Raw genomic sequence first — 288,358 nt, 5'->3', positions numbered from 1 at the left:
AAAAATGACCATATTCCTAAATGAATGTTTTATGTTCATTCCTCTATTTTAGTTAAATCTAATTTAACTAAATCACCTACATTCCTCTATTCAATGAAGTAAATTATTCAATTTATTTAGTTAAATTCACTTAAGCCCTTTATGTCATTTAATTGAATAAATCATTTTATTTAATTAAAACCCTTCTTACCTTTTAATTAAATTTACATCTAATTAATAGTTTACCCCAAATTGAATAAATCTAATTTATTCAATTTCCCAAATTGCAACCAAATTGAAATAAAGTAATGATGCCCTCCTAAATGACACAAAGTTAGTTCTTGATCAAACAACACAAAATCACACAAGATGTTAGAGTTAATCAATCAAAAACCAAAACATACGAAGGCATTCCAAAGGAGACACTAAAAACATGCTAAATATATCTAACTAAAGAAGTAAGACAATGAGATATCTCCAACTATCTCTTAACATGATATTAGTTTTTTCTCCCTTGTTCCTCTCCTCTCCAAGTTCCAAAATAGTGTAGCTCTCAGCAGCTTTTTGCACTATGGATGCTTATGGAGGATTGAGATTGTAGAATAGCTCTAAACATGAAATGAAAAGCTATTTTAATGCTAAAATGATGTGTTTTAACCAGAAGACAATATTTAGTTATGCTATGCTAAATGCTCTCTAAAATGGCTATAGTCTAAATGCTTACAAGTTTTCAGGATCTGGATTATGAAGGAATGGGCTCTATTTATAGGAAAAATGGAGCAATGGATGGCCAGGATTGAAAGGTTTAATCAAGGGTCAAGCTTGAAAGTTGGGGATCCATGTGCACAATTGGCACCAATAAAATAATGACAAGTGTCAACACAGGATTGGGTTGAAAGAAGAGGTTGGAGGCATTAAAGGCCTGAGAAGACCTCATGGTTATCTAAAGGCTAAGGGTCAAGCCTAAATTAGGATTACCCACTAGATTAGGAGTTAATCCAAGGATAAACCTTTGTGCAAATGATTAAGAGATAATCATGGTCAAAGTATTAAATATTTGATGAGACCTTTGTGGTTGGATAGAGGTTGAGTCAAACAAATGTTTTAACCATGTGGGAGGGTTGAATTAACCATTAATGGTTATTGGAGACTTTGGGGAATTAAGTGGTTGAAAGTTGGAAGCCTTTAATGGTTTTCAAAGACTTTGAGGAATTAAGTGGTTGAAAGTTGGAAGCCTTCAATGGTTATCAAAGACTTTGGGCCATTTGAGAAGTGACTCCATTTTGCTTAGGAATGTGACAATATTTAGGGGATGGATTAGGCTAATTAGGAAGGGGTTAGAAGAATCTAGAAGGTGATTAAATTTTGCAAGTGGATTTGGTGGGTGAGGGAAAATAGGATTTTATTAAAATAAAAATTCATTTATTCCAATAAATGTGTGCAAGTTGCATTTGTAGGAAAATGCAAGTGAGGGGGGTTTTAAAATGATTTAAATAAATGTTTTATTTAATTTATTTAAAAGAGAAATAGGGGGATTTAATTAAATAAAAAGATTTTATTTATTTAATTGATTTGAATTTGGTTTAATGAATTAATTAAAATAAATTGAATAATTTATTTAATTAATAGAAGAATGTTTGGAGATGAATTAATTAAATATTAATTTAATTAACTGGTGGCTAGTGGATTTTTAATCAAATAAATACGAAATATTCATTTAATTAAAATGGACAGATTTATGTGACTACATTTGCCCCTCTTTGAGACGGTGCGGTTTATCGCGTCGTTTCAAAGAAAGAAAAACTGGTGTGAAGAAATGCCCCATAAAATGTAAATTTAATGGGTGGTATGCCCCCTCGAGAGATGGGCCGAAAAATTTCGAAAAATCGGGCGATCTCTCGAAAAAGAATGAAAATTGGCAAGGTGATAGAAGGGAAGAAGTGAGGTATATTGGTGAAAAATAGAAGAAATCGGGGGAAACATGGAGAAATGGGGGGCTCGGGAAGTTCACGGGGACCACGGTGATGAGCGGGGCGAAGTTACGGTGACGGCGGGGGGTATAAATGGGGTGAAAGGGGGTAAAATAGGATCATTTGTGACCGCGACCAATTGAAAACTAGAGCTCTGACAGTGACATTTGGCGGAGCAAGGAGGAGCGAAGATGCCGTTTCCGATTACCGAGCACCGATTTGAGCGAGTGCGACGATTCCAGCGCCCAGCCGACTATGGACCAGCGGTACGCAAATTCGAAAACTTCCTTTTCAGGCATTTTTAATACGTTTTTAGCTGAGTCCAAGTCAAGTCGGAGCAAGAGCGCTGGAATTAGGTTTTTAGCGCTTTTGCTCCATGAATTAGCGCTATTGTGCCGCAATAGCGCTTTTGTAGGCTAGTTTTAGCGCTGTTGAATGTATTTAGCGCTTTTGTAGGCAAGTTTGAGCGCTTTTGATAAATTAGCGCTACGGTAGAGTCAATTGAGCGCTATTGATGTGTAATAGCGCTATTGTATAGCGGTTTTAGCGCTTTTGATTAATGAGCGCTATGGTGTAGTTAATTGAGCGCTATTGACCGGAATAGCGCTATTGTGTAGCTGTTTTAGCGCTTTTGTTTTGGTAGCGCTATTGTAAGGCTTTTTGAGCGCTATTGAGGTTGTTGTAGCGCTATTGTTCATAATGAGCGCTTTTGGAGTTTAAATAGCGCGTTTGCTTGAGGATACAAGATGCCCTAGTTTCGGACAAAATAAAATTCCGGATGCCTAACGATTGATGGATGGTGAGGTGAAGTGGGAGTTGTTTTGAACCATAGCAGCCCGATGAGACTTAGGTCATTTGTTAGGATAAATGTATGTTGAAGTCTAGGCGGCCATGATTGCTTACCTGTTGAGACCCGAAGATACTTGATCAAAGTATCTGATGATAGTCTAGGTTTAAACTTTAAGAAAGTTTGATAACAAAACAACTGATGGTGTTTGGATGAATGTTTATGTGCAGGAGGATCTACGCGTGTTGCAGTTACGCGAGCGCCACCCCGCGACACAGGGGTTGCGAGATCGTTTGACTCAGCTAGAGATAGATTGTATTGCGGCTACTGGGCTCTATGAGGTGATGCATATGCCCGTGATTCGGATGAATCACGGCCTGATTACAGCATTAGCAGAGCGATGGCACAGTGAGACTTGCACGTTCCATCTGGCTCAAGGAGAGATGACGGTGACTTTGGAGGACGTGTGGCGTATTCTTCGGATTCTGATTCGAGGGCAGCTGGTGACATATGATCGATCTTGGGGGACGGTGGCCTGTCAGAGGATATTTGATGAGGATGTATACATTGATGATGGGTCGATCGCATGGGAGGATATAGCGGCACTATATGAGCCCCTTCCAGCAGTATTGTCAGGGATCGTGGGAGGGCTTCTGTGTCCAGACAGGCGGTCACATGGATTGGCGATCGGATGGGGACAGGTGATTGAGATGATGGTGACAGAGGGGACTCGATATGCCTGGGGGCCGTGCGTGCTAGCGCACATGTACCAGGAGCTGCACGAGGTAGTGTACCGGGGGAGAGGTTCGCTTGCAGTAGGCATGACGCTGCTGCATGTGTGGGCATGGGAGCATCTACCAGTGACTCGACCAGTGAGTCTGAGATTCCGAGCCGTGGACCAGCCCTATATGTTTATGTATAGTGGTATGATGAGCCAGCCCCACTTGGGGAAGCTAGAGTGGTGGAGGCGAGCATTAGATGATTTAGATGCAGTGATATGGCGGCCATACTTGGAGTGTGAGCCATGGGAGGATGATGCAGAGGCACTGCCGTATTGCTTTATGACCCGATTCCTCATTGGGAGGACCTCTTATCACGTAGAGAGACAGGTGCCAGGACGGGTTATGAGGCAGTTTGGACGGCAGCAGGGTCTGCCGAGCGGATCAGGGGAGTATGCACGAGTGATCCGAGAGCGGTATGCATGGGGTCCAGTGCTACCGTATGATCAGGCACTAGCAGAGTTTCAGACACTACAGGTGAGGCCATGGGACTTACGACCGAGGGTCGTGGATGCAGGGGTGACAGCAGAGTATACACAGTATCAGTCGACGCACCCGATGCTACGGATATCAGACCCGGCAGAGTCGATCCCGGCGTTTGAGGATGAGAGGGGACGGGGACGAGGACGGAGAGCAGGAGGTCGAGGAGGAGGAGGAGGAGGAGGAGGTGGAGATGGAGGTGGCGGAGGAGATGGAGGTGGGGGAGGATTTGCAGGAGATGGAGGAGGAGGTGGAGGAGGTTTGGGGATGCCGAGGCAGCGGAGAGGGAGAGGTGGACTACCACTTCAGATATCACAGGGACCTTTGATGCAGGGAGGAGTGTAGCTGAGTGGGAGGGGGATGGAGAGAGAGATCCCGATGGCTACAGGTGCAAGGGAGGGTGGTGCAGGGGAGGGACCTAGTGGAGGGGGTGATACAGGTGCTGCAGCCATGGACATGGGGGAGGGAGCTACTGGGGATCTGCGGGAGTATATGATAGGTTATTTGCAGACCCGGGTGGAGAGATTAGAGGCGGAGGTAGCAGCTAGAGATGTGCAGCTATTTGCACGTGAGTCAGAGCTGACAGTGGTGCTGCGGGAGAGAGATACTACGGTGGAGAGATTGGCGGAGCTGCAGGAGAGAGTGCGGACTGGTGCACAGGGGCCTTCAGGGGAGATTATGAGGGAGATGTGGCGAGCACAGGCCGAGATAGAGTACTGGCGAGGTTTATATGAGCAGGTTGTGCCATTCAGTCAGCGAGCTCTCAGTTATACCCAGATGCGACAGACGAGATCCGAGCGATCACAGAGGATGCAGAGTAGTGGGGGAGTGATGGGTCCGTTGAGGCGGGATAGATCAGGAGATGCAGGAGGGAGTGGGGGTTCGATGAGGCCTCCACGAAGAGATGGATCAGGTGGTGCCGGTACCAGTGGTGGAGTAGGTAGGGGTGGTGGTGGTGGTACAACATCTGGCCAGAGCGGCATTTGAGAGAGCATTTTTGCATACATATATTGTATCATTGTCTATTTTTGGATTGTATCTTGGATGGCTCTTTGGTAGCCGATTTTGTAGACTTCATTGTACTCTGATATATGAGATGATATATATGAGGAGATCCCATATTTGTGATGATATGCATGTGATGATGTATGGATGTTTATGTATGTTTATGATTTATGGCGTAGATGTATATGTGGTCATGTATGCATTTGATGAGATGTTTCTTTTATGCATGTTTTTATGATGATTTATGATGTGAGATACTGACATATGAATGCAGGATGATATGTTTATTAATGTATTTGATTTGTGATGTAATGCTTTATGTATGGAATGCCATGATGAGGATATATGCTTATGCTTGATGCATGAACAGGATTTTTGATGTTTCCTATTGCAAGGTAATGATGAGATGATTTATGATGTGAGATGTTTGAATGAATGATGTTATGTATGGATATGCATCTAGATGTGTTTTAGATGAATGTAATATGGATAAACAAAATGTAAAGTACAAATGTTTATATGATGATGCCTAAATGAATGCAGATGGATAAACAAATGTAAAGTGCAAGTGTTTATATGATAATGTGTTTTAAATGCATACGTAAAATGGATATATGAAATGGTATGAACCAATGTTTTGTAAACAAATGGTCTGATGAATCTAAAATGCATTAAATATGAAAGTGGGATGATACTATAACTAATATTTGTAATAACTGTACCTTAATACAATTAAAAAGAGGATAATGAATGCGATGTGAAATGAATCCTAAAATGAACATAATAAGATGTTTATTAATGAATGAATGAATGCATTTTGTATCTAAATGGATAAATGGATGTGTGTAATAATAAGTTGATAAGATGATAATGGATAATTTACACTGGATGAAATGTTTAGTAAATGATTTAAAACAACCAAAGACAATTTGATCATGAATGAATCTAATTATTTATGATTGATGCAATGATGAAAATGATTTTTAATGAAAACTAATGTCAATAATGAACTAGATGCAATGTTTTAAGTTTAAAAATGACATGAATGGACATAATGCAAGATGTACCTAAATGCAATGATGATATTGTCATGAGGAATGCAAGGTTTTTTTTTGCATGATGCACTGATGATGTATCAGAGTACTCGGTCGTGATTGTATCCAAGACCAGCTTAATTTTCTCATTTTTGCATATAAAACCTCTATATGAATAAGTGAACGGATGGGTGATATGCAACGGAATGCAATATATAAACAGATGAGATGAAATGGCGATCCATAGTGCTCTATTTTCATCATTGAGCTTTAAAATGTTGGAAGAGAATACAAGCATCTTGACACAATAATTCAAGATGACCTGAGTATTTCTTTCATGGATTTTAATATAGCAAGTTAATACAAACGACTTGATATAAGGGTCAAGTCGACCAGAGTATTGCTTGCGGAACAGACAAGGATTATCTCCTTTCGTGCATGACGTGGATCGTCCTCCTTGATCTTAGGCTGATCAGATCCTGAGACAAGTTCATACCGTACTAAGAAAATAAAACCTTTATCCAATTTGGAGGAAGAGGAACCAAAGAATGAGCATTGTACCTGCAACCAAACAGTATATATACATAAGGAATAAAGAATAAGGATCCTTGGTAATGGTTCATGTCCATATGGTCGAGGTATACGCTGTAGTCAGCAAGCCGTAGTGATCTATGACTGCATTTTGCATAAGATCACGTAGCTTGGTGAACTTCCCACGTAGACACCATTAGTACATGCCCCAGAACTTCATCGGAAATAATGCGCAAACGATACAAAACAATGCTGAAAGATCCCGATACAGATAAACGATTGTACTCACGAATCAACCAAGCATTTGATAGCTTAACATAATTTTCTTGTCAAAGAAAACGTCATTTTGTCTTTGTTTTGGTAAGGAAGGATGCATCCTTGTTTTAAAGACAGTTTGGATTTGTTGATGTCGATTGTTTTGGTTTGATTGGTAAATGGTCATTTGTGTGAGTATTTTGTCAATGTTTGTTTTGTATCTGATCGGATAGATATGTACAAGGTGTTGTCATGTTTTTGGGTGATTTTCGATGGTTTTTCCGATGTTTTTGGATTTTGTGTAATAGTTTTTGAATGTTTGTGGATTTTGTGAGTCATTTTTGAATGTTTTTGGATTTTGTGAGTCATTTTTGAATGTTTTTGGATTTTGTATTGTTTTTGAATGTTTTTGATATTTTCTAGGACATTTTTGAATGTTTTTGATATTTTTGATGATTGCCTGAATGAAGAGCGTAATGACATATAAGACAATGTAGAATCCACTTCCATCATGAGGGTAAGGGTATTGCCCCCAGTTTGTAGACCTGACTATGAAAAGGTGGGATGCTAGACGCATGGAGTACTTTCTTAATTGCAAATCAAATAACGAGCCATGGTTGGGATGGATGGATGTATGTGTGCATGAATGTGATCGCAATGAGCCTGAAAGATACTGGAGCCATTGCCTTTACGAGTGGCGCCTGTTTGCCAGGTTTTCACCACCGCACTTACCCAAGGTGCCACCGGAGTGTTTGTTCACCGTTTGGATGCATGATTTTTCTTTACTTTTTTTGAATGTTTTTGTATTTTCTTCAGGACATTTTCTGAATGTTTTTGAGATTTTCTTGATATGTAGGGGAGCCTGATGCTCTGTATACCTTAGGTATAAAACCGTTTGAGGTGCATGCTGTTGATTGGATCTGCGAGTGGTTCTCCGTCTGATGTAGCCAACTGATATGCCCCGGACCCGAATACAGCAGTGACAACATATGGGCCCAACCAATTTGATTCAAAATTGCCTTGATGTTCTCTATTTGGTTGGTTGCGAGGATTTTCTCGAAGAACAAGATCACCTACCTCAAATGTATGAGATCTAACTCGGTGATTGTAACTTCTACTCATGCACTGCTGATAGGCTTTGAGGTGATTGTATGCAGCTTCTCATTTCTCATCAAGTAACTCTAAGTCCTGAAGGCGTGAGACTCTGTATGCTTCATCATCTATGAGATTGTGCAAGGAAACCCGTAGTGACGGTATCTCGACCTCAATAGGTAAGATAGCCTTTGCACCATAGACCAATGAATAAGGAGTTACACCTGTAGGGGTTCGAATGCTAGTTCGATATGCCCATAATGCTGGATTCAATTGAACATGCCAATCACGACCGGCATCATTGACTGTTTTCTTGAGGATCCTTAATATGTTCTTATTGGATGCTTCAGCCTGACCATTGCCTTGTGGGTAATAGGGGGTGGAAAAGCGGTGTTGGATATGAAATTTCTCACAAAGTTCACGGACATCCTGATTTTTGAAAGGAAGACCGTTATCTGTGATGATGGACATGGGCACACCATACCGGCAGATGATGTAGTTGAGGATGAATGAGGCGATCTGCTTGCCGGTGACTTGGGTAAGTGGAACAGCTTCGATCCACTTTGTGAAATATTCGGTGGCGGTAATAATGAATTTATGGCCGTTAGATGAAGATGGATGAATTTTACCCACAAGGTCAAGGCCCCATTGACAGAAAGGCCATGGTGTTGTGATTGGTTGTAGTTCCTGTGCTGGTGCATGTATCAGGTCGCCATGAACTTGACATTTCTTGCATTTCCTGACAAAATAGTAGGAATCCTTTTCCATAGAGGGCCAATAGTATCCAGCTCGCATGATCTTTTTGGCTAGTGATGGACCACTTGAGTGAGTCCCGCAAATTCCTTCATGTACCTCTTCCAAAGCCTTTGTTATCTCATCTTGTTCCAGACATCGAAGGAGAGTACCATCAAGACTACGTCGGTATAGGGTTTCGGCAATAATGGTATATCGAGCAGTTTGGCGAATGAAGGTTTTTCGTTGGTTATTCGATTGGTTGGGTGGAAGGGTGTGATCACGGAGATAGGTGTAGAACTCACCGTACCATGGGGATTCAGAACCAACAAGGCGACATATCATTTCAGATTCAGGGATATCATAAGCGGGGATCCAAAGCTGTTCTACCAAGAACTCGTAGCGTGTTGAATTTTGTGGAAGATCTAGGAGAGATGTGATAGTAGCCATAGCGTCAGCAGCTCGATTCTGATCTCTTGGTATCTGCTCAAAAGTGATAGTAGTAAATGATGTCTTTAGAGTGTCCACCATTTGCTTGTATGGCATGAGTTTATCATCCTTGGTCTGATACTCATCTGTTGCTTGTCGAATGACCAGTTGCGAGTCACCATATACTTGTAGTTCTTTTAATTTCCATTGTATGGCTAATCTGAGTCCTGTGATCAAGGCCTCATACTCTGCTATGTTGTTTGTGCATGGAAATGTGAGCCTGTAAGACTTCGGGATGCTATCACCTTGAGGTGTGATAAACAGAATGCCTGCCCCCGAGCCGTGCCTAGTGTATGAACCATCAAAATATAATTTCCATGACTGTGCTTCTGTAATCATGAATATCTCTTCATCTGGAAAATTGGAAATGAGAGGATGATCACCTATGAGAGGTGCATCGGCCAACTGATCTGCAATAACCTGACCTTTGATAGCTTTACGGTCCACATACTCGATGTCAAATTCACTTAGAATCATCACCCATTTGGCTAAGCGACCTGTCAATGCTGCTTTGCTAAGTAAATACTTGAGTGGATCAATCTTTGCAATGAGTTGCACCTTGTGTGTTAATAGATAGTGCCTCAGTTTAGTGGCTGCCAAGATTACTGCTAGGCAAGCTCGCTCAATAGGTGTGTAATTGAGTTCATAGCCCACCAGTGTGCGAGAGATGTAGTATACAGCACACTCTTTACCTTCTGCATTATGTTGTGCTAGTAGTACACCCAATGCTGTATTTGTTGCTGAAATATAGAGTAACAACGGTCTACTTGGATCTGGTGGCATCAACAATGGTGGATTCATGAGATAGTCTTTAAGTTCCTGAAATGCTTGCTGGCATTTGTCATCCCATTGAAAGCGGATGTTCTTGTGTAGTAGGTGTGTGAATGGGTGACATTTATCAGCCAATTGTGCAATGAATCTTTGGATGGATTGAAGCCGCCCTTGTAATGTCCTTAGCTGACTGATATTCTTTGGAGGTGGCATGTCCATGATTGCTTTTACTTTTGCTGGATCGACCTCAATGCCTTTGCTGGAGACAATGTATCCTAGAAGCTTCCCGGAGGTCACTCCGAAGACACATTTCTTTGGGTTGAGTCGAACATGATATTGTTCCAGTCTATCAAAGATTTGATCTAAGATATGGAGATGTCCTTCTCTTGTGAGTGATTTTGCTAGTAAGTCATCCACATAATCTTCCATCATAGTATGCATCATGTCATGGAAGATGGTGGTCATTGCTCTTTGATAGGTGGCTCCTGCATTCTTTAGACCGAAAGGCATTACATTCCAGCAATATGTGCCCCATGGACATGTGAAGGCTATCTTATGTTGATCCTCTGGTGCGATCTTTATTTGATTGTATCCTGAAAAGCCATCCATGAGTGAAAGCATGGCATGTCCTGCTGTCAGATCCACTATGATGTCGATATTTGGTAGAGGGAAGTCATCCTTAGGACATGCCTTATTCAGATCTCTGAAGTCTGTACAAATGCGGATGCCCCCTTTTGGTTTGCCAACTGGCACGATGTTGGAGATCCATTCTGCATAATCAATTGGCCTAATGAAACCAACATCTAGGAGTTTCTTGAGTTCTGTTTTGACTAGCACTGCAATCTGGGGATGCATCTTATGAAGCTTCTGCTTGATAGGTTTGGCTCCTTCTGCTACTGTGAGATGATGCATGACTAAATCAGGATCAAGCCCAGGCATGTCTGCATATGACCATGCAAAGTTGATCTGACGCTTCTGGAAGAACTCTATAAACTTAGGTTGTTCCTCTGGAGTGAGAAGAGATGCCAGATGTATGATATGAGGGTTTTCAGGAGTCCCTACATTGTATTCTTTAGTCTCCTCAATGAGAATCGTCGATCGTTCCTGTTGTGTACTAGCAGGGAGAATGTCAAACCCTTCATCCTCAGGCGCCTCAGAGAGGTTTTCACCATTGGATACGCTCTTTCTTTTTACTTTTGTCGGATCAAACAGTGCCACAGTGTGGTTTTCACTGGAAGATCCATGTTTTATGGTTATATTTTTGCAGCTGAAGGGTTTGGCATCCGCCCCGAAGTATGCTGCGCTATTAAGTTGAATGGCGAATCCAGCTTTGTGATCCCCACTTGGTAGATTATCCCTTAATTCCAAAAAGTCAATGATAGCCTCATCGTTCTGGAAGAGGTCAAGACATGGGGGATTTGGTTGGTTCCATTCAATGAGTTCAGGGTGGATAATGGGCATTACTTCATCGATTAGGTTAAGTGCAGGAGATGTATCCGTGAGGGTTAAGACAGTGTGGTGAAGGTCGTTGATGGTACTCTCCTTGTCAGAATCAGGCGTAGGATGAGACGTAGGGTCTGTGGAAGATGTTTCCAACTCAGGTACCCAAGTGGTCTTTATCTGTGCTTCTCCGTAAACAAGGATGTCTTTGTGGGGTGGAGGTGGTGATGTGTCTTCCTCATCTGAAGTGTTAAGTTGCACTGAATCGAACTCCCACTCATGTGAGTCGGTCTCTGAATCACTTTCCAGCATCTGATTGCTATACCATACTGGGATGTCTTTGGAGTTGAACACGGCAGGTGTGATTGGTTTATATATCTTTGTGGTGATCGGTGCTGCAGGAATTGTGATGGGGATTAAAGGATTTGTCACTGGAAGTATCGGCAGTGTTGATTTAGTGGTTTCTATTGGAATGGCTGGTGCCATAGATGCTGTTGCGGGTTTTGATACAGTTGTGGCTGCAAATGATTTTATTGATGTGATGGCTGCCGCGGATGGGATTACTGGTTCGATTGGTGGGATGTTTGGCATTGGTGATGGTTGCGGTGGAGTTGTGAGCCTTGATGGGGTAGTGGGGATATGGCTTGATGGTGCTTTGATTATGAAAGGTGTCCTCTTTGTCGTAGGTGGGCAAAATGGTTTGCTGGGTTTTCCTTTGAATCTGAGTTTAGGCAGGACTTCTTTTTCAAAGCCTAGGCCTGTATTACCTTTGGGCTTGAATTCTGGCAGCAGCAGTTCATGTCGTCCTTGTTTGCAGGATCCCAAAGCACTCTGACCATCATATCCCATTCTTTGCATAATGAGGAGGCCTTTGCCATATTGTTCTGTAGGAAGTGTAACTTGCGGTTTGTCAGTGGTGATGGGATCTTTGTAGATCCAGTCCGCTAGGTCCTCATCTTGTGTCTCTTCCTCTTGAATCTTTCCAAGGATGAAAGGCGTCAAGGTACATGCGGGTATGATTAGTGGTTGCTGGAGTAACTGTTGTGGTTTACCATGTGTTCGAGGAGAAGTGGGCATTTGTCCCACACAAAAGAGTTGACTCAAGTTGTATTCTCCAGGACCTTCCTCTGTGACTTTCATTTTAAGCTTTTCTTGCTTGGGTATAGGGGTGTTTGAATTGGCAAGAGAGGCGGGACTTACATATGATGTGGAGGAAATGGCTTCTCTATTATTAGGAACAGTAATTTCTGGTTGATGGCTGATATTATGACAAAATGCAAAGGGATTTGCATCGCCCAGGATGGTGATCTCTGTACCATTATGTGGGAACTTGATACATTGATGGTAGGTAGATGGAACGGCTTGCATGGCATGTATCCAAGGTCTCCCTAATAATAGATTATATGGCAGAGGAAGGTCCAGAACCTGACAGATGATGTGCTTTACCACAGGGCCCACTCGGATTGGTAGCACCACAGCTCCTTTGGATGAACGCTCTGCATCATCATAGGCCTTGATGGTGATCTTCTTGCGAGGATCCACTGATTCTATTGCATATCCCAATGTTGTGACCAACTGTAGTGTACAAATGTTTAGGCCTGCTCCATTATCGATCAAGACTCGCTTGATCCTGTGTTGGTTGACAAAGCCTTCAATGTGGAGTGAGGCGTTATGAGGTTGTTGGAAGGAAGAGTTGTCACTTTCGGAAAAAGTGAGACAAGGTGATGACTTTAGATTTCCAACCATGGCTTGAAATTGGTCCGTGTTCAGGTTTGCAGGGACTGACGCCTCTTGGAGTGCTTGATCCAAGATTGTTTTATGAGAGGGTGACAGACGCAAAAGCTCCAAGATGGATATAAGCGCAGGGGTTTTGTCTAATTGTTCCACAAGATTGTACTGCTTTGGGATGGAGGTGGTGCCTTGTGGAGCTGCCTTTATGGTGACCTTGCCACGACGTGTAACAACATTGCAATTTGAGGTGGGATTTTTGAAGGTGATAGTTGCAATTTGTTCACTGGCATCATACAGGTGATTGACAGTGTAATTATACGCAGCCTGCGTATAATCAGTGGTATCAGGACCTCGTCTAGAAGTGGAAGGACCCCTTTGATCTTGTGATGGAAGTGGATTCTTGAACATCTGATGATCATTATTGGTTGTTTTTGGGTCATGTCCTTCAATTTCAATTTCTCCTCGGTCAATAAGATCCTGAATGAGATCTTTCAATCGATGACAATTACTTGTCTTATGTCCTCTTCCTTGATGGAACTCACAATGTTCAGTATCTCTCCACCATGCCGGTTTGACTTGAGGCTCATAATTTGATAACTTAGGTAGAGTGATCAAATTCTGAGAAATGAGTTGTCGCATCACTGTTTCAATGGGTTCCCCTAGGGGAGTGTATGTGTGTTTTTGTTTTTGTGGACGAGGTCTTGGTTCATCATGAGATGTGATGCGACCTTGATTAAGAGGAACATTTGTGTTATTTTGAGGTGGACGATTTTGTCCTGCAAATCGAACCACAGGTTGTGCATTTTGGATAGTTCGAGCATCCACAACTCCATCGTTGACGACATTTTTATTCTTGTTCCAGAAGTTCGGTTTATCGCTATTGAAGCGCGGGCGAGGACCATCTTTGGTTTCATTAAAGATTTTGATGAGTCCTTTTTTGATGAGTGCCCTTTCACATTTTATACCCTTGGTGATCATATCGTTAAAAGAATCTGTATCTTTGACATCCAGGTGAAATTCCATTTCTTTGTTTAAGTTGGAAATGAAAATTTCCACTAGTTCTCGTTCAGGTAACTGAAGAGAACGTCTGCTAGACATTTGGCGCCATCGTTGCAGGAATACTGAGAATAATTCACCTGGTTTTTGTTTGGTGTTGCATAGATCAGCCATGGTGATGTCGCGTTCAATATTATAAGAGTAATGAGATAGGAACTTCTGGATGAGTTCCTCAAATGTTCTTATGCCACCTGGTAGTCGGGAAAACCATGATGTGGTTGTTCCTCCCAAGCTTTGGGGAAAAAGGTGCATTAAGTATGTGTCTTCATATGCAACTTCGAGACAAGCGGAATGAAATTCTCGGACATGATCGCGGGGATCTCCCTTTCCTCTATATTTTTTGAATTTTGGTGTTTCGAACCCGCGTGGAAAGGGTGGCATATAAAGATTCCTATCAAATGGATAGGGACAGATGTCGTTAAGTGAGAATTGACTGGTCTTAACACCACTATGAAGTTGTTGGGCGAGATTCTCGACTTGTTGCCGCAACATCTCCATTTCATTTGGAGGAGGAGGTGGTGGGTTACCTCGAGGGATGTTATATCTGATGTGATTTCTACCTCTTTCCTCCTCATGGCGACTTTGTCTTTCTGATGCTTGTCTTAATTGGGCAAGATCAAAGTCCGAGGGGAGTTTGGCTCCTTCTTGAGTGAGTCTTAAAAAGTGAGCATCCGCATTGCTCCTTAATATTTCATCAAATAATCTGTTAAAATGAGGGTTATGCTGAACCCTTTCGATTGTTGAAGGAGTGGGAGTACTTGGGTTTTCGTCATTCACATTTCCTCCAAGTGCTTCTTGAAATTCATTGAGGTTGTCCTCTTCTTCCTCAATTTCTATTTCTCGTTGCCTTGATCGTGATCGGGTTTGAGCCATTTTGTTTGCAAGTTTGTTTTTGAAGTTGATTGAAGATGATGATGAGTTGTTTGATGAAGGATGGATGTTTTAGTGGATTGGTGGTATGTAGGTCTCTAGCACTCTAAAGGTAAATGTAACCAGAATTCTTTCTTTGAATTGCTTGTTTGTTTTGATGATTTTTGGATGTGATAAGGTGTAGAGAAATCTGAGATGTGTTACAGATTTTGACTACCTAGCAATGAGAGGATTCACTCATGAACTAGTTTTAACCTGCGTAGATGTGTCTCTTAGGATGAGCTTATCCTAGATGTAGAAACAATCTAAAAGTGATGTGATGTGTTTTGATTTCAAGCAATATCTAAAAAGGGATCTTGGGACAAGAACCTCTGAATGTTTTGAGAGTTGGGATGGTTTGATGATGGAGTAATGATGTATGAATGAGATGATGGATGTTTTGTTTTCAACTTTAATAAAAACTTTGTGTCACAAATGGGACAAACTCTTCTTCTTCCCTTTCAGGGGTTGGTGGCACTTCTCGAGCTGTGTTGTAGGTGATACAGATGTTTGGGAAGAAATTGGGATTAATCTTTCCTCCTTGATTTTTGTGATAACTCAGAGCTCTATATTGCATAAAAGCTCTGTGGTTCAATGATTCTGAATCAAACTCGTTTGTTTTACCTTGAAGGTATAGACGCATGCGATGTAGAAAGACTCTATGTGAGACAAAGATTTGTCGATTGATATAGAAGAATTTCCTTCTTTTGATTAAAGCCTTTGAGCTCAATGGTCTTCTTTTCAAGGTAATATTCTGATGACACTTCTTCTTTCGCAAGATGTGAAGAATGGTCATAAAAGTTGTGACTCTATGTTGTTTGCACTTTTGTTTTTGATATTTTTGGTTGTGTTGACAGATGTTGGATGAATACTTTGTTTTTGGGATTGATTTTCTGATTTTTCTTTGACAAGAAAAACAAAGCAAGCACACAAACACAAGATTGTAGCCTCAAAGGCACAAATGAGTATGGGTCTAGATCAACCCAATCCTTGGACTTGTTTCTGACCCTTCCTTTAGATTCATTTTAAGGTGTAATTCCAAAGCCTGAAGTCGGCTCAATTTGCACTAGGTCTGTAAAACGAACACACTTCAAACACTCTTTATCCCTAAGGTCAAATGGCCAGTTGTGATAAATTTAGCCCACATCTTGATATTTCTTCGACTTTGGTACTACATACCTTATGAATCCTGCCATGGCAGGTAAGGATGTGATATAATAAGTCTTGCACGAGCATAACAAATAGATGATCCCTATGATGGGGGAGTCGCCACTTTTATCAAGCCACAAGTGACTTTTCAAAAAGCTCTGTTTCTACTCAAGGAAATATGTATGGTGAGTATCTTGGGAGCAAAACCATCTATGCTCTTGCACTAAATTATACCTCAAATATCCTCAATCAATAGAACAGGTGGGCTACTACTTAAAGGTGTTTAGTCATGTTCGATGGCTTTGGACATAAGTTCATTCTGCAGTGACTCACTTAAGAGCCTTGTAACTGGTGGTGGGGCCCATTTGTCCTTTCGGCCAGTTACACTATAGGAACAGCTATACCCAAGGCTACAGCTTTCGCTCTCACCTGATTTCTATAGTGGCTCGAAGGATTTACCGCTCGAGGTCGTTCCCAAGAGTATCGATCCCTTGGCAGGCCTCTCTTAAAAAAATAAAATTTTGAGTGTTACTAACACTTTTCTCTTGCACCTAGGACCACGAGAGCCAAGGGAGAGGATAGTGTGTGTTAGAAGTAGGTCCACTCGACTAACTGTTTTGCACAAGCGTGCCAAATACGGAAAACACTTGTTCTTTTTAGTCCAGCACTTGCAATGTGATTTAACTATTTGGAGATGTTGCTCCAACAACCATGGTGTTCATTTTTAGTTTCAAAGCAATATGTTTTGTAATCTAGAATTGAGAAATCCTGGTCAACTTAATGGAAAACACGTTTTTGCTTGAAGGAAAATTTGTTTTTGTCAAAAAATCAAGACAAGTGGATTGTTCTTTTTACTGCACCAAAAATTTGAAGTGTGGATTGTGATTTTTAAGTCTCAATTGATGCAAGAAATAAAGTTTGTTTGGTTGATTTTAAGCACCAAAACAAAAATGTATCCCTAACTAGAAAAACAATGAAACTATTTTTTTGTGTTTTTAAGTTCTTTTTAAGCACTAAATAAAAAATTTTGTGATTTTTGTTGTGTTGTTAACCTGCACAAAGAAAAGAAATAAGTTAAGAAAATTAATGCTCACAGGGGGGGGCTTCCACAAGCCTAATTTTTTATTTTTCGGTTACAAGTCCATTTGGGCGACACTTTGTCGCAATAGCGCTATTCTGTGTTTTTACAGAAGCGCTGATTAATACAAAAGCGCTAGTCTGCGTGAGCAGAAGCGCTAATTTAAATAGTAGCGCTTAAAGAAAAGAAAATCCCGAGAAGACAAAAGCGCTAGAATTGTGTCAATAGCGCTGAAACGGTGACAATAGCGCTGGAATGTTGTCAATAGTGCTGAAACATTTTCAATAGCGCTACTTTATAGTCAATAGCGCTAAAAGAAATTTTTCAATAGCGCTAAAACGCGTTCAATAGCGCCGAAGCGCGACCTGTGTGGCAATTTCAACAAGAAAAAAAAATGTTAATTTCAAAAATGAAGATCAGAAGGTTGCGTGTTCGATTCACGTCGGGTTCACCAAATGATGCCCTCCTAAATGACACAAAGTTAGTTCTTGATCAAACAACACAAAATCACACAAGATGTTAGAGTTAATCAATCAAAAACCAAAACATACGAAGGCATTCCAAAGGAGACACTAAAAACATGCTAAATATATCTAACTAAAGAAGTAAGACAATGAGATATCTCCAACTATCTCTTAACATGATATTAGTTCTTTCTCCCTTGTTCCTCTCCTCTCCAAGTTCCAAAATAGTGTAGCTCTCAGCAGCTTTTTGCACTATGGATGCTTATGGAGGATTGAGATTGTAGAATAGCTCTAAACATGAAATGAAAAGCTATTTTAATGCTAAAATGATGTGTTTTAACCAGAAGACAATATTTAGTTATGCTATGCTAAATGCTCTCTAAAATGGCTATAGTCTAAATGCTTACAAGTTTTCAGGATCTGGATTATGAAGGAATGGGCTCTATTTATAGGAAAAATGGAGCAATGGATGGCCAGGATTGAAAGGTTTAATCAAGGGTCAAGCTTGAAAGTTGGGGATCCATGTGCACAATTGGCACCAATAAAATAATGACAAGTGTCAACACAGGATTGGGTTGAAAGAAGAGGTTGGAGGCATTAAAGGCCTAAGAAGACCTCATGGTTATCTAAAGGCTAAGGGTCAAGCCTAAATTAGGATTACCCACTGGATTAGGAGTTAATCCAAGGATAAACCTTTGTGCAAATGATTAAGAGATAATCATGGTCAAAGTATTAAATGCTTGATGAGACCTTTGTGGTTGGATAGAGGTTGAGTCAAACAAATGTTTTAACCATGTGGGAGGGTTGAATTAACCATTAATGGTTATTGGAGACTTTGGGGAATTAAGTGGTTGAAAGTTGGAAGCCTTTAATGGTTTTCAAAGACTTTGAGGAATTAAGTGGTTGAAAGTTGGAAGCCTTCAATGGTTATCAAAGACTTTGGGCCATTTGAGAAGTGACTCCATTTTGCTTAGGAATGTGACAATATTTAGGGGATGGATTAGGCTAATTAGGAAGGGGTTAGAAGAATCTAGAAGGTGATTAGATTTTGCAAGTGGATTTGGTGGGTGAGGGAAAATAGGATTTTATTAAAATAAAAATTCATTTATTCCAATAAATGTGTGCAAGTTGCATTTGTAGGAAAATGCAAGTGGGGGGGGTTTTTAAATGATTTAAATAAACGTTTTATTTAATTTATTTAAAAGAGGAATAGGGGGATTTAATTAAATAAAAAGATTTTATTTATTTAATTGATTTGAATTTGGTTTAATGAATTAATTAAAATAAATTGAATAATTTATTTAATTAATAGAAGAATGTTTGGAGATGAATTAATTAAATATTAATTTAATTAACTGGTGGCTAGTGGATTTTTAATCAAATAAATACGAAATATTTATTTAATTAAAATGGACAGATTTATGTGACTACAAGTAATTTATTTTAATTAATTCTATTTTCCCTCACCCACTTGCATTTTCCTACATCTCCCACTTGCATCCTAAACCCTATTCCTAATTTCTTCTAGAATCCATCTAATCCTAATCAATTAACCCCAAACCCATCCATTATCCCTTTTCCCTAAATTTGAAAAGGTCACTTCTCAAATTTGGAGTAAAGTCTTCAAAAGGCATTAAAGCCTTTATCCATTCAACAAGCTAACTTGTTGAATACCCCCAAATTTGGAAGGACTCTTACAAATTTGTCCCAAAAGTCTTCAAACCATTGATGGTTAACTAACCCTTAGTGGCATGGTTAGAGACTTTTTGACTAACTTAACCTCCATCTAACCCAAGGGTCTCATCAAGCATTTATTGCTTTGACCATGGTTATTCCTTTAAGCTTTGCACAAGAGTTTACCCCTTGGCTAAAAGCTTTATCCAATGGATAACCCTAACCTAACCTAAACCTTTACCTCCTAGGGTAACCATGAGGTCTTCTCAAGCATTTAATGCTTCTTACCTCTCCTCTCAACCAACATTATGTTGACAATTGTCACCATTTCATTGGTGAAAATTGAAAACATGGATTGACAACTTTCAAACTTGACCCTTGATTAACTCTTTCAATCCTGATCATCCATTGCCCTATTTTCACTATAAATAGAGCTCTCATTCCTCCATTTTAAAGATCCATGGAAGATTTTAGTATCTTATTTATGCTCAATCTTATTAACACATCTAGCTTCTCTTTGTAATAGGAATTAATCTAATAAGCATTTTAGACTATTTCCTTTATCATTAGCTTAACTCATAAACTAGTATATCATGTTAGGATAGTATTGCTACTAATCTTGTCATCTTATAATCTAGTTTATTGCATTTGTAGAATCATGCATAGATAGGATGCATTTTCATAACGAAATCAATCATAAGCATCCCTCGTTCTTGCATTTGTCATTCCTAAGCCACTTTACTCAGTGATTTGAGAGCAAAGGCATTGGCTTGAGGGACCTTGTGAGATAGAGAACCATGGAACCAACCCTGGGAAGTTGAGTCATTCTTCATGACTATATAACTTGCACCAAGAAGTCTTGTGGGTGTGTGGACAAGCCTCTTTGAACTTCATTTTTTTTACATTTTAAGTTTCATCACCCCGCTTTTCCCACATACAACGTCAGTACATGCTATCCTCACAAAGAAGGTAAATATACACCCATAGTAGACATGCATGCTATCCTCACATAGAAGAGTAATCCATACTCCTGATATACATAGAAGCTACTCTCACACAAAAGGGTAAAATCAATCCTTGATAGACATGTGGAGCAATCTCAACCTATGTGAGAACAAGGGAGATTAGATTTCCTTCTCAATGGCCTCAATCCAATTATTATTATTATCTTATTAAGTTAATCCCAACCCAATCAATTTGATTAATAATGTTATCACTTGTTAAGATCAAGAAAACTTTCAATTTGCCTTGGCGGTCTAGGTGCTAAACAACCTATCTCACATGATCGCCGTCATCACATGAAAGCCCACTCCCTATAACATATGCCAAGACCTTAGGGTAGTGTTTCCCTCATATTTGGCATACCTATTATTTGAATTTCAAATTGTTCCTAAGGTCAGAAAGAGGACTAATGAGTGTTTATGTATAGGTAATGAGCACGTTGCCCAAGGTCATTACTAGTCAGAATCCGAAAAAATGGAAAAATCTTGAGAACTATCACAATTTGAGGGAAATCGCTTGACAGTCATGATCTAAACATCATTTTATGTCATGTGGCCAACTTTCACCTGAACCCAGTTCATACTTTGTCATATTTTAAACTTTCCATTTTTGGTGTCTGTTGCCCCCAAAATGATTAAATATCTCATCCTAGGATTCGTCATGAGGTGTAAATAATCATGTTGACCTTTTTCCCTTTCATTGATACGTGTTTCAAATTTCAGGACCTAACTCCCTACCATTTGAAAGTTATGCCATTTTTCATTGGCCAAAGTAATATATTTGAAATATTTAAATTATTTCTCAAATAATAATTTAATATTTTAAATTATTTTAATATGTCTGATCTTTTGTGCTTAAAAAGTTTTTCAAAAGCATCGGTTGCACTCTTCCTTGTTTCCTCGTGGTGATCAATGGTTTCTAAGGTCTAAAGGATAGTTCGTGAAGCTCAAGGTTAGAAATGCTCAGTTTTTTAGCATTCTTAACTTCTTTTTTTAACCTTTGCCAAAAAGGTTAGAAATGCTCACTTTTTGAGCATTTCTAACCCATATTTCTAACCTATCCCCAAAAGGCTAAGAATGCTCAAAATTTGAGCATTTCTAACCCCATTTCTTAACCTTTCGGGCCCCACTTTGTCAAGAAGGTTAGAAATGCTCAATTTTCGAGCATTCTTAACCTCTTATTGATTTTATCAAAGAAAGGAAAGATATTAAAGAAAATCAATAAGTAAAAGAAGGATTCAAATACCAGGTTATGAATGTTCATCAAATGTATTGAAGAGAGGAAATGGTTTCATCAAAGATTGAAGTTGCAGTTGCTAACGAAATACACATACCAACGTGGAGTCAAGATTTCATCACGCATTGCATTGGTAAAATCTCTAACTCAGTCTAGCGTCCTCCTTGCCTATGCTAAAATGGAAACTCTAAAGCAAGGTGTAGATCAAGCATAGATGAGCACATGAGAAGTTAGCAAAATATTTCAAATACATGTCATTTCATTGAGTGTAGCGGTTGCAAAGATGAGTAGAAAATATATTTTGATGAAAAAGCTCTATAGTTTGGCAGCTATTAATGATGGTGTTATTGCAAAATGTAGAAGTAAGGAAAAAGAAAACAGACTCTTTGATCAAGCAAGTGCATGTAAATTGTTTGACGAAATGCATTAAAGAGATGTCACCTCATCACGACAAGCAAGGATCGCAGAATGCACACAAAATGAATTTCCTGAAAAAGCTTTCAAATCTTTCAAGGTAATGTAATTAGCAGGTGTAAGGCCAAATTCCACAACCGTTGAAAGCATCCTTTCTGTCTGTAATGGTGATCGCTCGAATGGTGGTCAACCTATTTCCTCTCAGGCTAATAGGTCAACTCCAAATCTTGGTTTTTTTAACCTTCTTAGTTGCGAGAGTTACGATTATTAAGGGTAAAATCTAGTATTAGTTCATGATTGAAATTTGTTTGCACCTGCCACAATTTCATTGTGATATGGCTACTGGCCCCTCACCTCTCATCCTGAGCTGAACTGAGACCGATTGGTTCCATAGATGGTGCACCCTTCAATACGCATAAGTTGAAGAATCTCTGAGAGCAAGCTGATATGCATGTTGTGGATATGGGAGGTTCGATTTTAAAAAGGACTGATATTTGATACTTGTTGAATAGAAAGCACTGGCAAATCACAGAAAATGGAAGGAGCCAATTGCTAAAGAACAGACCACGCACGTGAATAGTTTGACAGAATTCCTCAAATAAATATGGTCTCATGAAATCCGATGATTGCTAGATATCCACAAAATGCAGACCGTGGGCATAAGGAGAGTGCAGACAACGCATGCGAACTGTGTTGGTAGGTTTGAAGGCAACATAACGTAACACACATGAATGGTTTGGCAAAATGTTTTCAAAGAATGCCATGTCCATGGTGATGGTACACAATGTTGGAAGCATAGATATAGTGCGTTAATTGTTTGACAAAATCCCTCACAGCCATGTGGTCTCAGGGCATGAAATGATTGATATAATTCCCCAAAGTAATGTGGTCTCTTGGCATAATGATAATACGTTTTATTTTCATGACTGTTTCTAGCATCCTCCTTGCCAACGATAAGAGGAAATCAATTACTCCACGACGTTATCTCAAATACGTTTTAAAAACAAATGATATGGATTTTCAATCAAGTTGCAAAGATAATTTCCATCAGATTTTGTTGATGCAACCACTCCAATAGCCAGATATCACAAATCAGGGTGAAAGTTGAGGCGAATAATCAAAACAAGATTTATGTTGCAATGGGAAATGTCTTGATATCAGAAGGCTTTCAACATATGGAGAAAACACATGAAATGTTTTGACAAAGTTATCAATCCTCTTTAAAATAGTGTTGTGTGGGTATTATTTTTGTTTTGGCATAATGAAATATAAATTCCATAGCCCCGATTATGCTCCCATTCTTAAATGTTCGCATTCAGATATTGGAGATACCAAGTTGGGAAATGTAAATCTTGCAGACTTTTGAAAAACAATGGAACAGGAAGATAAGACTTTGACAACCCAGAGATTATTAGATAGTGGACTAGCTCACGCAGCAGGATATCCCACATCGGTGCAATGTCCAAAGTTAGTTTTGGAATGCATGAAAGCATTTAATCCAGAGACAAAATAAATTAAGATGGCAGAAGGTAGCGTGGTCGCCAAACTTGATCCAGTTTCCATTGCTATAACTTTCAGGTTACCAGTTCACAGAGGTAAACAGGGAATATGCTGAAAGTTATTTTATTGACAATGAAACCCAGTACTTGAATAGCATAGCCAGAAAATGGTTAGCAAAGCCAAGGAAAGGAAAAACATAGCTTCCTAAAATAAGTCACAGGTCTCTGCTGATGGAAGATATCGCTAATATGGTGATTTTCTTGAATCGGGTCATGGGAAATGAAGACTCAAATGACTTGGAAGGATGGATGTTCTTATTCATTAATATCATATGTGAGGGCATACAGTTCATTAATTGGGTTGAGATTATCAGCGATAATCTTTGCGATCAGTTACTCAAACTAAAGGACAATCATAACTTCTACATGACATCGTACCTCTTCTATGCTATTGCTGGGATGAAGAAATGGCCAGGATTAAATGTTGAAGGCATTTATGATGATATGACCCAAATCTACAATTATCATCCACAATTGCAGCTGGAGGAAAGTTATCATCACTTCAAGAGGATTAATGATGCTTTCACTATGTTGACAGTAAGAGAACTGTAGGGTAATATTGAACTCAGAATATCCTCAGAAGCAGCAGCATTGATTCAGAAATTTCGTAGTTATTTTATATAGTTTCTGAGGTTCACATACATTCAGATAGGCGGTTATGATGGCTGCCCTCTCATGTTGCCAAGGTTTGTTGAAGATAAGTTGGTTCTCATCGAGGTTTGCCAACAAATTGCACAAGTCAACAAAATTTGCTGGAATAAAAGAAAGGGTATTATTTCTTTTCCCATTGGACTTGGTTATTATAGTTGTGAGAGCCATTTAGATGCACAAAGTATCGAGAGGTCTATAGCAAAGATTCACCCGTATCCTTATGAGATGAGATTTCCCTTTGATAGCAAAGGATATGCTACAGGAGAGTTAGAGCTTGGTGCTAGATTTGAACACTTTCCTGATATGGAGGATTTTTGGCAAGACTGTGAAGATGATTTTGAAGTGCGGAAAAGAGATTGGATGAGATTTTCTATCAGGCAAATAATTGATTATAGAATTGAAATAAATGTAAATGGAATTGAGGATGACGAATCTGATTTGATCGACGGTTTTTACTTTGAAAAGATTCAGCTTCTTCCACTTCCACCCATCAATTGGTCAATTTCAGAAATAAGGAGTATTCAAGAAAGATCAGCTTATGTGGTTCGAAGGACTCTCAAATGGGTTAAAGGCAAAAGGATTGAGTCTACGACAACTAGACCTTCAACTAATTCCTGAAAGGATAGTAATGGGGCACAAGGAAATTCTTCCATTCCAACTAATTTGCAAAGATCTAATCTAGAGATGGGTTCACACCAAAATGTTTCCAAAGGAGGTGACGATGGAGAAGATCCAAAAGAAGGAAAGGATATTGCCAAGGCATGTGAAGTGAGCTCTATCATGAAAAAGAAGAGATCAAAGACAAAGGGAAAAGCAATGAATCTTGTCCAAGAGATTGAAGATGAATTAGAAATCGCTTCACACCAACATCCTCCCAATATGGAGAGTCAGCAATTTCCTTCTGTCTCACCAACTATCATTATTTCTTCACCCCAATAGGATGATTTTGCTATTCATAAGGAAGTTGAAATAAATGATGCTCAAGCTAAAATTCAATCTCTGCCCTTCCCAAATAATTTAGCATCTTTAACCTCTGCATATGTGAACAATCAAGAATCATTGCCATCATCCTCATCATTCTGGTTACAGTAGAGTTTACAGAATAAAAAGAGAAATGTCTAGCTGGTAACCCCTAGTTTTGATGCAGTCGCGAATGTACTTCATAGGACAGCTAAATCCAAGAAAATGAAAGTTGCATCCAGATTGGGGATTAATCCATCCTCAGGAAACTTATGTGTTGAAATAGCTCAGCCAATTGTTGAAAAAGATATAAATGAAGCTAATGAGGCTGATTTTAGTATGACACAGCTGGATCTTGGTCCTACAACACATGAGGGAGTTGTTCATAATTTTCAGATTTCAGCAACTATCCTTATCGATAAAGCAAATAAAGATAAGGAAAAAAAGGATCAACTTAAGCAGCAAATTCAAGTTCTTTCATCTTACATCAAATCTATTGTGGATTCTTCAGATACACAATTGGAATCAGTTTCAACTTCTACGTTGACACACACTGGAGGAATTATTGAGAAAAAGGTAATGGAAGATATACACAAATGCAGGAAATAGAGTAGAATGCTAGAAGATTGGATTAATCAAATGAAATCCGAAGCACAAGGTTTTATTGAGAAGGCCAAAGATATTCACACTAAGTTGGATGCACATGAACAGGAAATTGCAGTAGAATTGAAGAATGCTAAAGAGCAAGAGATGTCTTGGCAGGATACTTTACAGGAATTCCAAAAGATGGCAAAAACAGACATGAATGTACTCATTGCTGAGAAGGTCTTCTCTCATAAAGAAGAAAATCAGTCACATACATGGTGAAGAAGTATAAGTTGGAAAATCAAGAATATCAAGCAATGCTTGGATGAATACCAAAAACTCTTGATAGCTTGTGAACAGATAAAGATGAAGATTAAAGAAGATACAATGAATATCATTGGTGATGTATCGATAAAAGAGCAATTTCAGCAAATGGACAAGCAACTGCTCTTAACCAAGTTTCATGACAAAATTAATTCTGAGTTAACAGATGTACAGGTATCAGATGCAAATAAGATGAAGAGACTCAGTGTTGTTTTAGTTGCCTTAGAAGCATGTGATATGTCTTCATATTTTTGGGATTTGGTCAATATTCAAGATAATCAAGCAATTGCCAAACTAAAAATGGATAATGTGATCATTCCCAGGTACAAGTTCATGGTGGACGCACTCAAAGCATACAAGTCATTCAAAGCCAAAGTACCAATTCAACAGAAGAAAATAATCAGTTAGCATACTTTTTGGAATGTCAAAAGTGACATCATGTTCACATCTTTGTATATTTTATTTTGTTATGTGATACATGATTAGTCTTCAGTTTATTGCTGATTTTCCATAGCATAGAGTCAAGGTTAATAGGTTGACTATTTCCGCGCATAAATGTGCTAGTTATTAACTTATTGTAATTTGCGCAGAAATGAGTTAGTTACTAACTTAGAATCAAGTTAGTTATGAAGTAGTTATTTGAAGAGACTATAAATGCTAGAAACGTAGATGAAAAAAGGACTTTTTTTTGGATTTTATGATTTTGGGATAGCTGAAAATTTTGGATTGTATTATTTCATCATTTTTTAATACAAGGCAAATTGGGAGTGCTCCTATGATTGTTAAGTGTTCATTTGCTTGATGTTATGTGATTGTCGTATGATATTGCTATAGCAAGCTTGCAAATTACTTTCCCAGTTTCATGAAGACAATGGTCATATAACGTTACTAGTTTCTTTGGTATCTCAGAAATATATAAACGTTATGCAAGTTAAATGTGTTGTATCACTCTCTCCTCATGTGTACTCTAGAGTTGATAGTGACAGGTTTAAAAGTCAATGGAATCCAAGTGACAATCGTATGTTTGTTGTGAGGATTCCTTCTAAATCCATTTGTAGTAATTTTATGTTTTCATTCGCAAGGTTAATTATCCTCAAAAATACAAATACACCTATCATATGAGGGAGCTGCCCCTCTCAAACGCAGAGGAAGATCGTGTCCCACAAAATGATCTCTCCAACTATTGGGAGCTTTTTGTCACTCCTCCATTGGGCACATAGTAAAAGATTTCAAAGTGACAAATTTGTTTACCAACAGGTAGAAAAACATCCAGTAACACCATAAACACATAATGAAGGCTCACAAGAGACATAAAAGTTCTCATAACAAATATGAGAACAAACTGAACATAATAAGATACATAAGGCCACATACAAGGCATTATAAGGCCACATACAAGGCAATAGCCTTTACCAACTCATAACAATAAAAGAGCCAAAGCATGATAATAATCGATAAGTAAATCCAAATAAATTTAAAATCCTCAAAAGTGAGGCAAAACACTTCCCACTAGAGCCATGATATCAATCCTCAACAGCAAGGAATTCTCCCTCTTGCTGGAGCAATACAACACATATGCAATCTCCTTAATGGTAGGGCTCAAACCCACTTACCAGAGCATAAAATATCATAAGAAAATATAAATTAAACCATCCACATCATTGATAACTCAAATAAATCATGCAAAGCCTTTGGAAGGACCCCAAAATCAAACCGACAAAATCTAGATCACAAAAGCCCTAAATTCTGTAAATTGCCACAGTCTAGCGCATTCAAAACACACTCTGGCGCATTTAACACACATAATGGTGCCTTTGATAAGTTATGTGGCACCTTTGATAAATTTTGTGGTGCATTTGATGAATTATGTGGCGCCTTTGAAACAAAGAGCAAAATTGGTATAAAATGAACCTAGAACTTGACGAAAATGCCCAATTTGGCTCTTGGGTTCGCAAATAGACTAATTTACCCACCCAAAAGGTACGGAAGGAGGAAAATAACAGTAAGAAAGAATTCTAAACAAATATCATAACCATATAAGAGAATTCAACAAGGTTACATGATCATATTCGCACTCAGAAGTGCACAGGAGAGTACCTAGCTCTCACAATGGCAAAAAGAGACACAACAAGGAAATAATGGAAGCAAAGAAGCAATAAAAGGTCTTTCCCAATCCGTTAACATGACTTAATATTCTCACAAGAGAGAATAAACAAATATTGCAATCACAAGTGATCAAAACCAAACACCCGATAACCACAAATTTCCCCAAAATGACAAATCGCAGTCACAAAGTTTGGGAGTTGCAGAATACAACTAGGAATTACAACACAAAATCCAAACATATGGAATATAATTTATAACACAAGGATCTAAGAATAAGAATTGAACAAAGTAAGACACAAGGAATGTACTCCCAACAATCACATCCAAATTTTCCAAACTATAAAATACATTAATAAATCCCTTTCTCCAAATATTCCCCCAGGTGTAAAATTGATTCTTAAAATCAAATCTAAACTCCCCAACAATATATAAACAAATTCCAGAAGACAATCTTTGAGCAAACACAAAGCAGACAATTTCTTTCCGGAAATCAAATTCGAAAGATGAAGAAGCCAATCCGGAAATCACCATCCAACACGCCGAGCAAATCCAATCTTCAACCAAGCTCCCAATCAAACTCAGAAAACCAAAATGTAACTTGAAAACTTTCAGATGGTAACTCGACAACATTCACATAATGCTCAATAAATAAAAATCAAAACTCCAAACTATAGAGAAATTTCAACCAATCATAAAATTCGAGGAAACAATATAATATACCTACCATACATAGTTTTGAGGAAAATATTATTTAATTATATTAATTGCTTACCCATTAAAAAATAACCAATCGAATACAAGGGTAGGTAAACTTACATTATATTTGTTTATATACAATATTAATGTAACAATATAGTTACAAATAGATCATTAACAATGGTAAATGATTAAATAGCCAAATTAAATAATAATTCTATAATAAAGCAATAAATCAATAATAAAACTATATTAAATCAAATAAATTAATCTTCAACAATAAATTAATAATTAAATAAATCAATAAAAATAAATCATAAACAAATAATAAATAAACCATTAAACAATAAATCAAAATAAATCAATTAAATTAAATTAAATTAATCTCAATTGATTAAATACAACTCTCAAAAATATTTTTTTTTTTTTTTATCGATAACAGGTTAAGATTTATATTGCTTGAAAGGAAAGTATACATGCCTTCAGCTGCTCAACAACATACCACAAAATGGGGTCTCGCCCCTACAATAACAAAAAGAACCCGAGACAGAAACCACACCAACAAAGCCTACCATACCAGATACATTCCTTACAACAAGGAATCTAGACCCAAAAAACCGACAACCTACAAGAGACCAACCTACCAGAACTAGCCAAGGGTTTCCTCCCTGGAGAAGTTGGGAATGGCCTGACTGGGTCCTGCCTTAGATAGCTCCATCCCGACCCCGACACCTATCGTGGTTCCTGGTCATCCGCCTCGTAGCTTACTGCGATCCACCGCCATCGCATTCTTCCACGGGATTTGGTGACACACCAACGGCCACCCATCTTCGCCAATCAGAACCTGTGACTTCACCAGGGTCTGCTTGTCACGCAATTTTGCTCACTCCATCGGTCCCAACTTCCGCACAAAGTCCACAATTTCCCGCCACCCATTCCTTGCATCCTCCATCTAGGATTCCACCGAGCGAGAAGTCGACCACACCACCAGAGGCTGCACTATTTCATTTCCCCCGCCTAAGCGCCTCCACGACCCTTGCTCCATTCTCAAACCCATTCCAATCTCCTCTCGTGCCACCACCTCTACTAGGCCACCCGACCATTTTGGTCTCAAAACTAGGGATGCCACCCGCAACACCTCCTCCTTTGAACCTCACACCATCAGAGCCAAAGCCATGAACAGGGACGAAACATCCAAATTTGTTCGTGGGCGATAGTGAGTGTCTAGGAATTCTTCCCCAAACATCAGGCAAACAACCCTCCAAAAATATTCCTCATCCACCCTAAAAACATTCATCAGGAAGTTGCTTGAGATTGTGCCTTGAAATGCAGGCATTTGGCCCTCTGTAAGCAGCGATAAATTGGCTTCCATCCTTTCCCTAACTCACAGCCAAAACACAGCACTCGCAAGAGCCAATACACTCCTCTGCACAATGCCAAAAAAGAAAACGAGGGCCTAAATTAACAATCCGCAACCACTCCAAACATTAATTTCATTGCACACACCACCTCATTCCATGCATCATTAGCAAACCAAAAATCCATACACTGACATCATTACACCTACGCTGCCATTACGTAACTTGTTGTCAGTGCGATGAACACAAACCATGTGAACCATCCCCACCCCTCCATCATGCGTATCTAAAATAGATCACGCAAATCTCAACACCACATCTCAGGTTCCCTTTACAAACACAAAGCACCTTCATCCAAAATCTAAGGGACCCAAATCCTAAGTTCAAAGAAATAAAAATGATCAACCAAGGAACCATTTGCACCTACATTCGAAAGCCTACCAGCCTCAGCATTCGCTTCCCTTAGAACATGCAATACCTTAAAATCCTTAAACCCATTCAGCGGGTTATTCATCCTTCTGATATGTTTATCCAGGTGCCAAGCCTCCATCCATCCCCTAGTAATACCATTCACCACTATCTAGGAATCCTCTTCAAGATGAAGTTTTTTCACCTCCAATTTTTTCGCCAAAAGAATTGCTTCAATTGCCGGCTGACACTCATCTTCGTTGTTAGTACCATCCACCAATCTCTTTTCTCCAAGAGCAAGAATACTACCATTCTCATCATGAGCTATGACCCTAGTCCCGGAGATCCCAAGATTCCCCCTAGATGCCCGTCAAAGTTATTCTTGGTCCATCCCCTGTCTGGCGGAATCCACACCTAACTTTTATCACCCATCCTAGGAGGATAAACCCTCAAAAGCCCATTAGCAGGCCTAAATTTGATCAAAGGCCAACCCACCAGGATACTAGCATCAAACTGAGTGAAAGGGGTCTTTTCCAAATTAACCTGGGAAGCAGCATTAGAGACTAATTCCAAAATTTCCTTCTCCAACCTTATTAGAAAATGCCCCATTGGTTCTGTTTTATCCTCAAAGAGTCTTCAATTCTGTTCTTTCCAAACTTCCCATATTTCTGTTGAAGGCATGACCTTCCAAATTGCAGCAAAAGTTGACGATTTGTACAAAGTTGGCCATGATTCTAGCCAATCACGCATATTCCCTGCCAATGGCCCCTTCCAACTCAGCCTGTGCAACCCAAAGTGCCATGCTTCCTGGGAAAATTCACATCTCACAAGGAGATGATCCACATCTACATCCTCCTTCTTGCAAAGCACACAACAAAACGGACCCACAAACCCCATTCTTTTAAGTCTATCCCGAGTCAGAATCCGATTGTTGCCCACCAGCCAAGAGAACGTGCCTGCTTTGGGCAGACAAGCATTGTTCCAACATACCTTTGCTTCCCAATCCACCTTCCTGACATTTGCCTCCAACAAGGCGTACCCTAGCTTGATAGAATAAATTCCACTCTTCGCACCACACCAAATGATTTCATCTTCCTCCCTAGAACTCATCACCTCTCTGCTTGCTAGGATATTCCTCAACGTCCTTCGATCAACCTCCTCCAAATCCAAATCACTAGGATCCTTCCAAGTCATTCGTTGTCCGATCGAATGAATCTTGGACCAGAAAATCGCTCACTTTGTCTCCCCAATGTTGGATGGTCTTTTGAACAATCCACTGAGGAGCCTTGACATCCAAGGATGGACATCCGTCCCAAGAATCTTGCCAAAAACTAGCCTTATGGCCATCTCCAATTCGCCAAGTCAGATGATTGGTAACTTCTACAATTCACAAGAAAGTTCCAAAGGGTAGATCCTCTCAGGGGATTTTCAACTGTTAGAATCCTCTCCCTATCTCCATTGTCCAAGTACTTAGCCTGAAGAATACGTACCCATCTCTGCTCCAGCTTACTATACATCTGCCAAACCAACTTCACCCCCATAGCTTCATTGATTAACTTTCAGTCATGGAGCCTCGCACCTCCACCCCCTTTTGGTTTACAAACTCTATCCCAAGCCATTAAAGGAATTTTGTCCTGATCCTGTTTACTGTTCCACAAAAATTTCCTCATTTTCTGTTGAATATTCTTAATGATCATGCCTGGAAGTTTAAACCAAGCCATGGAGAAAATTTGCATTGCCGAAATTACTAATTTCAATATTAAAATGCGGCTAGCCAACATGAGCCATTTACTTTTCCAGCCCTCCATTTTTTCTTTACAACCATCAAGTAGTCCTTTCCAAATCTCTGTCTTACTCGCTCCAGCAAAGAGCGGCATACCAAGAAACTTCCCAAGGAGCTATCCAATTCTCATACCAAAGAGTCTGGCAATGGCCCTCTGAGTACCAACTTAAGTGTGAAAAATGAATATCTCTGACTTTTGCCAATTTACCTCATGTCCAATGGCCCGACGATATCTATCAAGCACTTGTTTCATCACCGTTGCTTCTTGCATGGAAGCCACACCAAAAAGGAAAGAATCATCAGCAAACTAAGAATATGTAGTCATTTCCACCCCTCTAGCAATCTCAATACCTTTCCACATCCCCAGAGATCACTTTCATGCTATTGATCGACCTAAAACTTCTGCCAACAAGATGAAAAGAAAGGGGGAGATGGGATCCCCCTGGCAAATACCTCGCGAGGTAGGAAAAAAACCTTGGGGGCTGCCATTAACTAAAACCGAAACATTGAACTGTATAATCATACTAGAAATCCACTTAATCCAGCACTTACTAAAGCTGAACTTGGCTAGCACAGCCAAAAGAAAGGACCTGTCAACTTTGTCGTAGGCTTTTCAGATGTCAAGCTTCAACATCATTCTTCTCTGTCTGCTCTTCATGGCCATATGAATCACCTCATGAGCCACAATAATCCCATAAACAATGTTCCTCCCTAGGGTGAAACAGCTTTGTTCACAAGAAATAAGTTTTTCCAAGATCAATTTGAGTCTATTGGCAGCAATTTTTGAAATGATTTTGTAAATAGTATTACACAGCGAGATCGAGCGGAATTCCTCAAAGCCCACTGGTTTATCTTTCTTTGGGATAAGCACCACGAGAGTACAATTATGACATTAATAAATTAATAAAATAATTAATAAATAATCAAATAAATAACCAAAACTCATACTATAGGATAAATTAAATTAGACATTAATAAATTATATTATCCCATTAGTTAATTAAATAAATACTAATCATGCACTCACATCACCACAAGAATCCCAACAAAAGGGAAACATCGACACAAGACTCTAACCACTGACTTACGCCACAACACAACTGACAAGGTGAACGACTAAGCCTTGAGTGAGTGAGGGAAACTCATGCCATCTCCGACAACTTGCCATTAGGATAGGACACGCTTAGACCTGTGAGACCAAGTGGAGTCGATGTCTGGTACCTGCAATCCTACAACCACCACGAAGATCAATACAATACATATACAACATATATCATTATGATAAATAGGCAAGTGAAAAGAGAATCACAATGTCATATCATGCTCACAATGAGTGATATGACATCATCTCTAATCACAAAGACACTAGAAGACAATCACAACATCGTTGCATCAACTCAGCCATCATAATCATAGAGTAGGGTTAGCGTAATCATAACGTCATCAACATCCCATAAGAAATATGATCCATCTTGAATAATGAATACATATAAACCATCAAATATAGATCGATCATCATCCATTACAATCATGGAATATGGTTAGTACACAGAATGATACAATCAAATCACCATTAAGTAGACTAAGCTAGATCAATAAAATCCTTTGATGTACAAAAGATAAGATGAATCAAGGAGGGACACTACATGCTACAACTAAATTCAAAACTAGGTCAACATGAAAACATATCCACATACTGGAAACACACATTTATGAAGCAACACCCTTCTAGAAAATACATATGCAACAACTGCAACATATCTACATCAATTGTAACACATCTTCAACTTAACATATCAACAAGGTTCTTCATCTTCATACATACATACCTATCTTCCACTGTTTTGCAATACCTTCATACACAAATATCACTTCTCTGCAACACCTTTACACTATACACTAACTTACTATATCCAGACGAATCCGGATCACCGGTTTTGATATCAATGACAACCAAAAATATATTTCTAACAATCTCTCCCTTTATCATTGATGACAAAATACTTATAACCACTTTTCTCCCCCTTAGAAACATATTTCTATTCTTTGCATTATCTACACATGTGTTCAATATCTCTTCCCCTCAGAAAATGTCTATAAAACTTGAAAAGTATGGTGGTGGTTCTATTAGATTTGGAGATGATTAGACTATATGATGGTGGTTCTATTAGATTTGGAGATGATCATAATGCACACAATGTTGGAATATGTTCTATTACTTTTGATGGAAAACATAACTCTAACAAAGTTTACTATGAGAAAGGATTACATCATAATATCTTGAGTGTTGAGAGATTGGAGATGTTTGGGGAGAGATGAGTTATGAATCTGAATTTGTGTTTGTCATTGATGAATGTTGTCATCAATGAAAAAGGGGAGATTATTTCAAATGTGAAGTTGATAGTGTGTTAGTATGGTTGTCATTGATGTCAACATACTGATTCTACGTTTTAGTGATTGGTTTTTCCTTTGCATTTCTAATATGTTTTAGTTGTGGTCATGAGGTTTTGGTATGTTGTTGGAAGTTGCTTTGGGATGTCATGCTTAAGATTTAGTGCTTTGGAAGTGTTCTTGTTGATGTTCGACAATGTTTGTAGCTTTCTGCATTTCTCTGTATTTATGGTTCTGATAATAATATTTTGGATTTAAGCTACTCATGTCTTTATCTTTGTTATCCTGATTTGGGACATGATGATGTGCTCTAGAGTTGTGGTTCATTCTAGGTCCAGTTGACCTTGAATGTTTTCGGTTTTTCTCTAGTGATTGTGGCGTATGGATAATGTGTTGTTTTGATCGATGAAGTGTATTGTGGTGCGGTCCACTTCTCATTCCTTTCACCACAAGAATATTTAGTGTAGACCCATTTCAAATTGTGTTCTTGTGAATGGTCACTAGTACATTCGGGTCAAAATTTCGACGGCAAATCATCGGAAGTCTGACGCATTTTTGTCGCACTACCGACAAAAAAAGTCATCGAAAACTTTTTGTCGGAAGTTCCGACTATCCTTGTGGTCATCGCAATTCCGACATCAGCCCCATCCTTTCCGACGATTGCCATTGATACTCATACCCAGAAAGAATATCGTCTCAATCTCAGGCTACCATCGGAATTCCGACATCAAAGCATAAAAATACCGACAGAGGAGTGTCGTCAGATGCACAGAATCCTCGTCGGAACTCTCCTGGAGGCCGTTGTAATTTTAACCCTTTGGTGTCAGAATTACGACGGCCTCTAGGAGAGCTCCGACAAGGATGTTGTGCTTCCGACGGCACTCCTCTATCAGAATTTTTACGCTTTGATGTCAGAATTCTGACAGTAGGCCAATTTTTCAGAAAAAAAAAATTTATAGAAAAAGATTGGCATTGGTATCTCTATTCTATCTCTCTTCTCTATCCCTCTCTACTATCTCTCTTCTCTCTCCCCTCTCTAGGTCTCTTTCTCCATCCCTCTCTTCTTCTCTCCCTCTCTACTTCTCTTTCTCTACCCTCTCCAGGTCATTATCTCTTCCTCTCACCCTCTCTCTCTCTCTCACCTCTAGTCTGTGCATATGAGCCTTTCAAACCCACTCAGGGGTAAAATAGCCCTAAGTTGGCCTTATTTTGAGGAAAAATACAAATGTTTAAAGGATAAAATCAGTAATTTTCTATATTGCTGACCCCAATCTATGCAAACCTTCTTGTTATTTGTGCCTAAATTTGTGCATGACAGGAGTCCAAACCCACTCAGCAAGAGAAGAGCACCTTAAGTCAACTAGAAGGAAGGTAAATTCATGAATTTAATAAACAATTATTGGGTTGGCCGACCTATGGAGGTGAAATGAAGGCAAAGGTAAAAAGGAAGCATATAAAACAAAGATCAAATGCTCATCAAATTCAATTTGCAACCAATTAAGAGGAGAAGAATTAGGGAGCAGGTCTATGAATTAGGGTATAAAATCAAATTAAATTTATTTGTGATGCATTATTTGTTTTTCATTTCATTCACGATATGTTCTTTCTTGCTTTCAGGATGTCATGAGGACTTCATTACAAGGAAAAGAACACCTTACCCAGCACGTAGAGCATGCCAAAATCATGCTTCAATGCAAGGATGAAGACACTTGATGAAAGGAGGCTTCAAGGCATGAAAGAGGACATTGGCATCATGGAGGGTTTTCACATCAATATCAACACCAAGATTCATGAGTTTAGGATGGCAACATGAGGAGCTAAACCTATTCAAAGCTTTCAACAATGCAATACAAAGGAAGGAGCATCTCAAGGTGCAAGGACAATGTCAAATGATGATCAAGATATTATGAGGATTCAACAAGGAAGAAACAGAAGACTATCTTGCATTCCCTTCAAAAATCCAAGAATAGCAATCAGTAGAATAAGGAGAAATCAATAAGGATTTCTTTAAAATGAAGGGATCTACAACACGATAGGCCATATGTAAGACATCAATCACCAATGATCAAGGTATTCAAGTCAGAGTTACAAAGGTGATCAAGGTTGGATAGATCAAGAATAAGTGGGTTCTACATCAAGCCTAGGCATTACAAAGTCTATATCAAACATATTCACCAAGGTGAATTACCCCACAAAGAGGTAGATTTTTGAATCTCAAAGAGGATTTCATCAAAGCAAGCCATTAGTCAAGTATATGCACCATGAAGTTGAAGCAAGCATCATCGGTATGGAGATGCAACAAAAGGAGGACCAAGCATCATCAAACATATACTTCATTAAGCACATGGTCACATAAAAGGATCAAGAACTATCAGGAAGATGGAAGGACACAAACATGATCAAGTAGATAGTTTTAGAAGAATTAATCAAAAGCTAAGGACTTGATCATCTAGATGATACAATTTGGGAATATGTCCCACCACCTTCATCATGTTGAGAAAACTAGATAACATTGAGTATCAAGAGATATTGCTCAATCACATAAGCTTTGTGATGATCGACTTGGCAAGTTGAGTTGGCATCCAATCATCGTCAACCTAATCAAGTGAAGCCACATTGACATGTCCAAGTTCATCGTACTTGATTCATCTAATGAATGAGCTAGTGACACATTGCAATGCATCAAAGTTTGTTCAAGCATACCTAACCTATTTCCTCATTGGTTAGAATTCAAGGTGGACATGTGTCATATTCAATGTAATTATTTAATTGGCTAGAATGGAGTTTGTTATAACAAGCCCTAATTAGGGTTTCACTATATTATCTCGACTGTTGATTTGATAGTCAATCTGGGTCATTCATTATAATGGGGGTCTATAAAAGGCCTAGCCTTTTCATTTGTAAAGGTTAATAGTTGCTAGTCAACAATTAATAGTTCATAGATAGCAGTTAGATAGCAAGTATAGTAGAGTAGGAAGAAAGAAGGAATTGTTGCCAATACTTGTTGATTTTAATACATGATCTTCATTGAAGCATGGTGGATTTCTACGTGTAATTTCTACATGTTGCATGGCTTCTTGTTACTTCTTAAGTTTAGATAAATTTCATATATTGCAATGGAGAAATGTGATGATTTCTTGATGGAATTCCTGTTCATACTATTTGTAATTTGTTGGTTGTAAGTTGCAATGTACGGTTAGTCTGAACTTCATTAAGCATAAGTTGAATTGTGAATGTTCACTTAAATTGTGCTAGTTTTGGGTATTCGAATGAATGTTCATGATATGAAAACCCTTCGTTATTCCTTAGAAGATTGCATTAGTTTTGTGTACTTGTTTCTGCATGGCAAAGCAAAGCTTGATTATGGAATTCGTCTATCAAATCATCATCCTTTATTGTCACTATTCTTAGGATTAAATTAGATCTCTAAACCCTTTATCTCTTTTGTCTTTTATTTTCCAAGCAAGTTAGTGTAAAGTCCAAGTTTCGGTAGAGTTCAAGAAAAATGTAAGCCCCCTTGTAATTCCAGCAAAATCACACCATATTCACTAAGTCTATCCCATGCAATTAAGTTGCATAGTTCGTATTGTAAACCTTGGAGTTGCTTTGATTGATCACTTTGTTTAGCATTCAAAGTTTCTTTGTTCAAGAGATGATAGAATACCTTGGTATTTTAGTGTTCGCGGTGCATAAAAAAAAATCAATAGGTGGTTCTAGATGAAAGATAGTTGTGGGTTTGCATGCATGTTTAGTGCATGATTCAAGGAGGTTGTTTGCAACTTTCTCGTTGAGGAGATGTTGGTATGCAATCATTAGTCCCTCATCATCTCTACAATATTTTCTTGATGGATTCCTTGACTAGTGGAATTGTTTGGCAAATCGGATTTGGAGTTGATTTGGTGTCTTTGTCTTGAGATCCATATGGTATTTCTTTGTATCTCAATCTTCAAGTTATTGATGTGATGATGAGTTTTACATGTGTCATTGTTTTAGATCTACAAGTTATACAGTTGTATGGATTTAATCCACCCATTGGTGATGCAGAGCCCTTGTTGCTGAGACAGGATCCTTCACTCAAGAACCCCAAAAAAGGACCCTACAACTTCTACAAAGACATCAAGGGTTGGATTGGTTCAATTTGATTGTTTTCATACCTCTCCCCATACTAAGCCATCTAGACAATGCCAATCCCACAGTGTCTCGCAAAAGTCTCTTAGGACTCAAAGGCCACTACACCCAACCAAAGGTGGTCACACACTTCCTAAGGCAATGGGGACCTCCAATACCTTGATTTACTATCCTATAGGGTTAATAGACCTGTTCCAATCATCAAACATGATGTATTGAGAAAAATTAGTACTGCTGCTACAATTAGGCCTGTCACGCCTAGTAGCCCTGCCAATCTGAAAAACTTAAGGTTTCTTGTTAATTCCTCAAAATACCTCTAAAAATAAGAGTGGATTTTGTTTCATTCAAGTGAATTCCAAAGGATTCCAAAAGGGTTTGGTCAGATCCAATGTCTAAGGGTTATAAACCCAACTTCACTCCTAGGCCTAATAGCCCTAATTGGGCCACCTTAACAAAGGAAGTATACTCAAAACCTATTGCCTAGGCAAAGTAAGACCTGATAAATGTGGGAGACATGGATACAACATAAATTACCAAGTTATAGCCCTTGGTTCCACCGCTATCATCATTTGTGGGGTCGGATGCATACCCAGCCAAGGTGGTCACATAGAGATGCCCACCTCTAAAACTTCAAACCCTCGCCTTTATCTGTCACTTCCCTACAAAAGGTCTTGGAAATATTAAATTAAATTGTCACCACTTTCTTCACCCCAAAGGCCATACAAATCCCATGAGGTATCAGCAAGAAAAACTCATATTTGCTGTCAAACCCTAGGTAGACTGTCAAATCCGGGGTACCTTCACAAAAAACCACTTTTCTCATGGCTCCAGAAGAGTTAGAGGCTTAGAATTGTTGCATTGGAAAGGTAAGACATGTGACTTCATTTTAAAGAGGTTTTATGCCCTGGAGAAAGCTGTACTGTACGGGATATGGGAAATAACAGGAAAATGCAGGAAAAAGACAGATTTTTATTGGTTTCTTTGTTCACAAAACTTTCATTTTCCTTCAACAACCTTGCCAAAGGTTGGAATTTGACCTTTAATGACCCTTCCAATAGTTATCAACTGATTTTGGAAACCAACATGGCAATTTGGAGGAAGTTGCAATTTTGGGTTAAAAGTTGTCATAGTTGCTTGACAACTTTTGACAACTTTTGACATTTTGTCCTCCTAAACACACCTAGACACTAATTGACCCCTAAGACACTTAAAACTCTTCAAATGCACTAAAAATTCCTTCAAGCCATGAATAACCCCAATTTCCATATACCCAAGGGGGTTTATAACACACCTACCTAGGGCATAGGCTTACAAGGTGGGGTGACTTATTACATCAACATGAAAATAAACCAAAACTATCCTTAAGTGTTTCAAAACCTAAAAACCAATCAAGAGGAGTTTGATTCTTCAATAATCCCATGATTTTAATTTGAAGATGCCCCTGCATCAATTGGCTATAGTGAGATGACTTGAATGTGGACTGTCTATATCCACAAATCTATGGTCATTTGTGCATTAGTATGTTGAACTGGGATGGGAGGAAGGAATATTAGAGTACATAGATAGTTATATATTGCCACTCTTAGTGTGGGCCACTATTAAGGGATTCTTGAATGGTCATGGAAGGCATACAATTTAGTTTGCAGCAATGAAGTTCCCTCAGAGGGCATGATGCCAAGCTTTTTTGGGGGGAGTTACCTCCCCATTTGATGGGGAAGTTGCAACTTTTTGGACAAGACTTGGCTTTGATTGTGAAAGTTATGCTTGCATGATTATGAAAGGATATAAGTTTTACACATAGGATCTAGATGCTTTCTTTCCTTACCTATGCGGGGAGAGATTTTCCTTCAAATCATGCCCAGCCGAGGTAAACCTCTTTGGAATAATAATAACAAGCATTTCTTTAACAAAGTAAATTATATATAAGAGTAGTATATGCATGGATTTACAAAAGTGTCATGCAGAATGTAGATCTATACCTTGTTACTTAAAAACAGAAGTTCTTCTCCTTGTTCATTTTTCCATGATATAACTTGACCTCGAGCAACCTTTTGACTATCAAGAAGTGATTGCCTCAGATGAAAGTAGTGATAAATGTCACTATCAACAAAAGAACAACCAATAAATGATAAATTTGAAGTGAGATCATAGTGCCTAAATCAGTCTAAAAGCTTATAAGGATCAGAACCAAGCCATATAAGCTTCAAGAACAATTTGAGAGCATCAAAGTCATCTACGAGACATTAAAAATTGTCAAATCAATGACACATTCATATCAAGCATCTTTACTTTTTTGAAAAGTAGACCACATTTCAGATCTAGATGACACCATAATGACTTTGATTTCCTCTTGCAAGATATTCCTCCATCATGTATTGCTTCATCGAAGTTCAAATTTTCTTCTTCAAGGGCTCTCAATGATTCTCTATATAGGATTCTTCGTGTCTATGAGATCCACTTCATTGGGAGGCCTACTTAAACATTTCACATCTGTTTGTGGACTCTCACCTTTCAAACATTTCACATCTTATAATTGAGCTTTGCTTTGTTTCGAGAATAGTTTAATATTCTCTACTTAACAGGGCCAACCATGTGAAGGTGGAAGCTCATTTGGCCCCTCCCCCCCCCCCCTAACATCACTCTAAATTCCCCGTTAACATCTAAAATTCATTCATTCTTTCATCCATTATTAAAATATAACATTCATTCATTATCACATAACGTTCATTAACACATAAAATTCATTAACTTTCATTAAAACACAACATTCATCAATAATCATCAACACATATCATTCATGAACATTCATTAGCACATAATTACATTCATTACACATAAAAATCAGTCATTATCAAATAAGGTAGATTACAATCATTTCTTTCTTTGTTTGTTTTTTTGAAGCCATGAAAAGACTAAGTGGAACATCGGTTTCTTCATCATTTCCCCCATCTGCGGATGTTATGCCCTCTTCTCATGCTCTTGATGTATGCCTAGTCCTATACAAAGGATGAGGATGTTGAACCAAAGGGGGGTCCTCTGCAATAACAAAGAATTGGGTTAAATTCAAAACATTTTTTTACTATTGTTACAAGTATTTCATTAATTTAAAGAACACAACCGTTACACTCTTTACCTGATGGGGCCACATCATCTTCCACATCATTTTGTCTAGCCTCAACCTCGACATGTTGAGCACCCTCTAGATCCTCTGGAGTTGAAATACAAAACGTTACATTAATCAATACACCAATTGCAATTAAATTTGTTTAAAGGAATAACAGTGGTACTCTTTACCTGATTGGGGAACATCACGTTCCTGATGTTGTCTACCTGGATCATGCTCCACTTGGTCACCACAGACTACATGCTCTAAAATATTAACAATAAAGGTTATATTAATTACTACACTAATTTTCAATTTAAGATGTTTAATTGTATTAATAATTACATAAAAAAATTTGAATAGCAAATGAATACCTCCACTACTAGGATGCACATCCGGACCTTCATGTACAGGTTTTGTTCCACGATTATCATGCTACATTGCAATGTCATGCGCAGTGTTATCATTGCTTGCTTATTTAAAAAAAATATAGTCACTTTATGTTGAAACTTAACATCAAATAGATTATTGGTTAAGTATTCAATTTGAAATAATTTTCATTTAGCTTAATTACTGTTGCGACAGATGCATCAGAATCTCATGTTTGCCCACTCAATTCTCATAGTCGTTCAACCACGGCTATATAGCCTTTCTGGTAGCCAATTCTCTTGTCATCTTCCGTGGGCGCTCTATTGAATTCAGAGCCCTGCATTTTTGCTTAGTATTGTGAATTTTGCTTGTATTGTTCGATCAAAAAAAAATTGTTTACAATTTATAAATATTTTGATGTGATACTTAATTTACTGATTCTTACAATTTGTGCGGCAAGTTTCATATAACCACCAGAGCCGAGTTTGTGTTGCCCATGCTTTTCTTATCTTGCCTTGGTTGCCTTTGACGTGTCACTCAATCTATGAAAAGTTTGAAATATGTTAGATTATATAAATATAATGAATAATTAGTACATATTCACATTCTTAATAGTATCACATACCTTCTTCTGGCGTCTGGTGGTGTATTTCCTTTTTTTCTTTCAATTCTCTCCTTTGCATCCAAAATCAGGTCCTTCCACTCCCTCTCTGGAATCATGGGGGGACGCTCATACTTTACGTTCTTCTCTAAATGTGTCCTGTATTGGTCCCTCACATACTTCAAATATGTGCTAGCTTTTTCCAGGATCTTAGTCTTGTCAAATGTGTCATTTCCAAACAACCCTACCATACGATTTGTGAGTTCATCTTTTAACTTTTTTTCTTGGTCATTCCACCTTTAAAGCAAAAACAAACCTGTTAGATTTAGAAAGAAACTGAAGCTACCTTTGATATAGTTCAAGAAATGGATAAAAGGAAAACTATTCTAGCAATGATATGAAATCAAAATAGTGGATAAGGGTTAGTTCACGTATGATGTTCCACCTTTTACGTATGGTGGGCGCAAATATCTGCAATGAAATGTCATTAAGATTTTTATAAAAAATATCATTTCCTGCAAAAAAAACATGGGATCATTAGTCCAAAATGAGTGATCAGTAAGTAAATTACAATTAGACTATATATAATAATATTTTTAAAGTACCTGGAACCTTCTGTATCTTCAAGGGAATCAATTCTTCATTGCTCACCACCAATGTGGCCTGCAACATTCCCGTACTAGCAATACGAGAAGATCCAGGAAATGATGGTATGTTATCAGCAGTACTCACCTCTGGCGCATCCTCATGTGCATCTCCTGCCACAGTAAATGAATCCACTATGAAATGCCTCCAAGAAAGAACACTTCAAGGGTAATAAACACATAACGAAAGAGAGAGAAAAAGAGGGATCTACCACCAGTGGGCGGGTCAACACGAGCCGGTGCAACAGACGATGTCTGCATGCTATGTGTTGCTGACATTTCAGTCGGCAATACAGTTGGGCTCGACCTCGGACCCATGTCAACACCTAAAGAGTAATACATTAAATATGTAAAACATTAAAAAAGCAAGTTCACAAGTCCAAAGGAGTGGTTTTAATATATAGAACATGGTCATCACCTGAACTACTCGCAATACCCTGATCATTGCCACCAGGATGATGAGGCCCTATAAATTTCTGTAAAAACAACACATACATATTTTAGTTAATGACATAAAAGAGATAAAAATATAAACCATTATTGAACTTTTGTTATGATTAAAGCTTTCATTACTGCTTACTTGCAAATTTTCCATTGTCGTCAACAATAGTTACACCCTCTTTGTTATCTCATCAGTCTAAGGACTTATGGTTGCCAAATCAAGAATCTCTTGCCTAATTTTTCTAATATTCTTATGTACAAATTGCATAGGGTTTGCGGTAAGTGCAATGTCATTAGCTCATAACACTGTCAAGTGCCCCACATCCCTATGAAGGTGCTGAGGTACTGCAGGTTCCTTTCCTTATCCCGAACATCTGTCTGTGACAAGAATATAATTAACACCATCAAAATTACTTCAAAACACTCAAGAAAAGATCATAATGTAACAGTTTGATTCTATCTAATTTGTACAATTACAATGAGGTTTACCTGCTCCGTAGAAGTGTTGGGACCTACACCCCTATCTGTGCTATGTGGTGGATCCATGTGGCCCTGTGACAAAGAAAAAATATAAAAATGTTAGCAAAATGAAACCAATAGACTTAGCAAAAAAACTTAATAATACAATTGTTTATTGGATTAATTAATTGGAAGTTGGCTTAAATGGTATATATATAGTATGTACCACCCCCATGATAGTAACTTTGTTTGTATCTATACGATTCAAATTGTAATCGATTAGTAGCTCTTCCCCTACACTTATTGATTTTATCGCACATACAAACACAATTTTCATCACATGCCTCAAATATGCAATTGGGTTGCTTATTAGTTGACCCAGGTCATGTACTATTTATAAAACCTGCAATATTCCCTGTTGCTTTTGGCCTTCCATCAATGTATACAGCCACTCGTTTACTTTGATCATTATCTTTTTGTTGTATATAATTGGCTGACAGTGCATACCTACGCATACTTTTTTTATATCGAACAATCTGCATCCAATCATTATAATTGTAACAAGGTCCAACAAACTCCATCAATTCAACAACTTTGTTGTAACAGACCTTTATGTTGTCCATGGAAAATAGGCCCAAACCATGTAACGACGAAGGTGCTATGCGATGTATCCTCTCATTAACACAAAAATCAGTGTTTATTGGAGGAAGTTCCTTGGGTACACATTGTTTCAGTAGATGTTTGTACCTCAAGGGCACCTCAATGTCGCCTTTGGTCTCATCATCATAAGAACATGACCCCCCTTGAGCAAGAAAAAATTCCATGCGTTTATTGAATTTTCTTCTAATCTTTTGACCTCTAGTTGATCTCCCTATTTGAGATCTACTACATGTCTCACTTTCCTCTTCTATTCCTTCATTTCCCTCACTCGAGGAAGACACATTTGACAAATACCTATTTGGTGATACCTGTGCACCATCAAATGAGAGATTTAGTTGTTAATGAGAGAGATATTTTGCAAATGAGGGTAATATTGATGAAGAAGTCGGCCATAAAGTTGATGTTGAGATTAAAATTTGAGTAAGTCCAACTGGGGCCTCAAGTGTTGATAACTGTATTAGATTTGCTGCTAATGTTGATGTTTGAAAAACTGAGGAAGTTTGTTTTTCTTGTAATTTTTAAAAAATATATTATTTCTATAAGGTGTATTGAATTATACCTATCGATCCATGAGACTGTGCAGGATCCTCATCAAAGGGGTTTAGGTTCCTGCACCAACAATTAAGCATCATAAGCATTACATTTGTAATTTGATAAACAATAAATACTACAGTATCATAAGCATCATAAGCATCACATATGTATCATCATATATGTAATTGAGCATCATAAGAATCACATATGTATCATCATAAACATGTAATCCATCACATATGTATCATAAATCACCATCCATCACATAGCTAATAAGTAGTCCACATTCCATAAATAAACACAAAGTTCAAAAAATGTCACATGTATCATCATAAACATGTAATCCATCGCATATGTATTTTAAATCACCATCTATCACATAGCTAGAGGTGCATCATGAATTAATTAAGTAATGGCATTAGAATTCAAAACATATGAATTATTTATGTAACCATATAAGTCAAATCAATTTCTATCAAGATATCAATATTAAATAGATAATATAATAATCGCATCTCATACATTTCATTCATGTCATTGATCTTCTTCTTCATCCAACTCATCATCATGACCATCATCATCATCATCATCATCATCATCATCATCATCATCATCATCATCATCATCATCATCATCATCATCATCATCATCATCATCATCATCATCATCATCATCCTCGTCGTCGTCGTCGTCGTCGTCATCGTCGTCGTCATCATTGTGTTCGTCATCGTCATCGTCATCACCATCACCGACACCATCACCATCACCATCACCATCACCATCACCATCATCATCAACAGCAGCACCATCATCATCATCAACTTCTTCTTCGTGTACATTTCTGTCAGGAACATCATCGAGTAACTGTCGATCGTGATCATCTATATCATCTTCTACTTCTTCGGTATCTTCTTCTTCCATCACATTATACATTATTGGCCTTCCTCTTGGATCATGTCTAACAACAAATGACCAACCTAGTTTATGTGGAACCTCCGAGTAAAATACCTGCTCACATTGACTTGGAAGAACATAGGGCTCATCCCCAACTCGTTCAAACGACCTTGTATTAACCATTGTAAATCCATTATCATGTTCGATAACAGTTCTATCAGGATCATTTATATTCAGTCGTAGCCTATACCATTTGACGACGAACAGAACTAATTTGAAGGAATTAAAGTCACACTCAAGTATATCATCCAAAATGCCATAGTATCAATTTTGAGACACTTGAGGATGTATGTCGTTTCTAGATGAAATATTGGTCACCTCAAAGATTGCAGTTATCCTAGAATCACAAGTTTTCTTCGTGTCATCCAATTGTTTGATGCGAAATTTATGACCATTGCAGCACATAGCCTTGTGGTGTTTGACCTGCAATATGTCTAACATATTAAAATTATTGCATCATGAGTTGATAAACATATGGGTGATTAATAAAATTATACGTACTTGTTGATCTCTTAAACCATATGCTAAATCAATTTCCCTTTGTGTAACATTGGAATCTCCATTACGATGAGCTTCTTTAACCAATGAAGCAACACCATCCCATGTTAATGTGTGACCAGAATGTTGACATCGTTCAATCCACACCATCATCCAATCAAGATTGTCTGCAATATACAAATGTAGCGCATCCCACTCCCGACCAACTGTATAAATAATTAATAGACCACTTACAATTGATTTATTTAGAAGATGAAGAATTAATTTACTATAATAACATCTTATAATTACCTCTCACTTTCTTCAATCTACCTTTCCCCATCAAGTGCTCCCCTTCAAATTTATTAATGGGGTTGGGATCCCAAATGTGATCTACGTGGATTTTTCCTGCAAACTTAGGAAGATATTCAGTAATGTACACCATAGTTTGGTATACCATATATCCCTCCACCATAGAACCCTCAGGATGTGCTCTTTATCAAACCAAAGCCTTCAAAAATTTCAAGTGCCTCTCAACCATCCACATTGACCTAGTGTGTACAGGTCCACACAATTCGATCTCCTCAACTTGGTGTATGAGGTAGTGTTCTTGTGCATTGAAAAAAGTTGAAGGTAGACACTTTTGCATTTTACACATTAGATGAGGGATTTTTCTCTTCCAATATTTTATATCTTCCTTGTGGATTTCTTTAGATGACAACCACCTAATTAAAGAGATTGAAGACGGAAAAATATATAAACGAGACTTTACAAAATAATATAAAAATATATTGCATAACAAGTAAAACAAATGGCAAATATAATATCTATACAACAAATTGAACAAACATCACTACTTACCTCATGTATTTTCCAAGATCATATATGACCTGCTTGATATTATTGTCAAAGTGGTCTGGGAGAGATAGAGGTAGAACGTACTGCAACAATTATAAAATGATCTTTTCATTGTTTTTCTAACATAATACAATGAAAAGTACATGCGCAGTATACAAATATATAGTAAATACAAAAGAACGCAAATTACCTTAATGAAGGTATGTCAATCATGCGTTTTCATCCCTGGCCCAAATTCACTCTTCTTTGATATGAGATTGTTTATGTTCGCAGCAAATCTTGTGGGAAATCGAATTTTTCGTATGACTTCTTTTATAGAATTGCTTCGCTGCTCCATTAATAATCAAGGAAGGGCACTTATATTAATCTGATCTCCATTGCTATTTGATTGAATGACATTTTACATTGCATGATTGGATTCCACAATGTCACTACAAATTTTGACAATTTTTTCTTTGTCACGCCTTCCATCCAATATTTTCCATAATGTCTTTGTTATATTCTTTCCAATATGCATTGTATCAAACAAATGCACAATTTGTAGCTGCTCGTAGTAAGGCAACCTACTGAATTGTCTAGGATAACTTTTTAGTCCCTTTGGAAGGTGGCCATCCATGCCTTGACGACCTTCAGTATCATCAATTACATCATCAGTAAACAAAACACGATATAAAAATTCAAATTCCAAACATAAACCATTAGATGGAATGACATTACTTTGACGATTAATTCTATTATATTCCAACTTCCATAAATGAGGAGTCATTCTTCGTGGCTTTGATGTAGTCTCTTCTTTCCCATTGAAAAGATGTTTTTCAGTATTCCGGTACTTATGATTTTTGTGAAGGAAGTGCCTATACTCATCAAACACCTGCTCTCCTAAACTTTTTAAGTGACGGGATTTCATCTTTGGACCACAAACTGGACATGCGAATTTTCCCTTTGTTTGAAGACCTACAAGATAATGTATAATTCTATTAAATCTGTTAATTTTTATAATTATAATTATCATGCACAACTTGAACACTATAATGTACCACAAAAATGTGTTAGCCCAGGGGCATCATGTATTGTCCATACAAGCATTGCATCGAATTGAAATTGTCTTTGTCCTATTGGTCTAGAGATGTCATACATGGTCACACCATTCCATAACTCCAGCAACTCGTCGATAAGAGGCTCAATATATACATTCATATCTTTAACTTGGTACTTGCCTAGTGGAATGAACAAAAACATTACATAATTATTATGACCATTTTACTGCAATATTTATAATTAAATGTAGATGACTATTAAATGATAAAATACCTGGAACAATCATTGCCAACATTATGTGCTCCCTCTTTATTGACATCCATGGAGGAATATTATTGTTGATAACAAAAATAGGCCACACCAAGTAAATAGATCTCAACTCTCCAAATGGATTGACACCATCCGCTGCCAATGAAAGCCTGAGATTACGAGGTTCTTCTTTAAAGTGTGGCCACTTTTCCTCTATGTCCATAAATGCTGAACCATCCACAAGCATTCGAATAATGTCATCTCGACTTCTATTGCGTGCATGGTAATCCATAAATTGTGCCAAGCTAGTGCACTTGAATAATCGTTGCATACGTGGAATAATGGGAATATAATGAAGAACCTTGCGAGGCACCTTTTTTGTTATTTGATCTGTTTGATATCTATTGATATGACATTCAGGGCATTTTGTTCCAAATTCATGTTGTTTATGATATATAATATGATCATTGGGACAAGCATCTATTGTTTGATACTCCATTCCAATATCTTTCATAATGGCAAATAATTCTTGGTATGAGCGAGGTAGAATATTTGATGGTGGTAAGAAAAACTCACCTATCAATCTACAACAAAAAAAAAAGTTTGAGGTGTTAATATAAAGAATATTAATGGTACATGATTCACCATTTATTAACTGTAATGGCATATATGACACACCTTAACATATGAGAGATTTTTATGTTGGATAAACCATTCATAACCTTCAAGTTCACCAACAACAATACAACAAAGAGAAGAGTTGTTTGGGAGACTTTGTAAAGGGGCTCATATGCCTTCTCAAGAAGAGGTAAATCATGAACATCAAGGTCATCCTAATCATCATGATCAGCTATGCCAGTACTAAATTTGTCATGGATCAATGTATTTGTACCATCATCTTCAATTGTGTTTTCTGGTGCATGATCGTCATCTTCCATGGGATCATTATCTTCAGCTTCGATGTTCACACCTCCATGTTCCTCCACTTCCAAAACCATATTCTCAGGGTTTTGTTGATCCATACCATATGCTCTAGGGTGCTCCACCTATATAAAATTGATATACATAAATAAACTGTGATCATGATCTCATTATCAAGTGATTTCTAATGTATATAAATTGTTAAAATGATATAATGAACAACTTACCAGTGGATGATAATCATGTCCCCCTTCAATGTGACCATGCTGCCTACAATGTTTCTTAGTTGTTTTCATTAGAAGTCTTCTAGTCTTTAAGCCCTTACAAATTTTGCAGGGACAATAACATTTCCCATCACCTTTTCTTTTCAAGTTAGACCATAATCTAGCAATTGTCTCCTTATTTTGTTCTTCGCTGATATTATTTGACATGGTCTTTCTTCACAGGCAAAAAAATCAGGCTATGGAAACTTCAGTGCAAAAGCTTCACAAAAATTGCAAATCAAACCAAAACCATTGAACTTAATAGAGAACGTATTTAATGTAGCTGATTGTGTGAATTTCTGAGCATTGTGTCTGCAAATTCTTACTAAAAGTTTGCCTATTGCAGACTTTCTGAGAGACATTTTTGAGTATTCTAAGCAAAGCATTTATTTAAACATACACTTATTCATCCACATTGCAGGGATAACAATACAAGGCTCACATATTGGTCTAAGAGGATGCCATGGTCTCACAAAGTAACCAAGAACCATATGAAATGATGGTCATCTTGAATCCACACACAACTAGGGAGGATCCATACGATTATGTATGACTTCCCCCTTGTTTGTTTAATGGGATTAGCCAGCTCCAAGACATAGCCGTCAATAATCACTAAGAATGTACAAGTGGATCGTAGCTACCCATACAACAAACACTTACCCCTATCCTCAAATTTTCCCAATGTTTGATTCCTTATATACACTCATCCAAGGTTATCTATGTCGATCTTGGTGAAGAATCACATCACAACAAAGAAGGCAACATTTAAAAATAGCAAGAGTTTCACTAAACTACCAAAGATCATAAATATTGAAAGAAAGAAAAAATAGTAACAATAATAAGTCAAATAAATGTGTTCAATTCTAATCGCAAATCAAACATAGCCAGAATAACTACACAATAGAGAAAACTCACAATAGTGATTAAACTAATTCAAACAAGATAAAATAAAATTGTTGGCCAATGCAACAAAGATGAGAGATCATCAATAATTGAAGGAAACTTCACAATCCTTAAAAGTGCACAATACATAACTATACGACTAGAAATTGTGGCTAAATAGAGTGAAGATTCATCACGACTCCAATAATAGTCCCTCATGTGTGCATTTGTGGCATGAACACAAAAACTCCCACATAGCATGGCCATGTACCTAATGGAGAAGACATGCCTAGGCTACATGCCCAAAAAACATGACTATAATAATAGTCCCTCATGCATGCATTTGTGGCCTGCACACTACAAATCCTAACATATCATGGCAATACACCTCATATAGAAGACACACCTAGGGCTACATTGCACATAGCAACGTGCCTCACAAAGAAGACATGCATAGGGCACATGCCACATAGCCTCTTTGCTAATTGAGGATACTTGTTGGAGTCAAACTAGCTAGAAGAACCACTAGAAGGTCACCTAGGAGCTCCACATGGATGAAAAAGAGAGGTCATGTGCAACCAAATAGGTCACAATGCTCCAGTGACCACGATCCATTTGACCAACTGATGAAGATACCTACAACCAAGAAGATTGATTTCTATGAGTCGAGAGACTCCTACTTGTCTAGTGTTCTTAATGAGCAGCCCTAGGAGTAGGAAGAAGATGAAGGAACTCTATCCATGGTACATGAGGCATTACATTGATGGTTGACAAATATCTGATGGTGAGCCACTTCTAGGGCAACTTTGTTGGTGTGTAGCTAGATCTATAATAACATTAGAACAAATTATTAATTGAGAAAAAAGTGAAATATTTTATTAAAAAATGAAATGAAAAACTTATAGTTTTATTTATCTATCCATATGTTGCGTAGACTCCAACTACACATAGCATGTGCAACAAGGGTCTTGGATGCTCAGATGAATTAACGTGACCCCACAGGTAAGCCTTAGACAAGACTACACTGGGCAAAGTGGACCAATTTAGGCTCTAGAAAAGTAAAGTAGATGGTGAGAAATTTATATTTCCAAATCGAGATAAATGACTATAAATGCCATCTTTTAAAGAAAATGATATTCAAGATGTGGCTTATAGTTACATAAATTTGTGTTTGGACCCCAACTTCCAATCTTTCCACCAAGGTTTAGAAGATTGAATACTCGTTTTGTGAATCATATCAAGTAGAATATCCTCTATAACAATTTCAAAAGTCTCATGATCATAATTAGAAAGGAAAAACTTAGCCTTTGTCTCAATTGATGACATGAGACTCAAAATTTCTAGAGAATAAATCCTTTGGGCATTGGATATATTTTTTGTGAAATTACATGGCCCTCACCCATTGCAAGTGAGCCAAAGGATGACCTTGATATTGTAAAAGAGGAAACACCAAATGTTCTACTACCTAAAGGAAATGACATCTCAAAAATTGAAACCAGTCAAGACAAGTGAAGGTTTAACAACCTCCCAAGTTCTCCATATACTTTTAGCCACAAAACCTCCATTGATGTGAATAAAATCCTTCATGGTGAGAAATGTTTAAAAACTAATCCTTCTAATATTGAGACAAACAGATTTGGACATGAAGTGTTAGCTTTGTTTGCCAACTCATTGTTGTTGGCAATGTGGAAAAATATAGAAAATAATTTTTATTTGCAAGGTTCTACATTAATGTGGATGAGGAGAAGGTGCTTCCTTCTCCAATTACATTATCATGTAGGTTGGGAGTTTGGGTGTAACAGATCAAATATATTGTCTCTTTGGTTTTTGAAATTAATATTTCATGGTTGGCCATGCCTCTCATGGGTTTAGGGTTGGAAATCATCTTCATCCAAATAAGGAGGATGAGATTAGACACATTCTAAATATGTCATTCTTGGTTTCAATTTGTGAATGAGCTTAGTAAGTGGTTGTTTCCTAGAGGAGTATGCCTCAATAAGGCTAGTGAAACTCATTTGGGGAAATTATCTATGGACTCAAACAAGGAAAATACGTAACTAATGTAATGAGAAGAGCTTTAAGGGTCCCCCTCTCCCCTTGGATTCATATCTTAGAATTGAAGAAAATCACATTTTGATTGAAGCTAAGGATATGGACGCTTGCAAGGTATAGAGTTCCTTGGTGAAGTTCAAGTCACTTTAAGTTGTGAGTTTTGTAGATATTTTGGGAATTTTTCCTATATTTGTTTCTAGTGCCAGTAATAGAGTGATATTCAGTTTTTTTTGTTTTGTTTTGTTGGCTCTATGTGAGCACTTCTATTACCTTTTGGCTTTTTGCTTGTCTCTTTCTATGCTATATACAAGGGTGACAACACATACTTACATATACCATGCTCTTTTTCCACCCAAGTACTAGTGCTACACATTTTTAGTAGATTGATAAAAAGATATACAATCATTCAACAAAAAATGTTAAAATGTATCTTTCACAAGATATACCTACAACCTCTAAAGTATTTTTTTAGTGGAAATTAAAGACTTACAAAATTAAATAAAATATAAGACAAATGGAAAAAAGCATAATCATGCCAATCTATCTGAATTTAACACCTTCATTAATTGTCCTCTCGGTATATATTTCTGATATAGATACAAAGTACTTGTTCTTTGAATAATATTTCCAATATGAATATTTGTTTTCTTAACTCAAATGTTTTACTTTCTACTCCAAATTAATTAAAATGTCCTAGTCCTTATTGTAAGTCATATTTCCAAGAAAGGGACATAGGAGACAAATGTGTTGGATCTACACCCTTGTGGGATATGTGGACTATAAAATAATTAAAAAGGTATGTTGGTGGAAAGGCAAATCTAATGCAAATTATATCAAGCTAGATTATGGGTAGACTAATGGATCAAATTCGTCGAGGATACTAGATGTAGGTTCCAGACTTTGTACGGACATAAGTACACATGTGTTCAAGGGGATAGATAAAACCTTAATAGATAGGGAATTCTACCGCAAAGGGAGAACCAATAAGAAATCATTCCATAGTGAATGAAGTGTGGATCAATAAATTGATGAAATTGCAAGGTTTGTGTTTTTTCAGGAAGAAACAAACATCTAATGGATCGTTTAAGGAAAGTTTAAGTTAACATTTTTAAACATTTGTGTTAAGTTTGCAAAATGAATTTGTGCTAGATTCTTGAGGTTATTGCATGGAGGCAGTATCATAATGAATTTGCATCTTGAGGCAACTTACAGTGAGGACCTATATAGATCGTTGACCATTGAGGCAATGGAGTGAGCATGAGAACATTCCTTGAATTTGTTGAGCTTAATCTTAGTCTCAATGCAATGAGCATGTGAAAATCATTGAATTTGTACAATTGAATTTTCATCTTGAGGTAGCTTGCAGTGAGCTCTTGTGCAGATCATTGATCATTGAGATAGTGCAGTGAGCTATGACCAGATCAGTGAACTTGTGGAGTTGATGGTTAGGCAATTCATTAGTTAAAACTAAATGAACCTATAGAATTTGATGTAGGAGCATCAGGGAGAATTTGGAAGATTTGTAAATCCTTATTGTGTCATAAAGAGGGCTATTAGAGAGTACGACATTCTATCTCAGTTCATTATTTGGTCTTGTTGTTTGGATAGTAGGTAGTGGTGGTATTAGGGAGTGTTCTTTGAGTTTCTAGATATTTGAGCTACCACAAAGATGTTTGGTGATGATAGGGTGAAAATTGTGTTATTTTACTTGATTGGGGAGTCAATGGGGAGTGTCGCATTCTGCTGCACTTGAGAGTTATGATTTTTAGTTTGGATGGAGAGTATGTCTACACACATGTCATATTTCAGAGTTTTGGAGTTGAGCCTCATCGAGCCGAAAGTTTGATGTGATAGAGTTGTGCAAAATCGCCGACTATTTGTTCCACATTGATGTAGCCAGAGGTTTGTAACGTGTTCTCATCAAAGATAGTATGTGGGTGACCATTGGGACTAGATGTGTTTACATTGGGTAACACATATTGTGTTCTTTCCTTTGGAGTAACATGTGGGGTTTTGGGCTTGGAGTAACATGTGGGGTTTTGGGCTTGGCCTATTACATGTTTGGTGAAGGTTTATACTTTTAGTCGACTCAATTTTTTTTTGAAGAATTGTGGATGATATATATGTGTGACTTGTGATTTTTCCAAGTACAGAGAAAAGAGAGTGAGGAACTAGAAGTAAGAAAGAAGAATCAGAAGTCAGGAAAGAGCAATGATGTGTGGGAGATGAGAGAAGCAACTGAGTTAGCAAGTGAAGGATTGAGATATAGGCCTCCTTGTGGATATGCCATAGAGTTTACTTGATATTATTGTAACCTTGGGCTACAACCGAACTTGTATGAAGCTCTAGTGGAAAATATTATGAGTTTTTGTTATCTAATATAAGAAGGTGAATCTTGAGGATTTTTTTTTTTCCCTTTGAGGGTTTTCCCAAGATAATCCTTACGTCTTGAGGCTCCGTTGTGTGGATTATTTTTTTGCATATTTTTGTTGTTTTATGTTAGAATTATGTTCCCAATCATTGAGGTTGCAAGGTTGGACAATTTGTTCAAGTATCCAAAAATAAAGTATCCTCGATTAAAGATCAGAGCAAAACAAATGAGTGATCAAAATCTGATCAAGTTCATTTGTTTGTACAAGTGAAGACAAGTAAAACTTGATCATCCAAATCACCTTATGCAAATGGAACTTTAATCATCGATTTGGGAGTGAAGGTTTTGTTCACATAAGGATGAGGTAATACAAATGGAGAACCTAAGACCGACTTGATGCAATGCGAATGAATGATGAGGGGCAGATTTGTTTATACAAATGAATAAGAAAAAGCATCAAGACCTTGTGATACCAATGAAAGGGAAATGATCGATTGAATTGAGGAATACCACAAAGTCAAAATCTAGATGCAATTGAAATTGCAAACACCGAGGGAACAAACTCTGCTCTGCCTGTGGTTTGAAAGCCAACTATAAATCCGTGTATCTGACTGTGGTTTAGAAGCCGACTGTGAGTGTAGTTGTTCCTAGGTGCCCCTCGGTTAACTAGGAGTAAGAAGAAGCTGTCTGGTTATATCTAGATATATAGATATAGAAATAGATAAGTAGATGAGGGAGGCTACGCATTTGTCATCAATGCCAATATTAGTGAATGAAGAAAAAACAAGGAGGTCTGATTGTCTTAAACAAGTTCATAATAGTGAACTCATCAAACAAAGAAGATCAAAATACAGATTTGTTTACACAAAAGAACGAGGAAACACCGAATTGCTTGCACAAAAGAAACATTCAAAATCTGCCCAAGTGAAAAATTGCAAAGGAACCTAATATGGCCAATCATGTTAAGGATTGCAAAGCAAGTTTAAATGGCCGATCAAATCAAATCTTGAAAAGGTCCTTCTAAATGCCGCCAAAAACCTTACCTTGCTTGCAGTGCAGAGATCGCTCTAGCGGGGGGGACAACGGCTTCAGTTTGCTTTACACAATGAAAATGCGTTGTGTTTTTTTTTTTTTAATATAATGCTCGAGGTCATCGGAATTCCGACGAACACGGGCATTTTTTAAAAAAAAATCAAATTTTCACACAATGCTCCTTGTCCGTCGGAAACCTCCATCGGAATTTGACCCCAAATGTATTAGTGGGTTTTTGGCTGAATTGGGAGATTCTTATTTCAAAGATCAATATAAATAAAGGATAACTATAATAAGAAACATATAGAAGCAAGTGGATTGAAAAGAAGATCTTTTGGTGTGAATTTGTGTGAGGTTATGTGAAGTTGTGGTTGAGCAGTGTGATAGTGTGTTGTTGTCATTTGGTACCGAAGGTAGTTAGCCAAAGATTTCTTTTGGCATTGCAACGTTGTGGCAGTTGTGCTTCAATGGTGGATTATTTCTTTTTCCTTCTTCTTCTTCTAGTCAGTGAGCCCTTCTGTTTTTGGTGGTTCTAGTTGGAAAATGAGCCCACATGCAATGATCATTCTGGTAGTGAGCTGCCCTTTGTAAAAATCACCTTAACTAGTGTCACCCTAACATGTGTTTCATAATTGAAAATTAGCATTCTCTATGGTTTTTCCCTTCTTGGGGTTTCCACGTAAAATTTGGTGTTTCTTTTGGATGTTACATGTGTGTTCCTTTTCATGTTTATATCTATTTATGATTAAGTATTCAAAGTTTGTTTACCAAATCTGTTTCTATGGAATAATTAAAAGATTTTAATTGACAACTGATTCACCCCCCTCTTAGTTGTCTGGGATATTCAACAATATGTAGCCATTATTATAATCTTTCAAAAAAGTATAATTTTGAATATAATTAATTTTATTATTATATATTTTTATTTCAATGTTCTATTTTGACCAAAAAGTAGGACATGACTTATTATGGGCTGACTTGACCCTAGGCTTAATAATTTCATTTAAGTTCCTTGTAGAAAGATGGACCTAAAATAAGGCAATTGATTTTATAATTTTAGAGAAACTAGCTTTAGAGAACAATATGTCTAAACACTTTCATTTTCCTCTCCCATGGACTAGACAATCTAAAGAATGTCTCTCTTCAAATTCAAGGTTTTAATTTCATAAATTATCACCATCTAAGTACATATGCAAAAGAGAACTTGATGTCAACACAACATAATAAAACACTCTAGATAAATAAAATTTAATTACTTTAAATCATTCAACCTAATTTAATAGAGTCAATAGATCCAAGATATCATTTAAAAGAAAATTATTTTAAAATATATAGAATGTGAAAATACATAAACTAGTTTTAAAAGTTTAAGGAGTTTGAGTTACTTAAACTCAAATTTTTGGGAATAAAATTGATTTAAATGGGTTCAAAACATAAATATATTCCAATGAGACTCTGAAAGCGAAAATTTACATAAATATATTCCAATGAGACTCTGAAAGCGAAAATTTACACAACACCTTTTATGCACCAAATTCAAAGAAAATTTGAAAATAAATTTTAAACAACCTTTAGATACAAAGAAATTTAAGGATAATAAACTTAAAACAATGGAACTAAAACTTCCAAGTTATAAAAATCAATATAATAGGTGGTAAATTCCATAATAAAGTAGGGAATAAAGTAAAAAAAATAGCAAGACAAAAGCACACTTTAATGGATCTCCTAAAATCATTAAAAGAATAATTTAAACAATTTTGAGATCAAATTAACTTTGGAAGGTTAAATTTTAAAACTCCTTGCTTTAAAGTTCTAGTTGATTAAAATTAGCATAATTTTAGAATAAATTCAAACATGGATGAAGTCTAAGAAATATAACAAACCAAGAAACAAAAGGAAACCTAGAGTTAACAATTACATGAAAGAAAGAAATAATAAGATTTGAATTAAAAATTCAAAAGATTAAAAAAATATTCATCTTTTTCAAAGATACATAAAATAATATATGTAAAGATGCACTAACGTAAAATAGATAAAAACAAACAAAATTAAGATATTAATAATAATAAGATAGAGACTTAAGCATAATCCAATGTATCCATAGTTTGAAATAGATCAGGGTTTGTTGTGCACACAAAGAATATCAAGGTTGGACATTATATTAGAAATTATTATTTATATATTTTTAATAATCAACATTATGTGATCTATGTCCATCTTATATATTGCAAAAAATTGGCATAGAATGACCTATGTCTATGTCCAACTTATATAGTGTAATGCATTTTGATTAATTTTTCTTCATCACGTAGTGTGGAACTAGTAGCTATTATTGATAGTGTGTTAATAATGATTTCATTAATGAAATTAATAATAATGTCGACTTGAGTGGTTTTAAGTTTGGAGACTTTATCTTGAGCCAACTACATTTAACTTGTGAGCTAATAGATGACTTTGAGAGTATCTTAAAAAATATTTGACAATGGGTTCTCCTCCCGGGATGATGTGCCTCTTACTACTACTGATGTTGTGGCTTCTTCTGTCCTTGAGGATTCAACTCTTGTTGCCCCTGTTTTGCAACTTCGCTCTACTCCTACCGATTATGCTCCTGATGTTGTTCCTCTGTAGTAGCCTATTGTTGTTCTGCAACAACTATGAGTTCCTTCTTAATTGATCTCTCTCTTGATGGTCCTAATGATAGTATCGCTTGGACTGTGGTTTGTTGCTGGCAGAAGAGGAAGTCTTACCCCATCCCCCAAACCCCTCCTTGTCAAGGCTCAGGTGCCTATACCCCTCCTTGAGTTGCATTTGGTTTGTTGTTGGTTTGATCGATGTTTTCCTTTTCACTTGTCCGATCTTGTTTTTTCGGAGCTTGCTCCCATGGTTTGTTCTTCTCTTACTATCTGCAGACTGTTGTATTAAGGATCAACACCCTTGTTCTTGTTGCTTTCTTAATCAAAACCTAAGGTTTGAAGAATAATTTTAGTTAACACTTAATAGTAAACCCTATTTTAAAACAATTTAAAAAATTATTTCAACTCACATCATCTTATCTCTTCTTTCTTTTTTCAATGAATAAGAAATTTAGTTTTAATAATCTTTATATAAGATCAACAATTATGGTTGTATTTTTTTAATTTGTATTCTTCTTGGTTCAACAATGTTGAATTTTGATCTAAAATCTTATATATTGTGCATATAATTAATTAGTTAATAAATAAATAATAGAAAAAGACATGATTTTCTTAGGCAAATGAGTAGCATATTCATATTTTTTTATTTTTAAATTTTTGTAAACATATAATTGATAAATATTTCTCTATTTTGATTAGGTGAGCGCGGTAAGGGCTTGAACCCAAAATAGAGAAGCCATCAAGGTAAAAAGAACAAATCTCATGAGCAGTGAGATTGAAAAATAATATTTTTTTTATCGAAGCAAGGAATCGACTAGTTACAAGAACTCGACCCTAAACAACTGAATTCTCTTACACAACACTCAAAATATTAAGGGGAGAAGTCCAAAAGGACCCTTCCTTAGTCTATGAACTATATAGTCCAAGCAATACTATCATCTAAGGCCCTATTACAATGGGAAACGAGAGGTGACCCTCCATAGGGAGATCAACAACAACAAAAGGGGGAACAAAATTACATGGTGGAAGATAGGAGCAATGACCATAGGAGAAGACAAAAGTTGTGAGGAATCACTTGAAGCAAGATGAGCTAGACACGAAATAGGAGGAACCACATTAGGGGCCAAACACGCGAAGTAGGAGGAACCACATTAGCAGCTTCCAAGCATGACAAAGCCATGCGTGGAGTGAAACACTCATCATGAATAAATCTTTTCTTTGTTGAAATGGTAAATTTAAGATAAAAAAATATCATTCTTAAAACATACATCTTATTATGTAGATTTTTTAATATATATTTTGATAATAGAAATTATCATTATCATGCTAGTTATTATAATGATAAGAACGTTGAAGTCCACTACCATTAATCTGGTTATAGTGATGGTGATTCTAATTCGAGCATAAACATTTAAATGCACCATAACAAGAAAATAAACATTTACAATTTTGTACTGCTCAACTACATAATCCTACCAAAAAAATTGCCTTCACCTTTTCATTGAATATTTTGTTAGTCATAATTTATGTCTATAGCTATATAATTTGACACTATAAGATTAGTGATTAATATTTTTTTTAAATACAATTTTATTTATTTATATAATTAATATATCTCTCATTAAAGTGAGAAATTGTTGCCTTTAACCATTTTAATGTCAATTGTAAATTGTTTCCATTTATCAATATGAAAATATGTAATTTTGTTCTTAATCCAATCTATAAAAAAAAAGATATGGATTCTATTTCCTTTATTACTAGAATGAACTCTCACCTACTAGTCTTAGTAATTTATAAAATAGTGTGCCTAAAGATACAAGAATAAATAACAAATATTATTTGCATCCGGAAATAGATATTCTATTGTTTTACTCGGAAATCATGTTCCAACTCATTTTTTATGTTCACAGCTGAAGTTCGAGCAAAGAAATGGTGGTAAACTCAGTAGACAATTGGATGAGATCAAATACCAATTCTTACAGCTTAATGGTGGACACATTAAATGTTCCAAGCAGTTGCAAGGGCTCCTCGAGTTTCAAGTTTGATGATGGCTTTAGTTGTTTATGGTTGTTGGTTCTTGGTCAGGTGTCTTACTATGTTTTTAGTCAGCATATTTAGTGTTGTTTGGTTCAACAAGGCAGAATTATTAATGTTAATATGCCTTTTTTGTGTAGCCTCCTTGTATATTTGTGTCCATGTTCAAGTGTCTTAGATGTCATGTTTAGTGTGTTGTTTGGTTCAGTAGTATAGTTTATGTGCTTGAATGGTGAATTGTTGGACTTAGTCTTTGTAACTCTTTCTTTCTCTTTTTTGCAGTCTCTTCTTGGGCTGTTATTCCATTCTTTAGTGTATTATCTATTGCTTCGATCAATATATAAATATTATTTGCAGTCTTTATGATTGTTTTTTGTTTTATTGATGTAGTAAGTGGGGTTCAAAACTCAACAACATGAAAACTTATCCATACCAAGTAGGCTTCTTTCACAACAATGGGCTCAATGACCCAATCATGCAACCATGACAATGAGGGCTTTAATATTCAAATGACTCAATCTAATTTAGGGACACCATAAATCCTCCCAAAGACAACATTTCAACACCTTAGAAACTCCCATAAAAACATATTCCTCTAACTGTCACAATTTTCCACATAACTTGTCCTAATTTCTAGTAGCCCTCACAAATTACAAAACATGGCATAACTTTTGATGCCAATAAGATATTCAAAAATTGATTACATATTCAGATACCCTTTTTGGGATTACAAAACATATGTGAAACAAAGGTATGGTTGTTTTGGAACATGTGTCTCAAATAATGACTGTTAATCTACTCATGAAGACTAATTTATAACAGAAAATTGAGTTTTTTTGGTATATCTATCACTATAGAAATCATATCAGAAATATAAATCTATTTTTAGATACCACTTTAGAATTTATACAACATACATCAAAATTGGATAGGGTTTCTTTGGAACATAATCCTAAAAGACGGATTGTTACACTGGAAAAACTTAATTTCTGAACTAGGTAACTGGAAAGATTCGATCATTAAACAACTTAAACAACCTTTTATTTAGGATTGATAAGAATGAAAAAGTTTTATAATTCAATTATTTTTCCAACCATATAATATTCAAACCCTCATCATGTCTGTACAAGCCGTAATGAACAAAAGAGAAGCAATTTTATGAAAAAAACAGAGAAAAATGAGGTTTCTTATTCATTTCATCTTCCAACCATCCTCACACATTCCTCCACACTTAACCATGTAAAAATGATTCACAAGGGCCTATTTATGACTTCCTATACCCCTTCTAACTTCTCCAACTACCCCTTTACAACTTTGTCTCTTCAACTTCCCATTTTGTGCTTTTGGAACTTTACATTTTTTCCATGACAACATTTTTTTACGATATTACAAAATATGACAATATGAACTAAAATGACTCCTATTGCATTATAAATGGTCTATTATGACCTTATTACAATGTCACAATGGTTCAAAATATCAAAACTCATTAATTGACCATTTTTGACAAGCATGACTAGGTGCCCCTTCACCATTTATGTAATCTCCTCCTTTGTCAAGAAAAATCACATATTCATGGTAGTACATTTATAAACATTCCTACACACAATAACTTTAAGAGGTAGTGGCTTCTAATCAATAATATATACAAGAAAACAATAAAGACTATGTAGTTTTTTCATCTAAAAGCATTCTTCTTTTTGTGAGTATATGTTGACTATTTAATATGAAATTATATCTATGTAGAAAAATTTTAATAAATAAGTGTTTTTTATTAGTTGTTATGGTGTGAAACACTTGCGTTCTTCATTAAACATATTAAAATAATCAATAGTTGAAAAGTAATTTTGTAAAAAATTAATAAAGAATGAGTATGTGCAATTACCTTTTTCACAAGTCACACAAAATTGACAATCAATTTTATGGTGACACATCAGATGATAAACAAATATAATATAACTATTAATATTTTCTTCGATTTGCAATGTATGATGTAAATGTTTATAAGCCATTGCATTTTCCTAGAATTTCTTATAATTTTCCTATTGAAAACTAATTCCAAATTAATTATTTACTATATCTAATAATAAGCAACTTTATTAAAATATGTAAATCTTGGTTTTCCAACAAATATTTTAGTAAACATTTTTTGGGATATTTCGGACAGCTCCATGAACATTAATTGGACGTAACATATTAAAACACTTGAGGTAAAGAATTCAAAATGCATGACTACTAGATGGTCCTCTCCTCTAATACAGACTATTGGTGAAGAATAAAAAAGTTGAAGTGGGATAAATTAATATGCATATCAACTTTATTATTTCCATGTTTGCAATTTGAACTTAAATTTTAATAACTTTATTTTTTATATTTGGGGAAGGGGCCAATTACTGCCCATGTTCCAATTACTATTCATTAGATTTCGCTAATTAAAAGCCTACTAAAAAATCATTTAGTGGGCCAATAATCATCCATTGGTATACCGACTAGTTGGAAAAAAATAATTAATTATATCAATTGTGCAACTTTATTGGTACCTGTAGCACACAATTAGTGGGGCATTTGTGCATAAGCATTGGATCTATTGTGCAATTATTTTGGTTGTCAAAATGAATGGCTAACAGGGAATATGTATGGAACGACACTTTGAAACAACCACTGGTAATACCCATTAGCCGGAAAACAAGTGAGTAATTAGATCAATTGTGCAACTTTATTGGTACCAATACCACACGATTATTGGGGCAGTTGTACATAAGTATTGGATCAGTCATGCAAACATTTTGGTTGACAAAATGAATGGGTTAATGGGACAATGGGACAATGGCCAAAATGTATGCTACGACACTTTTGAAACAACCACTTTTCAATTCTTGTGTGCTTACGGAATCCCACAACATTTGTCTTTACTATCCAATAACTAAAATATACCCTTTACTTGAAGTTAACTATAAGAACTATTGATACTCTTCCTTTATAGATTAAATGACAATTTTTTTTAATAAAGAATATACTACAGAATTTTTTTTAAAAAAAATCAGCAACCGCAACTCTTTACCATACACACCTACCCACTGTTTTAATAGCTTTTGTGTATGATTAAATGTAGATTACATTTAGGCATTTGTATTCCCTTTGTGTATACATTCCAATTTGCATGAAATGAAATGATATGGACGTGTAATTAGTATGGATGACTTTTTATGACCATATTTATTAAAATCTCTTTTTTTGTGTCGGTTAGCAGAGCTTGTTGGGTTTCACAGTGAAAAACAAGTGATGATGGGCCACTTTATTTATGCAACTGTGCTGCCCAAGCACAGAATGACAAACTAATCAATTATTTTCATGAATTGATGAGATAAAGATATGTTTGAATAATCACATGACAGTCAGGTTTGGTGTGATGGCATGGATGGGCCTTCTTTTGGATCATTACCTCCTCTTCTCTTTGTATATATGTTCTTTATGTTTCTTTTATTGAGTTTTTATTGTTATTGTCTAATACTTAGAAAGTTCAACAATTTGATTCATGTTCTTTATGTTGCGACCATTGCTTTACTATTGATCATTTGGTTTCGGCTTTCTCTTTGGATTGTAGAAAGAGGTCTACTAATTGGTGGAAGGATGCTTCTTATAATCATTACACAGTTGCAGATTTGGCCTCTTATGTGGCTGCCTCTTCCGAGGATTTTGAGGAGTACTTGTTGAGGAGACCATTGTCCCTTTTATGATTCATTTTGTGGTGCATTCTTATGTTTAATCTCTCCCTGTTGCTCCTCCGGCCATCGCTCCTTCAATGATTGTTGGTCGTCTCTCACCCTTTCCTTCTTTTGTTCCCCTTTTGATGACTATTTGTCTCCCTAAGGGGGTACCTCCTCCTCTGTTTAAGAGTATAGCATTACCTGGACAATTGTTAGTAGACGGCAGAAAGGTTCTAGTACCTCTTCTCCCTCTCTTATGAAAGAGAGTCTTTTTCTAGGGTTGGGAACCTTGCTTCCTGCCAATTCTTAGCTCTGGTTTAAAATCTTTTGTTCTTTGGTTGTTTCACCCTCGTGAGACCCCTCCCTGCCGTCTTTAGACTGTTATGTATGAGTTTAGGTCCTTCCCACTTTAATTAATCAAAACAATTTGATTTCATTTGTGAACCTAAAATATTCTAAGAAAGAAACACGTGAGAAGTAGGTGAGGAGGGAAAGTGATGACTCATATTTAAATCGAGATGAATCTAAAGTATAAAATGATATTTTAGATCTTGGTGAAAGTTTTGGAATTGATGATCTCTTAATCTATTGTTTCTTACAAATAAGATTAGACATGACGTAACATATACTATAATTTGAAAAATATATTTTGTTTCTTTTTTCTTTTGAATCGAGATCACAATTGACTACACAAAAGTAGAATAAAAAGTTATCATGAAACTATCTGCAAACAAAAATACTCTTTCTTCGTATATAGATTTTGTTTCAAACACGTTCTTCTAATATCCAAAAAACAAATTTAACCAACAATTTAAACATAACATAAATAAAAATACTATTAACTATTTTCTATGGTCATTATTATTTGAACTCAATTTTTAATAACTTTTATTATTTGATATAAGTATCATTTTTCAAAATAAAAAATATACAACAGAATTTAGAAGAATCTGCAGATCAATGGCACAGTCAAACAACCGTAGTACTTTATTATACAGACGTACCCACTGTTCTGTTTATCATGTAGTCCTATAATTGAATGTACACTCCACTTAGTATAAGTATTTGCCTTGTAATAAATTCCCTTTCTGTACAAATTCCAATTTGCATCTCTTGATTCTCAAGTCATGAGGACTTTTTATCATCATTTAAAAAAAAAAAATTATTCGTTCTGTGTCGGTGAGCTGACTTTATTGGGTTTCATGTCACTGTTCACATTGAAAACAAACAAGTTATGGAGGCCCTCTTATTACAGTTATACAACTGTTGTACAGAATGAGAAATAGGTCCATTATTTTATGATTTGATAGGATTTTAGAACAAGACAAAAGGATGGTACTTTGAAGCATCACATGAAAATAGACTTTACTAATTGAAGTCTTGTAGTTTCAGCATTAATTATTGAAGTAAATTGTACATTAAAATTATATGTCTATTTAATGTGTAGTTTTAAGGTTAAGTTTACTTAGTTTGTTATTTTATTTATAAATTTTTTAACAAGTGTTGTGTCTTATGAACCATTCATTATAGAGTCTTTTTAGCTCATCAATTGATAAGTAGGAGATATTTTGTACAAGTCAAATTATGATATTGCTATCTGGATTCAATTGTGTAGTTTTCGAGTCAAACTCATTGACCATTGCTTCATGGGTAGTGGTCCACAAGAATCCATCTCTCATAACAATGAATGGTACACTTCGCACTCATTGCAACTAGGTGATATTCAGAAAAGTGAAGCATTGGGCCTTCTTGGAAGATCATCCAGCCTAGTACTACTCCAGCTTTGCAAATGGGGTAGCAAGGTACACTAATCTAGATTTGCATAAAGCCCTACATAGAAAAAAAGACATGACTATTGTATGGCTCTCTCCTTTAATAGCTTATTATCCTTTTTCAACCAAATTGAATGCATGTCTACCCTATTGTCTCTATACTTCAGATTTGATATTAGATTAAGTGTCATTAACAAAAATAAATAAATAAAAACATGAGCAGAATTTACACGAATCAACAGATCAATTGCACTCTCAAACAAGCATAATGCTTTATCATACAGACCTACCCACAGTTTTAATAGCTTTTGCTTGTAATATCCTCCAATTCAATGGGCAATTTGTATTTTGTTTGTAATAACGATTCTGAATTTCTGCAACAAAAGGGTGGTTGAAACTGGAAGACACGTCATCCTAGATTGTGCAGCATTTGAGGATATTTCTTTTCTGACAAATGAACAGTCTGAATGAAACTTTTGAAGAGACAAGACTCCACAATATTACAAGTTTCTTAATCAAGATATATAATAAAAAAAACGACATTAAAAAAAATCTGAAAATGAATTCTTGGATTCTCTTGATCCCTTAAACTTTGTGATTTATCAAAATTCATTTGTTCATTCATATAGACTACATTTAGGCTTTAGTATTACCTTTAATCAGTATGAAATAAAATGATAGAGACGTGTAATCAGTATGGATGAATTTTATGACCAATTTGTGTCGGTGAGAAGACATTATTGGGTTTCACAGTGAAAAAAAGTCATGATGGCCCACTTAATACATCATCATCTATACAACTGTGCTGCCAAAGCACAGAATGACAAACGAATTCATTTTTTTTTATGATTTGACAGCATTTTAAAAGGTGGGGAGAGGATTGTACCTATTTGATTAGATGGAAGTATGTTTGAAGAATCACATGACAGTACGGTTTGGTGTGATGGCATGGGTGAGCCTTCTTTTGGATCATTACTTACTTTTCTCTTTGTATTCTTGTTTGGAAGCCTTTTTGTTGAGGGCTGTATATTCTTTTGTAAATAGTATTGATCAATAGTTTTTGATACTCAAATCACCGGGTTATTGGCAGCATTTTTTCCCTATATTGAAGGATTTTCAAAGCAATTAAATATTATATAATTACTTAATTTTTGTTTTTTTTTTCATAGATTTATAACAATCAAGATTTAGATTTGATAGATAGTTGATTCTATTTGTGTAGAACAAATATCTGGACCTTTCATATCTAGTCATAAATTTTATACAGATTGCCAATTACTTTAACAAATTAAACAACAGTTTTCTGTCTTTCGATTCACATGGTCTTTGATGGCCGCAGCTATTCTAGCTCCAAAACAGACCTTTCGTACAGCATGTTTGTGACAGGTTAGTCAATCGCGACCGTTAATTGCAAAATCGACGGTGTAAAGCGCGCGACTAACATGCGTGTTAGTCAATTCGTACTATCTTTTTGGAGCCAAAATAGACACGTCCGTCTTTGATTGCTCATTATCAGTGCAGATAAAAAATAATGTATCAAATACTATTATTCAATGGTATTTCATACATATAAATATTGTTATGTTATGACATATCATGTTTAAAAAATGTAAATAAAATTATTGTAAACTAGTCTCTCATAATATGCACAACAAAAATATACATTCATGAAACTTCTCTAAACCATCACAAACAAAATTAACTCTCAACTATATTAATATAAATCACTAAAATATTTTGTAATCTAGAGTCAGAAACTTTTTGAGCTTCTTCAGTCTTCATTTTCAGCTAGAGACTTCACTTGCCCTGCCTCCCACCAGGTTTTCAGCCATCTCCCACGCATTTCCTCTGACCAAAGACATGTGAAAAGGTCAAAACAAAAACAAAAACAAAAACAAAAACGCTGTTTTCCATCATTTGGCAGCTATAATAGATGGTTGAACCAGATGGTCTTAATGAATTAACCCAAGTTCTACTACCATTAGAGAAACCCGAGTTTGAGAAATAGTTATCAAGAGAGCGTCATTGCTGAAGACCTTGATATGGATGATCAAAACATTGAAGAATAGACCATATATATGTAATGGTAATCTAATATGAAATATATAGTGTGACTTTTGAACTCTAATACAATAACACAATGACATTTGACATTTTGATTTGTATATTTAAAAATGTAGACTTCAAATTGAAATGTTTAAATGAATTAAAAATCATATTTTTTTTTCCCAATCACGTGGCTGACTTAGAATCCTGGACTATGCCCACCAGGAAAATAAGCAATCCATGCATGGTTATTATTTTTTAAATGGGAAGGATTTGCCTGTTACAGCAAACTGAAAGTGAGAAACAAGCAAGTCAATCATATGTAATTGAGATGCAATAATCATATGTTAAGCATCAAGATATATAACAAACACGATGAAAAATACTCTCAAAATACTTTCAAGAAACAAAGAGAAATATGAAATTACAGTTTGCAGCAATGGAAATTACAGTTTTGCCCTGAAGTGAAAATGCCCGCTGTAGTTATTGTAGAAGAGATGCGAGTAAAACGTGAACTGCAGAATTTGCAATCCAGAAGCAGACAAGGAACATCCAACTGACACTTTGCCCGTGACAAATGAAAGCGAGGGATTTTCGAGGGTAAAAGAAGAATGGGCGGAGCAAACTTAAATGCAGGAAGTAGCTGAGAGAATTTATGCTGGCACAGAGTTCAAGAAGAATGCATGGCCAGTTTTGATTGTCGTACGGTACAGAGAAAATCCAGGGATCAATGGTGGTGTCTATGTAGTCGACAAAATGGGTCATTCATTTGATAGTCAAACATTTTTAACAATTAGTAAGTAGGTCATTTGGAAGATTATAGTCGCTTCAGCTAATTTCATCAATGTGTAGTCATTACATTGTAGACTTTCATTTTTTAGAAATATAAAATGGATATTTATCTATCTACAACTAAAGTTTCATGTTTGGAAGTCCCTTGTGTGACTCCTTCCGTGTCATGCTCGGAAGGCTCTAACAAAGGCCCCCTTTCGTGTCATGCTCAGAAGGCTCTAACAAAGGTCCCTCCTATTTTGTGTTCACCTTCGCTAGCTTCAAATGCCTCCTCGTGGCTTTTGCCTCCTCCTGTGGTCGACGATCGTCTCCCTTCAAGTATTATCCCCTCTCCCTCGGTTGTTATTGATCCCCGAGTGGGGGGGGATAACCTCTTCTCTCCCATTCTAATGGGGTCACAAATGATATCATTACTTGGATTGTAGTTTGTAAGAGGAAAGGTCCTTCCCCTTCCCCCTTACTCTTTTGAGAGTCGTGAAAGAGAATTTAGTTGCATATGGTTGGAGCCCTTGTCTCCCATTGATTCCCAGCTCCAGCTAAAAGCTTTCCCTCTCTTTTTCTTTTCTCAATCTCACCTCTGTGAGATTTGTTCCATTTGATTTGATGATTGCCATGTTTTCCTCTATTGGGTCCAAGCCCTTCCTATGCTTATCTAATCAAAACACATTATTAAAAATCTAGAAATATCAGTACATTTTATCATAGATTGTGAGAATTTCATGTTGTCAATTTCACACTCATGGATATTATTAATAATAATATACCATTTACCCACTTTTTAAATAATTCCTTTTCTAAGGAAAATCCAAACATTCAAAGATTTATTTGTCATTCAACAAATTATATGTTGCAATATCAATATATGTTTTTTAAGTGTGTCAATATGTTATAAAAGCATGATTACATGTTTCAATCAAGTGTGTTGTATGAGTAATAATGTTTTGATTAGATAAGCATGAAAAGGGCTTGGATCCATTACAATGTTTTTGAGTGAAGTGATTCACATTTATTTGAAAGTAAATGATATTTTGACTTTTTGATGAGTCATGAATGATATGAATGCATGTATGGTATGTCCATGCATATATTTGATAGACATGAGTATATTTTTTATGGAGATTATTTTCACCATCTATATACAAGTAATGTTTGCTAATAATAAACATCCATATTTGTATTAGATATATAAGGTACATAAAGAAGACACGTTTGCAACATGAATATGCATAATTTTACAATACAAAATATTGTTTTAACTAAAAAGATACAATACATTTAACATATAAAATAGTACCAACAAAAAGAAAAGAGAAAAGTGCATTTACACTTGAATCTAGTTCATTTGATTAACCACATGGTCGAAGTGTGAAGTGTGGTTAAGCTAGGGAAAAGTCACCTTGCACTTGAAATTAAAATGTTCTATTAGGAGATATAACTCAATAATGGTGCACCCTTATTTATGTTGGCACTAAAAATTTATGTCATTGAGTAGTCAAGGATGTGGGGAATTTAAATATTTTATTTCACCATCATTATGACCCATTAAACTTATGAGCATGTTTTTTTAGATATCATAATAGACACCCCCCAAAATCTTTGACCAATAGTTGTATATTAGAAACCAATAATTGTGCATAAAGTCATATTCTCTTGGTGTGTCCATGTGTCATCACATTATTTATTGCTTTTTGGATTTAATGGACACATTTCATTCAATTATTCAATTGTTGGGTGCTCAATTATTGAGTCCTTTCTTACAATTGTTAGTACTATACTGTTCAAAATATTAGACTTTAAAACTACATGTATAATCACAACTACCAATATATATTTAGCTATTAGATACTCTTCCCTAGTTTAGTGGTTGCAATTCACTCCACTTGTAATATTTTTCATTTGCGAATCATTAACAATTTTGAAAATCTTAGTTCAATGCTCATCAAGTAGTGTGGAGATCCTTGCATGTAGTCCTTTCTTTCTAGTTCAAAAACACTTACAATTAATTAAGGGAAAAATTATTTTGTTGCTTTTGTTCTACCATATATGACATTAATATCTCATTTTCAAACAAAACGCTTGTAAGAAACTAGAGTGAGGTTACACATGTAAGCTTAGTCCATCCACCATTAAAAAATGCAAATAATAGAGGTAATGTATTTAATAGTTTTCTTAAATATTTTTCACAAAAATATCTCAACCAACTAAACAATATAAGATGTAGATTCATTCTCAAAATCTTGAAGTGCATGTGCACTTTTTATCACAAGAATTATTTGAGCTACATTAAGAATTCTTATTTTAACAAATACCTTTAAATATGTTTTGTTCCCATACATGTGATTATACTATTAAATACATCTCTATTATCATTTCGCTCCGAAATATCTTTAGTATTATTATTGTGCAATATCCGAGCATGAGATATATATGATACTTGGCTTCTTCTTTTTTTACTTTTAAGATGTGATCAAATATATATTTATTTTAATTATATATATTTTAAACTAAAGAAGAAATATTTGACAGTTCAACAGAAATTGATCATAAGAAAATGTTCACTAGTTTGTGTCCCTTTATTAAGTTTTGATTTTATTATTATTATGTAATCTTTAGAAAGATCGACAATTTTATTTTGTACATGAACTTAAAAATACTTAGGATAAGGGAATCATAAGAACCTTTTTACCAACACTATTAAGAAATTAAAGAAAAATATAGTTTAGATCTTCATGAAAATTTAATAATTCATGACTTCCTAATATATTATTTATTACATTAATAGATACTATAATAAAAAAATCTTCTTCCTTTATTTTCCTTGGGGGTGGGATCATAATTGGTTACACAAAAATAGAGTATAAAACTATTGCTACAATTATGTAGAAAATACTAGTAGTTATAGCTAAAGGTAAAGAATAATATAAAATACAATGTATTTATAGCAGTACTTGCAAACCAAAATACTCTTTCATTTTACGTATAAAAAAATCAAACACATTCTTATAGTATTCAAATGTGTTTCTAAACCAACAATTTAAATGTAACTTAAGCAAAAATATTATTAATTATTTTCTAAATACATTACAATGGCAAAGATTCTAGTCACTATGCAACTCTTGTTATTGTTGAGGCTTTCTAAAATATTGTATTCCTACATATTTTTTTAGATTGTGTATATGACCCATTCAAATTTTCATGTGAATTTGTTAAATTCTATTTTTTAGTATTTCCATTGTTGCTTAGAAGGTTTTTTTGGCCTATCACAATCTCACACTAACTCTTGTCCCTTGTTTTGGTGAACATTTAATTTTTGTTGGGTTAAAATTATATGAAGAAGAAAAGTTCTCGAGTAGAGGTTTAATCTATATATTTAATGCTTCATAGACGAGACTTTTACACTTCATTCTTGGATTACAAAGAATAGTTGGAGAAGAACAAAGGCATAATAGAAATTTATCCATAGATGACATATATTTTAGAGAATGGGCCTTGGTTCTGGGAAAGAAGATGTTTTTGATTAAGAAAGAAGCAAGAACAAGGGTGTGGGTGTTGACCCTTAATACAACCCGAAGGTAGTAAGAGGGACAATAAAACAGGGGAGCAATCCAAGAACACAGTCGTACAAGCCAAAAGAAAAAAAATGTCAAACTAGAAACAACCCAAAACCCCACTCAAGGAAGGGGAGATACACCCGTACCTTAACAAGGAGGGGTTTGGGGGAGGGGAGAAGACTTCCCCTTTCGCTTGCGACATACCATAGTCCGGAAAATACTATCATTGGGACAATCAAAAGAAAGATCAAGCAGGGAGGTCCCTGCAAGAGCACAATCAGAGGCACCAACAGAGTGTTGCTACAGAATAGAAGCAGGCTGCTACATAGGAACAACAATAGGAGAAAATTCAGTAGGAGTAGGACGAAGCTGCAAAACAGGAGCAAAAAAAGTTGAATCCTTAGGAACGACAAGAAAATCAACGACAACAACATCAGTAGCAACAACATCATCCCGAGAAGGGGTCTCATCCTCCTAAGAGGAGTCAACAAAGTCAGAAGCATAGACAGTCAAGCAATTAGTTGTAGCATCTTTCCACCAAGTAGTAGCTTGGGAAAGAAGATGTTGATAAATCAACGGTTTCTTTGTTTTAATCCAATGATTAAGTATTTCTTGATAATCTTTGTCTAGACACGACTCCCTTATTTGTCACTTTAGTTCTAGATGGATGTATGATTTCAAGGTATACGAAATTTGTTGGGGAGAGTTTTAGTGATTGATCCAAAAATAATGTTTTGATCCACTCTAATTCAATAAGAGTCCAAGTGAAATTGAGTATTTTAGAAGATTTGCCTAATGAAATATGACTAAAAGATAAAGATAAAATATAGACGTAACTTATGGAATATGGAAAGATATCATTTTGTTGTCACAAATATTTCAACATAGAGCATATAATAGCTAATTATGTAAAGGAGTAACCTAAATCTATAAATCAAGCCTTATGATGACAAGTGGCTTGATTCTCTCACTTGTCATTAGAAGGGCTACTCCTTAATAATTGGATTAAATGGAGGTCTCTAAATAAACAACTAATGGTGGTAGGGTGCCTATTGTTGATATGCAATATGATTTAAATAATAAGAGGAAAGATGCACTTCCTTTAATGTCACCTAAATGTTCTAAGATTGTATGCTTTCATTTATCCCAAAAAGAAATATCAACTCAAAAAGGAAAGCAAAAAGAACTACTTAATTGCCCGTTAATGGGCAGGATCGGGTTAATCCAGTAGATGCTGGGGAGAGAGGGGTTGAGTGGACACCCCCGGAACATGGATGGACAAAGATCAATTTTGACGGTGCATCCAAGGGTAATCCGGGATTGCCGAGTGCTGGATGTGTTGCGAAGACCTCTCTAGGGGTCATAATTGGTGAATGATGGCAAAGGTTGCCAAATGGTCCAAATAACAAAGCTGAGACCAAAGTGGTCGTTCTTGCTGTACTTATGGCTTGTAGAATAGGGGTGACTAAGTTTCATCTAGAGGGGGATTCCCTTGTGATTGTCAATGCAATTATCTGTGGTAGTTCGCTTAGCTGGAAAATAAGTCGTGATATCGATATGATCTCGTATTGCTTGAAACCCTTTGATGATTTCAAGATATCTCATAATCTTTGAGGTGGCAATCAAGAGGCAGATAAACATGCAAATGATGCTTTGAATTTGGAGGTTTGGGTGATAAGGATATCAGTACCCGAGTAGAGGCGATATCTTGGGGCTAAATTTTGATAAAGACTATTTGTTTCAATTGAGATGACGAGCATTTAATGCTGAGTTTTGAATGCATCTTGGTGGTAGTACGGGTTGACAGACCGTGGTGATCGACATTCCTCCACGTAGGTGGGTTGTTTTATTGGGTAGGGTGGTAGTGCTAGAGAGTTGGCCAGATGTGATTGCATGCAAAAAAGGGTACTCGCATTAATGGTGTGCAGTCAGGGAATGTCTCAAGGATATTGAAGGATGATATGTATTTATGAAGGGAGTTATCGTGGTAAGGAAGCAATGCCGATCTTGGTTAATGAGTGTAGAGAAGTGAGTCTTCGACAAGCTAGTTGCAGGAGTGCCGGTGGTGCAGGATTAGTGTTTTGTTTCATTAATGGAGCCGAACTTTTCTCTTAAGGTGACACGTCCTATGGTGGCCTTTTGGGGTGCCATCTTTGATGAGCATCTTTCAAACATCTTCAAGTTTGAAGACCGAGATTTTCTCAACAGAGTGAAGATTGTTCTTGGGGACAAATATATGCGGGGTGAATTCAAATACCGCACTACTATGGATATAGCTTCCATGTTTACTGTGTGGGCCTTTGAGCTATTAGGAGTGGACCGAGTGCATTGGTTGGTCTCGAATAGTGTGAAGAAATAATGGACAGAAGACTTGATGGGCTTCATCAGGATGGCAAGGGATGGGGAAGGTTTTGTTTGCCTGAATGGTGTTTGACTGCATTCGTGTGATTTCCAACCCCCCTTACGTTTGTTTTTGTTATGGATTGCGAACTGTAGTAAAGAGCTTTACAGGGCTTCGGCCCAAATCGGTATGCAAGGGGTGCAGGACTACATAAGGTCATGGGAGAATGTTGAAATCTGATTGGAGCTAAAAAAATGGAGCCCCTCTCTTGCAAGGCGACTAGGTGGGGACTCAAGCTCGGGTTCCTCTCCAAAGAAGAAACACGGAAGGCCTCGAGGCTCCAAGAACATCACGGGTGGTAGGTCGCTGTGGATTGGCCTCTCCCTGGAAGCCCATGATGACTGTGTCGACGAGGAGGACCACCGTGTGCGTGCCATGGAAGGATGCGAGAAAGGCAAGGAGATTGTGGTGGTTAATGCACCACAGTAGTTTCAATTTGATGGTTTTTGTTATGAACATTTTGATAGTTTTTTGTATGTACTTAGCAAACTATATATGACTTTTTGTAACATTTTTTTTTTGGTGGGATATGTCTGGCTGTATATCGTTTGTAATCGACTGTTTTTTGGAATATCAATACAAAGTACCATTTACCAATAAAAAAAAAAAGAAGTACTTAATTTAATAAGTTTGAAGGGTTTGATAGAAAAATGTAAACATGTTAAAGGAGCCACAATCCTTTCTTCATCCTTTGTTCCCTAAGATTTTTATAAGCCATCTTTTAGGGTCAAGATAGATTTTTGAGTTGTCTAGTAAATAAAAATGTGGAGCAGATGAAAATGCTCAATAATCTTCATTAGTAGTAATTTATCAACCTTTGTTTAAGTTTTGTTCATATATAGGTTATGAAGTGGATAATTTCTCTTTATGATAGAAAGAGGTTAATATTAACAAGAAAAATTAATAAATTATTGATGAGTCATGTACGGTGCTCATATCACACAACAAATAAGCCAAATTTTAGTATTTGCATGTTCATATATTTATCTTGGATTGACCTTGGTCTTTTAATTATTATATGTTGTGATTGTTTATAATGTTGAAGGCATGGAGTACCATATATATCTATCCCAATATTTTATTTGAAATATTATATCCATGTTCCAACTTGCATTTATTGATTAGTTAATTTGTAGATACAGATGTGTCATCAATATGCACAACTTTTTATTACCATCTTTTCAAATATTTATTTGTTTGGGTCAGTGATCTACCTTGTTGGCTTCCATGTTACTATTCATAGTGTGGAAAAATAAGTGATAGAAGTCATTTAATACATTTCCACAGCTATCTTGTTGAAGTACAAAATGACTAACAAATTCATCATTCAATGATTTGATAGTATTTGTAAAGATGGCAATAGGATGATTAGATGGTTGTATGGTTGTAGGTGTGTTTTCAATTTTTTATTGTGACTTATTTGATAATTCCCCTATTTAAAATTAAGGTTTCAGTGCCACATCATCAAATATGATGCAACTTCAATATGTCTTTTGTTAAATTATTCAATTGAAAAAAGTTAGACCGATAGTGTTGCACTATTAAGTCACATTTTATAAGTGCACTAATGTGGCATCACATTATTTGTTTCATTTTAGAGTTAGGGAATACATTCCATTCAATTATGATATTCATAATCAACACTAACAATCTTCATTCCACAACTATTAGTACTATTTTATGAAAAATATTGGGCTATAAATCAACAAATGTTATCACAACTATTGGAACATGCTCAACTTATGTTGCTCTACTTGACACCATTTTGTTTGTCCTACCTTGAAGAAACCTCAAAGCAATTAGAAGGGACTTCTAAATAAATATCATCGCATTTTTACTTTCTCAGAGTATTATTATTGAATTTAAGCTTCCAAAAAAATTATTACTTCTTACAGTTTAAGGCTTTGGTTATTTTAATTGTAAGACAATTATTATTTGTAGGAGTTTAATTATTGCAAAATATGTAGGGAAATAAATTTCAATATAGATAATTTAATTAAAGGTTAATTATGATGGTTAGTATGTGAATTTTTTTTTTTGATCGGTAAGTAGTTCATTTTATTAATAATAATGTTTAGTTACATTGTAAGCAGTAGTATTCAGATTAAAAGATGCATAGCCCAATACAGCATCTCTAAGTACCCTTACAAAAAACATACTATGCTAATGCCCCCCATCCCTGTAACAAATAATGATTATGCCATATTGTGTTCTAACAAAAAACAAAAGGATTCTAGACTCTCAAACCATTATGACCTTGCCTTTGTCATTCAGAGGTAGCTCCCAATCAAGGTCATTCAGAGGTAGCTCCCAATCAGCAACAACGACCATAGCACCTGCCTCTTCTCTGTGAGCTGACGGTTCTCCTATCCGTGGTGTTCACACCCTCCTATTCTTCGATGAGCCCCTTGGTCTACCTCTCTTACACTTCGATGAAGAAGCAAACATTTTTGAGGCTGACCACATCTTATATGGTCCCCATTTCAACAGCTTTTCTCGGATGGCCTGCGCTTCCTTGGACTTCAATAATGCCTTCACACCATCCATACCAATTCTTGTAGTGGCTCTCCTCACTTCTTTGTTGTTGTTAGCACTCCATAAGAAGTAAGGGCGCAAAGGAGGAGTGAATTCGCTAACCTGCAACCATTCCCCGCCCGGGCATACAAAGCCCTTTCCATCCCTTGTCATCCCCATGAAGCTCTCCAAACCCCCACACCATTCATCATAAACACTCTTAGTAAAAATCCAAAGCGCTACCTCTTTGGATTCCAACTCTAGATACCATGTCAAAAAAGCAATGTCGACATTGGTCCTATATCAAAAGCTTGATTTCATGTATTTGTCACTCAAGACAATTTTTACCCACGTTAGAAATGTCCTTTTTGCGATCTTGAACACGTTTTTCAGACGTTCATCCGATATAAGACCCCATAACGCCACCATAGGCACAACGCGCCACCATTGGCCTCGTTGCGCCTGGCTTAACCAACACACTCTAAGGGTAGGTCCCCATGCGACTGCTTAGCTTATTTTGGCTAGCAGTTGCTGCTCCACTTTTTGTGCAACAATTTGTGGAGCTGGTGGCCCCATGCACAAAAAAATTGTACTTATTTTTAAGCAACCTCTTAAATGACACTTTTAAATGAAATTTTTAATAATATTTTTTACATATAAAATTTAGAAGCAAAATTTAAGGCAATTAAAAGGAAAGGAAAAAAAATTGGTGAAGCCATGTGTCTTTTTTTTTCCAGCTTATTTTTTATTATTAAGTAGCAGCTACTCCACAAAACTAGGAAAAGATTCCAAATTTTATTTTCCCTCTAATTAAAAAATTGCATGGGAACACTTTCACTGCTTAAAAATAAGAAGAAAATAGACTTAAGCAGTCGCATGGGGACATGGGGTAAGTGTTGATGCTTAGAGTGCCGAGCCCATGGACCCCGCTTTTCCGTTTTGTGGGATTCTGTTTTTATAATTATTTCCTTCCTCTATTTTTGTTGGTCGTTTCTATTCCATTTGCGATCCCATAGCAGTTTGTTTCCTTCGTTCAAAATATTTTCCTCTTCATTCCTCCCCTGTAGAAAAATTACATGCAAAAATTACAACAGAATCTTTGAAATTACCCAAAAACTCTAAAAATGGTTGTCTATGTTGTGTCATGGTAATGGGTGCAGATTTTTCAATCTAGTCTTTCTTTTGTTTACTCCCACATTCATACGAGATTTATAAAACAGGAATAAATTTCTATTAATACGCTAACCAAGAGAAGCAAAACATAGGATTTAAAGGATTTTGTATTGACTGAAAGCCTTATTCGATAAATCTCAAGTCATTTTTGTAGACTAGGTTATATTGAAAAATAATCCTCCCTTTTAGTTTATGGATGGTTGAGGTGAACAACCCTTCAATTACAATTTAGAAATATGTAAAATTACTAACTTTCCTCTTATATGAATTTTATGAAATTGTCTCATATAAATTTTTAAATATCAATTAATTAAAAATTTAATTTAATAATTAAAATTGTATTTCTTAAGAGTGTTAAATAATATATTTTTTAATCAAATATTAGTGAAAAAAATATCAATGAATTAAAAATATAATTTAATAATTAATATATATAATAGATTGTTGAAATGATTTTTTTTTTTTAATATTTATTGCTTGTGTTTCTATTTTTATATATGATTATAACATCACACATTGTTATTTTAAAATATAAATTATTATAAATCTCTTGACATATAGTAATATTAAAAATTAAACATAAAATTCATAATTAAATATTATTTAAAAAATTAGATGTTATTTTGTTTTATACGTATATATAAGTTTAAAATATTTTTAAAAATATTAATTCTATCACTTGTAAATTCAAAATTCTATTAAAAGATATTGGAAAAACCACTACATTAGAAAAAATATAATAGAATTTAATATAGATATCTTAAATATGTCTGAAATTTATTACTCCCTCTCTAACTTATTTCATCATTGAACTTTTGTAAGAGTTCATGATTTGACTTTTAACTATATTTCAAAATCAATTAGTCAATCAATTGGTCAATATTCATTTTAAGGGGCAAACTTAAATTCAACTCAAAAATTAAAGCCTCGATATCTCTCTGCTTTATATATATATATATATATATATATATATATTGATCAGAAGAAAATTTGAAAATATTATTATATATTTTATTAGTTTTTCTCTATGATAGTAAATGGCATTTTTGAAGGCCTTCAGGGCATTTTTAGCCCTTGAAAGCAAGCACATTCTTTCAAAAGTCCGCCTACAACTCTTGGAGACCTTTCCAACGAGTTAAACGACTCATAATTTTGAGTCCTGTGCAGAAAGTTATGCCTAGTTAAAGTTAGGACAAATTTTATATAGTTTTTTTGAAAAATTACATAGTTTTAGATTTTATTAGGTAAATAAACCTGATATGACTGTTGGTTTTTCGATTCTCAAGGAGTTGTTGGTGACCCTTGGAATCCCTTGGACTACTATATGTTGGATTTTTGAATTGAATACAATACTTTTTGGCTTGCTCCAATTCTGTATTATCTTGTTCATCCACAACACTGCAGGTCCTCACTTAGGTGTTCTCGTCTAAATCCATAATTCAGATCAGTGGTATTAGAGCAAGTTCACTGTATGTCATATCACACGCGATCAAAATAACAAAGATTGGGGTTGGAAACAAGGAATCCTTCAAACTACCTTCCTTTGAGACGCACACGATCGCAGATGGCTAAGTTGCAGACCGATGAAGACATTAAAGCATTGGTCGTAGATGCATTAATAAAACAATGAGAAGAAATGGTGGAGCAGTTCAAGAAGATGTTGGAAAGTCATGGGTCACCTGCAAACCCACCATTCACAGGGTATACACCATTCAAGGTGCAAGTGAATTTAGATATACCCACCTTTCAAGGAACGATTGATGCAAATGTTGTTGATGACTGGGTTTCAAAACTGGAAAGATATTTCTTTGTCAACTTGTTCTCAAATGAAGAGAAAATAACTTTCGCTCTTCTCAAAGTTGAATATCATGTGAAAGATTCTTGGGAAGCGAAGTTAGCAACCAAGGCAACAGAAATGGGCACTATGTTCATCTTTGATCAAAAACCCACATGGGGAGAATTCATGGAGCACATAAAGGAAGAATATTTTTTTGTAGATACATATGAACAAAAATATATGCAGTGGCAATTGCTTCGATAGAAAAAAGACCAAACTGTTCAAGAATATACTAATCCGTTTCATGTTTTAACAACAAAACTTGGCATCAAAGATTGTGAGAAGCACCGAGTTTTAAAATATCAGAGTGGACTCCATAGGTATATTCAAACCGAAATGAAATTCCTGAACATAGAGAGTTTACCTCATGTATATAAATTTGCTACAAAAATTGAGGAGAAATTCAAACAGAAAGGAAGGAGGGATAACTTCGAAAATAACAGATGGAAGAGCTCCAAGGAATCTCCTCCCAATTCACCAACGAAAAAGGCATGGGGTATGAAGAAGACACAAGAGAACAATATGTGGTGTGAATTCCATAAGAGTCCCTCTCACAACACAAAAGATTGCAGAACCATAAAAATTTTAATGATGGAGACACATGAGGACAAGGAAGACCCTCAGGTGGCAGAATCTTGTCCAAAAGAAAGTCATGAACAGGTCATTGAGGCTGATCCATATGCAACGGTAGCCACTACAAAGATATTGCCCTAGGAGGATGAGGAGAGATTGTTTCACTCACAGATGTGGGTCGGAGGAAAAGCCCTGCACTTTATTGTTGATAGTGGAAATCAAAAGAACCTAATATCAGCAGAGACCGTGAAAAGATTGAATCTGAAAACAACAACACATCCTCAACCCTATTCTATGGGATGGGTAAGTCAAGGGAGAGATATCCAAGTGCACCAGCAGTGTCACATTTCCTACTCTATAAAGCCTTTCAAAGATGAAGTAATATGTGATGTGGCTCCTTTAGATATTTGTGATGTTTTGTTGGGACAACCATATATGTACCAGCGCCATGGTGTCTATGAATCTAGACCTCGCAACGTGACAATCAGATTAGGTGAGCAGAAATATTGAATACCAGAGGTAAGCCCTGCATACACTACCTCTTTGATTAGTGCTAAGCAAGGTAGGAGGTTGGTTGTCAAAACAGGACCATTCATATTATTAATGATTCGTTCTGAAGAAGAAAGGAAGTCTGTATATAATTCCAATGACATCACAAACACCACAACACAACAGAAAAGATCAATGGACCAAATTTTGATAAAATATGAGAATTTGTTTAAGTTGCCAACTAGGGCACCTACACACTGCCAAGTAAGACACACTATTGGTTTGATACTAGGAACTCCATTGCCTAATGAACCAGTCTATCGTAGATCAGTATTAAGAAATGATGAAACTAAGAGGCAAATACAAGAAATGAGTGAGAAAGGACATATTCGTCTAAGTGCATCACCCTATGGCAATCCCATGGTTCTGGCAAAGAAAAATGATGAAATCTTGGAGCATACCAATAAGAAATATAAGGAGAGACATGATGAGTATCACACTCCTCATAATTTTCAAGTCGGGGACAAGGTGTGGCTGCATATTTAGAAGGAACTCTCGAAGCCATATTTTCCTCCACTATTAGATGTTGCAGAAACAATCTCCACTACAAAATTGACTCCAGGTGCAGCTTCTCCATATCAATGTGATCAGATTGTGGACACCATGGTGAAAACACTCAAACAACAACATATTTATCTATACAAAGTGGTTCGAGCAGGGCAAATCACTCAATAAGGAAAGTGGTTTACCAAGGAGCAGCTTCAGCTCCGTTTCCCTCATTTCATTCAGAGTATTGATGCAATGGAGCCCATTGCTCTTCAAGGGGGGAGTAATGACCAGAAGAAGATTTGAAAATATTATTATATATTTTCTTAGTTTTTCTATATGATAGTAAATGGCATTTTTGAAGGCCTTCAGGGCATTTTTAGCCCTTGAAAGTAGGCACAGTAGTTCAAAATTTCGCCTACAACTCTTGGAGACCTTTCCAATGAGTTAAACGACTCATAATTTCGAGTCCTGTGCAGAAAGTTATGCCTAGTTAAAGTTAGGATAAATTTTATATAATTTTTTGAAAAATTACATAGTTTTAGATTTTATTATGTAAATAAACCTGATATGACTGTTGGTTTTTCGATTTTCAAGGAGTTGTTGGTGACCCTTGGAATCCCTTGGACTACTATATGTTGGATTTTCGAATTGAATACAATACTTTTTGGCTTGCTCCAATTCTGTATTATCTTGTTCATCCACAACACCGCAGGTTCTCACTTAGGTGTTGTCAACCGAATCCATAACTCAGATCACACACACGCACACACACAAATATATATACTAGTAGCATGCGTAGTTGCAAAGCATAAAAAACTAAAAACAATATAATGATAATAATTGAACAATAATCTATTTTAAAATCAAATGAAATGTAAAATAATAATATTTTTAACTTTAATAATTCAAGTTAACCCTTATTCAATGTTAATATCTTAAGTAAATGAATAATAATAATAATACTTTTATAACTTCAAAAAAAATTTACATATAAATTATTTAAGTCAAATTTCATGAAAATTAATAATTTTTAACTTAAAATATTTAATTTTAATAAGATTACGTCAACATTGAAATCAAATCAAGTTGACCCTCACTAAAGGCAACCCCAAATTAAAATCTAGCCATTATTTAGGGTTCAATTTGTTTTAATTTTCAATTAGGTTTACTTAAGGTCACAATTAGGGTTAGTGTTCAATTTGGTTTAGGGTTAGGATTCAATTAATGTGATGATTATGGTTCACTTTGGTTTAGTATTATGGTTAAGGGTCAATTTGGTTCAAGGTTGGGATTATGGATCAATATAATTTAGTGTTTAATTAAGTTTAAGGTTAGGATTTGATTTGGATCAGGGTTTAATAAGGGTTAGGATTCAATTTCAATTAGGGTTTTATAAGCTTCAGGGTTGAATTTTGAAGTTGGTTCAATGTTAGGGTTAGAATTCAATTTGGGTTAAGTTTGATATAGAATTTGAGTTGGGGTTAAGATTAGAAAAATAAGGATAATTTAAATAGGGTTGGGGTTGTTTTTCTTTAGTGTTAACATAGGTTTTGTATTATAGTTTGATGTGATTTAGTGTTAGGTATAGGGATTCATTTGGTTTAGGGTTAGGGTTAGGGGTTCAAGTTTGTAAGTGTTAGGGTTAGAGCTCAATTTGGTTTAGGGTTAGGGTCAAAATTGGTGAAGTGTTAGGGTTTAGATTCAATTTGGTTTAGAGTTTAGGTTTACTCTTATAGGTGGGGTTTAGTTACGTTCACAATTAGGGCTATAAATAGTTTTACATAAAGGTTAGGATTTGATTTGGTCTAGGTTGGGCTAATGTTTAATCTAGTCTTTTATTCAATTAAGTTTAGGGTTAGGATTCAATTTGGATTCTGGTTTAGTGTTAAGGTTAGGGTTCAATTTGGTTTAGTGGCTAATTATGTTTATGGTAATAGATAAGTTTGGTTTAGCATTCAATTATCTTTAATGTTAAATTTTAATTTTGTTTAGTGTTAGGGTTAGGGTTTGATTTGGTTTAAGGTTATCATTAAAGTTGGTTGTGTTAGACTTATGGTACAATTTGGTTTAGTGTTAGGGTTAAGATTCAATATGTTTTAATATTTAATTATATTTAGGGTTATGGTTCAATTTTGTTTATTGTTGGGTATAATTTATTTTATGTTTAGGGTTAAATTTGGTTTATAATTTAGGTATTGTTTGATTTAGGGATAGGGTTCAATTTTCTTTAGGGTTAGAGTTCGATTTGGTTTAGATTGTAGTTAGGTTTAGGTTTATTCAATTTTCTTTCTAGTGTTAGGGTTAGGGTTCGATTAGGTTTATTCTTATAGATAGGGTTTGATTAGGTTCACAATTACGATTCAATATGGGTAAGCATTTGATTTGGTATAGGATTAGGATAAGTTTCATTCTTGTCTATGAAAATTGGTATATGCTAATAGTCAAATTATTAATTTATTCAAAAAAAATTCTTAGCTTTGTATATTGATGAAGATAGGGTTGAGGGTAACCTAATTATTTGAATTGGATACTACATAACATTTCATGATTGTTGAATAACCTATCTAAAATTTCTATTGTTTATTTAACCATTAAAGAGTATGATGTTTAAATGGAGTGTCCATTGAATTCAATTGTCAAAAATAAAATTTGACCAATCAAAGGCAAGTATTTACCACTTTTTGAATATAAATTTCTATTGACACTTTGATTGTTGAAGAGTGTGATTTTTAAATAGAGCAACCACTAAATTCAATAGTCAAAAGTAAAATTTGAGCAATAAAAGTAGGACAATTATTAACCCTATTGGTTTTGAGTTTGAGGCTTACCCGATAGAGAGTTGTGGGGATACCTTTGGTGCAACAAAAAAAAAGATAAATATTTACCATTTTTTGATAGGAATAAGCTATACTTACTATTGATTATTTGATCATTGAAGAGTTTGATGTTTAAATAGAATGTCATTTGTGCAATATGTGAGATAATTTCTCAAGGACCCATAAAAATTTGACCTATATAAGCACTATCATCATCATCATCATCATCATTAATCATTTGCATCATTTGGGTGACAACTTAAATATTATTTAATAAATATCTTAGTTGCCTATATATATATATAATTGAATAGTTGTTATAATCATATATATATATCTAAAAATATTGTGAGGTATATAGACAAAAAGTGCTTATAATTTTTTCTTTCTTTTATGAATATCATTGTGTTAATATACATCCAAAATATTACATATAGACATAGACACACAAATATAAAATATAAAAAAGATCATTTATTTTAATTTTGAAGTGTTGTTTTAGTTTAAGCATTGTTTTTCAAGGGTAATAAAATAAATCTTAAAAGTCACATACAACTTTTCAATAAGTCGATTGAAAATAAATTTTAGTTTAAAGTTTATTTTATTTTCTATATCAATATCATTTTTAATATCCGTTTGAATTACTAAAGCTATAAGTAAGAACAAATACAGTATTTATTTAAATATATACTTAAAAAGTATTTTAATTTATACATTATTTACATTATCTTAATAAAATATATGAAAATGAATTATTTAATTTAACTTTTACTTATATTTTTAGAGCAACAAAGAAAACAACCCATACAAACAATTATACACAGTTAAATCAATTTATTTTCGTTTGTACTTGTATCATTAATATTATATATATTGAAGTGAGAAATACAACTTTAGAGATCCCAAGAACACCTGCAAGCAAAATACCCGTCACAAGAGAAGAATGGAGACAAAAAAGCAATAATGGCTCTGAAGAAAAAGATTATCGTTCAGAGAGGGAATAAAATAAAAAGTACAATACAATCCTTATAAAAGGAGAATATGCAACCCTAAAGGAATAAAGTGTATTTAATAATTAGAATAATTATTAAATACCTACCATATTATTAAATGCCTAAGTTTAGCTTAAGCGTAGAGGATAATAGACTAATAATTAAATAAATAATTATTAGCTAATGCATGATAACTCTAACACACCCCCTTAAGATGAACCTAGGGAGTAGTTAAAAAACTAAATGCATGAAGCAAAATTAAACTACATGATGAAGGCAAATTTGGGTCCTGGCAACAAGGCCTGATGAGGTACCCAATCACAACTAAATCTCTGTAAACTGGAGAAATAGAGAAAACCATGTGGGAAAAAACTCTACTCCAAAAAGAGATGGGAAAGCATGCTAAAAAAAACATGAAGGAAGGAAGGCCTCAATGAGACCCCTCAAGGACAACTTCCTTCACCCCAAGCATAGAGCACAACTGAAGGTAGAGCTGAGATGCAAAAGGTTTAGTGAAGATGTTAGCAACCTTCTCCTTTGTAGGGATGTACTCCAAGATGAGAAAGCCATCCTGAGTCAACTGTCTGATGAAGTGCATGTGAACCTCAATGTGTTTAGTCATCTGGTGCTCCATTGGGTTGTGGGAATTTTGTGAATGACACTCTGATTGTCACACCAAAGAATAGTGGGACTATCAGGAAGAAACCCAAACTCAGTCATCAACTGTCGAAGCCATAAAACCTCCTGACTAGCTAACACCATTGCTTGGTACTCAACCTCTATAGATGATAATGCAATAGTAGACTGGTTCTTCAAAGACCATGTGATAGGGCCAGAACCAAGGGAAAAAACAAAGCTAGAAGTAGACTTCTGATCATGAGAATCACCAGCCCAATCTGAGTCAGTGAAGCCAACAATGTGAGGGGATCCTGAAGTTTAGTGAATGCCAAACTATGTAGTGCCCTGAAATGGTGTGGGTGCAGGCTTGCAAGCAAGCATGTCAAATCTGTGAAGCATATCAAGAGTATACTTCTGTTGAAGTATGGAAATCCCATCGAAACATTGAATAACCTATAGGCCCAAAAAATAGTGTAGAAGTCCAAGATCTGTCATCTCAAACTACTCCATCAAAGCTCTCTGAATATACTGAATCAAGGAGGACGAGCTACCAGTAATTATGAGATCATCAACATATAGCACAAGAATAACTATATCATCCCCCTAATGTTGAATATAAACTGTGGGATCAGAATGACAACGTGTGAAGAGAGTGGAGAGCAAGAAAGAGTCCATCTTCTCATACCAGGCTCGAGGGGCCTGTTTGAGACCGTATAATGAACGACGAAGTCTACAAACCAAAGAGGAATCCTGCACAAATCCCTGAGGCTGCTCCATATAGATCTCCTCATGAAGGTCTCCATGCAAGAAGGCACTCTTCACATCCATTTGAAAAACTGTCCATCCCTGTGAAACTGTAAGTGAAAGTACAAAGCGAATAGAATTCATTTTGGTGACGGGAGCAAAGGTCTCAGAGTAATTAATACCCTCCACCTAAGAAAACCCCTTCGCAACAAGATGAGCCTTATACTTATTAATAGAACCAACTTCAACATACTTGGTACATACACCCACTTGCACTGAACCAACTTTCTTCCTTTCAAAAGAGTACAAAGATCCCAAGTATGATTCTTCATCAAAGAACAATATTCCTCATCCATGGCCCTCTCCCACTCTGGGTGACATGTCGCCTCGAAATTTTTTTGAGGATCATCTGAAATGGCATGACTCGGAAGACTATAACCAGATGTCTATGCACGAGTATGATGAGAGTCTGAAGGATCACCTGCCGCCTGCCATAGAACCAGGGACATCAACTATAAACCGAGCCCACTTGGGCAAAGGCTGAGTTGCGAGTGGTGGTGGTGATGGAGATGGCAGACCATCATCTGCATCATCCACAAGGAATAAGGAATCCTCAAAAGATGAAGAGAGGAGAGGAGGCAGTGAGGGAGAAGTTGGTGATGGAGAATCCATCTGAGGAAGGAACTCATCAAACTGGACATCCCGCTTAAACAAGACCTCTTGGGAATCAGGATCAAACAACTTGTATGCCTTAACATCCTCACAGTAGCCAACAAATATGATTGGTCGGCTTTTCCTCTCCATGTCTTTCCTCTAAGCATCTAGAATAAATGCCCAAGCCTCACTACCAAAAACTTAGAATGATGAAACATCGGGCTTGACATGGGACCAAGCCTCCTCAGGAGTCATCTGGCGCAATACCTTATGAGGCATTTGATTCTGAATATAAGTAGCACAATTAACTGCCTTAGCCCAAAAAGTAGGCTGCATAGAACGTGAGTGAAGCATACAATTGGCCATCTCCCATAGTGTTTTTTTCTTTCTCTCAGCAACAACAATCTGCTGAGGAGTGTGAGGAACTGATGCTGCAATCCATGCTCTGCACAGAAATCTGTAAAAGCCTGATTCATATATTCTCTCTAATTATCTGTGTGTATCCTCTGGATAGAAAGACCAGATTGCTTCTCTACAAATGTCTTAAAGACTCGAAATGAATCAAATACATCAGACTTGTACTTAAGAAAGTACACCCATGTACGTCTGGAGAAGTCATCAATGAATGTGAGCACATACTTGGACCCTGAAAAAGATGGAGTCGGAAATGACATAAGATCACTGTGTACCAAATCCAAGGGTACCTTAACACGTGTGGCTCTACCTATAGGAAAAGGATCCCGATGATGTTTGTTAAGTGCACAACCTCAACATACACCATCAGTACAAGATATCTAAGGGATCCCAATCACAAGTGTCTGTGTTCTCATCTGTTGTAAGTATATGTAATTGACATGGCCAAAACGCTCATGCCAAAGTCTGCTCACTAAATCTGCATGTGCTACAAGAGAAACACCTAAACCATCTGGACTCTCAAAGCCATCAAACCTATATAACCAAGAATCGGGATCAACACTGCCAATAGCCACAACCAAATTATGATCATGGAGCTCTCTAATAACCACATGATGTGGTGAGAACTCGATTGTCTTACTAGAGATAGAATGACAAATCTGATAAACATAGAGGAGGTTTGTCGAAATGTCAGGAACCAGAAGAACATCCTGAATACAACCACCTGTCAATGGAACAATACCTGAACATGAAACTGAAAGTTGTATTGAGTCACCAACTGCAATCTATAAAGTATCATTGTGAGCAAGTGAGGTAACAATTTGTTGAGAGTGTGTCATGTGGTGAGAAGCCCCTGAATCAATAATCCAAGTGGATGCATATTTAATAGCTCGTGTAGAAAGAGCATGTCCTTTCCCTATAGAAGAGGAAGAAGGAGGCTGAGGAGAAGAAATATGATGTTGTTGCATGGCTTCCTCCAAAGCCTCTAATCATTTCCAAAACTGGGAAACTGTATGTCCTTCCTTGCCACAAAAACCACAAAGTTCATCTGATTTCTTCTTAGTCTTGGAGGAAGCCTCACCAGACTTAGAAGATTTTTCCTGTTTGGGATAGGACTTTGGTTTAGAATCAGATTTAGGTGGTGGCTTGGAGGGACTCTTACTGCTAGTTGAATCCTTCTTAGGCTTTGGTTTCTTATTCTTGTTCTCTTTAGATGTTTGTGCAACCAATGCTTTGTTCTTTGATCTTGTGAGAGTGTCCAACTGAGAAAGGTGAGACTGCTCACGAGTCAAGCGATCACAGAACACATCAAATGTAGGCATGGTGAAGCGTGTACCCAAGGCATCCATAGTAGAACAAAATGTTGAAGCAAATATCTAATAGGGACCTCAAAGCTTAGAGAGAATCAAGTAGATACACTATGTGTCTGTCTTATTTTTACCACAACTGTGGAGGATAGATCTGGTGGTTTTAAACTTGTTCAAAAAGTCCTCAATGTGAGGAAAGGACTCAAGTAACAAGGAAGAGAGCTCTGTCTCAATCTGTAATGCTCTGAACTCATTGATGGTACCAAAGAGATAATGAAATTTGGACCACATAGCCTAAGGAGTGAGAAAACCATCAAGGTGAAAAAGCAAGTTGTCTGAAACATGTAAGGAGATGACACCCATAGCCTCATCCATCTTATTCTTGTGGTGAAGAATCTCAAAAGGATGCTGCAACTAAGGCTGAGCCTCATCCAAACAGGACCACAACCCTTTTGATCTAAGAAGCCTCGTCATACGAGCTTTCCAAAGGTGATAGTTATGTGATGTAAGAAGCTCAACAAAAGAGTCTGCCATGTGTACCTATAACTGGTAAAATTTCTGGAATAATGAACCCCAAATATGAATAGGGATCTCCAAGACCTTTCTAATGCCTATTCGTTTGCCGAAAAAGGAGTCTGTTTGCCCAAGTTATGGCTCCCGGAGTGCAGAAAAAAGTTCTGACTTTGACGGCAAAAAATAGGTACAAAATGGAAAAATCTACAAATCTCACCTCCAGATCTGAAAAGAGCTTGAAGAGATATTTCCAGTGCCTATTAATTTTACAAAACCCGACTCCGTTTTCCCAAGTTATGGCAAAAAAATGAACCCCTGTCAAAAAGCATTCAAGGAAGGGTCAAGCGGTGACTGGGCGGAGCTGCCAGCAGAGGTGGTGGGATGGTCAGGTGACGATGGTAGTCGGGATACAGCGGTGTGGCGGTCAGACGGAGGGGGCGGCAGGGCGGCGTTGTAGCGGTCAGGCGGTGATGGTGTAGTATGGAACCGGCTACGGTTAGCAAACCGCCGGCCAGGAATCGAAACCGGCTGCGGTTAACAGACCGTCGGTCAAGAGACTGTCATTGTTGACCGCCGACTAGGAGATTTTTGTTGCAATGACTGTCAGGGAGCTGGTGGGGTTTATAGCCACCTAGGCACGTCTTTAAACGGCCCACAATTTAATTTTTTTTATTTTGTTTTTCTTCTCGAAATTCATGCCAAAAAAGGGCATAAAACCAAAAGAAAAATTCCTAGAGCCAAAATTGTCCAAATTGGACAAATATTATATGAAAATGGGGGTTTTTGGGTGTTCAAAGCTCAACGGTGAGGTCTGTTTGAGCCCAAAATGACCAGAAACAAAAAAATCTCCCCATATGCAAATTAAAAAACTCTAAAAAACTTGAAACCCTAGCCTCCAAAATGATCTTTTGAAAAATCAAGAACAAGTAGCAATAGATGTAGGCTCTAATACCATGAAGGAGTTGAGAAATACAACTTCGGAGATCCTAAGAACACCTGCAAGCAAAATACCTGTCACAAGAGAAGAATGGAGACAAAAAAGCAATAATGGCTCTGAAGAAAAAGATTATCATTCAGAGAGGAAATAAAATAAAAAGTACAATACAATCCTTATAAAAGGAGAATATGCAACCCTAAAGAAACCCTAAAGGGATAAAGTGTATTTAATAATTAGAATAATTATTAAATACCTACCATATTATTAAATACCTAAGTTTAGCTTAAGCATAGAGGATAATAGACTAATAATAAAATAAATAATTATTAGCTAATGCATGATAACTCTAACATATATTATTAAATATTAATAATTTGGTATGCAAATAAATGTCAAATTTAAATTAAGGGAGGTTTGTTAGCATGCTATTATAATCCATAATTTGTTAAAACAAGATTTAAGAAAAGTTATAATTAAATTTTTATTTTTATTTATATGATTAATTAAATAAAAACTAGCTTTTAATATTATGTTAAACAATTTCAATTTGATACAAAAATCTTAAAAGAAAATATAAATTCTTAATATATTAATTAAATTTAAACACTTTCAATGATATGTCATTTTAAAATATAAATCTTATAAATATGTGTGTTTTTAAAACATATTAATTTTATAAAATTATAACTTTTTTGTTTTCTATACTATAAAAAACAACTATAAAATATGTTGCAATCATTCAATCCACACAATTATTGATATGCTTGAAAATTCTATTTTTTTCATAAATGATTTATAAAGAATGGTTGTCAATTTAAGCTTAAATCAATAATTAAAAAACAAAATCAAATAAAAGTGTTAAAAATTTAAACCAATAATTGTCAAATCTTTATTTTTTGCACATTCAAGATAATTATCAAATCTTTGTTTTTGTACATCCAAGATTACAACTGATAATTCTAGATGAACCTATTAATCTTCCCTAAAACATGAAAAATTATTAAGAAAATTTAATCTTTAAAATTATTAAAACAAATTTGAAATATATAAAAAAATAAATTAAATACAAAGTATTGTTAAACATTACTTTAAAAAAATATAATTTAAAAAAATTAAATTTATTAAAAAATATTAAAAAATAACTAAATGTTGATAATTTTTTATTTATTTATTTATTTATTTTTAAGTAAGTTCTGCCAAGGGGGCAGTACCCTTTATATTGCCTTCAAAAAGAACCTTACAAGGGCTACAAAGATGAACTTCTTTGTCTACATCCCACATGGATCAATTATACAAATACTTGATCCCATTTCCCATTGCGACTAACCTATCCCCTAGTCCATCAGGAAATAAATCAGCATTTTCCTGTAGGAAAGCTTCAAACTTTTCCATGTTATTTTCCTTGACAATGCCTGCCTTAAAAATGGACCAGGCCTTCTGCATCTTTTTCTTCTTCCCTACTACCTGCAAACCAAAATACCCCAACATACAACCATCTGCTGGGCTAGAAACTATTCCATCCAATACTCTCATGACTTCAAGGTAAATATCTTCATCCAATGTCCTACGCAAGATACCATTGGCTGAAACGGGGTGACCCAGCACCTGGATAATAGGCTGAAATAGATCGTCCATCAGACGACCGTCATGGACATGTCCCCCTGTCCAATAATCGGGACCCAGAATGTCCACCACTGATGCTTTCTCTTGCTCATTGGCCTTTTTGAACAGCTGCTCCACCTGTTCTTCAAGCGTTTCCTTTGTACGAACGATCTTGTTGCATTTGGATATGATGCCTAAGTAATCTGCCATGTTTCCGAGAACTGCATATGAGATCCTAGATAATTTTCTATATACTGATCTCGGTCAATGCTCCTCTTCCAATGAAGCTTGATGCAATCCGATTGTCGGCGTTTTGTCTGTGAGTGGATTTCCATATACTCAGTCATCACCGACAAAACCATCCTATCTATCCCTCTTGCTGTCCTACTACCACCTCCATTTCGTACTTCTTCATAGATTTACCCTTACAGCCGAAGGATAATAGTCAAGTTAACCAGTCCCCTTACGAAGAAATCTTCAACAATCTATAGATTCTCGTGAAAAATTACCAATCACTGACAAATCTGGAGCATGGTAGACATCGAAGACTATGTGCAATCATGCCTATAAAAACTTTATCACCTATCTTCTATGCACATAGCCTTTCTCAGACAAGATCTCTGCTATCTGATTCTGGTTCTAGGAATCCCGACTTTGTCTGCAACAAGGACTGAAATTAGACCGTCTGGTAATTCCTTAACCTCAGACAACTGAGTAGGTACTTCACACTCAATTCCACGGTTTGCCAACCAATTCGCCGCCGAGTTACCCTCTCGATATATGTGTTTAAGAAAATATCTATCTAGGCTATCGCATAATCCCTGAATCTTGGGACGGCTCGCCTCCAATTTCCAGTTCTCAAACTTCTGATTTATTATCCCATTCAAAACAATAAGGGAATCACCTTCTATTTCTAGGGAACGGAATCCTCAGCCCACGCTCCATTCCAATCCAGCTAATAGCCCTGCAATTTCTGCCACATTGTTTGAAGTGACTCCTAAGGGACCAAAGTTTACTCCAACAAAATTGCCAAATTCATCCCTAATAATGGTGCCATAACCCGATTTACCAGGATTGTCGCGGCTGGCCCCATCAAAATTTACCTTCAAGCTTCCCGTTTTGGGAGGAATCCAAACTGTACATGCTCTATTCTGCTTCTTATCAACAAACTTATAACTACTTATCTTCGTCAGATTCCATAGCCTTTCCATCTCTTTGTCCCAGGAAGAGTAGGCACAATACTTCCTTCCCACTACTTTGGCATTAATGACTTCTTTGATGGCAGTTTTGATTTTAGGAACTAGTAGTTCTAAGGACTGGGCTTCCTCATTGAAGACTCTTCGATTTCTCTCCTTCCAAATATGCCATACAAGCATAGCCGGACTAACCACCCACAAGATGCTCCATTTTGATTTCTTATAACAGGCAGGCCAAGCCAATAAGAAGCCTTTTAGTGATTGGCTTCTTACCGATCCATACTGCAAATTATTCAATAACCAATCCCAGACTCTTTTAGTGTATGAGCACCAGAATAAGAGATGCTCCACAGTCTCCTCATTCTCCTTGCATAGTAAACATACACTTGGCCCTGCAATTCCAATAAGTTTCAGCCTTTCACCTATTAGAATTCGACCATGCAATGTTGTCCAAAGGAATGCCCCTGCCTTGGGCAATACCATTTTGTGCCAACATAAGGCCGAAGGCCATTCCACATTCTGTGCTCTGCTTCTAAGAATTTCATAACCCAAATTAACCTTATATTTGCCAGATTTGGATGCACTCCATAATAAACAATCTTCTTCTTTTTGGTAAATAATTTTTTTCTTTCTGCTCAATATATCCTTCAACTTTATGCAATTTTCCATCTTCCAATTACCCACTATTTTCCATTCAATCCACTCATTCTCCAATTGCCCTTCCAAAATGTAATCAGCCACAAAGGGTCCAACCAGTGCTTCCACTTCATTAGTCCACATCGAGTCATCGATTTCCTTAGCTAAGGAAATATCTCCATTCCAAGAATCTCTCCAAAATTTTGCCTTTCTACCATTACCAATTTTCCAAGTTAAATGCTCTGTTATGATGTTTCTACTTTCCCAAATGAATTTCCTAATTGGTGATCCACTGATAGAGTTTGCCACAGTGAAAATCCTTTCTGAATCATTTGAGTCTAAGTACTTTGCAGTCATAATCTTGCACCAAGTTTTTTTTGGCTGCTCATACATCCTCCATGCTAACTTGGCACCTAGCGCCATATTATGCAAATTCATTTTCCTTAAGCCCGCCCCCCCTTCCATTTTAATGAGATAGGCCGTATCCCAATTTATGAGTGGAATTTTCTTTTTCTCTTGTGCACCTTCCCATAGGAACTTTTAAAGCAAACTGTCTAGCTCCTTTGCAGCTTTAAAAGATAGCCTGAAGCATGACATATGGTAAATAGGGATCGCTGATAAAACAAATTTAATCATTTGGATTCTCCTCGCCTATGTTAACCATTTGTTATTCCATGGGGATGTCTTTGCTTGGCATTTGTTAACCAATTCCTCCAACATTTTATTTTGATATCTGCCAGGATCTAGTTGCACCCCTAAATACTTCACAGGAAAAATGCCACTCGAAAAACCCAAAATCTCACCGATCTTGCTTTGCATCCTTATATTAGTATTAAAAAAATATATCAAAGACTTATCGGTATTCATGCTCTGTCCCGATCCTTTTTCGTAATCACTCAATAACAACTACATTGCCATTGCTTCCTTCTCCGAGGCCTCCCCCAAAAAGAACTGTATCATCGGCGAATTGAGAATGGGAAATTGGATCAATGTTACCGTGAATTAGAACACCTTTCCACAGTACCGTTTCTACAAGTTTTTTAATGTTTCTTCTCAGAATTTCGGTCATTAATACAAACAAAAAAGGAGACAAGGGGTCACCTTGTCTGAGACCATTCGTGGCTTGGAGAAAACCATATATAGATCCATTTACAATAATAGAATATGAAAAAGAAGTAACACAATGCTTTATACAATTTATCCACCTATGATCAAAACCAAATCTTTCAAGAACAGAGAAGAGGAAGTACCGATTCACCCGATCATATGCCTTGCTGACATCTAATTTGACCATCATCCCTTGCATTTTGCTCCTTTTCATCGAATGCATAGTTTCAACAACTGTGATTATACTATCTGCAATTTCTCTGTCGGGGGTGAAACCATGTTGCTCTGGAGATATAAGCTTTTCCAAAACAAGCTTCAACCTATTGACCATTACCTTGGATATAATTTTGTATAACGAATTACACAGAGAAATAGGCCTATAATCCACAATGGCCAAACAACTTTGCTTTTTTGGAATCAAAGTAATGAGCGTATTGTTTACTTCTTTCACGAATTTACCTTTCTTGTGAAATTCCTCCACCACCAACTATATGTCCTCACCCATGAACTTCCAACACTTCTGAGAGAATTCCATAGTTACCCCATCTGGTCCAGGAGCCTTATGTGGATGTAATGCAAATGTAGCCTTTTTGACTTCATCCTTTGTAATTGGAGCCATAAGCATGGCATTATCCTCCTCAGTAATCTTCTTGTCGATAATCTCCAACAAATAGCCAGCAAATTCCTCACACTCCATTGTCGCAGATCCCAAAATTTTCTCAAAATATTTTACTGCTATGCATTCCAATTCCTTTACTTTGCCAACCATTCTACCCGAATCATCCAGCAAATGACTAATTTTGTTTTTGTTCCTCTTTGCTTTTAAAGAAGCATGAAAGAATTTTGAATTTGAATCTCCAGCTTTGATCCATAATTCTCTAGATTTGTCTCTCCAAAACATTTCTACTCGCTAAAGAATCTCTACCAATTCCGCTTTAAGAGAATTCTCGGTTTTAAATTCTTCAGTAGACATCCCCTTCTCAATTACCAAGTTATTGAGCCTATCAAGTTCCTCTTCCACCCTAATTTTCTCTAAAAAAATATTCTTAAAGGATCCCACATTCCATATTTTAATCTTGTTCCTCAAATATTTCATCTTCTGGGCAAAACAGAAACTTGGAGTACCTCTATAATCTGCACATTCAACCCACCACTTCTCAATGGTTTTTTCAAAGTTAATATCTCTCCACCACATGCTCAAAAATTTAAAATTCCTTTTCACCTTTGCCATTGAAGTGCTACAATTCATCTGAACCGGGAAATGATCCGAGAGTGTTATGGGCATAATTGACAACTCCAATTCAAACTGTCCTTTGATCCAATATGTTCCTGTAAATATTCTGTCCAACCTCTCCGAAATTCTGCTGAAATTTGCCCTCCTATTAGTCCATGTAAAGTTACCTGATTTAGGGATGACATCGAAAAGGTTATTTTCAGTCACAAAATCTCGGAAATCTTCCATCACACGGGTATTCATTCTTAATCCTCCAGATTTTTCTTCATTATTGAGAATAGCATTGAAATCTCCCGCCACTATCACTTTCTCCGAATCCACCAATTTAATTTGTTCTGAAATTTCTTTCCAAACCCTCTTCTTATCTTCTGTCTTGCTCGGGCCATAAACATTGAACAAAGAAAACTCCAAATCGTCCTGCAAAAAACTTACATTACAAAGCATCCAATTTTCTTGCTTGGAGATTGAACGAACTAAGACTTTATCAGGGTTCCATAGTACCGCCAAACCACCCATTGACCTATTTGCCTCCTGATAGTCTCCATCCCACAACCTACTAAAGGATTTGACGAAGGATACTTTTTCTGCATTTAGCTTGGTCTCTTGCAACAATATAATATCTCCTAAAATTCTTTGTATTGCCCTTTTGACCAAGCATTTTTTGTCAGGGGCCGATAAACCCCTGACATTCCATGTTGTTATCTTCATTGATTACCAAGGGAGATTCCTTCTCCCTTGGCTTTCTTTATGAATTCCATAACCCCAATAATTCCTTTCTCCTTTGCTCTGTCCTCCCTTTTCTGTTTATTACTTCTTCTGCCCCTTACACCTTTAGCTTTCCCCAATAGAATGTTTGCCAACTGGTTGATACATTTGGGATCAATATTAACCAGTTCGTCAGTTTGAAAAAGTTCATCATCTGAACCTCTTTCATAATCAAATTCAGTATCTGACAATCCTTTATCTCTCGAAGATATACCTCTACAATCCTCCTCTGTATTGTTACTACTACCAATTATGTTTCCTTCCAAAGATTCAAAATTATTTTCCTTACCCTTATTCCCCCCATCTTTCTCTTTTGCTATCTCCATATTTTCCATCTTGTTCTCCTTGTCGCCTTCATTTAACAAGGGCAATATTTCTGATTCTTTGCTTTCTTTCGTATGTGTCTGAACATCTTCCTTATTTATTTTGTTTCCTTGAAGCTCAACCGTTTTCTTGCTTTCCTCTGTTTTTCTTCTCCATGTTTGTATAGGATTTCTTAGAATAATTCTTGCCTTTCTGACAAACATTTTACATTCCTTCTCACCGTGAAATTTGCTTCCACATCTTGGGCACCGAGATAACTATTTTTCTATCTCTACTTTTTGAATCCATTCCCCACATTCAAAAACCAAAATTATACTCTCAGGAATTATTTTCACTGCTGCAATTCTCATTCGGGCACTTTTGCAGATGTCTTCTTCATCATCATAATCTATTTCCAGCAAAGTGCCCAATGTTCTACCAATTTTCTCCCACAGTTCCTTGCTCCAGTATTCAATTGGAAGATTGTATAACCGAATCCATAGTAGCTCTGAATAAACTGCCAACGGAATTGGATCAAAATGAGGCGTCCATGGTTGAATGTAAACTGCGTGAGAATTTACAAACCAGTTCCTATCGGTAAGCGCATGATTTCTCTCCTCCTTTTCTTCAAACAAAACTACAAAGAAACCCTTAGCAAGAAATTTAACCACCGTTTTGCTTCCCCAATTGCATTCAACCCATTTTTTAATATCCTTCCTCGGCCAGTTCAAACCTAAAAATTTGGCGATTACTGCATACTCCTCCCAAAACACCACATCCTCCTGTAGTTCCTTAGAACAATCTATTCGAATTTTCTCTGTGTGCCCTCCCTTTCCGCCATTAACAGGTAACGACATTGCAGAGCTTTCACTTGAATATATTGTTGGCTATATAGATAATTTTTTTATTATTATTTTAGATCCTAAAAATATTGCTGGTTTCTCTTTCCCAAACTAACAATAATACAATTTAAACAAAACTTGATATTTAAGTTCATTGTTAATGAATATAAAAAAATTCCAGACATTTCCAAGGAGTTAGAAAATTATAACTACACATTGATAAAATTTTGAGGACTTAATCGAAACACTTCCAGTAAATATTCATGAAATTTTCCTCCATTGTTCACTCCAAAAAAACTCCTTCAGAGCTATAGTTCTCACCTTCAAACCCTACACAGAGACCAGGTTCAAACTCACAAAATACTCTCGCACTTGAATACTCGGCACCCCAAAACATTAAAACATGTTTGATCAAGCTTGCTTATCACGCCAAGCAAGTTGGGTTCAAATCCTTCTTAGATATCGTTTCTTTTAATGCTCCTTCACTAAGTTCGAAGGCCTAGTGTGCACACTTATCTGCCTTTTGATTGCCTTCTCTCGTAATATGAGATACTTTGAGTTGTCCAAAGGTGGATAGAAGGTTTTTAATGCATTGAATATCCCTGTCAAGTTTTCAATTGTTTGCCTTACCCCTGAGGATAGCGTGCACAATTATTTGGGAGTCTCCCTCAAGATAAAGCCTATCTATCCCCAAATTCTTTGCCATTTGCACTGCTAGAGGTGCATATTTCACTTCCGCCTCATTGTTGGATCCCACACCAAGCCGTTGACGAGCACTGGCTATTGCTCTACTGTGACAATCTCTCCCTATACATCCAGTACATGAGGGGACCAGATTACCTCTAGCTGCACTATCGAAATTGATCTTTATCTAACTTTTTTCTCGAAGGGTCCATCTCACATGGCTTGTTGTCTATTGTCGAGGATTAACTCTCGGAAGCCCATTAATGTGTTGGTTAGTATGTGATTTTATTGTTGATATGTTATATTAGAAAATTGATATTTGAAATTTACAATCAGTTTAATGGTTGAAGGTCTAAGATGAGTGAGTTAGGATTCTAAGTGTTTGGGATTGGCCTACACCCATAACCAACTCTATCTAGTGCAATTCTATCACTATGGCATGATTTCATCCATTATATAGAAAATAATCTTTGGTACCTACAAAATGTATTTGCAAATTATGTATATGTGTAAGCTGAAATAAAGTAACACTAAAGAACATTATTGGAAACTTATTATGCAAGAGTCCAAGTATAAAATTTCCCTAATATTGAGTCAATCCTCTAAATTAAGTTAACAATAATAAAAGAAAAGAGGTTGCAATACATATTAATAAGCTAGTTGTTCAATATGTTAAGATTCAATACAAGAAAATGATGTAAGTTGGGTTGGATGCAATTTGAGTTTTATGAGTGCTAAAATATGACATCATGAAGTCTTAGGGTCATGTCAAGTCAATCCGCTATATAGATGATGTTATGGATGGCTATATTGAAGTGGAATTCATTGAATGCCATTTAGAATATTTGTTGATCATGAACTATAAAAATATTGTATCTTTCTTTATTTTTCATGTCCTACCATTTTGTAGATTGAATTCAGACCTTAGTATTGCTTTATCACACCCATTCTGTATACAAATTAAAATAATACAGAAAAGATAAGGATAGATAACACTATTTTGCACCATGATCACTAGCTATAAAAATATATAATATTTCTTTATTTTGTATTGTTAGCTCAGAGATAAAGACCTGTCAACTATGTAGATGACATTTTATGACTTTCTTTAAATCTTTATTCGTTTTAGTGTCAATTATTGGCTTTCATCCTACTATTCACTATAAAAAGGAAAGTTGCAGAGGCCCATTTAATACATCTTTACAACTGTACTAAATGGCAAACAAATCCATTATTTAATGATTTGATAGCATTTTCAGAGCTTTGTTATCTTAGGATACCAGGCGTATCTGTTTGCGTGGATGTTTGTACGGTTGTAGATTTGCTTGGAAATATATTTGTCCAGCTTTATGTCACTCCTCAATATTTTTTTATTGAACAAACTAACATTATAAAGAATAAAGGTTATCAATAATCAGTTGAATTAGATTTAAAAACAATTTTTTGAAAAAGATAATACGATCATAAGAGGGCTGGGAAGCGTATCAATAGTCGTTATAGCTAACTTTGTGCACTTACAGATTCTAAACAGTACGTCTAATTTCAATGATTTTTTTTTGTTGTTGTATATGCATGTGACTTAACTGCTTATAGCTATTGTTCTGGTTTCTGGGTAGTAATGACATACCCTATGGGATCCGTTATGCACACAAGGATCAAAAAATACACATTTTAAAGTGTCACTCAAAGTGGAAGCAAAAAAAGACTAGAAATGAAACAAAGAATTGAAAGCAAAGGACTAGAAATGAAGAGGAAGGAGGGAATGGGAAGAATTTTGGATGAACCCAACGAGTTCATGAAATAGGGAAATGGGAACATTAAAATGTGGGGATACAAAAGAAGAGTAGATGTCAAGAATTGGGAGCTAAGAATACTCCATGACTCATGTGAAAAGTATCATGTTAGAGGTAACTTCACATCACCGTCTATAAAAAGATATGCATTTGTGTCGCATTTTTTATTTATGCATTTGTATCACAATTTTCAGTTTGTTATCTATTAATAACTCTCCAGTTTGTTGTGGAAAAGCTCCAATTAATTACAACATAGCATAATTATAGAAATTAGTTAAAGTTTTTGTTTCTATCAATATGCATATCTACTAATTAATAAAGTCTGCAACAAGTATTGCAGCCATTCCAATTTCTAATTGAGCTTCAACCATATAATCAATCGAATCTAAACATATTGAAAAAGAAATTTTGATAAATGCATAGAATTTTGAGAAATTCATCTAAAAAATATCAAAAGATTATGAAATAAAATTTGATTTTAACTGTTCTGCGTACATCATCACAACATGATATTTATTGTATTGTTGTCACTACGAAAACTTCCCTCTCAACATAATTAAAATCTTCTAATTTTTTTTTTTTTTAAATTGCAATATTCAGGCATCTTAGATAGAAGTAAAATTCTAACAAAATGTTCCATAAAAAACTCTTACCCTATCTAACATAAAGAAAACGGCATCGTCTATGGAGTCGATAGAATGCAGTGGCCCCCTAATACATTTATAAGAGTCGATAGAATGCAGTGGCCCCCTAATGCATTTATAAGAGTCGATAGAATGAATGCGCTGGCCCCATAATGCATTTATAAATTAAAGAGTTATAAATACATTATGAAGCCAGTACATCACTTATAAATACATTATGAAACGATACATTCTATCGACCCCATAACAAGAACATAAGAAAACTACATTCTACCATGACCACTGGAATAATCTATCAATTTCTTGTACACCAAATTTCTTGACTCAATAAATTATTATTAGAACCCACATCAGCAAGAATAACGTGTGAGATCTTTTAGTGTTTTACGGGGACACCGTTGATATGGACTAATATTCTAATATTATTTTGTCGTGTACAGAGCAATTAGTGAGTATCCATCGTGTAAATGTCCTGTGGTATATTCAATGTATATATATTTCCGTGCCTTCCGTATGGATCGCTGACAAACTGACACAAGCAACAAACTAAAGTAGACTAAATGCATACACTTGTGAAATTAATATAATGTTTGCACTCAAAACCACAAAACAAAGATTTTATATATATATTCAAGTTGCTGGTTTGGAACGACAACTTTTGGGGTTTTATGTTTAATTTTTTCCATAGTTCACCGGAAGCAGTTAAACGGGTATTATTGAATGGGGTTATAAAACGGGTGTTATTGACTTTTATGAAAAATTATAGTTATTGGTTGCACAATCAATGGTGTATAATGTTTGTGTTAGTGACATTCCGTGGTACAATAGTATCGTTTTAATTTGGAACTAGAATAGCTGCGGGCTAGTTCACGTACAAAGAGAATTGGAAATGTAATTTACAGTGCTAGAAAATGTGTGTGTGTAATCATATTATTATTAAAACATAATAATATAATCATATCTTTAAAATAATTTAATATTATATTAATTTTCTAAGTGGAATAATGAACATAGAATGATATTGAATTCATGAAGTTTCCATAATGATCTGTTTGTTCTAAAACGTTGACAATATAAAAATCTACACAGTCGAATCCTTAAGAATAACAAACAGATAATGATATCTTTCATCTATATTCATCTAAAGATAGGTATGCTACTTTTTATGTATCATCTAAAGATAGGTATGCTAGTTTTTACGTATGGATGCAAAAATGTCTGAATAAAAACTATAAGCATTTAATTTGACGTGTTTGTGTCACTTAAATGTATGAAAAATTAAAACAACAATTTATTATAATATTTCACTTCTACCTCTCAACTCCCACTCGCTCTGAGTTTAACTTGTCAATCAATTTTGTCTATCTCCATCATGCAATAAGTTAACTTCGTAATTATTCCAGTCAATTCATCTCATCGATTCTTCTCATCTACACTCCACCATTTATCAAAATGAAATAATTTATAAAAAAAAGTAGTATAATAATAGATTAGAAATAATATTATTAATTATGAGGGATTCCCCTACATAAAATTCACCTTTTGATATAATATAATAATAATAATGTACTTCTAATAAAAAAATTCCTTGAAATATAATAATATAATGATTTTTAAAATGTAATAATGAACATGTATGATATCTTCGCGTACTTATCTACATTCCTCTAAAGATGGGTATGCTAGTTTAATTAAAATTGTACACATTGCAAATTATATTCACATAAACATCTATAATAAAAACTAGAAGCATTTAATTTGACAAGTTTGTAACAAATGTTCATTGTATCTTCACTTCCACCACTCAAAAGTGTCACACACTCTAAGTTGATGAATTTTGTCTATCTTCATCACCATCATGCAATCAATTAACTTCGTAATTATCTCAATCTAATATTATTAATTATGGGGATTGAAAGTGTCCCTACATAAAATCCACTTCTTTTTCTCAAAGAAAAATATAATAATATTAATTTGGTACTAAAAGTTTTTTTCTTTTGTAAAAAATTTAATGAAAATATGAAAATATAAAAAACAATAATAAATTAAACATAATAATATAATCACGTCTTAATAATAATCTAATATTAATTACAATATCATAATATAATAATAATTTAATATTAATTAAAATATTATAATATAATAAATTTTAAGTGGAATAATGAACAAATATGATAACTTTCAACACACTTTACCTATATTCCTCTAAAGATTGTTCTTTCTTACAACTAACTAATTAAACTTAATTAAATGGATAAGGGGTATGTATCATATTCCATTCAACCAAGTAAGAACTTGGAATCTATTAAAATGAAGATAAAATCAAATACAATATTTGAACTTGCAATATGTTAACATGAAGATAAAATCAATACAATATTTGTATAATTGCAAAAGATTAATAAAAATGTTAAAAAACTAAAAAGTCTTACATATAATAATTTTTATTTCCAAGAGATTGGACAAGAATGAAACCTTGTCATAGAGGTACTACAAATAATAAATATCCTTGGACTTATCTTGAAAAAAATGGCTAATTTTCATACAAGATAAAGCTACCAAACTCACTCATAATAGTAGCATCCACATTTACATTTAAAAAGAAATTTTAGAATACAATCTCTTGTTTCTTAGCAACTTCAATGTTTCCATATGTTGCCCCTCTCTGTTGGACAAAAAAATATTTGTGTTGTAATATTTGGGAGATTGCAAATACAAGGGTCTGATCATTTCATAATAACACTCAATGATGATTCATTTTGTCCTTTAAAAATGTTTATATACCGTCATTCTCCTTTGCTAGTATTGTAACCATTATATTTCTATTATGAAGTCTATTTCATCATATATTTCTCCCAAACATAGCAATCCATATTAGCAAATTTGATCATACTTATGAACTCAACAAAACACAAGATATAATCCACATGAACGCAACAATTATAATCTAAGATCAATGATTTGATCTTTTAGGCTTGTGTCTCCACACACTCTAAAAGGTTATCAATAACCATGGTACTCCACCTCTTACGCCTTCACTCGTCTCAAAACAATCGTGTGATGTGAATCAAATCTCAAAAACTTAATGCGACTTAAAAATAATAAATGAAATTTTAAAAAGTAACTCAAACTTTCAATTAAAATTTTATTGCAGACTGAAGACAATTTAAAATAATATTAAAAGTCATTAGCTTACTTTCAACAACTTCAACTTGGAGCCTTGTAACATGATGGTTTGTAAAGAACATTTCAATACCCTCTAACTTTAAAGTATAATTCTTCCAGTATCAAGTTGAGGGAAGGGTCTATGCCTAATACCTTTTCCTCAACTAATAAACATGCTCCCCTAAAACATGCAATGTTCTCCATAATGCCTTGTTCAACATTTTTGGCACTTGTCATTTCTATTGACTCAGTGAGGATTTTCAAAATAAATTTGTATCCTTCACTTGCCCCTCACAATTAGACACCTTCAAATACATTATATTTAGGGGACATTGAAATAATACTAATTAAAAATTAATTTTAGCAATCTTTCTATCCATAAAGAATGCACAATTATGTTTCACCACATAAATCTTTGATTAGTTGTAATGAAGTCTCTAAACTTAGATTTACCTTTGTCAATAATTGCACACCTACTCGTATGCAAGACATGTATAAATTGAGAGCTCTTTATTGATTGTCGTCATCATTTCCCACCAATATAGTAATCCAACTAGGTTGAAAGAAAGCAGGAGGCAAATACAACATGGAAGAGTCATTTACAATGCTTCTTGCCTCATTTTGAAGTATCTTATTTTGTGGGTCTCGCTTGCAAGATAGAAAGTGGTCATATTTTTAGGAAGATAGTGTTGCAAAAGAAGTGAGGCAATCACTATTTAAGATTCCTCTTTAGGTGGATTGTGTGATCATTTCCTCATTAAAGAGCATATGGGGTCCATACCAAACAACTAAATTTTCTAAATTATTACTATAAATATCTTAATTATATTATTATAAAGAATTATCAAACAATCATTTTCAAATGACCATTAACCTATATCACAAATTATATATCTATAATAACATTTTTGAAATGTCCTCTCAAAATCAATGCATCTTCTCGCTCGTGTGGATGCCATTGCAAATCTTATTATGCCCTCCCCAACTCCCTTTGAGTCTCATGTTCATTAAAATATCATTGCAAGGGTTATTTTGTCACCATCCTCTACTCAACTTGTAATTTGATTGGCATTGTTGTTACCCATGTTGGGGAGTCGATGTTCACTTTGCCTACTTGCCACATGCTTTCTCACACCTCTCATGCTTGTCGCTCAAAGACCTCGTTTGCTTACCTCCCCTAACACTAGTGATGAGACTTCAAATGTTGACATTTGTCCCTTGTTGTCTCTCTTTGCTACAATAATGGTGGTCGTCAATGTTTCCCTTGCTGAAACAAATAATGGTGCTTTTCTTAACCATCATCTCAATCCAAGGGCCAAGTCTACTACATTGGGGTCAAGTTGACAATCCTATCTGAATATTGTTGATAAAGGGTCTCATGCTCACATTCCATATGAAAAAGTTCATCCTCTTCCTTGTGCACAATCTTCCCCAGTGGTGGTGTGTTGACAAGATGTGTTGGAGACTAAGAATTTTTTACTAGATAGAGGCTAGGTTTGCAAATTTAACAATTTTTTGCCTTCCTTCCAAATTTACACACTCGGGAACTAGATTTACAATGTGAGCACTCTCACTTGATCAAGCCTTGGTCTGCCTCCTTCAACCACCTTTCTAAACGTCTCAATGTTTGACTTATATTGGCTCGCATTTTGAATCTCCCCCTCTAATTCTAGGAAGATTTTTGTCAAGGCAATAGGCAACTACTCTATTAGATGCTTCTTGAAGGTTGATTCTACCACTTCTTACAAGGGTCATTGTACTTTTTCTCGTACTCTAGTGGACATTGATAATTCTAAGCCTATTCACAAATATGTTTTATTGGTTAGAGATTGGCCATGGACTCAATTACTAGACTATGTGGGTCTCCCCTTCAAACATAGTCGCCACCTAGCTATTGAATGTCATCAATCCCAATGCAAAGGCACAACAATGTGGTGGAAGAATTCTTGCAAAAATCACTTAAGCCTCCAACTCTCTAATTGATGGCTACTCTCAAGAGGATGAGTCTTCTCGGAGTGTTTGATCCTTTGTGCCTAATGTGCCTCTAGAGTATCCAACCCCTACTGCTCCAACAACTCCCATTGGAGAGTGCCAAATACCGCTTGCTCCAATCACCTAGTTTGTTATGCCTTTAGCCATTTTGAGTCGACCTACTCTTGCAATGGTCATTTGACAATAGTCTACACCTCGTCATTACATGGCTCCTTATGCACACATTGATGGGCCCTCAATGGAGGAATCACCCTTAAATTCGCCTTGTTTTGAGAACCAAGATGATAATATTCCATGGACCATTATACAAAGGCAAAAGGCCTTTTAAAATCTCATACTAGAGTAAAGGGTGTGAGACTATAGAGGATTAGGACTGACATTGTCTAGTTTGGGCTCCATGCCTCCAAATTGGTTTTTTGTTTTGTTTTGTGTTATGTGGTGTGTTGACTGCAGTTGTATCTCTCTGTTTCATCTTGACTGGTTGTTTGGTTTGTGCTAATCTCATGGTACTTGTTATGTTTGCCAATTTGACTATTTTTTTATACAAGGGTTTTGACCCTTTCAATCCCACTTTTACCAATTTCAAGACATATACAAGAAATCACACTCTCTTCAATATACTAAAATTAAAAAACTATTATTTGTTTATAAAACACAACCATATACCATAATATTAATATATTGAAACATAAACAAATAAGAAAATAATAGATCTATAACACATTTTAAATAATATGGATGCTTGACTTTTCTACTCCCATTTGAAACAATTAAAGCAGTCAAAAAACTTTACTGCTGATCCATGAAATACAAAGAAATATTAAATAGGAGAATTATTTCGTGCAGAAATAATACATTTTCCAAAACTATTTTCAAATGAGCGAAGGGAAAACAAGAAAAATAACATCCATATAACAGCAGCGAGCACCACGTGATCGAGTTCAAGTTCAAGTTCAACACAAATGCACATGTGAAAGCACATCACACCACAACCACCGAGATTGTGTCTCACTCATGGAGGCCATCCCAATGCCTTCTCTCTCCACCTTCGCTGCCCACCAATGCGTTCTTCCCTCGTTCGATCCATTTTTATCATTGGTCATCCATTAGAAATTGGAAAACCTGTAACAGTTGCTGCACACTTTATTCGTTAACAGATATACATATTTATAGATACAGAGACTTTAACTGATTCCTGTAATCATGCTAACTATGTTGACAACTAACTGGAGCTTTTCAACAACAAACTGGAGAGTTATTAACAACAAATTGACAACAAACTAAAACTTGTGACACTGAAACTTCTTGTTGGAGTGTATATTCCAACAAGTTCTACAGTGCTTTCAACGTATCCGTGGGAATAATACATCAAGTTATCATCCTAAAAAAATTGGTTGAATGCTTCATCGGTCCTCAAGCTAAATTGCACTTACCCTAGAAAATCTTTGTATTCAATTATTCTATCCTACAACCTATCCAATATTCCAAAAAAAGTTCTAGGTACTATTTTCTATCAGTGAAAACTTATGCAACTTTCAACATATCACTGAACAATGGTAGAATATACCCAAATCTCTACATAACATGTTATGCCTTTGAGTCACGAAATCTCTACAAACAATTCCCTCCCAAATAATTTTCAAAGACATGGGGCATGAGACCAAAACTCAACAGGACCATCATCTCTAAACTTGGCATCAATTTTACAATTTGAGCCTTTCGAAAGAGGATCATGACCTTTAATAATGTAAAAAAATTGTAAGTATAACTTACTTTGATGATCCATAACTATCATGTATACGTGTTTTGTTGATTGTTTCTTACTGTCCATCTGCAAGTGTCGTAAAAATAATGGTGTTCTTTATATGTTCATGTTATCACAAAAGCTTGCACCCTTGCTGAGCTATCAACTCAACAGCCTTGTGAAACATGAAAACAACCCCGAAGTGTGGGACCTTGAGCAAGGGGGTTGAATCTCCGAAGAAGGTCGGTTTCCTTCTCAATCCAAGTGCAGGTGTTGAACCAACTCAACACTTCAAATCTTACTTCTAAACCCATCCTAACAGCTTGCAAAGGAAAAGGGAAGAGATAAATGCTAAAAATGAAAAGAGGTGATGCACGAAGATAAGAGATGTTTCCCTCCCCACCCGAAATGGCACAAAGAATCAACTGAAATACCCAAGAGATGCACAAACTTCAATTGCATGAATGACCTTAACGTACATATGGAGGTTAGGACTTGCTGAATGTCAAGAGGGGAGAAGGTTTCCTACAAGTCACACCCAGAAACAGGTTAACACAGGATATATGTGAAAGAAAGCGACAAACATACACTTACAATGAAGGTAAGAACACATACACAACATACATAAGTTGAAGTAAGGCAAGAATGATGATTTCAATTCATTATAAGGCCAATGGCCAAACTTACAATTGCAGAAATGCAAGATAAATACAAGCCTTTAAGAGAAGTGAAAGAGCATAGCATAGCTCAAGTCAGCAGGGAGAGAACCCTTTACAATGAGGCATAACAGCCTTATATAGAAAACCGGTTGCAAGAGTTGTTGGAGCATTAAAAGCCTTGAGTGTTGATCACGCCATCTAGAAGTGTTGCAAACCGGAAGGAAGTTGGGAAGACTTAGGCTTGGGATTTCGGGATTCCAGGGTTTCGGAGTTCCAGGGAAGAGAAGAAGAGACTAAGGAAAGGAACTTCGGAACCTCGGGGCTCCAGAGTTCCGGGGAAGAGAAGAAGAGGCTAAGGAAGGAACTTTGGAACCTCGGGGTTCCAGAGTTCCGGCAAGACAACACTCCACACCTCATAATTCCACTGCTTTCTCCTTGATCCAACTGGGGCAACGCTGGTCCATGGAGCATATCTCTGATTGGTTCTCACTGATGGACCAAGGATGTCATAAAATGACAACAGTTTATAACCAGTATTTTGAATGTTTTTCTATAGCTACCTTTCAAACACCTTTTATTTTCTAGTGCATTTTTTAATATTAGAACAAATCGAGAACTAGATAAATCTGACTCTTACTAGATAGTATTCTCGACTCAAGGGAACATCGGAAATCATTTTGTAACCAGAAGTACATCATACAAGGAATAGTTTCATATAGAGCCACCGTGACCAAAAATTATTATACCGTTGTATCAAGGACTGAGAGGTAGTCAGTTTTGCAATTACAGCTTTTAATATTCTAATATGTCAATTCAATTGCAAAAGTAAACAGTGCACTGCTGCTTCTACTGTTTCTTAATTGATATTTGTGGTATCTCAGCACTTTTGGACACAAATTCTCAAAACTCAAGAAGATGCAATGGTTTTAACTTTTAACAATTTGCAAGAGATGAAAATACATTATAAGTTTGGAAGACACAAGAAATGTACACTCTTGGGTTACCCCTCTTGCTCAAAAAATAGAAAATATATTATTCTTTGGACTAGACAACATGTGTAACATATTTGTAAAGAAAAATCCATTTCTATTACAGACATGTTATTTAATTTAGAAGAATTCAAAGAGATTAATATTATGTCTTCTTAATCACAATCAAAAATAACATTTGATTCCATTAACCATTTTTGAGAAAAAAAATATTCAAAAACCAGGCTAGTATTCTACCAGTTACAATTATATAGCTCTGGACCCAAAAAAGTTGTAGATTTCCTGTAGCTGCTACACAATTATGTTTTGGAGACGCTCCAACTTGAGGCAGTTATTTTAGTACATTTTGTGCTCTTAAGAGAGAAATTGTAGGACCAATTGCACTGCCCCTTAGTGACTTGAAAGTACGTGAAGTGGGTGTCCCATTCCCCTGTTTAGAAATACAGGGCTTTTCTTTCATAGTTTTTGACCTTGACTTCTTTGAGGCTTTTGCTGGTTTAGTATCCATGTTTACAGGCTCCAATAGATCCTCCTTAAGGGCAAGTTCAGCTTTCTTAGAACTGAATGCTTGATTAATCTCATCCCACACGCTCATATATTCTCCATCCCCTGAACCATAGAATATACAGATAAAAATCCACAGCGAAAGGATATTCATATAGAACTGGAGATTGTGTTCATCCTAGTCATCAAAGAACCCAGTTAAGACTGCGAATTTAATTATATTTTCATCCCTCAACTTTCATACATGGACAGCCAATATTTCTTGGTAAGTTACTATCTAGCATTCTCACAGTGACTAATATTGCAAGTATATTGCTAACAAGCTTCACATACAAGAAGAGGACTTCAACATCTTTTATTTTTGTTAATTCATTTTGCATACATACGTATTGGGCTTTTCAAACAACTATCAAACCTCTTCCCAAGCAAACAAATTAAGAAAAACTCCAATATATTATTGAGGCTTCCCAGTGGATTGTATTAAGTGCTAGAGCTTTTGAAAATATCAGAAAAGTTTTCTACAAATATACCAAGGACAAATCATTTTTAATAGAGCTTGCTAATACTTTTGACTCTCTGAAAAGGATCTGGGCCGGTTTATATGTTTAATTCCTTTAAATCTTCAAAAAGATCAATAGGCTTCACCGGAAAATAAAATCAGATTTCTCAAGATTGGAATGCATTGGAAATTTTAAAATATTACTCTGACATCCACTCACCATTTGCATTTGTTGCAGTAATGGACTCCTCCGTAACTCGAAAACCTGTGTTCATATCTGTACTGCTATTAGAATTCCTTTCACCATTTGTACATGTTGCTACTTTGCCAGCTACCTTCACATCTGGCATACCAGTGTTCATATTGGAACTACAATTTTGCTGATTAATCCAACGAACATCAACAAGTGAACCAAAATCTATCTGTCGTGATCCACAAGATAAATGTTCCACAAAATGTCACAAAACATGATAAGTATTTTTCTAGTATAAGCATAAACACAAAGCAAAAAAAAATGCAACTCATAGGATTGTACCGAAACACAGGCTTCTACCTCTAGTGAGCCATCTTCATTGTACAGTGAGATGTCCGTCTCTTCAGCATATTCTTCACTGACTGAATTCTTGACCACAAATGGATACTCTGAAACTGGTACCAATCTGATCTTAGTAGAACAACTATCATATGATGCAATTTTGCCAACCTGAAAGAATGATAATTATCTATAAACAATTTGTAAAGGTAAAACCCAGTTTTGAATAAAATTACCAAAAAACACTAACCAAATTTAAAGATATAAACAAGGTCACATACTCTGAAAGAAGAAAGTTCAGGACACCATGAAGCAATAGATAGTTCTACCAAACGATATGCAATTACATCACCTTGCTGTACAAGGAAGAATAACCCCACATCAACCACAGAAATCAATGATACAGTTAAAAAATGCAAAAAATTTAAACTATTCCAATAATATTTTTTGCCAAGCAACTTAAAATTTACTAGCAAAGGAAGCATGCAAAACTATGAAAAGATACTACCTGTGGCAAACCTGACATGCTAGGAAGCTTGTCAAAATCAAGTGGACACTTGTTCAGAGTCTCTTCCTTCATATCATCTGAGGAAATATTGTCTTCTTCCCTAAAACATACAGGTTTCTTTTCCCTGTTGACATTATTATTCTTCTCTTTTCCCCAGTTCTGGCCTTGCCTTTTAGTAGTGATTCCGTTCCACTGAAGCACAGGCTGCAAGATAAAAAGCAATAATAAATCATTATAAGCACTTATTTTCCCTGATAAGTGAAGTGGTGGAATCAACATGTCTCATGTCCACAGTAAAATAAAAAATTGATACTTTACTTTGCTGGAAATCAGCCTAACCAGCTGGAAGTATATCATATTTTACTTTTCTAAAAGCTAACAGAAAACCAGCCATTAAAAATGTTACAAGGGCCTTCATGTACTTTTCTTCTGTGTCAACTAGCTATTTAAAAGAAAAACTTCACAGGAAGTTTACTGCATGACCACCAAGGACTAAAGTCAATGATTTTGATCTTTTCCTTGCCTGCCACTCACATCCCAAAACTTGGCCACACAAATGCCTTTAATCCTGAAGAGTTCAAAAAATCTAATCAGTTTTCCTATATAAGAAAATAGAAGCCTCTCAAAACATCCTTTGAAAGAACCAGCCCTATGTAAAATCTCCTTCAGGTGCCTTTCAGTTGCATTCTTCAATCTTCTAATCGCTCTGCACAACTACTACTGTCGTGAGGGGTTTTTCACAGTGTTGCTTATAAGGGGAGGATGAAAGTTGCTTGAGGAAGCACACTGACGTTGGCACCATAACACAATCCTAACATCAGAGTTTCCACTCATCTCTCTCATATATCACGTAAGGTCCCTTTCAAGCTAGTAGGCAGTATCACATCTCCCTGCAACTGATTCTGCGTTAGCCTTAAGAATTGCTAATTTCTCTGCAATGCCTATATTAGAGGTACCCTCATCAACCTGAAGCTTGAACTCTGAAGGATACTTGTTCGCTCGGCCCAAGCACAGATTGAGGCAGAGCAAAAACCAAAGATAACTGTGACAAGAAAAAAGAGGAGAATGCCCTGCAAATGCCACCAAAACCACAACCCAAATTAGTATTACGTGGCTATCAATCCATAATTCAGATTGCCTTTAACACCACCATTTGTAGCATGCATTTGAATGATTTTGCCTGCCTCAATGATCAGGCCTTAAGTTCATGGGATTATAAGATCCCGTAAGGATTGCCCCTTAGCCCAATAATCATTATTTCCCCAAACAAGATTGATTGGGCATAATAAGAACCGATGCTGAACATAGCCTCTACTTCAATTGTGTGAATGCCCATCCTTGTGTCTCTGTCCATATGAACTTTGTTTTGCCCCTTCCTGTTGTTGTCTAGTTTAGAGGCCATGCAACGGAAGAGGACCCAAACACAAACCTTCTATAGAAATTGACTAGGCTCAAGAAGTCCTTGAGTTCTCTAAGAGTTGTCAGGAATGGCCAATATCTGATCACCTAAATCTTCTTTGAGTCAACATGTACACCATCTACATTGATGATGTAGCCAAGGCATTGGATTTTCTCCATTTGAAAAGAAAACTTTTCTTCATTGGCATAGAGTTGACATAACTCGTTGAACATGTTGTATGTTATGTCCCCATCTAAACAATCAAAACATGATAATGCCGCTCTAAAATAGAATTTAATAATAAATAATAATACAATTAAAATATAAAAAAAAATATATATATATATATATAACCAAATAAATTAATAGAATGAACTAAATAAAATCTTAATAATAATAATAAACAAGATTTAATATATGATTTATATTTATTAAATATTAATATTAATTTCATATTTATCAAATAATATTATAAATTTTACAATATTAGATTATTGACAAAATAACAAAGTAATTAGAAAACAAATATAATAATAAATAAAATTCAGAAAAACAACTATTCAATAAAAACAATATAAAATAGAATAGCAATCATCCTAATCAATAAATGAAGTTCATTATTAAATTAAATATAAGTAAACTGTGGTGTCAGAAATTGTCCCCTCACAAAAGACAGTGATATTCAGTAATATAATCAGAACTAATCCTCGCTTAGCACCGATTGAAGGGAGACATCAAAAGAATACTGATTAAGGACTTTATCAAACCCATTGGCTAGTTGATCAAATACTTGATTATATTAATCAACTACTGATTACAAATGATCATGAAAGAGTTCGATTAGTTGTAAATAATCAATGCTCATTCGTCATCAAGTTCAATCAATTATCTAACTAATTTTTAGACAGCAATAACTGGTTATCATTAATAATTTGTCAAGCCTAATATTAGTCAGCGACCCATATTACTAAGTAATATCGCCTCGAGTGAAGACAAGTAGTCTATTATCAATATCGTCCGTTGAATATATTAAACGGGTTATTGTGAAGTAACCTGAATTGTATAATTGGAAGGACGTCACCCTTCAAGGAGATGTATCTCTCAATCGGAGAGAAGTAAATATAAATTAGCATAAGAATCGGGGGAGATACATGTTCAGATTAGACACAGCAACTTCACCATTCTAAGCGAATATCACCATCTTTGTTGAATACCCAAATTATCATATCGAATATAGCAGCACCTTGTGATTGTTCAAGTATATCGACATAACAGACACATCACAGAAATTCCATGCATCATCAGACCAACAGAATAGCAAATATATTACGATAATATCTTTGATCTGTTAAATACATCAGAATTAACGTGGGAGGAGAAAAACGATCAGATCGATCAATAGCTGATAATTCACATGTATATAAAGGAAGAGATTACATTATGTAGCAATTAATACCTCGAAAGGCAGCGATTACATTCTGAAGATTTTTCACATGACTCTGAATCTTGGGCGATGACCTTCAAGGAAGGACATCATCATTCGACGTTTTTGTTCATTCCTTTAAAAGGTTATAAAATGAGATTGTGATGGGTGGGAGAGAGGAATGGATGATGTACGGTGAGAGATGTCTGAGTATATGGCAGCCAATATATAAATTACAGAGGAGATTTTGTAATAAAAAAATGAGTGAGTATATAGAACAAAAAGAAGATTTTTAAGGATGCATGGAACAGTATTGAAGATCTACATTGAAGGGAACAAGATGAATTTGATTATTTATACCTAGAAATGAAGGATAAGTATTAAAAGGATTATTGGAAGATCTATAAATAATTTTGGAAGCAGACTTTTGAAGCATTTATAGAAGGTTTATAAAGAAGAATGCTTGCAGATTGGAGTATGGCAGAATTCGTCATTGCATAAGTCCATTTGTCAAATTAGGAAGATAAGTCCCATTCTTTGAACTATTCTTAATATTTTTAAGCTAAATATTATAATAAAATGTCTTCAGTTTGGGTAAATTTTGTATTACGGTTCTCCCCTTAAGTTGTAATTGCTGTTTCAGGACTAAATTAAGGAAAAGCCCAAATGGGGACATTACATTGTACGTGTCCTTTCCAGATCTTATTTAAAATAGGTATGTCATCTAAGTTGATGACCACAAAAGAATCCATGAAAGGCATTCATCATCCACAGAAAAGTGTTGAGTGCATTGATCAGATCAAAGGGCAAACCATTTGAACAAGCCCTCTTTGGACATGAAAGAAATCTTCCAAAGATTGACTACATCAATAGGTAACTAATGATACCATAATTTTGGATCAATTTTTCTGAAAATTTTCACACCTCTAAACTAGTCTAGGTGATCATCAATCCAAGGGATCAAGTAGCTTCTTCTTGCTAGTGACCCTATACAGGGCACAATAGTCAATTCCAACTTAGTCTTGGGTTCCAACAATCAGCACCCATTGATGTTGCACTACCTATAGACACATAAAAAATTCCCATTAAAATGTCCTCGTAATTAAACTTAATTTTTCTCATTGTCAGCTTATTATCCATTATTCATAATATACTCAGTTACCGGTTCTTGCCAACCATAAAAAATTCCCATTAAAATGTCCTCATAATTAAACTTAATTTTTCTCATTATCAGGTGGATCCTTATTATATAATATTCTTATTATCCATTATTCATAATGTACTCAGTTACCGGTTCTTGCCAAAAAAGCCCGGTACTAGTCCGACCTGGTTCGACCTAGGTCCCACCTGGGTCCTGCTCAGACGGCTGGGTTCCATGTGGGTCCTGCGTGGGAACCCAGCCGCCTGGGCAGGACCCGGGTGGGACCCAGGTCGAACCCAAGAGGACCCGGGTGAACCCAAGCCCGTGGGTTCCCAAAAACAGGGCCCACGGGTTAGAAAACAAATAAAAACAATTAAAAAACAAATTTTTTAATCTTATTTTAGCATCTAAACCCTAATCCGCCCCTTTATGATGCATTTCTGCATCAAAACATGCATTCAACCCGTTCTACTTGCATTTTTGAAGATTTTTTCTCTACAATCAGGTTTCTTAGTTTTTGTATTTTTCTTTGAAGGTGTGAGACATACATCAAAAGCATAGGAATCACTAGAGAAGGAAGATTTAGCCATTAAAGGTAAGTGAATCTGAATTTTTTTCAAGTTTTCAAACAAATTTCCAAGTTTTTTTCAAATTTTTAAATTTTTTTTTAAAGTTTTTTAAAGTTTTTTTAATTTTTTTTAAAGAAGTCTTGTATATTTTTTTACACTTTGTATGTATAGTATGGGGTTATAATGCCCAAATTTTAATAATTTTTTTCAATAATGTTGTGCTCTCTCTTTTCATTTTAGGTGCATTATTCATATAATCATACATAATGGTTGGAACTGGAAGTGCAAGTGCAAGCTCTAGTTCAGTTGCAAATGTCCGAACTGAAAATACCCCATTTAAAATTGATCAAGATTCACCACTTTGGCATTATACAACAATGATCAAGCCAGCGTCTGGTCGTAGGGGTTTTGTTTGACAGTGCAACCATTGTGGCACTGAGTATACAAGCTCATACTTTCGAGTGAAAGGCCACCTTTGTTTCATCCCTGGGTGTGGAATAAAATTTTGTAAGGGATCAGATGGCAGGGGGCTGTCAAAAGCTCTAGTTTTGGGATATATTAGAGAACAAGAGGAAGCTGATAGGAGAAGTAGCAAAGCAAAGACTGATCATCCTCTTGTCCATCCAAGCTCAATGTCTAAGAGGCCTTCTAGTAGCATTGGCTCCACAAGACCAGCTGGTTCACATCCTTTCATGCAAAACCCACCAGTTGATGCAGTAGAGAATCAGAATGTTGTGGCTTCATGAAAAAGAGGCCCATTGGATTTTGCCTTCAAAAATGAACTGAGAGAGATTGCAGATTCCAAAATTGGACGTTGCCTTTATGCCAATTGGCTTCCTTTCAACCTTGTTAGATCACCTTACTTTCGGGACATGGTGCATACTCTTTGCAATATACCTTCTGATTTTGTTTGTCCAGGGTATGAAAAGGTGAGAACCACCTTATTGGCAAAGGAGAAAGCATCCGTAGAGTCACAGTTGAAGGTCATCAAAGATACATGGCAAGAAACAGGTGTGACCATTGTTTTTGATGGATGGAAAGATTGTAAAAATAGGCCATTGAACAATGTTATAGCAGTGTGTCCAGAAAGGGGCAATGTTTTTGAAAGCAGTGGATTGTGAGGGGCAAGTGAAAGATGCAAGTTTCATTGCCAATATCTTGATAGAATGCATTGACATGGTGGGGCCTCAAAATGTTGTCCAAGTTGTAACTGACAATGCTAATAATTGTAGGGCAGCAGGGACTATAGTGGAGGCTACATATGGTCACATCTTTTGGACACCATGCGCAGTACACTCACTTAATTTAATCATGCAAAAGATTGGCACACAAATTGATTGGGTGAAAAAACTGTATGCGGAGGGCAAGGAGATTCAAATGTTTGTGACTAATCATCATATGTCACAAGCCATTTTCAGGACCTTCTCCAAGTTGGAGTTGTTGAAGGTAATTTATAATTACTAATTTTAAATTTTATTTTTTAATTTTTTAGTTTTAAATTTGTATTTTTTATAGACTTACATTTGATATATGTTGTGTATTTTGTTATGTCATGTTAGGTTGCTGAAACACGATTTGCATCTCACACGCTCGTCTTAAGACGACTTCTGAAGGTGCGAGACGCCTTGAGTTCTATGGTCATCAACAGCTTGTGGAGTGTATGGAAGCAGTCCCACACAGAAAGAGCTCTAAAAGTAAGAGCATTGATCCTTAGTGAGAAATGGTAGGATGATGCGGAATATGTTTTGAATTTCACTGAGCCCATCATGAGCATGATCAGGTATGCTGATATTGATCGCCCATGTTTGGGTGAGATCTATGATGGCATGGATTGCATGGTGGAAAAAATAAAAGAAGTAATAAATAGAAAAGAAAATGACCCAATGGAAACATTTTTCAAAGTTGTGCAGAAAATTGTTGTTGACCGTTGGAACAAGATGACCACCCCCTTACATCTCTTAACATTTGCTTTGACGCCAAAATTTTATAGTGCAGAGATGCTTGCAACACCAAGGAGGGTGCCACCATATAGAGATGCAAAGGTTGCTTCTGGCTATAGGGCTGCCTTTAAAAAGATATATCAAGATGAGGAGACAAGAAATATTGTCTTGAGGGAGTTTGGCCAATTTGTATCTGCAAAAAATCATGATGTTGTAGCTCTTAATGCTAGATATGGGATGGATGTTGATGAGTGGTGGTATGTACATGGTCAAGGCTCCGTTTACTTGCAGCCTCTTGCAATTAAACTTAACTCCCAAGTATGTATCTTTTTATTTTTTATTTTTATAGTTTTCCAATTCCATTTGATGCTATCATATTTTTATTTTATAATTTTAATTTATAAATTTCTAATTATGTTTTAACTTTTACCAGGTTGCAAGTTCTTCAGCTGAGCGGAATTGGAGTACATACTCCTTCATCCACTCAGTCAAACGTAATCGTTTGGGTGCAAAGAAAGCTGAGGATTTGGTCTACGTACACTCCAACCTTCATTTGTTGTCACATAAGGACCCTGGATATAGTGAGGGTGTAACAAGGAATTGGGATCTAGCCCCTGAGTGTGCTGATTTAGATGCTACAGTTGCACAACTTTGCCAAGTCTCTATAGAAGAGGCAATTATGGAATTTGAGAGAGACATAGCTAGTGGGAGTGGCATTCCATTTGATATTGGTTCTCAATTGATGCTGAATTTGAACCACTTGATGACCTTGGGCTTGGGTTGGATGCTTCAGATGAAGATGAATATGGAATTTAAATCCCATAGATGGCTTGTAATTTGAAAGTTTAACTTTATACTTTATTGTGTCATGACATTTGACATTTTGAAACTTGAAACTTGAATATTATCTTTTTTGCAAATTATGAATATGATATTACATTTATGATTTACGATATATCAATATCAGAATATTTATTGGCATTGGCAATTATGGATTTATGATTTATGATTTATCTGTTATCATTTATGTATCATTGTATGGGAAAGTTACATTGTATGTTTCATATTTGTATGTTTGAACTATGAACATATATATATATATATATATATATATATATATATATATATATATATATATATATATATATATATATATATATATATATATATATATATATATATATATATATATATATAATTAAAAATATATATATATATGTACGGACGAACCCGTACCCGTACCAAAAAAAATTTTTTTTTGCCAAATCCGCGAATCCGAACCGGAACCAATAACTTAGATAATATATTATCCATTATTATTCTTCATTACATTATAATATTCATTCATCAATATATTATCTCATTTTTCATCATTATATCATAATATTATATTATTATTCATTTAATCCATTAATATATTATATTATTAATTTATTTTCCAAATCTCTTGCATACCCAATGCATCCCCTATTTATAATATTTCACCTCTATCAATTACATCCACCTAATCAATATGGGATAAACATTTACATTTCCACAACCGACCTTTTATCCCACATTCGTCTTACAACTTGGATTCCCCCTGAGGACATTTATAAATACCTTGCTCCTCCTCATTTCTAAGCCTGGCAAGTTAATCCATTGTTTGCCTCTTTTGAGATCTTTTATGCATTCTTGCATTTTGCTTTCTTGATCAAATCTCACATATTTTGTTTATCTTACATTTAGCTTGCATAGCTTCAAATCATTCTTCAAATCTCCATTCACCATAGCCTCTTGTGCACAATGCTCTAAGAGCAAAATCTTAAAAACACGAGATCTTGGTTGATAGGAGGGCAATGAAGGCAAATTCATGTTAATGCATGTGTGTGTTTTGTTTATTTTGGCTTTGCATGTGTGTTTCTCTTGCAGGTACTTCATTGTTTGATGTTGAATCAACTAGATCTTCTTTCATAAGATCTCAAGCTTGATTTTTGCATCTTCACTACCTACTGTATTAGATAATGCATCACTAAACGTAGAAAAGGAATTAAAATAAGGCTACCTGATTTGTCAAGATGATTCAACACATTTGAAAACAAAATCATGAAATCTTGCAAATAATTAATGAAAAGAACAACCAATGAAACAATCTGCATCATGTCCCTCTATAGCTCCAAGTGGTAAATAGGGTAGAAAGAGGCGTACTCAAAAGGAAAGGGCTCAAGGCACAAGTAGAAAACTCATACCTTTGAGATATGATCCATATACCATTACCATGAACATGGGTGATAATGCATATGAGCTCAAGTTGCCATTCCATCAAATATTGCATCCAATATATATGCAAAATCACTCCAGCCATACTTTATGCTGTTAATGCATGATAGCTTCGGTAAGATAAATGATTGAATGAGAGATAAATGAAGTCTCTCATTCAATCATTTATCCTATCGATAAACTATGATGAAAAACTTCAAGCTATTGTTCCTTCATTTGATGATCATTCTTCATTTGTATATGTTCAATCTACTTAGTTCGATCAATGCTTGACTATCGATAATCATCCTATAGCATCGAATACCGATTAATATCGGTTTACACTATAACGTATGGACCCTGATTAATATCGGTTATCAAATTAATTGTGATCATCAATTATTATCGGGCTAACCAATGTATTCCGATTTATATCGGTTGATATATTAAACAGTGAACAATAATGGTTATCGGGATTAACTAGTATACACCGATTGGTATCGAGTGGCAAATTAAGCATACACCGATTGGTATCGGGTTAAGTACACACTGATTGGTATCAGGTGGCAAGTTAAGTATACCCCGATTGGCATCGGGTTGTTAATTAAAGCATACACCGATTGGTAATTGCAACAATGAGTCAAAGGGTGCAATCAAGTAATGTCTTGATCGGTCATGTCTAAAAGACATGACTGGTCAAGGCATTGCTTGATCCTCCCTGCTTGCATATACATATCAATCGGCATTTGTGAGAATGACATTGAAATCAATAAATGCTCCTCTCACCTGCAATATAAAAGAAGATAATCAGATTTATCATAGTAAATAGATAATACATAGTTAAAAGAAAAGATAAACTAGAATATAACTTGCATTTTGAATTGAGAATTGAATAACATTTACATATGCCACGACTAGACACAATACAGGTTGAACAATTGCACAAAACTAAACCCTACTACCACTCTAGTTCTCATGGATTAGCTTATTAATAAATCTGTCAAGGAGATGAAGAATCAGTAGATCTCACTCTATCGGGTGGTGAAGGCAGCACAATTTCTGGATCAGGGCAACTGGTTCAAAAGGAACCAGATTCATCAAAAATTCATGCATTTAGTGCCAAAACTAGGAGAAATGGAGCCCATTGCTTCTCAATGAGAGGCAAATGGTCCAAAAAACATCTTAGATTACCTAAGTGGTGGTTTTCCACAGCATTTTGAAGATTTCTAAAACTCCATTTAAATTTTAATCAATATTTTTTTTAGAATTTTGTATTTTGCATTTTTGAGGCCCCTCAAAGTAGAATTTGGTGATGTAACACTTGGACCCTACCTATGCTAAAATTAAATTATAATTAATTGGTTCATGAGCAAAGATTTCCAATGCCCATATGAACTTCAAATTTCAAGTAAAGAGCTAGGAGTTATGACCCTAAGGATACCAAAATTAGGTAACTCCAAGAAAACTTTTTCAAATTCCAAATAGTTTGTCTTTATCAAGATGCTCATTTCAACATCCAAGGAGTACAAGGGTCACTACCAAGTGTGGTGACCCCTTTGTTTGCACCAAGAGCCCTAGTTTTCCATTTCTAGCAAATTTTCAGTTTTTTGTATGGAAAAGCTATATTAGTGTTAAAAGACTCAGACTTAACAAGCTAATTTTTTACTCAGACTTGGACTCAGCACCCAAACTCAATGCAAACTCTAATATTGAAAAACCCAAGAAATCCAGATATTTTTAAGGATTTAAAACTTCCTTCATGCACCCTTGAATAAATAAACCTCAAAGACACAATAATCTTACCAAATAGAAGCTACTTTGATCACATACAAAAGTTTACATCAATCACATAAGTATAAATGCAAATTTTAGTTGAAGGAAACAACACAATTAGATATATAAATATTGTCAAATGTAAACAATACTTATGGAATATGAAATCCAAGGCATCAAAAATTCTTATGGAATATGAGGTACGGTGGAAATAAAGAAGGAGAAATGTATATTATCTGCAGCACCAATCAGAGCAGATCAGAACTGTTATTAAGTAACAAGCAATAACATCCATGTTCTGGGTGGTATGCATAGGGGATGTGTCTTAATAAAGATTGCTTAATATATGTAGCCCGATAATGTTTGTATGCAGAATTTAATAATAATAATATTAACACAAGACTACAACAATATGTATAATAGTAATACTAATAATAAAGGCATTCCTACTTAATTTCACATAATGTGGTAGACCAGATCTGACACATGTCAGATTTGTCTGCCATCACAACCATTAGGTAGAATAATGATCAGTGTTTTGGTAAATGGCAGTGCTAGTAATTCATATTATAGGAAATATATATATATATATATATACAAACAAGGGTTGATCAAACAAATAATATTTTATAAAGAACTACTCTGTAGTAAAACATATGGTTTAATACTATCTGAAAATAAATATATAAATATATATATAGAATTAGTAATTTAAATGAATAAAATAAATCTGAAACTATGAGTTAGATTGAATTATCAATTCAATAAATAGAAAAGATTATGTATGCAGTATATATATACGTATGTATGTGGTATATATATCAATTCAATAAATAGATTGAATATATATATATATGCAGTATATATATATGTATGTATGTATGCAGTATAAATATATATATGTATGTATGCAGGATATATGTACGTATGTAGGATCAATAATAGTAATTAAAGAATATGTAAATGTAGACGTAAATTATGGAATGGAAAATGATAATAAATTGTAAAATATAATATGAATAATGTGACTATATGATGGAGGCTATAGGGAGGAAATTCCCTTAGCCTAATGGAGGGATTATGATAATCCCTAGTAGGCAGTATATACTAAATATCTATATGCATATATGTTATGGCTTGGTTGACAAAGTTCATCCAAGAAGAGACGGATCTGGCCGGTCCTCTCTGGTAGACTTGGATGATGAGATGCATCATCCAAGGGAAGGAATTGATCATATATGATGGTCCTCCTTGGTATTGCTTGGGTGTAAGAAATTACATCCAAGACAGGAATCGAATTAACCTTTGATTTCCTGGTATAGCTTGGGTGTAAGAAATTACATCCAAGACAGGAATCGAATTAACCTTTGATTTCCCAGTATGGCTTGGAACCAAGATGGGTTCCAAGAAGGCAAGCTTAACAGCCGCCTAAGGACATGTCCCAGTACTACACTCGTATCTTTTTTATTAAATAAGAATTGAGATTAATGTTAATTAAGTAATTGAAGTTTAATTGCAATTTAGATTAGTTATATATATATATTTGTATTCTAACAATCTGCTTTGCAAGACAGTGATCTCTAACTAGTAGGGACATTACAAACATCCAAGCTGTCTACCAATGCTCTATGATCCTCTGTCACGGCTACTACCTCTGCCTCTCTATCCACCCAATCAACCCAATCGATGTCCTCATCTCTTAAGATAGGATCCTCAACTTCAGTGATCCAATCAAATTATGGATCAAACTCCTCTAGTGTGGTGGGTGATAAGTAAGTGCCCAAAATTTATTTGTGGTTAAGGTGAAGGCTGTAATGTACATAGATTAGATCTTCAACTTATACACTGATAGTCTATTGCCCTTCTTGGACTGTATGTGCTCAAACATACTCAAATTACACTCACAACACGAAGATGGTTGGCTCAAATGCTCAAACTGAAATTCTCTCGGGATTTGCTACATTACCACCAAATATTTCCAACCATGCATCTAAATGAGAAAAAGAAAACAATCAATCTCATCATCCAACTTTAAGTTTCAATATTTAAATATAATATAAAAAGAGGAAAAGTTTTAATTTTTAAACTTAAATTATTCCCCTAATAGATTTTTATCTGTTGTAATCACTAATGTTGTTACGCCAAAAGCTCGAGCTATCAACAAACGGGAGAGCGGCCAGAGACAAGGATCCACAAGAGGCAGGAGGAAGCACATGTCGCAAATCCCGAAGGAGGTGCTCACCAAGTCAACAATCTCCCCCTCAGCACCAACTGAGGGTTCTGCACTAACGGAATGAAGGAAGCCTCTTGGGATTCAAACATGTAACCCAGCGCTCAGATACCACTTGTCGGAATCACCGCTTCCATTACGCCAAAAGCTCGAGCTCTCAACGAACGAGAGAGCGACCAGAGACAAGGATCCACGGGAGGCGGGAGGAAGCACATGTCGTGAATCCCAAAGGAGGTGCTGACCAAGCCAACATTATCTAGCTGCAATCTCAACCGAGTTGCCTTGAATATATCTCATGCAAGGAGGTCTCCATCTCAATGACAATTTGTGCTCCAAAACCAGAATTATGCATCAATTGCTCTATGATTGTGTTGAGCCCACTGAAAACCTGCTCATCCGACTTGAAATTAGAGTAGAATTGGAATTTCAGATTTAGGAAATAAGAAGCTACGTGTAGGGATTGTAAAGGAGGTGCCATCATCTATCAATGATTTCCCAAATGAGGTGATAATTATCCTCAACTCCCACATAAATGAATATAATGGCCTCCTTGGCACTATCCATGCCCTCATATATGTAGCCCATTGCGTCCTTCTCTCCATCAGCTACACATAAGAGAATCATCAAAAGCTTTATGAATTGTACTTATTGAGAAACATTAACATAAATATTTACAAAAATAAGCAAATAAAAGGCAAATATGAATAAAAATAATATAGAGTTATATTTGCCTGTACAATCTCCTCGGTCGGTACCTAGAAGCCTTGCTCATCAAAAATCCAATCTGACACATCAACCCCTACATTGGTCTTAGCATATGATGAAATCACTTGCAAACAAGGTTATTCTAGGATGAGCCAACTCCTCCTGCCATGTGAAGGTTGAAGACCCATGTGTGATTGTATATTGAATAAAATAAATATTGAACAATAGAGAGTTTGAATTTGAATATGACATATCTCTAAATATAAAAAATTCAAGAGACGAAGAATCCAGACATATATTTTAAAACAAACAAAAAAAAAATAATTACTTGGCTACATGGAATGGAATGGTGCAATAGAACAAAAAATATCCAATTGCACTTTTAGCTACATCATGTTTATCTTTGTTCCAACCCATGCTCTGAAGTGAAAGTTGGGAACCCGGTAGTGCGTGGCAAAATATATGAATCTAACCTAGATGCGTGAACTCTAGACCCAGTGCTAACATTGCCACTATGACCACCATTGTTGCTAGCGCTAACACTAGCACTACCAACACCCAAAGATGAACGAAATGGAGGAATGGAAGAAGACTCTCCACTTTCACAAATGCCTGCCATCTCCTCTCTTTGCATCTTTTTTATTTCTTTTGTTGTTCAATGGTCTCTAATTGAACTTGCACTTCACACAACCTCAGGAGGCACATGCGGACATGGATTAGCATACCAGAATGCTATATGTGCAAGATGGTATTTTAATATGTTACTGCCTCTCCCTTAAAAATTAGTTTTGCAATGAAAACAAATTACATCTCCTTTCTTTTGCCCAAGGGTAATAATAGCATGTTTCCAATAAGGGTCCCTTCTAACTGGGGTTTAGTACATTGTGATAAAGCCAATTTATAAATCTCAAGAATGCTGCAATAACATATAAAGAGAAAAAAAAAAACATTTATGATTTTTAATTAAACTAATACAAAAAGAAAATCTAAGGTTTGCAACTATATAACTAGTTTTATTTTTACAAAAAGACGTAAGGTTTGATCAACAAAAATTAAAAACACCTAAGGTTTGTTCTTTGGTTCACTAAAACAAGATAGAAAAAAGAAAAAAGAAATATAAAAGAGAAAGGGAATTTTTGTTTAAAAAAACAAAAAAAACCCTCAAAATACAAACTTACATCTTAAATCTTACTTGAAATCAATAGTGAGCTCTTCCCAATCCTTTGTAGACTCCTCTAGATGCACCAAAAGTAGCTAGAAACCTGCCCAAATGTGATTCAACCACAAATTTTTGCTCATTATCCTTGCCAGTTTCCCTACAATGCAATCAAATTTTGGCTCAAAACTCTCTTTTTCCTTCTCCTTTGGCTTAAAAATGAAATGAAGTTACTTTTAGGGTGTAGGAGGCAAATATAAGTCAAAAACAAACTATAGTTGAGTTCCTTTTTTTTTTTTCCTATCACAATGCTATGGCTGAGTCTTTGGGTCCAAACTCACCTGGACTCAGCAAGTATAGTGAGTGATCAATTGTCAAGTCTTCCCTAACTCGGTAAGGGTGGCCCACCTCGAGACTTGCCAAATCTAGACAAATCTCATCAAGCCTTGTAACTTTGAGCTATATGGTAGTTGAATTTGAATCACGTAATAAAAGTGGGAAGAATCCAACTCTCCAATAAAGTTTGCTCATATTGTATAATCTCTCAATTCAAATTAGAATCACTTTGTTCAACTATTCAACAATTGTCAATCTTGTTTTGTATAAAAGTTTTATTCAATTGTTCCACTCCTCAACTAGTGTATCATCCCTTGAATCACAACTAAACTCAAATCACAAACAATCTCAATCTACCAATCGAAACATCAATAACCCCAATCATTAACCTTACTTGGTCTTATTTGCCTTAAAAAAGAGGGAAAATGTGTGGTAATTATTTTTTAAAATGATCCTTCGATTAAAGACCCTAAATAAAGACTTCATGAATTGATAAGGTACTACAAGAGATGAATTAATAAGGTCCTACAAGAGGTGAATGTCCTTCCACTCATTCAATTGGAAGCTAATTACTTTAGCTAGTGACTCTTGATATACCTTTAAATTTGCCAATAAGACTCTAGGTCCATTCATTTCTCTAAAACAATATTTGAATTGTATTCTAGAATATTTCAAACTAGATCTCTTTCATTTTAAGGATGCCATCTAGTTTCATCTTCAATGTTGATTCCTTACTCATCGCATCCATTATTAGCTAGGAATCACCCTCAACTATTAATGTTGGTGCCATTTTGAGGGAGCTATATTCAAACCTTTAACTGACCCAATCATTTCCACATCACTATTAGTTCCTGAGATTATAATCAAGGAGGTCATTAGGAAAATACAGTTATGGTCTCCTTGAGTTTCTCTTTGGAAACCCAATTAAAACTGAGTTGCATTTGACCTTGTGGGAAGAGGAACGCTTCCATCTCTCATCCTTCCTAATCAACTTGCATTATAATCACAATTATATTGGGAGTTTAGTTTGCAAACAAAACAATTAAATAACACGGTGAAAAAAGAAAGATTTTTTTCATAAATAAATCATAAATTGATGGATTCATTACAAGTTATGTGGCATCTCCAATGTTTGTGATTAATCAATGATCCAATGGATCAACTTTGTGAACTCATGTTTGACCAATCTAATTCAATTTTTTTACTATAGGACAAAGTTATAAAGCGTATCAAAGATAGATCCTTAAAATTCAACAAAACTTGAAGAAGTAACAAGTTAAGCTCTTTCTTGGTAATCAAGCATTCTTGAACATAAAAATGATCAAACACAAGAGCCTCATGAATGTAGAAACCAAATGAGCCACCAAGGCATTATGACTAACAAAGGCAAAACAAAAAATTAAGCATTCAACATTATGATACCTTAGATGTGGTTGGTGAAAGAAATGAATTGTGGTAATGGGGAAAGAGGCTTCAGCAACCAGGGAGAGAAATTTAGCAGGAAACATCAGAATTTTGACTTGTTGTAAAATTGTAATGTCCCCTTCTCATTGATGACCTTCCAGTGGTCCATTAGCCTATCCCTGAGACCCGTAGGCTAGGTGGAATGAAGAATGAGGGGTCCAACATTGATGAAACGAGACTTACTATTTTTAGTAAGTCAGGGAATGGCTATTCTGATGATACTGTCCTACTGAGCTCTCCATGCTCTATCTCTGGGCGCGAAGATCATGCTTTCCGGAGCATTAGTTCTTGACTTACTATTTTTAGTAAGTGACAGTGTGGCATAATTCTATTTTTGGTAGTGGACAGGGTCCTGATTCTGCAACAGTACAGCGGTCTTCCTGGCTCAGTTTCATCCTAGTTTTGTCAGAAAAATCAGTACGGGATTCATGTGACACATTTAAATATTAATTCCTTATCCTAAGGTTTAATATTTAAATTATTTTGATTAATTGCTACTGATTTATGGAATTTGGAATTAATGTCCAATTTCCTAAGTTTGGCGAAATTCATGTGTATTAAGGGATATCGAAATTATTTGGGGGAGTATCATTTTCATATTGCATCTCTAATTTCGCCAAAAGTGGTTAACGTGGGTCCATGTCTTAGGCATGGGGTTTGACTTGAATTTGGCGCTACACTTAGGTCCACATGAAGATGAAATGTAATGCAAATGAAGGAAGTGGAATTTGCATTTGAATTTGGACAGTGAGAAGTTATACATATGAGCCTTGGGCTCCCATTTCAACATCTTGAAAAAATTGTAATGTTATGCTGCCGGTTTGGCGACAGAACCTAAGGCTTCGGAGTGCATCTCCCTAGTGCTTCCCGGTTTTGTACTTGAAATACAGTACCTAGCTGTGCGTTGTATTCTTCTACATTCTCAAAGCTTGCCATAGACATTTTTGGTGTTGAAGTGATTCTAGAGACTTGCTGGTTTGCTTGTGGCTAAAGTACCTTTTCATTCATATCTCTCTACTGGAGCAACAGACGATTATGGGTATCATCTCCTTCTTTCTTCCCAGCATTGGCGATAAACTTTGTGAGTTTACAGCTTGTTTGATTTAGTTTTGAATTTATTATGCTAAATCGAAATTCCTAGGTATGGCATGGGTTTCTGCTCTTGCATTGGGATGTGTGCCAAATTTATAAGGGGTTGTTTGGGTTGTAGTTTTGATTGGTTGCTGTTGTGAGTGACATATTGTGGGTTTGGGACTGGTTTGAATTGATTCGGATGTATAATGAGGGAGTTATGAGCATTTGGCATTTCCATAGGCTGCTGATTTGTAATTTCGGCCTGCAAATTGGTTGTAACAAAAATTTATGTTCTTATTGTGGAAATCTGCATTACTCTCCTCTCATATCTATTATTGTAAGGTTAGGTAGTAGTACTACTTAACCAGTTCTATTTTTGTAACTCTCATCCCACTGAATAAGTGGAAGAGGCTGGCTTGCTGCCTAATATTCAACAACTTTGTAATTTTCAATCCTCCCACTGAATAAGTGGTCAAGTGATAGCTTGTGTAATGGTCCTCCCGCTACATAAGCGGTCGAGTTGAGGTTATTATGTAATTGCAGTCCTCCCGCTGAAATATTGTGGTTGAGCAATTCTTATTTTGTGTATCTCACTTGGTTGGTTTACCGCCAAGTTTCCTTGTTCTCCCGTTGGATAAGCGGAAGGGGCTGGCTTGCCGCCCAAGCATTGCATTATGTTTCAGTTTTCTTAAGCTAATGATCCCCTCAACACCGTATGCTCTCACCTTCCCACATTGGGTACTTGGTGATCAGAAAGTGGAAGGGTTACTTTCTAGTATGGTTTCAGTTTATGATTTCTAACCTTAACGGGTTAATTCTTGTTGATGTTATTGTTGGCCTTAAAAATTCAAATAAAAATTACTGGGATATTACTATGGTATCAGAGTTGGTTTTCTTGCCAGCCTGTGAGAGTCAGTGGGTTCAGAAGTCTCCATGAGTGACAGAGACGTCAGATACTACAACAAAGAGCAGAAGAGACAGCAGTTTCAAATTCCTATAGTACCGGAAGAGGACACATTTTCAGAAGTACTGAGAAACAGAGGGAAGGATCTAGATACCTCGGATTCAGTGGATTCAATGGCAGATAAGACTACAGAACCAAATGAGGCACCCGATAAGAAGGCAGAGAGACAATTCAATGCCATGATGGACATGATGTCTCTACTGCTAGCCAAGCTCAACCAGAACATTGTTGGGGTCCCTAATCAACCCAACAATGGATTGGAAGCCAGCACTTCTAACGCTCCTGTAGGCAATGGAAATGGGAGTAACAATGGGAGTAACAATGGAGGTTCAACCCCAAGGCCTTTACAACCTGTATTTTTGCCAAGAGAAGTACAACAAGCTGAAACAGAGATACCCACAGCTGATGAAATAAGGAACAGCTACATGGAGTATGCTTCTCTTCCTTGTGAGATCTGAGATATCCTAACTCTGGATCAGTTTATGAATCAGAAAATGAAGAGAGGAAGGAGGAATGACTATAAGTCTGCTGCCTCAAGAGATTATCAGCAAGCTCTTGGAAGAGTGACCTTAGCACACTTTGATGGAAGCGCTAAGAGTACAGCTAGAGCATGGATACAGAAGTTGGACAATTACTTGTCCTTGAGGCCTATGCCGGAGGAGGATGCTATCAAGTTTGCTACCTTGCACTTGGATGGAGTGGCCCACGAATGGTGGTACCATGGGTTGGTCACCCTTGGTCATAACTTAATCACCACCTATGCTGATTTCATCAACAAGCTGATTGAGAGATTCGACACCAGGGATCCAGAGGTGAAGTTTAGAGAACTTGCACAACTCAGGCAGCAAGGTTCATTGGACACTTACGTGACTAAATTCCAAAACTTGTCAGTCATGGTGAGTAGCATCTCAGAGAAGTGGTTGGTTGTCCTTTTCACTGAAGGACTTGAAGAACCTTTGAGAGGATGGGTCAAAGCTTTTGATCCGCCCACCCTGGCAAAAAGTATTACAAAATCTAGAAGTATGGAGTTGGTTGCCCCAAAGAGTAAAAGTCAATCCAAGCCTTTCCTTTTCAGAAAGGACAGGAAGAAGTTCACGAATCAGACCAAGAGGTTCCCTCCGCGTATGGAAGATGGGCTCCGGAGAAAGAATCTATGTTATTCTTGCAGAGAACCTTGGGGACCCGGACATAAGTGCCATGGAAAAGGGAATTTGCATCAAATGGAATGCTATTCCAAAGATGGATCAGATTCTAAAATTTCAGAACAGCAAACTGAAGTTGAGGACAGCGAGTATGAAGAGGCTCCTGAAGGGCCTGAATTTGGGTCAGAAGATAGAGGGGTGGTTGCTCAACTCTCGAGCATTCACAAAAATTAATCCTTCAGAGTTCGGGGTGTGATTGGAGAGCATTGTGTCATTGCTCTCATTGACACAGGTGCAACACACAACTTCACTGATGAGAGGATTGTTGCAAAAAAGGGACTAGTGGCAGAGGAAGTTGAGGGCTTCAAAGTCATGGTAGCAGATGGCTCCACTATATCCTGTAACCGAATGATTTCCACCATGTCTCTGAAGTTGGGAAATGATGAAATCAGAGATGATTTCTTTGTGGTGAGCATTGGAGGGACTGATGATGCAGTCCTCAGGATTCAATGGCTGAGATCTCTTGGTGAGATCACACTAAACCTACAAACCATGGAGCTGAAATTCATGTCTAAAGGGAAGAAGGTAGTGTTGAGCGGAATGTCGCATGGGGGACTTAAAGTGGTATCTTTGAAAAGAATGGAAAGGCTGATCCACCATAATCAGGTGGAGTGGGCAGCAGAGTGTTTGATAATGCCTTCCAATCCATTGGTAGATAAGGGCTGCTATTCCTCAAATATTTTAGCAATGATCAAGGATAGAAGCAAGATCATGGTCATGCCTTCAGAACCACAAAAAGAGCACAGGAATTATCCTGAAGACATTCAAGCTTTGATAACCAAGAGAAGCAAGGTGTTCGAAAACCCACCTCCTGGCAGACCTCGTGAAAGAGGGGCCGAACACATTAATGAGCTTGAAGAAGGAGCTAAGCCAGTCATGACTACTCCTTACCGATATCCTAAGAAGCAGAAGGATGAGAATGAGATAGCAATTCAGGAATTGCTTTACATGGGTTACATACGGCCTAGCAAAAGCCCCTTTGCTTCGGCTGTTGTTTTGGTAAGAAAGAAGGATGGAACCATGCGCATGTGTGTGGATTACAAAGCCCTGAATCAGAAAACCATCAACAATCAGTATCAAATTCCGAGGATTGACGAGCTCATTGACGAGCTACATGGGGCAGTGTTCTTTTCCAAGATTGATCTCAGGTCGGGGTACCATCAGATTAGAATGAGAGCATCGGATGTGGAGAAGACTGCTTTCAGATGCCACTTTGGGCATTTTGAGTTCCTAGTCATGCCCTTTGGTTTGACTAATGCACCCGCTACATTTCAGTCGTGCATGAACAGAATCTTCCAAGAACAGCTAAGGAAGTTTGTTTTGATATTCTTTGATGACATACTTATATTCAGCAAATCTTGGAAAGAACATTTACAGCAGTTGGATGAAGTGTTGAGCATATTAGAATCTAAATCCCTGTTTGCCAAGGAGCCCAAATGTGAGTTTGGGATGGAAGAGTTGCTCTACCTCGGTCACATTATCAGTGCAGGTGGTGTGAAGGTGGATCCTGAAAAGATTAGAGCCATCATTGATTGGCCTACTCCTGAAAACATAACACATTTGAGGGGATTTTTGGGATTGCGTGGATTTTATCGGAGGTTTGTGAAGGGATATTCTCAATTGGCTGCCCCCCTCACAGATCTTACTAAGAAATGTGCTTTAGAATGGTCTGAAAGGGCACAGACAGTATTTGAGCAATTTAAAAGGATCATGAGTTCCTGCCCTGTTTTAGCTTTGCCTGATTTCACCAAGCCATTTGAGCTACAGTGTGATGCATCTGGAGAAGGTGTTGGTGTGGTCCTCATGCAGGATAAGCATCCTATAGTCTTTGAGAGTCGGAAGTTGAGAGGTCCTGAGAGACTGTATTCAATTTATGACAAGGAAATGCTTGCCATAAAGCATGCCCTTGCAAAGTTCAGGCAGTATCTAGTGGGGAGTAAATTCATTGTTAAGACTGATCACAATAGTCTTAAACACTTCATGCATCAGAAAGATCTGAATGAGAGACAGCACAAATGGGTGAGTAAGCTGCAGGCTTACGATTTTGATATTGAGTATGTTAGGGAAAAAACAATGTTGTGGCAGATGCCTTATCCAGAAGACCCCATTTAAACTCACTTTGCGAGCTTACTGCTGATTGGAGAGAGTTGTTGCTTGCTGATTATGCCAAAAATCAGTTTGCAACCAGCCTTATAGAAGGTACTTTTCATGATGAAAGGTACAAATTGGTTGAGGGATTGATCCTGTAAAAGGGAAGAATCTTCATAGTAGCTGAATCTAAGTTAAAAGAGAAGATTTGGAAGACTTTCCATGACATCCCCCTTGCTGGTCACCAAAGTTATTTCAAAACATACAGGCAGATCCGGGAGAGATTCTCTAGGAAGGGACTTAAAAATGATGTTTTGAAGTACATTAAGGAGTGTCATACATGTCAGAGGAACAAAGATGAGCACACTCTACCAGCTGGTTTGTTACTACCCTTGCCTATTCCCGGTCAAAAATGGGAGAGTATCTCCATGGATTTCATCACGAGGCTGCCTCGGGCTCAAGGGAAGGATAGTATCTATGTGGTGGTCGACAGACTTACAAAGTTTGCTCATTTCTTCGCCATCACCAGCTCTTTTACAGCAGCACAAGTTGCTGAAGTGTTCTTCCGAGAGGTGTTCAGATTACATGGTTTACCGAAGAACATTGTGAGTGATAGAGACAGCAAGTTCCTAAGTGTTTTTTGGCAGAAGATTTTCAGATTGTGTGGTACTATGCTCACTCTGAGCACCAGTTATCACCCTCAAACTGATGGGCACACCGAGATAGTGAATAAGTGGTTGGAAAGTTATCTTAGAAACTATGTCTCGGAGCAGCAGAATACATGGGTGAGATGGCTTCACCTAGGGGAATATTGTTACAATTCCTCCTATCACATGTCCATCTAGATGTCACCATTCATGGCACTATATGGTTATGAAGCTCCTAGCTTCGCGGACTTCATATTTGGTGATAGCAGAACCCCTCAAGCAAAGGATATGATGCAGCAGAGTCAGGATATTTTGAGGATTCTTGAGGGACAATCTCCAGCATGCACAGAATCAGCAGAAGTTGTATGCTGATCAGCAACGAATTGAGAGCACCTTTGAGGTGGGCGACATGGTTTATTTGAGGCTCCAGCCCTACAGACAGTCTACTCTCGAGAAGAGTGGGGTTGAGAAGTTGAAGCCACGATTCTATGGACCTTTCAGAGTCGGCAGAAGGGTTGGAGAAGTGGCGTATGAGCTGGAATTGCCAGCAAGCAGCAAGATCCATAATGTATTTCATGTGTCTTGCCTTAAGAAGACTTTGGGACATAATGTTGTTGCTTCAACTAAGTTACCTCCGCTTGATGAGGAGGGTGAGTTGGTTTTGGTTCCTGAAGCTATCCTTGAATTCAGGGAGGGATCTTTGAGGAGAAGAGTGATCAGGGAGTACTTGATCAAATGAAAGAACCTACCAGCAGAGGGTGTTACATGGAAAAATGAGGAGATTTTACTGCATCCAGCCTTACAGTTGCTTGAGGACAAGCAATTTTGGGGAGGGCGGACTGTAATGTCCCCTTCTCAATGATGACCTTCCAGTGGTCCATTAGCCTATCCCTAAGACCCGTAGGCTAGGTGGAATGAAGAATGAGGGGTCCAGCATTGATGAAACAAGGACTTGTCATTTTTAGTAAGTCAGGGAATGGTTATTCTGATGATACTGTCTTACTGAGCTCTCCATGCTTTGTCTCTGGGCGCGAAGATCATGCTTTCCAGAGCATTAGTTCTTGACTTACTATTTTTAGTAAGTGATAGTGTGGCATAATTCTATTTTTGGCAGTGGACAGGTCCTGATTCTGCAACAGTACAGTGGTCTTCCTGCCTCGGTTTCATCCTAGTTTTGTCAGAAAAATCAGTATGGGAGTCATGTGACGCATTTAAATATTAATTCCTTATCCTAAGGTTTAATATTTAAATCATTTTGATTAATTGCTACTGATTTATGGAATTTGGAATTAATGTCCATTATTTCCTAAGTTTGGCAAAATTCATGTGTATTAAGGGATATCGAAATTATTTGGAGAAGTATCATTTTCCTATTGCATCTCTAATTTCGCCAAAAGTGGTTAACGTGGGTCTTGGGCGTGGGGTTTGACTTGTATTTGGCGCTACACTTGGGTCCACATGAAGATGAAATGTAATGCAAATGAAGGAAGTGGAATTTGTATTTGAATTTGGACGGTGAGAAGTTGGGCTCCCATTTCAGCATCTTGAAAAAATTGTAATTTTATGCTGCCGGTTTGGCGACAAAACCTAAAGCTTCGGAGTGCATCTCCCTAGTGCTTCCCGGTTTCGTACTTGAAATACAGTACCTAGCTGTGTGTTGTATTCTTCTACATTCTCAGAGCTTGCCATAGACATTTTTGGTGTTGGAGTGATTCTGGAGACTTGCTGGTTTCCCTGTGGCTGAAGTACCTTTTCATTCATATCTCTTTGCTAGAGCAACGGACGATTATGGGTATCATCTCCTTCTTTCTTCCCAGCATTGGCAATAAACTTTGTGAGTTTACAGCTTGTTTGATTTAGTTTTGAATTTACTATGCTAAATCGAAATTCCTAGGTATGGCGTGGGTTTTTGCTCTTGCATTGGGATGCGTGCCAAATTTATAAGGGGTTGTTTGGGTTGTAGTTTTGATTGGTTGCTGTTGTGAGTGATATATTGTGGGTTTGGGACAGGTTTGAATTGATTCGGATGTATAATGAGGGAGCTATAAGCATTTTGGCATTTCCATAGGCTGCTGATTTGTAATTTCAGCCTGCAGATTGTTTGTAACAGAAATTTATGTTCTTATTGTGGAAATCTGCATTACTCTCTTCTCTCATCTCTATTATTGTAAGGTTAGGTAGTAGTACTACTAACCAATTCCATTTTTGTAACTCTCATCCCACTGAAAAGTGGTCGAGTGATAGCTTGTGTAATGGTCCTCCCGCTGCATAAGCGGTCGAGTTGAGGTTATTATGTAATTGCAGTCCTCCCGCTAAAATATTGCGGTTAAGCGATTCTTATTTTGTGCATCTCACTTGGCTGATTTACTGCCAAGTTTCCTTGTTCTCCCGCTAGATAAGCGTAAGGGGCTGGCTTGCTGCCCAAGCATTGCATTATGTTTCAGTTTTCTTAAGCTAATGATCCCCTCAACACCGAATGCTCTCACCTTCCCACATTGGGCACTGGGTGATCAGAAAGTGGAAGGGTTACTTTCCAGTATGGTTTCAGTTTATGATTTCTAACCTTAACGGGTTAATTTTTGTTGATGTTATTGTTGTCCTTAAAATTTCAAAAAAACGTTACTGGGATATTACAAAAATGTCTTTGTAATGTAAATACAAAGAGTTCAATGTGATCAAAGGTAATATTACCTAAACTAAAAATCTCAATCAGTGATGATCTCATTGTTGAATGGAGACTCCCTTAGCTACTTCATAAATACCCATAAAAAAGCAAGTGGTGAAAGCAAAACCTCAATAACTATTACAGTTAAATTGTATGCTACATTAATTATAACGTACACTATGTTTGGCACATAGACAACATTGGGACCTCTGATTACAACATTTCAAAAAGTATTCAAATTGAGAATACATAGATACTAAGATAAACACCATGTAATAACTAGTTCATGAAAATCATGTATTGTGAAACAAGTGAAATTATGACAAATAATTAAGTGTGAGGAAATCCTACACCTCTGTTTTGAGTAGGTCTAAGAGAAATGATAGGCAAAGGCACTAACCAAAACAGAAACTATATAAATATGGCTAATAAAAAAGTAAAACCATAACACCCAATATAAATTTCAAAAAAATGTGATGGATCCATCAAAGCATTATCATATTGTTGAATTTAACAAAGACATAAAGACAAAGGAAAAACCTTACTTCAATACCAATTCAGAGCATATACATTTGCATTTAAATGATTAGAAGCTCTCATGATAAATTAACAACATGAACTGCAACTAATTTTTCTCCTGATTGTAGAGATAACTTTTCAATGTCTTACTGTTAAATCTTCAATCTCCTGGGCCTCATATTCTGCAGCCACATAAAGAAATCATAGCTGTAAAGCAGTGAGAAAAGAAAAAAGATACTCAAAGTACACAATGATCAAGAAAAAGCTACTACAAAAAATAGTATTGTAATTCATAAAAATACACTACAATTTTAACTAACTGTTTGAAACTCAAATATTTGGTTAAGAATTGCTATGAAACTGACAAAACATTAAAGTTAGCATGCTTAATCTTGTATCAGGTCAAAGAAGATTATTCTGAGCAATATCATGTCATTAACAAACTACAAACTTAATGAACCACACAAATAACAACCGAGCATATCAGAATCACAATATACATTCTTGCAATTGCACCACTATATTAACATCTGTTCTTTTATAATCCAGGCAACTGGCAATCATTTGTTAAGTGAAAATTTAATTTAACTTACAAAACATCTTAGCTCCTAAAAAACTAAGTCTTTCTCCTTTTAAAATGGAATAAGCAACATCGGTCCTTTGATAATCAGGGGAGGCATCAATCAATAGTAGGAGAGAAAGGGAAGCACTATTTTGTTGGATATTTTTTCATTGATGGCAAGGTTGATAATCAAGGTCGTATAAATTTTGGAGGATTACTCAAAGTAATAGAAAACTGGAATGAGCTACTTGGCTGCTTTGTTAAGCTCCTTGGCTGCTTGGTTGAGCTACTTGGTTGTCTGGTAGAGCTATCTACTGTATGTTTGAGCTACTTGGTTGTCAATTTGAGCTGTCTGCTTGTCCAAGTCGGCTGCTCGCTTGTATATTTCTGTGTCAAATCAGATTGACACATCACCAATGAAATATTTAATATTTCAGTGGTCTCAATTTTAAATGTGGCGGCTATATATGCATTCACTATTTTCACACAATGATTTTGGATTGCTTCGGGAAGTAGTGCTTGGCTTTTAATTGAAACGAACTTCATTAAATTATTATTTTTCATGGTGCAACGATGTTATGATTTCATAACACCTTTCTAAGTTTGGCATGGGACCTCTTGGGCTTCGATTCTTCATTATTCTCCTTTTGGACGTGGCAGCTATTTTTAGTTTGAGGTCTTCGTTGAAGGCGAATTTAATTTCTGCACAACTTTAATTCATGGACAGAAGTGTGCGTTAGGGAAGCTTCTTCATTTGTCGTGGGATTCTTTATGAAACATTTGCCGCTGGTCTATTTTCTGCCACTGGTCAGCCTTTAATGCATGGATGATATGGATAGCATGCGTGGAATGCCTTGAATGAATATTATGAAGTGATGCGATACTGGTGGTCGTAATGAAAGTCTTTTATATGCCACCCGAAAGTTTTTAAAAAGTGGAGTGTTGCTGGATATTATGTAGTGTAGTATATATACATAATGGAGTTTGCTCGGAGAAAAGGAGAGGGAGGCGTTTAAGTGAGGTAGATCACAGCTGCACTTTCAAACCTGACCTCTACAATGCCTCCTAAAGCCCGAAATCCAAAGGAGAGGGAGTTTCGTTGAAAGGTTCAAGCTTTGAAAGCGACCAAAAATACCCAAGTTTTGAAACAAAGAAAATGGGCGTTTAAAACAAAAAGAAGGTAATATGACGCGAATCCTTCATAAGGCTCGAAATGGATTAAGTTTGAAATTTAAAGTTCACATTCACCCTAGGGGAGCCAAGTCTTGTGGAAGGCGAATAGAAAAAATCGTGCATTTTCTTTGAAATGACCGATTTTTGTAACAGCAAAGATCGTTCAATAGAGAATCCCAAAATCTTCAAAGGAGCCCATAAGCTGAAAATGGAGCAAAGGAAGTCGGCATTGTAACTCATTTTGACAGAAGATAAACAAAGAAGACAAGTTTGCACGATAATCTTCAGTAGGCCGAAAAGAATGAAGCTCAAAAGCCCGCAAAATGGCTTTCTACGCCGAAAATCACTAACAATGAAATCACACAAGATGAGCCTATAGGACCGAAAACACAAAGGCCCCCAAAAATCGTGCATTTCCTCTATTATGCCCGAGTTTTATGACAAGAGGAGGGCGTCTAAAGTGAAACTAAAATGAAAATCGCGCAAAATAGGCTTCACGACCGATAACCTATAGCCAGGTCTGAATCGCACAAACATCCTTCACAGCCCAAAATCACTCAAGCCTGTAAATCGCCCAAAATGGTCTCATAAGTCGAAAAGGGTGAAGGACATCACGTTTGCATTTTAACCTCAGAGGCCGAATTACAACTTAAGACTTTCAAATCGGCTTCTAAAGCCGAAATGTAAGACAACGCTCTCAAAAAAGCTTAAAGGCCGAAATAGTATAAAAGAAACTCTCACAAAATTTCTCATTAAGCCGAAAATGACTAGAGAGTCCAAAATCGCGCAATAAAACCCCAAATAGACTTACGATAAAATCACGTTTGAAGAAAGGCTCAATAGTCCGAAAAGGTGAAATGAAGGGTAAATTCAAAATCCTCTCACAAGCCAAAATTTAAAAAAGGAAGGAAGGAGTCTAAGCAAAACCAAGTCTCACAAATCTGCTAAGTAGACCGAAATGCAAGATAAAGCTAACAAAGTCGACTTAAAGGCCGAAATTGGAAATCAACACAAAACTTGCAAAATCTCCTCCTAAGCCGAAAAGGTGAAGAACCTCCAAATTCGCCAGTCCTCTCAAATGCCGAAAAGCTTCAACAAAGGCACTTCAACCATTGAGCTAGAATCTCACGTTTCCCCTAAGAATCCCAAAATTGTGAGGAATTTTATCCTTTCGGTCTGAAACTTTCAAAAGAGAGAAAAGACGTTATAATAGAAAGTCTCGCATCTTAGCCAAAAGGGCCGAAATTTGAAGGGGATTCATATAATCATTGAAAATAAAGTCTTGCAAAAGACTTCAACTACCCGAAATTCCAAGACTCGAGTGATTACAAGGTTAGATCGCACGTTTTGATCCAAGGGTGTGAACTTCAAAAGTAAAAGTGGTGTTAAAATGGAAAGCCAAAATCTCACATTTTAGGTGAAGCGTTCGAAATTGAACTTAACATCTCGCAATTCACCTCTCAGGCCTAAATTTCCTCTAAGTTGGAGAGCAAATCAAGACAAAGGATCGGATTTCAGGTTCGAGGAGAAACATTTTAAAAGATACATTTCACAAAAAGCTTCTCAAGCCTGAACTCCACCGAGGTCCGAGACGAAGCCAAACGTTAAATTTAATATTTGTCAAATTAATTTAATTAATTTTTCAAATTGATTGATTAAAGGTGATATTGATTGCTTGCAGGCGTCGTCCAGAAGAACAAGGAAAAAGCCTGAAACGTCAAGGAGACTTGATCGCGATCGACATCGGGAGGAGCTAAAGTGACAACTTAACACAAGATCAAAGCCAGGCGCTGGAAGCTGGAGAAGAAGATGCAGGAGCACGAGATCGGAACCAAGCATTGGGAAGCGTGCAACTAGACCCCAAATTGAAGTCCACCACCGAGACCAAAGATCGAAGACAATTCAGAATGCAACAAGTATGTGCATTCCCAAAAGGATACACTGCTGGAAAAAATTCCAGAAATTCAGTAAAAAATTGAAATTGTTTAATGTAAAGCTGCTTGTGGGTCCCACTCAAGATATTTTGAAACAAAGGGGAAACAGGTCTAGTGTGGACAACTATTTCCAACTACCGGATAGACCCAAATTGAATCCAAACAGTTGTAGGCAGTTGAGATAGTGGTTGGGTAGCTAACTGAAAATTGAGTGGGCATGGGTAAAAGTTGCTATCCTTCTGGAAGGCAAATCAGGGCCCTTGGATGCAGTCCATCCTAGCCACCGATCTGAATTGTAAAATCTATAAAAGGCAGGATGCCTCTTATTGAGGGTTAGATTATTATTAGAGGGTTAGACTCTAGTTAGACCGTTAGATTTCAGTTAGAATAGGCTAGATTGTAGAAGGTTAATTTTTAGTAGCATAGAGATGCTCCAGAAATTGTTGTAATGGCAGCTGAAGCAAATATATGAACATTGAAATATGGTGTTTGTTGTCTTTGTTTTCTTCTGTTTGCATGGTTTCTTTCAGCATTTTAGATAGATCTTTTTTTGGGTATGCAGGTATCTGATGGATTCAGGCTCATACCATTGAGGATATATTGATTGTATGTTCTTGTGTATGGTTAGCCTGAGCCTTTAAATCGTGCTTAGTTCAATTGCAGGTGTCCGTCTGAGCTGCGCCAGAATTGGTTGTCTGAAAATCTTCCAAATCCTCTTGAAGATTGCACGCTTCCTGTGAAGTTGTGAGCCATTATGGCCAAACAGGGATTGGTTATGTTGAATCCGTCTACTCGCATACCAGTCTTCTTAATTTTAGGTTTCCTACACCCTTCCCTTTTGATTTTATTTCCCAGTTCGAGAATCAGATGTTGACTAGCTTGTTGTAAAACGTAAGGCCCCTTGTGCTCCCAGCAAAACACATCGACCGTTGAGTTATCCCGCAGTCAAGAACTGACATTTGGAACCTTGAGGTTGTCCCCTTTGATCGATTAAAAACAGCATTAGGGTTTCCTTATACAAGAGAGGATAGGATACTCAACGAGTAACATTCTATTCTGCGTTGGTCAGACAGAGTTGCAGCGATGCGACTTTAGACACGTCAACAAGTCCCTTTCCTCACGAAGATCTCGAAGGTCAATGAAGTTACATGCTAACAACCTTGGCAGTCTTCGAAGAATGTGGTCAACCATGTCGTTTATTGTCAAGTCGTCCCTTTTGATTGACAAATACTTCCCATAGGTGCACCAGATCTTGCATCAATCTATCCTCAACTATATCTTCCTCTTCTTCAATTTCTGAGAATTCTTATTCAAAAGGTCGACCCATTACATCGCCAAACTGCATGTCACCATACTGCCTCTCTGTGGTTTAGATCTCCAGGCTTCATATCAGCAACAATGCCAAAATGTTTACTCTTGTAGGGAGCTTGCTAATTAATATGCAAAGTAAACAAAGATATCATTTGTAGAATATAAAGTAACAAAACATAACAATGCCAATACAACAATTTCAAAAAGATGTATCGTTTATTATTGTATGCAATGTGTACAAGATCATAATTGCCAAATCAACTACCCATCTAGAACAATGGATAACATTACATTAGCCAACTAATACTTACATAATTAATACTTCGGTTACAAATATTTATTTATTAACAATCTAGCCTAACTACCGACTACAATACTTGAAAGTCTATTTTGGAAAAGGCTTTGTGAAGATGTTTGCAATTTGTTACTTTGTAGCAATGTATTCCAACTTGACTTGCTGATCAACCACCTACTCTTTAAAAAAATGGCATTTGATTGGAATATACTTTGTCCTAGAGTGCATAATTGGATTCTTCAGATTGATTGCACTCCTAAATGTCAGAAAATATGGAGATGGGATGCTCATACTCAACCTTAATATCCTTCAAGGCTTGTTTCATCCAAAGAACCTATGTGCAACAAGTAGTTGTTGCAATGTATTCTACTTCTATTGTAAATAAAGAAATTAAAGCCTTTTTCTTACTCAACCAAGATACAAGATTGTTACCGAGGAAAATGCTCCTCTAGTTGTACTTTATCTATCATCAAACTATCAGCCCAATATGCATCCACATATGTTATAAGGGTGAAACCTTCACCTCTTGGATACCACAATCCAAAATCCATAGTGCCATTTAGATATTTGAAAAAAAAATTAATTAAAATAAAATGAATTTTCTTTAGAGCTACTTGAAACTGTGCTACCCAGCCAACTGCTTGAATTATATCAGGCCTCATCACTATCACATATGATGAAATTCCAATCATGGAGCTGTATAGAGTTTGGTTACCCTCAAGAGATTCATCATCCTTACTTAATTTGCAACCTACAACCATGGGAGTGCTCACTAGATTGCGATCTTCCATCCTGAATTTCTTCAACATCTACTTAATGTACTTGGTTTGTGAGATAAATAGTTCCTTGTCTAATTGGGAAAATTACAACCCAATTAAGAAAGATATAACTCACCAAGCATTGACATCTCAAACCCCTACATATTTGTGGCAAATTCTTGACACATTTTGTCACTACTGCCTCTTAAAATGATGTCATCCACATAGACCACAACAATCAACAAATTTCCTTCTTCATTCTTGATGTAAAGATTGTTGTTTACAATTCCTCTTTTGAAGCCTTGTTCTTGAAGACACTTAACTAATCTTGAGTACCAAGCCCTTTGGGCTTATTTTAGTCCACCTGCAAACATAGTCCTCATTCCCTGATAAGAAAAATCCTTCTAGTTGTTCAATGTATACCTCTTCCTACAACAATCAACAAATTTCCTTCTTCATTCTTGATGTAAAGATTATTGTTCACATTTCCTCTTTTGAAGCCTTGTTCTTGAAGATAATTGTTTAATCTTGAGTACTAAGCCCTTGGGGCTTTAGTCCACAAGGTCCATTCTTTAGCCTGCAAACATAGTCCTCATTCTCTGATAAGAGAAATCCTTCTGGTTGTTCAATGTATACCTCTCCTCCAGGTTTTCGTTTAGAAAGGTTGACTTCACATGCATCTGGTAGACTTTAAAGTTCTTAAAATTGACAAGGGCTAAAAACATTCTTATAGCTTCCATATGAGTAACAAGAACAAAGGTTTCTTCAAAATCAATTCCTTCAACTTGAGCATATCAAATATTTCAATCCCACACATGACCATAAACAAAAGAACTATATAAGAATGGACATAAAGTGGAAGGCAAAAATGTTAATTGCTCAGATAATGACCAGCTCACATCAACTTAGATGTGAAACGAGGAGATGGATGATACCCAAAGAGGAATGGGAAGATAGAAGATGTAGATATTGCACTCAAGGGGGGGTGGAGACAATATGGCATTACATCATGGAGTGTCCAGCCTACAATGACATTCGAATCAATTATGTTGAGACACTAAATATAAACATCTTGAGTGATCTATCTGACGAAGAAAAGATAACATGAGTTGCAGATTTCCTAATCAAGATACACAACGGAAGATACAAGTTGCTGAAGGAGAAAGAGGTTTAGCAGTCACAGTATTTCGTTTGGGTTTGTTTGGGCTTCGCATGCTTTGCTAGCTATCCATGGGTCCCATAGGCTATTTGGCCTTGTGGACATTATTAAAAAATTCATTCATTCCTCTTCCATAGCCTTTATCCATTGCTTGTCTTCACTTGCTTCTCTAAAGCCATTTGATTATATTTTGGAGAGGAAACAAAAATGTTCATGTTTTTTTATGTTAGTAAATCTCCTCCTTGTTTGAATCTATGTATCTTCATCCCCAATGATCAAATCTCCTAGATGATTCTTCAAGACAAATTTGGAAGGAGTCTTACTTAGTGCTCTAGAAGGTGTTGCTCAACTATCTCTTTCTCAGTCTTCTCCTTTGTTCCTTTGCAAATTTCCACATTTTGAGGAACATCTTCTAGGACTTCTTCTTCATAGCATCCTTTATCAACTTTTACATTTGCACTTTCAATAATCTTGTGTGGCATCTTGTTATAGCATTTGTATGCTTTGTTTCTTGTGGAGTGGCCAAGGAATATTCCCCCACTAGCTCTAGCATCAAACTTTCCTAGGTATTCTTCATCTCTCCTTATGTAACATGTCCTTCAAAAAACATTGAAATACTTCACTGTTGTAGGTCTCCCTTTCCATTAATTCATTGCGTTTTGTTATCATTTACTATGACTTGTATAAATCACATCTCTTCAAAAAGTATCAACTAACTCTGATTCCTTTAACACAACTCTAGCCATTTCTTAGACTGTTCTTTTCTTTCTTTCTGCAACTCCATTTTTTTGTGGAGTTCTTGCAACTAAAAACTACCTTCTCATCCCATGCTTTTCATAGAAATCTTCAACTTCATTGGAAGTGAATTCTCCTCCCCTATCCGATCTAAGACATTGATCTTTAAACCTGATTCATTCTCTACTAATGCTTTGTATGCTTTAAACTTATCGAGAGCTTCAATTGTTTCTTTCAAAGAGAAAATCCAAATTTTTCCACAATAATCATGAATTAATAGCATAAAATACCTTTCTCAGTGCACGTTTCTTGATCTGGTTGGACCACAGAGATCCGTATGTATAACCTCCAATGGCTTTGATGCCAAGTGTTTCTTTAATTTAAAACTCACTCTAGTTTGCTTCCCAAGTTGACATTGCTTACATGCAATATTTGCAAGCGTTTAAATCTTTGGCATGTCTCTCACTGCTTCCTTACAACTGATCTTGACAAGATTATCAAAATTTAAGTACCCAATCTTCTATGCCATAACCAAAGCTTGTCTTCTTGCCTCATGTAATATCTTTGGTTGTTGAATTCATTAAGGATGTAGAGATTATTGGATGTTTTGCATGGATTTGCTATCAATTTTCTATCTTTCTTGATTCCACATCCTCTAGGAAGAAATGTAACAGTGTGCCCTTGATCACATAGCTGAGTTACACATAGGAGATTCTGCTTCAACCCTTTTAACATATAGGACATTCTCAGTTTTTGTTTTTCCATTGTCCAAACTAAGAGTCCCTTTTCCTTTTATATCTTTCATAGTGTTGTCACCAAATTTCATTGTCCCTTAATCTGCTTGTTCAAGAGTAATGAATTTACTTTTGTCAATTGTCATGTGCCTTCCACTATCAACATACCATCTATCATTTTTGTTTTGTGCATGTCAAGTTGTTTGCAAACATGGACTTTTCTTTCTCTTGCTTCTTCTTTTTCCAAAACTTAGTTGACTCATCCTTACTTTTGTTAAGAGTATTCTCCTTCTTGCTTTGTCTTTGGATCTCAACAAAAATAGTTTTACAAAGACGTAGTGTATGCCAAAAATTGTTGCACTTTTAGCGTATAATGTTATAATCCATTAGAGGAGCAAATGAATTATAATTTCTTTTGGTTAAAGCAGGATTATACCTTGCATGAATTCTGCAATCTACTACTTTGTGACCAAAATGATTGCATGAAAAACTATAGCCATTAAAGGAATGATGTAACTTGGTTATGTATGGTTGTCTTTGATGAAAGCACCTTCTGAAGTTGTCCTTGTTTTCCTTTGGAGGTGGATTGTTCATTTGTGGGACTTTATTCTCCTCCTCCTTCATCTCCTTTTTGTTGTTGTCTTTGGTGGAATTCTTCAGAGCCTTGATGTAGCTTTTCAGCTTTTCTTCATTTTCCTATTGTGGTTGATCTGCAACCTTAGAACTTGTAGCCTCCTTTGACTTCTTTTGATCTTCACCAAACCAAGACCAATCTTAATAAATGATGATCTTTGCAAATTGATGACTTATCCAACCTTCCAATGCTTTTGTCGAATTTTAAGCTTTGATTCAATTATTCAACAAATTTCTCCAATTCTTTTCTTAGGAAGACAATTTCAAGCTCCAATTTTTCACAATTGCATTCCTTTGCCTTAAGCTGATCTCTTATAACTTCCTCAATCTGTTTTGCCTCTTCTAATCAAACTTTCAGATCTACTATTATTTTATACGATTTTACTTGAGATTCACAAACTTCTTGAATTCATAACTTTTGATTTGAAATTATTTTCTTCGGCTTCTCATTTTCTCTATAAGTTGTTGCAAAGTGTGCACCCTTGGTCTCCTTGTGTTGTGCAACGCAGCGCTCGAGTTTGGGACATGGCTTAACTGCCTCTTGTGGATTCTACAAGTCCGGTGGTTGTATCGGGCATTAACAAGTCGATCTTTTGGTGCAACGGCAACCATACTCCTAACAAATGGTATCAAAGCCTGGGTCACAAGTTCAAACCCCCTCGCTTGTGCTGGGGTGGATTGTTGCAAGGTGTGCACTCTTGGTCTCCTTGTGATGTGCAACGCAGCGCTCAGGTTTGTGACATGGCTTAACCGCCTCCTTTGGATTCTATAAGTCTAGTGGTTGTATCGGACATTAACAGGTCGATTTTTTGGTGCAATAGCAAACGTACTTCTAACATAAGCATAGTGGAGTACTTCCTTAAGCTCTACTTCATCTTCTTCATTGCGCACCTCCGTTTCTTCTTCCTCTTTGTTCTTATCAGTTTCTACTTTCATTTCCATGAAGAGTATTTCTTCTCCATCACCACTTGAACTTTCTTCGCTGCTTTCTTCCAATGAGCTATCACTCTTCTTTGAAGAAAAACTCTAGTATTTTCAAGAGTTCTTTTGATATTGACCATGCTTGTGGCTCTTCTTTTGATGCTTCTTTCTCCCTTTCTTCATGTAGTAGTCCTCTGCATCCTCACTACTTTCATTTTTATCTTGTGGACATGTAACCAAGTGTTCAATTTTACAACAACTAAAGAATTTAAATGGTAACTTACCTTGATATTTCCTAGATCCTTTCTTTAGCTTTGTCATGAAAAGAGCTTCTTTTTCATCCGTTTCATTGCATGAACTCTCACTTAGTTTACCTACTTTGTTCTTTCCCTTTCTTGATGCTTAAAGGCTGCCTCCTTTTGTGATGGTTTGTCTTCAATCCTGATTCCATATGCAATGAGGATCCCATGCAACTCATCTTTTGTCAATGTATCTAGATATTTAATTTCTTCAATTTCCAATACTTTGGAATCAAATTTTAATCGCAAAGACCTTAGTACATTTTGAACTATTACAGCCCCATCAACATCTTCACCAAGACCTTGATTGTATTCACAATCTCATCAACACAAAGCAAATAGGAAGCTATGTTCTCTCCTTTCATCTTGAGATTTTCAAATTGTTGTCTATGGGTTTGAAGCTTCACCTTCTTCAATTTAACATCTCCTTCATAGAGGTTCTTCAACTTATCCCATCTGTGTTGTGCGTTGCACACGCTCCCTGTCGGCAACAGGGTCCCCTTTCCTGTTTTAAGCTTTCGATCGTTGTCCTGAGGTTCCAAGCAGAGTTTCTCGTGTCTCTTCGAGCGAGTTCGTGACCAATCCGTAAACTGATTGACGTTGAAGTAATGAGGCGATGAGTCCTCCTGACTAGTCTGGCTCTCGGGCGTGAGCGCCAAGAGCTTTGTTCCAATTTTTTGAAGATTGCCTTGGATAGGTATAGGATGGTAGGAATTGACGGATCCCGCCAAGCCAAGTGCCTTAGTATTTTGATGCCTCCCAAATCCAGATTTGTGGAGCCTGGCGAAGCTGGTGGGAGGTCCGACGTTCTGTGCAAGTTTCCAAAATTGTCTAAAAGGCCGAATTTCGGGCCCTTGAGCGAAAATTTCGAAGCAGATGCTCCCTGCTCGGTTCGAAAGCAATCCGAAGTTCTTTTAAGATGTTGCAAAGATAGCGCCTCCAACACCCGGAATCACTTAAGAAGCTTATTTTCGGACCCCAGGTCCGAAGTTTAATATCACGAAGTGCTATTTTCGGACCCTAGGTCCGAAATCGCGAAGTCGAAGTGCGAGAGGCTTTAAAACCAAACCTCCGAAGTTTGAACGGGCACCCAGCGTAGGCGGCAAGTCCTCCGAGTTTTCCAACTCACTGAAGTTAAAGTGGGCACTCAGGTCCAAGGTTTGCCGAGGTTTGCAATCCGCGTTCCCAGCTCCGAAGTTCCAAAGTTGCTAGAGCATGCAAAGTGGGCGCTCAGGTCCAAGGTTTTTTGAAGAACATCGAAAGCGTTTCCAGCTCCGAAAGCGTCTCCAGCTCGCCTAAACCCCAGGGACTTCCGAAATTCGCCAGCGGGTTGAGATCTCCAAGGTTGCAAATAACGTCCAGGTTCCGAATTTCGTGCAGGCCGAGTGAAGCCAAGTTTAAATTCCGAAACCTCCAAATTCGTCAAAATCCAAAGTTGAAGAGAGAATGCAATTCAAAATTTGAAAGAACTCTCCAAGATCCGAAAACAAGAAGGTAAGACGCTGCATCAACCCCCCCCCCCCTCGACGATTTAAATTCAGATTGCCAAGGATAAAACCATTTAAAATTGATAAATTCCCTTTCATCCAAACCGCGAAAAATTAAATCAAAGGGATAATCGTTGTGATTCAAACTTTGCAGGATCGTCCGTTCACTTCACGCGATGAGGTCGGGTAATCTCTCGCCATCCGCTCCCATCAGGTAAATACGCTTTATTGCATATGGTCATTTAAAATTGTGTAAATCAAATAGGCAAATGCGCGAAATTTGATCGCAATGCTTGAAATCTTGAAGTCTACATCTCTTTTTTCATAAAGCGTTGTTCGAAACATTCAAAATTTAGAATTCATTCCCGAGGTTTAGCCAGAAACTGCATCTCTTTTCAAATTCAAGAAAATTCTCATGTTTTGCCTCTGTTGAAAATTAATCCAAAATCCGAAAGTGATAATGCGTAGTCACAAATCTTCAAGAATATGATGCTGTTAAAGTTAATCAAATTGTTAGCTAAAATGATATTGCTCCATGTCCGGACTAACTCTAAACTAATCCCGGCCTGCTGGAGCACTTCTTTTGTTATCTAACCCGCATTATCGTTCTTGTATCACCTTGTAATCCGCGTCCGGCTGTGCAGGATAGATGCCTAAATCGGCGGTGGAATCATCAAAAACACCCGCTGCAGCCGAAACCTCACGAGCATCCAAATCGGACATCCCGCGGAAGGTTGAAAGAATGAAGTATCAATATCAGAGGGGAGGATTAAGGGAGTCGAAGGTCCAGAGCGTCTGGGACAACATTGGTGACACCGACCTTGGCCACATTGATATTCAAGACTTCAGGAATCGGGTCTTCTCACCCAACGCATATGGCAGGCCTAGGCAGATGGTGGAAAGTGGCATCGCCCAAGCGGCAGGTTTTCCTCCAGCAATCCAGAACTATGAATTAGTAGTAGAGGCTGCTCGGCATTACGAACCAAAGTCCAGATTAGTGCTTCTGGAAAATATGACTATCGCCGACTTCTCCCCTGAGGCTATCGGTGATGCATTTGATATCCCCTTTCCAAATAATCCCACAGCTACAACCATAGACGAAGCACAAGGGGCATATGATATGAATCCGGCCCGATGCAGGGCATTGATTAACGAAGAATGGTTCAAGGAGAAAAGGCCTCCGAACACCAGGATTGTGAAAAAGACCCCCAGAAGTGATTTTCATAATGAACATGGGGATATGGTCACCTTACTCAGCCGAGTCATGGGACTTCCTAAGTCCAGCTACTTTGAAGAGTGGATGTTCTATTTTACAGAGCAGGTCTTTGCCAGAAAGTCTAAGTTTGACTGGGCCCAGATCATAAGCGATAACATCCACGCTCAGCTGATTGAGCTCGAAACAAAGAAGTACTTCACCATGACCTCCTATTTGGTCTATATGTTCGCAAAGAACCAGCCACAGCCAGGATTAATAATGAAAGGTGAGATCGGGAATGGGCCTGGTCAGGTGAAGGTCTATGATTGCTACCCGCAGCTGCATTACCAGGATATAGCTCAAAGGGAAAAGAATAGCCCTGCCTATGCAGTAGGTCAGTATGAGCATGTCAATGACGCCTTCACAATGCACCTGGTCAGGTTAATGCAGGGAGGGTTACACATAAGGCTCTCGAAGCAAGCTACCACTTTAGTGCAGAGGTATGGAGCCTGGTTCATTCAGTTCCCAAGGTTTTCCTACATCCGAATAGCTGGCTTCGATGGTGCCCCCCTTCGACTTCCACGATACCCAACCGATAAAGTAATCCTCATGGAGGTGGCAAGGCAATCACGCCCCGCCGGCATATTACTTCGAGAGAGCAAGCAGGCTGGATTCACATTTCCTATGATCATAGGCAGTCATGATGTCCAATTGAGAACCCCCACCCTAGCAGAGGAGTCCCTTGCAGAGCTAGCCTCTTATGGCCTCCAGGACCATTTCCCAAGAAAATACTTCGATCATGATAATCTGGCAAAAAGGGCCTATGGTCGAAAATACAGAGCAAAGGAGTCAGTTGAAGACTATTGGAAAAATTGCTCCGATGACTACGAAGTCAAGCGACGGGAATATTCTAGGTTGAGTGTGCAGCAGATGCGACTCTTTGAATACCGTCAGGTCCGAGATCAGCTCACGGACTCAGGGAATTGCCTCCAAGTCCGAGAATTCGAAGCAGTAAGACACCTCTTGCCAGGCGTTGATTGGTCTCAGGACCCAATCACGGATTTCGAAGCAGTTATGGTAGCCCCAGCAAGATACACAGATCAGTGGTTACATCATCAGATCGAGAGGCTAGTCCATGAGGGGGTCCAGTTCACTTACCATTTGATGGGCAGTCTCGACTCTCAGTCTTCCGAAGACGAAGGGACATCAACTGAGAAACCAGAGAAAAGAAAGAAAGCTAAGGCTTGCAGAGGGACTCGGACGTCCAAAAGAACAAGAAGGGAGAAGATTCCCATAAGGAGGCCAGAGGCCACTTCATCTTCAAAGGACCCCAGTTCGTCCAACGATGCCATAGAGTTGGATTGCGTACCTGCTCCGCCTTCCCTGAGCGACATCGATGCATTCGAGGCCAATGATCCTCCTGCACCTGATATACCGGACACCGAGCCAAAAGGCCCCAAGTTGACCAAACTGGGTGACCAAATAAAGGAAGGAGAAATCCCATCCACCCAGGGGGTCGAAGTGCATGAACCTACCCAACAGAGCCGTCACGAATTGCTACTCCTCAATACAGCCAAGGACAGCTCGACCGTCGAAGGAGAACAAAGGATAGACGAAATTCATGAGCCCGAGAGAACCGAGGAGCAGCCTTCACAGGAGGATGTCAGACAATTGTTCAGCGAAATAGGGGAAAACTCAGCTGCAAGCAAGGAGCTTCCTCCCTCTTTCACCCCTCCGATGGCGGGGCAGCTGCTAATTTGTGGTCAGCCGGTTGAGAGCATAGGAGAACAGGGTGCTAACTTGACCCTATCATCAACCCAGACAGTGCCTCAAGAGTGGCTGATCGCCAGAGCTCAGCGCAGGGCCGCCACCAAAGCACCCATCGATCTAGAGGATATCTTCTCACAAATGGATCAAGCAAAAACTAAAGGGAAGAAGAAACCAAGGGCATATTCTAAGGTAACCAGGGATGAGCAAAGGAACCGCACTCTTCATATTGCCACCCCGCCCGTAGACAAGCCAGCAGATCAAATAACACTGGCAGATTATAGCATTACGACTGTCCCCATCGGACGAGCTACAAAAGAGCAGGAAAAGGAGGAATTTAAGGATTCAGTGCAGAACATACTCAGACAGCTCGAGGAGATCACTGCGGAAAAGGATATGTATCGGACCCGTGCAGAACAAGCCGAGGGATACATCGATAAGCTCCTACGGCCATTACACAACCCCTCCGAATCCCATATTCCCCCAATGGCATTGGCACAAAGGACCACAACTGAATTTGAAGGAATTCGGGATACCGCAAAGGCCGTGAAGGAATGGATGCAAGACATCAAGAAAAAGGGAGAACAGATCCTTAGGGAGGTGAAGGAAATGGCTCTCCATCGAGAGCTCACTCTAGTCAGGCTGTTGGAGGTAAAGAGGGAATCCCTTCACATGCACGAAGTAGCGGCCTCTACCCTTCCCCTCATGAGAGCTCTTTTCTGGACACATACGCAGATTCCCACACTGTCTGACATCCTAGATCCCCATGGCATCAGTGTTCTCAAGGAATGGTACTGGACCGTCACCATGAAGAACGACGCCCAGGAAATTATTGACAAAGAAAATGACGCATGTGAGGTAATTCTGGGGAACATGCAAGAACTAGGTAAGACCATCCTCCGATCAATGGTTTCAGGATGGATAAATGACCTATCCGACAGTGTAATCCGGCCAGACTGGGAAGAAAGGTTGGGGGGAGATAGGGTTTCTTATTCCGTTGGAGACTTGAGTTTTGCTGGTCAGTTCCATTCAGACATATTGTGCTTCGAGCGTAATCGCTCCAGCTGGAAGGACGGTTTAAGGCACGTAGACCAGTATCTCGAGGGCATGCAATACAAAATTTGCCACCCTCCCATGCCCCCTTTCAATCTCCTCTTCCAGTTATGTATCAAATTTCAGGAATACGTTCGCAAGGAACGAGCGGCAGGTCGTGATTTATGGCGGGAATACCTGCATGACGAGGACCAGTTTCTATAGAAAGAGTGTGAAACCAAAATAGAGAAAGTAGTTTCTCAAAAGTGTTTTTTTCCCTCCAAATCTTAAAAGTGCACTTTTGTCCCAAAAGGGTGACAGTTGACTTCTGGTCAACAAATTGTAAAGCTTTTTATACCCCTTTTTTTTGGATTATTCCAATTGTTGTAATTATCCCTTTTTGGGTAGTTATTGCCCATTTTGGGGTAGTTGTTGATATTTGCCTCCCATTTATGGGTATGGGCAGCCCTGCTTTATGGTGAATCTGGGCCACTTATTTAGATTTAATCCAGGCCATTCATCCCTTTTTGAGGCCTATTTAAGGGACTGGTTTTCCCTCATTTTGTAAGAAGTTCTTGGATTGTTGCGAAAGCTCTGAAGGAATTTGCAGGAATCAATACAATGGATTAAGACTATTTTCAAGTTTCCTTGTGAGTGCATGGTCTCCTTCTTCACTTAATTTTGAAAGCTTTTAATTATGTCTATTCATTTTGCATAGCAGTTTTTTTTAATCAAGCATCTGATAGAGCCTTCACAGTCCATACCATTAGAGGATAGCTGATTGCTTTTCCTTTCCGCATGGTTAATCTGGACCATTTTATGCTCAGTTCGATTATCAAATATATATACCATGAATGTAGAAGTTCTAATATCGTATTTGGTAATATGAAAATCTGGTTTCTCCTTTGAAGATTGCACTAAGTTTATGCAAGCATTGCATCTGAATGACTGATGATGCCTAATCTAGTTTCCTGGAGGTGTCTGTCTGCTTAATTGAATCTGCTGTCCTAGTTAGAATTTACAGTTCAGGTCTCTCTCTCTCTCTATCCTTTCTTCCCTTTTCCCCTTTTTTATCTATTCGGAAAATCTGCAGTCTTGCTAAAACAGCTTCAAATTAGCCAATATCACCTAATGGAAAGACCGTAAAAGGTTCCGAGGAACTTATTCATAGAATTGCCAATTAAACGTAAGTCCCCTTGTGTTTCCAGCATAAACACATCAAGCCACTGAGAGATCCCGCAGTCAAGACCTGACAAAAGAAACCTTGAGGTAGTCTCCTTTGATCAAACTTAGAAAACAGCATTAGAGACTTCCTTATCTCAAGAGAGAGTAGGATAATCAGTCGGCTATTCTATTTTGTGTTGGCCGTATGGAGTTTGCAGCGATGCGATTTCATCCACGTCAACAATCTGTCATTAGCAGATTTGCAACGCATAAACTTCACAAACTCGAATTCAAATAGTCCACACAATATTGCATGCTCAACTTCTGCATTAATCTCACTTTCCTTCTTTCCAACTTGATCTGTTTGGCGAATTGACAGAGGTGTGTAGCCTTTTACCATCGATTGCCAAACATCATATCATAGAGCAATGTAGGTCTCCATCCTTATGCTCCAAAAACATAATTTGTCTCATCAAAAAATGGTGCCCTGTTTGATGAAAATTTGTGTCCTTGCCCAGCCATAAGTGCTCTTTATAGATCTTCCTTCAAGCTATTAGGCTAACACCAAAGGAACCTGCTCTGATACCAATTAAAGAGCAAATGATTATACTAAGAGGAGTAAATCACAACATTAACAATCTTTTCCTTTTCAAAACTCGATTAGATGCAGTAGGAATACTTCAAAAAGCTTAATCGAACTCACATACAAAATCTAGCAAATAAGAACACACGATTTATGTGGAAACCCTCGAGGGAGAAAACCACGGCAAAATATTGCTTCTGTATTGAAAACTTCTTACAAACTTTGTAGGCACCAAACCATTGGAGCCATCAATCCCCACAAGTGAGCACCAACTCAGACAGAGATGCTGATCTCTTTCAAAATGAGGCACCACCCTCCAAAAATGAGATAATAAAAGTTTGACCTTCTTCTCCAATCAAATCTGAAACCCTTCACTATTCTACTCAAAAAACTCTGCTCATAAAGTGTGAACTTAAACGCTCATGAAATCTGAAATAATTCTGTTCATTGTGTCTGAGAATAAACCTTCAAAAATCTGCTCACTAAAGCACCTTAGGTCTGCTGCAATTTGCCTATAATTCTGTTCCTAGATCTCCTACAATTTTCCTTCAATTCTGCTCTTAAGTCTGCTTAAAATCTGCTTTGTATTGCATAGATCTTCTGTGAATTTCTTTACAATAATGACCTCAACTGAATTCTTATTTACATCTTCCAAAGCACACCCCGTCACCTACAAAAAAACACCTCTTCATTTAGGTTGGCCAAGGCAGGAAAAAGATGTTTTATTTAATTTGAATTTGCATCCTAAAATAAGCAACTCCCTCCATGAGGTCAGCCCACACAGAAGATGCAATTAATTTATTTCAAAGGGGGTCGTCCCTTATAGAGGGATATTTAAAGGCATGCTTAGAACCCATAAATGGGTCGGCCCAAGAGGGAAGTTGGCCACAGCAACAAATAATTTTTTACAATTTGAATTCAATCATGCAATTAAACTTCTTGCCACAAGCTGATCTCCACTAATTATGCCATCAAAATATCTTTGACATCAATGACAACAATTTCCAATAAGCCTAGTGACAATGCTTGGAAACACATGATAGCAGCAGAGATGAAGATAGGAATAGTTGTCTGCAACTATTGTAGAATGGATATGAGAAGGGGCATAAATCACCTCAAGTATTAACATTCACAAAGCTCTTGTCGAGATGTTGTGCCATATACACAAGCATCTCAAGAGGTTGAGAAGGAGGCAAAAGCTCGGCTTGCATCATAAGATCAAAAAAAAGCCAAAAAAAAAAAGATTGGTAGATACATTGGTGATTGCAGGTATGAGTTCTGCAAGATCAAGGGGAAATATAGCGGGCACTTACTCTCATTTGACCACAGATATGAAGATTAGCTAGTGTAAGCATCCATAGTTCCACTTATATTGTTCCTCAACCTTTGTTGAAAAGTACTACCTCGAATAAAGAATTGCAAAATGAGGCAAGTAAGCATGTGCAAATTTTTGGTATTACAACATTTCACTTGGTGTTACTATGAGTCATATTCAGAGCAAGTTATCACCACATTGACCATGGTAAGTCGAGGTTCAAGTCCCCAACCCATCATGATTTTGAATAGTGCATTATTGCAAGATGCAGTCAAAAACACAAATTGATGGATAGCAAGAATGGGAAACCAATTTGTTTTTTTAGGGGCTTCAAGAGGACAAATAGTCTTTTGAAGATAGTTGATTCCTTCAGTAAAATCAAAAATGTTGAGACCTCATGCAACTTGGATGAGAAGAAAATGGACGTGGGAGTGTAAAATGTTGCCCAAATATTGACAAATAATGCAACCACGTACATGGCAGCTAATAAACTTCTTGAGATGAGGCACCCTTCATCATTTCGTAGCACTTATATCATTTACTAACTTGGTCTTCTCCTTGAAAACATGGGGAAACTAAGATGGGTGAAAAACAGGGTGGAAGATGCAATAAATGTCACAAAATACATCTACAACCACATATGAATCGTGAAACTCACGAAAAAGCACATTAACGGCGAAATGCTCTTGCAGTCAAGACTCGCACACTTAGCCATTAATTTCACCAACTTGCAAAGTATCACAAGCGCATTGCTCAACCATAAGCACATGTTTCTAAGCAGAGTGTCATCAAAGAGTCCTTATTGCAAAAAGGCCAAAGTGCAGAGGGTCATTATGACATTTTTTCTGATGCCTTGCAAAGTATCACAAGCACATTGCTCCACCATAAGCACATGTTTATGAGCGGACTGTCATCAGAGAGTCCTTATTGCAAAAAGGCCAAAGTGCAGAGGATCATTATGACATTTTTTATGATACATTTTCCAAGGGCATGCAGGGGATCATCATTGTAAATTTTCAATCCAAAAATTCCTTTTTTTTTAATTTTATTTTATTTTGTAATGTTACAATTTGCTGATTTTGTAAACTTGTGAATTTTAATTTAATGATTTTAAATTTTTATTACTTTGTAACCAAATCGATCCATATTCAAATTGGATTTTGGAGGATGTGGGTGCATTGTTCACTAATGATGATTTGGCTACTTTGGAGAGGCAGACTATAGAAAGGCAAGCAGAAGTGGAATGGCAAGCAAAAGTGGCAAAAGGAGATGCTAGAAAGTCATTAATGGGGGGTTCACTGCATTCACAAGTTACAACATGATCCTGTCTTTGTGGCTTCTATTGAGGATGATGCAGCTATACCATCCAGTTTGAGGACACCCACACACCAGCAGAAAAATTTTATGAGCTTTTAGTCATAGAAGAAATTTATTATTTGTAATCTTTTATTTATATTGAAACTTGAAGTTGATAATTATTGAACTCATTTTTGGTCTATCATGTGTATTAAACTCCATTTTTTGACCTATAAATGAAAGAAATCAATAATATGTTTTCCCTAAACTCAGTAATATACATGTCTGTGAAGATTATTTTTGCAAATTAATATGTTTTTGACTGTTCAGAAAATTTGAAAAAATTACTGCTGTGTTAGCCGAGTTATTGCCAAGCCTGAGTTTTTATAAAAATTTGGGCCAGCCATATTATTTGTGAGTCGAAGTTTCAGCTATGGATTTACAAAAGTCACTTCCCTCCCCAAAATATATGTAACCAAAATAAGTAAATTTATTTAGTTTGTCCTTTTCAAGCCTAACAATTAAAGTTCACCTATTATGGATGTATCCATTTCATGATGCATACACTTATGAATCATTATTGTACCTCTTGGAACTGGCCATCTTTTCTTAAACTACTTGGAAGAATAGAAATTATATGTTTCTTTGATATTCTTTCTTAGCAAAGGATAGAAGAGCACCTTATAAACAAAAAGCGATTGGCAAAGTTCCCTACAACAAAGCTCCAACAATGCTATATCTTAAAGAGTAAGCATTGAATCCCTAACCATTGAACGAGGATCCTCCTCCTTCCTTGGAAAATGTCCATCCTCTCCCCAAAAGATATGCACACTTGGCCAGTAGGACAAGGGAGAGCAGATTGAGAGCCTTGTCACTAAGAGGTCGAGGAGTGAGTGCAAGCAATCATACATATAACACTATTTTGATTATCATTTGTGAAGCCAGAAGATGTTACACGATATTATTTAAGATTTACAAATAAGCCTTTATGTCGATGGGAAGAACTCAAGTCAAAAGTATCAGGCCTTTTGAGGTACAGATCCTAGTTCAAATACTTTGAAGACATGATAAACTATTGAAATTTGGTAATCCAACTTGCTGGCTGGCATGCCCCGTTAAATGACAACAGCCGTGAGTCCCAAGAGAAGTGGAAAGAATTGATATTCCTCAATTGCAGCATCTAAGAAAAAAATTCACCTCTAAAGGAAATTTACCAAATTAAGAGAAAAAGTCTACAAGCCTTCATAACAAGTTAATTGAACTGAAGATAGCAACACCTATATGATACCATGTGACTACACCATATTTACATTTTCATTGCTATGCTGTTGTTTAACTACAAATAACTAAACTTCAACATGTTAAGATCCCTACAACAATTCTCAATACACAATAGTCCCTATTGTGACGTTTTCACACATCGGCCCATTGCAAATGGGTACCCGGACTTTTTGTCTATTAGCTTAGGTGTTTTAGTGTTTTTTTTAGCTTGACAATAGTTTTGTAGTTTTTAGCCTCTTTGCTCATGAGAAGGGAATGTTTTGTCAGTCCAAGATTGTGTGTGTCTCAAGGGTGCAATGTCTTGTCCTTGGTGTGATCACGTCAAGAAGTCATGTTTCATATCCAGAACCCACGATAGAGCATTTGGACTAAGTTTTAGGGGCAAGATAGTGGAAAGTGCAAAATCTTGTCAAAAGTTGTCAATGTTGCAAAATTTTGTCATAGTTGTCAAAATCGCAAAAGAAAATGTTGCAAAGTTGTCAAGAAAAGCTCAGTGTGAGAATTGATGTTTGAGTATTGATGAATGATGAAAATATTTAAAGATATGATGTCTTGACAAGGAATTCCATGTCAAGGTCAGATTATTCAACCTTGACAAGATAAGAAATAAGAAATTTTATGAAAATTCTTGTCTAAGTTGTGGGAGTGCAAAATTTGTTTCAAAATCCTAAGATGAATGTGAAGTTTCAAGTTAAAATTATGAATTCTTTGCTGGAATTCCTACATTCAAATGTAAATTTCAAGACTCAAACATGGATTTGTGTTCCCAAATCGGATGTTTCCTTAGGTGTTTAGTCTAAGTTCATTGATAACTCCTCATTAGCATTCATGTTTGTCCTTACTTAATATGGAAATGCACTCATCACTCTTGAAAATTACAGCTCAATCATGGATTTGTGCCCTCATTTCCAGCTCAAAGGTGAAAATGCAACCTAGATCAGCGCCCAATACTCCAGCTTAGATGAAGAATCCTGCCCAAAATTCCAGCTTGCACAAGGTCTAGCACTCATCACTCTTGAAAGTCCAGCTCCCCCTTGGGATAGCGCTCAACCTTGTCCTTCCACACATAGGGATTGCACTCAGCAAGAACATTTATCCCTTTGCCTCTAAGATCCGCACTCAGCTTTGAGTCCCTACTCACTACATTATCCCGCCTTATAATCAGTCTTTGTCCTTAGGAGTATCTAAAAACCGCCCAACACATATAGATTTTGTCCTTGACATCCTTCCACACGTCCAAAATTCCCCCCTTGCACTTATCCCTACACACCTTTATTTTGTGCCTTATCTGTCCCTTCGTGCATTGAATGTGCACCTTGCATTTGTCCCTATCCTTAGGACTACGTCAATTCTGCCTTACTCTGTCCATTCAAACCATCAAATACTGCCTTGAAGCATTCCTTTAAGGTATCCCAGGTGCACTCAGCAAATCAGTCCTAAAATCCTAAAAAATCAGATCTAATCCAAATTCGCAGACCTAAACCTCAGCGTAGGACACTTGATTGAAGATGAATTGTGAGTTATGCAATGTAGCAATTGACCTATATTTATACCCTATCAAGGGTAAATTCACAAGGACAGCCGGCCTAGGAAGAGGGTAAAGAATTAATGAAATAACCTTCAGCAAGCATGGGCCGACTTGTTCTATCCTTAGGCATCAAAGATTTGCACCCAGCACTCTCCTTAATAAGCCCTTATATACGCTGGTCATGTGTCCTTGAACCCCTTTAAAACCCCCCTAGGAAGAAAATAAGCCCTAAGTTGGCCACTTTGAAGCAGAAAATTCAAATGTTAAAAGACAAAACAAATGTTGTTTCTGCTAGTAAACTTAGTAGGCATTAAAACAATTTAATTTAAAATACTTAAGGGTGCAAGTTGGCCAAATGGAGAAGAAATGAATTCAAGGGGGTATAGAATCAGATAAAGCAAGGTCAAATTCATCCATTCAAATGGCAATCAACTCTGATTCGCAGTAAATTGTCAGCAGAGCAGACCTCAAGCGAATTCCATCAGACCTAGGCAAAATATGTAAGAGAGCAGACCTGGCCTAGAACAAATTTGTCCAGATTTCGTGCAAATTGTTCCATCCTCCATCACCTTGTGCAAGAGCATTACAAATCAGACTTCATTAAAGGCAAATTTTAGCAGTTTATGAGCAGATTTTGAGCAAATTTCATAAGCCCTAGGCGCAAATTGGGCAGACCAGATTCTGATTTTCAGATCAGACCTGATTGAAGGCAAGTTTCGTCATTTTTTCTAGTCAATATCATCATTTCCAGATCTGAAAGTGAGGATTTGACTGTTGCTTGATGAAGTGATTAGAGTTGTTTCATTTGAGAATTAAAAATTTGTAAGTTGAGTTTCATTTCGTTTTTCTTAATTTAAATTGTGATCTTTCCAGGTGTGACACAAGGAAGCATGAAGATTCATCAACACGAAGGGAAAAAGACCACACTACTTTACAAGGACGTGAAAGGAGCTGATATCACAACATGAGGAAGGACTTCACCATGTGGAAGAAAGGTCAAAGCAATGTAAAAGGACCTGAATATTCTAAAGGGGAATTTATCTCAACTACGCATGGGAGAAGAGTACAGCACACAATGAAAGGACCTACAACATCAAGAGAAGGATCACACCACAAAGGATGAAAATGCAAGTGCAAAGATCAAAAAGGGATACAACTATAACAATCTTGAATTTCCTTCGGAAATCCAAGAATCAAAGTCAGTACAACAAGGAAGTCTTCCTGGTCAAGAACTATATCGAGGACGTGTTCCACATTTCAAGATCAAAGACCATCGGGAGGAAGTAAGATGTTCAAGGTCAATGCAAGCTATCACCTAGAATTCCCAAAGTTGGAATGAAATGAAACATGATCAAGGAAAAATGATAAGCATAGTTAGAAACTTGATAATTGAAATGGTACAATTTGGGAATATGACCCATCATCATCACATCAAGCAATTGGAAATGTTGAGTATCAAGAAAAATTGCCCAAGGCACAAAGACTTCTTTGTGATGATGTAATGTCCCCATTTTGCGAGCATCAGAGTTTGTAAGAATTAGCCTATCATTTGACCCTCGTAGGCTAATAATTATTGATAGAGGGCCTCGTGTGGCAGTTACTTGGTGATTAGAGACATTACTCTTCAACTGGATTCAGGTTTTGGCCTTTGCACAGGTTTTTTTGACTCAGATTGGCACACTTACTATTTATAGTAAGTTACCATTTTGGGAGAGTCAGGGTTCCTATTAATAGAAAGACACCTGAGCAGAGCTTATTGGCAGTGTCGACCTTGATTGGGCCTTTGCAGCTATTTCTAGACTCAGTTCCACATACTTACTATTTATAGTAAGTCACTATTCAAGGTTTCTATTTTTAGACAGGTATCCAATCACATGGAGAACAGGGAGAGTCGACTCCTGGCTCAGACGGTTTAGCAATCAGACAAGTACATCAAGAGATATTAAAGTTTAAGTGACTTAAGTGATTTATTTAATATTTTAATATTATTATAAAGTTCTAAAGTAACTTTATAATAATAAAGTCACTTTAATATAATAAAGTGCGTTAAGTGAATAATTTAATGTGGGAATAAATCTTTTATCCCACATTGGCCAGGAAGGTGTTTGAGCTCTCTTAAGGAAAGAATAAAAGGAAAGGCAAGAGTTCATTCTCGGCATCCAGTTGATGAATAGTATTTTGATTGATTTTTATTGTGGAGCCTAGGGCTTTCGCAATTTTCTTCTTTGATCATAGGAAACGAAAACTTCCTATTGATAGCAATTTTGAAGGTGTGAAATAACACCTGAATTATTGCAGTTGTGGGAAAGAATACTTCAGTTCTTTCATTTGTGCAAATTGGTGAAGTTTTCTACAAGGGTTTGAAGTTTATTGTTGAAGCACATTTATAGTTGGTTGTGAATCATCCTTATTTGGCAACAAATTATTCAAGGTTTTAAGAGCAGATTGCAAGTTTGTTCTTGCTGCTACAGTGCGCATGAACAGTGCACGTGAACAGTGCGCATGAACAGTGTCGTGAACAGTGCGATACAGTGCCGTGAACAATGCGCATGAACAGTGCCGTGAATAGTGCACTACAGTGTCGTGAACAGTGCGCATGAACAGTGCGCTACAGTAGTTGGAGTTCTATAGAAGGGGATTTAGAGAGGTTGAACAGCTATATATATGTGACAAGGGATTTGCATATGAGGAGAATCAAACCAATATATCAAGGCAGCCATTGAAATACCAGGTTTTCTATCTATGGTCATTGTATTAGAAAATCATTACTTCATTGCATCATTTTCTATTATGATTATATCATGAAATATTTGGAGGTTGCATATGTTTAATGGAGATATAATTTGCATATTCCACATTCAACATTGATCAGCCATTTAGCTTTCATGCCAATTGTTTGCTTAAATGCCTAATGGCTGTAGGTGTACTTTGGGATGCATGACAAGTGTTTGTCTTAATGTCAACTAGCTGTACTAGTTAATTTCAGTCATTACATATGTGTGGAAAGGTCTAAAACAGCTAGTATATCATTTCTATAACAAATTTGCATTGTTAGAAGCTTTCCATAACTTCATTTGCAGCCTACAAACCCAAAGAAGACAAATAAAGAATTCATTACAGCGGCTTCAAACATTGTATGCCAAATGTTTGACAATATTCCTTGGTGTTCATATAAGCAAAACAGGGTCAGATTAGCCAAGGGATATTACAGATGATCTACAAGATATGCATGATGAGTTGGCACCTAATCACATTCAACCAATCAAATAATTCAAAGTCAATGTACCTGACTCATCTTACGAGGCGGACAACTAGACATGTGACATGTAGCACTAAATCGAATATCGTTCCATATACCTAACCTATTTTCTCATTGGTCCACATTCAGAGAGGGACATGTGTCCTAAGCAATGTCATTTTCTCATTGGTCGAAAGGAGTTAGTTATAACTAACCCTAATTAGGGTTTCATCATGTAATCTCGACTATTGATCTTGAATCAATCCCAGCCTTTAAATTGTAATAGGGATGTCTATATAAGGCATTGCCTTCTACCTTCTCATTTGGAAAAGTTAATAGTTAGAAGTTCATAAGGAGGAAGCAAGTAGAGTAGAGTAGGATAAGAAAAACTCGTGGCCAACTATGGCAAAATAAATACTTGATTTCATTGAAGATATGGTGGATCATGTTGGCAATAAGGCAGCAAACTAGGGGGGGCAGAGGGGTGAATCAGTTTGCTCAAAAACTTTACTTACCTTAAACTCAAATTCAAATCTGATAATTAACAATGAAAGCATAAATCAGCACCACATCAATAACACACATAACACCAAGATTTTTGATGTGGAAAACCCGGTCAAGGGAAAAACCACGATGGGAACCTACCCACAATGAGATGATACCCTGTTACAATTATATGAAATATTACAATGGGGAATGCACATGCATTCAGGCACATTGCCTAGAGCTCACTCCTCAAACACAATAATAGCAAGGGCTACAACCCTGAGGAAGACTAACTGTCTTACAAAAAGATTTGGATTACATCTGGAAGATCATGAAATGATAGAATAGCATCTCCTCATGCCTGGTTACAGTTCCGGTTAAGCTCATATATTGCTCTGCTACACTTCTTCACACTGCTTCCCTACTGTCGAAAGATTAAAACATTATTCACAAATTACACACTCACTGATATCAAAGATACATCCACAACAAGATATTACACCAATTTATACATATCATCAACCTATATTTCAAGGTCCTCTCAACCCACAACACACATTACAAAATATAACCATATACACTATAATAACATATGCAGACCAAAACGATGTCGGCTAAGACATAGTCTAGACCCAAATCAACTCCTCGAACACGAAACACCTTACAAAATATAACCATACACACTATAATAACATATGCAGACCAAAACAATGTTGGCTAAGACATAGTTTGGACCCAAATCAACTCCTCGAACACAAAACACCTCTAAGAATTATGCCTCGAACATCCGCAACACACTACAATCATCATGAATGTTGCATAACACGAAAAACACCACCGGATCAAGAAAATAATCAATAACACGCACAACGATTAATGCGGACCAACAACACGGATAGAACATGATGTAGAAGCCTCCACAAGCAATGTGATTTACCACAAAAACAACTGCAACATCACCACTTACTAGAATTATCATTACCATTATACTCAACCTCAAAAACACTCACTGAACTGACTAACAAACTGAAAAATTCACTTGCGAACCTCCAAAACACAAACCATCTAAATTGAGGACATACCAAAACATCCCAAACGCTCTGTCAAATCCGCAAACCAAGATATTGCAATTCCGGAGCAAAATCCAAAACACTAAACAACTTGAACAACTGAAAAACCAACTTGAATACCGGACCTCATAACTCGACCAAATCACCATGCGGACCACAAAAACAACTGCTGAATCAACTAGAGATACTTACCATAAAATCCTTTAATCCGCAACAACTCATCTGCAACACACTGGCCAAACCAACTCCTTTAATCTAACTGCAACACTGGAACACACAAAGAAATATGTTGACATCAATGACAAAACATTGTTCCAACAAACTTGTCAACAATATCCAACAGATCATTGTATGAATTTTTACATGTTGTACAATTTCTTCTTCTCATAGTTTAGATTTATTTACATGAAGTTGAATTAGTTGAATGGAAGATCTTATTGTTGATTCAAGGTGAAGCCTATATGTTCATACCATTAGGAATTTGTTGATTGCAAATTGTAGTGCATGGTTAGACTAAACTTATCTAAAAGCTTAACTTCAATTGCTCTATGCTCATTGTTCATGGTGTTGATGCGCATAAGTGATATGAAAACCATTCGCATATCCTTAGGAGATTGCATCATCTTTGTGTAGTTGTTTCATCATGGCAAAGCAAAGCTTTGTTTGGTTTCATTGAATCAACAATCATTTCTTACATCCTTAGGTTTGGATTAGATTTCTTAACCTTTTCATCCTTTTATCTTTTAGTTTCCAAGAGAGTTAAGTTAGATTCCATGTTCCAATTGTTCAGCAAAGCGTAAGTCCCTTTGTGATTACCAGCATTTTCACATCAAATCACTGAGTCTATCCAACATCAAAAGTCGAATGTTTGCATTGTAAAACTTGGAGTTGCCTAATTTGATCATATTCTTTAGCATATGAGGTTTCTTTGTTCAAGAGAGGATAGAATACTTAGTATTTTATTCTATGTTCGAAGTGTCCTAAAAAACACACCAACAGTCTCAAGATTTGATAATCATCCCATAAAATTCATCGAAATGCTTTCTTCAAAAGACACACAATATAAAGTCACCGCTATCATTTTGATAACACGTTCCTAAAGAATAAGCCATGACTGAAAATAATGAAATCCAACATCAAACGAACAAAGCAAAATCACACCTTCATCAAGAGGCAGAAATCGTATATGTCCAGGCCTGACAACCACTGGAAGGCTCTCTTCTTCAGCTTCAATATCATTATCTTGATTTGATTTTCGAGGCTTGTCACTTTTTGGATGAAGTTTTTGGTCAACAAAACCATTGCTCTGAACCAACTGCCCTTACATGTCAACAAAAACATATGTGATAAATCATTATCGACATTGAAATGATAAACTTGAGATTTGAAATAGCAGAGAACTTCAAAAATGGCAAACAACATTTCAAAAACATAAAAGGAGATATTACATTAATTACTGTAGAAAGTTGGTAAGATCCTATCAACAACTAAAAAACATTAACAATTCAGATTGTAAACCTAATAGCTTTAAACATTCTGGACTTCTTGTTAAACATTTCCTTTAAGCAACGTTGTCAAGTATGGGAAAACTCCTTGTCTCTTTGTACTTAGACGAAAAATATATACACAGATACAGCATGTCATACTCATCATAGGCATAAAACTCCAAAAATAGTAACATTAATGGAGGATATTATGCATCTCATTCTGTGTTTACAGTTTCAAGACAGTTAATGGTAGAGGAATAGTTTGTATTTGAGTTAAGTACGTGCATGCAAAAGGATTAAAATATTTAGGGGAACAAAATGTTTCAAGGAGTTAAAAGAACAAGAAATCTACCCAGTAACTTAAGTACATACCTCTTGATTCTTAGCTTTTTGTTCTCGCAGCCAACGTCTTTTTGCTTTTTTCCTCTTTGAACTTCTGCTTGGAGACTGATAAAGATGATAAATATCGCAACTAAATTCCAGAGATCCAACAAGTCAAAGTAAAAGATTGAAAAGGAATGCTTAGGATTAAAGTTTAAAACCGATCGACGCATTCAAAACTATTATATGAAAAAAAGTTACATGATCTAGTAAACAAAACATTGCAAACCCGCAAAAGTCCTCCAATTAAAACAATATTGCACCAGAAATAACATTAATACCTGAATGATATTTACATATATCATTTCTCCAATTCTCTTGAGGGTTTATGGCTAATATTGTAATGCAAAATTATTTGCCAAAGGTAATCATTTGATGTTAATGTTCATGGAGAACTATTCATAGCCAAGGGGTACTTGAGTGAGAATTTGACATCACCTAAAATCCACTTTTGAGCCATGGATGGTGAAACTGAAGACATTCCATGCATAGACAGCCTTTCTCTTCCTCATCTGAATTAGACCTTGTTGTGTTCAAATTATGATTATGAAACCTTGTTCAGGTGTGATCTTGTTTGTTACCAGTCTTTGCATTATTGATTTGAGTGTACCTGTAATCCAATTGTTTGCCTCCTAATTCAAGAGAGGTGGTCCTTTGGGAATGTGGTCAAGTGGTAAACAATAACTATTGGTTTGCGAGATTGGAGCCATGAAGAAGTTGTTTGGAAAATCTCATAGAAATCCTTAATCTTTTTTACTTAAAGTTTGCATTTTGATGTGATCAAGTTTGGAAAATCTCATAGAAATCCTTAATCTTTTTTCCTTAAAGATATTGGAAAATATCCATCCATGTAATCATTGGATGTGGATATGAAATTGTAACCTTATTGTGTATTAAAGTGTGATCATGTGATGAACCCTTGCTGGTTCAACTCTTCAACCTGCTGTAATTTGTAGATCTTCTTTGTAATTTTTTTAATTATTAAGATGGTCTTTCAAAAATAGACAGAAGTTGCAGAAGAGGGTTTCTTTAATTTGCAACAAGTATTGAATAATACATGAATTAATCAACTGAAACAATGAATTGGAGAATTTAGAAGCATACCTGTATGTCCTTAGCCAATTTATTGAAAAGAAAGAATAAATCAGCAACTTACAAAGTTCTGATTTTTATTCTGGAACAATTCAGATCTGCTCTTATTCAAATACTAAGACACCCAAACAGTGGAAGATGGTGCCAATAAATGAGCAAGCTGTGTGTTTGGGAAAAGAAGCCTCCAAACCACAGAAGAATCAACAACAAAACAGTAAATAAGAAAACCCTACAACAAATCTGCCTTGTAAGAAGCCAAATCTGCCCCAATTCAATTCAATTTGACTTCTGAATGAAGCCAACCAAGCTGCAACAATTCGATTGATCTTTCACAATCTCAAAGCTACTGAATTCTAAAGAGTGCACGCTCTCCAAAACAGGTCCAAACCCTAGCCGCCATAGCCAAGTGCTCAAAAGAAAATGTCAAATGCTCAATATCAAGAATGAGGTTTAATTTCCATCTTGGCTGCCTAAATACCCAAAAGGTGCGATTTTTGGCAATTAGGGATTAAAAAATAATAACTTGCTTTTAGGGTTCCCAACTTAACCCTAAAAGCAACGCCTAGCTTAGGAGATAATAAATTTTCACTTAAATAAATTTAAGTGATGCACTTTATGATTTTATATTAATATTTCATTAAAATATTAATTGCCTGTGGAACCACTTAAAAATTCATCTCTCTCTCATTATTGCTCGGAAACTGAATCTGTCAGAAGCTAGGGCCACAGTTCGCCATGCCAATGAAAATAGGACCATGTCTATTTTTAGCAATTTTTCCCTAAAAAATAGGAAATCCTCATAAAGTGTCAGAAACTGATGAAACGAAGACCAGAACTGAACTCAACACTGAACTAGAACAAATAGACAGACCACTCCTCAAGATACTGCATTACTGACCCCTTTATCCATACTTTGTTACTTACAAGGGTCCAAAAATAGGCTAACTCCTCAATCCCAAGTCAATGACTAGGATGTGGATATTACAGATCAAAACATATGTCTGAATGGGAAAATACTATTTGAGAAACAAAAACACTATTTTCTTTGAAATTTGAAAAGTATGAATTTGTAGCTTTTTATGAGATGATTATGATGATGTAATTTAAATTTCATTGGTATATCAGATTCACTTCTATATTTTGTCAGTAGAATGATATGCAAGACATTGAACTTTATAGCCTATTGCTTGTAGCAGCTATTCTTGTTTCTGTAAGCATTTCAGAATGGGAAACTATTTTATTGTTCAAAACATAGTGTTGCACACTTGAACTTATAGTATTCTTGTAGGTGAACATCCTCTGAAACATTTGAGAAAATTTGGAAAAAATCAAGCCTTTGTGAACAGCATTTTCACCAAGGTAAATGCAGGTCGCTAGGGAAAACATGTTATTGACAAAAGGGGTGACTATGTCCTAAAGGAGCAAACAAAAATGGGAGGTTACAAATATATAAAAATACTTGCAATTTGCAACAAAAAAGAGTCTACTTACCTATGAGAGATGCAGGGTAATAAGAGTTAAAAATAAATAAAATATTGTACAATATCAATATAAATTACAATACATGTCTATTGAGATTTCATGAAGCTGCTTGGATGAGGAAGAGTGGCAGAGACCTGCTATCTCTGCCTCGCAACATGGAAAACAACTCTATAGTTGTCTACAATGCCCATAGAACCCACAGCCTCCCCCACATGCCCAACTACCAAATCATCACATTTGACAAAGTCCCTCTACACAAACACGTCAAATAATTTGCAAGCATATACATGCAGATGTTTACGATGATGTATATTATATGGACTGTTTTAACTTGTATTGTCTTGTGGTAAGAAGTTTCATTGCCTTCCTGATGTGTGTTGCAGAATGGTTGTGATTAAGGATGAGGAGCAAAGTTTTTACAAACAATATATACAAGGAGTTTATCGCAATCAAGAAGAAAAGCAGAATACTATATTGCATGATGTAAGGTTGATCGTATAATAAAACATCTGTACAAATCTTAAATACCTAGGTCCACACACTAAATCCTGACATTTCACCTAAAAAATGTACCTTTTTTCCTCCTTCAGTTGGCATGGAAGCATTCTCTGTTGCAGTGACAATTCCTTCAACTTGATCATCTTCTCTGAGACATAAAAATTCCAATTAAAGAGTATCAAAGAACAGCTTACCAAAAAATAAATCAGATTTAAACAAACCATAAAGAAATTGCAGTTGGCAAATGAAAAATGTATGCCAACTATTGAATTCCTTGCTTTAAAATCCAAATAATGACATTCAAAAAGGTATTATAACAGCAGAATTTGGCATCTAGACAGTACTATCATTATTTAAATCAGTGTAATTATAATCATCAAATAGAGCAATTATTTTCAAGTCATAACAAAAACGGTAGCCAAGATACCTACAGCTAAAGTTAAATTTTGGATCTCCCAACAGTCAATTGTCAATAACAATCTATTATAAGTCAATTTCTGCTCAAACAGTAAGGTTTGGATAAAAACTCAAAGGGCACACTACATAGTATATGTCAACGTTGGCCATCTTGTAATGTCCCATTTTTACAAGATCGAAAAATAGAATATTTAATTCCCAAAGCTTAATTATATCAAAAAAGAAAAGGGAATTAAAAAAATTAATTAATTATTATTACCTAAAGTATAATTAAAAGGTAATATTAATAATTAAATTAAGTAACTTTAGCAAATGGAGATTAAACAGTCACTAAATATTACCGGTACGGGAAAGCAACTGAATGTAACCAAAAATAATATTATAAATGGAGATTTGGGAAATGGAGGAAATAAGGAATGATTTCTGAGGGTTCTCAGGTTCATAGGCTCCGGATGGAAACCTGCAGTCACCATTTTCAGTAGTGCAACTATCTACCCTAGATGGACTTTGGAGGAGTCAGGCAGGCTTCTCAGTTGATATATAGCGATTGATAGATTTGTGGAATAAAAGAATTTGCACAGGTATTTTATTAAGTTGCAAAATACGATTATTTCCGGATGATTTATTTACATACAATAAACAAGCTGTTTGGTTACTTTGCTGTGAGACAATAAATTGGTGTAGCAATTGTAATATTTCATTATTCTCAAGGTTATTATTTCATATTGCAATATTTAGCAAATAGATTATTATGAATTTGTGGACATATTTAATCACCCGACTTATTGATATTTATCTGAAGACAGCCAATAAAAAATATTTGGGAAGTATTTATCAATGAGTTTGGAATGATGGAAATATTATTATCATAAATATGTCGATGATTCCAAAGTTGTGGATGTTTGATAATTACATTCCCATCAATGAAACTTAATCATTTTGGGTGATTTTATTACAATATAATATTTGGTGGAATGAAAGCTTGATTTAATCAATTCATCAAAGATTGGTGAGTTAAGTGACATTTGGGAAGAAATATAAATATTTGCCTCCAGAACATAATTGGCATAAAGATTCTATTTGTAAATCGCTCAAATGTTGGCATGAATATTATATGTGCGGCTTTACAAAGTATTATTTGAAAGTTTGCAGTATTAAGTTGGGAGTGCTTATATTAGCACAGCCTCTGGAGTTTGGTTGCAGCTTCTGTATTAAACACAGCTTCCTTAATATGATTGGGATTATTAATTGATGGCATGGGTCCTTATTTTCTATCTTCCGCGAGCTCTTTCTCCTAATCGCAGACCATTCCTTGTGGTTGTGAGCAGCTTCCTGGCGGTCGTGGATACTGTACTATCTGCCAATTGAATAAGGCATGTATAACATTTCCAACATCGAGATGGTGAGAATTTAGAGCCAAGCTTGCAATGAATTTTCTGGCAGAAGGTAGCTTACATGCATTCTGTTCTATTCCCATGAGCCCGCTGAAGATTAAGAGAACTGTGGGGTCAAAACTGGGCTTGTTTGTACATATGCTGCCACCAAGTTGAAGGCTTAAAAAAATAGTGCATATTTCTCATGGAGTGCATAAGATTTGGAAGATACCAAATTCAAGCATGACCACATATTGCCATCTTCAGGTTGGAAAGGACTCTGAAGTTGTCATTGGAGAATACGGCTATGGGCTTTACAGCCACTCAAAAATGTTAGTTACTGGCAGTTTGCTGTGCGAGTGAACATCCCAGACAAGCAAGGTTGTGAAGTCGTGGATGCTCTGAATGTACTGTCATTGATAACTGTTTGTTGTGAGTTTCATTGCTTGGTCGAATGAGTTAGACAATCTGAAAGGATAATCCTGTGCGTGAGAAGTGACAGCAAAAATCAGTGTGCAGCCTGAAATTGCAAAGGTTAGAATCCTGAAAGTTATCCTCTCTGTGAATTGCTATTTGACTGCAGTTTTTGTTGCAAACATTCTGATATTTGTGTTAAAGATTGCAATTATGAATGTATGTTGAATGAGTTGCAAACCATCCATCTGAAGTTCCTGTTGTAAAAACAGTAGAATTTGTATACAATCTGAATAATCACTGCAGACATATGTATTGCAACTTAATTCTTATGTATATCAAGCATTGTCGTTGAAACTTACAACCAGCAAAAATATCAGCGAACTCTTTGACAGAATGTCTAAGTAGTTGAACGGGTCAAGAGATTTGTAAAATTTGGTCACAACCTGGGAAGGGACATTAGAAATCTCACTGATGTCCTTACAGGCTTTTCTGACACCGGTATTCTGTTGAAGCTCCAAACCACTACTTCTCTCCATCCAGACTTCCCACTTGTCAATGGAAAAATAAAATAATCTTAATTGTAGTCATCAATTAGGTGCATTTAATGCTTTCTAACATCTGCGGAATCACGAATTCCATTTATTACAAATGATTAGGAACTAAGATCAGTTGGCTATAGAAGGGTAGCAAACATTCTTATAATTTCCAAGATGGCAGGGAAGGAGATACATACGCTTAAATTTGAAAATGAGATGATTAATTATAAATATGTGATGATGTATTAATGAATTTGTAAATAAATTATGATATATCAAATATACTCGTCTAGTTTGGATCTTATGCCCTGTCTCTCATCTAAGACTTTCCTCCAATAAATTCAATACGTGACTAAGGATTCTCTTTAGTGAAGAACTTGTCCGAACCATAACACCAAGAAGTAAATTAGACTTTAACAACAGAAAATCTAGGTGAAACTGTTCACAAATTATGGTTCAAGCAAACATAGATGAAATCAAATACAAATATAAATCAAGATCATTCTACTCTTTGTGCTACTCTCATTTCTAACATAAACATTTCATATATATCACATTGTTTGAGTCAACTACATTATAATTATTCCTAATGAGAAGACCAAAGAGACAGCTCAAAATATTTTGTTTGCAATTATTAATTCCACTAATTTGAAACCAAATTTTTATGGCTTTTCAGAATCAAGAGGACAGGTTATGTTCCAGAATGGTTGAACTTGAAACTTCGACTATTTCACTCACGTGTTCATGTACATGGAAACAAACTATTATTTTTATGATCATATATAACTATTTCACTCATGTGTTCATGTACATGGAAACAAACTATTATTTTTATGATCTTATATATTTACACCGAGTTTGCCAAGGGCTCAACGAACACTGCGTATGGCCCCACACAAATAAAAAATACATTCCCACCATATAAAGAAAACAAAGTTTGTATTGTTACTGCTTTGCTCTTTCAACCTCTTGAATCCTTTTCTTGGATACTCATAAAGTCTCTAAATGAATTGATAGTTGAAAAAACTATCATTTACCTGTTATTAATCCTATAAAGATATGGAAATGATTTTACAAGCTGCTCCGACTGTGATACGGTGAACTTGAATAGATTTTGTTTTAATGAATCATGTCTCATTATTAATTTGTTAAAAATTATTTTCTTATTTGTGTAAATTTTTAGTCAGGGCATACACCACAAACAAGTTTTATTTCTTACAACATGTGGGTTGAAAAAATTATGAAGTGATAAATAATGATGAAGATCATAAGTTGGCATGCATTTGAAGAATCACGTGAATGTTGGTTTTCAGTTAACTCTATTATTTGTAACTTTCAATTTGAAAGCAAGTTTAAAAATATAAGTTAAGAACCTTCTCAGCTTAAACTTTACAAAGTGTGGTTAGGTGTCATCTATAGTACATACTACATAGTATATGCTACATAAGACATATTAGACATACTATAAACATCAAATGGTAAATTGTAAGAGAGTGGAAATCACATTCATGCGGAACTAAAATACAGAACATCAAGAATGCAATTAAATTCAAGCCAGGCAAGGAAAGCATGCTCTTTTACTGTTTACAAGATCTACAAAACAAGCATTATGACTATCAGTGGCAACTTTAAGGTGCTAATCAGTCTATGACCAGAATTAAAGAATATCTATGTTCACAAAAGAAACTTACGCACCTTTCTAGACATCTCTCTGCCATGTGATCAACTTGAGGGAACTCATTTGATTCTTTATTTACCTTCACACACTCTGTCTTTTTTTCTTTCGGCTTCTTCCGTGACTTCTTTTCTTTTAACTGCAAGCCACTAACAACTTCTGTGTCTTCTACTTCCACTTCAAGTGCTTTCGTGTGACTCTGGCATTTGACAGCATTACATGGTATCTCTTCACTATGGTTTATTTTCTTACGTTTATTCTTTACCCTGCCAACAGGAAAACAATATATCGAAACTTCAATTCAGAAATATCCAATTCTTTAGGTTTTTAACAGAAATAGAATTGCAAGGTAAGTAAAAAAGCAAAATAACCTCCAAGATTTGAAAGTACATACATTAACTTCAAGAATTACCTAACGATTCATAAAGATCAATATGTGTCAATAATCAATATCACGTATTATGTATACAATATTAATATTCTAATCTAAAAACAAAACAAGACATCTTGTATAACAGAAACTAATCAGAAATCAAGGCTTTAAATAAGAAAGTTCTTGCAAATAGTATGTTACAGGAGGAATATTCAAGCAGAAAGAACTTATAGGGAGATCATTAACCATAATACAATAAAATCATTCACCATAACACAATGACATATCTTGGGAAAACCCTTCCAAGAAAAATCCCAACATCCAAATGTGCAATCTAGAAAAAAACTCTTCACAAAAGACAACAATACTCAAATTTGGAGTGCTCCCAATAGCATAACATAGTTCGTGGACTCAAACTCAGAGAGTACTTGACAAGCCCAAAATTTTCGACTCGGCAAATACTCAACAAAAACCAAGGTTTATTGGAGGGACAAATGCAGGGTTTTAAACTTTTATAGAAAAATCCTTGAAAAATGTGTTTTAACCCACATTTTAACCTGCTTCAATGTGTTTAAATCCACATTGGCACGTTTCAATCCCACGTTGCAGATGTTTATGTCATGCCCCCACCATAAGATGACTACCTTCACATAACAGATCGCATCAGTAATAGCAATTAAACCTAGGTGACAATAGCAATTTATTGTATGGGGCTGACCAAGGTAAAAAGGGGTATAATTATCAATGATTAATTAAAGGAATAATAAGCAGTGCTTTATGAAAGGATGCATCCCTTGCAAAGTGAAGAGGTGTTCCTCCTCATTAGAAGATATAAAAGAGAGGACAATTCATTTGTGAAGGAAAGGAAGAAACAATTGAGCATTTGAATCAAGGAAGGATTAATAGAAAGGAATGTGAAGAAAATAAGGAAGTGACTATTTCAAACAAGATAAATTATGAAAGGTTGTATTTCGAAGGGTGGTAGTTGTGCATGTTTGTGACTCTTGCAAAGGTAAACATGATGAAGAGGTGTGAAGAAGGCTTCACTTAAGGACATGCAAGAGATGAAATGATAATTCGATGTTGTAATTAATTAAGTAGAGGAATACTCCTTATATAGAAGATTACAAGACGATCTTTTCATAACGGAAACAATCGAGAATGGAAACACGAAAGACCAAAAGGAAAATTCCTAAAACTAACTAAGGCGAAAGACATAAAGAGAAACATTCTAAATATAAACAAACTATGAAAAGGAAATATCCTAAAGTAACTAGCTGAATGACCATTATAGAAACATAACATAATTACTTTCATTCCATCCCTTAATGGTCATTATATTAACTACCCTACAGAAGATGTGACATAATCTGTAGGTCATTTGGTCAATAAAGCATAGAAGGCTGCCCCCTTCTACTCAGAACACTCTACACCATGAGCTTATTGTTGAGACCCTCTTTGGTTCTACAAAACTTTTGGATATGACCAAGCTACCATAATCCTTCCAACATGATATTGGGTAACAAAGCCATCCCTCCCTTTAATTAGAGACGCCAAGATCAGCATGTCAAAACTCGCACAAAAAACCCATCATGATTTTTTTTGGAAAAAAAAAAAAAAATCCCAGAAAACAGCAACACCCTTCATGATTTTTTGTGGAAAAAATTAGAAAAGCCTCCAGCAAAGAAAAAACCCATGATTTTTGTGTGAAAAAATGGTGCAAAAAATAAGGAGAGAAACCACAATTTTTGCAGAGAAAATCATGCAAAACCCTATATGATTTTTTGTGGAGCACAATCAATAAAACCCATCCACAATTTTTTAGGAGAAAATCGTACAAAACCCCCCACTTTGTTCAAAAACTTTACTCGCAGCCATCACGAATAGTAAGCAGAAAGAAAACTCCCTGATTTTTGTGGAAAAAATCAAGTAAAACCCTTCCATGATTTTGTGGAAAAAAATCAGAAAACCTACAAAAAATTGCCAAAAAAGAATCTAAACTCTAATACCATGAAATGATAATTCGATGTTGTAATTGATTATGGAGAGGAATACTCCTTATATAGAAAATTATAAGACAATATTTTCATAACATAAACGATCGAGAATAGAAACACGAAAGACAAAAAGGAAACTTCCTACAACTAACTAAAGACGAAAGACAAAAAGAAAAACATTCTAAATATGAACAAACTATGAAAAGAAAATATCCTAAACTAACAAACAGAATGACCATAATAGAAACATTACACTTTAATAAGAGAGATCAATTTGGAAAATAATTTATTATTTTCAAAAGGCACCAATGGAGGGTGGTGACTCAATTCTTATAAAAGGTGGTGACCCTTTAACCAATAAAGTATAAAGGAGAAATCATTCCAAACATTCAAGGATCACCTATCAATCATCACTCACCAATAAATCAAATTAGCACTCATTCAATCATCACCCATGGATCCATCAAAAGCAATCATCAATGCTCAAACCAAGCAATCAATCAACCAGCAAATCATCACTATAAATTATCAATTCATTCAATCAATCAAACATACAGGCATCCATCGTTAGAACATCAACCATTCTAGCATCAAATCATTCAAATATCAATCACTAAGACATGATCATTCACGCAACATTTTAGCATCCACTCATCAATCCTTCAAGAAATGACAAGAAAGAGAAATTAAGCAATTAGCAATAATCTAAACTCCTTGAGAAATCAATTTTGAATTTGAGGAAATGTCTTGCAAATAGGAAGGACGGCCAGCCTTCCGCGTTCACAAGAGATGAAAGCACAGACCCCCTTTCATACTCTTATCAACTTGAACCTAAGGTTAAAGGACAGCCAATCTTCCATGCTCTTGGGCTTGATCAAGGAGGACGGCCAGCCTCCAAGGTGGACTGAGGGATGGAAGGGCAACCCATCATCCATGCTCTCGGCAAGTCAAGGACAACCAACCTTGAGAAATGCTGGTTTACAAGCATTTGCAACAAATTCACGACATGATTGTCTGAAAGGAATATGGAATGATGTATTGATCTAAAAGAGAATTAATGCAGAAAATTATGAGTTGAATATTATAATAAAATTTCCTCAATTTGAATTAAATTTATATTTCTGAATATATTGCAATTCTCATCTTAAGTTGGAATTGTTGTTTTAGGCCAAAAATCAGGAATAAACCAAAAAAGGACATCATATTTTACCTTGGAATCGCATGAAACCCGACAAGTTTTTCTCTTAAATCCAGCATTTTTTCCTATGCAACTCTTATGCCGAGACTTGCAGGTTAAACTTGTGTTTACTTGCCCAATCAAAAAATCCATGAAAATCCATGAGTACTCTACAACTCAGCGAATACTCGCAAGATTTTCTATCCATGAGCATAACAATGCCTAAAAAATTCATTATGCAATCTTCATCCCAAGCACCCAATAAATAGAGAAACTGATACTGAAAACCACCGAAGTTTGCATCAAAACAGCCCCAATGCCTTCATACCACCCAAAAATGGTGCCCAAGTCAAGTTCAAACACTGAAATCCCAAAAGAAGTCTTATTATAAAATGTCATAATTATCCTCCCAACTTGGGGATTCCAATTTGTTTTATTCAAACCCTCCAAAGATGATTTGTGATATTCATAATGGTATCTCATAGGTTGGTGAATATTCTGGGTTAACATGTCTAACTCTGTCTTATAGCTCCTTATGCGTCCTATATACTCATACATTCTTGAAGTGCAAGCCTGCTTCAAGAAGGCCATAGCTTTTGAGCCAGGAACCTGATTGAACCTGTTCATTTTTAAATTGAAGATCTTGGAGAGCTCTATGTCACTATAACCAGTTTTAGCCTATTCAAATCCATTTCGGTACTTTTCAGGGCCCAAAACAGCCTCTGTAGCGCAGAAATTGTATTTGAATATTAGGATGCAAAATTGAGACGCCTTTCCTAACAAAAAATGATAAAGTATGGAAATCTTGCTTCCATAATGAAAAAATGCCTTGTCATCCATGCAAACATTTAGATTCAACAGTCAGCTCTCCAAATCCAATAAGCTGAATGCCTGCCCCTCTTGCAGAAAAGTCTTGACTTTAAACAAGTGCAAGTGCAAGTGCAAACTTGGAGATCTTTCTTTACAATCCAGCTTGGGAACATGTCAAACATATCATTTTAGACACACCTACCAATGCTCCAGCCCGCCAAAAAAATGCCAACAGGCATGGCTAACCAGTTGAATGCATCTGACTGGCACATTACTACTTTCCAACAAGCATAGACATCAATTGACACCAAAGCCCAATCAAATATGGGCGAACATACTAATAAATGATGAGCTTTCTGTCTCCTATCAGCAACTGAACTTAGAGACTTTTTGGCTACTACATATATGCTCAACTAGCAGCTCTGCTAAAGACTCTCTAAGGGAAATAAAAAAGCAAACACAATCAATAGATATTCACCTATAGTTCTCTTGGCATTATAGCTTGCTATTACAGTGTGAGGTTCACATATTTATCTGCCATAATCAGATCTATTGTTATCTTTTCATTCTAAGCAGCACCACTGAAGGTTTGTTATATTCTCTGCTGGCTGCAATTTGTAACAGCATTTTCCTATCAATCTATTTATGCACACATGCGCACACTTCAACTTTTTGTATAAAAAATGGTCAAATGAAAAAGTATGTCAAGTTTGAAGAACCACAGAGTACTTCATGTTTTCCCGTAGGGTGTCAGGTTAAGACATTGCATAAATGACAGAAGTACACCAAATATATGGAACTCACAAGTGTTTTATTGATTCATAATAAACCACTACATAAAATGATAGCAATATGTTCGACTACAATAGCATGTCCAAAGACTGGAAACAGATACAATATAAAGGAGTCTGGTCAGTTACCCGGTGCCAACTGCCGACAACCGACGGGTTAACTGCCGATGCTAACACAATTTACCTTAATGCTTAATTAACCGACAACATCATCCCCCCCAAAAAGAAATGTCGTCTCCGGAGGACAAACAACCAAAATGGCAATGATGTACAAGCAAAACTGAAACCCAAAACAACAAATCATTGGGGAAGGTCGTCTCCAGACGACTTACAACAAAATGGGGAATACACTACTTACTACAGAACCCAAAATCAAAAACTAAGGGGGTGCAGAGGGCGTCCCTAATGAAGAAGGCGTCGGTAGTGGTGTAGCATAGGACGCCATTCGCCCACGCAGCTCGTACACTTACTCTGTCCTCCTCTTCAGATCCCATTATGCCACCATCTGCCGCTCCATTGCAGTCTTTACCATAAACATTGCCTCCAACACCTCCTTATCCTTCTTGTCCACGTTCTCCAGTGCACTGACCAATCGAGTTTCCAACTGCTCTCTGGATGCCCTTTCCTCTTCCAACTGCATAACCAAGGCAGACTTATCTGCTACTAGAATGTCCATCGTTGTCTGAGTCTGTGCCATGGTAGCCTCAACCTCCCGAAACCTGGCAGTCAACTCCTCCCGAGCCGTCACTGCTGCTACGTGCAAGGCCTCAGCTATGGATGTCATGTGTTGTGTCGTCTTAAGCTCAAGATAGCCTTCGCAGAAGGCCTGCTCCACCTCTCTCAACAAGGACTGCATTCGGGTCTCGCCAACCCCCTCAGTGAGGCACTGTTGACGTGTATTTTGTACACAATCATACACAGAATAAAATACCCAAAGGCATCTTATCCTCTCTTGAATAAAGTCGCTAACTGCTGAAGATATCGCAAGAAGGATCAGTTAGGATGACTCCAATGTTCTTTTTAGTAGGGTCTCTACGTGTGGATAAGCACCAGTGGTCGTTGTGATTGCTGTGTCATCAAGGGGCCTTATGTCGCCGAAGATTTTTCTGAACTAAACAAGCTTTTCAAAAAAATATCAAAAGGATAGGGTTTGCAAGAGGTCTAATCTAGTCTAACCCTAAGATTAACTTAATGTGGACGAGACTTGGTGAGATTCTACCAACTTCAATATTGCCATAAATTAACAACTCAATTGAAATTGATGCGATCTTCTAAGGTAACGAATGATTTTCCAATACATCAAAGATCAAGGACACTACCACGAAGGTACATATCCGAGATATAACAACGATTGAAAGTTTAAGCGATTCAAATATCTCCAGTAGACCACACAAGGCGTTCCTACAATCAGCAAGAAGCTAGTGGTTTGGAAAGCGAATCCTACCAAAGGTCAAGTCCAACACTTTGTCCTTCGAATTAACACACTACTTTGATTGAGAATGATTCGAGAAAATTGAACAACCATGAAGATAACCAAGAGAGTTGCAACAAAATACCATAACTTCAATACTTTATTGATCTCAAAGCCATCATGTACAACAATTGTTTGAATTCCTTTCTCAAAGCTCAATCTAGCTACAAAAGTAAATTGCTTCTAAACTTTAATCTCTCTCTAATACATCAATAATCTAATCTTCTAATTTTCTAGTTACAAAAATGAAAGAAATGAGGGTATAAATAGCATCCTCAATTACAATGAACGGTCCAGATCAAAAAGCAGATCAACGGTCAAGATTATGAAACCTAAACCCTAATTAGGGTTTGTTACAAATAGCCTCCTTTTTACTGAACAATATTAAATGCATAGCCAAATATTAAATTTGGCACAAAAACCTAGGAGACATAGACCAATGACAATTAAGGTGCCATGTCATCTATAACAACTTCTCATCTAGAATCTTATTCACTTTCCAATGCTCCTTTTTAGCATATGCAATGAATCTTGATACGATTCCTTCGATCTCAGCAATTGGAATCTCGGGAAGATTCCTCATTCTCTCTTCCAAGTGGATGACCTGATCAAATGCCTGGAGAAGAGCAGTGTCCCATTCAGGTTCAAGTTCCTTAGTCTTTTCAATTAGCAGCATGGTAGCAAACATTTGGTCCCATTGCTCATCTGTGATAACATTTGCATCCTTGCAAAAGATAACCTTGATTCTATCCTCCAATTCCTGCAAATCCACATCTGTCTCAATCTCGATCCTCCTGCCAAGAATGGTACATAGTACCTCAAATACTTTGTCCTGGATCGGGTGGATAACCTCCTCAACATGGCTACATCTAGTACTGATGTCCTCGAAGAGAACTTCCTTCATCTGGAGCAAGGTTGACCACTGAAGCAAACTGTGAGGTCCTCCATCCATGATCTTTTCCTGCGCTAAGACCTTCCTCGATGTTTGTCTGATTACTTGCAAGACAGGAATGATAACCTCTTTGGTATGAGCAAAAGCAGCTACTGTTATCATCAAGTTGTGGATGATCTCAAGAACCTGGGTAGCCCTATGAATAGCCTTCATCATCCTTGTTGCAAATTCTACGGCAACTGTATGGGATTTGTCCATCCAAGTGCTCATATGCTGGACCAAACTCCTGAATCTCTCTGCCTCACTAATTGATTGAAGGGGAAGTGCCTGTACGGGTGATCTTGCTGGATCCTGACGTCCCAAAGGCTGATTGAGATGGCTGAAATATGTTCTCCATGCACCAACTTCTCTCTCAAGCTTCCTATTCTTCTCCATTTCTTCCCTAAGCTTGTCTTTCAATGCTTCAAATGAATCGGTGGCATCATCCATTGTCTGTTCAGCTGTGGATGGACCTAGCTCAAATGTCTCTATATCATATTCCTCTGCTAGGATCTCACCTTCATACTTCCACTGCCGGTGTACCTATCTGCAACTTTCTGGATCCAGTCTCATCTCTAATCATCTTGGACATCTTGGTAGCCTTCCTCTTCTCTGTCACTTCCTGGGAATGTCCGACAAGGCTCTCCAAATCAATTACATTGTCTTCGTCCTCGATCACAATTACCTTCGTTAATCTTTCCTTCAACCAATCTGGGATGGCGGATCTTGTCTCTTTAACCTGTATTTCCTTGAGCAATTCTTCTTCTCTGGGAGGAGATGTTACTTCATTATCTTCCCTATCTTCATGCAACTCATTGTCTTGAAGAGATCCACCTGGTGCCTGTCCTTCTTTATCATTCTGTACCATTGACTCCATAGACTCCTCCACTTCAAGTGTCCTCTTCTCTTGTCGAGAAGATGTGCCGGATGAACGATCTCGGTTGGCCTCTTGCTTCTTCTTGGAAGATTCTCTCTTCTCAGGTCTTTCTTTCCTCTTTGAGCCTCTTGGATGGAGATTGCCTTCACTTGCACTTCGAAGGTTGCCCTCACTTGTATTTCTGGGATTAGGATTGCCCTCGCTTACACTGGCTCCACCCTCAGCTGGTCTTTCCTCCAAGGTGAAAGTCATAGCTATGCCTTGCTCTCTCAACTTCTAATGCTGCACATCAACCCATCTGCGAGTACAAGACAAGACTGGAGCCATCAAAGCATCTAGATCCACAACCTCGGGCTCATTCCAATCTAACCTCACTGTTTTGCTATCTCGATCATAGGATGATTGGAGATGTCTGCCACTGTCCTGAGCTTGGTCGGCCACTCTGTAAATCTTGCATTTCTTGATGAAATCCAAAGGCAATCTAGAATGCATCTTTCTTTTCACTTCAAGATCATCTAATAGATTCATCATAAAATCTTCTATCTGAAACTCATGCTTAAATTTCCTACCGACTGTCTCCTCTATATATCCATGTGGATCAAAGCTCTCTCTCAAAGCAAAGAATGAAAATGAATACAAAGCTAACTCCTCCTCTGCGTCATCCATGGCTAAAGCATTAGGACATACCTCAACTGAATTGCCTAAGATGATAGGTACAGGAACTCCATTTCCATGTCTGTGTCTGAATGCCTTTGCATAAGCTGCCAACTGTCTTGTTACCTCAAGTAACACTATTCTGTCTGTCGGATATCTCGGCAACATGTATGGAGGTGAAGGACATCCATGGACTCTGATATAAGTAAATTTCGGAAATTGGATAAACCAAGCACCGTACCTCTTTACTAGTTCTTGTGCATCCTGGGATAATCTATTGTGAATCCCACCTTGCAACGTCCTTGTGATGTTCATCGTGAAGGTATCATTAACTAACTTGTAGTTGCTTCCTGGCGAATGATGCAAGTGAACATAGGAATCACAAACTCTGACCTCGCCGGGTCCTCTTCCAATCACTCCTCTGTGAGGTAGTCCTGCATACTCAAAGCTCCTGATCAAGGCATATATGACGTATGAACTCATGTGGAAGGATTTGGTAGCCTTCAATCTCCTTAACTGTACGTCCAAGCAATGGCTAATCATTCTAGCCCAATGAATTGTTCCTTTTCCCTGAACTATCACCTGGATGAAGTAGAACATCCACTTCTCAAAGTAGAAGGCTTGAGGAGCTCCTGTGACTCGGTTGAGCATTGTAATAAAATCTCTGTATTCCTCCTGGAAATCAATCCTATGTGGTGTGTTCGGTATCTTGCTCAGGCGAGGACGACTCTTAAGTAGCCAATTCTTGTTGATGATGCTTAAGCAAGCATCTGGATCATCTTCGTACATAGACCTGGCTCCTTCTATGCTTTTCTAGACCATATCTCTGTGCTCTAGAAGATGGAAAGCCTCATTTATAGCTTCCTCTGAAAGATAAGCTAAAGTGTTTCCCTCATTGGATACGATCGTTCTGGACTGTGGATCATAATGACGAGCACATTCGATCATCAACTCATGGCACTGTACTGCTGGAGGGAAGCCGGCTGCCTTAATGATGCCACTTTCAATTATCCTCCTGGCGATAGGTGATGGCTTGCCAATGTAAGGGACCTCTCGAAACTTCTTCGTGCTGAAGTTGCCCAAGTTGGTATCTCCAATGTTGCTCCACTTAGACACAATCTTGGTCTCTAGTTCCTCGGTCTTTTGATCTTCCTTCATGAGAGCTGGACGACTGGTGGATGTTCCTGCCTTCGGGGTCGCCATTGTAACACCTACACCACATTTCATAATAAGAAACTAAATTTTGCAATGTATAACTAGATTAGTTTAAAGATTAATTTTAGGAAACTTCATGATAAGTCATTGAGTTATCATTTCCTAAATACGATTGAGCTACTGAAATTCAAAAATTTCAAAATTCAAAATTTAAAGCTATGACGATCAAAATTCAAAATTAAAACAAAGGATTACATCGCCATACCTTACTTGAGATCTAACTCTAAAATGCAAAATAAAGAGATTCGCCTAGGCAAAAATCGAAGTTTGGAAGATTTCAATGTGATTCCCTTCAAACGAATGTTCCCCTTAGCAACTTCGCCACCTTTGGGGGGTCTTTGACATGATCTTGGCAAGTTCGCTCAACTCCAACCAAACTCGCACTCCCCTTGATGATGTTTAGCACCTCTCCTTTATGAAATTCGCACTTGTCCTTTATTCCCCAAAATCGCATATGAAAAGATGATAAAATGATGATTTGAAATGCAATATCACCTCTCCCCTTTATAGGCGCTCACCCTCTCATTCACCTCTAGGCCGACTTTGTAAATAAAGCAATTAAAAAAAACAAATTTTAAATAAAATTAAGGGCCGACTTTGTAAAATAAAACAAATAAAATCCAAGCACCCCAATTTTTATTTAAAATAATAATTAATTCATTTAATGCCTTCGCTTTTAATTAATTCGATTTTTTTTTTTTTAAAGGCAATAAATAATTAATAAATGCTCATGCGCTATTTTTTAAATGCTATTAATTGAATATTCAAATTTATCGATTTTTTAGCATTTAATAAAATTCAAAAATGTATTAGCGCCAAAATTTGGGAGAGGTAAGGGTACAAACCACATCGCTCTGGTCCCTGGGAGAGGGGCAGGAGCGAATTAGCACTTTAGTCTTGAATCTCTCGCCTTTTACGTTCAAAATCACCCTCTTCACGTTGAAACTGACATCTTCGACAAGAATCTTGTGCTTGATTGACTTGATTTCGTAGACGTATGCCCCTTGTGATCATTATCGCCCTGGTCCCTTGGTGAGGAACAGGAGCGAACCTGCATTTTCTCCTTGACCTTTGTCTCTTCAATCACCAATCTTCATCATGAGGCAAGCAACAACGTCATCCTTCCATTCCACGCTTACTTTATTCGTCCTTAACAAGGCACTTTGATGTTTGAATGATTTTCGCCCTGGTCCCTTGGTGAGGGACAGGAGCGAACTCTGTGTTCTAGCCAAAACTCGTCATTTCTTAACCTTAACTTCTCGTTCATCATCTTCCAAATGATATTTTCAACCTTGTATAATCTTGCTCTGAGGCGATTTTTGAAGAAAAATGAGTGATTTAATGAAAATCGCCCTGGTCCTTGCCTGAAGGACAAGAGCGATCCTTTGTGTCTTGGGCTCGTCCTTGTTCCTATCAACTCGCCATCGCCTTCACAATGAAAAGTAAGGTCCTTTGATCCTTCTTGAACGTATGAAATGTGATTAATATCCAAAACTTAAGCCTTTATAGAGATTTCGTTCTGGTCCCTGACTGAGGGACAGGAGCGAATTTGGGCATATAGTATAAATCCTTCATCTTTGGCGGTCTTTGCAACTTCATTCTTCGTCGAGACACCTCAAACATCATTGCTTCCTTGTATCCTGACTTGGAGTGACCTTAAACTTGAAAGAAAGGCAACATAACTAACATTTCGCCCTGGTCCCTGGCTGAGGGACAGGAGCGAACTTTCATTTACAAGCTCAATTGTGTTTTGCTAACTCCCAAATTTGTCTTCAATGGACTCGTTGTGCATCCTTTCATTCATCCTTGGCATGAAATTCACTTGAACTTAGTGAGAAATTCTCCTTAGTAAGAAATCGCTCTGGTCCCTGGCTGAGGGACACGAGCGCCTAGGACAATATGGAGTTCACCTGGCATTTTGCAATCTTCAAATTATCTTCAATGGGTTTGTTACGCCACCTTTACTTGCCTCAAACTCAAAACTTACTTGATCCTCGCCCACATTTTGCCTTATAAGGAAATTCGCTCTGGTCCCTGGGAGAGGGACGGGAGCTACCATTAAAGTTCGCCCTGGTCCTTGACTGAAGGACAGGAGCGATTTTGCCTCTAGGTCAAATTTTCCTCATGATTGCACCTCCAAGTTATATTCAACTGATGAAATCTACCCCCTTGGTTCTCCTCAAATCGCGAATTTGTTGAGATCTTGCAAGGACAAGGTAATTTTAGGTTTTAAGCTTCGGTCCTTCAGTGAGGGACAGGAGCGATTTTTGCTCCTGGCACATTTCCATGTTTGCGAATTTCTTCAAATTATATTCAACGGGAAGAACATGCCTCCCTTTATCTCTTCCAATCTGAAATTCGTCTTGATCCTGCAAAGACAGTAAAATTTTGAAAAACAAGCTCCGGTCCTTCAGTGAGGGACAGGAGCGATTTTGCTTCCACAGGTCAAAATATCAAGATTTCAGGACTTCAATCACTTCACAAGGCAAAAACAAGTCATTTCCAATGTCCGGGATCAATTATCAAAATTTTCAAAATTTGGTCAAAATCACTCAATCGGACAAAAATCAAAATCTCATCATTAACACTCAGACAAATTTGGACTTTGCATCAAAATTTCGACTGAAACTAGACCAACTTGCTTAGCCTCTGGCGAATTCACTTTATTTCCAAAATTGCATCCTCCGGGAGGAAGCTCAAAAGCTCTCAAGGGGGACTGGACTCTGGCCTGAAATCACAGTAACGAAAACCCTAAGGCTTGACCTTAGTCCAGACAACTGACAAACAAAGAGAAGAACGAGCAAAACGAGCAAAAAAGAGGGGGTCCCCATTTTAATGGGGCGATGTGTGAAATGGTCACAACAGGCGCCAAGCCTCCAGCATCCCCAAGTTCTCTATCTCAGGGCACCCGACAGATTCAAAGCACCTCCCAAACTCTTCTCTGCATCCGGTGCGGGCAAAGGTCAACAACCTCTCCATCCGCTCAACCATGGCGGCATCCTCTTGGAGTCTGGCAGATGACACAAGCCGCTGTGCTCCTAGAGTCATCTCGGCAATGAACTGCTCAAACTCTCCCGCACCTTGCTGTACTCCCACAGGCACCCCCTCCTCTCTGTAAGGATTGGTTACTACATCCGTCGGGGGTGACGCAGCCCTCTGAAACCCTTACTGCTCAAAGAACTCCCTTCCTCGAGATCAATGATATCCAAGGAATGCATCTCCCTGCCTAGAGATAGAGTGGCCTCCCCTACAGGTGCCACGGGTGTGAGCTGGCAACGGCTCAACCAGGCACTGAGGTCATCCTGGAGAGCACCTGCTTCCATCATTACCTCCTGCATATAACCTGGCATACCCAGTACATCCTGCTCCATGGAAGCCCCTGCACTTGCCAAGATACCCAGCCCATCCTGCTGAACTGAGGCCACCCCAGAGTCAATTCCTGATGTGGTCTCGACCCTTGGTGGTGTCATAGCTATCGTCACCTGAGGCTGCCCAAAGCTAGGTACTGGCACCGTGGTGACTACGCTGACTGTCCCGAATGACCGTGGCACCGCCAATTGACAAGTCTCCGGTAAGTGTGCTGGTGTAAAGTGGACCCAAGCCTGGTGCGATGCTAGAGCGGACCCTTATGTACCTACTGATTCCACTACCTCCTCTTCAGGCAACTGGTCACCCCTCTACCTGCCAACCGAAAGCTCCCTTCGCTCACCTTGGAGGTGTCTGCGGATTCCTCCCTGCCGCTATTAGCATCCTCCTCTGCGTCAGACTCTTCTGTGTCGGACTCCGATTCTGACATGGCGGGCTTCTTCCTTTTTGTGCCCAGACGTGCCTCCGCGCCATGTGCTAAGACATCCAAGTGTGACCAATAGAATATAGGCGGCTGGTCCGGTGCAACACGACCTTGTGGCTCCAATGGCTGTGAGCCTAAGGTGATATGTGTGCGGACTGCATCGAGAAATAACCCAATGGCGTGATGTGGCATGTAAATTTCTTTTACTGTAGAGTCATGAACTCGTCCATCCTATCCGCCAACAGTGATGCCCAATCATACACCACCCCATTGTGCAGCCCATTCATCAACACTATTTGTGCCATAGCTATGTCAGATGCGCGGTTGGCACCTGTAAGGCGACTCTTTACTATGGACAACAGGCATCGCCATACTCCCTTAGCCAAAAATGTTTTCTTGACCCCCCTACTCTTACCTACACTTTTGAGGCTATCTTTTTCTCCCTGCGTGAGGTTATCCCACAACAACAACTGTAGCAAGGTGGCACGGTTTTCTGGAGTGATTTTTTGTTAAGTATCGATTTTTTTCCCTTTCAACCCCGGTATGCCAAACACCCTGTTGAACTCGCTTGCCGTGAAAGAAATAGTTATCCGCTGGTGCTGATAGTCAAATACAAACTAGTGGCGATGTCTATCATAGCTACCAATCATGGCACGCAAAACCACCTCAAAATCTTTTATGCAAAAAACTGACATTTGGACAGCCCAATGTACCCGTGCCTGGCGAAGATTTTTCTTTATCGGGTCATCGTGAGGTGTCTTCGCCCACCAATTCCTCCAGTCTATTCCATTTAGACCCTCGAACACAATATTGTCCGCTGTTACCTCTTCCTTGTCCTTTGTCGACTGGGTTTTTGGACGATGCTTCCTGCTTTTCTGACTGTTGCTCATCCTAAGGCTGCCTGCAATACGCACACCAGATGGCAAAACTCGCTTGCCTGTGTCTGCACTTGATTTTGAAGTTCTTCGCCCTCCCTGTAACTTGTCTTCTAACGACTGCAACCGTTTTCTCCAATCCGCCTTATTTCTGTTTGTGTCCATTGATTCCGGATTAATTCTCTGAATCTGCTTTTATAGAGTTTTTAACCTTCTTGCACGTGCTGCCCCCTTCCTTCCAAATATCAACGTATGATGTACGGCTGTGGCGTGCGGTGTACTATCCTCCTTCCCCGATTCCTTTATGTCTACGATTTATTTTTATAATTTTTTTTACTTGCGCCGCGGCGTATATATGGTTTGTGCGGGGCACCTACCTCAACGCACAGTGGCCACGGGCTCCACCGCACAATGGCCACGCGATGCCACCGCATGGTGCACTTTTTTCCTTTTCTTTTTTTTTTGTTTCTTAAAACCTTTTTTTTTCGAACCATATGGTCACCTGTCATATGGTTTTTTGTTTTTTTTTTTTCAATGACTATTTCTTTGGGAGGAGTATTCGGGATCGGTCGCCCGTCTCTGTTCGTGGTACTGTTTTAATTTCGATCCATTGACGACGTCTGGCATCTCCTTCTCGTCGAGCGTCCACAACTTAATTGCCCCGTTGGCATTGACCTCGTGTACCTTTAAGGGGACTAGCCATCGTACTTTAAATTTTTCGGGTTTGATTTCATTCCTCCCATTGAATTTCAACACTAATTGCCCCGGAGTAAACTTCATTCGCCAAAGATGCTTGTCGTGCCAGACCTTCCGTCTTTGCTGAGCTGCCTCTGTGGCCCATTGTGCCATCATTCTTTTTTCGTCCAGCTTGCTCAAGCATACAACCGCTCTCGAAGACTCTCCATGTCGCCTAGTCTGTTGTCAATGGCGATCCGAAGACTCGGCACCATGAATTCCACTGGGACCACTGCTTCCTGCCCAAACATTAACTGGAAGGGGGTCTATCTTGTGGTGACCTTATACGTCGTCCGGTACGCCCACAGTACCGACGGTAAGCGTTCATCCCAATCTTCGTTCTCCACTCCGCAAGACTTGTAAATCACAGAGACAATTATTTTGTTTGTCGCCTCGGCTTGCCCGTTCGCCCGAGGATAGTAGGGGCTTGATAAGGAGTGGAATATCTTGAACTCCATCGTGAGCAACCCGCTTATATGATTGACAAAATGTCCTCCCCGGTCACTCGTCAATTGGATTGGAATCCCGTACCGTGTAATGATTTGCTCATAGATAAACCTTGCTGTACTGACGACTGAATTGTCTGGCAGAGCCTGTGCCTCGACCCACTTTGTCAAGTATTCTGTGGCCACCACGATGTATCTGCACTGTCGGGCTCGACTTGCCTTCAAAGGTCCAATGAAATCCAGCCCCCATCATTCAAAGAGTTCCTGGGCATTGGACGGGTTGAGGGGCATAAAATCCCTCTTCAGCGTCCTCCCCGCCCGTTGGCATGTGTCACAACTCGTCACCCACTCCCGGGCGTCATTGTGCAGTTGTAATGTCCCCACTTTGAAATAAAATTCAATAATAAATGATAATAATAAAATTAAAATATTTAAAATTCAATTAAAATATAAAATAAAATAATTAAATATGATTAATTAAAAATTAATTAAGTTAATGAAAAGTCAAAAGAAATGAAAGGAAAGGTTGTGACTCCCTCAACAATGAGATATAAAAGGGAGAAGAGAACCTCATTTGAGAGGGGGAACAATTTGGAAATGAGAAGTGCAGATCTGATTTAAATGATAAGTGCAGATCTGATTATGAGAGGTTGTATCCCTTTCAAAGGGCAGAAATAATGAAGAGTTGCACTCTTTCAAAGGGTGCTAATGGTGAAAGGGTGTATCTCTTGCCAAAGGGTATACATGATGAAGAGGTGTGACCTCTCCCTCACATTGAAAGATATAAGGGAAAGGAATCAAAAGCATCTAGTAAGATCACCATTTATCAGATTAGATCAGAATTGTTATCAAGTTACAGGCAGTAACATTTGTGTTCTTGGTGGTATGCATGGGGATGTGCTTAATAAGTATGCTTAATATATGAAGCCCAATAATGTTCTTATGCAGAATTAATAGTAATGCTAATATGGACTGCAATATGTATGACAGTCATACTTAATTTCATATATATATTCATAATACATAAGAAATATATATACTTATAGTCTAAATCATGTTATTACTTTCCGTATTTAAGAAGATGGGATTGAGATGTTCCAAAGAGGGGCAGTCTAAATCCAAGCAATAGGTTAAGTCCCAAGATAGGGTGAGGATCAGCGGCCCATAAGCCTTGAGGGTATAGACCCAAGATAGGTAAGGGCTTGGATCTGTAAACTTTGAGGGAACCTATTGTAGTTGGTCTCTAAGCACTTTGGTAACATATGTAAACCCTTCTCCCTTAAAACTGAAGTAGTAGCAAGGTTTGATATCTATATTAAGAACTATGAATAATGAAATTAAATCAGCTAATGAGGAAAATAGACAAGCACTTGTTAATAACTTATTGAAGAAAATCTATCAATTTTAGTATGTTTAAATAGATCAAGTAGGAGACATTACAGCAATGTCGGCCACCATAGCCCTGCCAATAGAACTTTCCTGGCCGTCGTGTCGGGCCCCATGTGCCCTCCTGCCGGGCCTTCATGTGCTTCCCGTAAAACACCTTGAATTTCTTCCTCCAGGACACATCACCTAGGACCTGGTTAGGTCCCATTTTATACAAAAGGCCGTTAATGAGTTGAAACGTCTTACTCCTTAGTACGAGCTTCCTTCGCTCCCCTGGTGGCATCTCTTTAGGGAATTGTGATGTCGACAGATATTCCCCGATGCTTGTGTACCAAGCAAGAAGAACGGCAATGCAGAATAAGTGGGCGTCCGGGAAGTCTTAATTTACTCCTTCCGTCGGTTCCCCTGACTTGATTCTAGATAGTTGGTCGGCTATCACATGGCTTTTCCCAGGTCGTACAATAATGTTGAATGTAAACTCCTACAGCAGCAGCAGCCATCGGCTGATTTGCCCCTGAATGATTGGCTTATTCACCAAGTACATTAACGCCTGGTGGTCCACATAGAATGTGAACGACGTGGCCCGTAAGTAATGTCTAAACTTCTGGACGGAGTACACCATCCCCAGGGCTTCCCTCTCTGTCGTACTATAGTTTTTTTCCGCTTTTGACAAGAATCTTCTCGCGAAGTACACCGGGTGATCTAACCCGTGATCTCCAACCTGCGCCAGTGTGGCCCCTATGGCAAAATTTGATGCGTCAACATGTACATGGAACTCTCTGTCCCAATTCGGATATGTCAGGATTGGCGCACCTACCAACCGTGATTTTAGTTCCTAGAAGGCTTCTTCCTGAGCTGTCCCCCATGCATACCGTTCACCTCTCCTCGTCAGCTTGTCCAGAGGGCAGGATACTTGAGCAAAAATTTTGATAAACCGCCTATAATACCCTGTGTCCTAGGAAGGATTTGACTCCCGTGACATCTGTCGGTGCCTCCATTTCCACTATCACTCGAATCTTGTACAGGTCAGTCTTGAGTCCAACCTTACACACTATGTGTCCTAACAGCTTCCCTCGAGGCACCATGAATCTGCATTTTTTGGGATTGAGTGCTAAGCGGGCTCGCCTGCATCTCTCCATGCATTCGCCAAGTGCTGCCAGATGTGCATCCTGGTTACTATAGATGGACCAGTGGTCAAGGAACGCCCTGAAGTTCCCTATTGACATCTTGTCAAATGTGTGAAGGATTATCCGCTGGAATGTCGCTAGCGCGTTGCATAACCCGAACGGCATTCAGTTATATGCGTACACGCCATCTTCCACTACGAAGGTCGTTTTTAATTTGTCCTCTTCGGCAATGGATATCTGGTTATACCCACAAAATCCATCCATAAATGAATAAATTTCATGATCGGCCACTTCCTCCAAGATGCTATCCGTAAATGGTATTGGAAACGGGTCCTTTATGGTGACCGCGTTAAGGCATCTGAAATCCATGCAGATTCGGATCTGGTTTGCCTCCTTTTTAAGGGATATCACTATGGGCGACACCCACTCGCTGGTCTGCACTTTAAAAATAATCTAGGCTTCGAGCATACGTTCAATTTCATCATTCACTCTCGCAGCATAGTTTTTATTCATTTTGTACGGCCTCTTCCGTACATGTACAACCTCAGGTACGAGTGAAATTTGGTGTACGCACAGTTCTAGCGGCACCCCTTTGAGGTCCTTGTACGTCCAGGCGAATACATCCTTGTATTCCATGAATATTTTAAACGCGGCGGCTTTCAGGACTGGATTCCAGTCGTCGCCAACCAAGATGTTCCTTGACTCTCTTTCGTGCTGAGGTTTGTAGGTTTTACAGACTCTTCGTACCGGATTGGTTTCGTCATGTCAAACCTATGTGCTGGTGTCTCATTGACAGGAGCATCCCCTTCCATGTATTCCCCGTATGCTGGCGGAAATTCATTTTCGTCTAGCTCCTCGTCAACCTACAACATGTTGCACCCATACAGCAGCTCGTCGTCTTCCATTTGACAGTGGAAGAGCCCATTAAGGGAATCAGTCTCATCTTCCGAACATCCTTGGATTCCCAAGACGCCTTCCTCATCCGGTTCCCTTCCGTACTTTCCTTCGTCAACTCCACCCTCACCGTCCGATTCCGATTCTGACGCGAGTTCTTCACTCACATGTTGTGTTTTCAGGTCGATAATAAATTTTCGCCCAGCTTTCTCCATGGACAGCGTGTTACGCTTCCAGTTGTGATTCGCTCTAGCCGCCACCAACCACCCTCTGCCAAGAATGGCATCGTATCCTTTCTTCGCGAGCGGAATCACCAGAAGTCGAGGACAAATGGTTGTGTCCCAATGGTCACTTGTTGCGCCATGAGCGTTCCAAGAGGTTTGATACCATGTTGATCCGCTCCCAGTAAGTTGAAGGTTAACGACCACAGTGTCGGCTTGCCAAGCTTCTTCCAGGTTTCTTCCGGAAGCACATTCACTCCCGACTCACTATCGACAATGGTGTCAATCAAAATGGTGCCAAGTATTCCCATTTCTACACCATTGGGTGCCAACCACTGTATAGTATCAGGACCAATGGGTCTGTTGGTGTTCCGCCAGGAACATCCATATTCTGAGACACCCGACTCTGTGAAATTACTTGCACCGTACGTAGGAGTGTCGTACGTAATTGCGGCATCCTTTCCAGGAGGTCCTTCATCTTCACAGGTACTTCAATCTGCAGCATTTGATTCAGGACATTTTCCTCAGCCTCAAAGCGGGAAGTACTTGCCGCTTCTTGAGTGTTCCCTTGTGCCAACATTTCCTTCGCCACTTCAGCCTTCGCCTCCAGCGCCCGCTGCTTCTCTGTGCGAGGGTCCGGGTATGTGGCCTTCTTTGCCTATGACCATGTGATTGCCAATACCCATTCCTCCATCCTGTCAATGTTGAGCAAGTTCACTCCAAACTTTGGGCAAGTTCCATCATCATGGTCTCAGGCCCACACCATTTGCATAGTTTTTGTGAAGTTTCTTCTAAGGTGCATTCCCTAGCAAAGTGACCCCATTGATTGCAAGCTCGGCACTGGATCATTGGTCGTCCCTTCGCATCATATTGGATCCGGATCCTATTATTATTGTTATTATTGGTCTTCCCCCCTCGCCGGTTGTTCCGGTATCCGCCAGATGATGCATTATTGTTGGCAGTTTGCGAAGTTCTAGCGGTCGGCTGCTCTTGCATGAAGAGAACTTGTTGGCTCCTGGTTTTCATATTGTAGGGACATTCCTTTGTCAAATGTCTGGCGATCTGACAAATGTCGCAGAAAGCCTTCTTGGGGCAGGACCCCTTGGTGTGTCTATCACTCCTATAGTCCGTACACCACACATCGTTTTCTTCAGTCTTACTTGTATTCCCTTTCATGGCTTTAAATTCCTTCAACATTCGTTCCATATCCTTTTGGAGCGTGTGCACCTTTTTACTCGATTCGCCACCGCAGCTGCTTTCCCCATTGGAGTCTTCGTCATCAGATGAGGATTTATTACTTTTCTTCTTCTTTGACGTTTTGTGTTCGCTCTCGAGGTCCATCGCCCTATTATAGGTGTTGTCATATGACGTTGGGGGTACAATTTTCATCTTCTTCCGTAGGGAGGATTTCAACCCTTCAACGAACCATCGTTTCTTCAATCCATGTGCGGGTTGGCTCTCCATTTTACCCAGCAATTCTTTCAACCTCCAGTTGTATGCCCGTATTGTCTCCTTGGTACCTTGTTTGGTACTGTATATCTTGGCTACAATTTCATTGTCATCACGGAGCAACTGAAACTCCTCCTTGAATTCCTTCTGTAGATTGGCCCATGTGGCCACTTTTTGCTTGTCAACATCGAAGTACCAATCTATGGCAACTTCGCGTAACGTGGTTGGGAATTGATGTACCCAGTCATCCTAGTCCGTCACTCCGTTGGCGGACCAAATAGTTTCACATGTACGGCAGTGTCGTACGGGGTCTTCCTTGCCGTCCCTTGTGAACTTTGGCAATTTCTGTTTACTTGCCATCCCATCGCTGGGTCTCGCTCCTCTGATGCCTTATGTGCTTGTACCTGGTGATCCTCCGCCTCCGCCTCCTGCCTCTGACCCTCCACTCGTGGGTCCTCCAGAGAAGGTTGCTGACCCCGAACCGAACAAATTGCCTCCCGTACAGTACCCTTGTGTTCCCTCGACACCTTCGGTCGTACCATCACCTTCGATCGTCTCCCTCCGATTGGTTGTCTCCCTCTGGTTGTCCTCCAAATTGGACATGTTCTTTAGTAGGTCTCTGGTAGCGTCAATCAGGTTTAGATTTCGCCTTGTTTGTTACACCAACTCTTCGCGACTTCTTATCCTATGGTGGTATTCTGGCGAACTGTAGAGTTCTCCTTCGGCACCCTCTGTGACTTCTTCTAGGTTCCCTTCGAGTAACCCTACAACAGTGTAGAGAGTGTGATTCTCTCCGTCTATCTCTACCCCCGCAACCTCTATGACACCTCCTCGATTCCCTTCGAGCAACCCCTCGGTCGGTCGTCTGTCGACAAGCTGCCTTAGCCTACGCCTTCGTTCTATCTGTTGTCTGAGATTCAACGCTCTTTGTGCCACTTCCCATTCGTCACTTTGTATCTTTTTATTTTTGTCTTTATTTAGTATATTGGGCATAAATCACTTCTCTACACAGCAAGCACACACCATGTTCACAAACAAAAAAACTTTTATTACTTCATCCCTCGTACATAATGTATGTCACTGACATACTCATTACAATGGGGGTGTTCTTATTTATTCTCTCTGACCGTCAGATTTCATGTATTGCGCTCATCTTCTTGGCACTCCCTAAATTCCCGTAGAATTTGCTGCCATCGGTTCTCTTGGTAGATGTCTTCACTTCAGTTCTGGAGAGCCAAAAATCCTTGTGCCAAAAGGTTAGGCAGTTCGCTCATCAACCGATTCACAGCGGGGCTTACTCCGAGTGAACTCCACACAGCATCTTCTGGGACATCTTCGGCGGTGGCTTCCCTCCGTACATGTGTTTCGATTGCCGCTTGTAGGATGCAGGAGAAATCCTTCATGAGTGTCTTTTCCCCCTCGAACAATTCTTCGAGTTCTCTGTCAGGGTCACTCGTTCCTTCTGGAAATGGTTGTCCCATTATCAGTGTGCCATGTAGTACGTCCTTTTCCCTGTTGCTCCCTAGTTTTTACTTAGGCAACGGCGCCAAATGTTTTCCCCGTAGGGTGTCAGGTTAAGACATTGCATAAATGACAGAAGTACACCGAATATACGGAACTCACAAGTGTTTTATTGATTCATAATAAACTAGTATATACAATGATAGCAATATGTTCGACTACAATAGCATGTCCAGAGACTGGAAACAGATACAATATAAAGGAGTCTGGTCAGTTACCCGGTGCCAACTGCCGACAACCGACGGGTTAACTGCCGATGCTAACACAATTTACCTTAATGCTTAATTACCCGACCACATTTCAAAGAAGATCAGGAACAACTAAACAAAGACTCTTGAAACATGATTTGCTAAAGAAAGCAAATGTAAGCCAATACAATCTGATTCATAGGCTCTTGTGGAGAAAATTGAATAAGTGATTTTCTGTGCGATCTACCTTGCATTTGAAAGAGACCATGCCAACATACAACTATTCCCTCCTTCAGAAAGATGATAATCTACTTCATTCAATAGATGTTGAGATCAACCCACATTCTTAGATACATTGGTCAAGAAAAATCAGTTGTCGCATTAAGCTAAGTGAAACTCTAGAGATATTGGAATGTATTCTTAAATTCATTGGTTGGAAAGGAGGAGATATGAATGAAGCTAAGGTGATCTAAAATATTCTCCAAGTTTTCTCTTTCCTAAAGTGTTTTGATGGAGACTATTGATGCAGAAGCAAGGAGAAATTTGTTTTTCTCTCTAGCTTAGGATGCCACCTTCATAATTTTCTTCTGTAATAATAATCAACAATCAGTAGATAGACACCACCAGTTCTGTTTTGATTTTGTTTTCTCACAGACCTATGATTTAACAATTTACACTCCGCTTACAAAGCAAACATTCTTATTAAAGTACAGATATGAGTGATTTTTCTTAGAATACAATTGTAGCTAAAGATTATTGGTTTGGATTTCCATAGAATCTTAAAATCAGATTCTCCATTTATGTTTGATAGCAACCATCTAAAAATTTATCAATCAAAGAGACGAAATCTCAATTATAAATATAAAAACTGACAAAAAAATAAGCAATATTGGAAGCAATTGCATTCAAACGGCATTGACTACAATAACAAAATTTAAAGCTACGTAATCAAGATGGAGAGATGACAACTTTAATAAACATCATTCTTAATAGACATCTGTGTTCAGAATATGAAAGGGAAATTCCTTTCTTTAGTAAAACATGCACATAAAATAATAACACAGTGTGGTTCCCTATTGCAGGAAAAAGGAATGAGCTTTCCAACAACAGGGCATACTTTGAGTGTTGAACAAGCTCTGATTGTTTCCTCTTCTTCCTTGAGATTTCTTTTCGAATTGAAAGTTTTTCCATCTGAATTACATCAGCATCATCTTTGGAGTTAGTTCCATTGTCTTCATACTCGCTTTGATATCCTCCAGCCTCCTCCTCAAACTCATCAATCGCCAGCAGCTTGACACCACCGTGTCCTGGAAGTCTTTCTCCAAGTGTTTCAGAGTCTTTTAGGCTGGCCTCCTCACTGTTTATAATTTTTTTTTCCAATGTTTCCCTCTTCTTATTCACACTGCAGAGAAAGAACAAGAAATTTACTGTTAATTACAATTTTTGAATTCTTTCTTTGCAGTGAATCCAATAGACAACAAAAGCAGTCAACCCCCAGTTTTATAAAATTACAGTGCAATACACTCCAAATATTCTATTTACAGAACAATAAGACATAAGATACATAATTGGCCAATATTCCTAATTTTCAATACACTTCGGAATAGAAATGGAAGAACTGTTAAAATAGGATTATGTCACAGAATACTCTTAAAAGAAGGAACCACTCCATGATATCTCTCATTGAGAGATCTAGAATTTCAACCCTAATCTACTCAATAGAAACAATTCATAATTAATGATGCAATAATGCACATCAGATCCAATTAAGACCTGTCCAACCATGCAGCAAAATGAAATAACACACAATTACATGGTGGAAACTCAAGGAAACAACAAAAGATGATATGATCTTTAGAATTCTCAATCATTGCACAAATTACAACATGCTGCAGTGGGCTTCCAAATTTATAGACCTCAACCATTTGATTACAATGTGCAATTTATAGAACTCGAAGAAAATAGTGATACAATATCAAACCCCAACTTCATCCTACACTTCTTGCTGCTCTCTAATGATCTCAATGAATGTGTGTGTGTGTGTGTATCAATGTTACAAGACTCACCTAGACTCAACAAGTCTTGAGGCGAGCCACCCTCATTAAAGTCTAGGAAACTTGGCAGCCAGACTTGCCAAGTCAGGTAGACTTGCTAGGCTCGCCGAGTCTAGGCGAGCACCAAGATTTAGACTTGACCACGCAGATAGGCCTAGAAAAATGAAAAAAAAACATAAAAATCAACATTTTGACTTTTTTTTTTTTTTAAATTATGTTTCCTCCTCTACCCTAAAAGTAATTTCATTTCATTTTCAAGCCAAACTAGAAGAAGACGAGATTTTTCAGCCAAATTTGGGTTGTATTGTAGGGAAACCAGCAAGGAATTTGAGCAAAAACCAAGTGTTGAATCACATTTGGGCAGGCTTGTAGCTACTTTTGATGCATGTAGAGGTGTCCACAAAGGATTGGAAATACCTCACTATTGATTTGAAGCAAGATTTAAGAGGTAAGTTTGTATTGTTAAGGTGTTTTTGTTTTCTTTAACAAAATTCCACTTTTCTTTTACATTTCCTCTTTCTTTTTTTCTATTTTGTTATAGTAGATTAAAGAACAAATCCTAAGTGTGTTTCATTTTTTTGTTGAACAAACCCTAGGTGTTTTTTGTAAATAAAATCTAGTTTTATAGTTGCGAACGCTATATTTTTTTATATTAGTTTAATTAAAAATCGCAAATGTTAATTTTTTTCTATTTATATGTTATTGCAGCATTCTGGATATTTATAAATTGTCATTATCACAATGTCCTGAACCCCAATTAGAAGGGACCTTTGTTGGAAACATACTATTATTACCCCAAGGCAAAAGAAAGAAGTAAATTATTTTCACCGCAAAACAACTTTTCATGGGGGTTAATAGATTGAAATGCCATCTTGCAAATTTAACAGTACATAATGCTTATCCATGCACGCTTGTGGCTCCTGAGGTTACGCGTGAAGTGCGAGAGCAACTAGAAACCTTTAAGCAACAAAAAGAATTAAAAAAGAGGCACAAAGAGGAGATGGCAGCCATTGGTGGTAGTGGAGAGTCATCTTCAAGGCCTGTAGTGTCCCACCCTCTCTGGGACACTAAATATTTGAACAGTAGAAGTACAACACCTGCTTGTTCTTTAACTAAATTAATAATAATATGTCTTTTGAATGTGATCTTTCAGAACTAGACAAAAGTTGCAAAAGGAGTTTTTTTTTGTGTTTTAAGTTTTGAATGGATAAATACTTTCTACTAATAACAAAAAGTAAACTGAAAGCTGATTTGAAGTAGACGGTAGCCAAAAGCACCCTATGCGTCAAGAAGTTTTCGGAGACACATCTCTGTCTCCAAAACATGTGTGTGTGACTCAAAGAAACGGGACTCGGACTCGGCTCGGACTCGGCAAGGCCAACTCGGACTCGGACTCGGGACTCGGCGTCAGACTCGGCTCCAGACTCGGCTGGACTCGGGATAGTGAAAAACTCAAGAAATTTAGAGATTTTTAAATATTTAAAACTTGTTTCAGACACCCTTTATTGAATACACCTTAAAGACACAATAACATCATCAAACTCGGCTCATTTGATTACATACACAAGTATACATCAATCACATAAGCATAAATGCAAATTGTAGCTGAAGAAAATAACAAACATAGATATATAAATATTGTCAAATGTATACAATATTACAAAACTCATGGAATAAAAAATCCATGTCATCATATGATCATCATCAAATGTTTCATACAAATACCAAAGGTAAATACAACTACAAGTCTATGGCTCAGAGGAGCCTGCACCATCCGGCCCCAGCCCCCTGCGAAGGCGTCTAAGGTAGTTCCTGGATGATTCGACTGCCATAGCCGCTCCCCGTGACACCATGCCATGCTCACCAACATCAGGAACATCCGTGTCACTATCTGCCTCTGAATCTCCTGTCTGTGCTCGTGCTCTCTGCTCCTCCTCTGCCATGGCTACAGTCTCAACCTCTATATCTACCTGGTCGATCCAATCAATGTCAGACTCGGAGGTTAAATTTTCTCTACTTCTATCGACACAGTTTCCCCCATATTTTTCGACGGGGGTTTGGGGGCAGCGCCCCCAAGGTGGGGTCAAGGGGCAGCGCCCCTTGCGCGCTTCCTGTCGCGATATAGGGCGAGGTCGAGGGGCAGCGCCCCGCGAGGCCAAAAAAACTTATTACAAGTCTGAATTAGGGTTTCTTTGAGAGTCTTCCTTAGGGCCTGGTTTTGCACTTGTTGCTAATTGGGTCTTGCTTGGTGAGTATCATTCTTGAAGGTCCAAGCTAGGTCAAGTTGGTGAGTGATAAAGTCTGGAATGTCATCCTGATCTTCAAATGCCCTGAAATTTGGCTAAGTCTGGAATGTCCTGATCCTGAAATTTGACTAAGTCTGGAAAACTGAAGAATCCTCCAAAAACTAGATTTTGCAATATAACTCCTGGAGGCCCGAAACCACTCTCAAACATCCTGACAGTATATATGGAATATAACTTAAAGTATAAGCACTTATACTTAAATGTTATATTCCATAAAATAATCCTGACGGAGAGACCAAAATGTCAAATTTCGCCCTTCCAAAAAAACTTATTACTTTTTAAAAAAACTTTTTAAAATGTTTTTTTTTTGTCATTTTATTAACCCAGCCAGTAGCCGAGTCTGGGGCTCAGGACTCGGCGAGTCTGGCGATTTTACTCTCCAGACTCGGCCGAGTCCGAGTCCGAGCCCCTGGGACTCGTTTGGCCTGACTCGGACTCGGACTCGCCGAGTTTGGGCGATTTCGGGCGATTTTCGTTTCTCTGTGTGTGTGTGTATATATATGTATATCTAAGTTACAAGACCCAAACTCGACAAGCTGATTTTGGACTCGGACTCAAACTTGGCGCCCAAACTCAGGAAGAACTCAACAAAGACTTAGCAAATTGAAAAACCCAAGAAATTCAGAGACTTTAATAAATATACTTTAAATGCAAAACTTTGCTAAGACTCTACTAGCCTCGGTCAAACTCGGCAAGTCTGCTAAGACTCTGCTAGCCTCGATCAAACTTTGCAAGTCTGATTCTCGAGGCTTGTAGATTCTGCAAGAATGCCTCGCCTCGGGAATTGGCAATTCTGGCTGATTCTTGTAACACTGATACATATGTATATAGAAACACACACACACATTGTTATTGTTGCTACTTTGTTGTCTATGTATAATAGAATATATATAAAATGATTCCTTTAAAGCTTTTATCCAATCTGTCATCCCATTATGGAGGGGAGAAAGTGCATATGAGGAATACAAGTAGCTAGGAAGCCATTTAGGTAGACACCCCAAGTGGGGCTGGGAGGCCGAATGACGGATGTCATTCTATGCTTTTGGGCTTGATGGAACGGCTCGAGGCAACTTGTATGATCTCCCATGCTGCTTCATAATGTGGATGGGTTGTAGGGAAAAGCCTTAAGGGAATCCCATATGTAAATTATGTAATTTACAATAATGATTAAGATAATGTCCCTAACCCTAGTAGAAATGACCGATTTTATATCTAACATGATAGAGGGATCTCAATCAAAATCTAATTGGTAAATGATATCTCTATTCCATTCCTTACTTTACTTAGGATTGTGATTTTAGGGCAAAAACTAAGGCAATTACATGAAATACCCTAATTTTACCTCCAAGCTCTATATATTGGAGTCTAGGCTCATATTTCTTCATTTTTTCAGTTTGCACACATACACAAATGTTCTTGGACTGAGCTTTGGATTTCTTCTTAGAGTTGTTCAGGACAAAAACCCTCTACAATTTGTCAAGTTTCAGTGGTGAAAGACCCATCCTAGCAGATTCATTGTTTTTTTTATTCTAGAATATGCTTGATTCATTTGAGTTTGGTTATTCAAGTTTTGCAAGGATGAAGATTTATATAGTATTTTGATTTAGACTTTGGAGTTTTGGTATGATTGGTGGCATTTAGTGATTTTGATGTGTTGAATTTTGATCAGATTTGAAGGAGCAGGGAATTTTTAATTTTATTTAACTTTGATCTCAGTTTGATGTTAATTCAACCTATGTAAGGTATGAACTCAATTTGTCACAATATATAAACGATCTTCAGGATTTATATATATATATATATATAGCCACGATCTTTAGTAATGATGAATTGCAGTATATTATTGACCTCCTACAGGTTGATGATAATTATGAACTGTTGTGTTCACCAAGTGTTGTGGGTTATCAACTTTCTCCAAGTTGACAATAATCACAAACTATTATTTATTCCTATATGCCAAGCACTGAGTTATCACGAACTGTGTATTGGTATCACTTGTTCTATCACAGACTGTTTGATGTGTTGATATTACTTGTTCCATCATTGCTGTGTTTCTTGTCCTTCAAATAAAGATCACTATAATGGTGGATAGTTTCTATAGACCAATTAATGCAATAGATTGATCTTCTTTTCATCTATTGATCTCTTGATGATTACAAACCTTTATATACTGTTGAATTTCATCGAATTCAAAATTGTATTTGACTGCAATATAGACTGCTGTGCATGACTTCCTACTATTTACGTTCATCCCATAATTAATCGATCAGTATCTCATACTGATAGAACATATAGGGTATTCAATGGATCTGCTGTCTGCAATCTCAATTGCTATGTGTATACTTATCTGCTATGTGTGCTATATGTTCGGTTTGCTATAGACACCGGCTGCTTAGAATTAACTCCTCGTTGTATCAAGCTGTAGTATATATATTTTTTCTATCTTATCAATCTAAATGAATGCATACAAATATAAGACCCACGAAGGAGTCACGACTCTTCACCAAGAGTCCGATGCATATAAAGTTTAAACCAAATCGATAACTAAACTGATGATAGTTGTCGGGATATTTCCTAACCCGATATACAATGGTAATACATAACTAAACCAATATATTCAATACTTTGATAGATAGAATCAGTTAAGATAAAAACAATAATCAACTATGTGACACAAATAGATAATCAACCTTATCATAATACTTGTCAATTGAATTGACATGAATGACGAAGTATGGTTATGTAAGCAAGTCTGAACAATTTTAATAAGGTTAATTGATTGATCAAATGTGTAAGGCCGATAGGCCACTTACACATTTGATCGGCCACTTACACATTTGATCTGCAGAGTCGGTATTAAGGATTCCGACTGAAGCTACAACTTCAACATGATGCATTTGCAAGTTGTGGGTGAATTGCTAGGCCTAGCCATACACTTCCAGCCACGGGCTGACCTATACTTTGGTTCATAATTTCTTGGATATTGCTTGTGTACTTGTAGGTATTGATTCAAGGCACTTACCTAAGCTCGGTGACCAATATCTATGTGTTATTTGAAGGGTTTTCAGTAAATTTGAATTATCTAAGAGGAATCTCCCCCCCAAGCGGGCCATACAAGCATAGGTAACTTCAAGTTTAGTGCCCAGAATTTTATGGTGGGAATTGAGGGTTGCAAGACATTCTTCCTGAGACATTGGACTGTAAAGTCATGTTGACACTTGACAAATCAAGGATCATGCAATGGCAACTAAGAGTGCATCAAACATTAGTTCACTTTGGCATTAGTGGTATGGACACCTTGATTTATCGTACCCCTCTCAATTGGTCCAAAAGAACTCAATAGATGGACTTCCTCACACCAATGATAGGTACAGGGTGTTTGCAAAGCTTGACATGAAGGGAAGCAACATAGAACTCCATTTCACAATGGACAATCTTGGAGAGCCAAGAGAGCCTTGCAAATGGCTAATGCAAATGTTAGTGGATCAATAAACACAACATCTATCACTAGTGTTATATATTCTCTTTTGTTTGTTGATGATTTTAGTAGGAAAATGCGGGTCTATTTTATGAAATAAAAACCAGATGTGTTTAATTAATTTCAAAACTTCAAAGCATTGGTACAAAAAAGTCAACTTATTACATAACCAGTCTTTTTTCACCAAAGGGGGCAGCTTCATGAAACAACACATTACTTTCCAATCGACGCAACTCCTTGTTTTAAATGCACCTCTTCACCTTCAAATTGGGCACCTAGATAGGGTCAGCCCAAAACAGCAAAAAATATTTTATTTTATTTTAATTTCTTCTCAAGAAATGGGTGGCAAGCCTAGAAGGGGTCAACCCTGTTAAAAAAATTCATTTATTATTTTTAATTCCCCAAGAGGGGTGCCAACAAGAGGAGGGTCGGCGCAAGCAACAGTTTGATTTTATTTGTTATTTTAAACTTCTTTAAATGTGAGTCGGCCCATGCATACAATAAATAATTAATTATGCAATTTAATATTTAAATTGCCTCCTTCCTTGTCCAATGAAGTCTCGAAAATAGTGCCATAAATTTGGCACAATCTATCCTCCATTAACTTTGCTACTAACTTGCCCTTTGACATCAATGACAATTTTACAACAGAAAGTACACAATGAGATTATTCTTGTTGCAGTTTATGTATACGATTTACTCATGTTGGACCAAATATTTGGTTAATCAGTGATTTTAAATTAGATCTTAAAAGGGCATTTCATATGAGTGATTTGATAGAACTAAACTATATTTTTGGTTTACATGTTTGTAGACTACATGATGGATTGTAAAAGTATGATTTGGATATCGTTGTGATGTAAACACACATGCCCCATTGCAAATGGGGACCCCTACTTTTTTGGTTCTTAGGTTAGTAATTTTGCTTAGTTTTTGCTTAGCTTGGCAATGATTTTGATCTTTAAGCCTTTTTAAAGAGGATTTTTTTTTTGTCTTGTCAGTCCAACAAAAGTGTGTTGACTGATTCTTGAATGAGTTAGAGTGTGAAATTCAATCCTTGGATAGGTATGTTTGAGTCAAGAATTCCAAGTCTAGGATTGGGACTAAATGTGTAATCCACCATGCGGCTTAGGAAGGTTCCTTGCTTGAGATTGCAAACGTGCAATAGTTCTGGGGAATGAAAATGAAATTTAATGTTGTCAAAGTTGTCAAAAATTAAAAAATGTTGCAAAATGTCTTCAAAACCAGTTGTCAAGAAATTGAGATTTTGGAAATGGTAAGTGTTGAAAAATGATGAAAAATTCAATGTCAGATTTTCCAGCCCTCACTGGAGGAGAGAAAATAAGGAATTTTTTGTGAAAATCCTTGCCAAAAGTGCAACTTCAAGTAAAATACTTCTTTGAGACAAGAAATTCCTAAATTAAGATTTAAAATCTTTCTTTGGAGAAAGGAATTCCTAAAATACAAAATTAATTCCTTGTTAAAATTTGGAAATTCACAAAAATTTGTTTCAAATCCTAAGGTGAAGTGTGGAATTTTGTAATGTCCCTACTAGTTAGGGATCACTGTCCTACAAAATAGATTGTTAGAAATACAACAAATATACATATATAACTAATTTAACTTGCAATTTAACCTTAAAATACTTAATTAACACTAATCACAATTCTTATCTAATACTTAATCAACATAATCATAATTTTAATCTAATAAAAAAGGATACGAATGCCATACAAAGTATGTCCTTAGGCGGCCGTGAAGCTCGCCTTCTTGGAACCCATCTTGGTTCCAAGCCCTCCAGGAAGTCAAAGGTGAATTCGACTCCTATCTTGAATGTAATTTCTTACATCCAAGCCCTCCAGGAAATCGAAAATTAAATCAACTCCTGTCTTGAATGTAATTTCTTACATCCAAGCCCTCCAAGAAATCGAAGGTTATTTCGATTCCTGTCTTGGGTGTAACCTCTTACGCCCAAGCCCTCCAAGGAAGACCATGTGTCATTCCTTGCCTTGGGTGATGCATCCCATCACCCAAGTCCTCGGAGTGGACCGGCCAGATCCATCTCCTCTTGGTTGAACTTAATCAACCAAGCCCTACATATGCATATCAATAATCAGTATATATACTGCCCTAGGGATTTCCATAATCCCTCCCTTGGACTAAGGGAGTTTCCTCCCTATAGCCTCCAACATGTGTTTACATTTGCATTTATAATACACTTTGATGATTTAGTACTATTTTATTTCCTAATCCACATTTTATGTTAACATGTATTCCTAATGTATTCTTTAACATATATACATATCAAATGTACCCTATCATTGTTAACATATGCATTACACCTTCCTTGATAACATCTATATTCCTTAATCATTCCCTATGTGTAGATTAGTATATTAATTAATTGTATTCATTAATGCACACATTTTTAGCCTTAATATACTCTTACCAACGCTCAATGAAATATACAATAATTAATATTAATATATTAATTATCATACTTAGTAAATGGTAATTTTAATGCATATTACTACTGCCTTAACACATTCCTTATCTATGTTCAATAAACACTATAAGTTTAATCAACATTAATATATTAGTTGTTTATAATATATTATACCTTACCTCTTACCTGCTGGTCACGAAAGTCTGCTCCCAAATGCTCTCCCGTGCCCCCTCCTCTCTTGCCTCTGCCTACGCACCTATCCTTTCTAATCGATGGTGATCTCACTAGATGTTTTTGATTCCTTACCTTTATATCTCTCAATATGAGGGAGAGGTCACACCTCTTCATCATGTATGCCCTTTGGCAAGAGACATACCCTTTCACCATTAGCACCCTTTGAAAGAGTGCAACTCTTCATTATTTCTACCCTTTGAAAGGGACACAACCTTTCGTAATCAGATCTGCACTTATTATTTAAATCAGATCTGCACTTATTATTTAAATCAGATCTGCACTTCTCATTTCCAATTTATCCTCCCTCTCAAATGAGGTTCTCTTATCTTTTTTATATCTCATTGTTGAGGGAGTCACAACTTTTCCTTTCATGTCTTTTGACTTTTCATTAACTTAATTAATTTTTAATTAGTCATATTTAATTATATTATTTTATATTTTAATTTAATTTTTAATGTTTTAATTTTATTATTATCATTTATTATTAAATTCTATTTCGAAGTGGGGACATTACAAATTCTAAATTAAAAATGCAATCTTAAGTCTAAACAAGGAATCCAAAATTAAATCCAAAACCCACAACTCAAGCATGGATTCACAATCAAAATTAATTTTTCCTTAGCAAGTTCATGGATTTCCTTGGAAAATTCTTCACAACGTTCTTTTGTCCATGCACAACCTTGTTTAGCACTCACCATTTCTTGATCACCTGTCACTAACGCTTGGAATTCCTTGACCAAATTGGTTTAGCACTCACAATTCCATGACAACCTTGCTATAGCACCTAGGTGTTCCGGACTCCCTTGCTCTAGCGCTCAAGTGTCCAAGACAACCCCTAAAATGCAACCACTTGTCCTTAAGCACATGTAAAACCCTCTAGGGTGGAGTTTAGGGTGATAGGTCGGCTCAACATGGTGAAATTCAATTTGAAATGCAAATAAAACTTTGTTTATGTCGGCTCCATCAAAGGTTTCCAATTCCAAGCTTAGAGTGCTATATGAGAGGGATTAAAAGAATTTCATTTCCACAATTTAGGACATCATTCCAAGTATATAGAGAGCAGAATCAGACTGAGTAAAGGAAAAACTCACATTGAATAAATTGCACAAGTTTGTTTGATAAAATGGAGCACTCAACCTTACCTTCTGAAAGATCCCCAGCCAGTCTATACTGAATTTTTCTGATTTTGGCACTGCTAGTTCAGAGTTTTAGGATAGTTTTTCTAAGGTTTTTGCTTGGGCTTTGTTTCGAATGATGGCAAAAGGGTTTATCATGAATGTTTGACAATGAAACAATACTTTTGAACTCAAAATGCAGAAATATTAATGACTGATAACTAAATTCAGAATTCTGATTTTTGGAACAAGAAGATAATAAATTTCAGAATTAAGGAAATAATTCACCACAGCCACTATTTGCATACCAGGAGTCCAGCACTCAGCCAAGAAGGAATTTATTGATGAATTTCAAGATAACACAATCTATGAGCTCCCAAAAATCGGAGAATACTCCAAATAGCTTTATTTGCTTGTACAATAATTACCAGAACCAAATACTGAGGAACTGCAGAGTCCCACGCCTGTCTCCCAAGAAGGATTATTCAATTTAATGACAAAAACAACAATTTGAATCAAAATCAACTCCTGTAACCTGTAGAAATCACCAAATCACCGCTGGAAGATATTGACAATGAAGTTTGCATGAAATCCAACCCCTTTCTTGGCTGGTACGATCATGAAGTGCAAGTTGGTGTAAGCTGAATGGTATGGCTGGCCAAGGAAAGGTACGGCCAGCATAGAAGAATGTACGGCTGGCCTGAAGAATCTCAAATCCCTCCAAATCAGCCACATTTCACCTTATTTCTGCTGCAAACAATTTTATTATTATTCTTTCAAGCAATTTCACTGATTTTTGGTAAAATTGTTCTCCTGGCAACAATTACTTTTATTGACTTTTGCTGATCTGATTGCGTCAAACCCTTGATGCTTATTTGCTGGAAATTAACCTATAAATTTGCCTGTAAAACACTCCAATTAAGCACAAATGGAAATCCTGTGTAGATTTCCCACAACTGTGAAATAGGTTTCCATCCAACTAAGAAATCTCCAGGGAGTTTTCATTCCCAAAAGTCTGAAAGGCAACTGAAATTCATCCTCAAAGCTCATTTCTCCAATTGTTGATGTAAAAATGAATCAATGAATGCCAAAATGAAACCTCTTCATTTTCTTTTATTGACTCCAAACGCTAATCGTAGCTTTAGGGTTTCAATACTTTATTTTAATAAAGTTTATTAAACTTTATTCTTCTCCACCTATTTATTTACCCAAATTTTAATAGAATGTCTCCTCAAGATGTGCGTTGGAAATTGGGCTCATAATGTATTTAGTAATTCATTTTTTATTTATGTGTTAATACCCCTCAATGGCCCCTTTTTAAAACAACTTTATCTCACTAGGACATGGGGTCCTTTTATAACTTTAATAATCTATTATAAAGTGACATTATTAATCACTTTATTTTATTTTAATTTAAATTTTATGCAAACCACATCACCTGGGCATCCTAAACTGAAAATTGATGATGCACGTGCCACCCTGGTGATGTCCAACTATAGCAGGCAAACTGACAGTCCCTTCCTAAAAAATAGGGATCCTCACTAAAAACTAGGAACTGCGACCCAAACCTCCAAAATGATCCTTGAGGTCTCTTGATGCATTCCAGTCAACTCCCAGTCAATCCCCAAAATTTAGGAGGCCCCCCTGAAAAATAGGAGACTGTCTCAAACTGCCCAAAACAGCTTATAAAGCCCCTAAGTAGCTCCACAAACCTCTATATGGATCCCCTATCCACTTTGTTGGCCTATCACAACCCTAATGATAGGCCAATCCTGCTCAACTACTTGTCAACTAGAGAGGGGACATTACACCTTTATACCTCTTCAAGGACGGTAAAATTCATGAATCTTTGCTAGCCAACATGAGGAAAATTTGAATTTTTAGAGGCAAAAAATGAGGATTTCAAGCCAGCCGACCTCATAGGACTTAATTGAAATTTGCCATTAATAAGAATCATTGCCTAAGTCAGCCCTTGGGAGGAGATTGTGAATTCAACATGGAGCGCTATACAGGCAAGTTGAAAAAACTTTCATTTCCACATCAAATCAGATGCAATTCAAGGCTAAACCAAGGGCAGATTCAAGTGAACTCAGGCAGATTGTATCAAATTCTAGGCGGATTTCAAATCCATCGAGATTCAGACCTATATCAAACCAAATTCAGATCAGAAATAGCAGATTCATGAGCAAATTTATGAGTAAATCAAGGGCATTTTCAAGCAAAGGGGAGCAAATTTAGAGCAGATCAGTCATCAGATGGTGCGAATTTTTTTATCATGAGAAATCAGACCTGAAAGAAGGAAAACCAGACTTGGAACATCAACATTTCCAAAATTAGAGTGTCATTTCCAGATTTGAAAGGGTTTTGAAAAACATGATTAGTAAAGTGTTAATGTTATTTTTAGTCATTTCATAATGAAAGAATTATCATGAAAAGCTTAAAGTTCTTCATCACGAATTAAGAGTGTGTAAGATTGAGTTTTGTTTCATTATCACATTCTTCTTGATTCAAAATGTTTGCTATTCCAGGTTAGATGCAAGGATAAAAAGGTGAAATGAAAGACTCAACCACATGGAGGTGACAACAAGAAGATCAAGGTCAAAGTCCAAATCATGTGAGGAAGAAGATCAAAATAAGAAGACATCGAAGGAGTGATTGCAAGGATCAAAACATTCAAGAGGATCACAAGGAGGATTCTACAAGGGCCTTGGATTTCCTCATGGAAATCAAAGATCAAAGTCATTCAATAAGTGAAGGATTCAACAATGCAACACAAAATCCACATTTCACAATGCGAGATAAGGTCAGCATAACATCAAATAACTAGAACTACAAGGATTCTCAAGACAAAGAATTCCAAAGGATGGAGAGGCATTCTGAGAGGTCCAAGACAAGAAGAAGGATTCCAAATATGAAAAAAAGGTACAAGATGAGATGATCAAGGAAAGAAGATAATTTTCAAAGAGTTAATCAAAGTTAGAAATTTGATCAAGACGATGCAATTTGGGAATATGAACCATCACAATCAGTCATAGGAAAAAAATGATGATGTTGAGTATCAAGAGATATTGCTCGAAATGCAATGACTTCTTTGTGATGATATACAAGGAGTACAAGCTGATGTGGTGCTTATTCACCTCAACCAATCAAGTGATGCCACGTTGACCTATCCAAGTTAATTGAACCTAACTCGTCCTACGAAGAAAACAAGTGGACATGTGGATGCCTTATCCTTATCTATTCCTTGTAAATTGTGCCATTAAGGCCATCTTAATTTTCATTTGTCCCTTTCCTTGAAAGGATATGTATTCAAGACATGTAATTTTCCCATTGGGTGATATTAAATGTAAGGTGTCAGTTGTTGTAACTACCCCAATTTCTTTGAATTATCTTGGTCGTTGATTTCAAACCAATCTTGGCCCTTCATTTGTAATTGAGAGCTCTATATAAGGCTTTGCCTTCTCATTTGTAAAGGTCAATAAATGATTAGGAGTTGCAAGTAGCAGTAAAAGACTTTTGTGAAATTGTTGTTCAGATACAGCCAAAATAAATACAGACTCATTGAAGCTTGGTGAGCCTATGTGTTGTTTTGGGTGTTAGCATGGTTTCCTACTTCTCAAAGTTAGATTAAGATTTGTTTACATCAAGTTGCTTAGTTGAATGAAAGATCTTATTGTTGATTAATGGTGAAGCATATATTTTCATACAATATGGAATTTGTTGATTTCAAATTGCAATGCATGGTTAGTCTGAACTCGTATTGAAAGCTTGACTTCGATTGGTCTATGCTCATTGTTCATGGTGTTGATGTGCATAAGTGATTTGAAAATCATTTGCGTACCCTTAAGAGATTGCAACATCTTTGTGTAGTTCTTTACTCATGGCGAAGCAAAGCTTGGTTTGGTTTCACTAAGTCAACAATCATTTCTTGTGTTGTTTGGATTTTAGATTAGATTCTCTAAACCCTAGTCCCTTTTGTCTTCTATTTTCCAAGTTAAGTTAGTTTCCAAGTTCCAGCTAAGCAAAATCCCTGTGTGTTACCAGCAATATCACATCATTTCACTGAGCCTATCCAACATAAAGTTGCATTGTTCGCATTGTAAACCTTGGGGTTGCCTTATTTGATCACATTGTTTAGCATATGAGGTTTCCTTGTTCAAGAGAGGATAGAATACTTCATATTTTATCTTGTGATAGAGGTGTCATAAAAAACACATCAACAGATACTTCAGAAAAGTTTAACATGCTTGAATACAAGACAGCTTCTACTCCCTTTCAATCTAGAATCAAGGTTACTAAAGAATGTGCTTCTGAGAGAGTAGATGCTACTTCATAGAGACAACTTGCAGGTAGCTTTATTTATCTAACTCATTTTAGATCTAACTTGTAGGAGTTAGAAATATGTATTTTTGAAGGACTATCTAGTTGTCCCAATGCTAGATAGAAGCAATCAGCTACAGCAGACTCATCTGGAGATCTTCTGAGCATTTTTCAGTCGCTAATAAGTGATACTCTCTTGTCAAAGTGCTGTCATATAATTCTAAACAGTTTCTATGTTAGGGAATGCATCCTTTGGCCTGCCGCTGCCCTTGGAGGTCTAATTTCTGTCAAGGGAAGGCATTATGTATTGCTGCTGATGACTAAGCATCAAATGATGATTTGTAGCAGATCTGTGATGAACTTTTGGATTGCAGTTCAGAGGTATTTCAGTGTGTTTTATGTTTGTTATGCATTGTAATATGAATATCATTTACTATGAATATAGTAAGTTTGGAATGTTCTAATGTATTTTACGATACCATGTATAAGCTTTGAAACAAATTAAAAACATCAGATCAGAAGCAAGCATTTGAGTTGTATTGGCAAGTAACCTTGAGTGGCAAAATCCATTTTCAGAACAAACAAAAAATTCTGGGGTACAAATTACAAGAATCATGGATTTTTTGGTTGTCTACAAGTCAAGCTTTGCAGATTTTTTGAGTGTTGTGTTTTCCTTACCAGGGAACTCGTGAACAGAGTCACACAGTTGATTGTCCTTTTTATTGATATTTGGGTATATTTTTGCTGCTTGGGCACAAGTTTTTGTGCCAGATTTGTAATTTACAATAAAAGCGTTTTGTCCACTGTCAACAACGAGCATTTATTTATTAATTATTTTGTTGCAGTCAAATTTACAAGAAGGTATTCTTGTCTTACTTCAAAACCGTAGGTTGAGGGAAGAACGATATAAATGACCATGTTACCTAACATTATGTGGAAGAAATCCAAAAAATTCTATAGTGAAAATTATAATACGTGAAAGCAACATATGTTAACTATTTTCAAGTATAGATGCCTGACAAATATTGTCCTTAGCAAAGACTCTCATCTAGCCTTTGCAGGTAAAGACCAAGATAAATTTGATGAACATGACAGAAAAGCATTCACGTTGAGTAAATTGTTTGTAACAAATGAAATGCTTCCTGATGTTTACACCAAGAAGAATTCAACTAACATTTTGAAACATCTACAAGATCTACATGAGACTTTAAAAAGGGCAAAGCCTTCTGCCTAAATAATATGTTAAGTTTCATCACAATGGATGAGAAAAATTCATTGCAAGAGCATATACTTGAGATCAAGGACATTAGCGATCAGTTATCAACCATTACTCAAAAAATGGAAGAAGATGATATGGTGGTAATCATGCTGAAGATCTTACCATGTGCATGCAAACACTTTATTGAGACCCTAAATATCACCTCTACGAATGTTGATTTAAGTTTTCAAGAGATATGCAATAAGCTGACAGTAGGATAGATGGAAGAAAAAATTTAAAAGCAATGAGATAGAGGGTGTAGAACATGCCTTTGCAGCCATAGATAAGGGAAAAGGCAAATGGTCTCAGAAGAAAGGAAAAGGTAGTAATGAGGATGCAACAAGGAACCTAAATAACATCACATCATTGTTTGGTAAGACCGCTCGTATTAAGAAACACCACAAATAAAAGGTTGGTTAATGAGAAAACCAAAGAGGGCCTCAACAAAAGGCTCATATCACACAGCACTTGCAAGAGTCAGCCTTCTATATGCTTTCCTAGCCAAAAGACCAAAAAATCAATCCAAGTCATTTGCATGGTACATAGTGGTGTACCTTGCACACACTCCCCGTCGCCAACAGGGTCCCCCATTTTTTTGTTTTTCGTCTTGTCCTTGCTGAGGTCCCTGTTGTGACGTTTTCACACATCGCCCCATTGCAAATGGAGACCCTCTTCTTTTTAGGCCCTTTCGGTCTGTTGGCTTTGTTTTTTGGGTCTTTTTTGCAGCAGTCTTGTCAATCTCTCTGCTTTGCAAGTGTTTGGGGGTCATATTGATTAAATCTGCTTTTTGGTTTGAGCGAATTTGGTGAAGTCTAGGGCCTGTTTCATCAATTTTAGAGTTTTTGCCTTCAGTCCTAGATTGTAGGGGGTTTCTGTTAGGGTTTTGAAGAAACTAAGCATGCAACTAGAATCGGGACCTTTCAAGGAACCTCCCAGTAAAATTTGAGCCAAAACTGAGCAACTTTCTATTTTTAGAAAGGTCCTATTTTTTAGGGATTTTACTGAGTCCCGAATTGGTCTAATTTTGCCAAAAATCAAACTTACTATTTTTAGTAATTTCTATTTTTAGTAAGTTTCTATTTTTAGTAAGTGTTTTTCCGATTTATTTTTCCCAAACCTTGACATTTTGAAACACTTACTCTTTGGGAAAATCTATTTTTGGCAAGATCTTCACAGGAAAACACTGAAAGTTGAATATCTTTGAAGACGTTGAAAGACTGAACGTTCCTGAAGACCATTTCTAAATCCGGAAGAGTCAAAAGGCAGACAAGTTGGATCAAAAAAGGGTTAAGTTTGGAACTCCTATTCTAGAAGAGGAAAGCATGCAAAATCATCCAAGTCCAGAAATTCACATCAATCCACCAATGTCATCCTAATCCAAAAATGGCCTGAAATTTGACTAAGTCTGAAAACTTTAAAGATATTCCAAAATCCAGAATTTGCATTATGATTCCTATGGACCTGAAACCACTCTCAAACATCCTGACAATATATATGAAATATAACTTAAAGTATAAGTCCTTTCTTATACTTTAACATTTCATATATATATCCTGACGAAGAGCTTGGAACTTGTGAAAAGCATCAAAATCCTCCATGCATGAATAATTCTGCCACAGGAAGTGATTGGGCGCCAGAATGGAGGAGGCAAGGATAAATTAAAAAATTCCATGAATCCTTCACATAGTGAAAATTCCGCCCCAGGAAGTGATTGGGCGCCAGAATGGAGGAGGCAAGGATAAATGAAAAAATTTCATGAATCCTTCACAGGGGTGAAAATCCACCCAACTATGGACTTGGGAGCCAAAATGAGGGTCTCAAGGATTCACAAAAAAATTCCATGAATCCTTCACATAGTGAAAATTCCGCCCCAGGAAGTGATTGGGCGCCAGAATGGAGGAGGCAAGGATTCACAAAAAAATTCCATGAATCCTTCACATATTGAAAATTCCACCCCAGGAAGTGATTGGGCGCCAGAATGGAGGAGGCAAGGATTCACAAAAAAAATTCCATGAATCCTTCACATACTGAAAATTCTGCCCCAAGAAGTGATTGGGCGCCAGAATAGAGGAGGCAATGATAAATGAAAAAATTTCATGAATCCTCCACAGGGGTGAAAATCCGCCCAGCTGTGGACTTGGGCGCCAAAATGAGGGTCTCAAGGATTCATAAAAAAATTCCATGAATCCTTCACATAGTGAAAATTCCGCCCTAGGAAGTGATTGGGCGCCAGAACGGAGGAGGCAAGGATAAATGAAAAAATTTCATGAATCATCCACAAGCGTGAAAATCCGCCCAAGATGAAGGACAGGCGCCAAAACCAAGGAGGCATGGAGGATTCACAAAATTCACTGAATCCTCCACCAAGTCAAAATTGCGCCCAAGAAGAAGAAATTCCAAGAAAGTGAAAAAATTGGTTGTGTCGGAAATTCCTTCCGTCAGGATAGAATTCCAGGACAGGTAAAAAATTGACTGTGTTTGAAATTTCTTCCTTCAAGACATAGTTCTTGGAAATCATGAAAATAGGCTAAGGCATGAAGAATTTCCTTCCTCAGGGTAAGGAACAAATTCCTTTCCAAAGGAGAATTCCTCCACAACAAGAAATCACATCCAAGGATGAATTGAAGATAAAAATTTCCAAAGCAAGGAAGGAATCAGGGATGAACTAAACAAGAAATTTCCCCCCAGGGAAAAATTTGAAAAATCCATTTTCAAGGCTCAAATAACCTGCAAATTTAGAAATTTTTGAAGATATGGATACGTGAGAGAATTCTCTCTCCTGGACCAAAACCCTAAAATCGTGGAAATTCCTAAAAAATAGGATATGGTGGAGAATTGTTGAAAATCTCCTCCAAAGCAAGGAGAGTTCGAGAATCTTCATGGATCAAATTCTTCTCTCCTGAAGTTTTCTCTCTCCAAGGTTTTCTCGCCAGGAGGCAGCCGAGTCAACGAACGTTGAATTAATGAAGCATCTCTCTGCATGCAACCGTCACATTTATGGCATTATGACATTCCTTCTACATGCAGTCGTCACATTCAGATGATGATGGTGCATTTATGGCATCACGAGCAATTTTTGCATGAGGGTACATTCATTACATAGTGGGCACTTCTGGAATGTAATTAATTGTAATGGGATGGAATTAATTGTATATGGGCATGATGGGTTATTAATTGGAGATTCCCACCTTGTTGCATCTTGAGTGGAGAATCTTTAAAGAAAACCCTAATTAGGGTTTTCCATGTTATCATGGCTTGAGGCCTATATAAAGGGGTGACCCCCTTCATTTGTAAGAGGAGGGAGCTTTGTATGAAATTGTTGCGATAAGTTTTGAGATAATAACAGTGAAACATTGTTCTCTGATGATGTCCACTTAAGTTATTTTTTTAAAGCTTGCATGGTTTCACCTTCCTCACTTAGATTAGAAATAGTAAAGTGCTTTGATTTCAATAGAGAATGTAATGGTGTCTAATGAATTTCCATGGTTCATACTTTTTGCATCTTGTTGATTGTAAGTTGCAGTGTAAAGTTAGTCTGAGCCCCCTAAATTTGTGTTGAGTTCGATTGTGGATAGTCGTTTGGATTGCGCCGTTTTTGGGTATTCAAATGTACTTTCTCGATTTGAATACCCTCTACCATCCCTAGAAGATTGCACCGGTTCTTGCGGAGTTGTAGTTGATCTTGGCGAAGCAGAGCTTGGTTTATTTGGAATTTGTCCACCAAAGCACTATTCATTGTTATCACTGCCCTTAGGAGTAGATTTAGATCCTTCTAACCCTTTCCCTTTTACTTTCAGTTCATTTTAGTCCGTTCGAAGCAGCAGCATCTCATAATTGCCATATCTAATGATGGAGTTCCAGCCACAACAAAGAAATGAAAGAACGATGCAAACGTAAGGCCCCTTGGATTACCAGCAATCACATCAGCCGACTGAGTCACGTCCGTAGCATAAAGGAACCTTGGAGTCGATTGTTTGAACTTCTTGCAATCTTAGCATGCAATCGTACTTTGATCAAGAGAGAGTGAAGTGACCGTTAGGCAACTTTATTTTGTGTTCGACGTTGTCATAAAAAACACGTCAACAGTCCCAAGTAGGGAATTTTGGTAAATTCGCCGAGCGGAGTTGCAAGAGTAAGGAATTTGATCTTTGAGAGCTTGATCCTACCTGAGATTGAGCCAACCTGAGTCCTAAGTCTTAGGAATTAACACCTTGAAAGTTGATCGCGATTCTGTTCGCAAAGGAAAGTTGAATGAAGAGCCTGAGGTGAAATCACAAATACTGTCGAGTCAAAATTGCTCATGAGCAAGTTTGAAGCCTGAAGCTAGAATGCCTAAGGTGAATCAAAGGATTTCACCTTTTGATTCAATATGCCGAGATTTTGAAATGAAGAAAAGCTTCAGATTTACATGAATCGGTTTGGAGAGCCAAAATGAACAAAAGTCGCTCAAAGGGACTCAGAAGTCCCAAGACCAACAAAACGCCTAAGTTAGCAAAACTCGCAAAATGGAGTAGTAGTAGGCCGAAAAAACCGAAATGCACACTTAAAGGCTAAAAAACGACCTCTAAGGCCAAAGTGACAAAAATAGAAAGCTCACACATCAACCTCCTATGTTGAAATGTGAGACAAATCTCACAAAAGCCTCTTTTAGGCCTAAAAGGAAGAAAGTCACATTTTGGCCATTTAGGCCAACAACTTAAAAGCACAAATCGGCCTCTAAGGCAGGTTTTCAAGTTCGAAAAGGCACAAATCGACCTCCTAGGCCGAAATGTGAGAAAGTTCATGCAAAAGGGCCTCAGAGAAAAAAAAAAAAAAATCGCGCAAAAAGACCTTTGAGGCCGAAAACGGCTTAAGCTTTCAAGATCACTCTTTGAGCTGAAAATCACTTAAGCGCATAAAATCGGCTTAGAGGCCGAAGTTTTCAAATGACATAAAGCTCGCATTTTAGTCACGTAGGCCGAAAAGGCAAGAAGGAATTCAAATCGCTATAGAACCCAAATAGGCTGAAAATCTTCACTCAAGCCGAAAACCAAACACGAGGCAAGTTCACCGAAACAACCAATAAACCGAAAAGGAAAAGAGGGCTAAAATTGGCATTTTCGGATCATTTAGCCGAAAATGTGAAGGGTCGCACAAAGTTCATAAAGGTCGAAAAGGCTTCAAAGGGTTTAAAATCGCTCCAAAAGACTTTCTTTGGCCGAAAATCTTCTTTAGTTAAATCGCGCCATCATCTCACAAGACGCTTCACCTAGACGAAAAGGGTTAAAAGCATGTAAGTTTGCAAAATCAGTCTCTGGGTCGAAATTGAAAATAGTTATAATCGCACAAATGGATTTCTATGCCGAAATACAAAGGTTAGAAGCTCGTGCAATCACTCTTTGAGTCGAAGAAGCATTTCAATCTTCAAATCACACAAAGGAAGGCGAGAGGCGGAAACTCCAAGAGCCCAAGAGCCCTAAGTCGCAAGAATCATCTCATCTTCACTTCGCGCAAAATCTCCAATTTGCCCGAAGTTAGAAGACAAGGAGAGGTCTGAAAGCCGAAGATAAGCAAAATCGCGCGAAGTTGTTATATAGCCGAAATCAAGAGCAAATTCAAATCACGCAAGGGAAGGTTAAAATCTCTAAGTTCGCAGAGTCTCCATGGAAGCCAAAACGTGAAGGGTTTTCTTCAAAGCCGAAAATCAAACAGGAGTCCAAAATCACAAAAGAGAAGTTTTCTTTGGCCAAAGTCATTCGAAAGCCAAAATCTTCAGGTAAGTTCGATTTTCCCCTCCTCATGGTTTAAATTTGTGCAAATGATCATGTTTGAAACCTAGGGTTTGATATACAAAACGAATCTCAAATTGATTTTGAAAACTAAATACCCATCAGCGTTTAACAAACATCATTTGCTAAATCGACATTTCAACCGAATTTCAAACTTAGACAAAATTTAGGAATCCTAGCCCGAAACTGCAGAGCATGGTATCATCTTTCCAAGAATTGTTTAAACGCACGATCATCTTCAAAACGGTCAGCCCAAAGCAAAATTTAAAATTTAAAATGCTTATTCCCGCCAACTGGTTAACCGTAGCGTCTTTTTCAGAACATCAGCAATTCAAGAACCGGCCAATTTAAATCTGCTCGAGATCAACTCCCAAAGAATCGACCAATCATCAGTGTCCAGTTTACATTTAAAACGCAGAATTAAAATTGTTTAAATACCCTGTTCCAAGACATTTTCAAATTTCAAATCGTCTAGCTATTTAACAATTTTTTATACTAACGTCATCTTCGAGCATAGCTAACCCGTGTTTTCGCATTAAAACCTGTCTCGTAATCCATGTCCGAGTGTGCAAGATAAATACCTAAGCGAGCAACAGAATCTTCAAAGGCACCCGACGCACCAAGAACATCGCAGATCTCCAGAGTTGACATCCCTCGTAAGCTCAAGAAAATGAAGTATCAGTACCAAGGGGTAGTCAAGGAATCAAAAGTCCAAAGTATTTGGGACAATATAGGGGATACAGACCTCAAGCACATAGACATCCAGGACTTTAGAAATAGGGTGCACTCTCCCAATGGATATGGCAAACCCAGACAGATGTTGGAGAGTGGTATTGCTCAAGCTGCTGGTTTCCCATCGACGATTCAAAATTATGAACTTGTGGTCGAAGCCGCCAAGCACTACCAACCGGAAACCAAATTAGTGCTGGTAAAGGGGATGGTAATGGCTGACTTCAGGCTGAGGCTATTGGGGAAGCATTTGATATCCCGCTTCCTAAGCGCGCCACTGCGGTGACCATTGATGAGGCCCAATTTGCTTATGACATGAATCGTAGTCAGTGCAAAACACTGATAAATGAAGAATGGTTTAAAGAAAGAAGAGCCACGAGCACTAGGATCAGCAAAAAGACCCATAGAAGCGAGTTCAACAACGAATATGGGGACATGGTTACCTTACTCAGTTGGGTCATGGGACTTCCCCACTCTAACCTATTTGAGTGGATGTTTTATTTTACCGAGCAAGTCTTCAATGGGAAGGCTAAGTTTGACTGGGCTCAAATCATCAGCGACAACATTCATACACAGTTGGTTGAGCTCGAGGATAAAAAATACTTCACCATGACCTCCTACTTAGTCTATATGTTTGCTCGGCATCAATAGCTACCAGGGTTGATCAAAAAGAGTGAGATTGGGAAAGGGCCAAATCAAGTGAAAGTGTATGACTACTACCCTCAACTACATTACTATAACATAGCTCAGAGAGAGAGAAACGACATTGCATATGCAATTGGTCAGTATGAGCATGTAAATGATGCTTTCACAATGCGCATGGTCAAATTGATGCAAGGGGGATTACACATAAGATTATCAAAGCACGCTACCACACTGATATGGAAGTACGGTGTGTGGTTCATTCAGTTCCCTCAATTCTTCTATGTCAGAATACCAGGCTTTGAGGGAACACTATCTCGGATTCCCCGTTACCCATCAGATAGATTGGTCTTCATGGAGGTTGCAAGACAAGCACACCCAGCAGGCAGCATACTCAGGGACAGAAAGCAATCGGGATTCACATTACCCAATGATCATGGGCAAGCTTGACGTGCATTTCAAGAATTTTGTGCAAGCCGAGGAATCATTCAACGAGCTGGCATCATATTGCTTGCAGGAGCACTTCCCTAGGAAGTACTTTGATCCTGCTGGATTAGGAAGGAAGGCTTATGGTAGGCATTACAAGGCTAAGGCGTCCATAAAAGACTACTGGAGCAATTGTCCAGATGACTTTGAGGTCCGCCGGCGAGAATACTCAAGGTTAAGTATTTAGCAAATGCGACTTTATGAGTATCGCTAGGTCCCAGATCAGGTAGCAGACTATGGGGACCGCTTGCAAATTCAGGAGTATGAGGCAGTCAAAGACCTCTCGCCAGCCATTGATTGGGCTCAAGACCCAATCATGCACTTCGAGGCCGTCATGGAGGGTCCAAGAAGATACATTGATAACTGGCTATCCCAGCAGATAGAGAGGCTAACCCATGAGGGGACCCAATTTACCTATAATATGATGGGTAGTCTTGATTCCCAGTCTTCAGAAGACGAGGGGATGTCAAGTGTGCCAAGGGAAGAGGAGGTTGAAGAACCTGAGAAGAAAAGAAAGAAGGCAAAGGCCAATAGGGGAACCCGGACATCAAAAAGAACGAGAAGGGAAAAGATACCAATCAAGAGGCCCGAAGTTACTACCTCATCCAAGGATCCTAGTTCAGATGATGATGTAGTTGAGCTTGATCATCTACCAACTCCACCTTCACAGAATTATCCAATTGCATCAGAGGCAAATGATCCACAGATGCAAAGTGAGCAACAAACAGAGACACGGATCATTAGCTTGGAGGGACTTGAAAATCAGGTCGAAGATGGAGAAATTGTGCTAGATCAAGGGACTGACAGACAAGAGCCCACGCAAGGGTGCAAACATGAGGTGCAGCAGGAGGAAGGTGGCAACAGGGATAACACCACAGTTGAGGGAGAAAAAGAGGAAGATAGAACCCAATAGAACTGAGGAGCAATCATTATTAGAAGCCACGCATCAGTTGCTCAGTGAGGTGGGAGAGAATTCAACTGAGTAAAGGACCAGATACTACACCCAATCCTCCTTCTATGTCTGATCAGTTACGGATAGGCAGTGAATCAGTTGAGGCATCCAAAGGGCAAAGTGGGGATTTGGTAGTCACATCAGGAGAGACCATCCCTCATGACTGGTTGATAGCCCGAGCACAGCAGAAAGCGGTTGTCAAGCCACCAATTGATCTAGAGGACATATTCTCTCAAATAGAGGAAGCAAAAGCCAAAGGAAAGAAGCCAAGAACTTACTCCAGGATCACCAAGGATGAGCAGAGGAATCGGACGATTCATATTGCTGCTCCGCCCACAGACAAACCAACAGAACAGGTCGTATTGGCCGATTATAGCATCACATCCATCTCAATAGGAAGAGTGACCAAAGAGCAAGAGAGAGAAGAGTTCAAGGACTCTGTTCAGAACATGCTACGGCAACTGGATGAGATGATTGTTGAACGGGATGCGTATCGAGCTCACGACGAGTAGGTTGAGGCGTACATAGATCATTTACTGAAACCACTACAAGCATGTTGTTGAATCCCATATTCCTCCATTGGCATTGGCGCAAAAGACTACAGCTGAGTTCGAGAGTGCCCGAGACACTGCAAAAGCAATTAGGGAGTAGATAGAGGAGATCATAAGAATGGGGGAAACGGTGATTAATAACTTGGCTGATTATAGGCGGACTGTAGAAGAAATCTTCCAAAGGGTCAAGTCCCTAAAGGATGACATTGGAAAGAAATGGGAAATAATTAGCAAGTTGCTTCCAATCATGAACGCTTTATTCTGGACCCGCTCAAAAGTTCCAAATGCACAGCAAATCTTCGAGCCTTATGGTCTCAGTATTTTTGAAGATTGGTTCAAGGTTGTAACAATCAGGAATGATGTCTTAAACAGCCTCAATGATGATTGGGAAAATAGCGAGGCAGCTCTACTCCATATTGAGCAGTGCTCAACAAAACTCTTGAAGGCTCTAATTGGCGGTTGGAGGCCAGACATGGATCTGAGTGAATTCAAACTTCTCTGGGAAGGCCAGATAAAGAAAGAGGGAGGTGCGTACACTGCTAATGATTTAACACGTGCCAGCAAATTTCAAGCAGCGATTCAAGAGTATGGGACCGAAGGGGCTGATTGGAACCATGTGGTAGAGGCACTAATTAATCACTGCAATGACACTGCTTACCGGATGCTATATCCACCTATGCCTCCCCTCAATCTGGTGAAGGTCGTGTTCATAAAGTTTCTAGAGCATGTTTGGGTGGAACGTACGGCGAACCGGGACATCTGGGGGGATTATTCGGATATAGAGAGTGACTTTTTGGAGGGAGAATCCATTTTGGGATTCTCAAAAGTGCTTTTCTAGAAATAATTGTTTCTTTTAAATTCCAAATGCAATTTTCCAAACTAGTTACTTCGTTTCAACTACCCAAAGTCATTGCAGATTTTGAGCTCTGTGCAAGTGCACTTTTTAGGGAGCAACTTTATGTTGGGTAGATATTAGTTAGTTGGTAGTTGGTGGGGGATATTTTGTTCCTTATTAATAGGTATGGGCAGCCATACTTTGTAGGATGAATCTGGGCCACTTGTAAGATTAAATCTTCGCCATTCATCCATTTTTTGAAAATCTATATAAGGGATGGTTTCTCCCTCTTTTTGTAAGAAGTCTAAGATTGTTGCTGAAATTCTGGTGAAGTTTATGCAGAATTAATGGAAATTAAAGTTGTCTTCTTTCTTTGTGAGTGCATGGTCTCCTTCACCTTTTAATTTCTTTGTTATGTATTTTGCTTTCAGATAGTATTTTTGGGATAATATTTGATAGTAACCTTGGTGTTCATACCATTAAGGGTTGGTTGATTGCCATTCCCCCTACATGGTTAGTCTGAACCCATTTATATGCATAGTTCGGTTGTTAAACATCAAATGGATGGATGTCAAATTCTGCATTTATGTTTAAGAGCATGAAAATCTAACTCCCTTCGAAGATTGTACTAGATTTTGTAGCATTGTGCTTTATTAACTGGTAATGTTAAATCTGGTATTTAAGGTTTCTGTCAATTTTCCTAAATATGCTATCTTAAATAAGTTAATTAGATATTTTCTATCTCTTTCCCCTCTTTTTCCCCCTTTTTTTTATAAAGCCTAAACAGCATCATGTCAAAGATAAATCTGATGAAATCAAGACTATAGAGTCTTGGGGAACCCATGCGAACAAAACCAATTCAGTCTAACCGTAAGTCCCCTTTGTGTTTCCAGCAAAACACATCAAACCGTTGAGCTATCTTGCAATCATGATCTGACAGTCGAAACATTGAGGTCATCCCCATTGATCAATTTAAAACAGCATTAGGGATTTCCTTATTTCAAGAGAGGATAGGATTCTCAGCATTCTATTCTATGTTGGCCGGATAGAGTTGTAGCGATACGATTTTAGCCACGTCAACACATAGATTTTATTTTGTATGTGGTGACTAATCATGCTGTTGCGCTTATATTTTGGTGACTTTGTCTATTGTGGTTCCCCCCCCCAAATCAATTAACAAGGGAGCACAGGTGACCCATTATTCAATAAAGGGGTTGACTATTATTTTGGCATGTAAACAAACCTTTGTAAATCACCAAAAGGCTTGATAAATAGGTGGTTGTGTAATGTGAAAATATCATATTGTAATTTTCTCTTTGTTGGATATTAGATAAGAAGTGGATGGTTGTTTCTCTGGTGGATGTAAATTACATTGGGTGAACCACATTAAATCTTTGTGTTATTGTGATTTGTTATATTTGCCTCTCTTATTATATATTATATTAATATTGTTTATTGCACTTGTCTACCTTAAAACCCTAATTGATTCAAGAGCATCACATCATTTCACCAAGTAAGACTAGTTCATGCAGTACACTACTTGCAATGATTCAATGATCTTCAATGATGGGGAGGAGTACATTATGATCAACCAAGGGAATGTGCAAATAACTTCTAATGGGGGAATGTGTAATGTCCCCTTCTAAGATTTCTTCTATCTTCACAATCTAATGATTATACTTATGATTTTTGGGGTATTGATTGAAATGTCTAGCAGATTTATTGTTATGCAATACTATAATTAAAGAGGACTTAATTTGAGAACTTTGTATCAATTTGGAAGAGGATAAAACCTTCTTATCTGATACAACAATCAATATGCAATGGATCTAAGTTCATTGGGATTTATGACTATATTGGCATTACAAATATATAATTTCAGATCTTTGTCTAGTAAGATCCCTGTCTCTTCTATGCCTTTATGATGATGCAAATTAATTGGGTTGTGAATCTGATCTGAATTGTTCTTTTGTTGCTTCTCCTGATATAGCTTTACAATTGTGCAGCCTTGATGTTGTTCCTGCTATAATATCCTTCGTGAATGTGCCCTTTTACCTTGCTCGTGTCAGCACTTTAGATATACAGAAATATATGAAACAAACATTCAATTCTGATATTCCTGATGATGTGTTTTGGATTGATTGTTGATTGCCTTCCTATTGATTCGATCCTAATTGAATTGGTCTCCCTTTGATATGATTGTCTAATTTGATTAGCTGACTGCAGGTTGTAGATTCCAATGATGCTTATCCGTGATAGATTGTCGGTTTCTTCTAATAGATGCAGATAGAATTCTCTTACTTGTTCGATGATCTCTTTATTTGCTTGGTATTGTTTTCTCCTTATGAAGGGATCAATGTTCCTTAAAAGCTGGTTCCTTCCCCTCTCTCTTCCATCGTAGTCTCTTTTATATTTTAACATCTCATGGAGGGAGACATCTTTTGAGAGTTGTTGTTCTTTGGATGTGCCCTTTCAGAACTAATCGCTGCCTTTGTTTGCTAACATAATGACACCTTCTATGGCTTTACCTTTCTAGATAATCTTAAGTGCTTAATTGTTGTTAGTGTTTATCATAATTAAATGTTGTTGCTGTTGGCAGTCGGCCAGCGTCCCTCCCGGTGATTCGCGACATGGTTTAATAGCCTCCTGTGGTTTCCATAAGTCTAGTGGTTGTATCGGACATTGACGGGTCAATCTTTTGGTGCAACGGCAACCCTAGCTTGTAACAAGTAGTATCAAAGCTTGGTCACACATTCGAATCATGCAGGCCACGGCAAGTGACGCTGGGAGGCAGATTGCTGGCAGTGGGCCAGCATCCCTCGCAGGGATTCGCGACATGGTTTAATAGCCTCATGTGGATTCTATAAATCTAGTGGTTGTATTGAGCATTGACAGGTCGATCTTTTGGTGCAACGGCAACCCTAGCTTGTAACAATTCCTTTAGCATCACTCATTCAATCAAATCATTGTTCCTTAGGTGATTGTTGTTAGGTCTTAGGTGATTTGCCCTTGTTTATTAACTTAATTGCATCTTTAAATAATAATCCATCGCTCGGGTCAAGTAGTTATCGCTGATGTATGTTATTTGCCACCTTCATTTTAATTACCTTGATGAATATTATATTTTATTATTACTGATTTATTTATTTATATTATTATTATTATTTTTACATTTTTCATTTTATTATTATTTATCTATTCTCACAAAAGTTTGCACCCTTGCTGAGCTATCCACTCAACAACCTCATGAAACATGGAAACAACCCCGAAGTGTGGGACCTTGCGCAAGGGGGTTGAATCTCCAGAGAAGGACGGCTTCCTTCTCAATCCAGGTGCAGGTGTTGAACCAACTCAACACTTCAAAACTTACTCCTAAGCCTATCCTAACAACTTGCAGAGGAAAAGGGAAGAGGGAAATGCTTAAAATGAAAGTAATGCACCAAGATAAGAGATTGTTTCTCTCCCTACCCGAAATGACACAAAGAATCAATTGAAATACCCAGGAGATGCACAAACTTCAGTTGTATGAATGACCCCAATGCATGTATGGAGGTTAGAATTCGCTAAATGTCAAGAGGGGAGAAGGTTTCCCAAAAGTCACACCCAAAAATAGGTTGACACAGCATATATGTGAAAGAAAGCTGCAAACATACACTTGGAATGAAGGTAAGAACAAATACACAACATCCATAAGTTGAAGTAAGGCAAGAATGGTGATTTCAATTCATTCAAAGGCCAATGGCCAAACTTACAGTTGCAGAAATACAAAAATATACAAGTCTTTAAGAGAAGTGTGTAATGGGCACCCCCTGTTCGGTACTAAATTTATGTCCTTTTTACTTAGTGTAATTTTGTCAAACAGTTGGCGTGCAAGCTAACTACTGGATTTTTTTTTGTTCTTGATTTGCTATAGGATAAATTTGGTAAACTGATATTTATTGTAAAGCTTTCAAAGTTTATTCAATATAAAAATAACCAGACATATCAAATACCAAAAACAAGAGGATTAATGCTGATGGTATTTATTTAATTCCAACTCCAAGCATACAAATCAGATTTGAAGAATATTACAGACCATATGATAATAAACAAATTCAAACCTGGACTCCACAAGTATAGAACCTGCTGAAAACACTGTTCATGCACTGTAGCTGCACTATTCACGGCACTGTAGCATTTTTACTATTCACGCAGCACTGTAGCAAAACACTATTCACGCGGTACTGTAGCAAATCACTATTCACGCGGTACTGTAGCAAAAACACTATTCACGCGGTACTGTAGCAAAAACACTATTTTCAAATCTGCACTTTCAAACCCCTGTAAAAACATCATGTGAGAGCACCAAATGAAGCCCAATGTGTTTCCTGAATGAAAACACCATTAATCCTCCTGACTGTGTCTTTCAACAGCGAAGAGAATGCTAGCAAAGAGGGATTCCGTCCTCCAAGCCCAATAATCAGATTTCTACGAAATCCAACAGCATAACATTAATTCATCCCAGCATATCCCAAAAGAGAGCTCTCAACCTCCATTTATATTTTCTCCCTGGATGCAAACACTTCATTTCCTAAATGTGGGATAATACAATTAGAATAAAATATTATTTCCCACAATGTACCATTAAAGGGAACTTTTAATATTTTAAACATTACTTTATATTCCCAACCTTATAAAATAACGATAAAGTTAAATATTTAATTTAACTTTACACTTTATCGTTAAATATTAAAACACTGTTGATAATCCCTTTAAATCATTGTCGCCTTCAAATATTTTTACTGATAGTTATGCCAACCAGGGAAACACTAAAAATTTCAAGTCACTGCTTGGAGACTAACTTTCTATAAATAGTAAGTGTCTAGAAACCCTATCAAAGCAGCACCGATTAGCCTGAAATCGAAAACACCTAGGCCAAAACACCTCGGGATCCCATCAATGTCCTTGTTAGCCTTCGGGACCATGTCAGAATAGGCTAACGACACCCCATATCATGTTGCGCTAAAAAGGGGACATTACAAAGTGAAAGAGAATAGAATAGCTCAAGCCAGCAAGGAGAGAACCCTTTTACAATGAGGCTTAACAACCTTTATATAGAAAACTAGTCGTAGAGGAGAGACCATTGGTCAAGGAAGAGAAACCTTGACCCTTGTGTGCAAGGAAATGTCAGTCAAGGAATGCAGGGAAGTGCATGCACTTGACATTGTGTACATGCAAGCAACCTGGCCATACCCTGAAAATGCAATCCTAAGAAGAAAGGTACTTGTAGAAGGTGGATTGACTGACATTCCAAAGTCAGAACATGTAGGCATGACATAGGTAACCAGAATAAGCATGACCCTGTACCTCTCTTGATGGAAATCCTGCAAAAATCATTAAATGCACCCTTGTGGCTCCACAAAAGAAGGTGCACAAATCACAAGAGTCATCGGAGCATTTAAAGCTTTGAGTGTTGATCACACCATTCGGAAGTGTTGCAAGTCGGAAGGAAGTCGGAAGACTTCGGAAACTCAGGTTCCCGAAGTGGGGAAGACAAGGAAGGAACTTCAAAATCTAGGGGTTCCGGAGTTCCGGGGAAGGGGAAGGAGACTAAGAAAAAAGAACTTTGGAACCTCGGGGTTCTGAAGTTCAAAAGAACTGGAGAGAAGGCAAGAAAGGAACTTCGGAACCTCGGGGTTCCGAAGTTCCAGGGAATAGAAGAAGAGACAAGGAAAGGAAAAGGCTAAGGAAAGAAACTTCGGAACCTCGAGGTTTCGGAGTTCAGAAGAAAGAAAGGAAAAGGTCAAGGAGGGAACTTCGAAACCACGGGGTTCTGGAGTTCCGGGGAAGGGAAGGAGAGGCAGCAAGGAACTTCGGAACCTTGGGGTTCCAGAGTTCCGGGAAAAGAAAAGGGCAATGGAAAAGAACTTCGAAACCTTGAGGTTCTGGGGAACTAGAAAAAGGGGCTGAGGAAGGAACTTCGGAATCTCGAGGTTCTAAAGTTCCTGGGAGGAGAAGAAAGCGATGGCAAGGGAAGGAACATTGAAACTTTGGGGTTCCGGAGTTCCGAGGAAGAGAGAAAAGGCTAAGGAAGGAACTTCCTCCAAACAAGACAACACTTCACACTTCATAATTCCATTGCTTTTCTCTTTGATCAATTGAGGCAGCGCTGGTCCATGGAACATATCTTTGATCGGTCTTCACTGATGGACCAAGGGTGTCATAAAATGACAACATTATCCACTCTTAGCTCGGGAATGGGACATTAGAGAATGGTGTTTTTTCTTAATGTGTAATAGGTGTCAAGAATGGAGCTTAATCTACTATTGGTGAGTCAAATTATGAAACATTGCTCCAAACAAGGTGTTATATTTAACAACAAATGCTACATAGTTGACAAATAGACCAACAAGACTATTGCTTTTCGAGTAGAAGATTATGGACTATAAAGTCAAGTTGACACTTGACAAATCAAGGATCGTACAATGGCAACTATTAGTGCATCACACATCAATTCACTTTGGCATTAGTGGTATGGACACCTTGATTTATCCTAACCCTCTCAATTGGCCTAAAAGAACTCAATAGATGGACTTTCTCACATCAACAATAGGTACAGGGTGTTTGCAAAGCTTGATAGGAAGGGAAGTGTTGATGTGTTTTTTATGCACATGCGAACACAGAATAAAATACCCATAAGTATCTTGTCCTCTCTTGAACAAAGCTTCTCAAATGTTGAAGATTGGCTTCAGGATCACCTGAGACAACTCCAAGGTTCTGGTATGTCGGGTCACGATGTGTGGATAAGCACAGTTGCTTGATGTAATTGCTGGTATCACAAAGGGACTTACGTTGAATTGTCGAACACTTGAATCACTAGAACTTGATCATCTGATATTGCAATATGGTGATGCTTTTCTATCCTAAACTAACTTGAGTTTGAAAAAAATGGCGAAAGATGAAGGGTTGAGAGAGTCTATTCTAAGGCCTAGAATGTAAGAAGATGGGCAAGGTCTCACCATCAACTGGAATAATTTGACACAAGCTCAGTGCAATCTTCTAAGGACATTTCACAGATGTTCAAATCATTACCATCAAACATTGATCACCATTCAAGTTAATGCACAAACAATGAACGCATAACAATCAGTTGACCGCACAAGGCACACTTACAATCAGCAAGAGGCTAGTGGTATGGACTAAACGGATTCCACATAAATGCATTCAACAGATTCTTTCATTCCATCTAATCAACATGAAAACAAAATGAGAAGTAGAACCATGAGGCTTGTTGAAAAAACAAATTTCACCACAACTTCAATGAAAAGAGTATCTCATTTACAAGTCATAACAACAATTCTTCCTTCTCCTAATCTACTCTAAGCTCTATGTGGCCTAAAGCAAACACCCAAGGCATGGTACATCAAAATTGATAAGTATTTGGTTGAACAAAGATTCCAACAAAGTCCTTCAAATCCCAATCTATATGTCAAGAGCATAGATAATCATCTCACTCTACTGTTCATATATGTAGATGACATCACTAATACCAGTACTGAGACATGCTACTGAATAGATCAAATTTAATGTAAGTAAATCTTTTGACATAACTGATCTAGGCCTCTTACATTACTACCTAGAGGTAAAAAGTTTGGCAAAAATGTAGCAACATTTTGGTCTCACAATAAAAATTAATGCTAGGAGTTTGCTCAACATATTCAAAACAACAGATTGCAAAATCTTGTCTACACCTATTGAGAAAGGGTTGAAGCTTTCAGCCAAAATTGAATCTAAGACAACTATGAGTCAACCTATAGGCAAATAGTGGAGAGCCTCATATAACTTACAATTAATAGAACTTAATTGAACTACGTTGTGATTCTCATTTCCAAATTCATGAGGCCACCAAAAATAGAACATTGAACTATAGCAAAGAGGATGTTGAGATATGTGAAAGGGACACCTAGCTTTGGCATTTTGTACAGAAAAAGCAAAGACCCTAGGCTATGTGTTTTTATGGATTCAGATTGCTGATTGGGAAGGTTCTATGGATAATATAAAATCCACTTCTAGATATGTGAAAGGGACACCTAGCTTTGGCATTTTGTACAGAAAAAGCAAAGACCCTAGGCTATGTGTTTTTATGGATTCAGATTGCTGATTGGGAAGGTTCTATGGATAATATAAAATCCACTTCTAGATATGTTTTCTACCTTGCCATGAGTAGTCACATGAGCCAACAAGAAGCAACATGCAATAGCTATTTCCTCAACTGAAGCAGAATGTCAAGAAGCAATACAAACAGCATGCGAGGTAGTTTGTCTCAAAGAATGCTTTCAAACATGAAGATTTGATGAGCTGAGCCTTCACCACTCTTATGTGACAATCAAAGGGTGCTCAAACTTGCCAAGAATCTTGTGTTCCACAAGTGTACCAAACATGTGTAAATACATTTTCACTTCATCACACAACTTGTACAAGATGGATCTGTTTTGCTACAGTATTGTCCAGCAAAGGACCAAACTGCAAGCACTCTCACCATGTCTTTGGGTGATGACAAATTTGTAAGATTTTAAGATGATCTTGGTGTAGTTAGCAGATTGACCATTAAGGGAGGGTGTAAAGTAATTATTATTTAGTAATGGTCAAATAGTTATTAGTCATAGGCTTTAATAAACGTGTTCATACTTTAGGATATACTTTATGTTTATTTCATTTTAGTATTTTCTTTTTATTCATCCCACATTCATAATCTAGTTTGTTTTTCTTCACGGTGATCCTATAGAAGAAATTTTTTGCTTCTCATTTAATAAATGAATATCTTAGCTATCCTTATGTGCTCGATTTCCATTATCATTAAGACACTTATCATGATCTAAGTTAGTCCTAGGTCTCACCTTTGCCTATAGATACAAGGGTTTATCTCATTGTACATAATGTATCATTCTATATGCATCTAATCAAATCCTTGGCTATATAGGATTTTCATTGCTTCTCTCGTGTGGAAGATTGCTTTAGTTGCAGGCGATCCTTGACTCCTATGGAGTTCCCTATCAACTCTTCCACTCTTTAGAATTTTTGCTTTCTTTAGTTTGTTTATGTTATATTTAGGTCTTTTCCTATATTTGTTTATTAATTTTATATATTATATTAATAACCACAAACGCTGTCCACAAAATATAGAAAAAAATTGCAATAACTTAAACTTGCAGAAACAACTAAAGATTGTTCCACATATAGAAATGGAAAGTAAATTTATAAAATATATTTATTCAAGCGTTGAGAAATCAAATAGATAAGTACTCTTACTGCACTATTCTAACAAATGCTGCTCATAATAATAAACATTGAAATTTCAAGTACATAGACAATGAGAACCACACCATGCAATATTACTTACTCATTAAGGAGTTTCTTTATGAACATTCACAGCATTAAAATGTCACTTTTCTAGGTTTGCCTTCAAGAAAGAGCATATAAGAAGAGAATCCTCGATTTCCTAGAAGCTTGTCTCTATTGATAGAAACAAATTAATTGTATTGAAACTTGTTACCACAATTTGTGGAAGACTGCACAAAATTTTAAATAAATTTATTTGAAATTATGTAATACTGTGTGGAAAACAAAAAATCATTACACTACAATATCTTTGTCCTTCAAAATGCATGTAGGCTGTGTAGACGGCAAGGTATATCCCTCCATCTGCAAGCAAGCAAGGGTTTTTGACATTAATGCACATTATTAGAAAATAAATGCAAAAATAAAGTACATATAGATAACCCCATCATGAACGTTGTGTGATAACCAACTTATTTAAATATAAAATGAACACAGTAGTTAAACATATATTTATAATATTGTGAGACAAAATAATAGGCTCTAAAAAATTGCCGTTCCCTACTAAATATATATCACGTTAGTCACATTACTACACAATAATCATCTATACTTTTACAAGTATAACTTAAAATCTGATAGAAATGTTTTTGACAAAATGAACTATACAATTTATTATACGAAAGAACATTCTATCGTAACCCACAAGGCTGCATGACAATAAAATTCCTTTTGTATTTAGTCAGCAGCTACACTAGGATAATTATGAGACTGGTACTTTGTAACTGAACTATTGATTTTTATGTAATATTACCAATATGATTTGAAGAAATAACGATGTTACTTAATTATCATCAGGCAGAGAACATTCAAAGGTACACTGATTGCAGTAACGGTAGCAACAGAAAAGGTAAAAAGAATGCTAACTATCAGAAAAAATCTTCACAAGAATAGCAAATCTGTCAACTTCTGCTTTTGACTAATGGCAAATTAATTGGGTAACTAATGAAAATTCATGGCAAACTAATTGAAAATAAAAAATAATAATCAATTAGCAAAAAGATTTCATGTGTTTGTGTTTTTCATCCAAAGGAGACTAAAAGTATTAATACTTTGTAATTTGTACATAGCCGTATAACCTAAAATCTCCTAGAATCATAAATACTATTTTCCTAATTGTCAAAAAAGCATTGACCATCTTAAAGTTCGCAATCAAAATTATAAAACCATAGATTAAAGTTACAATCATCAAGGTTACCAGAATCACCTTCCATTGTTTGAAATGTTTACAAGAGGAGGAAATCATAATGGAAATGGCAAAAAGAATTCCAAGGAGGTCTTTTCGACTTCAAAAATAATATGAGGAAGGCATACCTTCACAATTGTAATTTTTGAAAAGAGTTTCTGGAAAAAAACTGTGTATTTTGTTAGGATCAAAGTTCTTCCATAATCTCTTTTCAATCTAAAAGACTCTGAAAACCTCATGAATCTAATTGCAGTTTTTGTTAAATGTGTGGGTGTTGAAATGCCTATAAAAAAAGAATAGAAAAATTTGTACGAATCTCCATATGTCCTCTATAGTATTTGTTCTTTCAAGAACTAAAAGGATGGATGCTTAGCTTCTGAGAATGTTAAGAACAATGTGTATAATGATAGTTTCCTCACTAGAAATATACGAACAGAAAGGACAGATTCAACTCCTCACTCGGAAACTAATCCATTACAAACCAGTTGATTCCATCTAAAAAGTGTGTTCCCTTCTAATTAGCGTCATTCGTAATAATGCTAAGTGTAACTAGCCATACTACCCCAATGTTTGCCCTTTAAAGGGATGCCTTTTAAACATAGTTAATAGTCAATCCACAAGTTAGCAAAAGTTTTCTTGATTCCATGTGGAAATTTCACCACAGTAGAATCACAAAAAGACAGACAAATTTACCTTCCCTGAAATAAAAAGCAAATGAAAGGGATTTCTCATATCACCTAGAATCCAAAAATGGAGTTCCATGATTAAAAGTTTAAAAAAGCAGAGCACAACCCATGACTTTTAGTTTAACTAGTCTTATTTTAACAAAAACACAACTTGTGACTTCTAATTTAATCACTCTGGTGAGTTTACAGGAAATAAAGTAAAAGAAAATGAAAAGAAAGTAAATGAAGCATTTAGGTATGAATCAATTCAAATGGCACCCAAACAAAATAGGGGGAGATGGTGATGAGTAAAGGTGTTTCACAATAAAAGAGAATTCTCCATTCTCATGATCTCTTTAACAACTTGAGTAGCCAAGGAGGCACCCAGAGATGAGGGTGAACTCGTGGCAATGCACACACAACACATAACCATACTACAAACCAAGATGCACTCCCATATTCTCTTCAGCTACTAGGAACTTTAATAAGAATCCAAAGCATCTTAAACCATTCAAGAAAGTCAAGATCTTTAAGGTAAGAGACATCAAGATTATAAGGCCCTTTAACTCAATAGTAGGTTGACGGAAAGAAGAAACTACCTGAAATTCATTTCAATAAAATGATAGATAGAAAGAGCAATTGACAAAACATCAAAAACATTGCCTTGGGTGAATATATATATATCACAATTTATCTTCCTGGTAAACAAATTTGTCACTGCATATTTTAAAGTGACTCACCCAACGTGTTGTGACAAATGTCCCAACAATTGGAGAGATTGCTATGAAATCGCAATCTTCCTCTGCGTTTGAGAAGGGCAGCTCCCTCATATGATGAGGGTTTTAAGGATTTTGGTGTACTTTTAACCTGAAATTACGAAAAGGAGAAAAGAGAAAACAAAAGGAAACTAATTAACAAAAACTCCGACGATAGACATATGAATACCAAATACAATTTCATGACTCATAACAATTACAAAAGGGGGTTTTAGCATAAATATGTATTCATATGCGACAATGATGAAAGAAGGAAAATAGATTTCAACATCTGAAGAAACGAGTTCCCTTAGCACATTCAAACCAAGTACCAGGGTATGAGCGTGTTCATTATGTCAATTGTATAGTTAATAAGCATTTAAACAGATAAAAGATGATTTGCAATAATACATAAATGGATTACCAATTTGACATGCGAAAAAACCAATAATGATAACACAAAAATACATTCAGAACATACAAGCCAAAAATATTCTATATAATCTTTAAGAAATTATACAATTTCAGAAACCCTTTTAGTACGAGTAAAGCCAAAAGTCATCAAAAAGTCTCTCTAAGAATTTCTCCAAAGTGTCCCCTCTCTGTAAAAAGTCTCCCTTTACATTTGAAAGATAAGATAACTACATCAGCTACCTTCTTGAAATACATTGGAAATGAAAATGGAAATGGATCCTTTTATAGTCCACAATATTGGGCGGTTTGTTTATGGGTCTACAAATGGCTTAGGGCACATCCCCATGCGGCTGCTTAGCTTATTTTGGCTAGCAGCTACTGCTCCATTTTTTGTGCAACAATTTGTGGAGCTGGTGACCCCATGCATAAAAAAATTGTGCTTATTTTTAAGCAGCCCTCTTAAATGACACTTTTAAATAATATTTTTTATATATAAAATTTAAAAGTAAAATTTAAGGCAAATAAAAAGGAAAGGAAAAAATTTTGGTGAAGCCATGTGTCATTTTTTTAATAAGCAGCTGCTGCTTATTTCCAGCCCCTCCTTTTTTTTCCAGCTTATATTTTATTATTAAGCAGTCGCTGCTCCACAAAACTAGGAAAAGATTCCAAATTATCCTTTCCCTCTAATTAAAAAATTCCATGGGAACACTTTCAGTGCTTAATTTTTAGCAAAAAATAGACTTAAGCAGCCGCATGGGGACATGGGGTTATAGTAATATGGAACTACCATGTACTCCTTGCAAGAGGCACCTAACTGTGCTACAAACAATCTGTACATACCTTACCCCCTACAAGATTTGGATTTGTGACCTCTTTTTCAAGAGTACAAGTTATCCACCACTAGGCCAACTCAGGTTTACAAATAATAAACCTTATTTGGTTAGGATTTTCATCATTTTTGCACAAATAAAGGCTCATTTTCTAATCTTAGTTACAATAAGTAGCATAAGTCACTTTTCCAAAAAGGGGCCTTGAAACTTATAACTTTGAGAAAAGTAAGTTATCAGTTACTCTGCAGCAAACACTATATCTTCTCGCAATGCATGAATCATATGTTCAGTGGCAACTTGGCCTTGAAGTATGTACATTCCAACTGCATATGCAGTCATTCGGTTGTTATGCTACTTAAAAAAGGTGGAAAGTATGGATAAGCACCGTTGGCCCATCTTGATTGTTGATGAAAACTTAAGTCATACAAAAAAGACTTGAAAGAAACAAAATAACAAATGGATGAACAAGTGGGACATAAATTTGCACGACTGCCCCAACAGCAAAGAGGAGATAAAAAAGTGGGTCTTAGAGAAATTTAGGAATGCCATGTGGATAAACCAGCTAGGCAGGAAAAAAGCGTACCATATTAAAGAATTCAACCCTACTTGGGCACATGAGGAAAAAGAATATTTGAGATCTGCGATCAACGGTAAGGCCAAAACTCTAATTGCACAATTAAGGACTGGATCTCACCATTTGAGATGTGAAACTAGTAGATGGAAGGTGCCTAAAGAAGAGTGGGAGGAAATGCATGCCTGTTTTGCAGCAAGAGGACAGTAGAAACAGAATGGCATTTCATTATGGAGTGTACAGCGTATGAAGACATTCGCAGCCAGTTTGGGAATGAATTAAAAGTAGATAGTTTGAACAAGCTTTTTTAAGAGTCAAGACTTCACAAAACAGCAAACCTCTTAATCAAGATTCACAAGAGAAGATCCAGCATGGAAAAGAATCTGAAACTGGGATAAGTTGAACCTGTGGGTCCCTTAGGCCATTGGGTCTTGTGGACGTCATTAAAACCCATTCATTCATTCATTTCATGAATACAACATTTTCTTGAATAATGAGGAAGAAAACTCTAGAGTACGTACCAAGTGTGCATCGCCAAATGAGTCACAAGGTCCACTTTTTCTATTCAAGTATCCATCCATGCATAATGCAAAGTTTCCAACTTCAAATGGTATGAGTTTTGTGTCTCCTAAGTCCAATATTTGTTTTGATATACCTTCACACTGGTCATAAACAAACAAATGTCTTTCATATAATTCTTCGAGGACATACATTCTGATTGTATCTTCTAGGCATTATTTTTTTCCACGAATCTCTTAACCAAATAGTAAGCAAAGAGGACCTCAGACTACATCAAATTCTTTGATAATATCCATGCCTTTGTTCTAATTTTTGCATGTATAAATCCACCTAGTTGTTGTTCCAATTTCCCTTGCTTTCCGAACATCATAGATATCCTCCATTTCATATTTTCTCTAAATCCGTTGCCATGGTAGTTTTCATTCTAATTCAAAAATCATAAGCCGAGTCTCTCTGAATCACAATAACCACACCATCCACATAAGTTCAAGTAACATTTTGATGATAAGATTTTAGGGCTTCATCAAGATGGCCAACATAATTAACAAGCTCAAAAATGTGTTTATATTGATCCATTGTGAGAAATAACACAATAAGAATTAATCATAACATCAAAATATTTATAACCTTCATTTACTACTCTATATGGCTATATATAAAGCTTATATGGTCAGGTCATTTTCTAAGTGTGTTTCATCACTTCAAACATTGAGGGAACACACATGTGAAAGCCATGTGTTGCATATATTATAATAATTGTATTTTCAGCGGACCATACTTCTTGATATATTATGCTAAAAATAGACCTGACAGCCAATAAGAGTTTGAACAAATGACACTATTGTGATACACCAAGTCACTTGAAAAATATCAAAGTCTACGTAGTCATAACCGGAAACCATGGTTTGGTATCAAATCTTGCTTTCTCCCTTGACAACCTTATCCCAGGATTCCTTCTTATTTTTGTCTTAGACTTACCTATATTGAGATGATCGTTCTCACCTAGTTAACCGCTATAGTGTCAAAATCCCTTGAGAAGGAGAAACAATGCTTGAAATCAATAGGCACTGTTTTTCAAATTTTAATGCACAAATGGAATGAAAGGTCCCTTCATTTTTCAAAATAGTAGTAGATTTAATCCACCAGCCATAGCCAATACCCATGCCTCCCATGTATCTTTTGAATCACTTTCTCAGTGTCCCTATCGAAAATATACCATTAATTGATTTCAAATTCATTTGGCGCAAAAATTTAACTTAAATCCACATGGTGGTGATTTTCCCTCAAGCCTATGCATTGGTCCTTTAAACAAGCCGTAGGGTGCTAATTCTAAAGGTCGTGGAGCTAAACATTATAGAGACAAATTGCATTTGCATGAAACTTTCTAAACATTTTCAAGAAATCCATTTTGGCGCTTATTCTACAAACATGACATCCATGAGACCACATTTCTTTGAGGAATTCTTGTCAAACAGTTCACATGTCATTATGCATCCATGTTTTGCATGCATGTCTATAGGGCCATAAGTCATATAATTTGGCTTAGCACCTACCATTAAATTTTATTTGAAAGTTTCTAAAGCCTTTTCAACAAACTTGTTGTAACCATTCCTTTCCATGAGATGACATCTTTTCCAAGCACTTTGTCAAACAATTCAATTGGTTTGCCTATGATTCCACATTTTGCACGTGTCTAGCAAAGCACTTGTAACCACAACACCTGACAAAAAAAATTCGCTTGTGTTATGCATTGATGGATGTCGCCTCATTAATACTTGACATCTGATATGGTGCACACTATTATAGTGCAGCCCTATTTTTTAGATTCTTTCGTTTAGCATCACCAATAACTTCATAAGAACATTGTTCGTGTTCAGCAAGCCAAATGCAATTGCTAACTTTTCATTATGGTGGCAGATAAATAACACTTTTTCCTCCTTTTCCACAACAATAAGTAGATGTTTGAATATGGATATACCCTATTGCCTTCATTTGCAATTCCAATTTCTCCAACTTTGCATAAATTGCCTATTGCAAAGCTCCTATTTCCACGCGGAGAGCAAGGGCACTGGAAATACACTTGCCATCTGCATTTGTTTGGAATTTTCTAAGCTAATTTAACAAATCTACTGTGTATATCCTGCAGTTATTGCATTCCATGAGATGACATCTCTTTGAGGCATTATGTCAAACAGTTCACATGACTTTGTGTATGCTTCCACATTTTGCAAGCATGTTGACCAGAGCAATAGCAACTACAACATCTAACAAAAATCCTTTTTGCTCTAATGGACATCCATTTGTTGTTCTAGAGCCCCTGGACACAGGCAAGGACGATGTTGTCATGTGGTTTGCACTTGTTTGAAAGTTTCTAAAACTTACCCAACAAATATAATGTGTGTATATTGCAATCTTCTCATTCCAGAATACCACATTTTGTTGAGGATTTTTTGTTAAACAGTTGATGTGCAATAGACAACACTTACATTTGCAAAAGATTCAAAAGTTTATTCATCCACCCCTTGTCTATGCTTCCACATTTTACTCGCATGTTTATCAATGCATTCCGAATTATAATATCTAACAAAACCAATACCATTATGCTTTGATGGATGCCAATACAATATCCCATAGCTCTCATTTTAGCACAGGTTGGGAGTAGGTAGAGGTTGAAGAGTTTGGCGCTAAACATGCTCCATTAGATCACATCTTTGTGACGAATACCATCAAACTGAATTTGAATCTTTCGAATGCATACACTTTGTACATATCCAGCAACTAGGCATCCCACGAAACTCCATTTGGTTTGTTGCAATCTGCCCAACAACTCAATGCTCTTGCCTTGCACATCACAAGTACTTATGGAAACCAGCTCTCTTCTCCAATGTTCAAAAACAACAAGGTTCACAAGTTGTGAAAAGTTGAGCATAGTAGCATAGGTTAGAAATTACGGCGAAAGTGCATAGTTGAACCTCATTTTCTAACCTTCACATTTAAAAGGTTAGAATTTGACGGAAAAGTGCATACTTGAAGCCCAAATTCTAACTCACTTTTGGCAACTTCACAATCCTTCAATCCAAGCATTTTTTCCTTTTGTTTGATCGTCGTGACTTTACAACTCGCTTTTGGCTCATCCATTTTTGTAACTCGCTCAAAGAAATATTAATTTAACGATAAAGCTATGCTTTTTCAAAAGAATCAATTAAATCTGTGAACCAATTAATAAGCTTTCTGACAAACCTCAAAGTTCGCGAGAGAAAAAGAGGCATAACTTTTGATTGGATCAACAATTTCCCACGAAACATTGCTAGATTGATAAAAATATCATTACGATCAAAACCCATAAATATAATTCCATTTTGAATAAATAAAAGCTTTGATTTAATCGTTTCTATAGTTTGGTCAACAAAAATTGAAGCTTTAATATCTCAAAAACCAAGAGGTGGTTGACCTGAAAACTAGCCACATTTGGCATAACACCATCAAGATCATCCCCATTAAACGGATTTGCATAAACCTTCACAATTTTTAAAATTTACTTGTTTTTGCGATTTTTGCCAATCCACGTAGTCAATACAAGGTTAAAATGGAACAATGCAAAAGAATTTTTCCATCTAGCACTAGATATAGAATTGATGCCACCAACCTATTCCAAGTAATTGAACTTCGATGCTTTAAGATAGGTTTGATGGTTTGACCAATTATGAAGGCATGACACGACACAAATTACACATGATGAAAGCTTTCAAACAAAAACTTTGACTATGCACATGTTCATTCACTTGGAAACACTTGAAAGATATGTATTTCAGATTGGCCTAATAATGAATTTGATGCAAAAGTTTGAAAATTGGGCTAGTCAGAAATGTAGGTAACACCTCTCTATCCTCAACCATGTTAAAATTTCAACCTAAATCAAGGGAGATTTCTTCAAGTTATTGACCACCCAATCACAAAGATTGGATCTATCTCCATATCCATAAGAAGCATGTAATGTCCCCTACTAGGAGGCTGCCAATTCCTGTAACTTAATAATAGTTCTGACCTGATCTGATCTGATCGATGATCATGTCCCTGGATGCTTTTGAGTTTTGACTCCTTTCCTTTATATCTCTCAATGTGAGGGAGAGGTCACACCTCGTCATTATGGATGCCCTTGGGAAAGAGACACACCCTTTAACCATCAGCACCCTTTGAAAGTGTGCAACTCTTCATTACTTCTGCCCTTTGAAAGGGACGCAACCTTTCACAATCAGATCTGCACTTTTTATTAAATCAGATTTGCACTTCGATTCCCAAATTATCCCCTTCTCAAAATGTGGTTCTCTTCTCCCTTTTATATCCCATGTTTGAAAGAGTCAAAACTTTTCCTTCCATGTCTTTTGACCATTCATTAAATTAATAAAATTCTAATTATATTTAATTATATTATTTTATATTTTAATTTAAATATTATTATTATTCTTTTCTATTTTAATATTATTATTTGTGAAGATCCCAAGTTCCTTCAAACTGCTGAAAGCTGATTGTTTTGTTTGTTTGCAATTTGTTTTTGGTTTTAAGAATATATGTTTTTTTAATTTTTTGGGATGAATATCAAATGCATAGGAAAAAGTACAATACTGGAACTATTAAGCTCAATTTGAATGCTTTCATATAACGGAAATTACATAACAAAGATTGCCAAAGCAACTTTGATGCTTCTACTATGAAAATAGTCTTAAAAAGCAATTATAATACTAAGGATGAACCTGATAAACTGGAGCAGCAAGCTGAAATTATTTCGATCCTCCTCATAAAGCTAACAAAGACCTTCAAGATTATGGTGCCCATCCTCCTTGGTGCCCAGTGATCCTTGTTTTCAATTTTTTCAGAATTTTTAAAAGCTTCCACACACAAAATCACCCAAGCTTTAGTATGTACGGCCCAAGAGAAGGTACTGTTGAAGTGTGTTTTATGCACATAACATTACAGAATAAAATACCAAAGGTAATTTATCCCCTCTTGAACAAAATCACCTCAGATGCTAAGGATAAGATCAACTAAAATGATTCCAAGGTTTCTACATGTCAGGTCTTGACGAGTGGGTAGCTCAATGGTCGATGTGAATTGTTGTGTTCACTTGGGGACTTACGCAAATGTAAGGATTATCTTCTTCGATCATGAAGATGCGGAATAGGTGTACTGATAACTTAGGTTTTATCAATGAAGCTCTAGACTTAATTCTTAAAAAAATGGGCAAAAGGAATAGGGTTCAGGAAATCTATTCTAGGCCTAGGAATGTAGGAAATGGTGAACAGATCTAGTGGAATCAAACTAGGCAAGGTCTCACAAACAGGTATTGACACAAGCTTAGTGCAATCGTCTAAGGTATACTTAAGGATTTTCAGACTATCACCATCAAACATTGACACCATCCAAGTTGTAACTTGTCAAGGGGCGCGTAATAGTTGAAGTTAAGCTTACTCAAATCTCCAGTTGACCACACAAGGCGCACTTACCAGCTGCAAGAGGCTAGTGGTATGGATTAAGGATTCCACACAAATATATTCAACAAATCTTTCACTCAATCTAACATACATGAAAATAAATTATAATCTAACTTGGAGGAATTGAGAACCATGAATGCAAATACAACACCTGAAGAGCAAAATCACCAACAATTGAACAATGATTATGATTCAAATAGCTGCAGCATATACCAACAATTCTACAAAAACTCTCTCTTACAAATGAGAGACAAGAGGCATATATAGAGTCTCTTACAAAATGGATGGCCAAGATTGATCCAAGATCAATGGCCAAGATCATGCCAACAAAACCCTAGAATTGCCCTAATTAGGGTTTACATCAAAAATGGAGCCACCAACATATGGCCCAATAAAAAGATACCTAGTCATCAAATAGGAAATCTTCTAGAAGATTCCTCCCTGCATCTCTCTCTCTCCTAGCATACTGCAAAAATCTAGCCAATACTGAATCTAACTCCTCCATGGAAATGCTAGGCAAGGTATCCTATTGTAAATCAATCACATCTAGTGAATCCGAGCAAGCGTCCAAAGTGTTCTCCCAATCTGGCATGAGCTTCTGCGAACTATGAACATGAATCAACAAAGAGACCAAGTCGTCTATCTGACTCTTCTTCCAAGAGTCCAACTGGCAAAAATACATAAATTTCATCTTGTCTCTTAATTCGGCTAAGTGTAAACCACTAGCATCACTAACATCAACACCAAATAATTCCTCAATTGAGGTAAGGATCTTCATCTGAATGTCCTCAATCAATCCCTCCATCTCCATACAACTCAACTGGGCGTTCTCATAAGTTGATCTCTTCACGGCTAATGAACAATACTAGCCATGGAAATCGTATCTGTCTCCACTGTGCACAATGTTCTCACTGACCAAGGTGGACTTAGGAATCTTCTTCAAAGGCTGGAGGCATGGAATAGTCTTCTCCTGAATAAGCCGGAATTCTTCCAAAACTCCCTCCAAATGTTGGATTCTAAATACAAGCCCTGTTGTCCTATCATATGCCTGGACAAACTGAGTAAGGATATCATCTGCCTACTTTTTTGTACTCTCAATCCACTTTTCCACCTCCAAGAGTGTATCTCTCGCTACCTCATAGTGTGAATGTATTCCATGGTCAACTACAATAGGGGAAATAAGGGTAGGATTTTCACGCCTTATCCCTACAATATACTCTCTAAGTCTGATAATCTCTTCTTTGTACCTTTCCTTCTCTGCAATTTCTCTATCTAACCTTGCGTTGATTGCTTTGAGGTTTTCACCAACCTCCTGAAATTCTTGCTCTCTCGATGTACGACAAGGCAACTGAAGTGATCTGGAAATCCATAGGAGTAGCAATGTCCGATGTCACGCCTGCAATAAGAACAGCAACCTCCGCAATCCGCATTCCTATCTCATCTCTAGCTATGTGCGACAAAATCTCGGCTCTCTTGGGTTCCTTCTCCTTAGCACTCCTAGCTAGGTAGCCATCAATGTCATCAATAGGTTGCACCTCTATCATTTTCTTACTTTTCTCCATACTTCTCATCAACCAATCAAGAATAGCGGCCATCTCCATACCATCATCAAGACACGTTTCTCGATCAAGTCCTCTCAATGCCAAGATAACATCATCATCATCATCAGGATTATCCCTAGTCAAATCTTATATCTCATTTCCCAAACTAACTTCCAAAAGGATAGTAGGGGATCCCGACTGATCATCATTCTCATTTGGAGGTGCAACTGTCGTTGTGGCATGTAACTCTTGAATATTCTTTGGTAGTATCACTGTGTTGGAACATTGTTGGATTTCCTTGTTCTGCTCTGTTATTTCAATCACCTCCTCAATCTTCTTCCCTCTGGCCTTGACTTCTCCTGACGTGTTCTTCCTTCTCTTGGGAGCTTGACTCTCTTCGTCTGCATAAATCCTAACATCACTAATAGTCCTCTGATCATCTTCGGAAGCAGACTCTTTCGGCTTCATCTTTTAATAAGTGAAGGGAACACACATATCAACTAACTTATTCATCTGTATATCTACCCATGTACAGGAGAAACTCAAAACCTCTCTCATCAATACATTCAGGTCAATCTCTTCTGATTCTAACCAATTAGGCAATAGGATTGCCTTCTTCATTTCATTCTCGTACTGTGGATGCGTATGATCCCTCTCATCTAACACCTGATCAGGAATGAGGAAAATTCCTCACTTCCTCATGAAATCCACTGACATTCTGGACCACATTCGTCTCTTTACTGCTTGCTCGTCCATCGGGTTGGCCCAATAATCTTCTATTTCAACTTTGTGAATGAACTTCTCTCCCCTAATCCTTCCAACTTTCTTATCTAGATCAAATCTTTCTCTTTTCTTGAAGGTTGCAAATCGATAGAATGCAAGCTCCTCACTCGCAGTGCTGGCGACTAAGGCAGACTGGCAACCTCTGATGTCTTCCCAACTGAAATAGGGAATGTCATGCCTGTCCTATGCTTCTCTCTTTGAATGGCATCAAACTCTAGAAGCTGCCTCACCACTTCCAACAAGATCATTCTCTCGGTCAGATACCTAGGAAGCCTGTAGGGTTCAGATTGAAACCCATGAATCCTGAGGTACATGAAAGTGGGAAACCGAATATACCACGGTCCGTATTTCTCTATTAGCTCTGTTGCCTCCTTGGACAATCTCCTGTGGATTCCGCCTTTCAGCACCCGCGTGATGTACATAATGAATACATCATTCACTCTCTTATAGTCTTCAATTCTGTACATGCTCAGCTAGGGGTAGCATTCATGACTCCTGAATTGTCCTTGCCCATTCCCGACTTCACCTTTGCATATTAGTCCTCTGTATGAAACGAACCGTGCAAGCAGGTATACCAGGTAGGAAGTCATGGCGAATGACTTGGACCACTCTGCATTCCTCAGCGGAAAGTTTAGATTGTCACTTATAATTTTAGAACAATTTACCAATGTCCCTCTAAGACAATCCTAGATGAAATAGAACATCCATCCATCAAATATTGCACCCTGCGGCATCCCCATCACTTTGTTAAGTAGGAATATTAAGTCACTATACTCCTCCTTGAAGTCTGTGCACATGAGTGTCTTGGGAGCCTTGGGATGATGAAGCCTAGGCTCAATCATCAACTCTTTGTTTATCATATTCTTGCAAGCACCCATCTTCGTGTACCGCTCTTTATATTCATCCTTGGTCGCATCCTTCATATCTGTTCCGCATGGAATTCGGAACACCTCAGCAATAGCATCCTCAGCAAGGTAGGCAATGACAACACCCTTAGGAGTTTTGATCATTCACGTGAGAGGATCATAACATCATGCACACTCCAGGATAAGCTCACTGCACTGTATGGATTGTGGAAATCCAGCGGCATGAAAAATACCACTCTTCATAATGTTCACATATGTCGGGGAAAGAATCTGATTTCCAACTCCGAACATCCGCTGTCGCATCTGGTTCATGTCTAGGAAATGCATGTTTGTATCTGTGATCTCCTTCCATCTGGATGAAATCTTGAGCTCTGGATAGAATCCAGTCTCCAGTATCTTCAATGGTTCTTTCCTTTCCTTAAATCCGGACTTCGACATCGCACCTATACGAAGCTTGAAGTTAGAACTTAGGAAAATAGAATAAAATTCCTGACTTTCTAAAGATTTTAAGCTAATTAGAGCATAAAGTCAGGAAAATAATCCACACTCTTGGTAGATCTTGACAATTAGATTCAAAATGTGACAACGCTAGCGCATGGAAACCCTTTATAAAATTCACTAATACCTCCTTATACTTAGAAATGGTGCAAACTAAAGTGCAAAGGAGTATACCGGATCAACAATGACTAAGGAAAGGTGTGAAAGGTCGTGTTTTCACACAAAGTATGTCTGAGGACACCTTCCGCAGTCAACAATGGAGGTCAACAAAATCTGAAGACAACCTGAAAATTAAACCTTTAAAACATGTTGTAATCATCTAGATATGCATAAATTGATGAGAATTATCCTTCCAAAGCAAACACAAGAAAATTTGAGCATGTATGTAGGGCTGGAAATGAAAACTTAGTCTGAAGACAAATCTGGAAATGAAGTTTTCAGACTTACCAGCACTCTTAGGAATGATAAAATACTCAGAAATAATCTCCGGAATGAAGCAAAAATGCTTCCCAAGTGAAATTGCAAGGTAGGTAGGTGGCTGGAAAAAATTGTTTTCTGAGGACAGCACCCCTACAATGGAGTTTCAGGTCTGCAACAATGGAAGATAACTCTGAAAATTGATTGAAAATGCCTCCAATCAGCGCTTGGATAAAATCTCTTAAGGCACAAAATAGCTGGGAACAAGGTATAAGTCTGAAAATTGATTTTCCAGCTAGCTATGGAGGTCAAACAAGCTGCAACAATGGAGGACAAACTCAGATCTGCAACATATCAGCAAGCTAGGAATGATGGCAGCCACCAAGTGTGAAGGAATCTACCCCAAACAATGGCACAAACACTTGCCAAAATAAAATCGAAATTTCCAGCTATGGCACCATTTTAGAAAATTCTGAAAATGTCTTCAATCAAGCTCGAATCTGCAACACAATTTGCAATGAAGGTCCGGGACAGCAAGCAATAATGGTGGAGAAAATCGCCAAAGCTCTCGATCCCCAAAAATCACCAAAGTCATCAAAATCATGATTTTCACCAAAAATGGCGAACTTCACAAATAAAATCGAAAATCTGGAAATGATCTTCAATGGCAGCAATGGAAAGGATTGCCAAGCTGGAAAAAATGGAGGCCTTCAATCAAACACTTCAATTCAACACTTCGCCAATAAGAGAGAAAAATCGCCAAACATGGAGACACCTGGCAAACTTAAATAATAAAATATTGCTGGAGACTCCTCTCTTATACTTGCTTTTGCCTCTCACTTTCACCACACAAGCAATGTGGGATAAAACACTTGCTTATATACTTGTTTGGTAAAACTAACTTCTAGAAGTGTAAAAACATTAAATGCTTATTGCTAGTTATTTAATTTTGTTGTTGAATTTTAAATAATCGTCAATCATCATTTAAAAACAATTAAAATGGAGCTCATTTATTAAATATTTCAATTTAAGTAAAAATTGAGCCTCTGGCGAAAATCGATATAGGTAGGGATTAAGAAATCCCATAAAAAATCATTAAAAACACCAAAATATTCCCCACAAGGGAAAAGTGATGCCAGTATGGATTAAAATCCATGCAAAAAATTCATCAAAATGCACATAAAACAAGCCAGGGGAAAATCGATGGGGGCATGGACAAGGAATCCCCACAAAAATTCACTTCATTTGCAAAAAACACTCCCTAGTGGAATTTCGACCTTAGTCTCGATGAAAATCCGGACTCAAAACTCATCAAATTGCTCTCAGTGGAAAATCAACATGGGTATGGACTGAGAGTCTGCACAAAAATGCGCATTAACTTGTCACAAAACAGCCTGGTGGAAAATCGATCCAGGCATGGAATCATCCTTAACTTCATCCGCACTATAGTCTGCACTCCTGGTGGAAAAACGAAGGCAATCTGGAAAAATCCTGACACTTAGTCAAATTCTAATGCTTTCAAGGGAAAAACAACCCAAGCATGGATAAACAGTGGTGGAAAATCATAGCCAGTATGGATTTCAGGGGAAACCTGTTGTGACGTATTCACACATCGCCCCATTACAAATGGGGACCCCTACTTTTTGCCTTCTAGGGTTTGTTTTCTTGGTCTTCTAGGTTCTTGTCTATTGACCTTTTGCATTTGAAGGGTCGCCAAGGGGCTCATTAGGATAGCAGGCTCTGCTTGAGTTAGGTGGATCTACTTAAGAGGTCAGGTCAATTGAGTGATTAGGGGTAATTTAGATCATTCCTAAGGTGTTTTTTGTGTACAATCTGGTCGCACTTCAAGTTACTAAATCAAACCTTGGTTGAATGCATAATGTCCTCCTAGGTCCCATCCCTTACATCAAGGACAAAGCGAATTCGCCTTGAGAAGTCTGGAATGTCATCCTAATCCTCAAATGTCCTGAAATTTGGCTAAGTTTGGAATGTCATCCTGATCCTGAAATTTGACTAAGTCTGGAAAATTGAAGAATCCTCCAAAAACTAGATTTTGCATTATAACTCCTGTAGGTCCGAAACCACTCTCAAACATCCTGACAATATATATGGAATATAACTTAAAGTATAATACTTAAATGTTATATTCCATATATGAATCCTAACAGAGAGGCTAAAATATCAAATTTCGCTCCTGACCCTTCCAAAGGGTCCAGAGCGAAATTTCCCCAAGGACCTAAGATTTCACCTAAGTCATTGGATGGTTGGGCAAATTTGCAAGGACATGGAAGGAAATGAATCAAAGATCAAGTTTAAGGCAAAGTCAAGTGGAAGAGCAGGTGAATTGAGCCTAGAAGAGGAATTTCGCTCCTGACCCTTCCAAAGGGTCCAAAGCGAATTTCTCCATAAGACATTCTACCTTGCCCCAAACTAAGAACTAACTCATTCCCAGGCATTATTGAGGGCAAAACACTTGTTTGGATGAAGAAATATGGGAGATGAAGTCAGATTTTGAGCCCAAGGAGGAATTTTGCTCCTGACCCTTCCAAAGGGTCTAGAGCGAAATTCTTGTAGGACCCTATTTCTTCACAAAATCTTGAACTAGATGCCAACTTGAGGAGCAAATTCACTTGATCATGATGGAAGGAGGCCTAAGAAGTTATATCCAAGCCAAGGAAGGGAGGCAAAAAGGTGAGAAATGAGCCCAAGTAAGAATTTCGCTCCTGACCCTTCCAAAGGGTCCAGAGCGAAATTCACATAACCTTCATTTTCTTACTTGTCATGGCCAAGTTTTGGACTTCTAAGGCATGGTTGGAGTGACCTTGAGGTGTTCTAGCCTTTGAAAGAAGGTTTGAGGCGATGAAATGGTGAAAATCAACCTAGACTGAGAATTTCATTCTTGACCCTTCCAAAGGGTCCAGAGCGAAATTCTCCATAAACCTCATTTTCTTCCTTGTTTAGGCCAATATTTTAGTTCCTTGGGCATATTTGGAAGTGGATTAACATGTCTTTACCTTTTGAAGTGATGGGATGTGAAGGAGTGAAGGATTTTGTCCTAAAACTTGAATTTCGCTCCTAACCCTTCCAAAGGGTCCAGAGCGAAATTCTTGAAAACACCTATTTTCCCCTTGGAGGAGGTCAAATCCTTGGTTTTTATGGTGTGGATGGAAGTGAAGTGATGTGTCCTTTCCTTTTGAGGTAGTTTGGAGTTGAAAAAAATGAAGAAATGAGCTCGAGACATGAATTTCGCTCCCGACCCTTCCAAAGGATCCAGAGCGAAATTCTCAAAATCACCTAGTTTGCTCATGATGAAGACTACGATATGGATTCCTAGGCCTTGGTGGAGAGAAGGCTAGCATGTGCTTGTCTTGGGAGGCAATTTGGAGTAAGGAAATGATAGAATTTGTCCTAGAATGTGAATTTCGCTCCTGACCCTTCCAAAGGGTCCAGAGCGAAATTCTTAAAACCTCTATTTTGCTCCAATTTTGCATCAATCCTAGTGTTGATTGAGATTAAAGGCATCCTTAGACATGAGCAAGTTGTGGTCACAAAATGTGAAGATTTTGTCCTAAAATGCAAATTTCGCTCCTAACCCTTCCAAAGGGTCCAAAGCGAAATTCTTATAGGGCCTGTCCCTGGGGAGGATCTTGAGCAAATTTCATTCTAATGCTTTTTTGTTGATGATTTAAGGTAGAAAATGCTATGTGAGATAAATATATCATGTGTACTTAATCACCTTTTGGTTTGTTTTGCAGGTGTAAGAAAATCAAGCCAGGACAAGGATGACCTATTCTAAGCCCATCATCATCAAGGACGTTCCAAATGCATAAAGGAGGACTCAAGGTGCTTTTAAAGCGTTGGAAGACTACAAGTGTTCGAGGAGTTCCAGGCTATCCTCAAAAGACTCCATTCTACCACACAAAAGACCCACATGATGACAAAGAAGAATGACCTTACCAATACTTCAAGGCGAGGTATGCTACCGGAGAAAGAAGAACTTGACAGTAAGGAAGCCTAATCAAGCACATAGCGAATCAAGGAGTACATCTTTCTTCGCATCAAGAACAAAGGAGGATCAACCAAGATACAAACGTCAGACAAGATGGCATCCCGGTCACTTGTCCTCCAATCAGATAGCTCCACCTCAACATGTCCAGATTCAATGTACCTGACTCATCGGGGACGGCACAAACTTTGGTGTACCTACCCCTGCTTCCTATTGGTCCACACTCATTGAATGTAATTTTCTCATTGGCTAAGGAAGTTTGTTATAACAAACCCTAATTAGGGTTTCTATCCTTTAATCCTAGCCATTGATTCTAAGTTAATCAGAGCCGTCAATTTGTAAAGGGCTCTCTATATAAAGCCTTGGCTCTTCATTTGTAAAGGTTAATAGTCAGAGAATAGGAAATAGTTAGAGAGATAGTCAATAATTAGTACCTCAATAGTAGATGGCATTTTAGGGTAGAGTAGAAAGAGAAGGCAAAGATTGTTGTCAAGACATTGTTGCAAAAGACATGTAAACTTCATTGAAGAAATGGTGAATTCTATGTGTTGATTCAACAATTTGCATGGTCTCTATACCAGAGTTACCAGACTCGGACTCGGCTCTGACTCGGCAAGGCTGACTCGGCTCGGACTCGGTAATGACTCGACAACGACTCGGCAAAATAAGAAAACCCTTGAAATTTAGAGATTTTTAACGATTTAAAACTTGTTTCATACACCCATTATTGAATTAAGCTTAAAGACACTATAACATTATCAAATAGAAGCTAATTTGATCACATACATAAACATACATCCATCACATGCGTAGAAATGTAAATTGTAGCTGAAGGAATTAGAAAATATAGATATATAGAGTAATAAATGTTGTCCAATGTATATAAAATCCATGACTTCAAATGTTCCCAAACATATATGTAATTGTAAAGTGTAAACAAAAACAAGTCTATGGCTCAGGCTCTGGCTCAGCCTCGTCTATCTGCCTCCTAGAAAGGCGTCTAAGGTAGGTCCTGGATGACTGAGTAGCCATAGTCTCTGCCTGTGATGTGCCAGTCTGAGTAGCCATAGGTGTTTTGCCTGATTGTGCTCTATCCTCCTCCTCTGCCATAGCCACAGCCTCAGCCTCTCTGTCTGCCTGGCCAATCCCTTTTAGGGTTATAAGAAAGGAAAATGGCAAAAAAAATCATTAAAAAATGATGTTTTTTTTGTTTTTTTGACTGCACTTTTTTAAGTGACGTCAGCCGGGTCACAACCCTCAGACTCGGCGAGTCAGGGAGTGACTCGCTAACTCGGCAAGTCAGGCGAGTCATGCCCCCTGACCCGTCCAAGCCCGGGTCAGGGTCACCGTGACCCAGCAAGGATCACCCGGCCCACTGACTCGCGTGACTCACCGCAAGTCACGGAACTTTGCTTTATACTTCTCAAATTTAATTTCATGTTATTAGATGGATGGAAGAAATTTGTATGATCAATGGTGAAATTTGTATATCCATACTACTAGTGGTTTGTTGATTGCAAACTTGCCTTGCGTAGTCAACTAGAATCATTCAACTTAAGCTTAACTTCAATTATCGCTTCTTCATTGATATGCATCAACCCGACGGTATCTATGCTTGTAGCGGTGATCTAAACATCATAAAGCTACCCTTAGAAGATCACACTAGCCTTGTGGAGATGATCATAGCATGTCAAAGCAAGACTTAGTTAGAATTTCATCAAAGGTCATCCATTGCTCCTACATTCTTAGTGTTAGAATTAGATCCTTCTCCAACCGTTATCCTTTTTCCCTTTTTAAAAATCAAGGATCAGTAAAGACCCACGTTCCAGTGATATCCAAAGTAAATCAGACACTCAGGTCATCAAATGTAAGTCCCCTTGTGATTCCAACAAAATCACATCATACTGCAAGAGCTTATCCACACGTAGAGACCCTACATATCAGAACCTTGGAGTTGCTCCGATTGATCCTTCGGCGAGATCTTCAGCAGTCGGGGAAGCTTTCTTCAAGAGAGGATAAGATACCTTGGTATTTTATTTTGTGTTCGCATGTGCATGAAAAACACATCAACAAAACCCATGTGTCATGGATTCTGAGTGGGGGAAAAGTATGGGTAGTCCGGAATATGAGGGGAAAAGCACCTCTAGTATGGAATTTTGACCTTTTAACCCTTGGAATATGGATTTCCCTTAGGAATTTGACATTTTAACCACTCAAAATCGCTTAGAAACTTTAAAACTTGATAAAACTCAACTAGACTTGGGCAAATTTTCCAAAAAATTGAGCGAAACGCAAGGAAATTTATCGGGGTAAAGTGCGAAATCAACCTGAATAATACCTAGGAGGGAGAAAACAACTCCAAAAGGTCTGAAAAATACCTTGGCACTTTAAAATCACCGATGTGCGTGTTTAAAACCACGTTAACGCTCAAGAAAGTCAACACTTAGACAAAAATTAGGATCATTAAAATATCAACGTTTGCAACTTGATCCTATAACCTCATGATCAAAACTTCGAGACTCGAGCACGGGAATCACAAAATTGCCCACTAAGCAGCCAAAACCCTAACCTAACAATGCAGCAAGCCCGAAAAGAGGGGGTCCCCGTTAGCAATGGGGTGATGTGTGAAAAGGTCACAACAAGTACGGCTTGTAATTACAACAATTGTACAGCTAGAAAAGGGTGCCAATAACGTGCAAAATGAAGCTCTCATTCAGCTCTTCTCATCTAATCATAAACTTCCTTCAATCTGGCTGAAAGTGAAAACCCTTGAATTTTCTCACCAATTTGCACTAATGGAACCTCTTAATAAAGCTCCCCTAGATGCCAAATTCCATGGATATATCACCACCTAAAATGGATGCAACACTGAAGAAGTATCGTTCTCCAATGGCTGATTGAAAACTGAAACCCTTGGCTTCGCTCTTGGAGAAACATGAAGTCAAAAATGATCAACAGAATGAAAAACACAAACTCCAATGCAATATATTTATAGCTCTTCTTGAGGGGTCGATTTCTCCAAAAAGCTCCATTAAATGAATTAAATGTATAACTTGCATTCACTTTTAATATTTCATTTAATTCATTAAAGTGAACGCCCAAGTATTAATTAAATAAGCGGCCCTCTTTCATGACGCCTAGACCCTCAATATTAAGTTAAGTTATAACTCAATATTATATCCCTTTTAATTAATCTATGTTTATTTGAGCCAAATAAACATTAATATCTCCATAAATATTCAATATCTCTAAATGTCGTTTGAACTGGGTGCTAAGCTGAGGTATCTGCATATGACCACACGCCTTACTAAAAATAGTAAGGGTCCCCCTCTATGTAACGTTGACTTACTATAAATAGTAAGTAATGCATACGGAGTCTTGCAGACCTCAAACGAAAGCCAAAACAGCTAATCACTGAACACTGGAGATGATACGAGCCTTGGAAGACCCTCTAACCATCCTCATTAGCCTACAAGGGTCAAAATGATAGGCTAATCATCCAATATCCATGTCTGCTAAAATGGGGACATTACATTATTATTATTTATTATTAAATTCTATTCCAAAGTGGGGACATTACAAAGCATAAATTGAACCTGTGGCTAGCATGGTTGAACCTTGTTATAATTTGTTAGTACCCAGGAATCTGATTTATTTGTTAGTTCATTGTCAGATTTGCATAGTATGCTAATAAAAAATTATAAGTTGTGTCACATGAGGACATGTCCCCACCCCTCAAACCCCCATCCCGTCGCCTAAGGCGTTTTGGGGACGGGGGGGCTTTAGGGGATGTCCACTAGTCATTCCCTATAAGATGCCTTGCCGGAATCTGATGTAGTTTTGCCTTCAAGGAATATCGTCAAACACTTTTATGCAAACTCAATGCTTGCCGGTTTGTGATTTCAGTCTGATTGTTTGCTTCAGTAATGATGTCAATGCACTCTAATTGCTTGTAAATACAACTACAGTGTCAAAGCAATAGTCTAAATGCATGCATGGCTTCTCTTTGACTTCTAAATGCATATATATGATTCCTATATGTGAAATATGCATCTACAACCAAGTGACAATTTGTCAAACATTTGGCATGCAAACTAATATGCAAATCAAGCATGATAAATATGAACATTACATCAGATCGTAGGCATACAACTTATATCACCTTTATTGATAGACAACTTGAGTACAATGCTGGCATAATTTTACCAAGACTCTTGGCTTTACAATGTGAAACTATTATAATGCCAAAATCTGAGTACAATGATCATCAACAGCAGCAACTTGGTACAATCCAATGCAACTATAATTAACTGAATTCACAATGCTTAGATGACTAAATTTGCAGGTCTAAATATGCTGATTACACGCCTAAAGACTTAGATATCGTGACTGATGTAAAACCTGGAAATGATGGCTGCCTGGACAAAATCATTCATTCCTCCTTATGCTCGATGAATTTGCCACCAAATGAGTCGCACCTAGCCTCCTTGAGCATCAATAATGCTCCCAGAATTTATTTGGAATTTATTGTGCCTCCTTGCTCAAATTTGCACCCCTCAAGCTGGCCACCCTTGTTTCAAGCATGCAACCTTTGAAATAAATAATATCTGCAATTTGATGCCTCCAAATAATGCTTGATATGATCCTTAGATCACTAGGAACAAGAAGCTCTAATATTATTCTCGGGGCTGCAAAATTAAAACCCTACAATGATCTGCTCAAACACTGAATTAAACTCCTCTTTGATGCACAGATTGAACCCCTGGATGAAGTCCACAATCGAGCAATGATTCAGCTGATATCTCACAGCCTCAAGATTGCTAAACACTGAAGAGGTTACGTTCTCCAATGCTGGATATGGCAGAAAACCCTTGTCTTCTTCCACAGTTCTTGAATGAAGAATTAACAATGCTCAATAAAATGAAATCGATTTCATTGAGGGAGTATTTATAATTCCTCCTTAGGGCTCGATTTCCCATAAAAGACATTAATAACATTTAAAATGTTATTTCATTAAGACTTAAAGAAAACATTTAATATTTCATTAAGTTTGGCATTCATAATTATCCCTCAAATGGTCCCCTTTTCATGATGAATTGACCCTCAAGTTATAGCTTATATTATCACCTTTTAATAAATAATTATCATCTAGGCCAATTAAACATTAATAACTTCTCGAATATTAATTATTTTCCAATTTCGTCTAAACCAGGGAGGTCAACCACTGCGTTCACTGCTCATTCGACAGCCTTACTAAAAATAGCAAGGGTCCCTCTCCAGCATCCCGACTTACTATAAATAGTAAGTATGTGAAATTAAGCCCTGTAGCCCACACAAATGCCAAATCCAAAATTACCAAGCTCTAGAGGAGAATAATTACCCATTCCCTGACCAAGTCTTTGCCTCAAAGGACCCTCTATCCAACCTTATTAGCCTACGAGGGTCAAAATAATAGGCTAAACCATCCAAATAGGAACGAGCTAAAAAGGGGGCATTACATTCCCCCAAATAAGAAAATGTCAAAACGTCCCCAAACGCATCCCTAAAATCGAGGATGGAAACGCATACAGGACACCTAGCCATCCCCGAGGTGACCGGGGACGTCTTAGACATCCCTTGACCATCCCAGAAATGGCTAGGCGTCCCCCATTGAAAAACAATTTTTAATAATGTTTTGAAAAAAAAATCATAACATTAAAAAAGAGATTGTTAAATATATCATGACAGCATTATAACAACAATACAACATGACAACATTACAACAGCAGCAATAAATATATCATGACAACAATATAACAGAAAATAACAGCAGCAATAAATATATCATGAAACACTATGACAACACTATAACAACGATATATTTGGAATCATAGTTAATGATATGAGTTATATATTAACGGCAATAATTTGGATTTCTGATTTCATTGTTCAAAAAAGGATCAAACTTCATAATTCTTAATATGATATTGGAGTCAATTATTATTGTCAGTTGCAAAAGAGATTAAAGGTTCATTTGCCATGGTCTAGTACAGAGTGGTATTCTGTGAGAAGTACAAACAAACAACTCTTTTTTGGAATGTGGTTGGAATGCAAGCTTTTGCAGACATCATCCTCATTTTAGCATTGTCATGTTATATTGCTGCTGTTATACTTCTGTTAAATGCCCCCAAAAAAATGGCCCTTGGATTGCCGTCCCTGTCCCAAGAAATACAGGAAAAGTAATTGACTGCCTGATTTTTCAGCAATCATGTTTGGAATCAATAGGGAGATGCAGGAGTACGTGTTCCCCCAATTAAGTAGACCACCCATTGAGTTGAAATTGCTTGTGGGCCAAGGGGTTGGTTGTTCTGCGCTCTTGGGCTTAGTTGTGGAGGACAGTCTCCCAGCGCCCTATTGTGCTTTCCCCTCAAGTTTCTAATATCATTGGTTATTAGGAATAAGCTAGAGTGTGCCTATTTACAATAAGAATCTTCAATATCATTTTGTTTGATGTTAATTGATTATTTTTCTAAGTTCAATTGCTATTATGTAATTTAGTTAAAGGATACTCTTTGAAAATAAATTGTATTATTAGAATTGCTAGATTTGGGCAAAAATCAGGTATCTCCCAAAAGGGAACATTACGAATAGAGTCCACTTTGTAATGATATTGACCAAACTTTTTGGCAACTAATTTTCCATGGGATTTCAGCCCAATCACATTCCAAATAACAACCTTCAAAAATGTTAAAACAGTGGATGGGAAGGGGATTTGACCCCTCCTTTAAACAAAGTCCAACAAAACTAGGCAATATTTCATCCTTGTCCTTCTTGATACTTGTAACACTAGTATAAGTAAGATCTACAAGTTTCCTAAACATTTTTTGATATGCTGGAGATGTAATTTTTGATACTACTAATAAAAGTACCATTAACCGATCAAAAAAATAAAGATCTACTAGTTTCCTCTTTTTAAGACCAGCTGCGGAGTCCCCTTCCAACAATTTCCACTCAACAATTACCACATCCACCTGACCACAGACCATTGGTTTTAGAACCACCATCATCCACAATAGTTAAAAGATCATTCTTATCCAAAATAATACACCATCTTCAACCTTTTAGTGCAATTTCTACATTAAAAAAGGTCTTGGTGGTCCCTTCAAGGAAAAACAACAAAATCCTAGTGTCCTTTTTCACTCTCAAGGAGCTTAATTCAAATAAAAGTTTAGAGCAGTGGATTTACATGGTTTGAAGGCTTCACAAAAAGCATGCTTTCTAAAAAAATTTAAATATTCAACCCAATCAATTCTGCAATCAAGAAAAGATCAAGAAGAATAGCAATTAGCTACTGTATTTTGTGGATTCTTTTGCCAAAAAAACTAAGACTCCTTAGAAGAATGGTCAGTAACGGCTGAAATATCAAGAAATTCATCATCAACTATCGAAGGCCCCTACTCAATAGAAAAAAGAGCAAGATCGGTTACCAGCAGTTTAGGCTTGTTCAACTACTGTAATGTCCCCACTTTCCTAGCTAGTCACTCAAGAGTAAGAGATTCAAAGGAATGGTCAGTAACGACAGAAACATCAAGAAATTCATCAACAACTATCGAAGGCCCCTACTCAATAGAAAAAAGAGCAAGACCAGTTACCAGCAGTTTAGGCTTGTTCAACTACTGTAATGTCCCCACTTTCCTAGCTGATCACTCAAGAGTCAGAGATTCATCTATTAGCCATCTCCGCATGTGAATTTAGTGGACAGCAGATGATTTTGGTTGCAAAAGGCTACACACTTAGCCAATTTTGGCTTTGGGGTTATATTTTGAGTTACTTTATGTCATTATATTATAAAGTTACTTTTACCTTAAGTGGCAATATTACAATAAAAGTGACTTTATAAAAGATGTTTATAAAGTGTAACTTAAAATCATAAAGTGACCCCCAACTTGCACGTCTAACTAGGCAATTGCAACTTAAAATTAAATGGCCCCACTTTAATAATTATTATAACCTTATGAAGTACGCCCAAGCAAAAGAGAATATTCCTTTGGAATCATAGCATATTGGAGGAGAATATTCTTTTGAAAGAAGAATCCCTAACCTCAAAGTGGCGTTAAGACTTGGGAAGATTAAAATGAGTTTTAGCTTCTAATTTGGGGACACTTTTTTCAATTTTCACGAACTCAATATTGAAGCAAGACTGTACTTTCAGATCTGCAGGTATTCACGGGGATTTGGGAACTAAAACTCCCATATCTGAACAGATTGGACATAGCCCCAATCAGTTTTGACACATTCCAGCATAGTGGCGCCAAGAGAAAGGTTAATTCAGGTCATCCAAGGACCAAATTGTGAAGTTAATCAGCAAACACAGCAAGGAGAGTGTGTGGACAGAAATTCTGGACCAATTGGAGGCCACTTACAGCCCCCACACCACTCATTGCAGCCGTACCTTTGGTTCAGCAGGTCGTACCGTAGGAAGGGAACCTGTGGCATCTTAAAAAATAAATTGAAGGGTTTTAGTGTCTGGATTTGTTACAAAATTCATTGTTAGTAATAAACAAATGAAGATCATCAAGTTATTCAGAGGGATTAATGCATAAGAAGGCTATAAAAGCATTTCATTGTGGAAATTGTCAGAATTTGGGGAACCTTGCCTGACGACCTCAGAGGATTTGCACCATACTTTCAAAATTTGTTTTTGGTAATTATTAATAAGGCAAATAAAACTCATTGATGCCATTGGTGGCAATAGGAAGCACTTGTATTGGTCAATTCATTAGCTCAAGCAATAAAATCACTCCTACCAGGCTAGCGCTGGACACCTGGTATGCCAGTTTGGCTCTGAATGCTAACATTTGTTCATTCTTTGGGTTCATTATTAAATTAAATCAGAATTCTGAGTTTTGGTTTCAGTCAGTTATTAGTTTGTTCTTTGCATTTCTATATCATTTTGCATTATCCATTACACAAGCAAAAACTTCAAACACTCAAAAAAACATCAAAATTCACCAAAAACCAACACCGTCAATTTGGGCAAGATTCCTAGTTGGCATCTTACAACTACACCATTCATCAGAGCCTATTCAGGAACATCATTCAAAGTGTTTTTATGCAAAAGGTTTGTGGGCAATTACTCCTCAAACATCCATTTTTTTAACAAATGAAACAATTGTTTACGTCCCCTGAGGTAAGTAATTCACAACTACAAATTTATCTTTAATTGAAAGCTAAGAGACTCGATAAAATATTCAGCAAATAATGAGACTAAATCCATAGCTTTAGGAAGTGGTGGTGTAACCCTGGTTAGTTCAATTTCCAACAACATTGAAGACTTTTAAGCTGGAAGCAACATTTGAGGCGGAACATTTTTTATTTCCATCCTACCTAGAAGCAATCATAAATACTACCCACATCCATATCAAGATCCCAGACACAGCCTTAAAAATTGAACCACCCATATTCCAAAATGGTTTGCTTCTAAATCTTCTCTATGCATTAAAATTCTTGAATAAAATCAAAAATCAAATATACAACAAAAGCTAAAATATTTTCCAATTTTTCACAAAAAGAAAACTAATACAACAAAAACCCTCCTAAAAGGCAAGGCATCTTGATTCAAGAAATCACCAACATTTCTATACCTACACTCTTATTTTTGCAAAAATTCATTCATTTTTGCATCTCATTATATACTTTAACGAAGCTTATTTCTTAGTGCAATCAGCTCGCTAAAGTGGGTGTAAAATGTAGTGTTGAAAATTGCATACTTGCACAATTTCACAATACGTTTTGAACTCACCTTAGCTTATACTGTAATAATACATTTTAATATTTCTTATATTTCACTAACATTTGAAGAGATAAAGAAATTGTTCTTTATGATATCACAACTATAATATTACTATTTAATATGTAAATGGTTGATCCTTTGATTTTGTCTAATAAGCTGGGCAATAAAGTGGATGAGATGAAACCTCAAGACTCCCAAGTCACCCAAATAATGCAAGAAACTGTTTCTGTCAAACAGATTGAACCAAGCCATGCAATCTTTGTGGGAGAAGCAAGAAAGCCTCTATTGTAAGCTTTTTGAAAAATTTGGAGACTAAGATCCTAGTCTTGGTAAGCTTCCAGTGCCACTTTATTCACTTCGATTTGTATCTCTAACACAGAGAAACGGGACTCGCCCGGACTCGCCCAGACTCGGCGAGTCCGAGTACGAGTCATGCTCGGCGAGTCCTAGGGACTCGGACTCGGACTCGTCCGAGTCTGGGGAGTAAACTCGCCAAACTCGCCGAGTTGGCGAGTTTGGCTCAAAATCGCCAGACTCGGCGAGTCCTGAGCCCCAGACTCGACTACTGGCTGGGTTAATAAAATGACAAAAAAAAAACATTTTAAAAAGTTTTTTTTTAAAGTAATAAGTTTTTTTGGAAGGGTCAGGAGCGAAATTTGACATTTTGGTCTCTCCGTCAGGATTATTTTATGGAATATAACATTTCAGTATAAGAAAGAAGAAACTTATACTTTAAGTTATATTCCATATATACTGTCAGGATGTTTGAGAGTGGTTTCGGGCCTCCAAGAGTTATATTGCAAAATCTAGTTTTTGGAGGATTCTTCAGTTTTCCAGACTTAGTCAAATTTCAGGATCAGGACATTCCAGACTTAGCCAAATTTCAGGGCATTTGAAGATCAAGATGACATTCCAGACTTTATCACTCACCAACTTGACCTAGCTCGGACCTTCAAGAATGATACTCACTCACCAAGCAAGACCCAATTAGCAACAAGAGCAAAACCAGGCCCTAAGGAAGACTCTCAAAGAAACCCTAATTCAGACTTGTAATAAGTTTTTTTGGCCTCGCGGGGCGCTGCCCCTCGACCTCGCCTTGTATCGCGACAGGGAGCGCGCAAGGGGCGCTGCCCCTTGACCCTACCTTGGGGGCGCTGCCCCCAAACCCCCGTCGAAAAATATGGGGGGAAATTGCGTCGATAGAAGTAGAGAAAATTTAACCTCCGAGTCTGACACTGATTGGATCGACTAGGTAGATATAGAGGTTGAGACTGTAGCCATGGCAGAGGAGGAGCGGAGAGCACGAGCACAGACAAGAGATTCAGAGGCAGATAGTGACACGGATGTTCCTGATGTTGGTGAGCATGGCATGGTGTCACGGGGAGCGGCTATGGCAGTCGAATCATCTAGGACCTACCTTAGACGCCTTCGCAGGGGGCCGGGGCCGGAGGGTGCAGGCTCCTCTGAGCCATAGACTTGTAGTTGTATTTACCTTTGGTATTTGTATGAAACATTTGATGATGATCATATGATGACATGGATTTTTTATTCCATGAGTTTTGTAATATTGTATACATTTGACAATATTTATATATCTATGTTTGTTATTTTCTTCAGCTACAATTTGCGTTTATGCTTATGTGATTGATGTATACTTGTGTATGTAATCAAATGAGCCGAGTTTGATGATGTTATTGTGTCTTTAAGGTGTATTCAATAAAGGGTGTCTGAAACAAGTTTTAAATATTTAAAAATCTCTAAATTTCTTGAGTTTTTCACTATCCCGAGTCCAGCCGAGTCTGGAGCCGAGTTTGACGCCGAGTCCCGAGTCCGAGTCCGAGTCGGCCTTGCCGAGTCCGAGCCGAGTCCGAGTCCCGTTTCTTTGCTCTAACATAACATTAGAGCATATAATTAGTTTAGTGTATATGTAATGTCCCCACTTTGAAATAGAATCTAATGGTAAATATTAATAATAAAATTAAAATTCAAAAGAATAAAAATAAAATGAAAATGAAAATATAAAAGAATATAATTAAATATAATTAAAATTTAATTAAGTTAATAAATGGTCAAAAGGCATGAAATGATAAGTTGTGACTCTCCCAAATATGAGGCATAAAAGGAAGAACAGAACTCATTTGAAGGGGGGGATAATTTGGGAATCAAAAGTGCATATCTGATTTAAATAAGAAGTGCAGATCTGATTATGAAATGTTGTTCCCCTTTCAAAAGGGCAGAAAAAATGAGGAGTTGCACCCTTTCAAAGGGTGCAAATGATGAAAGGGGGTGTCTCTTGCCAAAGGGCATATATGATGAACAGGTGTGACCTCTCCCTCAAATTGAGAGATATAAAGGAAAGGAATCAAAAGCAATTAGTGACATCACCATCGATCAGATGAGATCAGAACTGTTATTAAGTTACAGGCAGTGATATCCTTGTTCTTGGTGGTATGCATTGGGATGTGCTTAACATATGAAGCCCGATAAAGTTCTTATGAAGAATTTAGTAGTATTATTAATATAGACTGCAAGATATCTATACTCGCACGCTTAGGAGAAAATTGTCTTGGACACAAGATGTCACAATTTTCTCTAAGAAAGCCCCATTCGGGCAACAGCAGGAAGAAATGTATTAACTGATTGATGCCAATTATAAGGAACAGATTTACTAAGGGACGTTCTCCATGAGGACCCTGTGAGATGACAACAAGGGCAGCAATCTTGCATAAAAGATATGAATATCCTATTAATAAGTTAACTAATGTCTAATTGGTTTATCCATCAATTAGTGTGCCCGAATTCATATATTAACCAATCACCAATTAAGTGCAATTTCACCAAGGGGCCTAGTGGTTATGAAAAGATGTGATACACAAGATATAGAGATGTCTTTTGAGAGAAGGGTTATAACTTTATGAACAAGCAGACATGACTCTTCACCAGTGAAGGAGAAGATACTTATACAACAATCTTATCACTCCAAGGAGGCATCGCTTCAGACTTGGTATTTCATTAACACTCAGCATTCAACTGAATATTGCAGTTTGGTATGAGTCTCCTGTGCATAGCATGGTAAATGCTGTCTCTATACATATATCTCTGCATACTAACGATTACAATGCACTGCTGTTATAATTGATTATATATTGTATCTGACTAATGATTTTTCTGCATTTTATTTGTTATATGTAAAATGTTTGAATAATATTGGAACCTTCATATGTTCTGAATGTTCTCAGTCATGGTAAGAGAAGAGAGGGATCTCAAATAGGGGGAACAATGTTGGGGTCACCCCTAAGCACGCCACGTCATATGTATGGCAGGGTCCACGTCAGGCCAAAGGGGGGCTAAGGGCTCTGCCTTTGGGCTTAGGAGGGTTAGACTTAGGGCACCCTGTTGGGGTAAATCCTTATCATCCCTACCATGGTGATGGATGGAATCATGTGAGTGGGAGAAGGTGGCTCGATGGAGGGGGAACAGTTGTAAAGACACCCTATCAAGTTACCCATCCTAGCTTGCTATGGTTGGGGTTCCTTTAGTTAGTTAGGTAGCCTTGTAATCAATTGGATTTCCCTTTTTAAGGAGATAAAGGTACTCCCCCTCTAACCCTTCCTTATTGGCTGAGAGTTGTAATCTAGGGCAAACTAAGGCATTTTTACAAAAGGGGACATTACAGTATACCAAAAAAAAAAATTCCCCCAACAAATCCTAGAAATAATGCAAAATTTCTATCTTTACATATTGTAAAGATAATCTCCACTCTAAAAGCATGCCAAATCTAGGTAAATTTCACAAGCATTTTAGGCCAATCACCAAAACGAATTATATGCCAAGAGAAAGAATATGGCCAAAAAAGTTTAAAAATCATTAATCCAAGTCTAAGCAGGTCGGGCCCATGGGCAAAACCAAGTAAAGATGCTTTAGAGTTTCCAAATGTCCATAAAAAGGACAAAGGGGATAAAAAAACACCCAAATGTATAAGAGGAGATCCAATGGGAGACATAAAACAAAATGTGCTAATTTGGGCTCCACACTTGTCAACCAAACTATTTGAAACTTGTAATGCCATTGAATTGTAGTGGACAAGAGGTTCCACCTAACATTGAGTTTCAGAACAATGGGTAAATGCCGAGAAAGTCAAGAATATCCCTTCAGGGCTAGCAATTCCCAAAGTAGCATTTGGATACTGTTGGTGTACGTTTTATCATTCACCAAACATTAGAATAAAATGTCAAGGACACTCTACCCTCTCTTGAACAAAATCACTACGTGTGCCAAGATTGCATGAAGACCACACAGCGACTCCAAGGTTTATATGTGCGAACAGGCGACTTCATGTTGGATAGCTTCCTTGGTTATGTATGCTGAAATACAAGGGGGACTTACACTCAGCTAATATCATTCACAAGTTAGGACTTAGACAAGACGAATTTGACAATAAATGCTCTCTTTCTTCTTCTTTTTTAAGATTTTCAATTTTGGACTTCAAAAAAAAGAAATAAAAAGGAATAAGGGTTTAGAAGTTCTATGCTACTCCTAAGAACTCAAGAGACAATAAATATTGGGTGAAACCAATAACAGTACTCTGCTTCGCCACACTAAGGACAACTATACAAAGTAAGTGCAATCTTCTAGGGTTGAGCTTGAGATTTTCATACAATGAATAATACCATCCAACGAAAAATATTTATCCAAAGTAGAAGTTAAAGCATCCACGATATAAGCTCAGGCTAACTTTACACATTGAACAAAAATCATTATTCAAAGAAAGTATGAGCAATTGTTTCACCAATCTATACTATCAAATCCTTCATTCATCTAACAACTTTGAAAAAGCAAACTTACTCTAAGCAAATCTATTCTATGTTGAAGAAAATATGCAACCACGTGACAATAATAAGGTTTCAAAGCTAAACTGCAAGTGAACTTATATTACCAAAGTAGCTCTTAGCCACAATTTCATAAATCTCTCCACACAACAAAATGAGAGAATAAGAGTTTATATAGAGTTCCGAAAAACAAATGAAAGGCCAAGATCAATCTAATATTAACGGCCGAGATTAAAACATAATAACCCTAATTAGGGTTTCCCAAAATAACATTAAGAACAAATGCATGAAGGACAAGTAGCACGAAGAGCCATCTCCTAGGAAGGCGCATCCTTATCCTCCTGAGTGGCAATATGTTCAATGAATTTGGACACGATCGGGCTGACCTCCTCCATTGTGACATGTGGTTGCACATTGACCTTGAATTCCAATCGGTCCAAGTCATCTGCACATGTGGCAAAAGCAATCTCCCATTCCAACTCCTGTTTTTGGAAGGCATCCTAGATGGACAAGAAATTTGATGCCTTGGTCAAATTCTGCTTCAAGACTGATCCAGTGATGGCGAAGAAAATCTCATGAGTTCTGAGCTTTAGACTTTCCAACAGCATATCATTTTCTTGGATGGTCTCCTTCTCAAGCTAATCAACAGTTACAAAGAAAATCATGTTTTGAATTTCTCTAATCTATTCCTCAGCCTTAATAATATCAGCCTTCGCTTTTTCTAGGACTTCACTTCGTGCAACCAATGCCCAGTACCATGTGTTGAAATCATATGCAGACCCTACTGCGATTACTTTTCCATCAATCAATTCCTACATAGGAATTCCTTTCAACACCCTAAGGCACAAGATAATTCTGTACTAAACATCATGAAGGTCATCCCAAGCTCCTGCCATGTTTGCAATTCTGGAGAACAAAAAGGAAGTCTGTTTGTATGCCAACATTAATCTTTCCACAAATGTGGCTGCTTCTTCACTTTTGCTCGCCATCCACTCCTTGGCCTCTTTGGTTGTCACTTTTTCTTCTTCAAAATCTTTGATTGCTTCTTGTGAAAAATTCAAAAGTGGAGGAGCCACTGTATCGCCTTGATTAAGAGGCTTGGTCAAGTGCTGAATATATTCCTTTAGGCGCTCAACTTCTTTCTTGTATTCTCTTTTCTTTCCTATCTCCTTTTCCAATCTCGCCTTCATAGAAGTGACTGAATTGTCCAAGTCCTCAACCTCTTGACCTTTTGTAGTTGGTCCCAAGTTGATAGTAGTAATTTCATACTCCTGAGGAGAAATATCCTCCTTCGCCTTGTCCACTTTCGGCACGGCAATTTGAACTGTATAGCAGCACATTTCATCCCTTTGAATTGTGGAAAACCTCTTGGCTAGCTTCTTTGCAGCAACCTTCCCTAATCTGGCCAAGAAATCGGCCGTGTGATTTTCTTCCAAGACTTCCATAGGTACTTATATTTTCAACCTTTCAACCAATCAGGAATCGTAGGTTGTTCAATGCCTTCCTCTTCCTAATTACCTTCTTCACATGGAATATCCTAACCTCCTCAAAGAGCGGAAATCATTCCCTCTTGAAATTGCTCGCCCAAAATATCCATTTCATTTTCTGATTCAAGTATCTTTGTGCCTGTAGGAGATAGGGGTTCTTCATTTTCTTGCTAGATTGACTCCATATTTCCCTCTTGGTTTGGAGAAGGAATCTTCATTTCAGCCAACGACTCATCTCAATAGTTAATACATCGTTCACATTCTTGGGCGTGGCAGAATGGGATGGCTCTAATATCTGCTTCTTCTGAGCAGGTTCCTCATTCACAACTTTCTTCCCCTTTGACCTTGAAGAGCCCTCAACTGCCTCCTTACTTTTCTTGGAATTAATGCTTTCAATTGGCTTGGCACTTTGGACACTCCTGCATTCAAAGAATATAATTCCATTTCGCCCATCAAGTTATAAGTGAGGGTCAAATTTCTTCACCTTAGCACTTGGACTTGTTGATCAACCCACCATTGTTTATACTTGACAACTAGTCGCATTAAGGTGGTTAAATCTACGAGCTCTAGTTCTGACCATTTCACAGGAGGAAGAGGCCAATTCTCATCAAAGCGCAACTGAGTGTACTCTCCATCATCCTCTAACTAATTAGGCACACAGAAAAGCTCGGTTGCTCTGATCAAGCTTACTAGCAATCTAGACCACAATCTTTTCTTGATGTCAAACTCATCCGCAGCATTTGCCCAAAAATCCTCTAGATCAACCCTATGCCTGTACCTCTCTCCATTCACCGATCCAATATGGTTGTGAGGATCGAAATTAGCCCTGGACCAATAAAATATGAATAGATTCCACTGCATCTCCAACCTGGCACTCTCAGCTGCCTGTGTCGTTGGGCAAGACTCCAGCATATTTCCAATGAAAAATGGAAAGGAAATGGTCACCTTCTGCTTTGATCTTTGGAAGCCTTGATATGTTCCAATTGTCTAAGAACTCCAAGCAAGATCACTCTATTAGTGGGATAAATCGGAAGTCGGTAAGGCCATCCAATAAATCCTTGGACTCCTATATATGTGAATCTTGGATATTGGATAAACCAAGATCCATACTTGCTTATTAAGCTCTTGGCCTCCTGAGTGAGCCTCTGATGAGTTCCTCCCTGCAATGTCCTGGTGATAACAGTCATAAAACTTAAATTCACTCTCGCCATCACCTACTATGCCCTTGCAAATCAATCATGTGTATCTATAGTTTCTTGCCGGTAGGTAAACAATGTAGGAGCTCATGTAAAAGGACTTCGTCCTTTCCAAATTTTTCAGCTGTTCATTAAGGTTGTCGCTAATTATCCAAGACCGATTGAACATTTTGACACCTAAGGTGATCTCGTCAATAAAATAGTACATCCATGTTTCAAATGGCACACCCTGAGGGTTGCCCATTACTCTGTTCACCAATAAAATGATATCACCATAGTCCTCTTTGAAGTCAGTGCAAAGCAATCTCTTTGGCACTTTCTTGAGGGTGGGCCTTGGCTTTTCCAACCACAACTTATTGACATTTTTTGCACAAAGCTCAAGCTGGTCCTCATAAAGTCTTTTGGTTTCTTCCTTAGTTTTATATGAAGTTCAGTTGTAACTTGGAATTCCGAATGCTTCTTGAATGGCTAACTCTCAGAGATGAGCCAATATTCTCCCATCTGGCACAATGATTTGCCTTTCTTGAGCATTGTAATGTATAGCACACTCAAGCATTAACTCAACACATTCCATAGCAAGCGGAAATCCAGCTGCCTGGACAAAGCCATTCCTCATCATTCGGCGAGCAATAGGTGTGAGTAAGTGTCCATCATGCTTGTACACTCTCCTTTTGAAATCTTTGAAGTCCACGTGCTCGAGGTTGGTGTCTCTAACATTTATCCACTTGGAATTGATCTTCGACTCAAGTTGCAACCCTTTCTTAGCGAACTTCATCTGGATTTCTATTGAAAGTCTTCCTTTGGTGGTCATCAACCTGCAATAAACATGAAAAATTTAACATTACTTTCAAGAAAATTTAAGGTTTTAACTCTGATTTTGGACCTTTTGTCCCAATTTTTTGACCTTCAGCCTATCAAAAAGCTAAATTTTTGTGAAAAATCAGACTGAAAATGGAAGAATTTGGCCCAACACTTAGCGAATTTTGTGAGAATAAGCGATTAAGACAGAAGATGGACAAAAGAAATCAGTCAAACTCAGATTTTGAACCTTTGAAATTATACTTCTGACTGGATTTCTTGATGAATAACCTACCTTTAATTCTGGAAATTCTTGGTAAATTTCTTCTTCACTCAGAAAATTTACTTTATCTTTCAAAAATCCTCCTTCAAAAATCTATCTTCTTTAACCTTGAGAGAGAGAGCTCTTCAATTTCGAACTTGAAGAAGAATGAAATGAAAATGACAAATCGAATTGATATAAGGCTGGAGAAGATTGATCCCTTTGGTAACTTCATGTTTTTTTCTTAGATTCGTCAAACTTAAACTCTTTTATTTCCTTTAAAATGGCGACTTAATCTCCACAAAAGAGTTCAAAAGAAAACTTCTATTTTTTTACTTGGCGCCACTTCAGCCTCATCCATGTATGACTCCAAAAGTTTCCATTCTTGTTTGGGCGCCATCTTTCACTTAGCCAAAATATCTCCCCTTCAAATGAGTTGGCATGGAATCTTCTAGATTCCTTGTGTTCAAAAAAAAATTTAAGTGTTGACTTTTGAAAATTGCTCTGTGTTGGATGGATTTTTCAAAAACATTCTAAGTGTTGAGTTCATTTTTCTGACCTCCAACCCTAGTTAAGCCTTCATCCATGGCGGATTTACCCATGTATTGTGCCATTTTCACATTTCTCCTAGGCAGATCCACTACCTTGTTATATTATTTTCTCTCTCCTCTTGGCAAACTTGATCTTACGCTAGCCCAAATTGTGCCTCAAGTTGAGGGTGGACTTCAAAATTGTCAAGCCATGGCACACATGGCATGGAGGACTTTGAGTGTTTCATGCCACATTCCCCTTCATGCCTAGGTCCGACTTGCTAACTGTTTGGACCATAGATGAAAAAATCTTTTAAAAATCACCTAAATCACGAGTCAATATTGGAAAAGATTAAATAGTTGTTTAAATCACAAGCAATTTTTTTTGAAAAATTGTGACTTTCAAGCGAAAAAAAATCACGATAAAATCGCGAATAAAATGTGAAAAATCACATTTAAAAAAGGCGGAAAAAAATAGTCGCAACCCTAAATGCGACTTCGGCTTGGTTTGGCTAAAAAGGTCGCACAAAAATTAAAAAACACGATTTCGGCTCGGTTTGCCAAAGCGCGCAACGGCTTCCTCCACAACTGACGCCTGACCACATTCATATAGCTCTAGCCTCCAGGTTTGTCTCTTTTTCCTCTCTGTGATTTAATGATTCCTTCTAAGATTAACGATTCTGGATTCTAGGTAGGTACCTTACACAAACGAAATAGATTTAGATCTTCTGGAGCTCGATTGCTGGTTGCAACTAAGACCGAATATAAGTATATAACAGCAGAATATATATTTAGTTGCAACCAAAGATAGTACCTTACACATTTTAGTTGCATAATAATATAAGCTTCTTATGATATAAATATATTATATAAGTTTCTATAAATTACTAATATGAAGTATGAACAGTTAAAATCTGTTCTAATGCAAATAGCAGATTCTGATTAACATAGTTCATATTAGTAATCTGTAATTTATAGACTGAACTTGAAGTGTTTATTGCAAAGATTAATACGATTACAGTATTAATCTTCTGCAGTAATACTATAATCGTATTAATCTCGATTCTCAATAATACAGTATTAATCTTCTGCAGTAATACGGTATTAATATAGAAGCTTATATTATTGTGCAGCATATCAGTTGTTGTATCTTAGTTCTAAATTCTAATGAAGATAAAGAAATTTGTAGAAAACACCTGAAAAGCCTTATAGCATTAATCAAGATTTTAAAACAAATCAGAAACAAGTGGGTTTATTCCTATGTTACCCCAAGTTTCCGGGATGGGGGGACGGGGGGATGAGGGGACGAGTTTCCGGGACGGCAATTTTTTTTGCCAAATTTGGGGACGGGGGGGGACGGCAAAGGGGACGGCTATATAAAATATAGGGAAAATTTAAAATATATAGGAAAATTCTAAATGTTCATATGAAAACATGGATAAAGCATGCATCTATACATTATATTCATATGAAAATATGGATATAGCATGTGTATGATACTATGAAAACATTTTAGAATGCAAACATCGAACATACAACATTATCAATAGACTCAATACTCAATATGCACTCATAATTCAGAATTTCAATTCATTCACATTGTCAATATGCATATCATAATAGATATTAAAGAAATAACATACAAAATGCCCAAAGGCCACACTGCTGCCATATTGTTTCATTGTCAATTGCAATATGGAAATCAAAATAGTACTAAGTAAATACTAAAAAGCAAAGTATAATATTTATTATTTAATATTTTATTATTTAATTTATTTTCTATTTATAAATTTTAAAATTTATAATATGAATTAATTTAAAATTATAAATATTTGATATGAATTAATAAATTTAATGTTGCCTTTTAATTTTTGATAGAGGGCCCATGTTAGAAAAATAATAAAATATAGACAGTCGTATTTTGATTTCATAACTATTCAAATTCAATAATAAAAAAATTGATAGTCGTTTTTTAAATTTTTTCAATATAGAGGGCCCATGTTAGAAAAATTAAAAAAAAATTGAAAATAAGACTTTTTTTTTTTAATATTTTTCCCTAGCTCTAGATGTGGGGGACGTCTAGCCGTCCCCAATCCGTCCCCAGCCGTCCCCAGCTGTCCCCAACCTGTCCCCAGCCGTCCCCCCGTTTCGGGGATGTCCCCTCAAAATTCTGACAATTTGGGGACGGGGGGTGGGGGGGACGTCCCCGAAACGTCCCCGGGACTGGGACGGGGGTTTTCAGGTAGGGGACGCGTCCCCGGGTTTCATAGGTTTATTCCTAATGAAGTTTTACACAGAAAATTGATTCAAATATATCTTAAATGTGTTTAGAATTAAAAAATCCTAGAAAGATCTGCGTATGGCTAGAATATGTTTAACAAGAAGTCTCTGTGGACACATTAAAATTGTTATCAAGACAATCATGTTTCGATTCAGTAGGCCTAATGAGTATTCAGCCACTCATTAACATTATCTTACAACTCAGAAATATGCCCTATTTTCTTCTCAATTGGAAGCTGCTAGATGCATTGCAGACTGGATTAATACCCAAATATCATGATTGGTTATATAACAGCACATCTCTCCAGCTATAGAACCTGCATTATTATCAATTTATCATTACCTTTTTTGATTCAGTGCTTTGGCTGTGACCATTTTGTGTTCAAATTCTAGTTTATGTTCAACTTCAATTTATATTTATTGATCCATGGTTGATCTCTTTTGCTAGGTTTCTTTTGAATATTTATGAAAGACAATGGCTTCTTCATCTCTAGGTGGTGCAACTAGAGGTGGTGGTAGAAAGAGGGATCCTTTGTGGAAACATGGCACACCAGGTGTAGTGGCAGGAGAGGTTATTTGTAACCATTCCATGAAAACTATGACCGGTGGCATACACCGATTCAAATATCACCTTGCACGGATCACTAGTCAAAATATTACGATATGTGATAATTGTCCTAAAGAGGTTCAGAGGGAGGCAAAAGCAAGGCTTTTAGAATATGAGCAAAATAAGGCAGAAAAAAAAGAGGTCAGCAAAGGCAATGGCATCCACAATGAGAGATCTCAATTCTACTGAGTCGGGAAATATTAGGGTGGGCAGCAATTGTCTAGTTTTTTCATTCCTCATAACACTCTTGGTGCGCAACCTGGATTGCTAGGTACTTCATGGAATAAGGAAGTGCATCAGCAAACAAAGGTGGCATTGGCTATATTTTGGTATTACAACAATATTTCGTTTATTATTGTTGATAGTCCATATTGTGAGCAATCGGTCAAAGCATTGACCATCTCAGGTAAGGGGTTCAAGTCCCCAAGTCGTTATGAGTTGAGTGGGCCATTATTGCCGAATGAGGTCCAAAACACACATCAGCTAGTGGAACAACAAAGGAGGATTTGGGAAAGGAATGGCTGCACCATTTTATCTGATGAGTGGACGGATGGCAAGAATAGGACACTCATCAACTTTCTAGTTGCTTCAGGGGGACAAGTGGTATTTTTATAATCGGTTGATGCCTCAAATGAAGTGAAGAATGCAGAAACCTTGTGCAACATGTTGGATGAGGTGGTGACAGAAGTGGGAGTGCAAAATGTTGTTCAGGTTGTGACCGATAATGCAGCTGCATATGTGGTAGCTGGGAAACTTCTATAGGCTAGGCATCCGACATTATTTTGGAGCCCTTGTGCTACTCATTGCCTTGATTTTCTCTTTGAGGACATAGGAAAACTAAGTTGGGTGAAGAATATGGTTGAAGATGGAAGGGAAATCACAAAGTACATCTACAACCACACATGGGTCCTGGAGCTTATGAGACAACACACTAATGGTAAGGATCTTGTGCATTCAAGCGTCACGCATTTTGCCACTAATTTCCTCAACTTACAGAGCATATTACGTGCATTGCCCAACCTGAAACGGATGTTTGTGAGTGAAAGATGTTTGGAGAGTCCTTATTCTAGGAAGTCTGAAGCAAAGAAAGTCGTGAAGGCCATTTTTTATGATAGATTTGCCAAAGTCATGGAGGAGATCATCAATGTAAGTTTTCAAACTTCAATTGATGATTTATTTTTTAATTTTCTAATATTACACTTTGCTGATTTTTGTTAAATCTTTCACGTTTAGTTGTCACAACCGTAAGTGAGGGTTCTACAGATGGTGGATGGGGATAAAAACCCCATAGGGTAGCTATATGAGGCCATAAATAAGGCCAAAGAGGCAATTCAGCACTTGTATGGGTCAGACAGGACCAAATATGAACCCATATGGCGCATAATTGATCGAAGGTGGAACCGACAACTCCACCAACATATCCATGCTGCTGCCTACTATATTTGAACCCCAAATTCTTTTTCTCCCGTACTTTTAAAGCAGATGCAGAGGTTCAAATTGGCCTAGACATATGTATTCAAAGGTTAGTTGTTGATGATAATATTCAAGACCTCATTTGTGATGAGTTGAAGAGTTACAAGAAGGAAGATGGGCCATTGTTTTCTTCACCTATTTGTGTTCGTAAGAGAGACACCCTGCTGCCAGGTAAAAAAAAATGTGCTCTTAAATTTATTTTACCATTTATTTCAATCTTTAAGTTTATAAAATATTTACCAAGTTATAAATGCCAATTTGTATCCTTGCAAATTTGTGGTGGGAAGATTATGGTGCCACAATGCCTAATCTGCAAAGGCTTGCAATCCGCATATTATCTCAGCCTTGTAGTGCTTCTGGTTGTGAGCGTAATTGGAGTGTCTTTGAGGCCATTCACACAAAAAAGTGCAATAGGTTGACTCAAAAGCATTTGAATGACCTTGTATATGTGCAGTACAACCTTTGATTGCATGAAAAGAGGGTATAAGGGAACAATTCATATGATGCACTTGACCTAGATGAGATTGATCCATATTCAGCGGATTGGATTGCTGAACCTGATGGTGCTACTAGTGATGTTGATGTGGACCCATTTTTCACTGATGATCACTTAGCTGAGTTTGGAGTGGGAGGCAGCTGAATGGGCGGCAGAAGTGGCAGAATGTGAGGGGGCAGGAGATGAGTTTGCTGATCCAGAAGATGTAGTTGCCTCAACCGTTGAGGATATTGCAGCAACAGCACCATCTACTTCAGCACCCACTCAGTGGCAACAGAGTTTTTTGGGCTTTAATCGTAGACGCAATCTATGATTTCTAGTTTTCATTGATACGAAAGCTTGAACTTAATATGTATTTAGACTTCAGAGATTGTATTTGTTTTGTGGTCTAGACTCTATGATATGTATTTGACTCAAACTTATTTAGAACTTGAAATTGTTTTTAGGTATATGGTATGCATTTGACTCAAACTATGATTTATATATGATGGAAACCAATAATATGTTAATGTGTTCTATAAATTTAGTGTATATGTGTGTTTTTTTAGAGTATTTTAAGAAATTATATGTTTTCAAATGTTCGATAAATTTGCCAATTTTTTCTTTATTTTTTGTTGATTCCCAATTTTTTTTTAAATATCGGCCAAAAGATTTATTGTCGATTAAGAGTTTTTCATCTTTGGTTTGGACATTCTTGACCAAGTCAGACTTTATAACTTCCATGCCATTCTTGTTTGCTAGCTAGGCGTAGTTCATTTTTATCATGCCAAATGGAGGGCGGACTTTATAATTTTCATGTCATTTTTGACCAAGGCGAACTTCATCATCTTCAAGCCATTTTCTTTCATGCCATGGCGGACTTCAACTTGTCTTGGACATTGTCTTTGTGCTAGGACAGAGTTCAACCTTTGCAAGCCAAGTGTTGGGCGGACTTGGCACTTGATTTGCCATCTCCCCATGATTCTTTCCTTGGTGGACTTAATGATCGTTTGGCCATGTTTATCTAGCCTTGGCGGACTTTATAGCTTCTATACCATTCTCCTTTGCTAGCTAGGCAAACTTCAACCTTTGCAAGACATTTCCTTCATGCTAGGGCGGACTTTATGATTGGCAAGCCAACTTCACCTTGTACCTTGGGCGGACTTTAGCCTAACTTGGATGTTTCTTGATTTTGGCCAAGGCGAACTTCAACATTCCTAAGCCATTTTTGCTTTGACCTTAGGCAGAGTTGCTCATAGGTTGGACATTTTCTTGGACATGGCGAACTCCATTAATGGCAAACTTTGAACTGGCTTGAGACATGGTCTTCTCCATTTCGCCATGAACATTTGGACGAATTTTCTTGCTCACTAATTCATGTTTGTCTGGAACATCTGGATCAACACCCTATCTGGAGATTTCCCCTTGCTTTTTGTACTTGGAGACACAAATTTTTGATTTCAAAGATAGGAACCCTATTGCCATGACCTAAGCGACCCAATCCTAGGTCAGCTTTCAAAAAAGCTGAAAAAAGCAAAAAAACAAAAATCAAAAAAAAGGGGCAAAAAATCTGCTTCCCGGATCGGTCCCAAAGTGCCAAAAATCAAAAAAACAAAATCCCACAAAAATAGGAAGGTGTCAGAATTGACCCTACGCAATTGCGTTTTTCGTCCTTCGGGCCTCCTGAGCACTTTGATGATGTCCAGACACTGTTCCGAGCATGATTCCCCTACTTGACTTGGATGACCTCTCAAAAAAAAAACACTCTTAGCTCCATATTCTCAAAAAAATGGACTTATGAAACTGCAATGCTAAGACAAAACCTTGAAAAGCAAACTACTGGGGGTCCCCATTCGCAATGGGGCGATGTGTGAAATAGGTCACAACATATACCATTTCCAATCCTTGGACCAAAGTTTGGTGCTATGAATTCCAACCCTATGAACCATATAAAGAGGTGCCACTTCCAATATTGTTTTAAATAATTTAAAGTATTGATTACAAAGCTTGTAATTGGCTTTAAATTCAAGGCAAGAAAGCTAGTTCTTAGTGCTTCCAGAAAAGAGGTATAAATAGAGCAAATCCACTGCTTAAAAAATCTCATAGCAAGGACCCAAGGAACTTTGAAAAAGGGGTCGATCCTAGCAAATGATCACACCAATGAGATTGTCGGTTGGTAGAGATCTCAATCCTAAAATCATCCCCATTCCAAACAATTCACAACTTGATGGCTTCCCATGCCCACCATAGAGTTTTAGCAACAACACCTTGAATTTACACGAGTTCCCTCATGATGAGGATGAAACGAAAGCCCAATCTTTGACAAACTCTTTGTCCATGAGGAACACAAAAAGCAATACAGTTCTTAAGGAGAATTTTTCAGGCATCATTATCATCTTGGGCCCAAATTATCCACTAAGAACACAAAGCCAAACTATATTTGTAGGTATCAATTAAACCATCAAGGTCATAGGGAAGGCAACAAAATTCCCAAGTGACTCAATGAAACCATTTTCCTTGCTCCAAGGAGGCCCAAAGAAAGTATTCAAGCAATATCTCAGCTTCTTCTAGGAGACTTTGGAAGGGCGAAATAAGAGAAATAATATACATGGGTATCTAAGTTACCGGTTCGGGTTCGGGTTCGGGTTCGAAGAACCTGGTACGCCGGTACGGCAAAATTTTGAAAAGGGGTTTGGGTTCGTTTGGGTTCGTTAGTACAAAAACATGTAAATTTTATATATATATATATATATATTTTGATATTTGAGAAGCCTATAAGCATGAATTAAAAATTTGCATGTCACATAGCATCATATAAACAACAAAACAAACATCAGTCTTCAACTCCTCCTCTTTGATCTTGGAAGCCAAATTTTGTTCACCCTTTCTTCAACCTGCTCTCATAAAACATATGTTTGCAACACAAATGAGGTGAAATGAGTGAATATAATGTTTTAGAAGTCACTTTTAGGGTATAAGTTTCACTTTTTAGCAGGCGGAATTCAAAAAAAATTAAGTTTTTGCATATAATTTGCTTTTTTGGGCCACCCAGCCGCCCAGGTTCGACCTGGGTCCGACTGGGTTCGACTGGGTTTGACCCGGATTCGACCTGGGTTCGACCAGGGACGAACCACCTCTGGGTTTTTCGAACCGTGGTCGAACCCAGTCTGAACTGGACCCGAACCAAGAACCTGTTCGAACCAGGACCGGTACCAAGGGGGTCCAAGGGCGAACCCGGTAACTTAGATGGGTATTTATGAGCACTTTTAAGCACATCAAAAATTTCCCAACAAGGGAAAGCAATTTGACAATCAAAAAGTTCAATTCTTTCTCAATGCAAGTGAGTACAATCTACCAAAGAGTAGTTGAAGAGAATTGGAGAGAAAAGAGAATGCTAAGAAAATTGAACACTTCCCCATAGGCAATCTATTTCTTGCCATAGGAATCAAACCAAGAGGGTTTAAAAAAGAAGGATTCACAACAGCAGTGTGTCTTTTTCCATTGAAAACTTGATCCAAAATCAAGGCAAAAGGTGTCTAGACATTGCAATGAATGACTCACATCATCTAGCTCTTCCAAGAGAGCAAGAAAGGAATCATCAACAAGCTAGAGAGGGGAATTGAGAAGAAAGAAAACTTTAACCCTATGTTGCGAGACTACATGGAGAGCAAATAACTAAATCCTTCATTTGCAAGAACATACAAATTGAAGCCAAGGGGCATATTTGGCAAATGGAAAGGAAAAGCCCAAAGGAAGACAACTATCAAAAATTAATGATGAAACAAGCCAAGGCATCTACAAAGAGGTTTTGAGCAAATTGGAGGAAACTAGAGCCTAAAGAGAAGCTATTCAACGTAGTTGTTTGCTTTGGAAAATTCTCGATTTATGAAAATGTCTGGACCATTCCATGCCTTCCCAAAGAGCAAGATATTGTCCAAGATGCATTTGCTCTTGATGAAACTAGCTTGCTCTAGGCAGATAATAAGCGGAAGCAAATGATGGATGCGAAGTGCAAGGCCTTGCCTACAATTTTGTAGGAAGTATTCAACAAAATGATCGCTCACCAATTGCAACTTTCTTCAAAATTGCCTACCTTAGCTATGAATTTAATATTGCCTTCATTTATAATGGCCCCTAAAAACTCTTTGGAAAAGGTTTCCAAATAAACCTAGAAGAGGTCGGGTCCAACATTGTCCCATAAGTCTTGACTCCTTATAGAATTCACTCAAAAAATCATCAAAGCCATGGGCTTTGTCATTAGTCATAGAAAGGGATACTTCATGAAGATGGTGTGACATTGGTCACAAAAAGCCCACTATGGTTCGGAGAGCCTAAAAAGGACCAAACTTACACACTGTTGAATGGCTCGTTCAACTTCTAGTGAAGGTAATTGCACCTAGAATACTTGAATTTAAATAATTGAATTCAAATTCAGTTTGGACCTAATTCTATATACTTGCAATGATAAAATCTTGAATTCAATTTAACAAGAAAACAATAACAATTGAACTGAATTTCAGCTCAATAAGAGTTGCAAAGTTTCTTGTTTAAAGACTTCAAATCCAGAAAAAAAACTAAATAATAAACAATACCTTGAGTTCTACTAAAACGTTCTCTAAGTAGCTAATGTATAAGTTGATCTTTATGTACGATAACAAGATTTTTTTAATATTAAAAACAGTAAGTTCTTATTTTAACTCTGATGGGAAATAAAATTTTCTACGTCCACCAGACATAACATGTCTATGAGTTTTGCCTCTGCCTTAGCCAATCTGAGAGGCTGAAATAATCGATAGCATTGCTTTTTATGCAGGTTATTTCTTATTCCATCAATTTTGATCATGTGGTAAAAGCATCGAAGGCCTCATAAGAAATCTCCAAGTTCAAATCCTAGGAGACATAACAATGTGTTAAAATTGGCTAAAGCACAACATCGAATCCACTTGGTAAGGCATAGCCAACAGATGAGGCCGGGTGAGGATCCTAATTGATCAGACAAAAAACCTAATCCTATGTAGTGGTAACAAAGCTAAATGCTAGACAAATAGGGGTAAATTTAGCAAAAATATATAAAAAATATACAAAAGAAGCAAACTACCAAATTAAAAAGTGTGTAAATTTTGCTAAATTTAAAAAGGTAATTTACTAAGCAAATTATTTTCTGCCTAGTTATTTCTAGTTTTTATTTTTAATAGACATAGTGGATCGGGGATGTTAAATCTATTACCATAATATCCAAATTACAGAATAAATAGCTGAAAAAAGTAAATAGCTTATTAAGTTTTCCATCCACGAAAGTAAGGAGTTATATTTAGGAAGTCTCAAAGCATCAAAAAAAGAACGCAGATATTCTATTGGGGCTTGATGCATTGATCAGTTGGGGCACTTACTGGAGATAGACCAATATTCCAACCGAGTAACTGTGAATAGACCAAGGCTCAAACACAGTAGGCAGCCCTTGGGTGCGTATATACCCCACTTATAGGGCTAGCGCGAACCATTAATATGGGAAATATGGATTTCAAAACAGCACAATTAAAACTCATTTGGACCACAGCAACAATCTTCAAGAAAATGGCAGCTAAATTCATTGGAATTTTTTCCACAGTTTTGTGGGAAAACAATTTTTACAACATTTGTGGATAGAATAAACCTGAAATCATCCATAATATTTCCATTTCTATTTCAAAAGAAAAAGTTTAAAGAAAATCTTCTTACGGAAAGCAAAAGGCCGCAAGGACAGGTGCGATGAAGATTAAATGTATATAAAATATCACTGGCAATCTGCTCTACTGCCTTCAAATATGGCTTCACAATCATCCAGCATTGTTTCAAACCTTCTGATCTTTGTCTCCTGTTTAATATATATTCGTCTTCGAATATCAAACGGATTCTTACAACTTCCCCTGTTCCTTCCATGGCTGCGCTATCAGTTCAAACGCGTTAAAGAAAAGATTTGATTCAATAATTTGAATTTTTGTTTTTTGAAAACCCTGAAGTCTGCTTAAACACTTGTAAAACCCTCATTATATGAAATATGTTGGACAAATTGCAGGTGTAATCTGGTTTGAACAATGAGATGACCTATTTGAAATTCAAGTTCCCTATAGGTTCTTGGATTTTCTCTTTAATGCCGGATGACATGGTCAGTTTTAATTTTGTTTGATTTAGGTTGTGGCGGGCTAGCTTTCTTAGAATCAAATAGAATTCAAGATTTGTAAGGCTAAAAGAAGTTTAATTTGATGATTGATGTTTTTTCCCATTTGTAATCAGTTTTTCAAAGATTTTAATTTCACACATTATTATATTAAGAAAAATTACAATAAAAGATGTTGTTATTGCATTTAAGAAGTAGAGACTGAATGCTATTACATCATGGAGTGTTTTCTTACATGAATATTTGGATCAATTACATTGAGACGTTAAATGTTAACACCTTGAGTAACATGCTCGAGGAAGAAAAGATAACAAAAGTTGTTGACTTCTTGATCCACATGCATAGTAGAAGATCCAAGATACAAGAGAAAAAAGAAATTAAGTAGTCAGGGTGTGGTTGGGCCCTTCTTTGTGGATTTTTTGTGCTTATCTTCTTTGTTGCTATCTATAGATCTCATAGGCTATTTGGTCTCTTGGACATTATTAAAAGCATCCATTCATTCAATAGATTCTTAAGTTATTTCTAAGATGTAAGTGTAATTGGTCTGAAAGATATTGTAAGTTTCATATTCTAAAATGTTTATTAAATTATTCTAATTGTGGAAAAGACCTAAAAAAATTTCTCATCTAAGACAATGTGAGTTAGTCTCTAATTGAGTTGAGAGGATCATTGTTCTCTCATGGATATTTGCCCTCGAATGAGCTTTTTATATTATTGTGTGTGGGATCAAAATTATCAAGGTAATGTTTCCTTTTTCTTTCTACTATATTTTTCCACATAGATGATTTATAGAAGCTATCTATAACAAAAGTGTTTTTTCTTTACTTTTGTTACATGCATTCAAATAAATGTTCAGTTTAGCCATCCACTTGATATTTTGTTTCATCTACAACATCTTTCTCCTATTTAATACTTTTTTTAATAAAAACCTTGGGTGCCTTTAAATGTAGATCAAAATATTAAGTCATTACAAAAGGTTAACAATGATTGCAAGTTTGAAACAATGCTCAATTGCGGTGGGGCATTTGTGTGTTGCCCAAGAATTATAGGGATTCACCTTTATGGATCGCCATGTTCAAACGATGGTGTTAATGCCTCACTAATCCAAGTCATTTAGTTGTCAATTATCCTAGTTAACTAAAACAAATGAAAAATAACAACATTCGTTCATTTATTTATCTCCATCCACTCAAAAAAAAATTAATATCCTCAGAGACGCACCATTGTAGTGGATTTAATAGGAAATGTATCAACTTTAACTAGAACACTCTCATAGAGGTTGAAGTTTTTATTTTGAATTTGTCTAAGATCGTGTATTTTTGGATTCTCTTTATCTGCTAGCATTTGAAGTTTGAAATGATGCCAGCCAATAATTTGAACCGATAAATACCATTGGAATTATTAATAGCAAAATAAAGTTTGAGTAGTTTTTCAATCACATAACTCTACTGCTTTGCCTCTACTTTGTAAGGTGCGAAATACTCATGTGCAACCTCCAAAAAGTTCTCTTCCTCCTACAAGTTTTCCAATTGAGTTCGTTGTTGAAGTAAATAATTAAGAAATTACTTAATATTTGAGACTATAGGATAGAAGAATAACCATTAAATATTAGATATTTAATTAATTGATTAGACGAATAATTAAATATTAGATATTTAATAAATTCATTAGAGGAAAGGGATAAATAAATTAATTACTAAAAAGTTTCAATTAAATTAATTAATAGAAGGATATAAAATGAATTAAATAAATTAATCTTTTCAAATTAACTATTTAATAGAAGAATAAATATTAAATATTTATTTAATTGTTCATAGCCATTTTTATGTGTATACATTTTTCCCCTATTTGAAATGATGTTGAGACAACATTGTTTCAAAGATTAAATCAAGTCTCGATAATGCGCCTAATGAAGATAAAAACCCTGATTGTGTGCCCCCTCAGGAGATTGATCGTGAAATTGTTGAAAAATTGGGATAAGCGATTAATCTCATGATAATTGATTGAAATTTCTACAACTTTGGTTGATGAAAATGTCTGCTCTTTGATTACTTTGATATTCTGCTTGATTTGATGATTGATAGAGTTTGATTGACCTCATGATCGATGAGGGTCAATGATATAAACTCGAAGCTTTGATGATATGATAGGATATAGTTTGATTGACTTCGTGATTGATGAAAGCCAATGATGTAAACTCAAGATTGGATAGACTAGATGCATAACCTCATGATGAATGAGAATCACTAATATGTGGTCAAAGAGATTGATAGAAATCTCAAGTGAGCGGATAGGATAGCTAATTGATTGATCAAAGTGATTGATTTAATGTGTATGCATATAATGATTTTGAAATGCAAATGATCTACATGGAATGTTTTTTATGCTTATATGTAATGATTATGATGAATGAATCTAAATGCAAAGATGCAACTAAATGACTTTAATGGAATGCACTCAATGAAATGTAGACTAATGCAATGATTCAAATGCAACTAAATGAAATGAGTTATAATAATTTAAATGATTCCAAAGATGAATGAACCTACAATGATCAAATGCAAATTGTTTTTGTTTCTCCAAGTATACTCAATCTTTATTTAAGATTGTTGATCTCTGAATGGAATGAAATGCTTATAATGCAATTGTTAATGAATGTTTATAATGCAAATGAATAATGAGCTAATCTAAAATGATCTAACTAAAATGATAACTCCATTCTTCATATGTTGTCTTATAACAATGCTTGATTTCATCATTGAGCTTTTAAAATGTTGTAATAAAATACAAACAACTTGCATAATGATTCAAGCTAACCTGAGTATTTCTTACATGGATTTTGATATAGAAAATTTATAAAAGCAACTTAATATGATGAATCAAGTTGACCTGAGTATTTCTTGCAGAACAGATAAGGATCATCTTCTTTCAATCATGACTTGGAACGTCCTCCTTGATCTTGTGTCGATCATATCCTTAGACAAGTACATACCTTAATAAGAGATAAACCACAAACATCAAACAAAGAAAATAATCATTCCCCATCATAGCTTCTCTAGTCATGGACATCTTTGAGTCGCATAGAGTACATGATTAGCAATAAAATCAAGATATAAACACTGAATCTTGTATGTCATTCACATGTTCTCATGGTCATTAACTGATATAATCATCTTGATGAATGATCATTGATAATCCTTTATCACTTGCTGGTTGATTCCTCGTTTTCTAAATTTCACAATTTAGTTGTTACAAAATGCCTTGATCTTCATTGCCTTGTTGCTCATTATCTGTTTCAAAATCCTAGGTGTTTTTGGTTTTTCTAAGTTTTCCGAATGTTTTGGATTTTCAAAGATTTAAAAGATCATCTTAGCAAAAGGAATTAGGATTTTGCCCCCAACGGAAATAAAACTTTATGGATGTATGAATTGATCAAAATCCAAACCATGGTGGGATATAATGCAGATTGATTGATAAAATCCAAGACAGTTACTACACTAAGTATGTTAAAGATTGATAATTGTTGGTAAGTTGCATATTTCCTACTAAATGGTTCAGAGCAATGGATGCGAAAGATAAATGGATGAGCTAGGATAGATGGAATCGATAGATGTGATAGGATGGATAGATGCACAAAGTAATCTCATAGATGGAAGAACTCACTTTTAGATAGCGCCTGTTTACCAAGTTTTCACTATCTAATCGTATTGCATTTTTTCCATATTTTGATTTTTTTCTTCTATTTTCATTGTTTTATGCTTTTTACGGATTTTTATGATTTTTACTGATTTTTTTAGGACTTTATATGTTTTTTGCTGATTTTTTTGGGACTTTATATCTCAAGCATAGAATTTATAGGTTCAAAAAACCAATCACCTTCAGCAGTAGATAACTTCTATGCTCCTGAGCCATATGCTTCTACTATGACAAAAGGACCTAGCCATTTTGGTTCAAATTTTCCCATATTTTCTCGGTCTTGTTGATTTCTTGGATTCCCCCTTAGAACTATATCTCTAAAAAATGTGTGGCTTGACTCTGTGATTATAACTTCTTGCCATTCTCTATTGATATGCCTTCAACTGATCTATTGCATTTTGGTGACGTTCCTGAATCAGCTCAAGTTCTTGAAGTCTAGAGACTCGTTGTTCTTCTTTTGGTATAAGACATTTCAAGGAAACTCGCAGAGAAGGTATCTCTACTTCTACTGGTAATATGGCTTCTGATCCATAGACTAAGAAATATGGAGT

The 288,358-nt window shown here is 37.1% G+C and overlaps 3 protein-coding genes across 7 annotated transcripts; all 3 read right to left on the bottom strand.

The window, feature by feature from the left end:
* Positions 1-31,340: 31,340 nt before the first annotated feature.
* On the bottom strand, positions 31,341-31,898 carry LOC131037797 (uncharacterized). Its single transcript, XM_057969989.2, has one exon. The coding sequence runs from the start codon at positions 31,896-31,898 to the stop codon at positions 31,341-31,343; it is 558 nt and encodes a 185-aa protein (XP_057825972.2).
* Positions 31,899-96,306: 64,408 nt separating this feature from the next.
* Positions 96,307-98,271, bottom strand: LOC131858241 (uncharacterized). Its single transcript, XM_059211421.1, has 3 exons — positions 97,647-98,271; positions 97,063-97,340; positions 96,307-96,855 (listed from the first exon to the last, which is right to left on the bottom strand). Exons 1-3 carry the CDS (start codon positions 98,269-98,271, stop codon positions 96,307-96,309), a joined length of 1,452 nt encoding a protein of 483 aa, XP_059067404.1.
* A 10,462-nt stretch (positions 98,272-108,733) lies between these two features.
* LOC131037813 (coilin) lies at positions 108,734-284,183 on the bottom strand. Of its 5 annotated transcripts, none has more exons than XM_057970016.2 (13): positions 283,673-284,183; positions 235,947-236,011; positions 200,274-200,558; positions 176,249-176,494; positions 171,886-171,958; positions 168,730-168,804; positions 168,032-168,185; positions 139,065-139,096; positions 113,382-113,585; positions 113,155-113,229; positions 112,895-113,044; positions 112,562-112,763; positions 108,734-109,080 (listed from the first exon to the last, which is right to left on the bottom strand). In XM_057970016.2, the coding sequence occupies exons 1-13, from the start codon at positions 283,871-283,873 to the stop codon at positions 109,046-109,048; spliced, it is 1,797 nt and encodes a 598-aa protein (XP_057825999.2). In that variant the 5' UTR covers positions 283,874-284,183; the 3' UTR covers positions 108,734-109,045. The 5 variants fall into 5 exon arrangements, with proteins under 5 accessions (XP_057825999.2, XP_057825997.2, XP_057825998.2 ...); XM_057970014.2 differs by lacking the exon at positions 108,734-109,080 and adding an exon at positions 111,266-111,947 and having other exon boundaries at positions 283,673-284,180; XM_057970018.2 differs by lacking the exon at positions 108,734-109,080 and adding an exon at positions 111,887-112,020.
* Between the last annotated feature and the right edge of the window lie 4,175 nt (positions 284,184-288,358).

Source organism: Cryptomeria japonica, chromosome 1 (assembly GCF_030272615.1).
Source record: "Cryptomeria japonica chromosome 1, Sugi_1.0, whole genome shotgun sequence".
NCBI lineage: Eukaryota > Viridiplantae > Streptophyta > Pinopsida > Cupressales > Cupressaceae > Cryptomeria > Cryptomeria japonica.
Note: the sequence above shows the minus strand (reverse complement) of the source record. Positions and strands in the feature narration are given on the sequence as shown.

Bases quoted from the DNA above. Each gene is read 5' to 3' on its own strand.
- LOC131037797 (XM_057969989.2), bottom strand. From the start codon at position 31,898: ATGACTTGGAAGGATCCTAGTGATTTGGATTTGGAGGAGGTTGATCGA.
- LOC131858241 (XM_059211421.1), bottom strand. From the start codon at position 98,271: ATGGGTGGTTTGGCGGTACTATGGAACCCTGATAAAGTCTTAGTTCGT. The intron at 97,341-97,646 runs GTACTCCAAGTT...CTTCTTTAAAAG, and splicing joins TGAATGTGCAGATTATAGAG to CAAAGAGGAACAAAAACAAA. The intron at 96,856-97,062 runs GTAACTATGGAA...ATTATATCCAAG, and splicing joins AGGCTCCTGGACCAGATGGG to GTAATGGTCAATAGGTTGAA.
- LOC131037813 (XM_057970014.2), bottom strand. From the start codon at position 283,873: ATGGAAGGAACAGGGGAAGTTGTAAGAATCCGTTTGATATTCGAAGAC. The intron at 113,230-113,381 runs GTAGTATCTTTT...TTCCTTGTACAG, and splicing joins GCATGTCAGGTTTGCCACAG to CAAGGTGATGTAATTGCATA. The intron at 111,948-112,561 runs GTGAGTGGATGT...TCTATGGTTCAG, and splicing joins TACTGCAACAAATGCAAATG to GGGATGGAGAATATATGAGC.